Below are 231,276 nucleotides of genomic sequence, written 5' to 3' on the forward strand. Positions count from 1 at the left end.
TAGTATGCCTTACGATATGGGCTATAGCCCATGGTCCAAAATGATGAAAAACGAGGATTTTTATTTTTTTCAAATTTTCAAAAAACATGGGCTATAACCCGTCGTTTTTTTCATTTTTTCATTTTTTTCAAATCCTCAAAAATGATGAAAAACGGCGTGCTATAGTATGCCGTACCATATGGGCTATAGCCCATGGTCCAAAATGATGAAAAACGAGGATATTTCTTTTTTCAAAAATTCAAAAAACAATGGCTATAACCCATCGTTTTTTTCATTTTTTAATTTTTTTCAAATCCTCAAAAATGATGAAAAACGGCGTGCTATAGTATGCCTTACGATATGGGCTATAGCCCATGGTCCAAAATGATGAAAAACCAGGATTTTAATTTTTTTCAAAATTTCAAAAAACATGGGCTATAACCCATCGTTTTTTTCATTTTTTCATTTTTTTCAAATCCTCAAAAATTATGAAAAACGGCGTGCTATAGTATGCCTTACGATATGGGCTATAGCCCATGGTCCAAAATGATGAAAAACGAGGATTTTTATTTTTTTCAAATTTTCAAAAAACATGGGCTATAACCCGTCGTTTTTTTCATTTTTTCATTTTTTTCAAATCCTCAAAAATGATGAAAAACGGCGTGCTATAGTATGCCGTACCATATGGGCTATAGCCCATGGTCCAAAATGATGAAAAACCAGGATTTAAATTTTTTTCAAAATTTCAAAAAACATGGGCTATAACCCATCGTTTTTTTCATTTTTTCATTTTTTTCAAATCCTCAAAAATGATGAAAAATGGCGTGCTATTGTATGCCATACGATATGGGCTATAGCCCATGGTCCAAAATGATGAAAAACGAGGATTTTTATTTTTTTCAAAAATTCAAAAACATGGGCTATAACCCATCGATTTTTTCATTTTTTCATTTTTTTTCAAATCCTCAAAAATGTTGAAAAATGGCGTGCTATAGTATGCCGTACGATATGGGCTATAGCCCATGGTCCAAAATAATGAAAAACGAGGATTTTTATTTTTTTCAAAATTTCAAAAAACATGGGCTATAACCCATCGTTTTTTTCATTTTTTTCAAATCCTCAAAAATGATGAAAAACGGCGTGCTATAGTATGCCTTACGATATGGGCTATAGCCCATTGTCCAAAATGATGAAAAACGAGGATTTCTATTTTTTTCAAAATTTCAAAAAACATGGGCTATAACCCATCGTTTTTTAAATTTTTTTCAAATCTTTAAAAATGATGAAAAACGGCGTGCTATAGTATGCCGTACGATATGGGCTATAGCCCATGGTCCAAAATAATGAAAAACGAGGATTTTTATTTTTTTCAAAATTTCAAAAAACATGGCTATAACCCATCGTTTTTTTTATTTTTTGTCAAATCCTCAAAAATGATGAAAAACGGCGTGCTACAGTATGCCGTACCATATGGGCTATAGCCCATGGTCCAAAATGATGAAAAACAAGGATTTTTTTTTTCATCAAAAATTCAAAAAACATGGGCTATAACCCATCGTTTTTTTCATTTTTTCATTTTTTTTCAAATCCTCAGAAATGATGAAAAACGGCGTGCTATAGTATGCCTTACGATATGGGCTATAGCCCATGGTCCAAAATGATGAAAAACGAGGATTTTTATTTTTTTCAAATTTTCAAAAAACATGGGCTATAACCCGTCGTTTTTTTCATTTTTTCATTTTTTTCAAATCCTCAAAAATGATGAAAAACGGCGTGCTATAGTATGCCGTACCATATGGGCTATAGCCCATGGTCCAAAATGATGAAAAACGAGGATATTTCTTTTTTCAAAAATTCAAAAAACAATGGCTATAACCCATCGTTTTTTTCATTTTTTAATTTTTTTCAAATCCTCAAAAATGATGAAAAACGGCGTGCTATAGTATGCCTTACGATATGGGCTATAGCCCATGGTCCAAAATGATGAAAAACCAGGATTTTAATTTTTTTCAAAATTTCAAAAAACATGGGCTATAACCCATCGTTTTTTTCATTTTTTCATTTTTTTCAAATCCTCAAAAATGATGAAAAATGGCGTGCTATTGTATGCCATACGATATGGGCTATAGCCCATGGTCCAAAATGATGAAAAACGACGATTTTTATTTTTTTCAAAAATTCAAAAACATGGGCTATAACCCATCGTTTTTTTCATTTTTTCATTTTTTTTCAAATCCTCAAAAATTATGAAAAACGGCGTGCTATAGTATGCCTTACGATATGGGCTATAGCCCATGGTCCAAAATGATGAAAAACGAGGATTTTTATTTTTTTCAAAATTTCAAAAAACATGGGCTATAACCCATCGTTTTTTTAATTTTTTCATTTTTTTAAAATCCTCAAAAATGATGAAAAACGGCGTGCTATAGTATGCCGTACCATATGGGCTATAGCCCATGGTCCAAAATGATGAAAAACGAGGATATTTTTTTTTCCAAAAATTCAAAAAACATGGGCTATAACCCATCGTTTTTTACATTTTTTCATTTTTTTCAAATCCTCAAAAATGATGAAAAACGGCGTGCTATAGTATGCCGTACCATATGGGCTATAGCCCATGGTCCAAAATGATGAAAAACGAGGATTTTTTTTTTTCAAAAATTCAAAGAACATGGGCTATAACCCATCGTTTTTTTCATTTTTTTCAAATCTTTAAAAATGATGAAAAACGGCGTGCTATAGTATGCCGTACGATATGGGCTATAGCCCATGGTCCAAAATAATGAAAAACGAGGATTTTTATTTTTTTCAAATCCTCAAAAATGATGAAAAACGGCGTGCTATAGTATGCCGTACCATATGGGCTATAGCCCATGGTCCAAAATGATGAAAAACGAGGATATTTCTTTTTTCAAAAATTCAAAAAACATGGGCTATAACCCATCGTTTTTTTCATTTTTTCATTTTTTTCAAATCCTCAAAAATGATGAAAAACGGCGTGCTATAGTATGCCGTACCATATGGGCTATAGCCCATGGTCCAAAATGATGAAAAACGAGGATTTTTTTTTTTCAAAAATTCAAAGAACATGGGCTATAACCCATCGTTTTTTTCATTTTTTTCAAATCCTCAAAAATGATGAAAAACGGCGTGCTATAGTATGCCTTACGATATGGGCTATAGCCCATGGTCCAAAATGATGAAAAACGAGGATTTTTATTTTTTTCAAAATTTAAAAAAACATGGGCTATAACCCATCGTTTTTTTATTTTTTTTCAAATCTTTAAAAATGATGAAAAACGGCGTGCTATAGTATGCCGTACGATATGGGCTATAGCCCATGGTCCAAAATAATGAAAAACGAGGATTTTTATTTTTTTCAAAATTTCAAAAAACATGGGCTATAACCCATCGTTTTTTTCATTTTTTCATTTTTTTTCAAATCCTCAAAAATGATGAAAAATGGCGTGCTATAGTATGCCGTACGATATGGGCTATAGCCCATGGTCCAAAATAATGAAAAACGAGGATTTTTATTTTTTTCAAAATTTCAAAAAACATGGGCTATAACCCATCGTTTTTTTTCATTTTTTCATTATTTTTAAAATCCTCAAAAATGATGAAAAACGGCGTGCTATAGTATGCCGTACCATATGGGCTATAGCCCATGGTCCAAAATGATGAAAACGAGGATATTTTTTTTTCCAAAAATTCAAAGAACATGGGCTATAACCCATCGTTTTAAAAAAAAAATTCAAATCCTCAAAAATGATGAAAAACGGCGTGCTATAGTATGCCTTACGATATGGGCTATAGCCCATGGTCCAAAATGATGAAAAACGAGGATTTTTATTTTTTTCAAATTTTCAAAAAACATGGGCTATAACCCATCGTTTTTTTTATTTTTTTCAAATCTTTAAAAATGATGAAAAACGGCGTGCTATAGTATGCCGTACGATATGGGCTATAGCCCATGGTCCAAAATAATGAAAAACGAGGATTTTTATTTTTTTCAAAATTTCAAAAAACATGGCTATAACCCATCGTTTTTTTCATTTTTTGTCAAATCCTCAAAAATGATGAAAAACGGCGTGCTACAGTATGCCGTACCATATGGGCTATAGCCCATGGTCCAAAATGATGAAAAACAAGGATTTTTTTTTTCATCAAAAATTCAAAAAACATGGGCTATAACCCATCGTTTTTTTCATTTTTTCATTTTTTTTCAAATCCTCAAAAATGATGAAAAACGGCGTGCTATAGTATGCCTTACGATATGGGCTATAGCCCATGGTCCAAAATGATGAAAAACGAGGATTTTTATTTTTTTCAAAATTTCAAAAAACATGGGCTATAACCCATCGTTTATTTATTTATTTTCAAATCTTTAAAAATGATGAAAAACGGCGTGCTATAGTATGCCGTACGATATGGGCTATAGCCCATGGTCCAAAATAATGAAAAACGAGGATTTTTATTTTTTTCAAAATTTCAAAAAACATGGGCTATAACCCATCGTTTTTTTCATTTTTTCATTTTTTTTTTCAAATCCTCAAAAATGATGAAAAATGGCGTGCTATAGTATGCCGTACGATATGGGCTATAGCCCATGGTCCAAAATAATGAAAAACGAGGATTTTTATTTTTTTCAAAATTTCAAAAAACATGGGCTATAACCCATCGTTTTTTTCATTTTTTCATTATTTTTCAAATCCTCAAAAATGATGAAAAACGGCGTGCTATAGTATGCCTTACGATATGGGCTATAGCCCATGGTCCAAAATGATGAAAAACCAGGATTTTAATTTTTTTCAAATTTTCAAAAAACATGGGCTATAACCCATCGTTTTTTTTCATTTTTTCATTTTTTTCAAATCCTCAAAAATGATGAAAAATGGCGTGCTATTGTATGCCATACGATATGGGCTATAGCCCATGGTCCAAAATGATGAAAAACGAGGATTTTTATTTTTTTCAAAAATTCAAAAACATGGGCTATAACCCATCGTTTTTTTCATTTTTTCATTTTTTTTCAAATCCTCAAAAATTATGAAAAACGGCGTGCTATAGTATGCCTTACGATATGGGCTATAGCCCATGGTCCAAAATGATGAAAAACGAGGATTTTTATTTTTTATTCAAATTTTCAAAAAACATGGGCTATAACCCATCGTTTTTTTAATTTTTTCATTTTTTTCAAATCCTCAAAAATGATGAAAAACGGCGTGCTATAGTATGCCGTACCATATGGGCTATAGCCCATGGTCCAAAATGATGAAAAACGAGGATATTTTTTTTTTCAAAAATTCAAAAAACATGGGCTATAACCCATCGTTTTTTTCATTTTTTCATTTTTTTCAAATCCTCAAAAATGATGAAAAACGGCGTGCTATAGTATGCCGTACCATATGGGCTATAGCCCATGGTCCAAAATGATGAAAAACGAGGATTTTTTTTTTTCAAAAATTCAAAGAACATGGGCTATAACCCATCGTTTTTTTCATTTTTTTCAAATCCTCAAAAATGATGAAAAACGGCGTGCTATAGTATGCCTTACGATATGGGCTATAGCCCATGGTCCAAAATGATGAAAAACCAGGATTTTAAATTTTTTCAAATTTTCAAAAAACATGGGCTATAACCCATCGTTTTTTTCATTTTTTCATTTTTTTCAAATCCTCAAAAATGATGAAAAATGGCGTGCTATTGTATGCCATACGATATGGGCTATAGCCCATGGTCCAAAATGATGAAAAACGAGGATTTTTATTTTTTTCAAAAATTCAAAAACATGGGCTATATAACCCATCGTTTTTTTAATTTTTTAATTTTTTTCAAATCCTCAAAAATGATGAAAAACGGCGTGCTATAGTATGCCGTACCATATGGGCTATAGCCCATGGTCCAAAATGATGAAAAACGAGGATATTTTTTTTTTCAAAAATTCAAAAAACATGGGCTATAACCCATCGTTTTTTTCATTTTTTCATTTTTTTCAAATCCTCAAAAATGATGAAAAACGGCGTGCTATAGTATGCCGTACCATATGGGTTATAGCCCATGGTCCAAAATGATGAAAAACGAGGATTTTTTTTTTTCAAAAATTCAAAGAACATGGGCTATAACCCATCGTTTTTTTCATTTTTTTCAAATCCTCAAAAATGATGAAAAACGGCGTGCTATAGTATGCCTTACGATATGGGCTATAGCCCATGGTCCAAAATGATGAAAAACGAGGATTTTTATTTTTTTCAAAATTTCAAAAAACATGGGCTATAACCCATCGTTTTTTTAATTTTTTTCAAATCTTTAAAAATCTTTAAAAATGATGAAAAACGGCGTGCTATAGTATGCCGTACGATATGGGCTATAGCCCATGGTCCAAAATAATGAAAAACGAGGATTTTTATTTTTTTCAAAATTTCAAAAAACATGGGCTATAACCCATCGTTTTTTTCATTTTTTCATTTTTTGTCAAATCCTCAAAAATGATGAAAAATGGCGTGCTATAGTATGCCGTACGATATGGGCTATAGCCCATGGTCCAAAATAATGAAAAACGAGGATTCTTTATTTTTTTCAAAATTTCAAAAAACATGGGCTATAACCCATCGTTTTTTTTATTTTTTCATTTTTTGTCAAATCCTCAAAAATGATGAAAAATGGCGTGCCCATATAGTATGCCGTACGATATGGGCTAGAGCCCATGGTCCAAAATGATGAAAAACGAGGATTTTTATTTTTTTCAAAATTTCAAAAAACATGGGATATAACCCATAGTTTTTTTCATTTTTTGTCAAATCCTCAAAAATGATGAAAAACGGCGTGCTACAGTATGCCGTACCATATGGGCTATAGCCCATGGTCCAAAATGATGAAAAACGAGGATTTTTTTTTTTCAAAATTTAAAAAAACATGGGCTATAACCCATCGTTTTTTTCATTTTTTCATTTTTTTTCAAATCCTCAAAAATGATGAAAAATGGCGTGCTATAGTATGCCGTACGATATGGGCTATAGCCCATGGTCCAAAATAATGAAAAACGAGGATTTTTATTTTTTTCAAAATTTCAAAAAACATGGGCTATAACCCATCGTTTTTTTCATTTTTTCATTTTTTTTCAAATCCTCAAAAATGATGAAAAACGGCGTGCTATAGTATGCCGTACCATATGGGCTATAGCCCATGGTCCAAAATGATGAAAACGAGGATTTTTTTTTTTTCAAAAATTCAAAGAACATGGGCTATAACCCATCGTTTTTTTCATTTTTTTCAAATCCTCAAAAATGATGAAAAACGGCGTGCTATAGTATGCCTTACGATATGGGCTATAGCCCATTGTCCAAAATGATGAAAAACGAGGATTTCTATTTTTTTCAAAATTTCAAAAAACATGGGCTATAACCCATCGTTTTTTTATTTTTTTTCAAATCTTTAAAAATGATGAAAAACGGCGTGCTATAGTATGCCGTACGATATGGGCTATAGCCCATGGTCCAAAATAATGAAAAACGAGGATTTTTTTTTTTTTTTAATTTAAAAAAACATGGCTATAACCCATCGTTTTTTTCATTTTTTGTCAAATCCTCAAAAATGATGAAAAACGGCGTGCTACAGTATGCCGTACCATATGGGCTATAGCCCATGGTCCAAAATGATGAAAAACGAGGATTTCTTTTTTCATCAAAAATTAAAAAAACATGGGCTATAACCCATCGTTTTTTTCATTTTTTCATTTTTTTTCAAATCCTCAAAAATGATGAAAAACGGTGTGCTATAGTATGCCTTACGATATGGGCTATAGCCCATGGTCCAAAATAATGAAAAACGAGGATTTTTTATTTTTTTCAAAATTTCAAAAAACATGGGCTATAACCCATCGTTTTTTTTATTTTTTCATTTTTTGTCAAATCCTCAAAAATGATGAAAAATGGCGTGCCCATATAGTATGCCGTACGATATGGGCTAGAGCCCATGGTCCAAAATGATGAAAAACGAGGATTTTTATTTTTTTCAAAATTTCAAAAAACATGGGATATAACCCATAGTTTTTTTCATTTTTTGTCAAATCCTCAAAAATGATGAAAAACGGCGTGCTACAGTATGCCGTACCATATGGGCTATAGCCCATGGTCCAAAATGATGAAAAACGAGGATTTTTTTTTTTCAAAATTTAAAAAAACATGGGCTATAACCCATCGTTTTTTTCATTTTTTCATTTTTTTTCAAATCCTCAAAAATGATGAAAAATGGCGTGCTATAGTATGCCGTACGATATGGGCTATAGCCCATGGTCCAAAATAATGAAAAACGAGGATTTTTATTTTTTTCAAAATTTCAAAAAACATGGGCTATAACCCATCGTTTTTTTCATTTTTTCATTTTTTTTCAAATCCTCAAAAATGATGAAAAACGGCGTGCTATAGTATGCCGTACCATATGGGCTATAGCCCATGGTCCAAAATGATGAAAACGAGGATTTTCTTTTTTTCAAAAATTCAAAGAACATGGGCTATAACCCATCGTTTTTTTATTTTTTTTCAAATCTTTAAAAATGATGAAAAACGGCGTGCTATAGTATGCCGTACGATATGGGCTATAGCCCATGGTCCAAAATAATGAAAAACAAGGATTTTTTTTTTTTTTTTATTTAAAAAAACATGGCTATAACCCATCGTTTTTTTCATTTTTTGTCAAATCCTCAAAAATGATGAAAAACGGCGTGCTACAGTATGCCGTACCATATGGGCTATAGCCCATGGTCCAAAATGATGAAAAACGAGGATTTCTTTTTTCATCAAAAATTCAAAAAACATGGGCTATAACCCATCGTTTTTTTCATTTTTTCATTTTTTTTCAAATCCTCAAAAATGATGAAAAACGGTGTGCTATAGTATGCCTTACGATATGGGCTATAGCCCATGGTCCAAAATGATGAAAAACGAGGATTTTTATTTTTTTCAAATTTTCAAAAAACATGGGCTATAAACCCATCGTTTTTTTCTTTTTTTCATTTTTTTCAAATCCTCAAAAATGATGAAAAACGGCGTGCTATAGTATGCCGTACCATATGGGCTATAGCCCATGGTCCAAAATGATGAAAAACGAGGATTTTTTTTTTCATCAAAAATTCAAAAAACATGGGCTATAACCCATCGTTTTTTTCATTTTTTCATTTTTTTTCAAATCCTCAAAAATGATGAAAAACGGCGTGCTATAGTATGCCTTACGATATGGGCTATAGCCCATGGTCCAAAATGATGAAAAACGAGGATTTTTATTTTTTTCAAAATTTCAAAAAACATGGGCTATAACCCATCGATTTTTTCATTTTTTCTTTTTTTTTCAAATCCTCAAAAATGATGAAAAATGGCGTGCTATAGTATGCCGTACGATATGGGCTATAGCCCATGGTCCAAAATAATGAAAAACAAGGATTTTTATTTTTTTCAAAATTTCAAAAAACATGGGCTATAACCCATCGTTTTTTTCATTTTTTCATTTTTTTTCAAATCCTCAAAAATGATGAAAAACGGCGTGCTATAGTATGCCGTACCATATGGGCTATAGCCCATGGTCCAAAATGATGAAAACGAGGATATTTTTTTTTTCAAAATTTCAAAAAACAAGGGCTATAACCCATCGTTTTTTTCATTTTTTTCAGATCTTTAAAAATGATGAAAAACGGCGTGCTATAGTATGCCGTACGATATGGGCTATAGCCCATGGTCCAAAATAATGAAAAACGAGGATTTTTATTTTTTTCAAAATTTCAAAAAACATGGCTATAACCCATCGTTTTTTTTATTTTTTGTCAAATCCTCAAAAATGATGAAAAACGGCGTGCTACAGTATGCCGTACCATATGGGCTATAGCCCATGGTCCAAAATGATGAAAAACAAGGATTTTTTTTTTCATCAAAAATTCAAAAAACATGGGCTATAACCCATCGTTTTTTTCATTTTTTCATTTTTTTTCAAATCCTCAGAAATGATGAAAAACGGCGTGCTATAGTATGCCTTACGATATGGGCTATAGCCCATGGTCCAAAATGATGAAAAACGAGGATTTTTATTTTTTTCAAATTTTCAAAAAACATGGGCTATAACCCGTCGTTTTTTTCATTTTTTCATTTTTTTCAAATCCTCAAAAATGATGAAAAACGGCGTGCTATAGTATGCCGTACCATATGGGCTATAGCCCATGGTCCAAAATGATGAAAAACGAGGATATTTCTTTTTTCAAAAATTCAAAAAACAATGGCTATAACCCATCGTTTTTTTCATTTTTTAATTTTTTTCAAATCCTCAAAAATGATGAAAAACGGCGTGCTATAGTATGCCTTACGATATGGGCTATAGCCCATGGTCCAAAATGATGAAAAACCAGGATTTAAATTTTTTTCAAAATTTCAAAAAACATGGGCTATACCCCATCATTTTTTTCATTTTTTCATTTTTTTCAAATCCTCAAAAATGATGAAAAATGGCGTGCTATTGTATGCCATACGATATGGGCTATAGCCCATGGTCCAAAATGATGAAAAACGAGGATTTTTATTTTTTTCAAAAATTCAAAAACATGGGCTATAACCCATCGTTTTTTTCATTTTTTCTCAAATCCTCAAAAATTATGAAAAACGGCGTGCTATAGTATGCCTTACGATATGGGCTATAGCCCATGGTCCAAAATGATGAAAAACGAGGATTTTAATTTTTTTCAAAATTTCAAAAAACATGGGCTATAACCCATCGTTTTTTTAATTTTTTCATTTTTTTAAAATCCTCAAAAATGATGAAAAACGGCGTGCTATAGTATGCCGTACCATATGGGCTATAGCCCATGGTCCAAAATGATGAAAAACGAGGATATTTTTTTTTTCAAAAATTCAAAAAACATGGGCTATAACCCATCGTTTTTTTAATTTTTTCATTTTTTTCAAATCCTCAAAAATGATGAAAAACGGCGTGCTATAGTATGCCGTACCATATGGGCTATAGCCCATGGTCCAAAATGATGAAAAACGAGGATTTTTTTTTTCATCAAAAATTCAAAAAACATGGGCTATAACCCATCGTTTTTTTCATTTTTTCATTTTTTTTCAAATCCTCAGAAATGATGAAAAACGGCGTGCTATAGTATGCCTTACGATATGGGCTATAGCCCATGGTCCAAAATGATGAAAAACGAGGATTTTTATTTTTTTCAAATTTTCAAAAAACATGGGCTATAACCCGTCGTTTTTTTCATTTTTTCATTTTTTTCAAATCCTCAAAAATGATGAAAAACGGCGTGCTATAGTATGCCGTACCATATGGGCTATAGCCCATGGTCCAAAATGATGAAAAACGAGGATATTTCTTTTTTCAAAAATTCAAAAAACAATGGCTATAACCCATCGTTTTTTTCATTTTTTAATTTTTTTCAAATCCTCAAAAATGATGAAAAACGGCGTGCTATAGTATGCCTTACGATATGGGCTATAGCCCATGGTCCAAAATGATGAAAAACCAGGATTTTAATTTTTTTCAAAATTTCAAAAAACATGGGCTATACCCCATCATTTTTTTCATTTTTTCATTTTTTTCAAATCCTCAAAAATGATGAAAAATGGCGTGCTATTGTATGCCATACGATATGGGCTATAGCCCATGGTCCAAAATGATGAAAAACGAGGATTTTTATTTTTTTCAAAAATTCAAAAACATGGGCTATAACCCATCGTTTTTTTCATTTTTTCATTTTTTTTCAAATCCTCAAAAATTATGAAAAACGGCGTGCTATAGTATGCCTTACGATATGGGCTATAGCCCATGGTCCAAAATGATGAAAAACGAGGATTTTAATTTTTTTCAAAATTTCAAAAAACATGGGCTATAACCCATCGTTTTTTTAATTTTTTCATTTTTTTTAAATCCTCAAAAATGATGAAAAACGGCGTGCTATAGTATGCCGTACCATATGGGCTATAGCCCATGGTCCAAAATGATGAAAAACGAGGATATTTTTTTTTTCAAAAATTCAAAAAACATGGGCTATAACCCATCGTTTTTTTCATTTTTTCATTTTTTTCAAATCCTCAAAAATGATGAAAAACGGCGTGCTATAGTATGCCGTACCATATGGGCTATAGCCCATGGTCCAAAATGATGAAAAACGAGGATTTTTATTTTTTTCAAAAATTCAAAAACATGGGCTATAACCCATCGTTTTTTTCATTTTTTCATTTTTTTTCAAATCCTCAAAAATTATGAAAAACGGCGTGCTATAGTATGCCTTACGATATGGGCTATAGCCCATGGTCCAAAATGATGAAAAACGAGGATTTTTATTTTTTTCAAAATTTCAAAAAACATGGGCTATAACCCATCGTTTTTTTAATGTTTTCATTTTTTTAAAATCCTCAAAAATGATGAAAAACGGCGTGCTATAGTATGCCGTACCATATGGGCTATAGCCCATGGTCCAAAATGATGAAAAACGAGGATATTTTTTTTTTCAAAAATTCAAAAAACATGGGCTATAACCCATCGTTTTTTTCATTTTTTCATTTTTTTCAAATCCTCAAAAATGATGAAAAACGGCGTGCTATAGTATGCCGTACCATATGGGCTATAGCCCATGGTCCAAAATGATGAAAAACGAGGATTTTTTTTTTTCAAAAATTCAAAGAACATGGGCTATAACCCATCGTTTTTTTCATTTTTTTCAAATCCTCAAAAATGATGAAAAACGGCGTGCTATAGTATGCCTTACGATATGGGCTATAGCCCATGGTCCAAAATGATGAAAAACGAGGATTTTTATTTTTTTCAAAATTTCAAAAAACATGGGCTATAACCCATCGTTTTTTTAATTTTTTTCAAATCTTTAAAAATGATGAAAAACGGCGTGCTATAGTATGCCGTACGATATGGGCTATAGCCCATGGTCCAAAATAATGAAAAACGAGGATTTTTATTTTTTTCAAATCCTCAAAAATGATGAAAAACGGCGTGCTATAGTATGCCGTACCATATGGGCTATAGCCCATGGTCCAAAATGATGAAAAACGAGGATATATTTTTTTTCAAAAATTAAAAAAACATGGGCTATAACCCATCGTTTTTTTCATTTTTTCATTTTTTTCAAATCCTCAAAAATGATGAAAAACGGCGTGCTATAGTATGCCGTACCATATGGGCTATAGCCCATGGTCCAAAATGATGAAAAACGAGGATTTTTTTTTTTCAAAAATTCAAAGAACATGGGCTATAACCCATCGTTTTTTTCATTTTTTTCAAATCCTCAAAAATGATGAAAAACGGCGTGCTATAGTATGCCTTACGATATGGGCTATAGCCCATGGTCCAAAATGATGAAAAACGAGGATTTTTATTTTTTTCAAAATTTCAAAAAACATGGGCTATAACCCATCGTTTTTTTAATTTTTTTCAAATCTTTAAAAATGATGAAAAACGGCGTGCTATAGTATGCCGTACGATATGGGCTATAGCCCATGGTCCAAAATAATGAAAAACGAGGATTTTTATTTTTTTCAAATCCTCAAAAATGATGAAAAACGGCGTGCTATAGTATGCCGTACCATATGGGCTATAGCCCATGGTCCAAAATGATGAAAAACGAGGATATTTTTTTTTTCAAAAATTCAAAAAACATGGGATATAACCCATCGTTTTTTTCATTTTTTCATTTTTTTCAAATCCTCAAAAATGATGAAAAACGGCGTGCTATAGTATGCCGTACCATATGGGCTATAGCCCATGGTCCAAAATGATGAAAAACGAGGATTTTTTTTTTTCAAAAATTCAAAGAACATGGGCTATAACCCATCGTTTTTTTCATTTTTTTCAAATCCTCAAAAATGATGAAAAACGGCGTGCTATAGTATGCCTTACGATATGGGCTATAGCCCATGGTCCAAAATGATGAAAAACGAGGATTTTTATTTTTTTCAAAATTTCAAAAAACATGGGCTATAACCCATCGTTTTTTTAATTTTTTTCAAATCTTTAAAAATGATGAAAAACGGCGTGCTATAGTATGCCGTACGATATGGGCTATAGCCCATGGTCCAAAATAATGAAAAACGAGGATTTTTATTTTTTTCAAAATTTCAAAAAACATGGGCTATAACCCATCGTTTTTTTCATTTTTTCATTTTTTGTCAAATCCTCAAAATGATGAAAAATGGCGTGCTATAGTATGCCGTACGATATGGGCTATAGCCCATGGTCCAAAATAATGAAAAACGAGGATTTTTTATTTTTTTCAAAATTTCAAAAAACATGGGCTATAACCCATCGTTTTTTTAATTTTTTCATTTTTTGTCAAATCCTCAAAAATGATGAAAAATGGCGTGCTATAGTATGCCATACGATATGGGCTATAGCCCATGGTCCAAAATGATGAAAAACAAGGATTTTTATTTTTTTCAAAAATTCAAAAAACATGGGCTATAACCCATCGTTTTTTTCATTTTTTCATTTTTTGTCAAATCCTCAAAAATGATGAAAAACGGCGTGCTACAGTATGCCGTACCATATGGGCTATAGCCCATGGTCCAAAATGATGAAAAACGAGGATTTTTTTTTTCATCAAAAATTCAAAAAACATGGGCTATAACCCATCGTTTTTTTCATTTTTTCATTTTTTTTCAAATCCTCAAAAATGATGAAAAACGGCGTGCTATAGTATGCCTTACGATATGGGCTATAGCCCATGGTCCAAAATGATGAAAAACGAGGATTTTTATTTTTTTCAAAATTTCAAAAAACATGGGCTATAACCCATCGTTTTTTTCATTTTTTCTTTTTTTTTCAAATCCTCAAAAATGATGAAAAATGGCGTGCTATAGTATGCCGTACGATATGGGCTATAGCCCATGGTCCAAAATAATGAAAAACGAGGATTTTTATTTTTTTCAAAATTTCAAAAAACATGGGCTATAACCCATCGTTTTTTTCATTTTTTCATTTTTTTTCAAATCCTCAAAAATGATGAAAAACGGCGTGCTATAGTATGCCTTACGATATGGGCTATAGCCCATTGTCCAAAATGATGAAAAACGAGGATTTCAATTTTTTTCAAAATTTCAAAAAACATGGGCTATAACCCATCGTTTTTTTAATTTTTTTCAAATCTTTAAAAATGATGAAAAACGGCGTGCTATAGTATGCCGTACGATATGGGCTATAGCCCATGGTCCAAAATAATGAAAAACGAGGATTTTTATTTTTTTCAAAATTTCAAAAAACATGGCTATAACCCATCGTTTTTTTTATTTTTTGTCAAATCCTCAAAAATGATGAAAAACGGCGTGCTACAGTATGCCGTACCATATGGGCTATAGCCCATGGTCCAAAATGATGAAAAACAAGGATTTTTTTTTTCATCAAAAATTCAAAAAACATGGGCTATAACCCATCGTTTTTTTTCATTTTTTCATTTTTTTTCAAATCCTCAGAAATGATGAAAAACGGCGTGCTATAGTATGCCTTACGATATGGGCTATAGCCCATGGTCCAAAATGATGAAAAACGAGGATTTTTATTTTTTTCAAAATTTCAAAAAACATGGGCTATAACCCATCGTTTTTTTTATTTTTTCATTTTTTTCAAATCCTCAAAAATGATGAAAAACGGCGTGCTATAGTATGCCGTACCATATGGGCTATAGCCCATGGTCCAAAATGATGAAAAACGAGGATATTTTCTTTTTCAAAAATTCAAAAAACATGGGCTATAACCCATCGTTTTTTTTATTTTTTCATTTTTTTCAAATCCTCAAAAATGATGAAAAACGGCGTGCTATAGTATGCCGTACCATATGGGCTATAGCCCATGGTCCAAAATGATGAAAAACGAGGATTTTTATTTTTTTCAAAATTTCAAAAAACATGGGCTATAACCCATCGTTTTTTTAATTTTTTTCAAATCTTTAAAAATGATGAAAAACGGCGTGCTATAGTATGCCGTACGATATGGGCTATAGCCCATGGTCCAAAATAATGAAAAACGAGGATTTTTATTTTTTTCAAAATTTCAAAAAACATGGGCTATTACCCATCGTTTTTTTCATTTTTTAATTTTTTGTCAAATCCTCAAAAATGATGAAAAATGGCGTGCTATAGTATGCCGTACGATATGGGCTATAGCCCATGGTCCAAAATAATGAAAAACGAGGATTTTTTATTTTTTTCAAAATTTCAAAAAACATGGGCTATAACCCATCGTTTTTTTTATTTTTTAATTTTTTGTCAAATCCTCAAAAATGATGAAAAATGGCGTGCCCATATAGTATGCCGTACGATATGGGCTAGAGCCCATGGTCCAAAATGATGAAAAACGAGGATTTTTATTTTTTTCAAAATTTCAAAAAACATGGGATATAACCCATAGTTTTTTTCATTTTTTGTCAAATCCTCAAAAATGATGAAAAACGGCGTGCTACAGTATGCCGTACCATATGGGCTATAGCCCATGGTCCAAAATGATGAAAAACGAGGATTTTTTTTTTTTCAAAATTTAAAAAAACATGGGCTATAACCCATCGTTTTTTTCATTTTTTCATTTTTTTTCAAATCCTCAAAAATTATGAAAAACGGCGTGCTATAGTATGCCGTACCATATGGGCTATAGCCCATGGTCCAAAATGATGAAAACGAGGATATTTTTTTTTTCAAAAATTCAAAGAACATGGGCTATAACCCATCGTTTTTTTCATTTTTTTCAAATCCTCAAAAATGATGAAAAACGGCGTGCTATAGTATGCCTTACGATATGGGCTAAAGCCCATTGTCCAAAATGATGAAAAACGAGGATTTCTATTTTTTTCAAAATTTCAAAAAACATGGGCTATAACCCATCGTTTTTTTAATTTTTTTCAAATCTTTAAAAATGATGAAAAATGGCGTGCCCATATAGTATGCCGTACGATATGGGCTAGAGCCCATGGTCCAAAATGATGAAAAACGAGGATTTTTATTTTTTTCAAAATTTAAAAAAACATGGGCTATAACCCATCGTTTTTTTCATTTTTTCATTTTTTTTCAAATCCTCAAAAATGATGAAAAATGGCGTGCTATAGTATGCCGTACGATATGGGCTATAGCCCATGGTCCAAAATAATGAAAAACGAGGATTTATATTTTTTTCAAAATTTCAAAAAACATGGGCTATAACCCATCGTTTTTTTTCATTTTTTCATTTTTTTTCAAATCCTCAAAAATGATGAAAAACGGCGTGCTATAGTATGCCGTACCATATGGGCTATAGCCCATGGTCCAAAATGATGAAAACGAGGATATCTTTTTTTTCAAAAATTCAAAGAACATGGGCTATAACCCATCGTTTTTTTCATTTTTTTCAAATCCTCAAAAATGATGAAAAACGGCGTGCTATAGTATGCCGTACCATATGGGCTATAGCCCATTGTCCAAAATGATGAAAAACGAGGATATTTCTTTTTTCAAAAATTAAAAAAACAATGGCTATAACCCATCGTTTTTTTTATTTTTTTCAAATCCTCAAAAATGATGAAAAACGGCGTGCTATAGTATGCCGTACCATATGGGCTATAGCCCATGGTCCAAAATGATGAAAAACGAGGATTTTTTTTTTCATCAAAAATTCAAAAAACATGGGCTATAACCCATCGTTTTTTTCATTTTTTCATTTTTTTCAAATCCTCAAAAATGATGAAAAATGGCGTGCTATAGTATGCCATACGATATGGGCTATAGCCCATGGTCCAAAATGATGAAAAACGAGGATTTTTATATTTTTCAAAATTTCAAAAAACATGGGCTATAACCCATCGTTTTTTTCATTTTTTCTTTTTTTTTCAAATCCTCAAAAATGATGAAAAATGGCGTGCTATAGTATGCCGTACGATATGGGCTATAGCCCATTGTCCAAAATGATGAAAAACGAGGATATTTCTTTTTTCAAAAATTAAAAAAACAATGGCTATAACCCATCGTTTTTTTCATTTTTTTCAAATCCTCAAAAATGATGAAAAACGGCGTGCTATAGTATGCCTTACGATATGGGCTATAGCCCATGGTCCAAAATGATGAAAAACGAGGATTTTTATTTTTTTCAAATTTTCAAAAAACATGGGCTATAACCCATCGTTTTTTTCTTTTTTTCATTTTTTTCAAATCCTCAAAAATGATGAAAAACGGCGTGCTATAGTATGCCGTACCATATGGGCTATAGCCCATTGTCCAAAATGATGAAAAACGAGGATATTTCTTTTTTCAAAAATTCAAAAAACAATGGCTATAACCCATCGTTTTTTTCATTTTTTCATTTTTTTCAAATCCTCAAAAATGATGAAAAACGGCGTGCTATAGTATGCCTTATGATATGGGCTATAGCCCATGGTCCAAAATGATGAAAAACGAGGATTTTTATTTTTTTCAAAATTTCAAAAAACATGGGCTATAACCCATCGTTTTTTTTTCATTTTTTCATTTTTTTCAAATCCTCAAAAAGGATGAAAAACGGCGTGCTATAGTATGCCGTACGATATGGGCTATAGCCCATGGTCCAAAATAATGAAAGACGAGGATTTTTATTTTTTTCAAAATTTCAAAAAACATGGCTATAACCCATCGTTTTTTTCATTTTTTCATTTTTTTCAAATCCTCAAAAATTATGAAAAACGGCGTGCTATAGTATGCCTTATGATATGGGCTATAGCCCATGGTCCAAAATGATGAAAAACGAGGATTTTTATTTTTTTCAAAATTTCAAAAAACATGGGCTATAACCCATCGTTTTTTTTCATTTTTTCATTTTTTTCAAATCCTCAAAAATGATGAAAAACGGCGTGCTATAGTATGCCGTACGATATGGGCTATAGCCCATGGTCTAAAATGGTCCATGGTCTAAAACAGAAAAGAAATACAATACAATAAAGCAAGTTTAAAATACACACAAAGGCCTGCAGCAGACTTTTACTCAAGGTGGGAGTAAGCTTGTCTGAAAAGGTGAGTTTTGAGGTGGGATTTGAAGGTGGGGAGTGAGTCCATGTTTCGAATGTCTGGGGGAAGGCTGTTCCAGAGGCGAGGGGCAGAGCGGCTGAAAGCTCTACCCCCCATGGTGGACAAACGAGCTGGGGGAACTGTGAGGTTGGTGGAGGAGGCAGACCTGAGTGACCGGGTGGGAGTGTTGATATGGATGAGATCAGACAGGTATGGGGGGGAGAGGTTATGGATGGCATTGAATGTGTTGAGGAGGATCTTGTAATCTATGCGGTATTTGATGGGTAGCCAGTGGAGTTGGTGAAGAACGGGGGTGATGTGGGAGATGGCAGGGGTTTTGGTGATTATTTTTTTATTTTTTTCAAATCCTCAAAAATGATGAAAAAAGGTGTGCTATAGAATGCCGTATGATATGGGCTATAGCCCATGGTCTAAAATGATGAAAAACAAGGATAAAAAATAATAATCAAAAATTAAAAGAACGATGGGCTATAACCCATCTTTTTTTTTTCTTTTTTTCTTTTTTTTCTCAAATCCTCAAAAATGATGAAAAACGGCGTGCTATTCCTTACGATATGGGCTATAGCCCATGGTCCAAAATGATGAAAAACCAGGATTTAATTTTTTTTCAAAATTTCAAAAAACATGGGCTATAACCCATCGTTTTTTTCATTTTTTTCATTTTTTTCAAATCCTCAAAAATGATGAAAAATGGCGTGCTATAGTATGCCATACGATATGGGCTATAGCCCATGGTCCAAAATGATGAAAAACGAGGATTTTTATTTTTTTCAAAAATTCAAAAAACATGGGCTATAACCCATCGTTTTTTTCATTTTTTTTCAAATCCTCAAAAATGATGAAAAATGGCGTGCTATAGTATGCCGTACGATATGGGCTATAGCCCATGGTCCAAAATAATGAAAAACGAGGATATTTATTTTTTTCAAAATTTCACAAAACATGGGCTATAACCCATCGTTTTTTTCATTTTTTCATTTTTTTTCAAATCCTCAAAAATGATGAAAAACGGCGTGCTATAGTATGCCGTACCATATGGGCTATAGCCCATGGTCCAAAATGATGAAAACGAGGATATTTTTTTTTTCAAAAATTCAAAGAACATGGGCTATAAACCCATCGTTTTTTTCATTATTTTCAAATCCTCAAAAATGATGAAAAACGGCGTGCTATAGTATGCCTTACGATATGGGCTATAGCCCATTGTCCAAAATGATGAAAAACAAGGATATTTCTTTTTTCAAAAATTCAAAAAACAATGGCTATAACCCATCGTTTTTTTCATTTTTTTCAAATCCTCAAAAATGATGAAAAACGGCGTGCTATAGTATGCCTTACGATATGGGCTATAGCCCATGGTCCAAAATGATGAAAAACGAGGATTTTTATTTTTTTCAAATTTTCAAAAAACATGGGCTATAACCCATCGTTTTTTTCTTTTTTTCAAATCCTCAAAAATTATGAAAAACGGCGTGCTATAGTATGCCGTACCATATGGGCTATAGCCCATTGTCCAAAATGATGAAAAACGAGGATATTTCTTTTTTCAAAAATTCAAAAAACAATGGCTATAACCCATCGTTTTTTTCATTTTTTTCAAATCCTCAAAAATGATGAAAAACGGCGTGCTATAGTATGCCTTACGATATGGGCTATAGCCCATGGTCCAAAATGATGAAAAACCAGGATTTAATTTTTTTTCAAAATTTCAAAAAACATGGGCTATAACCCATCGTTTTTTTCATTTTTTCATTTTTTTTCAAATCCTCAAAAATGATGAAAAACGGCGTGCTATAGTATGCCTTACGATATGGGCTATAGCCCATGGTCCAAAATGATGAAAAACGAGGATTTTTATTTTTTTCAAATTTTCAAAAAACATGGGCTATAACCCATCGTTTTTTTCATTTTTTTATTTTTTTTCAAATCCTCAAAAATGATGAAAAATGGCGTGCTATAGTATGCCGTACGATATGGGCTATAGCCCATGGTCCAAAATAATGAAAAACGAGGATATTTATTTTTTTCAAAATTTCAAAAAACATCGGCTATAACCCATCGTTTTTTTTCATTTTTTCATTTTTTTTCAAATCCTCAAAAATGATGAAAAACGGCGTGCTATAGTATGCCTTACGATATGGGCTATAGCCCATGGTCCAAAATGATGAAAAACGAGGTTTTTATTTTTTTCAAATTTTCAAAAAACATGGGCTATAACCCATCGTTTTTTTCTTTTTTTCATTTTTTTCAAATCCTCAAAAATGATGAAAAACGGCGTGCTATAGTATGCCGTACCATATGGGCTATAGCCCATGGTCCAAAATGATGAAAAACGAGGATATTTCTTTTTTCAAAAATTCAAAAAACAATGGCTATAACCCATCGTTTTTTTCATTTTTTCATTTTTTTCAAATCCTCAAAAATGATGAAAAACGGCGTGCTATAGTATGCCTTATGATATGGGCTATAGCCCATGGTCCAAAATGATGAAAAACGAGGATTTTTATTTTTTTCAAATTTTCAAAAAACATGGGCTATAACCCATCGTTTTTTTCTTTTTTTCAAATCCTCAAAAATTATGAAAAACGGCGTGCTATAGTATGCCGTACCATATGGGCTATAGCCCATTGTCCAAAATGATGAAAAACGAGGATATTTCTTTTTTCAAAAATTCAAAAAACAATGGCTATAACCCATCGTTTTTTTCATTTTTTTCAAATCCTCAAAAATGATGAAAAACGGCGTGCTATAGTATGCCTTACGATATGGGCTATAGCCCATGGTCCAAAATGATGAAAAACCAGGATTTAATTTTTTTTCAAAATTTCAAAAAACATGGGCTATAACCCATCGTTTTTTTCATTTTTTCATTTTTTTTCAAATCCTCAAAAATGATGAAAAACGGCGTGCTATAGTATGCCTTACGATATGGGCTATAGCCCATGGTCCAAAATGATGAAAAACGAGGATTTTTATTTTTTTCAAATTTTCAAAAAACATGGGCTATAACCCATCGTTTTTTTCATTTTTTTATTTTTTTTCAAATCCTCAAAAATGATGAAAAATGGCGTGCTATAGTATGCCGTACGATATGGGCTATAGCCCATGGTCCAAAATAATGAAAAACGAGGATATTTATTTTTTTCAAAATTTCAAAAAACATCGGCTATAACCCATCGTTTTTTTTCATTTTTTCATTTTTTTTCAAATCCTCAAAAATGATGAAAAACGGCGTGCTATAGTATGCCTTACGATATGGGCTATAGCCCATGGTCCAAAATGATGAAAAACGAGGTTTTTATTTTTTTCAAATTTTCAAAAAACATGGGCTATAACCCATCGTTTTTTTCTTTTTTTCATTTTTTTCAAATCCTCAAAAATGATGAAAAACGGCGTGCTATAGTATGCCGTACCATATGGGCTATAGCCCATGGTCCAAAATGATGAAAAACGAGGATATTTCTTTTTTCAAAAATTCAAAAAACAATGGCTATAACCCATCGTTTTTTTCATTTTTTCATTTTTTTCAAATCCTCAAAAATGATGAAAAACGGCGTGCTATAGTATGCCTTATGATATGGGCTATAGCCCATGGTCCAAAATGATGAAAAACGAGGATTTTTATTTTTTTCAAAATTTCAAAAAACATGGGCTATAACCCATCGTTTTTTTTCATTTTTTCATTTTTTTCAAATCCTCAAAAATGATGAAAAACGGCGTGCTATAGTATGCCGTACGATATGGGATATAGCCCATGGTCCAAAATAATGAAAGACGAGGATTTTTATTTTTTTCAAAATTTAAAAAAACATGGCTATAACCCATCGTTTTTTTCATTTTTTCATTTTTTTCAAATCCTCAAAAATTATGAAAAACGGCGTGCTATAGTATGCCTTATGATATGGGCTATAGCCCATGGTCCAAAATGATGAAAAACGAGGATTTTTATTTTTTTCAAAATTTCAAAAAACATGGGCTATAACCCATCGTTTTTTTTCATTTTTTAATTTTTTCCAAATCCTCAAAAATGATGAAAAACGGCGTGCTATAGTATGCCGTACGATATGGGCTATAGCCCATGGTCTAAAATGATGAAAAACGAGGATAAAAAAATAATAATCAAAAATAAAAAAAACGATGGGCTATAACCCATCTTTTTTTCATTTTTTCATTTTTTTCAAATCCTCAAAAATGATGAAAAACGGCGTGCTATAGTATGCCGTACGATATGGGCTATAGCCCATGGTCCAAAATGATGAAAAACGAGGATATTATCTTTTTCAAAAAATAAAAAAAACGATGCGCTATAACCCATCGTTTTTTTTATTTTTTTATTTTTTCCAAATCCTCAAAAATGATGAAAAACGGCGTGCTACAGTATAGTATGCCGTACGATATGGGCTATAGCCCATATCCTCGTGGTGTATAGCGGTGTATGAGAATGGGTGTTGCGGAGGATGAGAGCATTCCTCTCATCCTCCGCAACACAATGCATTCTCTATGGCAATAGCACAAACTTTGGCATGCTACTAGTCCTACATACTTACACCTAGCAACCCCATTCTAGCCTACTTAGGTTCATCTTACGGTGGACATGTTTGCCTGAAAAGGAATCTTTGAAATGTTTCATAGTTTTAGAAATATAGTGCTTTCAAATTTGAGACATTTAACATGGGGCTCAATGGCAGCTCTATAGGCACGTCAAAAGTCACTTTCACCTAGAAACTCCATTCACACTTTTTATTATTCAGCTTACTGTGGAGACACATGCTGGAACTTTTTTTTATTTTTATGTTTTGTAGTTTATGAGTTATTTAACTTAAACGCCCAATGCATTCTCTATGGCAATAGCACAAAATTTGGCATGCTACTAGTCCTACATATTTACACCTAGCAACCCCATTCTAGCCTACTTAGGTTCATCTTACGGTGGACATGTTTGCCTGAAAAGGAATCTTTGAAATGTTTCATAGTTTTAGAAATATAGTGCTTTAAAATTTGAGACATTTAACATGGGGCTCAATGGCAGCTCTATAGGCACGTCAAAAGTCACTTTCACCTAGAAACTCTATTCACACTTTTTATTATTCAGCTTACTGTGGAGACACATGCTGGAACTTTTTTTTATTTTTATGTTTTGCAGTTTATGAGTTATTTAACTTAAACGCCCAATGCATTCTCTATGGCAATAGCACAAAATTTGGCATGCTACTAGTCCTACATACTTACACCTAGCAACCCCATTCTAGCCTACTTAGGTTCATCTTACGGTGGACCTGTTTGCCTGAAAAGGAATCTTTGAAATGTTTCATAGTTTTAGAAATATAGTGCTTTCAAATTTTAGACATTTAACATGGGGCTCAATGGCAGCTCTATAGGCACGTCAAAAGTCACTTTCACCTAGAAACTCCATTCACACTTTTTATTATTCAGCTTACTGTGGAGACACATGCTGGAACTTTTTTTTATTTTTATGTTTTGTAGTTTATGAGTTATTTAACTTAAACGCCCAATGCATTCTCTATGGCAATAGCACAAAATTTGGCATGCCTACTAGTCCTACATACTTACACCTAGCAACCCCATTCTAGCCTACTTAGGTTCATCTTACGGTGGACATGTTTGCCTGAAAAGGAATCTTTGAAATGTTTCATAGTTTTAGAAATATAGTGCTTTCAAATTTGAGACATTTAACATGGGGCTCAATGGCAGCTCTATAGGCACGTCAAAAGTCACTTTCACCTAGAAACTCCATTCACACTTTTTATTATTCAGCTTACTGTGGAGACACATGCTGGAACTTTTTTTTATTTTTATGTTTTGTAGTTTATGAGTTATTTAACTTAAACGCCCAATGCATTCTCTATGGCAATAGCACAAACTTTGGCATGCTACTAGTCCTACATACTTACACCTAGCAACCCCATTCTAGCCTACTTAGGTTCATCTTACGGTGGACATGTTTGCCTGAAAAGGAATCTTTGAAATGTTTCATATAGTTTTAGAAATATAGTGCTTTCAAATTTGAGACATTTAACATGGGGCTCAATGGCAGCTCTATAGGCACGTCAAAAGTCACTTTCACCTAGAAACTCCATTCACACTTTTTATTATTCAGCTTACTGTGGAGACACATGCTGGAACTTTTTTTTATTTTTATGTTTTGTAGTTTATGAGTTATTTACCTTAAACGCCCAATGCATTCTCTATGGCAATAGCACAAAATTGGGCATGCTACTAGTCCTACATACTTACACCTAGCAACCCCATTCTATAGCCTACTTAGGTTCATCTTACGGTGGACATGTTTGCCTGAAAAGGAATCTTTGAAATGTTTCATAGTTTTAGAAATATAGTGCTTTAGAATTTGAGACATTTAACATGGGGCTCAATGGCAGCTCTATAGGCACGTCAAAAGTCACTTTCACCTAGAAACTCCATTCACACTTTTTATTATTCAGCTTACTGTGGAGACACATGCTGGAACTTTTTTTTATTTTTATGTTTTGTAGTTTATGAGTTATTTAACTTAAACGCCCAATGCATTCTCTATGGCAATAGCACAAAATTTGGCATGCTACTAGTCCTACATACTTACACCTAGCAACCCCATTCTAGCCTACTTAGGTTCATCTTACGGTGGACATGTTTGCCTGAAAAGGAATCTTTGAAATGTTTCATAGTTTTAGAAATATAGTGCTTTCAAATTTGAAACATTTAACATGGGGCTCAATGGCAGCTCTATAGGCAAGTCAAAAGTCACTTTCACCTAGAAACTCCATTCACACTTTTTATTATTCAGCTTACTGTGGAGACACATGCTGGAACTTTTTTTTATTTTTATGTTTTGTAGTTTATGAGTTATTTAACTTAAACGCCCAATGCATTCTCTATGGCAATAGCACAAACTTTGGCATGCTACTAGTCCTACATACTTAAACCTACCAACCCCATTCTAGCCTACTTAGGTTCATCTTACGGTGGACATGTTTGCCTGAAAAGGAATCTTTGAAAGGTGTCATAGTTTTAGAAATATAGTGCTTTCAAATTTGAGACTTTTAACATGGGGCTCAATGGCAGATTTTGGCACGTCAAAAAATCACTTTCACCTAGAAACTCCATTCACACTTTTTATTTTTTAGCTTACTGTGGAGACATATGCTGGAACTTTTTACTTTGAAATGTTTTGTAGTTTCTGAGTTATTTAACTTAGACGCCCAATGCATTCTCTATGGCAATAGCACAAACTTTGGCATGCACTAGTCCTACATACTTAAACCTACCAACCCAATTCTAGCCTACGTTCATCTTACGGTGGACATGTTTGCCTGAAAAGGAATCTTTGAAATGTTTCATAGTTTTAGAAATATAGTGCTTTTACATTATTTTGAGAAATTCAGAATGGGGGTCAATGGCAGATTTTGGCAAGTAAATACTTGAGTGGGGTTTGAACCCACAACCTCCAGATCATGCAGCAAAGTGTGCTAAGTCACTGATCTACTTACCTGCCACAATGCAGTCTGCTGCTCCCTTTGAGAAAAACATTGATACAAAAATAAAATGCAAAAAATAAACTAACATTATTATGCTAATCTACTTCTGAGTTGATATGCCTCGTGGAGTTGTGGGTACTGGTTACTAATGCATTACACTCTGACACTGATGATCAATAGCCATGGGTTTGACTTACGAAGATAATAGTTCCTGAAATGTATTGATACATCATGAGTGTCATGTTGATGTTGTCGTGTCTGAGCCATGGAGACTGACTCGACCTCTATTTGTTCTCAAAACTCAAAATATAAGTTGAGTCTTGCAAACACAAACTCAACATCTAGTGCTTAACATCTTGAACCAAAGACAGATTCAGTTTTGTCCCTCTGGCAGCTTTTCACGCTAAATCTTAACCTGAGCATTCTTTGAAATCATAACCTCCTGGGCCACATAGCCCTACAGTTCCTGAAACTACTGTATACAGTATAACATTTCTTGGTGTTCTCTACCGATATAACCAAAGAACTATTTTATTTTATTTATTCAACAGTTTTACTTTATTTATTCAGGAAGGTCAATTGAGAGCCAGCTCTCTCTTTTACAATGATGCCCCGGTGATTACAGTAAACATATAGCATACAATTTTAACAAAAACGAATTACGAGATAATAAACATTTCAGAATTTCAAAGAAATGGTAAATGCGAAAGAGTTGCAAGCAAGTACAGACAGATCTCAGAGTATTCCTCACAAGTTTGTTTTCAAACTGATACAGTTCCACATGTGAGGGGCATAGTAATGAACAGCAGTCGGCTGTCTTACCCAGCTCAGAATTAACAGTGGGAATGTTTAAAACCAAGTAATCTTGACTACAGTCTACACTCTACAGGTATCTTCAAAGAATCCTGCTTGAAATTTTCATTAGGAGTTTAAAAAGTATTTTAGAAACAGCAAAAGCTGTACATTGTTGCTACTGTTTAATTAGCTACTACCACGCAGCTAGTACCGTTACACAGCGTTGGGCAATATTACTTAGGAGAGTTATATGTTTACTTTACTTATTACTCCTTAGAAAAAGTTATATTACATGACTTATTACTTGGAATCAAGAGTAATATAGTTACATATTACTTTATATTACTTTTCACCCAGCCGGGCCCCTTCCACCCGCAAAATAACACAATCTGTTTAGCCAGCTCATTTTACAACTGAATCCAATTCATTGGAATAAGAAGTCTCCAATCAGCCAAACTGAATAATTGCAGGAAAAACAAAAATAGTCAACAGTCTCTTTCTGCTGCATATTCCACATTAGGAATTCAACAATCTGAACTGCACACACATGGCTGCAGCATCTCAAAACGGACAATATTGTATACATAAATATCAAACAATAAAATAAAGCGACAGTCTCTGACTCTATTTTGGAGAGTAATAACTTACTTTACTCGTTACTGGGAAAAGTAATAATATTACAGTAGGCCTATATATATAGTAACATGTTACTGCCCAACACTACCGTATAAGCCTGTCTGTCAGTCTTTCCAAAAGATTCATTTGATAAAGACAATGCGTGCACTCGTCAGTTGTAGTTCACTGTGAACTGTTCTGGCAGAAAAGATCACCAGCACTCACTTGGTCCTTTTAGGATTTATTGTATAGACCCAGCAGCAGATCACACACTAATGTTTCAGCCGACAACCTTCCTCATCCAAAATAATCAAGAATCAATGTTTATGAATATGAATAAAATGGCAGACCAAGGTTAATGTTCTTCTTTGCTGTTGTCAACCTGCTTTCACACAGAGAGTCATGTATCTTCTTCCAGGAGTCCAGCTCTGAACGCCACAGTGAAGCTCTGGCTCGGATGAACTGTGAGACTTCGCTCTGGCTGCCTTTAGCCAGACTCATGCTGTCTTTGCAGATAAACATGATGTCAAAACCAATGAAAAGGGCATTTACAGCGATGAAACCAGCCCGAGCCGATTTGGAAAGGGCTAATGTACCTTTGACTGCTGCCTGGCCTATTTCTGGAATGTCGGAGGCCACCCTGGGCACATTGCGAGCTGCTTTGCCTTCCTGGAGCAACACTTTCAGACCAGAGGCGCTATCAATTATAGAATCAATGGGCCTGATTCTTCAACGCGCTTCCGCTTATATATTGACGTGACGCTAGCGGAAAGGCATTTACGTGGATTTCCCACATTAATTTGGAATTCATGAAAATGGCCGTGAACTTGACGCTGCCTTTGGTTTGTCGGAAATTCCGCTAAATCCTCCGCCACCTCTTTAGGTGGCGGAGAAATTTTCGGAACCATACACTTGCGTATAGATTTATTCAGAAGGCTTTAGTCTTCATGCTGAATCAATAAATTGTTCCCAAATCTCAGATAAAATATGTAGGCATGTGTCCCCAACATATTGGTCATAAAAAAATGATAGCCTATATATATATATATATATAAAAGCCGAGTGCACTTGTATGCCTTTAATGCATGCATTAGGATATTTCTATCATGCGCGATTGGGGCTGCTCACTTGACAGCTTTCTACTCGCAGTGCAACGCGTTGTGAGCTTGTAGATCGGCTCTCGCGGACTCGCTGCATGTTAAAAAACAAACTCACAATTATAATAAGAACATAGGCCTGGTTAGTGTTGTATAGTTAGTGAGTCAGTTCTCTGACTGTCGGTGTGTGTGTGTGTGTGTGTGTGTGTGTGTGTGTGTGTGTGTGCGTGTGTGTGTGTGTGTGTGTGTGTGTGTGTGTGTGGGGGGGGGGGGGCAGACAGCAGCGTGCTGCCGATCCGATTCACATTGGAAAAAAATAGAAGACCACATTAGCCTAATGAATGGCATCAGCGTGTTTGAAAGTCGGCCAGTCATATCATAGTTTTAAGCCAGCTCACCTGCACTCGCACTTGTTCACAAACATGACGGGCAGACTTTATAATAATGTATATTATTGATATTGATCACATGCATGGATGCCACACACAGAATAGTTTAACTCACTGGATAAACTCACTGGATTATAATTTCTTCAGACAAGAGGATCCCAGGCCTACGAGGTAGGCCTATAATTATTCACTTATGAATGTATAGGCTACTGTTCTTTATCGCGCAAACCAGTGTCGAGGGCCCATGCCCCCCTCCCTCTCTCTCTCCTCTCTCTCTCTCTCTCTCTCTCTCTCTCTCTCTCTCTCTCTCTCTCTCTCTCTCTCTTTTGCATTGACATATATCCAATATTTTAAATATCGGATATGTTTTACCTCTGCAAAGGTGTGAGTGAGCACCCGCCTTGGTCCAGAACTTAATTAAATAAATTATAATTATATTGCTTCAGCGGAGCACGCACCGTTGTACATAGTTTGTACATATATAGTAGCCTACAGTGGTAATATACAATGGTGCAAAAACGACATAACATAAAAGCCCTAACTGTCCTGCTCCTACATGTGTAGAATTATTAAATTAATAGAGTGCGGGCTATATTCATAGCAGTGACCGCGGCTGTAATTTCTTTCCAGCAATCATTTTTATTGTAATTTGTGAAGCCGCTATATAGTCTGCGGCTGCAAAGCCTTTTTTCTTTTTTTGACAGACGGATCTCAGACAAACTGCTGTCTGCTGAGTCATGCTTGAAGCCTTTTATGGTACGATATGGGGCGTGGATCTATGCAGATGAGGTTGTCGGTTGCTTTTCCGATCACTTTGCACCCGCTGCATTCAGTATGACATACACCTGCGATACGCCTGCGAACCTGTGGTACACACCACTCTCTGAATAACACGTCATCTCAACTTAGCTTGATCGGACGGATAAATACGATATCTGTTTCCGCCACCGTTACACTCTGGCGCATTTCGTTTTTGAAGAATCAGGACCAATGCCTTTTCCAACAGATGCAGCGTTTCCAATGATATTCCCTACACCCAGGACCACGTTCACTTTGTCCTCTGCCAGTGTGGTGTTTGCCTTATTGGACACCTCTTCTAGATATTCCTGGATGCTCTTCACATCTTCCATGAAACTGTGGAATACCTCATTGACTCTCTTCTGTTGTGTATTATTTACGGCGATCTCCGTGCCCGTGGTGACTGCACTGTTGACTCCACTGGTAACACCTAGCCCTACCCCGGTCAGGGTTAGAGCTAGGGACACTCCGGCTGTTACGGGGATCAGGGCCAGACCAACAATGGCGAGCACGCCTCCAACTGCCCCCACTGAGCTGCCTGCTACACTGGAGATCTGAGCACCCTTCTTCATCCGATCTAGATTCACAGCACTTTCCTCCAGTTCAGTTAGAAACTGCAACATTCCTGTTTGACGCGCGCTGAACTCCTTGATGAAGCCAGAGGAGGAATCATCATCCTGGAACAAGAACCCAACTCTCAAGTGCTGGTCCATCCTGACAAAGAATGGAGAACAAAGAATACAAAAGAAAATAAAGAGATTGAACATGATGTGCATTTTTGATCCCATAAGATCAAAGAGTTGCTGGAAATGTCCAGCTTTTTCCGAGTCTATACCGTCTACATTGATTGCTATTTCATCTCTGCCATAGCCTCCCACTGTGTCTGGAAAAACTATGTTTGGAAAAACTGTGTCTGGAAAAAAGGGATAGTGATTTTAACCCTAGGAACACTAAACCCGGGTGATCTTCACCCGGACAATTATGTTTGTGAGATTTTCATAATGTTGCTGATGTCTGAGATGCTCATGTGACATCATAGACGGTAGGTGTATTTCCCTGCTCACAATTTCACATCCCTGCTTTTTTCTACAGGCAGGTGTTTGGGTGATTTTCACCTGTGTTTAGTGATAGAGAGTAAAAAAAATCCCATACTCCCACAATGGACAATTATCACTGGACCATTCTCACATGTCCCAGGAATGGGTGGACCAAAGGAGAAGTTTCCAGCTCCATTATTTTTAAGGATGCACGATATATAATCGTATATAATGTCTACATAAAATGCTAAGTTACATAAATTGAGCCTATGCATACGCCTGTGGTTCTCGATCTCGAGGCAAGGGCAAGTGCTACAGCAAGTACTATGGGCTAAAATGGAGTCTGGTTTTCAGACTACGGCAGACTACAGTCTGCAGTTCTAATTGCTATGGGAAGTGCATTCCATTTTTTTGGGGGGGGAGTTTGGGGGGTTGGGGAATTTTGTCGAGATGTTTTCCTGTAGTTTCCTGTACTTCTAGCCGCAATGCATACTGGTAGGAATTATAAAAACCACACCCGTGTGAACTGAGTGGTGCAATTCCCCCCCCCCCCCACACCTCTTTTTCTCTCTCTCTCTCTCTCTCTCTCTCTCTCTCATTAACAGGCAACAGAGCATGCACTATCCCTCTCTGTTTCAGGCGACCCCTACTGGTACTAATAAGTCATATACTCGTGCTCATGACCAATGCCAAATGCCAAATGCCAATGCCACATAGGCGGACACGGACATTGCTGGTTGTAGGAGTGGTTGCACCACTCAAAAATAAATATTTCTGCACGCACGAGAGACTTGTTTTTATATAAATGTCATGTCAAGTACAGTCAAGTAGTTGATGTTTCAGGGGATTACATACAGTAACACCACCAATCTGACTGCATGGGCACCTTTTTACCAGCACACGTTTCTAGATAAAACTAGATTAACCATTTGACAGTGATGGATTATTGATAATTTCTGAGTGAGTAATACTACCTGATATCAGTGAGTTGTGTGATACGATGGAGCATATCCAGTATGTCAGCTTCAGACAAATCTGCAGGTAGTTGGACCAAGACTGTTGTATTCCTCATCTTCTGAAATTCTCTGACAGAGCTATATGAACGAGAAGCTTTGCTCAGTTTTGGAATATGTTGAACTGCATTGTGAAAATTTTATATTTGTATTTTTCACCATACAATAAGAAAACTAATTGAAAACCTGAATGCAGTTTGATCGTGATGAGTGCTTAACATACCATCTCTCCATCATGTCACAGATATCCTGTGTAATACTCATGTATTTGTCCAGATACACCGAATGCACTTCCACATTATGAAGGCTGGGAGAGAAGAAGCTACCAGCTTCTCTCTTAAACTGCAGGAGGAGTGGGCAGACCTGGATTGCAGCAGTGATGACAGCCTGAACACTCTTAAAGCTTGTCCCCTCTGGCAACTGTAAAACCTGGTTCTTCTCCACAAACACATGCAGAGAGGTCACCGCCAGGGTTTCCACAGCATCCGCAAACCTGTTCAGCGTCTCCAAGCCTTCTACAGTGTCCTTAAGAACCAAATCAAGCTCCTTCTCCAGCTCCTCACGTCTTCTATCTGAGGTCATCATGGTCATCTTGCTCTTCAAGTATTCTCCCAACGCCTTGCCTCTCTCGTTGGACTTGGTGACATGGTCAATGCACAGATTAATTCTATCTGCCCTCTCTTTGATGTCTTTCATCATGTTCTTTTCTGCTGTCCTCTCACACTTCCATCTTGAAAGTGACAGACAGAATTCTCTAACTGTTGCAATGTGACTGAGGGTGTCGGAGGTGTACTGGCTCAAAGTGTCCAGCAGTTCCTCTCTGTAACATCCAATGACAATATGACATTTCTTTAGGAAATCATTTTCAAAGGAGATACTGTAGGAAGTGGGAAAATGACATTTATCAGAGATTTCCCAAATAATGAGCTGCATGGGCAAGAACTGTTACTGAAATTGATAATTGAATGCCTCAATTCCTACAGTTCTAAGTGCTTATCAGGCCAGGGTGGCGGGTCCAGAGTTCAAATATAAAATGATTATTTTGGACCTAGATGCTGTGAAGATGTCTTCACGTTCCCACTGCATAAACCGTATCATGAAAAAAAAAAAAAAGGACAGCTTCTAGTGCTGTCAAGGACAGAAAGTAGTTTTCTCAGTAGACGTTCCCGCATAACTGATGATGAATCATGCGCACAGGTCTATACTCTCTATTTCAGCGATTCCATGACCTATGCTCTAGCTTAGCACCATAATGTCATGTTTATGAACTGAATATATGGGACCCGAATGGAAACAAGGCCGCAAGGACTTTTATTTTTTTCACATTTAAACCAATGTGTGTCCGTCTATTCAATAAATGAATCAAACCACCCTTCCCAAAATATCATCTTTTAACACAAAATTACTCATAATCAAATGCGCAGCATATATATATATTTTTTTTTTAACATTTTGATGCTATTGGGAAAGCAATGCATTTAGATATAATTACATTGCACGTTATGCGATACAGAAGGTTTATTTGTCATTATCGTTATTACTTAAATTAATTTATCTGTAGTCTGCTTGGTGAGGATTCACATTTCACTAGTGATCCTCGTGATCGAAAATGCGTCTGTGATCCATGTGCATATTTACAAAATGTATACAAATACTTCCCTCTGCTGTTGTCAAACTCTCACGTCAACTAAGAGAAGCAACCTTTATTTAGTAACATATGAGCTGTTAGTGCTTATATGCCAGTTGCCAGTTATTTACCTACATGTAGGTCTAGCATCTTGTACCCTATACTGGCACTGCAACGTGCACATTGTGGGTTTAGGGCTATAAGTTCATGTAAAAGAGAATAAAGATACAGTGCACTATAAACTATAATACTTTTAAAGTCCTGTATATATGAATATATTTACAGTCTATAGAACAGTATAAGGCCAGGGCATAGCAGCCACTTTGTGGTGCCACTCAAAAATAGGCCATTATATTTTCCCCATAGAGATTTCTAAAAAAAGATATCAATTATTTTCAATTAATCAATCAAGCCAGATTCTGTGAAAATAAAATTGTAATCCGCTACACAAACGATATTTATTAAATATAGTATATCATATAATGAAATATAAAAATTTATTTTTTCACAGAATCAAAGGTTTTATGGCCATGATTCACCATGCAGGAACCTGGATGGCTTGATGCTAGGCTTAATATAATCGATATAAATATTTTTTGAAATCCTCATTAGAAAAAATGAATGGTGTTAGAGGGCTAGCACCCCTCAAAAAAAGTAACATGCATTGCTTTATCAGGCCAACATCTATTCAAAACACACATGGAACACTTGTATAGTCTGGCCAATTGGTCTGGATATGTCATGTTCAGTTGTTGTCTCCACCAGGCCGAAGGCATGTGGGGAGAGTATGTTTTGCACTCCGTCCGTCCGTTTGTGTGTCTGTCCGTCCGTCCGTCCGTGTGTCCGTTAGTAGCTAATCTCGGCCACCGTTAACCCGGTCGATGGCAAATTTTGCACACACACTCCCTGGATGCCAACGATGAATCTCTGCCCCAAACTTTCCAGAACGGCCTGTTATAGCGCCACCAGGAGGCCGCTTTGTGCAAAACAAGTTTTTGCACAGTACACCTACAGATTTTGTCCAAACATCACGCAAATTGGTACACAGTCTCTCTAGAGCCATTCAACGAAACCGGTCTTTCAGATTTCTCAGACTCCATCCTGATTGGTTAAGATTGGCTTCCAAAGTTCACAGGAGTGCTCAGTTTCAAACAAAATGCTGCAAATCATGAACACATTGCGTGATTTCCGTGAAATTGTGCACCCACATTCCCACTAGGCCGAGGACGAAATGCCACATGAACAATTTCAACTCAGCCTCAAGGTGGCGCTATAACTGGCCGAAAAGTGTTTTTACCTCTAACTGCACGGATCTGTGGATAACTTTGTATGCCAACTCCCCTACATTCCTATCCTGGTGGAGACCTGTGCCCAGAAGGGCACTTTTTCTAGTTTCAGTCTGAAAACTTACCGTTGCAGAGCATGCTTGCACTTTTTGTCTTCAAATTGTGGCCCAATATCCATTTTATCAACTGTGAAGATAAAATAGAATTAAATAATGATCAATCTTTTGAAGACATCAGATGACATTTTTTCTCTACCTTCAGAATCAAATGGTAGGCGTAGGCTATTTTGTTTGCCATCGGCAATGGAAACAACACAGCAAAAGGACTTGTTTTGTTGCTATCCTTTTTTAGACCAATGAGTTTGACAGTAGCATACTCTGTTGCTGTTTTCACATTTATGTCTATCCAATCAATCAATCAAACAAACAAACAAACAAACACACAACATCTGTCCCTCCTTTCCTAAGACACTGACCATCACTCGAAACAACGACCCCCTACCCTCAGTCAGGCCTGTAGACTCACCTCTTTTAAAATAGCTCTATGGCGATCCCTTGCCCCAGCACATCTTAACTTCCTGGTATCACTCCACTACTATATTTCCTTGGATACTAGTGGTGTTATGCAGATGTGAAATGCTTACTTGTTTCACAGTAGTGTGGTGTGTGGTTACTGGTTGGTGTGTCAGCTGCAGTGGGGGAAGGCTTAAAGGTGGCACCTAGTGCAACAGGTTTGTGTGGAATGCATTGTGTTCCTTAGCTGTTTCTAATGTGCCTGATTGGCTGTGAGGCTGAGCAGTGGTGGAAAAGGTAGGCTACTTAGGTAGGGCACACCCGGTGTGCATTTCCGAACGCACCCTAGTAAAAGTATCAATACTGCAATATAGAAATATAAGTACAACTTAAGTGCAGAATTCAAAATATGCTTTAGTAAAAGTACAAAAGCATTATGCAGAATGTCCCATTTCAAGTTTCAAATATATAAAAAATATTTTGAAAATAGCAGATCTCACAATGCATCGAATTGCGACGCATTGTGAGTTTGTAGATCGGCTATTTTCAAATGGCCAAAATATATATAGGGCTGAAGTGGTTACTGCATATTTTGTAATAATAATCAAGTAACTAAAGTAACTCAAGTTTTCAAATAAATATAGTGTAGTAAAAGTACAATATTTGCCTCTGAGATGTAGTGGAGTAGATTGGAAAATACTCAAGTAAAGTACAAATAGCTCAACATTGTACTTAACTACAGAGCCTAGGCCTCACTCACACCTTTACAACAGACTGATGTATGCTTGTTGTATGAGATGTATAGCTGATGCAAGCTCGCAATGCATTTCCAATCACATGGTTTGACACAACATTTGTGTTGTATGAGGGGGAGGGGGGGCAGTCGAAACACAGTCGAAAGCCATACAACAGTAGTCCAAAATGTTGTATCAAACCATGTGACTTCCATTGGAAATGCATTGGGGCGGCCATGACACTTACATCTTGCTTACATCTAGCATGCATCAATGTTGTATGCTAGATCGAAAGGTGTTTCGACTGTCCCCCTCATACAACACAAATGTTGTGTCAAACCATGTGACTCCCAGTGGAAATGCAATGGGGCAAGATGTATCACACCCTTTGTATACAAGCATAGATCAGTCTGTTGTAAAGGTGTGAGTGAGGCCTTACAAATCCAGTAAATCAGGTTCATCCATTATCCCTCCCTGCAGTGAGGCAGTATGTGTGGCAGTGAGAGATGCCTGAAAAGGACCATAGGCTATATGAATATGATTTGTGTCTGTTTGATAATTGCATGGAAAGCTGTTTTAGTTGTATAATAAAAAGCTTTAATAATGAAAGCTTTCTAGTCATATTCCTTTGTTTCTGTTGGTGGCAAATTATACCGTACATGCTGGCTGCTCTGCCATATGTCTATGAGAGCTGTGTATACTGTAGCCATATGTATAGCAATTAAACAACTAGAGGAAGAATAATATTTAATAAGTTGAGTACAAAATACAGAATAGGCAAAATGTATAAAAACATTGGCATAAAACAGCAAAGGCAACCAAAAGTAAAATCTGTCCAGTCCATCCCAGGCCCATTCCCATCCTGTGCTGTCCTGTCCTGCCCTGATCCCAGCCAGTTTGTGCCCGCTCCAACAGTTCTCCTCATGCTCTTCTCATTTGAAGCTTCATTGTATTCTTTGTTTCACAACACTGGTATTTCCCTGCATGTTTTACACCACACTGCTCTGGTGGTGGTGGTGGTGGTGGTGGCACATTGCTAAAATAAGTGGATTAGATCGATTGGTCAAGATTGATCAAGTCTCCCAATACCACTGAAGCAAGCATAATCTGATTCAGCTTGCCTTCTTTGACCTGTAGGCTGGTTGTTCCAGGCACAACGATCACAGCTGGTCGTATTGGCATTGCAGTGAGAGAGAGAGGTCTACATTATCCTTTATATCTGTTCTGTCCTGTTCTTTAAAGGATCTCAGCCAGACAAGCGTGTGTGTGCCAAACCGACAGAGGACTCTAGTCATAATGAAGTCCAACTTGCAGTGGTTTTCCGCTGATGGCTCCGTGGCATGGGCCATGTCTCATCGAAGCAGATGGAACAGTTCGTAGGACACAATGCCAATAATGCTTCTGGGGTGACTTCTTCCAATGACACCATTTAATATTTGCCTGAGGGTGTAATTTCTGGTGGTGGTGCAGTGCACACCATATAGGTTGTAGAAATCAGTGTAAAGTCCAGTGTTACCTTTATCAACACACATGGCTTAAATGTTAGAGAATGGATGGATGGACAGAAGGATTTTAATAACAGTTATGTCCGTTAAGTAAGTGTGCATGAAGGCTTCCATAACAGACACCTTTATCATACAGTTATTAGACTGTAGGCTAAATGTATTATAGAATGCACTATATGTATGTACTATCCTAGTCGGCATATGAAGTACCTCTTTCCTAGATTTCACTGTAAGTGAAGGATAGCTGTAATATGTTCACCTTAATGACTGCAAACCTGGACATGTGAAAACACGACCTACACACACATAGGCATGCAAAGAGAGGCATGTACATCTGTGCTGTTCCCATGGAAACAGAGCATTAAGCGCATCTGTATTTCTTTCCCACTGATCTTCAAACAAGCTACACAGTCTTGGCACACTGATTCAGTTCTTTCTATGAACATGCAGGTCCCAGAGGGACAGGCCTGTCCAGCTGTCCGCCTGTCTGTCCGTCCGTCATTGGGAGTTGAGGCCAGACGTTCTAAATTAGAGTGTGAGGGAGCGAATCGCTGCTGTAAATTGAAAGCATTGATTCCTTGCATTCTTCACTTCACTGCTCTTGACTGGGAGAGGTGGAACGGGAGAAAGAAAGACACAAGCACAAGAAGACGGTATACTTTGAGTGACACACAGGCATGACAGTTATTGTATCAGCTCGGCTCAGTAAATTGCGTGTATGCATGCATTTTCCCAGATATGTACCGACGAGGACTGAGTAATACATACACAAAGGACAATCTTGACATTATGACAAACAAAATAAAATGACATTGTTCTACCGTATCTACCTTATAGGGAGAGGCAGAAAGAGAGTGCAAAGTAGACGCATATGAGGATAGAGTTGTTAGCGTGGATCATTCTCAGCTTGAGCTTGTTTGTCTGTTAGAAGAGGGAACATAAGCAGGAATAAAATCAAGAATGACAGCTTGCAAGTGAGAAGTGAGTAGCTGTCAGTTTGAGTCGCACACATACCTGTGTTTCTGCCCTGGGGCAACACAACAGCATACCCAATCACCTCAGCACTGTCTCCTTACAGTACAGGACAGTACAGCACCAATAACAGCACTTTATAGGCACTAAACTCACAGCTCACTCATCGGCAAATTATTGATTACGCAGACAACGTGTGTGTGTGTGTGTGTGTGTGTGTGTGTGTGTGTGTGTGTGTGTGTGTGTGTGTGTGTGTGTGTGTGTGTGTGTGTGTGTGTGTGTGTGTGTGGATAAGACTCTTGGCTGCGTGGTTAAAGGAGCATGGTGGAGTAGGTGATGGGTGGTATACATTGTGCGTGGTGGGGGGGGACATTGCAGAGACAGCCATGTCAGAACGCTCACTCAGCTCCACTCAGCTCAGAGCAGAGCAGCCACTTGGGGATCAGAGTGGGAACTCTGCTGACATGGCAGTGTCCTCACACACACACACACAGGCAGGCAGGCAGGCAGGCAGGCAGGCAGGCAGGCAGGCAGGCAGGCAGGCAGGCAGGCAGGCAGGCAGGCAGGCAGGCAGGCAGGCAGGCAGGCAGGCAGGCAGGCAGGCAGGCAGGCAGGCAGGCAGGCAGGCAGGCAGGCAGGCAGGCAGGCAGGCAGGCAGGCAGGCAGGCAGGCAGGCAGGCAGGCAGGCAGGCAGGCAGGCAGGCAGGCAGGCAGGCAGGCAGGCAGGCAGGCAGGCAGGCAGGCAGGCAGGCAGGCAGGCAGGCAGGCAGGCAGGCAGGCAGGCAGGCAGGCAGGCAGGCAGGCAGGCAGGCAGGCAGGCAGGCAGGCAGGCAGGCAGGCAGGCAGGCAGGCAGGCAGGCAGGCAGGCAGGCAGGCAGGCAGGCAGGCAGGCAGGCAGGCAGGCAGGCAGGCAGGCAGGCAGGCAGGCAGGCAGGCAGGCAGGCAGGCAGGCAGGCAGGCAGGCAGGCAGGCAGGCAGGCAGGCAGGCAGGCAGGCAGGCAGGCAGGCAGGCAGGCAGGCAGGCAGGCAGGCAGGCAGGCAGGCAGGCAGGCAGGCAGGCAGGCAGGCAGGCAGGCAGGCAGGCAGGCAGGCAGGCAGGCAGGCAGGCAGGCAGGCAGGCAGGCAGGCAGGCAGGCAGGCAGGCAGGCAGGCAGGCAGGCAGGCAGGCAGGCAGGCAGGCAGGCAGGCAGGCAGGCAGGCAGGCAGGCAGGCAGGCAGGCAGGCAGGCAGGCAGGCAGGCAGGCAGGCAGGCAGGCAGGCAGGCAGGCAGGCAGGCAGGCAGGCAGGCAGGCAGGCAGGCAGGCAGGCAGGCAGGCAGGCAGGCAGGCAGGCAGGCAGGCAGGCAGGCAGGCAGGCAGGCAGGCAGGCAGGCAGGCAGGCAGGCAGGCAGGCAGGCAGGCAGGCAGGCAGGCAGGCAGGCAGGCAGGCAGGCAGGCAGGCAGGCAGGCAGGCAGGCAGGCAGGCAGGCAGGCAGGCAGGCAGGCAGGCAGGCAGGCAGGCAGGCAGGCAGGCAGGCAGGCAGGCAGGCAGGCAGGCAGGCAGGCAGGCAGGCAGGCAGGCAGGCAGGCAGGCAGGCAGGCAGGCAGGCAGGCAGGCAGGCAGGCAGGCAGGCAGGCAGGCAGGCAGGCAGGCAGGCAGGCAGGCAGGCAGGCAGGCAGGCAGGCAGGCAGGCAGGCAGGCAGGCAGGCAGGCAGGCAGGCAGGCAGGCAGGCAGGCAGGCAGGCAGGCAGGCAGGCAGGCAGGCAGGCAGGCAGGCAGGCAGGCAGGCAGGCAGGCAGGCAGGCAGGCAGGCAGGCAGGCAGGCAGGCAGGCAGGCAGGCAGGCAGGCAGGCAGGCAGGCAGGCAGGCAGGCAGGCAGGCAGGCAGGCAGGCAGGCAGGCAGGCAGGCAGGCAGGCAGGCAGGCAGGCAGGCAGGCAGGCAGGCAGGCAGGCAGGCAGGCAGGCAGGCAGGCAGGCAGGCAGGCAGGCAGGCAGGCAGGCAGGCAGGCAGGCAGGCAGGCAGGCAGGCAGGCAGGCAGGCAGGCAGGCAGGCAGGCAGGCAGGCAGGCAGGCAGACAGACAGACAGACAGACAGACAGACAGACAGACAGACAGACAGACAGACAGACAGACAGACAGACAAAAGTAAAAGTACTTATTACTTTATGCAGAATGTCCCATATTTCAAAGTCAGCTGTTTACATCAGAAGCTAAATACAAAGGTTTTATGGATATTTTGTCAGCTATTGTAGCTTAGTTGTTAGTCCTATATGATAGTTTATCCCATTTAGAGGACGATTCTACAAATGTCTTCAGTTTTCTGATAAACCCATGTATCTAGTGGTTCTCAAACTATTTATTGTCAAGGACCACCAGAATTGACATGTAATTGGCCGCCGGCATAATCACGGACCGGCCGACGTAATCACGGACCGGCCGACGTAATCACGGACCGGCCGACCTAATCACGGACCGGCCGACGCACCTACGGACCTACTTACGAGCCGGTGCGTAGGTCGGAAGAAATGGATTCTGCCCTTGCTGATAATATGTATAGTACCAGGGAGGGACCTCCCAGAAGCAAAGATTTTAGTTAAAAACGTTCACCGTGAAACAATGTAGATCTGCTATTTTTCAATAGCTAAAGTATAACATAATGCTTAAAACACCCGTCCTGAATGGGACATGTTGTGTCCAAGGGCAACATATAAAAAAACAGGATGTTCACAAGAGCTGCAACGTTCAGGAGCAGTGTACGTTCTTATTTACAGATCGAAACGAATTAACCATGTAGTATGTTTTGAAAGCGCAGACCACAACTATTGAGACTCACTCTGTCCTGCTTCTCTGGCATGCCATCAGCCAGACATTAATTAATTAATTCATCTGTATTTGCTCATTGGGGTTTGTTGAAAGATCACTAAATCCCTGGCAAAAGAAAACACAGTTAATGTTTGCCAATTGGACAGAATACATACTCTGCGACATGGCTGATTGTGACATGACTGATTGTTCTAATCTAAACTGTGCATGTAAACTGTGTTTACATGTAAACTGTGTTTACATGCACTGACTGAATAAGGGAGGGTTGGCTGATGGCTGTAGCCTACTACAGTAGTGGTCCAGTTGGGGGTGGTGGCATATTAGAGTTTATTGTGTTGAAGCTGATCTTGGCAACATCATGGGAGGAAAACACACAGATGAGATCAGTTTAATTTAAAAACAACAAGAAGTAAGTGGCTCTGGATTAAGAGCGTCTGCTAAATGCCTAAATTGTAAATTGTAGAGATCAGATCAACATGGAATGAATTCTGTACTGGCCATATAAGGATCATGTCTTGAGTGTACAGGGTTTGATGAGGTCAGATCAACATAATAGGAATGTCAGCATTAATAACTTTGGGGCTGGCCCGTCTAGAGTTTGAATGGACAGGTTACAGGTATCAGTCAAAAGGGAGACATCGAAGAGGAATGATGGATGGAGAAGGATCAACATACAGAATGTCAGAACAGGTTCTGACATATATCCGCATATATGGAGATCTAAGGGTTTGAGGTTTGAGGTCAGATGTAGAGTTGCTGGACAATATTGATGACACCAGGGATCTCCATATATGGGCTTAACTGCGGCAGCAGGTCGCATTTACTATGACATCAGGGTCAGGGATGGATATCCCTGATGTCATAGTAAATGCAACCTGCTATCACGTGATGTCACAATGACCTGGACACCATATATGTGGGCTGATGTCACGATGACCTGGGCACGAGAGTAATATAGTAAGAGAGTGGCGACACAACAATGGAATGCGGAAAGTGCTCATTCTATCTCAATGGGATAGTTCCAGCCATAGGAGCAATGTTTGGAACTGGTTGCATTCGCAACCAGCTACACAATTGAATTAGACAATTGGGATTGGGAACTGTCCTATAGGTCAGAAGCTGATTCATTCCACTTGGACCCAATTTACCCCTCAAATGCATTTATTTGTGGTCTCATATTCATAGACATATAGTGAGATATCTGGATTCGATCGTGTTCCATTATGAATTGCAATACAACTCTTTCAACACCAGGGGGAGACATTATACTTACACAGCACGCAGAACGTGAAGGGAGCTGTTCTTTCAGCACCACAATAGCAAAGCGCACTCTACAGTGCCAGCATATTTTGAGCGTCTGCTTTAGGCCTATTATGACTAGAATATGGACTCCAGACTATTTGTGTTTGTATCATTTAATATCGGCCTATAATGCAATGCAAGTCCATAAACCATAACTAATCGCCTATATATCAAACATCAAAAATAGACTAAATGAGTAAGGGGTGTTTGATAAGTCTGCCATACTTTCCAGATTATTCCAGTTGTTGATCTGTTGATGGAAAGTGAATATAATGAATTAATTAACTGCACCACATACGTGCATATAGTCACCATGAACATTGTGGAATACCGTAAATAGTTATAGGATGGAATAACATATAATTAATACTGTCTTTCACCAGATGATATTAATACTGTCTTCCACCAGATGATATTAATACTGTCTTCCACCAGATGATATTAATACTGTCTTCCACCAGATGATATTAATACTGTCTTCCACCAGATGATATTAATACTGTCTTCCACCAGATGATATTAATACGGTCTTCCACCAGATGATATTAATACGGTCTTCCACCAGATTATATTAATACGGTCTTCCACCAGATGATATTAATACGGTCTTCCACCAGATGATATTAATACGGTCTTCCACCAGATGCCAAGAGCAAAGGAGCCCAAAGAGGAGTGAGGTGGCCTTTAGAGAGTAAACCCAAATGTATTGATAAGAATACCTCCTCCGGAAGTGTGCCAGAAAACGAGAGAATGTTCCACATAAATGCCAAATGCCTGCATCTCTAAACCCTTGAGAGAGAGAGAGAGAGAGAGAGAGAGAGAGAGAGAGAGAGAGAGAGTCCCTCCTTTTCCGCCCCTCCACTCCAGAAATGGAATTAAAATCTTTAATATCTCTCCAGCTACAGTGCGAGCGTCCATTATGCTGCGCACAGCGTTGGTTTGGCAGAGCGCAGCGTGCAGCGGGCCTGTTGTCAGTGAAGGAAAACTAACTGCAGAATTATTACATTTAGCTTCCCTGCACAGACTGCACACTGACACCGCGAAGAGACGCTAAACTGAATGTAGCCTACTATAGCGCAGCTGACACTGACATCCTGAGACACACACACACACACACACACACACACACACACACACACACACACACACACACACACACACACACACACACACACACACACACACACACACGCACACACGCACGCACGCACGCAAGCACACACGCACGCAGCACAACACAAGCTGAACCCGCTCCGTGGAGATCTGTGCTGTGTTGGTTTGGCGTGGCGTGCATCAGTCGGTCTCTCTGCTTGTGATTGTGTAATCTTCTTCTAAGCAGCACACTCCTACACCCAAACCTATAGCTCCGCCGCTCGTCAGACTATAGTAGCCTACATCTAGCGTATAAGGAGAAAAGGATATTTGCAACATTCGGGTCAGTTGACGTTTTTGTTTGGTTTCTTTTTTTTGCCTCGATTGCCTGATTTGTGCTCCATCAAATCATTTCCCCTGTTTCATGGCGCAAGGGCTATCATGCAAGCGGGACGATTGTGACTTCCCTGGGTGTGATATTACCGCCGTGAATTTGGATATTCAAGGAGCAGCAGCAGCGGCGGCGGCGGCAGCACGGAAAAGAAGGATCAGTTCTGGTGGCTGCATCCACGTCTCCTCCTCGTCCATCTCTTCCCATTACTTCTATGTCGAGTAATGGTCGGTCTGCCTTACTGGATGCCCCCCTCTCTCCTCTCCGGAACGTCGACGGAACCCATTCCATCCGCAGATCCCCATTTTCGGCGGAAACCTTCACAGAGCTAAGGGCTACATATGGAAACTGGGGACCAAAATTTTAGGAAAAAGGAAATCTATAGCTGTTAATTTTTATTTATTTAATTTTGACTTGATTTTGTCGGTTTGTTTAGCCTCCTAATGTATTTATTTATTCGTTGAGATTGTTTTTTTCCCCCCCATGTCATGTCAGGTTGATTTGTGAAATTGATATCCCACAATATTTTACTTCATAATAGGTCTAAAGAACTCAGCTTTCGTTCCTGACGGAGGGACTTGAATTATTCTATTTATTTACTTGTTATTCTTGCACTAATATGATAGATTTCACTGCCCTTCATTTCCTTTCCCGGTTATTCTCCTTGTTTTTCCATCTTGACTAATAGGATAGCTTTATATATCTATATTTCTAAATCGTATTAGCACATATAAATGCAGTGACACGGTAGGCTATAAGAAAAGTAATTGTAACTAATTTTAACAGACATATTGACTTACTGGGGGAAACTGTTGTACCATAAGCCTTGCCATTAATCTAACATCACCCCCACCCCCCTTTCTCCATCCATTTGAGCTCATGTTAATTCAGCGCCATCCATAGAATGGTGCTTATCTGTAACCTTAAAAGTCAAGAAACAGGTTGCCTCTTTTCGCAGGCCTAGAGAACAAAGCTTGACTCGGTTATCTCAGTTCCATTATAGGACACATTCTGCCACTCTATAGGCTAATATAGACTATTATTAATCCTTTATAGCTGAGAAGCCTGTTATACACATTTGTGGCTTTTGCTGCAGCTGTCAAGAGTAGGCTTACCAAGTAGCCAGGTAGGTTTGGTCTGCAGCTGAAGGCATACTACTATAGGCCTAGTGCTTTTAAAGACTGTTAGCCTAATATATATATAGCCTACCTGAAGTTCTGTCTTTTGGCGAACCACAGCAATCCAACAGGGAGGAGAGACATACTGCGTCTTCCTCCCCAAACCACCCTGTAATATAAAACCCATTTCTCTTTAATTGGTCATCACCCAAACGCAATCATAAGGTTCCTACCGCATCCTCCTACTTCCCCCTCCTTTCGATCAAATATATCCCATTTTTTAAATTTGGTTTGGTCCCGTAAATTTTCAAATATTTATTTCCTGTATATCAAGAGGAAAGGGGGTCCCCCTTTCATGGAATGCGGAAACATGGGCCTGTTTGACCGCGGAGTTCAAATGCTGTTGACCACAGTGGGCGCCTTTGCAGCCTTCAGTCTCATGACCATTGCGGTCGGCACGGACTACTGGCTGTACTCGCGCGGTACTTGCAAGTCCAAGTCCACCAACGAGAACGAGACCAGTAAGAAGAACGAGGAGGTGATGACCCATTCAGGCTTGTGGAGAACATGTTGCTTGGAAGGTAAGCATGTGTCATGCTCTGTTGTACACACACTAGTAGAGGTGCACCGATCGATTTTCACTCCAAATGACTCGATCAGTGATCGGCAATCAGATATATAGTATAATATCGTTTTGCGTCTTTGGGACAGGCCTAAACATTCCACCCTTCCTCCCCCCACACACTGCAGGGACAGTTTTGACGTGGGTTTTGACATAATTTTGGAAATATTCAAATTTCCCCCAAGAGCGGTATATTGGCCGATCGTGAGAAAAACAATCGGTGATCGGGATCGGTCCCAAAACACCTCTACACACTAGTCACCTATATCTTCCCTTTACTACGATGCCCACAACTTAAATTCCCCAGATGGTAACATTGTTTCTGCATTTAAACACAAAACCACTTTGCTTCAGCGCCTTTTTCCCAATTAAGAAGCACTGCAGCATGAAAGGCCCTTATTTCGCACTGTCAATGTTCTGGCCCAATTAATAGGCCTGAGCGGGTGTACAAGAGCGCAACTCCTTGGATATGTGCCACGTAAACATTCTCGATCGATGTTGTCTCCCCTTTCGGTGATGCCTTCTTTTGGTTTTGATTTCAAACAGTGAATTGTGTGAGATCATCACCAGGCTCATGCACAACTGCTGCGTGCATGCATACCCACGCTATGGTGCCAGAGGGGGGGAAAACCGTTCTGCACATTTACAAACATATTATACAAGGTCAAGGTTTCGGTCAGCACCTTCGTCAGGGTTGCCAGCGAAAAAACATGGAATTAGATTTGGCCATTCCCAGCCTGATCCCTCTCTGTGATGATGGGCGAGGGAGCGAGTGAGGGCTGTCGGGGCTCTTTACAGTGCTTGTCATGGCACCTTTGACCTATAGCTGTGCTCAGAGTTTTCTATAAGGTGTCAAAGTACACGAACACTTCCTGTGTGCAGGTTCAAGATGACCTCACATGTCTGTCTTGTCAAACAGAGGCGGCTTGTCTCGTGACATGCATCCAGTGCAGGCGTTGGGTGCTGACTCGGAGTGCGGCGCTGTAACCTTCTGATGTCATGGAGCGTTACAAATGTGCTCATCTTCTTCTAGCTATGAGGTTCTATGAGTGGTCATGGTGTCGGACTCTGAGCTGGCTTGAGGCCTCCAGTCAAGATAATAATGTACTGCAAGACATAAAAAATTACTGCATTAAAATGCACTGACAGCACCAGTAACAGTAAAGGCCTATTCATACTCCAGTCGTAGGTGATAAGGTGACTGGTTAGTAATAACAGAGAGATGTGCTACATAGGGTGAGTGGTGAGTGGCTTACCACCGCGGCGTGACGTCATGTCCTAGTTTTCGGTTGGTCACCTTATCACCTAAAACTGGAGTTTGAATAGGCCTTAAGAATGCCCTCTATGATTTCTCATGACAGGTGTGGTGATGTGTGGTCTTTGAAACTTCTCATAGTTGTCGGTCCTGGCCATGTGGTCCATTAGACCATTACTGTAACATCAGGTCATTTGTCAGTCTTGACCAGCATTGAACTGGCTTTGAATCTTGAGCATAGGGATAGAGAGCAGCTGCTAAAGGTTTGCTCAAGGTTCCCCTGTCAGCCCTCCAGGTCTAAACTCTTCAAGGTTAAAGGAACAGAGAGGAGAGGCATCGTCCATCTGCCACACTGAAATTAATGGCACTGGGAGCAGCTTACCTGGCAAGTGTGAGACAAATGATAGAGACTTGACTTTTATATGACGATAGATTGTCCATCGACGTTGCAATGACTTTTAAATGACGCATGACACATGCAATGGATTTCCTATTGAATGGCATTGTGTCATTACTGACATAACATAACATAGAATGTGCCCCATTCATTTCACTAGTGTACAATATATACAGTACTGTACAGTATGTGAATTGGTTGCTACTGTCTGCAGTTACTATTTATACATAGAGGATGGATAATATGTTCATTTTAACTATGACTTGTATGTGTGGCTTGTATCTTCGCAAAAACATTATTTAGTAACTGGGAAACAAAAGTGCCCAGACAGAGTCCAGACCACCTGAAAACATCATCTGGTGAATTGTTAATCCGCGCCACAGTGTTTCATCTGAGTAGACACAACAGGCCTCTTCTTCCTTTGGATCCATGAAACTACAGCACAGAGTACGTAATATTGTGTGCCACAGCATACATACTGTACAGTGTAGCTCAATTAATACAAAGTGCCAGAATGACTCACATTTTGTCTCCCCTTAACTGAGGGGTTATTGGTAATCAGGCAGCTAGCAAGCAAGGCTGCAAACGGTTGAAGCACTCCCTCTGTCCTTAATGCAAACGAAAACACAAAGTGTGATTTGCTGTAACCCTGGCAGTGACGGCCCACACACACACAGCTTAAAGTGGACACGGGTGGGCGAGGGTTTCTGTTCATGCCGTCAGCAGCACCCAGAGCAGAACCTGTGTTAAAGTGAAAGGGGGTTTCCCACACTATGTTCCTCACCACCCCAACTCTGCTTTGCTCACTGCTAGTCGGAGACACCCAGAAGCCTCACTCCAGGAAATAGGGCCGCCATGGAAACAAGTCCCCACGGCTGTATTGTGTTATCCTTTTAGCCCACGTGTTTTACCGTACGTCTGTGCTGTTTAAATGTTAGTATTATTCAATCAATCAATCAAAAAATAGTGCGTGTGCGACTGTGCGCGTGTGTGTGTATGTGTGCACACCAGGGGGGCCGTGAAGCCAATAGTGTCTGAAGCCAGTAGGAAATCCTGACTTCCTGAAAGTTCATAATAGCCTGTTGTGGCGCTGTCATTGGGCCCAAAAAAACCCCATAGCTCCATAGAGGACTGTATTACCTTAATAAACATGGTCAATGGTCATGAATACTTTCTGCTTCCAGTCACTAGTTTAGTCTCATTTCTCATGTCATAATATTATTTTTGGAAAATTATGGTCCCATTTATTAAAAAAAAATGACCATAAAGTCGAGTATGTTCTGAGAGGCGTGGCTACCGTTGCAGTCTATGATCGGGACCACTGACGCGACGGACAGATTCCTGGAAACGCTCTCCTCCGCGTCAGTCAGCCGCGGGGGTGGAGCTTCTTTTCCATCCACCAGCTGTCTAAAAAGCCGGAATGACATTGCGCGTCAGCTTCTTCTGTCCACGGCTGTGCGCTAAGGTGTAGCTGCGCTGACTGTGTGTGTGAGAGAGAGAGAGTCAGACTAGCTTATTCTTTAAGCCTCATATTGTCACTATAGATCACAAAATACTGATGTCAACACTTTTGTTAGTAAGGAAAGGTAATAATGCCTCAATTTCAATGCGGGGACTGGGGAGTTTAATGGCTTACCAAGTTCTTAAATAGTACTAATAAGTACTATGTATATATAGGATGTATATCTTGTATTTAAACAACCTCATACAGTATTAAAGATAGAGTGCCACAATTTTTGTATTTTTCCAGTTTTTCATGTGTCTATGAGGTGACAGTACTTCATTAGACACCCTGGAGTTGTTTTTATGTGCAATGGTGTAATAACTTTGTATTTAGGGTTTCTTCCTGGAGGCTGAACCCTTGACAGTCAAACGGGCCAATGAAGTAAACAGTAATATAGTGACACCACACTATCAGCCCCTCCCCTAACCCCTCCCCCTTTATCATACAACTACAGCTGTGGGTGCTGTGGGCTTCAGTTCAGGTGGATCACCACCCACCAGGCAATCCAGGCATACTTAATGAACTGGTGGGCGTGTCTACATAAAAGCATGATTTTAACAAATACTGTACACTTTTTGGAAAAAGTTCTTCCCCCTTATATTGTAATAATACCTGATGATCATGTTTTAGGGTGGAAAAAAATGGTGGCACTCCATCTTTAAAGTAAAGTACAAGTGGCAGAAAAATCACTTACACAAAACTAGTAGATTATAATAATAGATTTGCACATGTCTTTGCACTACCTCTAGCATGTCTTATAATAAATGCTATAAAGTTCACAGCTACATAAGCGTGGGATTAATTTGTCATATCTCACACAGCTGCCTTCAGAACATAAATATTCATAGTGATGCGCTTTTCTTTAATACGGTCAAACTGCATGCTTTCTTTTTTGTATTTCCTCTAACTTGAAGACACAGACATTGTCAGTCAATACTGTTCTCCAAAGTCAGTTTTTTGACATACCCCAGAAAGTGCTATATAATTACTTATAAAAGGTCCATTGGCCCAGTTTAGGATACATTAGCTTCAGTAAAAAGTTCTCCAGGGACAGATTGTACAGTATGTCCCGAGGCTTGAAGTGTTCTAATAAAACACTAGATCATGTACGCATATTGGAAGCCAGTGTATACCTGCACACATTACTGTACCAGTTCATTGGTAACCTTGCGTCACCAGGCTTGCCACCTCGGAGGAAAGCCTAGTCAATCGGGAGCGGATGATATCGCTACGTCGTCAATCGTCATGTTGTAGTATTGTTTTGTAGTCATCAGGCAGGAACAATCATCTGGAACTTCATTTCCCTCAAACCGGAAGAACAACAATAAAAGCTCTCGTAGCCTGCGGCTTTTATTGAGAAAAATCGGTTTGATGGAAAAGGAAGTTCCGGGTGATTGTTCCTGCCTGATGACTATACAAAACAATAGCGATATCATCTGCTCCCAACCGGATCATAAATCCGAAAAGGAATGCTGCAACCCATATGATGGTGAACTTTGTAGCACAGAGAGTGGAATGACTATGAGGAAGTCTACTGTATAGTCCTATGTAAAAGCTTTCATAAAACCAACAAAGAACACTGGACATAAAATCAACAAAGCCTCTCAGATGAACGGTGAAACGTTTACAACATTTCAATTGTATGTCCAGCAAGCATACTTTCTTTTTCTTGCTCTCCTTTTTTTCATTATTATTTTCTTTTTTACAAATCTTTTTATTGATTTGCAGACAATAAAACAACAGTTGTGACGGACGGCGGTTCTGTTCAAGTGAGTTGTTCCACTGCGTACTTTGTTTTTAATAAAGCTGTTAGAATGGGCCAGGTGTTTCACCATGCAGGTGCTTTGGGCTGGCGAGGCATGAGCGACGGTGCACTTCGTTCGGTAAACATGTGCGTTGCTGATGTATGGGGCCCTGGAGGCCGCCTCTCCTCTCCGCCGTACGTCCTGTCTGGGACGTTAGCGAGAGCAGCCGCCGCCGCCGCCTCCCCGAGCTCGCAGCCAGGTGTAACATGCTGCACTCGCTGCTAATCTGTGGCATTCATCTTCATTACAGTGCCGCCCTCTGGCTCCAAAATGGCTATAGTATGATAGAAAGAGAGAGGGGGCGGCCAAGGTATAATAGAGCGGTGATTCTTCTCAGCCATGTTCATGTCAAGGACCCCCAAATTGATATGATATGATTCAAGATTATTCTAAACTAGACCGGTGCCCGGCTGGAGAGCGCCGAGTCGGTAACGATGGAAGTTGGAGATCCATGCCCCACCCGGATATGCAATACCCGTTGTCAGAGTACCCGTTCCACTCACCTGTCTGTGTCCCTTTTATGCCCATATATGGAGATTTCTGTATCTGTCTCTCTGTGTCCCTTTATTCCTATATATTATGGAGTTCTGTGTCAGGCATGCCCAAATATGAAGTGTTGTGATGTCAGAACAAGCCAGCTCCATATAGAGATATACCGGGCACTGCACTCCCTGTGGGGGGGGGTTCACTGGTTGCCAGTGGGTTAACCCCGTCAAGCAACCCTGGGGGTCCCTGGACCCAACTTTGAGAACCACTCAACAGTTCTGCGTAACCCACGTTCCCCGCTATTTAATCCAATATTCTACGCTGCCGAGATTGTTTTATCACCTTTAGAGCATACGCTGAAGTATTTGCAGCTTTCAACCACGAAAGTCCGGCAAAAAATGGTCCGTTGGTTTGTTATGATCAGATGCACCAGCAGCCATGACAACGCGAAACTAAACCACAGTGCACAGCATGTTGTAGTCTAAACAAATGGCCCGTCCACTTGCATTGGGCTCAATTTCCCAGAAGCCCTAGCAGCCCAGAGGATGACTTGATTTCCGGTTTCGTCATCATTATGCGACGGCCTCGTCACCAGGTCCGGGACAAATCCGTTGTTTCTTTTTAATTATTTTAAAAACGGCGAATTAAACGCATTAAACAAATAGCGGGTTTAGCGTGTTACGTGCGGTGGAACCCTGGATTAAACAATGTAAAGCCCTGAAAGTGTTAGAGAATTGGACGCTGACACTGACAAAACAGTCCTTTTGTTTAATATTTCTTATCAGGCCTGAGACAAAATATCTACTAAGATACATAATTCACCTCAGTGTTTGATCTGAGAAGGCATGAACGGTGGTTAATAATAGATGGAGAACATGTGTTTTCCTCTCTCCTTCAAGGCCGTACTGTAGGTACAGTAAGACCCTGTAAGATTATGTTGAAACTTTGTCATAGAAAAGTATAGTGTGGAGATTGAGCTTGTTGTTGTTGCCTTGTTTTAGGTCTTGAGTTATACGTAGTTGTGCGTCGGTTATCAACTTATCACGCTTGTAGATACCTGATCTACAATTTCACAGCACTTCGCACTGCGGTGTGTGGTGGTGAGCTTGTTGATCGGCCATTTTTGGTGCATGTCACCTGTACACAACTAAGTTTAAACCAGTAAGACGCCCTGAAAACTACAGGTCGCTGAAACTACAGGTCTGGGAATGCCCATATATGGACTCTTTTTAATCAAAGTTTTTGGGCCAGGTAGGGCGTAACATTTGTGCTACCTAGTAAGACCAGGCGGGGCATCGGGCCAGCCCAGTTAGGGCCCAGATAGGGCCCAAGTAGGGCCAGGCCTTCATTTTCAGGACTGTTGAGAACTCTAGTTTTCGCCGGCTGCCGGACGCGGCTGCGCTAATAACTTTTGGGCGGGCCCTCTAGAGTTTTAATGGACAGGTATCAGTCAAAAGGGAGACATCGAAGAGGAAGGACATGTGGGGAGGGATCAACATATGGAATGTCAGAACAGGTCAGCTCCAAATATGGAGATCTAAGGGTTTGAGGTTTGAGGTCAGATGTAGAGTTGCTGGCCGCAGATCTAGGTGACGATCCAGTCTTCTCCATGGATGGCTATCCAGGGTTTGATGAGGTCGGTGTCGTGATCTTCATATACAGAGACGGCCATATATGGAGCGTGTCACGGGGCGTGACGGACTGACGGCCATATATGCTGGTGTGACGGACGGACTGACTTACAGGTTTTGCAGATTTTCATAGTAATCTGCGATCGTAATGACAGTTCCTCTCTACTCCCACTGTGATCTAATCTAACGCATTGGTTCCCAAACACTGGGTCGGGGTCCCCTCTACTCCCACTGTGATCTAATCTAACGCATTGGTTCCCAAACACTGGGTCGGGGTCCCTTTGTGGGTCACAGACAAACTAGATGTATTTATTTAATTATTTTGCCATTTTATCATGAATTAGTGAGGACCAATTATATGAAGATAAGTTGATCAGTGGTGAAGTGGTCCTTTAAGAAGCATAGTGTAAATAGCTGCGTTGTGTGCTTGTAGATCTGCTATTTTCACTGTTGGGTCCCGGCCGGGCAAACGTCTAATTTCTCTGTTGGGTCTCGACCTGAAAAGTCTGGGAACCACTGCTCTAACACGCTTCACTACTGGCAGGAGATGATGTGATTTCACAGTCGTAGGACAATCTACATTTTTGAGGCACTTGTCCTTTGGACAAGTATACATTTCCCATTCACTTGTCCGGGCACAAAAGTCACTTGTCCGGAGCACGAGCACACAAATATATTTTAATTCAAATAACTGTAAGTTGGTTTTACTTGGTGGATACATATAAATATTGAATATTAGATGAATATTCTAATAGCCCTAAATTAGAATGTCTATAAGATCGTTTCATGTATTCCAAATACACAGCCATAGATCGGTCCTATAGATCGGTTAGCAGAGTGACCTCGTCGGCATTTAAACTTGTAGCACTGCATGTGCAGTTTGTGCACCCATGCACACAATAATTAATTCCTAAGACTTTGAGTCGTTTTGGGGACTATTTTCACTACTATTTGGACTATTTGGTAACAGAGTAATCTAACAAGTTAGTTTGCAATTAAGAGTAATCCGTTACCTAGTTACCTTTTCCAAAAACAATTGCGTTTTACTATTTACATTTAAAACCTATATTTCCCTGTTTTTTCTGTTGCCACAAAGGAAAACGGATCCATCTGACACATTTTGCGCTGTTTCCTGAATGAATGAGCTCTTTGTCTGTGTCAACAGAACTTACAGAAGTTGTGTCACAGTGTTACACGGACATCAGTGACCCATTATGCTTTGCAGTCTGTGGTGATTGCGTAATGATTCTAATCAGAATCATTACAGGATTCAATAGGTCACCACTTGTGGTGTGACACAGCAGACACACACGGCTTTCTTTGTTTACATTCCGTTGTCAACACGTGTGCAGTGCTGACAACGACAAAGATTGACAAACACATGGGAGAAGACTAATAGTTTATTCTTATGAAGGCTGGGGAAGTATTCACACTATTTTTGGATTAATTGGGGAAAGGAGGAGATCAACTTCAATGTATTCTCGCGTTACCAGACTGTTGCCTCCACATCATACAGTCTGGGCCAACGGAAGAGATCTCATGAGTAAGTGATAAAGCGGAAGTGGAGCCTCCTCGCCACTTCTGTTTCGTCTTTACAGTTGCACACATTTATCCAAATATAAATAGAAAACATCTAAGCATATATAGCTTGCTGCTTAGCAGAAAAGGAGAAAAAAAAAAGCTCTAAAGATATTTAAAAATATATTTTCGTGAACGGAAATGGCAGCTTCCGTTACTCAGCTCATGGGGGCTATAGTTCCACTCGCTAGAGTTTCAGGAAAACAGATAAAGATTACATTTAACACAAATAACCAATAAAATGCAATATACAAATGTACATGCACAAACTGAACTCACTTTCAATGACGCATAACCAAGGCCTGGGCCTCCAGGACAGAGGGCTCTCAGGTGGTGGAGTTGTTGTTGTTGCTGCTGCTGACAAACAATGACTACATGGAAAGGCACTCAGGCTGTATATATATAGCTGGCCACTGATTGAGGTGTGAGTGAGAGCAGGTGAGATTACTGATTGGAGATTACAGCAGGAAGTGGGTGGGTCCAATCCATTAGTAGGCCAGGGGGAGGGATGACTCTTTTCTACACCAGGCGTATTGTTTACCTGACCACCAGTGGTTATCAGACTGGTGTCAGGGGACTCCCAAGGGTCTGTGGAGGGGTTCGATCCAGGGGGTCCCCAGCAAAATGTGTTACCATGGCTATATAAATAAATAGCAGAAGTACAAGCTGACGTAGAAGGCGATAGCTCTCTGTTATTATTTAAAAAAATGTTTCCTAATCGGTCCGAATGTGTCTGTCAACATTGCACATCGCAACACGTTTCGATGTACTGTACATCTGCTATTAAACATGCCCAAAATTTATGGTTTATGGTAGCCTCGGAAACCCAGACGTTTTATTTAGGTTTATGGTGATTAACTCTGAGATCAATGTACAGTGTTCGTAACATTTGTACGATGACTGTTTTATTTATTTGTTTGTTTGTTTGTGGGATGTTTACTGTGTGTGTGTGTGTGTGTGTCTCTATCACATGCTTTGCAAACAGCATGCATTTAGAAAAGGAAATGAAATGATGAATATTGTGAATGTATGCGAAAGCAAACACATCCCACGTGTGTGTGTGTGTGTGTGTGTGTGTGTGTGTGTGTGTGTGTGTGTGTGTGTGTGTGTGTGTGTGTGTGTGTGTGTGTGTGTGTGTGTGTGTGTGTGTGTGTGTGTGTGTGTACGTATGCAAGAATACACACACACACACACACACACACACACACACAGGGTGTATAAATATACTGTATGTAGTGCATAGTATGTGATTACTCCTACATGTGTTTGCGAATGCATGGGTGCCATGATGCACACCACAATGATACGCCCACGTGCTTATACATAAAGTCATGAGGCACATCATGGTTTATAATATTCCCTGCATGGTGACTGACTGTCAGAGACCGAGGGAGGCCATACCATGGTGTGGTAGCCATTTTAGATGTCAAACCACCATGCGTCTGTTATATGATGAGTTGCTGTAACATTGCCAAATGCCCATCCTGCAATAGTTATGCCTATATACTCGACGTGAAAGATACGCAAGACATGAAAGACTGTCGATTTGTTCTCGCCCTCGGGGAAAATCATTGTTATAATTTGAAAACCTTTGTAAAAAGAGCTTATAAGTCGTTGCAACACATGATTTCACTGGCCTACATGTGGAGAAGATCAGTGTCCAGAGCTACTGTGCCCCTGCAGCAGAATTGAACAGGATTAGTCTCATAGTACAATCAGATAACGATTACGCAGGCTGGAGTGCGCCCACCCGGGATAATGTCCTGACCCTACAGGGGCATTACACTGTATTATGACACCAATCCACTGTACACACACCCAGCTGCATGGATTTACAGGCAGACGGTCTATTGAACAGAACTCCAGTCCGGCATGCATGATGGGACGCACTGTGTTCATGGCTGCTCACTTCAACTGAACCGTCTGGCACCGCAGTATCTCTCTGATCTCATGAATCTCGAGGTCACAAAGAAGGCACGTTTAAAGACCAGAGGTGACCGCCAGCCTTTTCTGTCATATAGCCCGCAAACTGTGGAATGACCTCCCCTTCCATGTAACAAACTGCCCCCCCCCCCCCCCCCCCCCACCATCGAGACTTTTAAATCTCGCCTTGAGACCCACCTTCACGACATGGCTTTTAATTCCGTTTGAGAGTTTCTGTGGGTTTTTATTTGGCTTTGTTGTTATTGTTAAGTGTTCTTTTTGTTCGCCTCGCTGTAGTTTCTGTGTTTTAGCTTTACAGTGCATTTCGCTTTTTAACTTTCTGTAAAGCACTTTGTGTAAACCTCGAGTTGTGAAACACGCTATATAAATAAAGTGGATTGGAACTTGTCTGAAATAGACCCTGGACGGTTTTGTTGTTGAAAACCCTGGACGGTATCACGTCACCACCGTCTCTGGACCACTTCTTCCACCTGTCTGTAAAGTGATTGGTAGGCTATAGTGCGTCGCATGGCGCTGTCACCTTCCCCAGCGATGGATGGGATTCATTTTGGCCCAACCTGCCTTTCATTGGCGCTCCGCTGAGACTGCACTGCAGACGGTCACAGCTGTCCACGAGTGTTTTATTGGTCTCCACCACCTTGCCCTCTCTATTGCCCACTAAAGCCAAATTACAGGCCAGTCTTTACTGGATTATAGGCTGTATAGGAGTCGAGTCTGAGAATGCCATTGTGCTACTGTTCAGATTGTAATTGTGCAGTTACAAAGATGAACATCACCTGACTGGTTTATTTATTTTTTATTATATCAGCATAGAGGGGGTTGTTGTTAATGGTACAATGCAGCCTCCAGGTATATAAAATGCACTTCCTGTTGGGCAGCTCAAGGGGAAACCTCAATCCATAATGTTATACCAACATAATCTATGCTCTAACTGCTTTATTGACTCATTATAATTTTTTTCTTCTTAGTTTTTCTCTCTAAATATATAGAGTTGCCAATTTGTTATGCCAATTCCCGAATTCCCCACACATTTCTGTGTAGTCTAGTCAATTCAATTCAATTCAAAGGGCTTTATTGGCATGAGAAAACATACGTTTACATTGCCAAAGCAGAACAATACAACAATACAGCAATACAATCAAAACGAAAATGATGTACATTTGAAGGTCAGAATCTTCAAATTCTATGTACCAAGGTCACTCGGTGCAGGTATAGTGCAGGAATATACACAATAATTAGTCTTTAGGGTGGTTGTGTTCCATTTGATATCCTTCTCCTATCACAGCAACTCACAAATCTCGCTGCTGTGTTTGCACATTGTTGTACTTCGCCCAGCAGATATGGGAGTTTTTTGTCATTGGTCATGTTTTCAAAATCTCTGTGTGTGGTTATAATCTGTGGGAAGTATGTGTCTCTGATGTCTTGGTACAATGGACAGATGGTTAGGAAGTGTAGCTCGGTTTCCACTTCATTTTGTGTGCAGTGGGTGCATAGTCTGTCTTCTCTCGGGATACAGGTCTGCCTATGCCGGCCTTTCTCGATCGCGAGACTGTGCTCACTGAGTCTGTACCTAGTTAAGATTTTTCTTTGTTTTGGGTCGGTCACGGTGCTCAGGTATTCTGCCACTGTGTATTCTCTGTTTAGGGCCAGATAGCATTCTAGTTTACTCTGCTTTTGTGTTGCTTCTTTCCAATGTGTCATATAGTTTTCCTTTTGCCGTTTTATAATTTGGTTTAGTCCAATGGGTTTTCTATCTCGTGGCTCTGTTTGTGTTTGTGCCCGGAGTTCCAGGGCCAGATGGCTGAGGGGGCATCTCTTTAGAGTTTCACTGTGTGTGAGTGCCTTGTTATGGAGTGCATCTATAGTCACTGCTGCCTGTACTTCCTCACCTGCCATGCAGCGAGGAGCCCCCACCAGGAGGATGTAGCTCCTATGCCACTAAAATATGGAACGCCCAACCAACAGCCGGAAATGTGAATCCCTAGACTCCTTCAAAACCACTCTCAAAGAGCACTTACGGGCGGCTGCAAAAAAGTTAAAGTCCAAACAAGGTTCAATCCATCCATTTCTTTTCATAGAAGTGTATATTTGTATGTCTTTGTGTGGGCGTGACTGGAACTATATGCGCCGCTCAAGCACCCTGCATGTCTCATGATTTGCTTTAGATAACCAGGTTTTATTTAGGTCAGTGTTACTAACCTTTTGTCCTTGGAGCAACCCCCACCTTACAGTACATCTGACAAAAGCTGAGACTTCCCACACGGGCACGCACGCTGCATGCACACTGAGGCCTAGAGTGTTTAGAGTGTCCGCCCTGGGAGGTCGGGGTTCGATCCCCGGCCTGTTCATATCAAAGACTCTAAAAATGGGACCCAGTGCCTCCCTGCTTGGCACTCAGCATCTAGGTGGTAAGTCCCTGCGACATACTATAGCGTTATGTCCAGGGGGTGTACTGTACTTGTACATCATATCCAGAGGGTGTACTTGTAGGCCTACATCATGCTATACCTCACGCTATACAGAAACAGGACATAATATAGGCTCCTGCCCCATGGGCCTCGTGGCTTGGCAAGGCTTACTTACTTCACAGTGATGTTACTACATGTGGGGTTATGTTCAAGTTACAAGTTAGGATAATAAATTCTGCATGACAAGTTGGACTGACATCACATCGAGAACACACAGGCAGAGAAGTGGATCAAAGCAAGTTATGAGTCTGTCTAGATCTGTTATTTTCAGCATGGGACTGCCAGGGACGGGCAGCGTCGCACAGTGGACTATAAATGAAGCATAAACGTGCCTTTTGGTTTAGCCGTACTATATGAAGGGGCATACGGTGCTGCGTGCTGTGGCTCTGCTCAGCGTGACTGTGACGTGTGCTGGACGGGGGAGGAGGGGGCGATGGCACGGTAATTGGTTTACCGTATGATTAATGGCTCCGATGGCTTTGATTGATGGGCAGACACGTTGTAAACTTTGGTGGCGCTCTAACCATAAACGCTGCCACCCCTTATGCCTGCGCGCAGACGTATACTGAAGACGCCCTGCATCCAGAGAGAGAGAGAGAGAGAGAGAGAGGGCCCAGGCCGTAAATTAAGAAGTAGGAAAAAAATGTGTCAACGATAAGACAAGTGTCAGAGAGAGGACAGCATCTAAGTCACCATGTAATAATTATCCCCGACGACCTCTGACACTTAATCATCACCGCAGCTCGCACATGCGTATTGTGCGTGTGCGTGTGTGTGTGTGTGTGTGTATTGGTGTGTGATTGTAGCACTAGCCTTGATTTACACACGTTATTTTTAACCGCAGGCAGTACTGTTGGTGGTGGTGGTGGTGGGGGGGGGGGGGGTGTCTATCTTTATCCTACATGACCAGAGAACAAATCAATACAGCACATACGCATTCTGTGTGATACGATTGAATGGAGCGAGCCCCACACACACAGAGAGAGAGAGAGAGAGAGAGAGAGATTGGACCACATGGAGTGAAATGCAGGCCACTTGACCTCAGCAGTACACGTATACGTCTGGCTTCCACGAGCACCCGTCAAAACACAGTGAATATCTCTCCTGTTGGCAGTGGTGTGATGAAGTCACCGAGTACTGTACTTATGTTATGTACAATTTTGAGGTATTAGTACTTTACTTGAGTATTTCCAAATTTCCAATACTTTTACTTCTGTACACTATAAATCTCGGGATCCAAATATTGTACTTTTACTTCAGCACATTTATTTGAAAACTTGAGTTACTTTGTAGATTTTGATTATTATTACAGAATATACATTAACCACTACAGCCCTACATTTCATTCATTTGAAAATAGCTCATCTACAAGCTCGCGATGCGACGCATTGTGTGCTTGTAGAGCTGCTATTTTCAAAAATATTTTTAAACTCTTTTTCGTACTTTAAGTACATTTTGATGCCAATACTTTGGTACTTTTACCCAAGTAAATGTTTAATTCCGGACTTAACAGAGTATTTCTACACGGCAGTATTGATACTTTCACTTAAGTAAAACAATTGAGTATACTTTTTCCACCACTGCCTGTTGGTGACAATATTGCCCACAGACAATCCTAGATGTGAATAGTGTCCCCAAAGGCAGCAATGACTTTAAATGTACAGTACTGTGTACCGTATGTTGGTGGTAACCTGACTCCACCAGATGGTGGCAGTAGTGAGTTCACTACTCCTACCTCCATCTTGTCTCTCTCGGACAGAGACGAGGTACCCGAACCAATCAGCGGCAGCTAGAGGCGGGATCAGCATGAGACTGATGACGTATTGAAGCATACGTCATACGCATGTATGTAAACACAACCTAACAGGACTACAACTCAAATTGTAGTCCTTTGTATTGTAGTATATGGCGGTATTATGGCAGTAGCAGATTTCCCCCCCGCTGAATCGGGTTCATCGTCTCTGCTTGAGAGAGACCAGATGGAGGTAGGAGGAGGAGGGAACTTGTGAACTCAATACTGCCGCAATCTGGCGGAGTCAGGTTATGTTGGCGGACCAATCAATGCAAGCAGTCTCGGCTTTCTTTTGGTATTTGCTCTTACCTATACAGCATGCCATTTATCAAGCAGAAATGTTGCCATGCAGGCAAACAGTTCAAACTGGTTTAGCTCATTATCCTCTTTTATTTGTTTGCTCTCGGTAATGATTAATTCCTAGTCCTACTTCATCATACAACAGTGTCACTCACCAACAATTAAACAGTTGATTTGCGTTCACGGACCAAGTGTGGTCCCCTTACAAATGTAAAGTTTCCATGTTAAAGTGGCCCGAATAACCACTCGATTTTCAGTGAGATTGCACTCTGATTACATAGAATTGATCCCTCTACAATGAAAGTGTAATTACCACCAAGCCAATCTCTGATTCCATCACGGCAGTGCTTTTCTCTGTTCCACTTCACCGGCCATATCCTTAAGCTGTGGAAACATCCCAAAGAGACCCCGTATAGTAAATGATAATTAACTGCAGATACAATCCATTCATTTTAAGGAGGTGCGATTCACTCCTTTTTTCCCCCCTGCAATAGCAAGGAAGAAAGTACGGCAATCTGCCTTTTGATTAATTGGTGGTGTCCGTGGCGCAGTTCATTTGCAATCTATTACACCGTATTTGCTTTGTGTCAGAATGCAGCCCAAACATACTGCATCATCTCAGAGAGTGTGTGTGCGTGTGTGTGTGTGTGTGTGTGTGTGTGTGTGTGTGTGTGTGTGTGTGTGTGTGTGTGTGTGTGTGTGTGTGTGTGTGTGTGTGTGTGCGTGCGTGTCTGCGTGTCTGCGTGTGCGTCTGTGTGTCTGTGCGCGTGCAGCGTGTGTGTGTGTGTGTGTGTGTGTGTGTTGGGGGGGGGGGGGGAGTTAGGAGTCTGTCTGCTTCCTTACCCAGCTGTGCCATAGAAAGGGCCTGCATGTGCGCCCACCCACCCTATAGCTCCACCTGCATCCCACAACAAAGCCCTGATCCTTGTGCAGGTTGTATAATTATAGGCCTGTAAGTTAACGAGAGTGTAAAATGAAACCAAATGTTGGTTTCATTGTTACGCTCTCAAGAGTTACATTATTGTTTAACGTCGGCATTCATTAATTTACAAGACATCTACACAATTAGAGAATGTAGAAGAATTGTTATTTTGATCAACGTTTGCCAAAAGCATGGAATTGTGGACAAACTCCAACGACAACAAAATATTTAGGGATGCACGATTAATCAGTAACATAATCGGAATGTGCCAAATCGGCCATAAAAATGCCATATCGGTATCGGAATGGTCTCAAAATAATACAGATTATTATTTTCGGTTTTCACCAGCAATTTTTTTATTAAAAAAGTAATAATGTACATTTAATTTGTGTACCATTAACAGGCTTTGGGCTAAGCTCATATGGCATAGGCTTGTTTCCATTGTGGTCCTCTGTATAATATCGGAATCAGATATGACCCAGCAAATAATCGGAGATCGGATATCGGTCATAATTTCATAATCGTGCACCCCTAAAAATATTCTTTCGATTTGGGTCTGCAGAGGCTAAATGTCATCAAATGGCGGTCCGTGGCTCAAATGCTGAATGAAAAAAGGTCCTTTGATGTGAAAAAGGTTGAAAACCACCGAGTTAACGGACAGAGATGTTGTGAATTCAGTCTGTTTGTTGCCCAGCAGCAGGCCTGTAAGTTAGCGGACAGAGATGTTCCCACCTCTGCAAAGCCCTCTTAGCACCTGGCGGGGGAGGTGTCGACCGCTCCGCCCCTCTGTCCAGAAGGCAGGGCGATGCCAAACCAAACAGCCCTCAGGCAGTGTCTGGCCTGTACTTCCAGTGGTGGAGACTAGTAACATTTACTTAAGTACACTTTTGTGGGTTTTGTGCTTTACCTGAGCATTTCCAATTTCCAATACTTTTACTTCTACTCCACTGCATTTCAGAGGCAAATATTTAACTTTTTTTTTTACAGTAACCACTTCAGCCCTATACTGTACATTTGAAATTAGCCGAAGATTCTTATACATTTGAAAACTATAATTGGGACATTCTGTATACAATTACAATTAGTACTTTTACTTTTGGTACTTTGAGTACATTTTGATACCAATACTTTTGTACTTTTACTCAAGTACATTTTGAGTTCCGGACTTTCACTTGTAACGGAGTATTGCTACATTGCAAGTATTGATACTTTTTCTTAAGTAAAACATGCAAGTATACCTTTATATACGTCTAAGGGCCGATTCATACTCCTATTTTAGAGCCGAATAAAAGACGGTTCGGCGCTGTAGAGCCTACAATGTGACGTAATTTGAGGTTCGGGGGGGGTACCGTCCTAAAGTCTGCTTTACGGTGCTACTGAAAATCTCTGACAATAGGAGTATGAATCGTCCCTTAGCGCGTGGCCTGCATGCAGCCACAGTGGAGGACAGTGTGGCTCTGGGGCCAGAGCCCCATGCAGCCACAGTGGAGGACAGTGTGAGGCTCTGGGGCCAGAGCCCCATGCAGCCACAGTGGAGGACAGTGTGAGGCTCTGGGGCCAGAGCCCCATGCAGCCACAGTGGAGGACAGTGTGAGGCTCTGGGGCCAGAGCCCCATGCAGCCACAGTGGAGGACAGTGTGAGGCTCTGGGGCCAGAGCCCCATGCAGCCACAGTGGAGGACAGTGTGTGGCTTTGGGGCCAGAGCCCCATGCAGCCACAGTGGAGGACAGTGTGTTCATGGCTCTGGGGCCAGAGCCCCATGCAGCCACAGTGGAGGACAGTGTGTGGCTCTGGGGCCAGAGCCCCATGCAGCCACAGTGGAGGACAGTGTGAGGCTCTGGGGGCAGAGCCTCATGTAGCCACAGTGGAGGACAGTGTGTGTTTCTGGGGCCAGAGCCCCATGCAGCCACAGTGGAGGACAGTGCAACGCACGGGTCTATAAGCAACAGCAGCCGGGCAGACATTGAGTATGACAGATGGAGGAGCAAAGCACAGGGCAGGTACAGAGGGCAAGGGGGAGGGACAGAGGCTGCATAATGTACATACAGGCAATCTGGGACGATCAAGGTGATCCAGGCCAGATGGCAGGAAAGAAAACACGATACTGTAGGCGCATGGTACGTACCTGTGTTTAAAGTGCATCCATGACCAGTCTGTTATGTTTAGATATCAGGATTCATTCCCGTCTCGAATGCAGTATGATCGATTTGTTGTCCCTTGCAACGACGCGAGCAGACCAGACACAGCTCTGTAATTTGAGACACAGGTTTTTAAAGGGATTGATTTTTTTTCCCCTTCTATCACGTATACACGATGAGCTTCCAGTGTAGTGCAGACAGAATAAGTGACAGGGTTTGAGCTGAACTTCCTACTCACCTATGCCTTTTATCTCCGTTTACCTACAGCAGTGGTTCCCAAAATAGGGTCCCAAATTATTGACCCAATGTTGGCTAAACTTCACAGGCCCGTTACTAATATCCCTCTTCATGATAAAATGGGACTTTGACATGGAATGGAACAATGGAACAAACCCACTCATGCGCTCGTTTGGCTTATATCACAGCAATACAGTCATTTACTCAGTGAGTGAGGACGAAATATAAACATACTGTCCCGTAAAAGCAATAAGCTGTACAATTAAATCCAAACTCAAAGCAAATTGAGGCAATACTGCAAGTTCCAAACTGAAACGGTTACTTAATACTACACACATTAGCCTAATAAAGCCAGATTTTAAACCACACATTAAGCATAAAGTAAGTAGAAAAAAACATAACCGACCATTGGCGTCTTTGGGGGTAGAGCTCTTGGGTAGACCTTCAGCTTGCTTGTTTGATAGTTGTTTGACAGCCACCACCGACCGGCCTTTAACAGGTGCTCAATCAGGCAAATGATCACCAGCAGCCATCTTGCAGCTGATGCACTCTGGGAGATGTAGTTGTCTGAGGTCTGAGGGGTCTTGTAGAAGATTCATGCTCCATTTATGAGTTTTAACCATAGACTGTAAAAAGGTTTTAACTCAACAGTACCGTAGGTTAAGTTTAGGGATGCAATATTTAATTAAACTAATTCATTTAATCAAAAATAAAACAATATTCAATTGTTGATAATTTAACAAGACAACTGTTTAGTATAATTGGATATTATTTTGTAACCTGACGCTGCCAGATGAGGGCGGTATTGGGTAACCATGTTCCCCAACACAGCACTCATCTGGGATCTCTCAGGCAGTTGAGCTGACAAAAATCCGTTCCGTACCGGACCAATCAGCGTGAGCTAAGGGCGGGATATGTGCGAAACCGGATGTGAAACTATATAGACACGTCAATATGATTGGTTGTGTTTGCACGCCCACACGGTGATAGACAGACGGTCCCATCAAATCATCTACCAAGTATCTTGAAAAAAAGGAACAGCCCCGTCATCGAATTTGCTTCCGCGATCCCAGATCCCAATAAGCTGTGAAACAAATTTGTGTAGCAAGCTTCTTGGATCTGGCAGCGTCAGGTTAATTATTTTGGGCATGTCATGTCAAGTATAACAAATTCAAAAACTCTCAAAAATAATTCAAATAGCAGATCCTCAAGCAGACCTCTGACATCATCATGCCAAAGACTATACCACGCGCTGTGATTGGCCAGTAGCCACTTTGAGTGGCAGACCCTGTGGTTGGCCAGTAGCCACTTTGAGTGGCAGATCCTGTGGTTGGCCAGTAGCCACTTTGAGTGGCAAATCCCAAAACATGATTTACCATTCTGTGCCTATCGACGTAACTCCAACGGCACTGAGTCGCTGACTCTCTGCGCTGCCTCTCGTGGTTCAAGTTCGCTTGAGCATCTTACACGGTTGTTGTTTCACGTTGTTGTAATATATATATATACTTTTCTTTTACGTTATCTTACTTTTCTGCCAGTTATTTGGAATTCGGGGCCCACTTGCAATATCCTCATGGCCTTACTAGTGGGGTGAGAAGGGTGAGAACAGGTCCTTGGGTGGCCATGTGGATACAGGTCAGGGACCTGTCCTACAGTAATGTCTGCCTGCTGGCATGTCTATCTCTGGAGACATCAGGGCTGCCTGCATGTCACTGTGATGCTGTTCAGATGGTTCCATGTTTACCGCACCCCAGAATGAGTATTTACTGCTGTCGGCAATGCTGGCACAGTATTGGCACAATAATGTCACGGCAAATGGTGTTGTTGGGAAAACACACATTTGTACTGAGACTGTATCCGTCAAAGGAGACCACTGAAATGTGCTTTGGTCCAGAAAGATAATGGCAATGAAAAATACAAAATAAAAGATTAGATTATTTCAGTAATTGACATTATTGGAGGTAATGACAACGAGGTCAATCTAAAAACTGTGGAGGTCTGATATAATTTAGGTTCTATTGATATTTGCGATTAGTGATATTGTTACAAATGAATAAACTGTAGCTTACGAGGTCAAAATGGGTATTTTTATATTAAATGCTGAATGTAACTAACTGAAGGGGAGTTAGACATTTATTTTATTCTGCATTGTTTGTTGTATCAGTCTTATGCCAAGCTGAAGCATTTTGATAGAGTGAATCCTGGGGTTAATCTGAAGGATGATGATTTAATAGGTTTCCTACAGGAAATGATGTAAACCCAGTGTCTAAGAATGGCTGACACTCGATTATTCATGTCTGTGGAGGTATGTGCTATGACTCTAATGCTCAGACAAAGCATCAGGCAATATGCTGACGAAGCAGCTGATTTTCCCCAAGATAAAAAGACAATGCAACTTGCACTCCAATCTCCAGATCAGAGTGAATCAGGGAATTCGTCAAAATGAACTTGCCACTGTTATCGTCACCGCATATTGATGTAGCGGTAGATAAGGTGTTGCCAAGTCCATTGAGGAAGATGATGCAATTTCCAATCCAGCATAAAGCTTTTGGCCTCCTACTCTACTTGAGAGTGCGTGCGTGCGTGCGTGCGTGCGTGCAGTATTGTTTTTTTTTCAGACAGTGTACCATCATTATTACCTGCGCGACATGCGCACGCCGCACGTATATGGTCACACGTGGTCAATGGATGAAATGATTAGCAGATGGTATATGCTTTTTTTTTAACCCCAAAACCTCGGCATGCCATACTACGTACATATATAATGTATAAAGGTAGACTACACAACTGGCAGTAAAAGGAACAACATATTGTTTTCATATAGGGAGCGTAGCTTCCCTTTCCAGATCGCTTTCCAGGACAGGGAGTCTCTCATGATCGTAGCAACTTGCATAGAGCCTGCTCTGCTGAGACACGCACACACAAACGCACATGTACACGCACGCACGCACGCACATACACACACGCACACATGCGCACACACACACACACACACACACACACACACACACACACACACACACACACACACACACACACACACACACACACATACACACACACACACACACACACACACACACGCACAGACTTTGGCAATTGAGTGCAGACTTGGTGTTGATGACCTTACCCACACGTGCGCACATATCCGTCCAGTGACACATGGACTGGAGCCATGATGCAGCCCGGCAGTGGTTTGACCTCACCGTGAGCCTTACAGCTGTGAATCTAGATTAGCCTTTGTATGTATGTGTCATGTGTGTCACGCCATTACATCACCACCACTGTGATGCAAGCTCTGCTGGGCCTGTCTTTGTGACGACTCCATAAACAACTTGTGAAGATGAATCTTTTATTCACCCACTGTGTTCCGCTGCGTGCCACCTGCTCCACGGGCACAGCAGCAGCCAGCACACAGCTGTACAGTACAATGTGTGTCTCGCACAACAAACACGTTTGGACTCATTGGCCTGGCCCGGGGCCCAGTGTGGATAGTAACTATAAGTACATGCACTGCATGTGCTTAAGTACAATTAGGCTATTTGAAAATATCTAATCTACAAGCTCACAACAGCATCTGTATGCTATTTTCAAAAGATTTGTACATACAGTACAGCATTGAACTTGTGAAATCGGCAATTCTACATAATGTACCATGCATGTAATTAAAATATACTTATTGTTTTGCTACTGCAATGTCTTCACACTGTAACAAATGTGCTAATCAAGAATGCACCAATTGTACCAATATTCACCCTTCTTGCCCTTTACTTTAAAGTCATCTGTTTTGTCATTATGTACGCTTAGCACCTGCGCCACCATGTCACCAAGACAAACTCCTGCCCATTTACAAATAGTCAAAAAAGTGTCTGAATATCTATTGCACTTCGCGACCACCAAAGTGGAAAGTATTGCGTCAAAACAGACATTTGCATTTTGGCTTAAATCACTGTGCATATTTAATGTCTTAAATTAAATGTGAATTTTAGCTCACAACGTGATTTTCTCTTTTCAACTTAATGTAGGTCATAATCTCCTCCGTCAGCTGTCAAAGATGTGCATGTAAAATGGAGAGACACGCACAGGCTCCTCACCGTGAAAGCTAACCACCACAACCAGACCTAATTAAAATGATTACTCAACAGAATTAACTGCTTGAACCCTGGCATTGTTATTCTGTCGGTAACATTTGCAGAAAATAGGCAATTTACAAGCTCACGACGTGTCGCATTGCGACGCATTGTGAGCGTGTAATGTAAATCTGCTATTTTCAGCAAAGAGATGTAATGTAGCGGGTGTGGGGGGGGGGGGGGGGGGACCCTGGTCAACTAAGTACTAGTTTACTAGTGTAAGTATGAGGTTTAAGTGGTTAAGTGGTGATCACACTGCCCCCATGCTGCATTCCCTTACTGCCTGCTTCCTGCCCCCATGCTGCATTCCCTTACTGCCTGGATGGATTTGCTGGGTAAGAATGACAGGAATCAGGGGAGCCAGAGGAAAGAGGCAGAGCTGTGTCTGAGTCACATGCGTGATGACGAGTCTCATATTCTATAGGGCTGGGCGACATTATGCACGGAATCAAATATCACACTATTTCTGACCATATACGTCCTTAGATATCGATATTGTGACGATAATGTCAAATTATTAAAAAATAAATCCAAACCAATTTCCAAAGTATATCAAAAGTTGCACAATTCTGAACATTTCAGATTTTTTTGGAAAGCCTACCAGGTAGAGACAACAGTGTATGGCATATTATAGATAGATAGTGTGTGTGTGTGTGTGTGTGTGTGTGTGTGTGTGTGTGTGTGTGTGTGTGTGTGTGTGTGTGTGTGTGTGTGTGTGTGTGTGTGTGTGTGTGTGTGTGTGTGTGTGTGCGTGCCTGCGGGTGAGTGCAGGTGAGTGCGTGCTCGTACGTGCGTGAGTCTGTGCTCGTGCGTGTGTGTGTTTGTGGGTGTGTGCGTGGACGGGGACGGGGACGGGGGGGCTGTCAGGCTTGTCAGCATTTGCATACTGTAGATTTAATGAGTCAAGGACAAAGACAAATACGTGCTTCCACAAATTTGGCCAAAGGAACCTGTCATGACTCCCCTTTATTTGTGCTCCTCGGTTCCCCCTCTGCCGAGCTCCTTACCACTGTATAGCAGCGGGCCAAACGGTGACATGTGGACACTCAGTGAATTGCCAATCACCACAGAGAGGGAGAAGGAGGGACATGGAGAGAGGAGAGGAGGATAAGAGAGGGAGAGAGAGAGGGGGGGTGAGAGGTGGGGGGGGGGGGGGGGTGAGAGGGTGCTTTGACGCATCCAGACTGCAACCAATGGCTTTTTTTCCCCTACACTAAAGATTAGGGAAAAAAGAACCGCAGAGAAGCACTACACTGAATACTGGATGTAACCCCCCCACCACCCCCACCCCTCTCGCTTTCCTCCAAATACATAGAGAGACACTGGCCCTCTCTTCTTTCATCTCGGAGTCGCACTTTCTCTCTCACACCCGTGTGCGTCTCTCTCGGACTCTCTCTCTCTCTCTCCTTCTTTCTCTCACACTATCTCATACACACACACGCGCTCTCTCTCTCACATGCTTTCAGCTCAGGAAGAGAAATCAATAGCCACAAATTAATCATTCTGCCTCAGGCAGTCCAAGAGAGTGGGGGAAGGGGGGGCACCCAAGAGTGGGGCGTTTAGAGGGCTAGAGGGAGGCATTAGGAGCGATTTCTCCAGGCGTTTAGAATTCTGGGATTCTTGGACCACACACACCACTTGCTGGTCCACTTGCTGGTCCACCCTAGTCTTGTAATAGAGTACCTTTAACTGTTCAGAAACCAACCAGCTAACGTAGCATATGTTTGGCTCTTAATATAAATTGTCCTTGCAAGTTTGATTCACTGATTAAATTATTCCATCAGGAAACGTATCAAAAGCTACACTAGCAGGTGCGGAAAGTTCTTATAACGGCAGTGGGTGCCCCCCGCACCCCGCCCCCCAGTGCACTCGCCATTAGTTTGCGTTGCACAGTGCGCTATTTCCAAACGCGCCCATTGTCTCAGTGGGTGCTTCAGCCCTCAAGCACCCCCGGACTCGACGCTGCTGTACACTAGTGTCAATGACGTGACGCTAATTGTTTTTGTGTCCATATACAGTAGTTCAATTTGAAAGGGACAACGTTTCTAAATAAACTAAAACTAACTTACTTACTTTATTTGTTAGTATCCTGGTGTTAGTATCCTGGTGTCAGTATCCTGGTGTCAGTATCCTGGGGTCAGTATCCTATTGTCAGTATCCTGGTGTCAGTATCCTATTGTCAGTATCCTGGTGTCAGTATCCTGGTGTCAGTATCCTGGTGTCAGTATCCTATTGTCAGTATCCTGGTGTCAGTATCCTATTGTCAGTATCCTGGTGTCAGTATCCTATTGTCAGTATCCTGGTGTCAGTATCCTGGTGTCAGTATCCTGGTGTCAGTATCCTATTGTCAGTATCCTGGTGTCAGTATCCTATTGTCAGTATCCTGGTGTCAGTATCCTATTGTCAGTATCCTGGTGTCAGTATCCTGGGGTCAGTATCCTGGTGTCAGTATCCTATTGTCAGTATCCTGGTGTCAGTATCCTGGTGTCAGTATCCTATTGTCAGTATCCTGGTGTCAGTATCCTATTGTCAGTATCCTGGTGTCAGTATCCTATTGTCAGTATCCTGGTGTCAGTATCCTGGTGTCAGTATCCTAGTGTCAGTATCCTGGTGTCAGTATCCTGGTGTCAGTATCCTCATGTCAGTATCCTGGTGTCAGTATCCTATTGTCAGTATCATGGTGTCAGTATCCTGGTGTCAGTATCCTGGGGTCAGTATCCTAGTGTCAGTATCCTGGTGTCAGTATCCTATTGTCAGTATCATGGTGTCAGTATCCTCGTGTCAGTATCCTGGTGTCAGTATCATATTGTCAGTATCCTGGTGTCAGTATCCTGGTGTCAGTATTCCTATTGTCAGTATCCTGGTGTCAGTATCCTGGTGTCAGTATTCCTATTGTCAGTATACTGGTGTCAGTATCCTATTGTCAGTATCCTGGTGTCAGTATCCTGGGGTCAGTATCCTGGGGTCAGTATCCTGGGGTCAGTATACTGGTGTCAGTATCTTGGTGTCAGTATCCTGGTGTCAGTATCCTGGTGTCAGTATCCTATTGTCAGTATCCTGGTGTCAGTATCTTGGTGTCAGTATCCTGGTGTCAGTATTCCTATTGTCAGTATCCTGGTGTCAGTATCCTGGTGTCAGTATCCTGGTGTCAGTATCATATTGTCAGTATCCTGGTGTCAGTATCCTGGTGTCAGTATCATATTGTCAGTATACTGGTGTCAGTATCCTGGTGTCAGTATCCTGGTGTCAGTATCCTGGGGTCAGTATCCTATTGTCAGTATCCTGGTGTCAGTATCCTGGTGTCAGTATCCTGGTGTCAGTATCCTGGGGTCAGTATCCTGGGGTCAGTATCCTATTGTCAGTATCCTGGTGTCAGTATCCTGGTGTCAGTATCCTGGTGTCAGTATCCTAGTGTCAGTATCCTGGTGTCAGTATTCCTATTGTCAGTATCCTGGTGTCAGTATCCTGGTGTCAGTATCCTGGTGTTTACAGTGAAATGCAGGCATAGAGGCAGCTCTGTGTAGGATTGTGCATCAGTATCATGCCATATAGGCCTAGTTAGTTGGTACGTTAGGCTTGTTGTCTATAATATAATGACTGGGAATGTGCTGTAAGCAATTTGCTCTTTACTTATCGTTCAAGCAATTTCTTTCCACAGTGTTCATAAATTCACACTGCATTTTAAGATTCTCATGTGTTATTCCTTTGTCTGTTAAGTTCAGTCTGTGGCGCTAGACAAAATGCAACTGTGTTGGAGTGCTGACAAGAATCTACTACCTCACCTGCTGATCTAATTTCAAGTCGATATATAACACCTTTGGAGAACAACAAATTGGCAGAAATAGAGAAAGTCACTGTTCTAGTACCCAGAATGATCTTCTTGAGGTTGAGTTGAGGGTTATGTTACTGACCCATAAGCCTATTTCCACCACTGAATAAAATGTAAAAGGCTTTTTTCCCACTTTTCTTTTGGAATCTCCAATGACTGGCCGCGTGTGTCCCTATGTGGCTATGTATTCCACTCACACTGAGCACCACAACTATAACAATAAAAGTATATAACTAAACTGTACCGTACAGTACAGAGTCGGCCTACAGTACAGTATACAGTAAATATCACAATAAAAGTATAGTTGCACCGCTCAGTTCACACGGGTGTGATTTCTGAAAGACAGATACGGAATTACGAGAAAACACTCACAACTAGAAAAAGTGCCCTTCCGGGCACAGGTCTCCACCAGGTTATCCACAGATCCGTGCAGTTAGAGGTAAAAACACTTTTCGGCCAGTTATAGCGCCACCTTGAGGCTGAGTTGAAATTGTTCATGTGGCATTTCGTCCTCGGCCTAGTGGGAATGTGGGTGCACAATTTGACAGAAATCACGCGATGTGTTCATGATTTGCAGCATTTTGTTTGAAACTGAGCACTCCTGTGAACTTTGGAAGCCAATCTTAACCAATCAGGATGGAGTCTGATAAATCTGAAAGACCCGTTTCGTTGAATGGCTCTAGAGAGACTGTGTACCAATTTGCGTGATGTTTGGACAAAATCTGTAGGTGTACTGTGCAAAAACTTGTTTTGCACAAAGCGGCCTCCTGGTGGCGCTATAACAGGCCGTTCTGGAAAGTTTGGGGCAGAGGTTCATGGTTGGCATCCAGGGAGTGTGTGTGCAAAATATGGCATCGACCGGGTTAACGGTGGCCGAGATTAGCTGATCACGGACACACGGACACACGGACACACAAACGGACGGACGGACACGCGGACGGACGGAGTGCAAAACATACTCTCCCCACATGCCTTCGGCCTGGTGGAGACAATTAGGGAGATCACAATGTGGTTTCAGTTTAATATGACAACTGATTTGGATGGAACCTAAACGTGTGTGTGTGTGTGTGTGTGTGTGTGTGTGTGTGTGTGTGTGTGTGTGTGTGTGTGTGTGTGTGTGTGTGTGTGTGTGTGTGTGTGTGTGTGTGTGTGTGTGTGTGTGTGTGTGTGTGTGTGTGTAGGCGTGCATTGATTTGACTCTTGTTATAAAAAAAAAGGAATTGGTAAGAGAATAATTCCTACTTTATGAGCTATTAAATCACATGGGTGGCAGAAGATCTGTAATGTGGATGTGAGATATTCTGTTAACAGTAACACAGCGTTAGTCTTAGTCACACACATAAGTATCTTAACATAAGTCAGTTTACCACACTTCAACTTATCAGAAATGACAGCTTTACTTTTTGGTTTGTTGGTTTTGTCTTTTTGCAAAGACTTTCTTATCTTTCCTGAATGGCCTTATCTTCAAAAGCTCTTCAGGTGTACTGTAGCTGAGCTGTGCAATTTGTGTGAACAAGGATTGTGATGGAATTATTTGAATTAGATGACACTCCAGCTCACAACATTTCTTGATGCGAGAGTATTAAGTACTTAGTTGAAAAAGGAGAATGTGTCATGTATAGAAAGAAGTACACACATGCACACACGCGCGCGCACACACACTGTGTATGTATGTATGTATGTATAGTATGTAGGTATATGCTGTATTTCATAGTTCACATTGCACCGCGCGTCTGCGCATCTGCATGTCTGTGGCTGGTGCACAGATGCCAGATATATTCCCGGCCGTATATTGGAAAGGACATGCCCGTCCGACGTCAGCATGAATCCACAATTATGCAGACATGGACCGGACGCGCAATCATCGCAATCACACAATAACATGGCCAATGCCGAGTACTGAAATCCTGAACATGCTGATCAAAAACGCGTCACTGGCAACACTCACAGCGCGAGCTGATAACACGGCACAAAGCGCCACATAGCCTATTCTGCTCGTATATAAATAAACAGCTCTCCCTTTCTGTTTCCCTGTCTTTCTGCTTCTTCTCTCTCTCTCACAACAATCCATATCATTTCAAATGATCTAATGTTGACAAATTCCCAGACTACTGTACAGTACCGTATCATTATGTATTAACTTTGCAGTTTTGGTCTTGTCTTCAGTGAGCCGGTTTACTACATTGCATGGCAGGCAGGAAAAAGAAAATGCATCTCAATATTTAAGTACAAAAATATGCTGAAAGTGTCCACAACTAGACTTTAAGCCTGCATTAAGAGTGTACCCCATCTGCCATTTCCCTCTCCACTCAAAACGACAAGAACTTAATTTGCCTGCGGATACGCCCGCCATCTCTCTCTCTCTCTCTCTCTCTCTCTCTCTCTCTCTCTCTCTCTCTCTCTCTCTCTCTCTTCTCTCTCTCTCTCTCCTCTCTCTCCTCTCTCTCTCTCTCTCTCTCTCTCTCTCTCTCTCTCTCTCTCTCTCTCTCTCTCTCTCTCTCTCTCTCTCTCTCTCTCCTCTCTCTCTCTCTCTCTCACTCTCTCTCTCTCTCTCTCTCTCTCTCTCTCTCTCTCTCTCTCTCTCGCAGTGGTGAGAGATTGAACTTTTGAGAAGGTAAAAAAGAATAGTGGAGGAGATGAGGTCATCATCTGAGAGATAATATCATGTGCTGGTAGAAAACAATATCAGGAGCAGACTGAATCAATGCTAACAGAGGCAAATGCCTGATGAGCTCACAACTTGTTGCAGCACATGCTATGAGCTGGTAGAGCTATCTTTGGTGCGTGACACTTTGTGTAACTATACGTATGAATGAAAACTTAGGGGGTCTGACTGATAGCTGCTGAAACATGGATAAATGTAATATAGTTTTACGGTATCTGTGTGTGTGATTAAGCATAATGCATATTGATGTGTATATGCCTTCATACGATAGAGCTAGTATTGCATATGTGTGCAGTGTTTTGTGTTTGTACAAAAAAAAGATGGGTGGGTGTCTCTGAGAGTGCACAGGGCTGAAGTGTATGTAACAGACAAGACGGCCGATCTGGACCAAAAAGCCCCACAAGCACAAATGTGACTCAGTCTGCCACTGTTTATCACGTCAATGGAAGCGATAACGTCTCAGCACCAAACAGGCATTGGGTGCACAACACAGCACGTCAGCACCACACAATACTATACATTGTGTGACGTGTCGCTTGCCAAAAGAACTGATCGACAAGCTTATGTCGCAACACTGTGGACCAAGTGACTGGTTAGTGGAGTCCTGTTTGGAAGTCTGGAGTTTGGAAAATTGATAAGCCTTAATTGATCACCAAACGATCATCAATACTGTAATTATAAGTTGTAATAATTGTAGGACGCCGACCGTGATACTGACATGAGGATACTGACCGTGATACTGACATGAGGATACTGACCATGATACTGACATGACATTATACTGACCATGATACTGACCATGATACTGACCACGATACTGACACAATACTGACCACGATACTCACTGACATGATACTGACATGACATTATACTGACCATGATACTGACACGATACTGCAATGATACTGACATGATACTGACACGATACTGCAATGATACTGAAATGATACTCGTAATTAAGGCACCTGGATATTAGAACACTGATTCAAATGGTAACAATCTTTGGTTAATGCTTTATGCTTTTATTTTACCATCAGTATTGTTATGTTGGAAAATACCTCTAAAATGATCCCTTGGCTAAAAATCTCTAAAACAATATCCCAATCTCTTGCCCTCTCTTACTCTACCAAACCATATCCATCCATGCTGTCGCTCTCCTTGTCCATTTCTATATGCTTCCAGGACAGCCCATCTTTCCTGCTTTGCCTCGGCCTTGCTGTGTGTGGGTCACTGCTCATACAGTCATCTTTATAATCTAGTGAAACAGCAGCATCGACCGCCTTTGATTTGCGATCTTTTATCGCAGGCTAGTAAAAGTACCCCCCCTCCCCCCTTAGATCTATCCTGAAGTGTTCCCAATGTTATTAATGGTGGCTGGAAATCCAATTGATTTAAATAAGAGTACGGCACACTCATAAGATCAATGAGCAGCTGTTTTAAGGGTGAATTTATGATGCTCAGCCACTGTTCCACTGTGCTCACTGTGCACATTTTGCGCTGATGACACCATGAGCTCATTTCCAGGACCATAATGTAAATCATATGAACGGGTGGCAGGGGGGGTCAAATCGTTTAGGTTTTCATCACCGTGTGTGTGAGCACCATGCAGCCACAACAGTAGTGAACAATCAAACCCATGCAGGCAGATATAGCAAAGAGATATAGTGCCAGTTTGGTAAATAGAACCAATAGAATTCCATGGTCTTGGCTCACATGTCCAAGGAGCCATGCATGATTTAGTTCTAAGCTAAGGTTACATATACCCTTCATGCTCATTCCTGGAAAAAGACTATGGTTCATGTGTTTCAAAATATATTTTTCTCGTTTACATGATGTTTTCCACAGAAGGTGCCAGCTGTCTAACAGGTCATACTGTATGTCCTCTCTATATGTATAATAGGTGTGTCCCTAGCAAAGCTGACATATAGGTACATATGGTACACATTTTATTGGTTTATATCTGTTATCGGCCTTAACCGCAATTAATCAGAATCGGATCGGATGAAGAAAGGAATTATTCAGCTATAGTAGTATTTTTTATATATTTTGTCTTGTCTTTTTGCTTTGTTTAATACTGCTGTATATTCTTATTTAATCAAATAAAATAAATCCAAGTTCTAGGAAACTTTCAAATTAGAATGCAAACTCACTCATGTCCTGTCTGTATACAGGCCTACTGCTCAGGAACTGGCAAAATGGAAAGACACAGTTGTATCTATCATTACTGCACTGAAATTCATTCTGCAGTATTTAGATAGAATGTCAAGGCTGATAAGAGGCTAATAGGTTGAAAAGACAGCAAAGCGTTTGCATATGCCGGTACAAAGTCTCAACCAATTCAAATGTTGTTTGCGAGGCTGTTACTAGCATATTGTTCTGAAGACTGCTGGGTGAAGCCTCCCTCTAGGTCCCTGCCAGTCCATTAATTCAGGGCTATAAAGGGATTAGGCTGGGTTTGTTTGAGCATGGCTCTGTGCTCCAGGCAGGAGGCGGCCCAGCCCTGCAGAGAGAACTGTTTAGGTCCTGTGGCGGCATGGCAAGACAAGGAGGCCTGACGCTTTGCTTAGCCCAGACCTGGAGCTCTGTCTCCTGCCCACTGACACATATACAGGAACAGGACCACGGCCAAATTGGAGCAAAGGACACCGCAAACTATTACTTCTGGTTCTCCTCTCCCAGTCTCTCCTCCCTCTCCCTCTCCCTCTCCCTCTCTCTCTCTCTCTCGTTCTCCCTCCCTCCTTGGTTTATCCCCCTCCTCTTGCCTTCCCTCTGTCTGTCCTTCTGTCCGTCTGTCCGTCTCTCTCTATCTCCCTCTCTCTCTCCCTTCTCCTTGGTTTCGTCATGCTTTCCTTCCGGCTTGTGTTGAAGGTACAGTTACTGTAGGAATAATTCAGGGGTGACCCAAAAAAGTTTTGTCTTAACTGGGATATAAGAAGTTGTTTGATGTAATGTAAATTCAGTCTCTGCAGTAAACCGGAAATTAATGCTACATTCGCTTTACACAACCAGCCTGATAAAAAGTACATTTAGAATTCAGAATGTTATCCTAATCCGATTATAAGTGATTCTGAAGATTGGCAGAGCCACAGGATCAGGAACAAATGCAAACAAGTGTCCCCTGCGGGGCTGATTACATGATTGCGATTGGCGTAGGTGAGCGGTGAGTTAATTGTTCAGTTGTTGTTGTTATTGTTGCTTGCCGTTGTTAGTGATTGCATATAGTGTTTAGTTGGCCAGTGTTCTGGGAATGCCCGCCTCCCTCCCTCCATCTGTGCCAGCGCTGAGGGACTCTTCTGAGAACTGGAGGGCCTTCGCCCCGTCTGTCCTGAAGGCAGGTGACGCATTTCACTTAGACACACCGGTGACTCACGATGGCTCCCTGTTCCTGGATCTGTGAAATCTCATCCGTCCTCTCCCTTCGTCACTCTCCCTCGCGCTCGTATAGTTTACTTTCCACCTCCCCCTGCCCTGTGCCTTCACCTCACTCGATGATGACGCCTGCCACCTCGAGAGCGCCAAGTCACAGAGTCAGTCCACACAGGCAGGAGAAATTCCTCCCACTCTGTCTGACTTCTCTGAAGCCCTCTCTGAGCATGCAGGAGTTGCCTCCTCGTCTCGCCTTTGCCCATATTACCTGCAACAGCACAAATACATATAGCACTTGGTACTGTGTATGGAGGAGCAGCAGGCGGCGGAAAGGAACCTGTGGTCAAATGTAGCGAGAGTATTAATAAGCTACAGGGCGAGGACGCTAACATGCACTGTAAACTCCTCTGTGCCGATTTAACTCGGAGAGGGTGCAAACATAACCAAATGGACCCTCTCTGAGTTACGAATGGATGGATGGATGGAACACTGACGATTTTACTGTGTACAAAACAAAAGAGGAGACTATAAATAAAAAGTGGGTTGAATGACAGCAAGCTGAGAAGAGAAAGGACAGTCGAGGGAGCAGTGTGGGGACAGGACAGGAATTATGGAGGAGTTCTGGCGGCCCGGCAGGAATCCAGTCTCTTCTGGCACTGGATCACAGCAGAACCTTGCCCACCCACCCATCATCCCTGCTGTACCTGCGTCAACAGATCATCACAGGGGTAAATGGACTAACATGGTGCTGCCACAGGGCTGTAACAGAGGCTCTCAATCTAACATGGTGCTGCCACAGGCCTGCAACGTGGAGGCTCTCCGTCTCCAGCTTACAGACAACAGCACTATAGAGAGCACTGGTTCCCAAACACTGGGTTGTGACCCATTTGTGGGTCACGGACAAATTTTCCCTTTATGTTTTGTCTCCCACGTTTTGTTATTATTTCAAAACATTTTCATAAAGCATTCCCAAAAAAGCTAACATCCTACTATAAATGCGCCACGTCTCTGCGTGTCTGCATGCGTGCGTGCACGGTTGTAATGCACATAACTCAAGAACCGTTTGCCCCACCGACTTCACATTCGACACACGCGTTCCACACCCCCACAGGGAGTGCATAGTGCCCGGTATCGAGTCGGTCGGACCCACGGTTCTCCAGAACCAACACAAAAGGCTCTGCTCAGGCTCTGCCAGTGGGCCTAATCAGCCTAAGGCCCCTCACCTGTGCAATTCCCAGCCTCTGCCTCAGCCAATTGATTGCCATGGCAACCCCACACCTGCAAATTGATTACTTAACCACTACACTTTTCACAGTCAGTTTGCACTCTTCGGGCACAGGCAGACAGACAGATACAGAGATCTCCATATACAGTATCGGCACCAAAGGGACACAGATAGTTAAAACGGGCGCTATGACAAGTTGACAACGGGTATTATTAGGTTCCCAAGTTGCATCGTTCTCAAGTAGGCCGGTGGCCGATGGGCACGTACAGGTCTAGTTTTCATGAATGCAAAACAAATTAAAAAGGTTTTTGCGAGCTTGATCTGCTATTTTCATTAGTTTGGGCCCCGGGCAAACGTCTAATCTCTCTTTTGGGTCTCGAGCTAAAAGGTTTGGGAACCACTGCACTAGAGAGTAGGGCTGCAAGTGTGTATTATTATTTAAAAAATGCCATTATTCTACTGATTAATTTTATGATGAATGATGATGAAACGCTTTTTGTTGTTGTTACAGTATATGTATATTCAGTATAATACTGTATCAACGTGAAAAGATTCTCATTTTTATTGACTAATCCCATTAGTCTGATGAACCACCAGCTACAAACATATTTGACACATTTCTATAATGGATTAAAGCTTCGTCCCAAATAACTGCAGGTGACTTGTTCTGTTAGCAGTCAAATAAGACATCGTAATTATTCCACTGATTTAGCTGTAATAAATTACGCATGGCAAATCCAGTTTTCCATATGTCACAACAAACCTGAATGGAAGTCAGCTGTAGTCGCAGCTGTTACCTATCAACATATAAAACATTCCACTGAATGCGGCTTACACTCCTTGGACTATATAAACGGCCATAGCCACTTGCCCAAATGTGCATTAATTCCCCAAAATGTGTGTTTTTTTGTGCAAAACTAATGGTTGAAATGGATTCAGAATCATGAAAACCCTCTAGTTTGACATGTCACATGCTACTTAAAGCATAATGACATTTTGTCATTTTTTCCTTATAGGATTCCAATGGTATGGTCACATATAAACCCTTATAATAATGAAAAATCACACCCGTGTGAACTGAGTGTTGCAACCCTCTCTCCGTTTCTGGCACAACAGCGCCCCTACTGTTACTCATAGTCATATACTGGTGCTCATTAATGTCACATAGGTTAACGTCACATAGGTGTACATAGGTACACGGACATTGCTGTTCCTTGGAGTGGTTGCACCACTCAAATAATCACACCCGTGTGAACTGAGTGGTGCAACCTTAGAGTATATATGAATAGAGATGGCATCCGAGTTCTCCTTCCATCCACTTGCATTAAGTTGCTCAAAAGCGCATGAGGGCGATTTCACTCCTTTTCCGGGTAGGAACAGAGTGCATTCTGGGATGGATTTGCCCCAAACACATGAACGCGCTGCCGTTGAACGTGCACGAACGCGCACGAACGCACACGAGCGTGCTGCCGTCGTGAACGTGCACAATGATAGTCAAAGGACCAGCGCGTTCATGTGTTTGGGGTCAGGCTGCAATATCAAATTCGGCCACTATGTCCATTTCACCTCAGGGTTTCCTCTGGGTGCCGTCTCTATTCATATATACTCTAAGGGTGCAACTACCCTCTCCCCCCCCCCCCTCCCCTCTCTCTCTCTCTCTCTCTCTCTCTCATATTAGCAGGCAACAGTGTCTCTGTCTCTCTCTCTCTCTCTGCTTCTGGCACAACAGCGCCCCTACTGGTACTGGTACTCATAGTCATACGGGTGCTCATTAACGTCACATAGGTGAACCAACACGTGAACACGGACATTGCTGTTCCTTGGAGTGGTTGCACGACTCAAAAAGCTCAATACTGACAGCCGGTCAGCAAGTGGATTCATGAATGTATGTATATAGACAATATTTTAGGGCAATAAAAAAAAACTATATACCAAATTTCCCACCCCACAACCCCGGCTGCCGGACTAATAGAGCCATGGATCTTCAAATAAGTCTCCCTTCCCAATTTTCTTCACATTTGCATGCATTCACGTTTAGTCATGTGCCTTGCCAGTTCTGCACGACAGCGTCCCTCAAATACATGGACGACAAAAGATGTCAGGGTTCATAAGCCGGGTTCGAGTTGTTTAAGCATGCAGGCACTCAAATGTTCATATACTGTACTGTACTGTACTGTACTGTACTGTACTGTACTGTACTGTACTGTACTGTACTGTGATACAAATAGACAAGGTGATTTCCAGTGTAGACGCGCATCCCTTCACTATGAGGCCGCAGATGACATCATCTCTACGTGCAGGGAAGTCTAATCCAGGCGTTAAGGTTATGGTTATGGTTAAGTTAAGGACTAAGTTGCAAGTGTACATTTGTGTTGTGTGTCGGCGTGCATGCGTGTGTTTGCACTTGTGAGGAATACATAGAGCCATGCAAAGCCCCCCCCCCCCCCCACACACACACACACACACACATGTACACACACCACAGCAGGGTCATTATTAAGATGAATATAGTGATTATAAGTATGAATACGCTGTGATTATGAAGATGAATAAGGTGATTAGAGATATTGTCCCATGCTGGTAAGGGTGCTGTTCATTACGAAGAAGATGTCAGCAATGTACAGTAACATGCGTGAATCCCCCACGAAGGAATCGCACACGCGCACACGCACACTCACACGCACACGCACACACGTAATTTATCTCATTGCTGGGGTGGTCCAGGTCCATGCCATAACCCCCATGATAATGCAGCTACATCACAGGAACAATGTTATATAATTGAGCTGCTACAGTGCTGTATAGGACTCCTATTCATGTGTAGCTTATGTGGACCACAGTCTTTGCTATACTGTAAAGCCTTGTAAATTTAGATTTATCTCACAACGCGTTGCATCGCAATGTGAGCTCGGAGATCTGATATTTTTCTGCGTTTAACTTAGCATAACGGCGGACAAATATGAATGCATGCTGTGTCATTGATGCTGCAGCATGTCCGAGGGAGTCGAGAGAGACACGTATACCATCGGCTCCCTCCTTGTGTTCCAGTATATACACCCCGGATAGCCATATATGGCAAGCTGGCAACCCTTCAAACGCAAATGATTAGGAAGTCCACATGGCAACGGCTGTTACTGCATAGGTATACGGCAGCGGGCGGCGGGATTGGGGGTGTAGGAGGGGGGGGGGGGGGGTCAGCCCGGGTCAGCACGGAGGTGGTTTTCTGACTGTGCTGACGCACTCACTCGGTGAAGTTTTTTGAGAATTCCGCCCACCAGAAATATAGGCACAGCTCAGTTGGAGTTGGGCAGCGTAAACAGCGCATGCTCTCTGTCGCTCTCTCTGCGCTCCCGTCTCTTTCTCTCTCCCCGTCTCTCTTATCTCTCACCGCTCGCTCAAATCTCTCGCCTCTGCCGTGTCGCTCTCTCTCTCTCTCTGTACCTCTCCAACAGCAGCACACCTCCCACTCAATGCAGAGTCCTTTTGACCCCCCCCCCCCCCATCCCACTACTCCTCCATGTTTGTGTCTCATCAAACCTTTGTCTGTGTCTGTAACACAGTGATTGTGTTTGATTGCCGTTGGAGGGCTTTTGTGTGTGTACGTGTGCGTGGGTGTGTGTGTGTGTGTGTGCGTGCGCTTGCGTGTGCGTGTGATGCATGTGGGCAGGCCATCACAGATGTGTCCCTGGACATACGGACGGTTAGGCCGCTTTTTCATTCGGCTGCAGTGCTTATTTATTTCGTGTTGACGGGAAGCGCTCGCACCCACAAGCCTGAATGCATGCACCGGAAATGCACACGTTCAGAAGAATAATTTGTACGTGCACTGCACACACACACACACACACACACACACACAAGCACGCATGCTACGAAAACATAACAAGGGAATTAATGGCAGATTTCAAATGAGTTGGAGAAAAATCATAATTGAATGCTCCCAATTATCTCCCTCAATAATTTCTGCCTGTGAAGGGCAATTGTGTGGAAACAATGTGGTGAGAAGCAAACAATACAATTTTAACTAGAAAAAGTGCTCCTCTGAGAACAGGTTCCCGCCTGGTCAGGTATAGTTATTGTGGGCCAGCAATGTTCAGAATTCAGTCACTATAGAGTGGAATCTGTAGAAGTTGAGTTAATGTTGATGAACTTATTGCACAGGCACATTATGTTGATTTGTAGGAGTGTAGGATATAGTTTTGGGTTTATGTGTGGACTTTCGCAGCAATCATTTGCAAAGCCATGCACACTTTAGAAGGAGACAGATCCGTCTTAATCACATGACATGATAATGTGTAGAGATAAGAGATAATGTGTAAAGTTTTTGGACAAAATCTGTAGGTGTAATATAAAAACAATGTTTTGCATAGCCGAAAAATGCAGGGCAGACTGGTTTTTCCTTGATCTCTATGGAGTGTGCGTGCAAAGTTTTACGCAGATCTGTAATAACACGAATCGTACTGTTATGCCACCACAAGGCCGATTTGAACATAATAGGGTGGCATTTCTTCCTTGGACTAGTGGGAATGTGCGTGCAAAGCTTTGCTGCAATCGCACACTGAGCTCATGATATGAGGCTCCTGGTGGCGCTCTATCAGGCCGACAGTGCCGGAGATTAGCCGTTCACAGGAACTCAGATTAGCGATTCACAGACGGACAGGGGTCAAAACATATGGTCTCTCAATTAAGTCAAAAGTTCTTGTGCTTTAGTCTGCCAGGTTATGGTATACATGTTTTCACTACATGAATAGCTGGAGCAAAAGCGGTAAGAGTCACAAAAGAGGAGAAGTCAAAGACAGGGTGAGAGAGAGATAATATAGATTATAGATGTCTTAAAAGCCTGTGGAAAACGCTTTTGCTGCTCACAAAAACGAGGAGCGGGAGAAAGGGAGAGTGGGAATATAAAGGCATTTTCCTTCCCATTGCTTGAAAGAGAAAACCTGGACGGAACAGTTGTGTTTTGGTATCAACTGTATTGATGAAGAAAAAGATCTCTGTACTGTACGTCTCTGCATCTCAGTAGGGATGTACACCTCCTCTTTTAACGGGCTAACCTCCAGTCCTTGGAATGGTGCCCACATTGAACAAGCGCCGTCTTGTTTTTGGAACTGATCCAAGAAATTGGGCCCTATGAAATTTAACCTGGGAAGCCTTTCAGGGAAAAGCTCTCTTTACAAAGGACTGTACTGTACATAATAATAATAATAATACAAAGGTCTCTGAAACCCATAGTGATAGAATCTCTTTAATGGCAACGGGATCATGCTAATTAGGTACTGTAAAATGGGGTATCTGGAGACCAGATGACTCGTTTAGGTGGGCAACTGTACATCTAACACTCTCCCACTCTGCACCCCACGACAAGCCCTCCTCTCTAGCCTGGGCACCATTTCATTTAGGGTATATGATCCTGTCGGGAGCGGATGATATTGTTACGCCATGTTGTAGTATTGTTTTGTAGTCGACAGGCAGGAACAACAGGCGGCAACGAGAGCTTTTATTGAGAAAAATCAGTTTGAGGGAAAAGGAAGTGCCGCCTTTTGTTTCTGCCCGTCGACTACAAAACAATACTACAACATGACGTAACGATATCATCCACTCCCGACAGGATACAGACTTTTGAAACGGAGACCAGGCTTTCCTCCGAGGTGGTGGAAAGCCTGGTGAGGCGAGGTTACCTCCTCTCCGTTTCACCCCACCAGTCTTGAGTGGATCTCTCTCTCACTGGGCTCATGGGTAATGAAGTTCTTTATAGCTCAGAAGGACGTGGGGGACATAGGGGGCATGGGTTAGTTCATATCTCATTCCCACTATGGGGGGGGGGGGCATCCAACTCAGCCTCCAACTGAGTTGCTAAAGTCTGACAAATACAGTACAAGCTCACAACAAGTCGCAGCTTTTAGTTTTTTTTTGGCTTGCCACACCACCTGTGCACAACTAAGTATAACATAAGGTTTCAGCCAGCCTCTGTACTGAGTCTTTACAGCTGTTACTTAAATGCAGGTGTTTCTCCGTAGACTCTGATTCTCCGTAGACTCTGAATGATGGGTGTTGTGACTCACTGCACACCTGAGCCCGCGAGGCAACACTTTTTTCCGTTCAACTGTGGCTCCCCTGCCAGGGATCAAATAGATCTCCTCGTCCCCCCCATGTCCTGCTCTCTCACACTCATATGGCGAGGTCTCTGAAATGAAAATGCCATTATAAAACATTTACCAGCCTGCTGAGTTTACATGTCTTACAAGAAAAGGACCGTTTGGAGCGGTTAAGTGTCACATAAATCTTTCAGCATGCTAATTGAAGTGGTTCCCCCAATAGGCCAATTTGCAAATATTACAAATTGCGCTATAGTGTGTGGCAGGGATGGCCAGCTGTAAAAACCAAATCTATACATCCACATGTTTAACATTGTCAAGATACAGTACATACACATGGCATAATGGCAGCTACTGCTGCTAGTCACATATCCCCATTGGGGCTGTGTGACATAATCAGAATGTAAACACAAGTCACCTTTCAGTTAGACTTATGTTTGTTTAGCTGATGTTAACTTCAAAATTAGTCTGACATCATTCTTGTGATTGATATAATTTCGACCATATTAACAGAATCAATTAAGTTATTCAAGTCCCTAATCTTACCCTTAATCCCCCAAAAGCCCCATCTGTTCTGACCTCTTAAATTATCCACAATTTATAAATAATGGATAATCTAGTGTGGACTCTTAAATTGTTGACTCTTAAACTATATCCTTTCAAAAGCACAATCATTTTTTTGTGTTTTATTGAGCTGAACCCCTTTTGGTGTTTTAACTAAGCATTATGTTATACTTTAGCTATTGAAAAATAGCACATTTACAAGCTCATAGCGCGCCACCGAGTGGCGCGCTACGAGCTTGTAGGTCTGCTATTTGCGGCACAAATCTTTGAATATATATTCTTTCAGAGCTAACGTTTTTTTAATTTCGACGTCAGGCCTAAATGGGTTAACAGATTTTCATGGGGACCCCCTGGCTAGGACCCCCTCAAGGACCCCTGGCTTGGGGATTCTCGGTCACTTTGAGAAGCACTGGCCTAGAGGGACGTTGGTGTGTTTGTACAGTACAGTATTATACACCCTGCAGCAACTTGTGGTTGATGACGATCAAAGGGCTTTCTCAAGTGCGTCATACTGGGTGCGGTTGAGGAAGGAACCCACCCTATACATTAAATGTCCCACTACCTATTGTTTCAGCTCATATGTTTATCAAAATAATGTGGAACTGGCCCAGGCCGTAGCGTAACGGTCTGGGCACCGTACTGGTGATCCAGTCGCGGTGTGCCGCGGGTTCGACTCCCGGACCCGACACGGCCTTTACCGCATGTCATCCCCCCATCTCTCTCCCGTTTCCTGTCAGCCTACTATCTGTCCCTTAAAAAATCAATAAAGGCGTAAGCCGCAAAAAAATATCTTTAAAAAATAAAATAAAAATAATGTGGAACTTATTGTAGTGTTTACAGGTTAAAATAGACGACCCGATACAGAACAGCAAGAAGACCAAACAAGCTATCAAGCAAAAACATTCACATTTCAAAAGATACCAAAAAGAGTTATTAATATTCCCAGGGCACAAATCTCTCTCTAAATATATATATATATATATATATATATATATAAAGAGAGAGCTCTCTCTCTCTCTCTCTCTCTCTCTCTCTAAAAAAACCCAAAAAAAACATGGGTTTTAATATTATTGTGAGTACCCAAAGCATGAAATTTCTAGAAATGTCCTGAAGAATATGTGAGTGTACACAAAAGATTAAATAAAGGCTTCGTTAAAGGTCTCTCTCTCTCTCTCTCTCTCTCTCTCTCTCTCTCTCTCTCTCTCTCTCTCTCCTTAATTGCCACAGAGCTTGTTGATGGAAATCAATGGTGAAAGAAAGGAGTGGACACTCACACACACACACACACACACACACACACACACACACAGCTCTCTTCAGATGACACTGCATGTCTCTAATCTGAGAGTGGTCATCATCACCGGGGGTCTCTCTCTCTCTCTCTCTCTCTCTCTGCGTTGCTGGCCCGTTCATACAGTAATGACCGCACCCGCTGCTCTCTTCCTGCCTCCCTGCCAAGACCCCTTCCTGGCAACACCTGGCGTCATGGCAACAAAACACCTGTTCACCTAATTAGGGGGACACTGAAGGGAGAAGAGAAATGAAACGGTGATCTGATCAAGCAATCACACGCCCAGGCATCTGCTTTGCAGGTTGTAATGGCTGCCTTATTTGGGGTGGGGTGGGGGGGTTTGTGTGGGGGGGGTCGTCATGCCATCGCCATGTGATCTTGCCTCGATGCCAAACCCCTTTGGAGGGGGTTGTGAGGGGGGGGGGGGGGGGGGGGGAGGGGACAGAAGGGTATAGAGGGGTATGCGCGTGACATCATCATCATCATACCTGGAAGTTATGCGGGAACGCCTACTGAGTGGCAAAAAAAAACTACTTTCTGGCCTTGACAGCCCATATGCATTCAAACAGAACAGTGTTACCGATGATCCTGATGAAAGCTCTGTTCCATTCTGGTCAAACAGAGTCAGGGTGCTGGAAACACTCTGCTACACCAGGGGATCTAAAATTGTACTTGAGTAGGCTCCAAATGGCCCCCGTATACAGGTGTGTAACTCTGAGAGTGTACACAGTATACATTTGTACACCCCCAGAGTTAAGGGGGTGCTTGGAATTAAAGTTTGAGAACCACTGTAGTGTACACTAAATGGAACAGAGCCTTAATTAGTATCGGTAACACCTGTGAAGGAAGTAGGGAAGGGGCCCGGAAGTATAGGAAGAGTTCTTCTTTCTTCCAAAATGGCTGCTGTGCATATACCCATAGATATTAAAGAAATAGATGCCTCATTGGCCGCTGCAGTTCGTTGGAGCGATGTGTGTTGAAGGAGGGGCGGAAGAATTTACACTGGGGGAGGAAGTATACGCCGGAAGTGTGGAAGGCACGTTATACGTCACGCTGCCACTCAATTACTCGATTACTGGCCAATCACAGCGCATCTTTTCCCGGGGACTTATCAGACCCGAACATGCGCTCTGTGACGCGCTCATGCTTCCGCGGGGCTTCGCAAGGAATCTCATGAAAGTTTTTCCCCCTCTTGAGCACATACAGTATATACGCTCCAGAGCCGGGAAAGGGCGTCTAGGTTTATATGTCTATGCATATACCCTATTAGGAGGGAGGGTATAGAGAAGTCACCAGGTGGCCTGCCTCCTGGATGGACTATAGGGTAGGTAGTTGGGCAGCACGGTGTTCAAATGAATGAACATTAAGAGACGTCGAGGTTCCCCGTGCACAGCAGCAGCACGTTGGAACGGCTCCAGCTCTTGCCAGCTGCGGCGTTCTTGTTTACAAGCCCACCACCTGCTGCTGGAGAAGTCTGCTGCTTACAGTATATAGGTCTCCTTCCTGGAAAGTATCATCATGCCAGGGCCTGGTCAGGCCTGGTCAGGCCTGGTCAGGCAGAGAGCATCAGTATACCAGCGCTGATACGGCTGTTGTTTTTCCTACAGTGTAAAACGTATATATATAGTCCAGTGGGGAAACTTGGGTTCCGTTCAGCTTGGAAACGCAAACGATAAAACTTTGACGTCACATTTTCCTGTGCAATAAAAGCAGCCATAAAGATCATATTGCATCGCTTCTAGTACAAATTCGGCAATCTTGATCGTGGACGGGAGTGGCCTCCGTCAATATTATGATGTGCTGTTTGTGTGATAGATACATCATACACATATAAAATCATTTTGTCGACGGGGACGGGGAGTGTTTTGTGAACTGAAGTGCACATGCACAGGCTCACTGATGTCTACCGTGTTCTCTTTGTAGTGACATGCTCTCTTATCTTGTTGTGCATTCTGCTTCTGTTTCTCCGACAGGAAACTACAAAGGGATGTGTAAACAGATAGACCACTTTCCTGAAGACACGGATTACGAAGCAGACCCCTCCGAGTACTTCTTACGTGAGTATCAATCTCGCTAGGATGCACACAGAGAAATCAAGGGTGCGCACAGTATACGCACAGCAAAATGGTCTATCAAAGACAGACATTGGTCTATCAAAGCAATCAAAGATGGAGACGTATCGACTCGGTGTAAAAGCTATTTTAGTAGACAATGACCACACGTAAAAATGTTATCACTCCACCCTCCATCTCATGTTCACTTGACATTTCTTCCCGATATTTCACATTTCCGTTATGGCCCACTTTTCTCCATCTCAGATGTGAGCACAGTGCCAGTAAATGCTCTAAGGCAAGCTCTACCCTGCTTTTAACGAGAGCCTGCCCAGGCCGAGCGCTGCCAAGCAGCTCGTCTGTTTTTACTGCCTGGCCGTGTGTAATGTAACGTGCAGTGTTACAGTCAGCTGTGTACCCTGTAAACACAGCTCATTGATTTCTGCTCTCCTTTCCTCTGTGCAAGCAAGACAGCGACGGGGTGTCAAACTAGCTTGCCTGCTAATCCTCAAAAGGACTGAAAGTCCCTTGATGTGGTGGGATATATCATACATACGGTATCGTGATATTCTGTCAAAACTCCGGGCTTGTCAGGAACAACATCGTGGTTTGGATTTCAGGTTTTGTCATACTGTAATACTACATCATTGATGAACTGAGAAAAATCCTATAGATGGTAAACAACTGTAATGAGGCAAGTTCTTGAATAATAAATGCTTCCTATATGCACAGATATTTTATTCAAGTATATATTTTCTCGCAGCATTTATTACAGTAGCCTACTACAAAAAATGTAAAAGCACTAGTGTAAACTTGGCAGTCTGTGATGAAAGATAAATAAATAGTGTTCCTTGGTACCACAAGATGCTCACTCACGCTGTGGCTTTCATGTGACCCGTGAAAACTCACTTTCTCTGGTATACATTGGATCATTTACACTTTACAGTTTACACAAACTGGACGTTCATGAACACACCAATGTCCATCATGTCCCATTTTGATTCGCGGTGTAGAGAGTAGAGACCATGACCCAAGGACCCTTCTCTCTCCCACAGTGTAGAGACCATGACCCAAGGACCCTTCTCTCTCCCACAGTGTAGAGACCATGACCCAAGGACCCTTCTCTCACCCACGGTGTAGAGACCATGGCCCAAGGACCCTTCTCTCACCCACGGTGTAGAGACCATGGCCCAAGGACCCTTCTCTCACCCACGGTGTAGAGACCATGACCCAAGGACACTTCTCTCACCCACGGTGTAGAGACCATGGCCCAAGGACCCTTCTCTCTCCCAGTGTAGAGACCATGGCCCAAGGACCCTTCTCTCACCCACGGTGTAGAGACCATGACCCAAGGACCCTTCTCTCACCCACGGTGTAGAGACCATGACCCAAGGACCCTTCTCTCTCCCACGGTGTAGAGACCATGACCCAAGGACCCTTCTCTCTCCCACAGTGTAGAGACCATGGCCCAAGGACCCTTCTCTCTCCCACGGTGTAGAGACCATGGCCCAAGGACCCTTCTCTCTCCCACAGTGTAGAGACCATGGCCCAAGGACCCTTCTCTCACCCACAGTGTAGAGACCATGACCCAAGGACCCTTCTCTCTCCCACAGTGTAGAGACCATGGCCCAAGGACCCTTCTCTCACCCACAGTGTAGAGACCATGGCCCAAGGACCCTTCCCTCTCTCCCACGGTGTAGAGACCATGACCCAAGGACCCTTCTCTCTCCCGTAGTTTAGAGACCATGACCCAAGGACCCTTCTCTCACCCACGGTGTAGAGACCATGACCCAAGGACCCTTCCCTCACCCACAGTGTAGAGACCATGACCCAAGGACCCTTCTCTCTCTCCCACGGTGTAGAGACCATGGCCCAAGGACCCTTCCCTCACCCACAGTGTAGAGACCATGGCCCAAGGACCCTTCTCTCACCCACAGTGTAGAGACCATGGCCCAAGGACCCTTCTCTCACCCACAGTGTAGAGACCATGGCCCAAGGACCCTTCTCTCTCCCGTAGTTTAGAGACCATGACCCAAGGACCCTTCTCTCACCCACGGTGTAGAGACCATGACCCAAGGACCCTTCCCTCACCCACAGTGTAGAGACCATGACCCAAGGACCCTTCTCTCACCCACAGTGTAGAGACCATGACCCAAGGACCCTTCTCTCTCCCACGGTGTAGAGACCATGGCCCAAGGACCCTTCTCTCTCCCAGTGTAGAGACCATGGCCCAAGGACCCTTCTCTCACCCACGGTGTAGAGACCATGACCCAAGGACCCTTCTCTCTCCCACAGTGTAGAGACCATGACCCAAGGACCCTTCCCTCACCCACAGTGTAGAGACCATGGCCCAAGGACCCTTCTCTCACCCACGGTGTAGAGACCATGACCCAAGGACCCTTCCCTCACCCACAGTGTAGAGACCATGGCCCAAGGACCCTTCTCTCACCCACAGTGTAGAGACCATGGCCCAAGGACCCTTCCCTCTCTCTCCCACGGTGTAGAGACCATGGCCCAAGGACCCTTCTCTCTCCCACAGTGTAGAGACCATGACCCAAGGACCCTTCTCTCTCCCACGGTGTAGAGACCATGGCCCAAGGACCCTTCTCTCTCCCACGGTGTAGAGACCATGACCCAAGGACCCTTCTCTCACCCACGGTGTAGAGACCATGACCCAAGGACCCTTCCCTCTCTCCCACGGTGTATAGAGACCATGGCCCAAGGACCCTTCCCTCTCCCCCACGGTGTAGAGACCATGAACCAAGGACCCTTCTCTCACCCACGGTGTAGAGACCATGACCCAAGGACCCTTCTCTCACCCACGGTGTAGAGACCATGACCCAAGGACCCTTCTCTCTCCCACGGTGTAGAGACCATGACCCAAGGACCCTTCCCTCTCTCCCACGGTGTATAGAGACCATGGCCCAAGGACCCTTCCCTCTCCCCCACGGTGTAGAGACCATGAACCAAGGACCCTTCCCTCTCTCCCGTGGTGTAGAGACCATGGCCCAAGGACCCTTCTCTCTCCCGTGGTGTAGAGACCATGGCCCAAGGACCCTTCTCTCTCTCCCACGGTGTAGAGACCATGACCCAAGGACCCTTCTCTCTCCCACAGTGTAGAGACCATGACTCAAGGACCCTTCTCTCTCCCGTGGTGTAGAGACCATGGCCCAAGGACCCTTCCCTCTCCCGCGGCCAGCCTATATAGTGGCTCTAAAGCAGAAGTCAGAATGTGTCCATCTCCATCAGGACGGACAGTAAAGAACCGAGGCAGTGTGCGCCATGAGTGCCGCGGATTAAGCCCTGCCAATTAGACTCCGTTTGACTGGCTGCTCTGAGCGGCTGCACGTGTCCGTATGTATATGTGCCAGAGAGAGAGTGGTTATGATAACAGCTCTGTTAATGATTCTATAACAACGAGAGACCATGACCCAAGGACCCTTCTCTCACCCACGGTGTAGAGACCATGACCCAAGGACCCTTCTCTCACCCACGGTGTAGAGACCATGACCCAAGGACCCTTCTCTCACCCACGGTGTAGAGACCATGGCCCAAGGACCCTTCTCTCTCCCAGTGTAGAGACCATGGCCCAAGGACCCTTCTCTCACCCACGGTGTAGAGACCATGACCCAAGGACCCTTCTCTCTCCCACAGTGTAGAGACCATGACCCAAGGACCCTTCCCTCACCCACAGTGTAGAGACCATGGCCCAAGGACCCTTCTCTCACCCACGGTGTAGAGACCATGTCCCAAGGACCCTTCCCTCACCCACAGTGTAGAGACCATGGCCCAAGGACCCTTCTCTCACCCACAGTGTAGAGACCATGGCCCAAGGACCCTTCCCTCTCTCCCACGGTGTAGAGACCATGGCCCAAGGACCCTTCTCTCTCCCACGGTGTAGAGACCATGGCCCAAGGACCCTTCCCTCTCCCCCACGGTGTAGAGACCATGAACCAAGGACCCTTCTCTCTCCCGTGGTGTAGAGACCATGGCCCAAGGACCCTTCTCTCTCCCACAGTGTAGAGACCATGGCCCAAGGACCCTTCCCTCTCTCCCACAGTGTAGAGACCATGGCCCAAGGACCCTTCTCTCTCCCACAGTGTAGAGACCATGGCCCAAGGACCCTTCCCTCTCTCCCACAGTGTAGAGACCATGGCCCAAGGACCCTTCTCTCTCCCACAGTGTAGAGACCATGGCCCAAGGACCCTTCCCTCTCTCCCACAGTGTAGAGACCATGGCCCAAGGACCCTTCTCTCTCCCACAGTGTAGAGACCATGGCCCAAGGACCCTTCTCTCTCCCACAGTGTAGAGACCATGGCCCAAGGACCCTTCTCTCTCCCGTGGTGTAGAGACCATGGCCCAAGGACCCTTCTCTCTCCCGTGGTGTAGAGACCATGACCCAAGGACCCTTCTCTCTCCCGTGGTGTAGAGACCATGGCCCAAGGACCCTTCTCTCTCCCGTGGTGTAGAGACCATGGCCCAAGGACCCTTCTCTCTCCCGTGGTGTAGAGACCATGGCCCAAGGACCCTTCTCTCTCCCGTGGTGTAGAGACCATGGCCCAAGGACCCTTCTCTCTCCCGTGGTGTAGAGACCATGGCCCAAGGACCCTTCTCTCTCCCGTGGTGTAGAGACCATGGCCCAAGGACCCTTCTCTCTCCCGTGGTGTAGAGACCATGGCCCAAGGACCCTTCTCTCTCCCGTGGTGTAGAGACCATGGCCCAAGGACCCTTCTCTCTCCCACAGTGTAGAGACCATGACTCAAGGACCCTTCTCTCTCCCGTGGTGTAGAGACCATGGCCCAAGGACCCTTCTCTCTCCCACAGTGTAGAGACCATGACTCAAGGACCCTTCTCTCTCCCGTGGTGTAGAGACCATGGCCCAAGGACCCTTCTCTCTCCCACAGTGTAGAGACCATGACTCAAGGACCCTTCTCTCTCCCGTGGTGTAGAGACCATGGCCCAAGGACCCTTCCCTCTCCCGCGGCCAGCCTATATAGTGGCTCTAAAGCAGAAGTCAGAATGTGTCCATCTCCATCAGGACGGACAGTAAAGAACCGAGGCAGTGTGCGCCATGAGGGCCGCAGATTAAGCCCTGCCAATTAGACTCCGTTTGACTGGCTGCTCTGAGCGGCTGCACGTGTCCGTATGTATATGTGCCAGAGAGAGAGTGGTTATGATAACAGCTCTGTTAATGATTCTATAACAACGCTGGAGCCTTAACGAAGGCGGATCAGCCTTATAGCGAGGCATCCTCCCCTCCGTTTCGCTGGAGACGACGTGATGCAGAGACACACATACAGGGAAGGGGCCGCACTGCGCCGGCCTTCGGACCATGCGAGGACCATGTATCCGACGCGCGGGCGAGCGAGAGCCTGTGTGTTAACCTCTTCTCCGGCTGTGATTGGAGGAGAAGGCCGCAGTGCTCCCAGTGGCTTGCCAATTAGGACACTCACATCCATAAATATTTCAGCCTCCTTCCTATATAGGTCAGGCCTCTCTCTATCATTCTCTCTCTCTCTCTCTTTCTGTCTGTCTGTCTGTCTTTCTGTCTGTCTCTCTCCTGCTCTGGCTCTCTTCCCCATCGCCCCTCTTTTTACGACATGACTGAAGGCAGAGAGTCTAGAAGAGTGGTTCTCAACCTGTGGGTCTGGACCCCTTGGGGGGGTCTGGATCCCTTGGGGGGGTCTGGACCCCTTGGGGGGGTGGTCCCCAGATGACAGTGAACTGACCATTTATGAAGGACTTTCAAGAGCGTTTTAGTACCTCAAAAAAAAAGAAAGCAAGAAAAGACAAAAACCCATTACTGCATCAAAAGGAATCAACAAACTTACTATAAAAACTGGTGAAACATTGGTCAAATTGTCAAATAATATAAGAAAGAAAAAGTGAAAATAGCTGATCTACAAGCTCACAGCGCATTGCGAGGCGTTGTAGATCTGCTGTTTTCACACTATTAAAAAATAATCTCAACGGAACTCCTACAATTGCAAAGTGCTTCTTATAGGGTGGGGGTCCCCGGTTCAAAATGTCATTATTTTGGGGGTCCCAGCCTGAAAATGTTGAGAACCACTGGCGTAGAACAGGGTGTGTCTGTACTGTACTGTACTGTACTGTACTGTATGTTCCTAGGGCAGTCATAGTGACACACATTCAGACAGACAGACATTGGCTTAATTATAGTATGATGATGTTATGATGATATGATGATGATGATACATGTTTGGGTTTTGCACCAGTGCATCACGAGGTCACAGAGGACACATTGCAACATTACTACAGGCAGGTGTCTGTCGGAGCGCAGTGTGTGTGTGTGTGTGTGTGTGTGTGTGTGTGTGTGTGTGTGTGTGTGTGTGTGTGTGCGTGCGCGCGTCGGAGCGCAGGGCGTGTCACAGCTGTCAAGCATCTGTCCTCTGCAGTGGTGGGGAAAAAAAAGTATACGCAAATGTTTTACTTTAGTAAAAGTATCAATACTGCAATGTAGAAATACTCTGTTACAAGTAAAAGTCCGTAATTCACTTGAGTAAAAGTACAAAAATATTGGCATCAAAATGCACTTACAAGTACCAAAAGTAAAGGTTATGCAGAATGTCTCATTTCAAGTTTTCAAATGCAAAACGCATTGTGAGCTTGTAGATCGGCAATTTTTTTAATGGGCGAAATGTGAGTGAGTGAGTCGCCGTGCGGAACGCTGCGAAGGCCGCTTCAGCCGACTCAGCGCTGTTGGAGTTAGAATCGTATATCATCTGAGCATTCAGTCTCATGCCATAGTTCTATAGTTCTAGCTTTCAATGCTATAACAAGGTCAAGGCCTGCACTCTCACACACAGTGGTAAACATTTTGAGTGCCTGCTTCAAACACCATGAAAAAAACACGCTTGTATGATGAATGTATTCTTAGAAATTCAGAAATAGGCAATTCATTTAAAATTTGGCAATTCATCTGTGAATTGACTTGACTGATCATTGCAACAGTTTTTTTAATAAAAATGTATTTTCATGTATTCTCAAAATACAAAAAATCTCAAATACATTTCTCAGTCATTTGTATTTAGTTTTTTGACCCAGCATTTGTAATTTGTGTCAAAACACTTTGATGTATTTCATTTTTCACCCATCTGTGTCAATTTCCATAACGAGGGGTTTCTCAGCACCTCCAGGGGAGCAGATAGAGGCTGCATAAAATCTGCCTGCATGGTGATGAGGAGGAAGAAGATATAGTATTAGTTATGCAACAGAAATGATGTCACCTCGGGTTAATACCGGCTAGAAATGACATCACACTGTAGTCTCAATGGGAAGTATAGCCAATTATCGCCCATAGGTTGAACCTGCAATGTTGTCGTTGTTGTTGTTGTCTGGCACCTTGTTTTGTCCAATGACCAATGCAATGTAGCTCATATTGTCACAAGCGCTTGTTGATTGCATTGGTAAAATATTTATAAAACACACAGACAGACTTAACCACTACTTAACTATTATGGCGACACTCTTGTATGCCCAAACTAGAGCGTCAATTCACAGTTCCAGACCCACAGGAACGCACCCAGGGTGCCGGCCCGATTCCAGCGAGCCTCTCCGCATCCTAAACGGTTGAGAAATGACAGTTACTGTGGGGGTCCCTCTACTGTACCCTCTTCTGGACTGTACTGTCACTGTACTGACCCACAGGAACGCAGGGTGCCGACCTAATTCCGACGAGCTGCCCCGTGTCCGAAACGGTTGAGAAATGACAGAGTTCCGTGTGGGGGTCCCTTTACTGTACCCTCTACTGTACTGTACTGTCACTGTACTGTAGTAAAGTAGCCGTGCCGAGCCATGAGGCCCATAGGGCAGAAGCCTATCTCCTGTTTCTGTAGCGTGAGGCAGCTTGATGTACAAGTACACCCCCTGGACATGACGCAGGGACTTACCCCCAATCCAACCCTTGATGCTGAGTGTCAAGCAGGGAGGCACTGGGTCCCATTTTTTAGAGTCTTTGGTATGACCCGGCCGGGGATTGAACCCGACCTCCCAGTCTCAGGGTGGACACTCTAACCACAAGGCCACTGCACTGTACTGTAGTAGCACACCGAAAATCACCATATATACAGTTGTGTGTTTGTGTGTGTGTTACGTTGCGCACAGGTGGTGAAAAACAACCATGCTCAGACGCACCCACCCACCCACCCACACACACACATAGCTCCGTAAGGGAGTGGTTGCACCACTCGAAATATAAAGGTTTTGAAAAACACTGTAAACGGTGGTCGATGTGGGTGTCCCAACTAAGTCATTCTCATTCTGTTATAGTGCCATGCAGTAGCAGGTTCTCTGACACATACTGTTCTCAACATTGAGGGGACATTCCAGTGATGTCATCATCATACTGAACAACAGAGATGGGAACATCAATGTTTTGCTCCAGTTTGGTGAATGCTGAGCAAATAAAGGAAAACCTCACCGAAAAGGGCTCTACTGTGAACTGAATTAAACTGGTTAAACATATCTTCGCTGTCGGCTGGAAACCTTGTATGTCCGAAACCTGTACTTTTGAGGAAATGGATAAATGAACAATGTGTTTGAGTCATTCATTATTTAGTTACACGCTCTTTATAATTTAGTGGATGTACAAGTACATTTTATCAGCTATTTTCGCAACTTTTCTGTGACACTGTCAGTACAATGACATTGACAATGACATTCATTTACAGTATGACTATGAGGTGAGAAAAAGACAGGAAAAGCACAGCAACGATATGCAGTCCAACATAAACACACACGTGTGTGGCTCTGCGCACACACACACACGCACACACACACACACACGCACAAACACACTCGCACACACGCACGCACGCACACAATCATGCTACTTTGCTTTGGTGCCTGTTCTGTGCAGTTCTCAACTCTTACAAAATCAATCATTCAAATAATTGACATTGAACATTGGAACATAAATAATGCATTTGTGTTTGCCCTTTAAGCGTTGTAAACAAATTGCACGTATACAAAGAAATAATTGACATATTTGCGTGAGCTTGTAGATCGGCTATTTCCCGATTATTATTATTATTATTATATATTTTTTGAAAATGGATTCACATTTCAACATGGAAATGATTCCGGCGATTATGCAAAAATAACTGCGATTGTTATCTCAAATAATTACGATTAGGCAATTATGTAATAATTGTGACAGGCCTACAACACACAGGGTTATATAAGCCAGCTGAGGCACACACACGCTAAAGCGCCAGTGGGTTTTTAGATCATGCTGTGGCGGAGCTCCCATCATCCACTGCTCTACTGGGCGCTAAGCAGCTGAGAGAGAAGAGAACAGAGGAGAAGAGGAGAGAGGAGAGAGGAGAGGAGAGAGGAGAGAGGAGAGAGGAGAGAGGAGAGAGGAGAGAGGAGAGAGGAGAGAGGAGAGAGGAGAGGAGAGGAGAGGAGAGGAGAGGAGAGGAGAGGAGAGGAGAGGAGAGGAGAGGAGAGAACGCCCCGTTATGCAAGCTACTACTAATACACCAGTAGCACACAAACAGCAATTCACCAGGAGCCACTAGTACAAAGGAGAGAAAGTGTGTGGGAGAGAGAGACGAGAAAGATAGAAATGTTGTGTGTGTGTGTGTGTGTGTGTGTGTGTGTGTGTGTGTGTGTGTGTGTGTGTGTGTGTGTGTGTGTGTGTGTGTGTGTGTGTGTGTTCACTGACATTGATGACGGAAGTGCCATACTGACATGGCTGATGCATCATGCAAGACATGCATACGTCATACGTGATCACCGAAAGGATTTGCTTTACTGTAGGCAGTGGTGGGAAAAGTACTCTGTTTTACTTCATTTAAAGTATCAATACTACAAGGTAGAAATACTCTGTTACAAGTAAAAGTCCGTAATTCAAAATGTACTTGAGTACAACTAAAAGTATTGGTATCAAAATGTACTTAAAGTGTAAAAAGTAGAAAGTAGGACTTATTGTGCAGAATGTCCCATGTCACAAGTTTTCAAATAATAGAAATAGAAAAATAGCAGATCTACAAGCTGACACCAGTTGTCTGGGGGCAGGAGTCAGGACACACAGGGCCTGTTGGACACCAGTGGTCTGGGGGCAGGAGTCAGGACACACAGGGCCTGTTGGACACCAGTAGTCTGGGGGCAGGACACACAGGGCCTGTTGGACACCAGTGGTCTGGGGGCAGGAGTCAGGACACACAGGGCCTGTTGGACACCAGTAGTCTGGGGGCAGGACACACAGGGCCTGTTGGACACCAGTGGTCTGGGGGCAGGAGTCAGGACACACAGGGCCTGTTGGACACCAGTGGTCTGGGGGCAGGACACACAGGGCCTGTTGGACACCAGTGGTCTGGGGGCAGGAGTCAGGACACACAGAGCATGTTGGACACCAGTGGTCTGTGGGCAGGACACTCAGGGCCTGTTGGACACCAGTGGTCTGGGGGCAGGAGTCAGGACACACAGGGCCTGTTGGACACCAGTGGTCTGGGGGCAGGAGTCAGGACACACAGGGCCTGTTGGACACCAGTGGTCTGGGGGCAGGAGTCAGGACACACAGGGCCTGTTGGACACCAGTAGTCTGGGGCAGGACACACAGGGCCTGTTGGACACCAGTGGTCTGGGGGCAGGAGTCAGGACACACAGGGCCTGTTGGACACCAGTAGTCTGGGGGCAGGACACACAGGGCCTGTTGGACACCAGTGGTCTGGCGTCAGGACACACAGGGCCTGAATACCTGAACACAGTAAACGACCCAAAACTTTGACTATAGTTACAGACTCAGTGAACACAGCCTTGCAATAGAGAAAGGCCGCCACAGACAGACCCCGCTCCCAAAGGGAAGACAGACTATGCACCCACTGCACACAAAATGTGGTAGAAACAGAGCTACACTTTCTAACCGCCTGCCCACTATACCAAGACATCAGAGACATACTGTATACTTCCCACAGATTACATACACCCGACGTGAGTTTGAAACTAAGACCAACGACAAAAAACTCATACCTATTGGGATAAATACAACAATGCGCAAACACAGCAGCATTGTTGATGTTCACAAATTTTGTGAACTGTTGTGACAAAAGAAAGTTAGCCAATGGAATACAACCAGGACTACTATCTGTACCAAGTAGACTGCTGGACCTTGCACATGTAAACAGACCTTTAAACAGATCTTAAATCTGAGTTTTCTGTATACTATTTAAATAGTCCTGACAAAAATGCAAAAAAGTGCTCCTAGTGGTCTGGGGCAGGACAGGACAGCCCACTGATCTGTAGGACACCAGTGGGCTGAACGTTTGGAATGACCACAGAGCAGTGCTTCGATCGCAATATTTTTTTATATAGGGTTAGTAATTTCGGAACATTGAGTGTTGGCGCCATCAAGCGAGCGTCCGTCGTGACGTTTGTTGGAGGTGCGACGGCCGGCAGGCGAGATTCTTATACAGTATATAACTCTATGGGGCTATCCAGCATGTAGCTTTGAAGCTTTGCATCAGGAAGTTTGAACCCAGCTCAGCTTCAATTTGTATAGCTTTGTATCTTCTGCAGCAGCTACAAGCGTCAGAATTGCTTCGTAGCTTCACGTCGTTGGCCTTGTCTTTGCATCTGCCCGTGTGAACGCACCAACATTTTGGAATGCAATGCTTTGCGTGATCTTGTATATCTTTTTTAGGTATAGTCGTTTGGTTGAGATGTTACGGACATTGTTTGGATTCATTCTAGCGCTGGCCCAGGCATCAAATGAGGAATCATTGACCAATACATAAAAGCACATGTCACACAGGCATAGGCCAATAAATACAAAAGCAATATTTCTTTCTCCTGGTTTACCGGGGAGAGCGATGGCACTCTCACTTCCTACATCGTTGGCAGAAAAATACAGAGATGTTTCACCTCGTATAACAGAGTGGTCAGAGAATGCTTTCTCGTAAGAAAGAAAGAAAACAATATATCAGGCAGAAACCTTGTATAATTTTTTTATTAATTCCCTAGTTCATCATTCAGGACTGTCACACAAAAGTAATAAAAATTACAGATCTACACACACTCACAACATGAGCTATTCACTGTAAATCGCCTTGGATTAAGAGCGTCTGCTAAATGCCTAAATTGTATTTTATTTCTTTAAATTATAATTTTTGTTTTGTTTTTTGGAAAAACATTTTGGAAAACATACATTCAGTGGAGCACGTCAAGAGGCAAATATTATACTTGCATACACTTACACTTACAAACATACACTAACCATATCATCCCTATACATTTCAGCCATTTGAAAATATCAGATCTTTACTTTTGGTACTTTAAGTACATTTTGATGCCAATACTTTTGTACTTTTACTCAAGTACATTTTGAATTTTACTTGTAACAGAGTAACTACAACTAAAAAATACATTGCATGTATCCTCAGTTATGTATCCTGTGGTCAACAGGGTTTTCGGGTCTACCAACATCATACCCCTCACTCAGGCGACCCAACCGGGGTGATCAAGTCCCGACTTACGTCCCAGTAGCTACCCTCAATCAGTCCCACTAGGGCAAAACCAGGGCCACACAATCCGTTGGAACTACTCCAGAACTACACTGCCAGGGCTGGGAGGTACACTTCTGGCGCATGGAAGGACTAGGCTCTGTGGGTTGACTCCTGTCCGGGCCCCTCCTACGTCTCACCAGGTCCACTCCTGCTCTCACCAGGCCCAGGACCTGTGCGTTGCACCAGAGTCCCAGCACCAGGCACTTCATTCAGGAGTGGTGGGCAATGGTTCCGCAGACTCCACCCGAGCGAGGTGGTGGTGCTGCAGGCTCCGCTTGCTGCTTGAATGGCCCTCCTAAAGGCCTCACCGAGGGTTTGTTGGGCTTCCTCCTCACGGAGGACACAGGCTGGGGCGCCAACCCATACTGCTCAACCGGGTGCCGTCTACATTCCGGCTGTCAATGGTCTATACCAGACTATACCTGGTTGTCTATTCCTATGAGTCACTATAAAGACTATAAAGAGTCACTATGAGTCACTATAAAGAGTCACTATGAGTCACTATATTCACACACACAGGCATACACCTTGTGACCGACAAGGTGTATGCCTTGTCGGTCACAAGGCATACACCTTGTCGGACACAAGGCATACACCTTGTCGGACACAAGGCATACACCTTGTGTCCGACAAGGTGTATGCCTTGTCGGTCACAAGGCATACACCTTGTGACCGACTGCCACAGCATGTTGGACGTCATTAACCTGCCGCGCTGGACCAGGTGTACGGTCCAGCGCGGCATTTTAAATAGCAGCAGCACTGTGAATGAATGCAAGTAATTAACAGCAAATGGTACAAGGACTTTCAATGTCAAGCTGCTAAATTATATTTTGTTTAACTTTATAGCTAAATGCATTTTAAAGTTACTAATGACGTTGTCGTGACGTCATTGCGCTCTGGGCTGGTAGATTGGTTATTTTCAAATAATGAAATGACATTACACGAAGCTCGACCGATCAGAGTAAGCAGATGGCTCGGGTTAGCCAATCAGGGATTTCTACAAGCTTAGTGGCGCAAATGTCACGTAACGCTCCATGGATCCGTGGAGCCAGCGGTTTGTGTTTGGCTAATCAGGGAAACCAATGCACATGGCATGCTGAAAAAATGCACACAATCTCCTGAACACAGCGCTGATAAAATGGTGCGTCTTTCTTTCTCAGACCATCATGTGGTTTTTCGGAAGATGTTTGTCCGTCCAGGTTGCCGTTCAGCAATATATAGCCTGCGATCTTAGGGACACGGACAGCATGTGATACGATACGACTCCCATTCACACATTCATATACAGATAGTGGTGATAACCATGCAAGGCACCAACCTTCACATTGGGAGCAATTTGGAGTTCGACACCAACTCTGGGGGAGCCCACAGGGATCGAACTGGGAACTAGAGGGCTGCAACAGGAACGGTGTGTGTGTGTCCCTCTACTTGTTGCAATCTTTATTATAATCTTCACCAATAAGGACCATTCTTCTTCACCAATAAATATGCATTATCTATCAACTACAATGCGGTATAGGAGCGAAATGGCAAGTAATGTTGATCCCATATGCTGGACGGACAGCTTGCAGGCTAGTTCCACCCCGGGCCTCGGATGAATAACCCATCTGCTGGAGGGACGGTGGCCTTGAGATAAACAATAGTATTATTTGGGAATTGAGTTTCTTGGCCAGCTGGCAGTGTGGACAACAAATGTCATATATATGTATTATTCTGCATTTGACAAAATGCAACAAAATATAATGTTCATTAAGTCTTTATGAAGATTATATTTTGTTCCATAGTCATGTCTTAATGATTAAGACATGACTATGGAACAAAAATAATCTCCAGACACACCAAGTAATGGAGACAGTGAGACACTGCTGGACTGAATATTGTAGGTCAATACCTAAACTCTCTGTATGATACAGCTTTGTGCCGTTGTATTTTTTTTCTCTTTTTACATTTTCTTGGTCACAGACAACCAGGTTGAGTTAACTTCTCACATAGGATACAGCATGTTTTATATATAAATGCACATACAGTATTATGTGTCGCATCGCACTACACTTTTTAACCAATGTACTAAATTCGATTTATGTTAGAATGGATACAAAAACGAATTTCCCGGCTTTATCCATTGGTTCACATTGTAGAGGTCGAACAGGGCAGTGCTTGCACTGTGCAATAACCACATACAGCCATAACCATCCCACCCTGTGTAACTCAGCAGACAGTTTTATGGCACAGCTAATAGACTGCGTTGGCTCTACAGTAGGAAATGTGTGTCTGCGTCGAGGAGGCACACAGTGATGACAATTTACCTGTCCTAACTCCTAACCCAGGGAAAGCATCCGTGTCATTTTAGATTTTAGCAGTGGCCATTCAAAAATAGCAGACGTACAACCTCAGTATGTGCCGCGCTGAAAGCTTGTACACCTGCTATTTTTTAACATGTTTGACAATTCAGGTCTTAATGGACTAAGCTAACTCACTGTGCCGTTTTATTTGCATCACTGCCAGTGGTGGAAGAACTCAGATTTATTTTAACTCAAGAAAAAGTATCAACATACCACAAAGTAGAGTAGTAGACATACTGTTAAAAGTATAGTCGTTAGGTTGTAAAGTTTAACTGGAGCCACAAACCACCAGGAAACAAGGATTTGATATCAATTATCCACTTTATTTTTCTGGATAATAAATAGTGATGGACATTTGGTTTCACATGATGATTGCCATGGTTCTAATCTACAAAGACAAAGAAACACGTTATAATATCTTTCCATAAACAAATGATAAATATGACCTTTATATCATTCAAATACTAACTAGCCACATATTTAGTAATTTCCTAATATTAAATAAGTCAAAATACATCCATCTATTCTTAAACATAATTCACATGACTGGAAGTAAAACACTGGAACTTACATTCAACCAAGTTCAACAGACACATGGCAAACATCAGCAACACACAGCATGCAAACACACAGGCCTGCTGTGCATGTGCTTGGAGACAAAGGGAGAATAGCCTGTTTGTATTTGGAGGAAGTGAGAGGGAGGCACTACCACAGGTTCCCCCTGAACCATTGTGGAGGCTCCTTGTGGAGTGGAGGGGAAGCCTTGTAGTTTGTAACCATATCAACATCAAGGTAGACGCCTCTTCCGGCCCTGGTGCGCGTGTCAAAATTAAAGGCACAATTTTCCCATGATTCCTTGCAAAGTGTTGTGTATTGGAACCACATCATCATATATTCCATATTGTTTATAAATACTGTTGCAGTATGCAGTGTACTGTGCGGATATAGGTGATGACAAACAACTTGATATTGTTTGGTCTAGTGCCCCAGTCCAAGAAGGGCCTATAGTGAACAAATTGTAAAGGATCGCTATGAGATAGGCTATCGAATTGGGCCGTGGGTACCTTTGTTTATATGCCATTGTGTCACACAACCTATAGAGATGACCATCTACTCAGTATTCACTATTCAGCCATGTCTAGACGAAGAAGCTCATTTGGAACCCACATGCACGTGCGTACAGCCGTACACACATATCTATGGAGTGCACACCCCACATGCACTATTTGGAGAATTATAAAGGGTCTCTCAAATGTCCGGAGATACAGAGACAGAGAGATCAAGTTGAGATCAGGAACGGCTATGATGGGACTGCTCTGGGATGGCTAGCACTGGAGTGATGCATGAATTCGGTAACCAAGCTTTTGTCCTTAATAAAATGACAGAAAAATAAGGGCATGCCTGGTCTTCTCCATTCATCTTCTGCAACTGGTCAAAAGTGCTTGAATAGACCACTCAATATGCTAAAAATCCTTGTCAAGCTTCCATGTGTGAAATGGTAGTCCCGGAATAGACGCGCTGTGATTGGCTAGTAGTCAGTTGAGTGACAGCGAGAGATATGGAGTCGCCGCATATGAGTGACGTCACTTGGGCAGCGACGCAGCGTGCCTTCAGCGCTTCCCTATGGCACTTCCGCTTGACTTCCTGCCTTCAATGGAGACACGTCGCTCCAATGAACTGCAGCGGCTAATTTATTATATTCTATATTTTTTTATATCTATGTCTTATCTATGTTTTATGATTTGTGCAGCAAATATTTACGTTTCTTCTGTGACTTCCAGCTCATTGGCCTTGTGGTTAAAGTGTGGGCCCTGAGACTGGGAGGTCGGAGGTTCGATCACCGGCCGGGTCATACCAAAGACTAAGAAATACCAAAGACTGATGCCGAGTGCCGCCCTGCTTGGCACTCAACATCAAGGGTTGGATTGGGGGTAAGTCCCTGTGACATACTAGCGTCATGTCCAGGGGGTGTACTTGTACATCATGTCCAGGGGGTGTACTTGTACATCATGTGCAGGGGGTGTACTTGTACATCATGTCCAGGGTGTTACTCGTACATCAAGCTGTCTCACGCTACAGATACAGGAGATAGGCCTGCCTATATGGGCCTCATGGCTCGCCAAGGCTAGCTTACTTACTTCTGTGATTTCAGGGAGTGGGATTAATCTGGAAACGTATGTATTCTCGACCTGGAATAATGACTTTAGCACTACAAGCTCCTTTACAGGGTAGATTTCAGTTATCCTTCCAATGGGCCATGATTCTCGAGGTCAACTATCATCACAACTTGACCTGAATCCAAGTTGTCCTTGTCAGTCTACCAATTTTGCCTGGCAATTTGATAAAGGCTGACCAGAATTGATCAGCCAAGAACTGACTGTGATGGCATCTTCTTTTGCCAAGGAGTTCACTTGAAGTCAAGTCAAATGTAGGCTACTTAAAGATTACTGCCAAGATTTGTGCAAATATTTGTTCAAAAATAGCAGATCTACAAGCTTGCGACGTGTTGCGAGCTTGGTGGAGTAAAAAAGTACACCATTTGCCTCTGAGATTTAGTGGATTTAGTAAGTATATATAAAGTATTGCAAAATTCACATTACCCAAGTACAAGTAGCCTACCTAAAAAAATTTGAGTGGTGCGACCACTCCAAGGAACAGCATGTCCGTGTTCACCTATGTGTTCAGTTCACCTATCTATGTGTTCACCTATGTGACGTTAACCTACCTATGTGACTATGAGCACCAGTGGTATGACTATGAGTACCAGTAGGGGCGCTGTTGTGCCAGAAACACAGAGAGAGAGAGAGAGAGAGAGATAGTGCTGCACTGTTGCCTGCTAATGAGAGAGAGAGAGAGAGAGAGAGAGAGAGAGAAGAGGGGGGAGAGAGAGGGGGGAGTTGCAACACTCAGTTCACACAGGTGTGATTTTATTACTTAAGTGCAGTACTTGAGTAAACTCACTTAGTTGCTTTTTCAACCACTGGTTACTTGTATCTCTGGCTACCCATGCAAAGTTAGGAGAGCTAGCGGAGCGCGCGCGCGGTGCGGCGCACAGTGCTGTCATGCAGACGGGTAGGTTTGATCTATGGGGACATCAGCAGTGGAGTGGAGGGTAATTACAGTAATTGAAATGTGGTCTGTGGGGGAGCTTTAATTGTCTGAGCCAGGCCTGTCATGTGAAGTGACTTCAGTGTTCCACTGACCCGCCTATCTGCCGCACTACTCTGTCTGTAGTGTGTGTGTGTGTGTGTGTGTGTGTGTGTGTGTGTGTGTGTGTGTGTGTGTGTGTGTGTGTGTGTGTGTGTGTGTGCGTGTGCGCGCGTCCATGTGTGTGTGCGTGCGCAGTGCATTCGAGAGATATGTTGACATGCTGTGTGATATGTTAACGTGACAGCTCATTCAGTGGAACAGCTACAGCCCAATACTGTAGCAGCAGCATGGCGGCATTCAACATACAATTGTATCTAGCTTATAGCTGTCCTGCAGATGTATGTACTTTAGCCCGATATAAGTTCTTCGGACCAAACGATACAGTAGTGGCATCACTATCCTGGTCAGTATCCTGGGTTCAGTATCCTGGTATCAGTATTCTGGGGTCAGTATCCTGGTGTCAGTATCCTGGGGTCAGTATCCTGGGGTCAGTATACTGGGGTCAGTATCCTGGGGTCAGTATCCTGGGGTCAGTATCCTGGGGTCAGTATCCTGGGGTCAGTATCCTGGGGTCAGTATCCTGGGGTCAGTATCCTATTGTCAGTATCCTGGTGTCAGTATCCTATTGTCAGTATCCTGGTGTCAGTATCCTGGTGTCAGTATCCTGGTGTCAGTATCCTGGTGTCAGTATTTCTGGTGTCAGTATCCTGGTATCAGTATTCTGGGGTCAGTATCCTGGTGTCAGTATCCTGGGGTCAGTATCCTGGGGTCAGTATACTGGGGTCAGTATCCTGGGGTCAGTATCCTGGGGTCAGTATCCTGGGGTCAGTATCCTGGTGTCAGTATCCTGGTGTCAGTATTCTGGTGTCAGTATTCTGGTGTCAGTATTTCTGGTGTCAGTATTTCTGGTGTCAGTATTTTTGGTGTCAGTATTTTTGGTGTCAGTATTTCTGGTGTCAGTATCCTGGTGTCAGTATCCTGGTGTCAGTATTCCTGGTGTCAGTATCTGTGGTTGTGAAGTTCACTGAAGTACAGGCGTAGAGGCAGCTCTGTGTAGGATTGTGCATTCTCATACTATAGTTCTTGAAGAAAGTGATTCGCCTTCATTTTCAATCTTGGTACATCATGATAGGATATAATTTGTGTATAATAAGTCATGTAACTGTCACTATTTTCAATAGAACGGGTTGTTTGTATTTGTGCAACACCGAAAATTGACTCCACTTATGGTGCTTTCATGTGATATGCAGTCATCATTTTCACATACAGTCAGGAATAAGTCACAACTGAACTGGGCCACCTGACTCACATGCTTTATGGTTGTAAAATTGAAAGAAAGATGGAGGCGATTGATTATCTGCCATATGTGTGGCTGCTGGTCTTTATTCAGACCCTGGGATGTTACAAATTCCTATGAGGAAGAAGAGAAAAGAGTATACCGGTAATTATTCAACATCATCCAAAAAATAATTGCTGCTTGTAAACGGCTTGTTTCTTCTTGTTATTCTTGTGCTGCCCTGTTTCTCAAAGCAATGTGTTTGGTTGAATTGTGATCACATCAAAACTAGAAACTTGATCATCTGACATGAATGAGCACATCCTAATGGGATGTCCATGTAGACCGTTAATGCACATGACAACACCATTAGCCCTACTTGTGCCATACGCAGCCCACAACTGTGATTAGTCAATAGTAGTTGCATTTAAGGCTTCTCTCTCTACTACAAAATCTGCCTGATGTCTGCTAAGTGCCTTCAAAATAAATAAATAAATATAATTCACTCCAAAAACCGATTGTACCCAAATCAAAGTTGATTTAATCCAATTTGAATATGTCCAGTCAACAACAGTCAACACTCACATTGTGGAACAACAACACAACTAGAACAACAACTCGAATGTAGCAGAGCAGCCCTGCCTGAAGACAAGAGGCCTAATATATCTCCCTTGGCCAAAGAGTGAAGTGGAAGAGGGTCATTTGTGTGTCTCACGCTCTGTGTGTGAGAGTTGGTAGGGTTGTAGGCATATTGTATAGGGACTGTATAGGGGGTAACAGGACAACTCACCCCTTTTCCCTTTTCCTCCCGGAATTTTCCCCAGTGAGGAGTGTGGGAGAGGCTGGACAGCAGACAGCTGGACTTTAGTTAAACTATAAACGTTCACGACAGCAGACAGCCCAAGTACAAATATAATTTATGAAAAGGCTACTACAGTGAAGTCGGTTCACGGAAGTTGTTGTAGGCCATGTGGGAATGAGGTACCATTTGAGTGGGCAAAACCTTACATATGCTAAATTATACTAAATTCCTTATAGGGTTAATATCAGTAAAATGATATAGCCTTTCCATAGGAATATCTTTTATATTTCTTTCCAAAAAGAATACAAACAGCCAATAGCATATTACAAGTTATCCCCCTCACTGGGGAGAATTCCGGGAGGAAAAACAGGCAAGGCTCCTTTTTAGTTAAAGGACCACTTCACCACTTTTCAACCTATCTTCATAATAGGTCCTCACTAATAATCATGAAAAAATGGTGCAATTCTTTTCTACTTCTGCCCATCTGGGATCATAGGTAAACCAAGAGCCTACAGTATCATCAGTCTAAGCAGTGTATAAACAAAAACTAAACAATCTGCACATTGAAACTATACACACTATAGGATGCCAGGTCTACAAATGAATCTGGCATCTAAATTATATTTTAGAATTTGCATAAGCCTGCAAGGCCGTCAAGGCTAGGGCAAGTGCTACAGGCTAAGGTGTAGGCTGAAAATGGTGACAGCTACATGACATAATATATACAGTATGCACTGACACTACTTCCTAGGGGAGAAGGAATTAAAAAAAAGCAGGAATCAAAGAAAGACAACAAGGAATCTACATATTTACACATATAGCATTTCCATCTGAACATTATTATGAGGTAGAGGTATTAGTAATTAGGTGCATGAGCATAGCATGCTGGTATACAGTATACTGTTATATAAACATTATGGTGTAAGAAGAGTATCAGTGCGTTGTATGTGAGATTATGGTGCAAGTGAGTGTCAAGGTCAAGTTCAACCACTGATGTTACGGGTCTAGGTCCACGAGGGAAGCAAAACTCCAAGGACGGCCTGATGACAGGCGGTGGTCATGCCTTTTAAAGCTGTTGGTCTGGCCCTTGATACAACGGCCACGCCACAGTCGTTGTAGGGTTTTTAAACAGTTTGTGGCTGGTGTGGTGCCCGTCCTTGATGCTTCAACTACGCACATCTTCTTGTACAGTTCCTGGAGCGAGGGGAGCTCGCCTCCCATTGTGCACTCTGTGACCGCACCACCCTCTGTGACCGCACCACCCCTCTGTGGGGTTTTTCTCTTCTCAGGCAGTGCAGTTTCCACACCAGGCCGTAACGCAGCCTGACAGGACAGCCTTTCAATGGAGCTGTTGTAGTACAATCTGAGCATGCGAGGGATTACTCCTTACTCCTCCGTGCGTGGTGTGGGTATCCCACTTGAGATCCTCCTCAATTTGTACTCTGAGGAACTTGAACTCGCTGGCCCTTTCTACTGCAACTCCATTGATGAAGACATATACGCATATATGCCCTCTCCTTGGCCTCCTGAAGTCCTCGATCAGCTCCTTGGTCTTGTCGACGTTGAGGGTGAGGCTGTTCTCCTGCATGGCACCAGAGTGCCAGTAAACTGATCTCATCTCCGTATAGGCAGACCGCAGACTCATCTTCGCTGATGATCCGACCCATCACTGTCGTGGCATCAGCATGCTTCAGGATGGAGGAGTTGTGTGTCACTCGCTGTGCAGTCATGTGTGTACTGGGAGAAGACAATAGGGCTCAGCACGCATTCTTGGGGTGCTCCAGTGCTGAGGGTCAGGGTATCGGATGTGATACTACCGACCATTCTCACCACCTGGCAGCAGTTCGACAGGAAGTCTGGTATCGCACATGCTTTGGCGTTGCTTTAGGTCTCTGAGCTTTGTGTCAAGTCTTGCTGGGACTATGGTGTTGAAAACTGAGCTGTAGTCCACGAACAACATACGCACGTACTTGTCCTTCAGCTCCCCGCCATGCATGTGCGACAGGTCCAGTGAGGCAGGCACTGCCGACTAATTTGGGGAGAGAGCGACTGAGCGACAGGTCTCATTCATGTATAACCAGTGTACCAAAAAGTACTCATATTTCTTACTTAAGTAAAAGTATATCAATACTGCAATGTAGAAATACGCCCGGAATTCCAAATTTACTTGAGTAAAAGTATAAAAGTATTGGCATCAATTAATGTAAAAGGTATAAAGTACTCATTATGCAGAATGTCCCATTTCATGTTTTCAAATTTATAACAAATATTTTGATAGCAGATCTACAAGCTTGTATTTTCAAATGTCCGGAATTTTTACTGAGGCTGGAGTGGTTATTGTATGTTTTTTTAATAATAGTCAAAATATACAAAGTAACTAGTAACTAACATTTTCAAATAAATGTTTTGGAGTAAAAGTACAATATTAGCCTCTGAGATGTATAATTAGAAGTAAAAGTACTGGAAATTGTGGAAATACTTAAGTAAAGTACAAATACCTCAAAATTGTATTTAAGTATATGTGCTTAGTTACTTTCCACCACTGCATGTCACCTTGGATTTCTTGGGGGGAGGGGGCACAATGGTGGACATGTTGAAGCCTGCCGGGCCCCTTGGGGGGAGGGGGCACAATGGTGGACATGTTGAAGCCTGCCGGGCCCGCAGCCTGGGAGATACTGACCATGTCAGTATTGTGCATTGAGCGTGAGACTCGTGCAAATGACCCTCTTCACACGCTCTGCTCTCATGCCCCTAAAAAACAAATACTGTGGATCTCATGTAAGTAGTGGTTTGCAGCCATCAGAAACCGATGAAGCTGTGTGGAGGAAATAGCTCTCACTACAAGGTTTACTGAACAGTTGGCAACCGTGCATGATAATACTGTATATATGCAACCTGTTCCACTACACAGACTAGTTTGCTCAGTGATGATTCCCACTCTTATACAGAAATGAATTAATCTTGGTACGTTCACTGCACGAGCAGATGCAAATGATACAAAGCTGTGCATAGTCGCACAGCATATTTGTAGCTTTGTATCTTTGCATCCGTGTTGCTCACACGGTCGTCGACGTCACTAAGCGTACGTCCATATAGTGACATACTGTATGTCGGAGGAATTAAGCCTTAAGTCCCAATAATTACAGCAAAAGCACACCCTCGGGTGTAATATTGCGATTAATAACAGTTGCCCTTTAAAAAAAAAAACATGTCAACTCAATTTCATTGTAACTAAGATATTTGATACACTGACACCACAACACGTATTCAGGGCGGAGTCACCACCCCCAGGGGAAGTTGTGATTTTCTCTCGTTCACTGCAATGCAATTTGCGGCATTTCCAAAACAATATTGCGCAGAGTAGCGATTATCAAACGTATTTGCAATGCCATACGTTGAAAGATCTGTTGCCCGTGGACAAGGCACGTTACCTCCGCAAGTTAGATATTATCGGCATAGATGTTTGTCAGTATGTGATTAAGGATTGGAAAAAGTCGCATTGGCAGCCATAGAAAATTCTGCCCAGGGTAAAAAACCGGATGTGACGTTTTTGGGCGTTCCTGTCTTATGTGGTGTCAGTGTATAGAAATTAATAATTATTTTATGCCAGATTTATCCACAACGACGGCAAACGTCCCATGCAAACCGCTAGCCTTATAGCCACTCAGTCGTTCTGCTCTGCAAGGCTACAAATCAATTTGATTGGTTTGCACTTCGCCGCATCATTGCAGCTACAGTTGTATCTTTGCATCTGGAAGTTGGACCAAACTCAACTTTTTTAATTTGTATAGCTCTGTATCTTTTGCTGTTTTGCAGCAGCTACAAGTGTCGGATTTGCATTGTATAGCTTCATGTCGCTGGCTTCTATTGAAGCAGATGCCTGTCTGATTCTGAACGCAGCATAAGATGCTTGGGACATCAGGCCTGTTGGTCAAGATGAGGACAATTAAGGTGCAAGGGCTGGAGCCTGATGTATAGCTCTATGCAAGCTTGTAGATCAGCTATTTTCAGCATGCGACACTGTGTCGTATGACACATAGTGTAAAATGAGACATTAGTATTGAGGAATAGGAGGAAGAGGTGATGGTGTGGTGGGGATTAATAAGCGTTTGTAGTATTAAATCAATGTGCCTGGGAGCTGAGGCACCTGATTAGTATGACCCTGTCCTGCACATCAGCACATTCAGGGCTGGGGGAGGCTGATTAAGAGCCAATGCTAATTTCCTCTCAATGCTGTCAATGAAAGAGAGAGAGAGAGGGGAAAGAAAGAAAGACAGGGAGAGAGGGAGAAAGAGCTTCAAAGAGATGCCTTTGTGAAAATAACTGCATATTTATTTCATGTCTTGTTCTGCGTGCGTGCGTTGCGTGAGTGCCTGCGTTGCGTGCGTGTGTGCGTGTGTGTATGCGGTGTGTGTCATACATATTTAGCACTGCCCTGACCTAAATAGTGCTGTTCAATGTGACTTTATTGTGCCGTTAATGTCAGCGATCGCCTCTACATGATCTAACTAAACCGTGTTCTGTGTACTACTATTATTCACAGTCCAAAAGTAAAATTCTGATTCAAATGGTGCAATACAGTAACGGTACAATGGCCTGCAGCCAAGTATAGATTTACTGCGTGTGTTTAGTGTTCAACACTATTTGTGCTCGTTTTTGACATTTGACACGTTTCCAGATGTCTTTAGAAGACCCCCGTAGGGAGCCCATGACGTCTGGGGATGTCTTAAAAATGTTTTTTTCTTGATTTCTTGTTATTTTTGCTTGGCCATTCCTTCGTCAGTGCTTCTAGACATGTTTTGCGCATGCGCACTGCCATTCACTGCCCGGCTGAAGTGTCTCTTTACTCTAAATATATACGGCACTCTCCATGGTTTTGATAAAACGGCAATGTTCCGTCATCATTTCTGACTTCCAACCAATCATCTCGTTTGGAGACGAGATGATTCGAGCGTTTCTAGAGAGAGTTGAGATGTGACAGCACAAAGTAGTAACGGAAGATTATACCTCGCGGTTTTGGGGGAGGAAATGGAAGGCGGGGCTTTTCAGAGTAAAATGTGCAGTCTGTGCAGTCTGGCAAAAAAAACAACGCACTGGAAGTGTTAAGTTGCCTGTTTGTGTATAAGAGCCGTGTCAATGTTCAAGAGTGCCAGGGCCCGGACACCAGCCTATATAAGCTGCAGTTGTGCCAATCAATACAGTACACACAGCATCCGCTCTCACCCTGTGTCTCTGTGAGTAGGCTGGCACATATACTGTCAGGGCTGCAGGCATCTCCTCCACTGTAGTGCAGCCTGCATGAACAGGACGACGGGCAGATAAAGCCGCCCACGTGCCCACGTTCTTTGCGGCACACTAAATACGGCCACATTTTTCTGCCAGTTTCTCTCGGATAATAAAGAATGCTTTGTTGTTGTCACGCCCTTTGATGAACTTGAAGAACGAATGAGGCAGTTGTTCTGTGTGTACTGACGGCTTTATTGTAGCATGGCATCGCTTCCAAAGCCCACGTCAAAACTGACATAAAACACAAATAAATCATGATCAGAATGAGCAACATGAAATAAAGCACATAATATAATATAAAGAAATTACTCATGTACAAAACAAGTCTTTACCTCACTGACTGCACGTAATTCAAAGAGCATGAAGTAGTGAGAGGAACCCATGAACACATCATCATAACCAGGACTTTAACTTTGTACGCTCCATGTGACAAGCTCCCGTCTGCTCAGCATGGACGGAAGATGCAATAACTGTGCGATCCTGAGCCTATTCCAAACTATATGGTCATGTTACCGGAAATGACACAAACAAACTTCCGGAACACACATTTTACCCAAACCATCAAATAAGTAAAATATCAAACAAAATAATGACAAAAACATAATTATGGCAGTCATACTCCCACCTTGACTTGGGATTACCAATCAACTTTCAACTTATCTTTCACATTTGAAAAATCATCAATACCTCCAGATTCAAGCATTAACCCTCCTCATTGAAAATAAACGTAAAATCATGGATCCAATACCCTTGACCTTTGATACTTCAACCGGTTGTTTTACAAACAAATCTTATGAAAACAAATGAAACCTTTTGTAACATGAACAAAATAAAACCATGTTCAATTATGTACAATAAATAATGCATAGCAAAATATGCCAAATTGTGGCTCCCAACATTTGAATTTTCCCTTTAACCTTCTTTCAAACTGGTGTAACCATTTCCTTTCTTTGCAAGCTGCATAAATGTTTGAAGCATTCATAAGTGTGAAACGAGAGTCAATGTTGACCATCAATTTACAGTTAATAGCTCATGGATGAATTGGATTGGACTAGACTTTCCAAATTAATCAAAATGCAAAGTGTTCAAACGCAATCATGTAACAATCAATTTAACAAATGATCATGGCATATTTAACTACTAGTCTTAAAATATTTGTACATTTGCCCAGTTTTAACTTCCTACTTTGTTTCTTAATTCATATGCAACAATTGTAGAGCACCATATAACTTGAACGTAAATGTAAAGTACCATCACTATTTGAACAAAATGTGATCTGAATTTGCTTTAATTAAATCGACATTGCATCTCTCCTTCTGTTTCCTTTGGATCATTATTCTTCAATGTCCATCTAAATTATAGGCAAAGTTTGTCATCAGACAGGCTACGTCAGAGGAGGCCTTCTGGTCTCTATAGGCTACATGTTCGAAAGCAAAATCGACCAAAATTTTAAACACATGTTACTTCAAAACAAGAACCCTTTCAAATGTACAATAACCTTTCAAAAAGTAGTACAAGACCTTTTTCTGTCAAACAAAAGAGGATGTGTAATTTGACCTTGTTAAACTAAAAGGAGCAGTGGGTGATCAGTTCTTGGTCAGGTGGTCTACCACTTTTTCCTCCCACCGTAGCACATTGTAAAAGCACCCCTTTTCTCCTGTACTTTCTTTCCTTCCTTTTTGATTTCCTCTTTCCTCTGCAGTTCCTTGACTTATTTCTGTGCTCCTTCATTTTTGGAATCCTTGCATTTGTGGGCCCTTTGTCCTTCTTGTTACCCTCTCGTTTCATGGGGCTTGGTTTCTCGGTGGACTTCTTCTGGCCTTCTTTAGCTGCTACTTTCTTGGCAGCAGGCTTCTTGGCTTTTTTAGGTGATTTCTTGGTGGCTGCAGGCTTCTTTGCCATCACCTTCTTGGCTTTCTTAACCAATGCATGTTTCTTTGCTTTAATTGCTTTCTGTGCAAAATGCTTCTTCACCACTTCCATCTCCTTGCTCACCTCAAAGGAGTCAGCAGCACCAGTGCCCTTAAGCCGAACCAGTGTGCTTTTAGCGCTGGGTTCAGGCTGCTCAACAAGCTGCAGAGTTGGTTTAGGCAACAGAGTGTGTGTGGCATGTAGCTTTTTAAGCTCCTCCAAACACCCAAGTCCTCTCTTGATTTCCACCTTAGACTGTTGCCTTGCGGTATTTATAGGTGTATTTATTTGTGTGACTGCAAATTCAACTGCTGTTTCATTCTGACAGTTTAACTCTTCCTTCATTTTTGCAATCTGAGCATTTGCATCATTGACAACCCTTGTTGTGACCTGGACACACTTGGCAAACTTGTGACACAGGTAACTGGTAGGGGTATCAAGTGCATCATAAATGTCCTTTAAATTTCCTAGATCTATTTCAACAGCGATAACATTGTCTTGGAGGTTACCAATTGGAGCCTTGTTGATTACACCTTGTTTTGTTCTTTTTGCTCTGCTTTTCCAGTGGGCATAAATGCAATCAAAATCATACAATAACCTCTCTTTACACTCTTGGTTTTGCAAGCTCTCTTTGAACTCAATTGGTTCCATGTTGGACTGGTTCTACTTGTGCAGGTTCCTTAAGCTTGTGAAGGTCCTTTAAATGTCCTTATTTCTTTTTGACAATTTACTTCTTAACCAACACACCTTGGCTTTAACCATACACCTTAAACCCCATAAATCATTGTGAAGGTTTAGATGCCCTTATTTTCTTTTGACATCTATACTTTTAACCAACACTTAAACATGTACTTTAAACATATAGACCATTGTGAAGATTCTTTAGATGCCCTTATCTTCTTTTGACATCTTTACCTTTAACCAACACACATACAGTCTAAAGGCTTAAAGCTTATAAACCATTTCAAATAGTCCCATGAGTGTCAAATAGCATTTGCATTTAATTTATACCACAAAGAAAGCACCTTAAAGAGCAAACTGAACGACCACGACATGACACGGTCCTTGGTGCACTTTGCATAACAATGGTGCGATCTTTCCTTTCTTCTTTCCAAATGTTTCTTACTGATTTTAGGTTGTTAGCGCACTAGCACAGTCAGTTCCTTTGCTCTTGAGTCCTTTTGCCTTGAACGTGTGTAGTGCACTAACCTTGGTCTTTGGTTAACAAACAAACAGCATGGTTTACGAAGTAGCATGTTAGTTCAATGGGTCCATCCGTGGTTCACCAAGCACGCAGCAGCTGGAATGCAACGCCGAACGCGGCGCGAGTCGCAGCGGTCCGGCCGGCCCACTGGTACGCTGCTGGTTCGGTGGCTGTCGTCTGGTGGTTGACTGGACGACCCGGACTACCGTCGGTCGTCTGCGGCATGAGTTTTGACTGTCACGCCCTTTGATGAACTTGAAGAACGAATGAGGCAGTTGTTCTGTGTGTACTGACGGCTTTATTGTAGCATGGCATCGCTTCCAAAGCCCACGTCAAAACTGACATAAAACACAAATAAATCATGATCAGAATGAGCAACATGAAATAAAGCACATAATATAATATAAAGAAATTACTCATGTACAAAACAAGTCTTTACCTCACTGACTGCACGTAATTCAAAGAGCATGAAGTAGTGAGAGGAACCCATGAACACATCATCATAACCAGGACTTTAACTTTGTACGCTCCATGTGACAAGCTCCCGTCTGCTCAGCATGGACGGAAGATGCAATAACTGTGCGATCCTGAGCCTATTCCAAACTATATGGTCATGTTACCGGAAATGACACAAACAAACTTCCGGAACACACATTTTACCCAAACCATCAAATAAGTAAAATATCAAACAAAATAATGACAAAAACATAATTATGGCAGTCATAGTTGTCGTGTCTGTGTTAAGCATTATACATTCCCATTGGTGGACCTTTCTTATAATTTACATCCATGCTATGATCAGGTCTATTCACAGCTTTGGCCATAATTGTGCGTTAACATAAAAAACCAAAACATAAAACATTACTCAACTTACGTGAATTAATGTTGACTAAGCATCATTAGCCAGCTCAGTGGCCTTGTGGTTAGAGTGTCTGCCCTGAGATTGGGAGGTCGGGTTTCGATTCCCTGATCGGGTCATCAGAGCAGGCAGGCAGGCACGCACGCAACACGATACGACACACACTTGTTGATGTTAATCACTTATTAAGCCCTACTACGATGAACTCGAACAGCGAAACTATAGTCGATCTGCAAGCTCACAGCATGGCTCTCTCTCTCACACTCACATGCACACATGCGCAGTTGCGCACACACACGTCATGAGTTTGTACAGCAACTATTTTTGAAACTTTTAGAAAGATTTGGAAGAAAAAAAAAACGATTTGGACAGATATCACATTGAGTGCATGGATGAAAGCAAGTTATGATTTTGTGTTTAGCAGGAGGTATTCTAAAGTGCTGAACAGACGAAGAGACAGGAGACTGAAGGGAATAGTGTTCAGAGACAGGAGACTGAAGGGAATGGTGTTCAGAGACAGGAGACTGAAGGGAATGGTGTTCAGAGACAGGGGACTGAAGGGAATGGTGTTCAGAGACAGGGGACTGAAGGGAATGGTGTTCAGAGACAGGGGACTGAAGGGAATGGTGTTCAGAGACAGAGACAGGGGACTGAAGGGAATGGTGTTCAGAGACAGGGGACTGAAGGGAATGGTGTTCAGAGACAGGGGACTGAAGGGAATGGTGTTCAGAGACAGGGGACTGAAGGGAATGGTGTTCAGAGAGACAGGGGACTGAAGGGAATGGTGTTCAGAGACAGGGGACTGAAGGGAATGGTGTTCAGAGACAGAGACAGGGGACTGAAGGGAATGGTGTTCAGAGACAGAGACAGGGGACTGAAGGGAATGGTGTTCAGAGACAGGGGACTGAAGGGAATGGTGTTCAGAGCGGGAGAGGCTCCCCAGTGGGGTGCTGGGTGTCACATGGACTGGGTGTGAAGGGGGGGGGGGGGGGGATGCTCTGCTCTTTCTGATTATGACCTCGAGCCAAATGAAAACGGCGACCTCGGTGCTCGGTGCTAATCGCAGGGCTCCCGAGTGCATCGCTGATTAGCCCTGTGCCTTTCATGTGGGGCTGTGGCGAGGGCTTCAGAAACCACCGCTATACTGCTATCGTTAGCTATTAGGAGGGAGGTCAAAGTTTTCATTTGGACAGGGTCATTGCAGCGGCAGCAGTAGCCGGAGATTGACAGCTTTTTTACCACACAGGAGAATCCCTGCCGCTCTCTCTCCCAGGAAAAAGTGACCATTCTATAGCGCCGCACTCCGTCCGAAATAAAGTTGTTCTGGGCCGAGATGATAGACTGAAGTAATCAGCCCTCCTGAACGGGCATTCTATAGATTGTAACGGCCGCATTGCAATGGCTGTTACAGTGAGTTTGAGATGATGATGATCATGATGAGGATCAGTGGTGTCATGCTCGTAGAACGCAGTATCACGGCGTGGTACCAAATACATTGACGTGCACACGCAGGTACGGAACGGAGTGGTGCACGTGCGCGCATGCTAGAACTCGTCCCCTGCAGTCCCCATAACAGACGCGCAGTCAATGGGCTGCTGAAAGACGGAGGTGAGGAAACAAAATCTGCTCCTCCGACAAGTTGACAACAATAGATACATTGGCTGCCCCATTCACCAAGCTACAAAAGCTGCCGACGCAACTAGTGCAATGGCAGGGTTGCCATGTCCACTTAAATTTCCCGCCAATGTTGGCTTGTTTTTTTGTGTATGTGTATATACGTACATAATGTATAAAATATAAATACCCATTGGTTTGACCGTTTGGGGGAATGTGAATCACATTGAATGACAGAATCGGTCTGGTGTCTCTACTTATTAAGCCCTGGCTCAAGTATGAGTTTAATAGTATAACCACCAGCAAGACGCCCTGAGGGCAAGAAGCGACCTCGGTCGCGTGTGCACACATCCGCTGGGGTGACGACAGATGGCAGACTGCTGGGCAAGCGCTGGCGCTTTGGCATGGGGGGTCAGATCAACATATGGAATGAATTCTGTACTGGCCATATATGGAGCGTGTCTTGAGTGTACAGGGTTTGATGAGGTCAGATCAACATATGGAATGCCAGAACAGGATCGGGTGGGGTTGGATCAACATATGGAATGTCAGAACAGGTCAGCTCAATATATGGATGGAAAGGTTTGAGGTCAGAGTTGCTGGCCTGCTCCATATATGCAGATTTAGGTGATGATCCAGTCTTCTCCAGATGAGGTCAGTGTCATGATCTTCATATATATGGAGATGGCCATATACAGTATGGTGACGTGACGTGTCACATGGCGTGATGTCATGAGGCGTGACCATATATAGGCGTGATGTCATGATGATGTCAAGAGGCATGACCATATACGGAGTTGTGAGTCACAAGGTGTGACCATATATGGAGGTGTGATGTCACAAGGTGTGACCATATATGGAGGCGTGGGGTGACTAACTAACTAACTGACTGACGGACGGACGGGAGATAAAGGTTTTCATTGTAAATGTGACCTACGGTTGCAATGATAAATGCATCAAATCATTTTATTTATTTAGTATATGGCCATATTGGCCAGATTTGGCGTATTTCTCCCGCAAGAGTTGGCTTGTTTTTGGAGGTGGGTTGGCTTATTTCTCTCACGAGAGTTGGCAACACTGATCAATGGTCCATGTGTGACCTGTAGGCTAAAGTCACATAGACTACTGTGTGTTGTTGTCAGGTCGGAACCAGTATCAACACAGTATTATGGTGCTAGTAACAATTAACACATACTATGCCAGCCTTTAACAGTTTTATGGTCGTGTGAATGAATACATTTGTCACGAGTTGACTCTCATACACTCTGCTGCAAACTTTTCCTCAAACATGCACCCCCTGTTACCTGTTGACCCCCCCCCCCCCCCCGACATGGAAAAATGAATTGCATAAGTTATTTAGAGCATTCTTATTAGAGCATTATTCTGCATATATTGGCAAAATATGTTGGCGGCCATACATGGCCATATACAGTCCAGCACATTAATATACATGCACACATTATCACACAACGGGAGCATTGAACAAATGAACACAATGTTCTACCATAATAGTGCTCCCTCTTGCACCCTAAGCCTTTCGCCGGCTGCGTTGAGACGATCCCCGTCTATCTGTCATCTTGTCAGCCTGCCTGCCTGTCTGTCTACCTCCCCTCCGGGGTGCTGCCATGCTTAACATCCCTCCAGGCAGGATCCAACTTTCTGACAGGGGGGCTCAGCCTGGGTGCTCGAAAGATGGGGAGTGAAGATGTGAAGCCATCAGTATTTGGTGGAGGAGAGATCGGCTCTAAACGGGAGGTCTCTCAAGGCAGAGCCTTGGGGCACAGTTATCACCCTGTCCATCCTCAGAGAATTTCCGTCTTCGGGTCTTGCCCAATGCCCGTGCGCTCACCGGAAAACAACTGAGATGTTGATGGAAATGCCTTTCCGAATGCATGCCATGTGAACACTTGGCCGACGTATTTAATATTATGTGTAAAAGAGAGTGTATTCTGGCATGAAGACTGTGGGGAGCTTCCTTTTGAGGTAGAGCACGGATAGCCAAACCCAGGGGCACATGGCGCTGCAAAATCCAGCCCCAACCCACGGAAGGTCACTGTGAAGGTCACTGCACTTTTGAGTGTGCTACTGAGCATGCATGTACTAGGTCCCTCAGGGCTCTGTATTAGTGGCATCTGTTTTCGAGGGGCGCTAGCTAGCCCCTCCTATATTCAGCTATTAGTGTAGATGTTCGTCTTACACAAACATTGCAAACATTCAATTCACATTGACAATGAATGGAGAATTTACGTCATAGTGTCCGAGCAAATCGGCTTAGTGTCTATTTTATGTCATGATGATGTACAATGATAAGAGCGCCCCTCACTTCACACGGGTGTGATTTTTGCTCAAAGTGCGTTGTGTTGCGAGGCATTGTGAGCATGTGCATGTTCATTATTGCAGATAATGCATGTTTCCCCACAATACTGGTAATGCATCAGAGAAGCATTCCAGGCAAAACAAACGTCGCTGTCTTGCTTGCTCGCAAAAAAACGTTCTTGTCAGAAGTCTAACCACGTTCAAAATGTCTCTGTTACTCTGCCATACAGTGAAGCTGACAATTCTCAAAGCTTCCCTTTAGAGTCTCTGAAACAATATGTTTCATTATAGAATCAATCTGTGTTTTTGTAATATTTATCCCTTCCTTCATTTAACATTTGAATGAGTGAACATGATAGATGAATTATTTGGTTGTTTTATCTCACACTCTCACACAGTGAACCGCAGTTTGCCAAGAGTCAGATCATTTTTTTGGATTTCTCAACTTTGCCATCACCTTGAGATCCTGCGCTATTAAAACACCCTCGGTGTCAACAATCAATACGTTTGGCTGGCCCTTTTATCCCGCCCTTTCTCTGTGCAAAATGATGCTGATGGATGAGAAGGAGTTCCAATGTCCTCTCCCAGGTAATGTGCTGTGACTGCCCACGTCAATACCCCCAGGGTTAACTGGCTGTAGGGGAAGGGGGGGGGGGGGGGGGGAAGCAGCGGGTTGGCTGGAGAGATGAGGGAATGAAGGAGGGACTGACGTGTTTGGAAGGGGACAGAGGACCAGGGTCAACTCTCAGGACAGCTTAATATTTAATCACCTCCAACTGTAACCCTAAACGCCACAATTCTCTCTGGTCGACTACGCACAGGAGACAAGGAGGGACGGAGAACAGGAACAGATAAAGAAGGGGGGGGGGGGTGAGGGGGGGGGTGGGGGGGTAGTGGAAGTGCAAGGGCAGACGGCACTTTATCTCACAAATTGTCTTGTGCCCAGACCGAGTGTCAGTTAAGAGAGGGAGCGAGAGAGAGAAATGGAAAAGGAGAGGTAGTGGTAAAGCGAGGAGGAGGCTTGTGGGATGAGAAAGGGTGTTAAAGACAGCAGATGGACACAGACGGGTGAAAGAAGAATGGAAGCAAAAGAATAAGGAAATTAAGGTAATCACACAGCAGAGCGAGGCTCAATCTCTGTAGCTGTCTGGAGGATGACTGAACGCGCAGGACCCTTTTGACAAGTGTCGCCGTCGAAAATTACTTATTTTTAAACAGAAAGAAATTGCCCGGTCGACAGTAAAAGGCTAAAAATAAATTAGCCTTTAAAGAAATGATCATCGTGACAAAAGGATTGATGCATGTGGGAATGAGCTCAGCTACACATCTGTCAAGTTGACGACCCGACCACCATTTACACGTTTGTACCATGTACACAGAGTTTAGAACCTATAATGAATGCTTTGTCATATGACCACAAAGACGTTCAAACTAAGAATTAAACGCAGTGGCTCTGGAAGTATAGCAGCCATCTGGGAACCGGAAAGTCCCCAGTTCGAGCTTCAGCTCCAGCTTCTGGTTTCATGTCAAGGTGTCCTTGAGGCGAGGCAGGCAAGGCAAGACAGTAGCAAGGGAAACATAATTATAGAATGACATTATTATGCATAAAACAAAATAAGTAAAAATCGTTTTAGCCTACAGAAAAGAAAAATCACCCCCTCCTCTCTCTCTCTCTCTCATTAGCAGGCAACAGTGCAGCACTAATACTATCTCTCTCTCTCCGTTTCTGGCACAACAGCGCCCCTACTGGTAGTCATAGTCATACTCGTGAACACATACATACGTGAACAACACATAGGCGAACACGGACATTGCTGTTCCTTGGAGTGGTTGCACCACTCAAACAAGAAACATAACTCAATCAAAGGCAGCAGGTCTTTAGTTGTGTTTTAAAGGAAATAAGAGTGGCAGCAGACCCGGCAGTTTTCTGGGAGTTTCCTCCAGATATGTGGTGCATAAAAACAGAATGCCGCTTCCCCACATTTAGAGGGATAGAAAGAAGGTCTTTCCCAGATGACCCGAGAGGTCTGGATGGCTCAGCTCATGATATCATACAAGATCAGACAAGTATTTTGGCCCTAAGCCATTTAAAGCTTTAAAGACCAACAGTAGTATTTTGAAATCAATGATTTGACACACAGGGAGCCAGTGTAATGATTTAACAACTGAGTGATATGCTCCACTTTTCGATGTGAATAAGGAAGGAGTTCAGCAGCAGTGTTCTGAACCAACTGCAGTCCTGTAAAGACACCGTTACATTATAGTCAAGTCTGATGTTGACGCCGAGGACAATTATTTTTATTTAATAATAATAATAATAATAATGAAATAAATCACACCCCTGTGAAGTGAGGGGTGCTCTTATCATTGTCCATCATCATACATCATCTCATTCCCGCCAATCACAATTTGCGTCCTCACCTTCGTCATCAATGTTTGTGCTACGCAATTTCTGCGTTTAGACTATGACGTAAAATTTGACGTAATTTCACTATGACGCCGTAAAACGTACACTATGACGTAGAATTCTCCATTCATTGTCAATGGGAATTTAATGTTTGTGTAGGACAAGTGTGTAGACAAACACTAAGAGCTGGACACAGGAGGGGATAGCGCCCCTCAAAAAACTAAAACTAAAAACAAACAAAAACAGCTTGGACAAAAGCAACCCGATCTCATGTATCTCCTAGCCTAGCTATACCTCTTTTCTCCAGATGGCTATTTCAGCACGGCTTGTATAGCAGGCACTAATTAAACCATGCTCATGCTGATGTGAGAGCAGCAGCGATGAATACTGCACAAAGAAAGCAGCGCGATGGTAGGCCTCATCTGTCACCGTCCTTCCTGTAGTTACTGTTGAAAGCCTAGCGGAGGGTGAGTGATGAGCAGGCCAGCCAGCCGCGGCCATCACTTGGCTCTCTCCCTCTCCCTCCCTCTCTCTCTCTTTCTCTCTCTCTCTCCCACTCTCTCTCTCTCCCACTCTCTCGCTCTCTCTCTCTCCCTCCCTCCCTCTTTCTCCCACTGCAGCTGTTGGCTGCTGTCTCTCAGGCCCAGGGTGGTGTTTCCCACAGAGCTGTGGTGGTGCGTTGGGGCGAGGAGGAGGAGGAGGAGGGGGAAAGTGGCGGGTGTGGGGAGAGGCGTGTGTGTGTGTGTGTGTGTGTGTGGGGGGGGGGGGGGGGGGTAGGTAGTGAGGCAGATGGGTCGCCAGGAGCTCCTGGTCCCCGCGGAGGTGAAGGCGCACAAGGGTTCAGTGCACAAGATGCCCGGGCCGGCCCGACGTGTCAGCACTTTGAAGGAAAAGCTACGGGGAGGAAAGTGCTGAGGCGGCAGCTCTGCGTGGTGGAGGGATGGTGGTGAAAATTTAACCAGCCTGATGAAAGTTTAAGCGTGTCTATGTTAATCAGGAGAGGGGGGGCTGAAGGAGCGTGAGTGGGAGAGCTGACTGGCAGGACGGGCGGAGGTGACCTACAAAAAAAAACCCAAAGACACTTTGGAATACTTTACACTGGTTCCTAGTTTCTACTATATAGCCCTGCGTTAATTGAATAGCATCAGCTGCTTGTGACGGCAGTGGGTCCTGTAGCAAAAGAGTGCCTGTGTGTGTGTGTGTGTGTGTGTGTGTGTGTGTGTGTGTGTGTGTGTGTGTGTGTGTGTGTGTGTGTGTGTGTGTGTGTGTGTGTGTGTGTGTGTGTGTGTGTGTGTGTGTGATCATGCGCGTGTGTGTGTGTGTGTGTGTGTGCGTGCGTGCGTGCACTTCAGCTTTGTCAGATGTAAGAGGGGGCTCCAAGGAAAAAAAGGTTGAGCACTACTGGTATGTAGACCGCAAGTCTCCTCCGATATACAGTACATGAAGTCACCAGCAGCTCATGAGCCGTTTCAAACCAGGAAGGAGAACTCCCGCAGCTGGACAGCCAACCTGTAGGAGTCACTAGTGCAGCGACAGAGATCGACCTCGCTGGCTGCCTTCTCAACTGCAAACACAGCCAGTCGTGTTCTTTGGAGTGCCCGGCCAAGCAGGAGGCACCACAGTGGAATCCAACCCCAGTGTCTGTCCACCGTGGTGGGCAGGAACCTCTCCCCTGCACCGCCACCCCAAATGGCGCAACAATCTTTTGCAATAAAACATGTCTGTTTGTATAGAACAAAACATTTCTGATATTAACATTAACGAAATTGAAAGAAATTGAAAAGACCCCATGGTAAGAAAGCATCCGAAATCTGTAGTAAGCCATCAAGAACTCACTTCTGGGTTACTACAAACTGTAGCAGTAATATATATATGTGCATTTAAAAAGTAAACCTGGAACCACAGCAGAACTCCCTATAAGCATAAGCCTTGGTCCGTTCTACACAGGGGACCATGTCAGCATTATAGGATGGAAGAGAAACCCCATTAGCCTTCATCAATAACATCATTCCCCCCCCCCCCCCCCTCCACCTTCCACATCTTGCTTCATGATAATTAGCTGCAAGGACATCAGTTTGTTTCAAGGACACAAAGCTGCATCCCCCTGCACTGCAGCCCTGCTAATACACATGCCAAAGCCCCATAGCACCTGTGTTAACAGCCTTTTACATGACACCACACAATGCAGACAACTTGCCTATCCAGTCTAGGGACAAGTGGGCTGCTGAAGAGTGTGTGTGAGAAAAAGAGAGAGAGAGGGGGGAGACAGAGAGAGAGAGAGAGAGAGAGAGAGAGTCATTTCAGGAAAATCTAAGGTGACAAGAACGAAATGAGTGAAAATAGCTGCAAGCTAATCTATTTTTACAATTTATTTTCTTAATGAAACGTTTTTCAAAAACGTGCCATTTCGCCTATATGACCTACATGACCGTATATAGGCTTTAATGCAGCCAGACAGTGGGTTGTGGGTTCGATTCCCAAGACCGCTGACATTAGCTGTGTGTCACTCCCCATCTCTCTCCCCGTATTCCTGTCCCTATATACAGTATACTCAGTATACTGTATATAGGGACAGGAATACTATAGTACTACTGTACTACTACAGTATACTATACTGTACTAAATACCGAAATAAAAGGCAGAAAAGCTCAAAAGAATATCAACAAAAAGAAAAAGGATATTCAGAGGTTCAGAGAGAAAATATGCACAAAAGAACTGAATTTGCAGTTAAATGTGAATGCTATTGCCATCCCCTGGGACTAGTCCCGACAGAGGGGGTGATTGCGTAAGGTTGGATAACAGCTACTGTACACACTCATACAGTGTTGATGGAGTCTTTCACAGTCTTGATGGAGTGTTGATTATAGGAAGTACTCTCACAGAAGAATCCTTGCGTGTTTAACCACCTATACATGGTCGCATATTCTGAGTAAAGCTTTCACAGAAAATAGCAGATATAAATGCTGACAACGCGTCACAACGCAACACGGTCTGAGCTTGTAGATCGGCTATTTTAATGTGGAGCGTAAACAAAAAGAGTAAAGAGCCCTGAGGGACTCCGGTCAACCAAGTAGGCAGATAGGCTTAAATGTATTAAAGGGAAATGAACAAAAGCAGGGTGGGGGAGTAATGCAAAGAAACGTAAATCTTCTTCCCCAATGGGGCTTTTCACAACAGACAGTCCTTTCACTCCATATTCTGAGTCTCCAGAGGTTGCCTACAGTCTACAGAATGAGACAACACTAATTAGAATATATTCAGTAACAATGAATATCTTACTGAGAACAGTGCAGACGATGCGTTCCTCTCCCAGGAGAATGAGCCTCTGACCGAGCAGGTTGGCCTTAGTTTTGCTGCTCAGAACACAGGTGTCATGCATTGCTTGATTAGACAGACACAGCAGTCGTCATATCAGCCTGATTGAGTAGGCGCCCCTCAATCAACCTGCCAAGGGTCAGAGAGCTCCACCTACCTCTGGGAGGGTGCATGTCAGGGCGAGCCCACAGTGACACTCCACAAGGGTTCAAGTCCTTGGCAAGCCCTTCTGGGGGCTTGGTTTAAAGGTGTAGTGAAATGGGACATTTTTCATTCTTGTGTATTTTTATATCAAAAGTCCATAAAAATAAAATTGTAATTATTTCCTTAAAACGAAAACGTACTGCGTGATGACGTGTAGAGGTACACATCAATAAAAAACTGAAGCTCGCCCATTTCAATCCCATTGCTGCAAACGAAACGAATAATTAACGGAAACGAAAATGACAGGTCATCTGGCCATCCAGCTGGTCATCGGGTAATTTTTTGTTGTCTTCCGGTGGTTCTCAGGTGCGGTGCGAGCCTCCAGCATCTTCCCCATCCTCAGTGTCATCCTGCTCTTCATGGGAGGTCTGTGTATAGCTGCCAGCGAGTTCTACAAGTCGCGCCACAACATCATCCTCAGTGCAGGGATCTTCTTTGTGTCTTCAGGTGAGTCGATTGCCCACAGAGAGAGAGAGAGAGAGAGAGAGAGAGAGAGAGAGAGAGAGAGAGAGAGAGAGAGAGAGAGAGAGAGATGGGAGCTCAGCTCCGGACATCTGTATCACAACAATTATCAGCTCACAATTATAGAGAAGGACCAAGAGTAGTAGACTTTGTTTTTATTTTAGTTGCCATTACATGATTTCAAGACACACTGCCTGAATGCACCCTTTGCATAGACTTATCTGTGATGTTAGGTCAAGAGGTTTTGTTTCGTATGATTATTTATTAGAATCTAGTTATGGGACCTTGCTTGTCGATACTGTATGGAGGAATGACATACCAAATCTAGATCCAGATTGGAGCTGGGATACAGTGTGGTCTAATGTTGTCCTGTCTTCTAGGAATCCTGATCATCAACAAATTCATCTAAATTTTGTTCATAGGACATACTTAACCCCCCGTAGATTGTGTGCTATGCGGATTTTAAATAATCACAACTGCACTTTCTGCACTTCAAACACCATAGGTACATTCTTTCATATGGTGTGGGAGTGTCCGAGTGTCCTCACATTTTGGAATTTGGTTGCTACTAACCTTTCGACTATTCTACAAGTTAACATCACACCCTCCCCATCTCTATTCTTATTAAATGATGTATCCCAGTTGCCATTAAATAACACCTGTATTCGTGTCTTCTTTGCTGGCGTAACAGCCGCAAAGAAGATGGCTGCTTCGCACTGGAAACCGCCTCATACATTGTCATTTCGCCAATGGGCTTTGACCTTTCTGGATATCATTTATCTAGAAATGTCTACAGCAAGATTGCATGGTGCAAAAGAGGAAAACATTGAGATTTGGTCTGGTATTGCAGATTTGGTTAAGGGCATGGTTTAATCATTATTATTATTATTATCATTATTTATTTATTTTTTGTTTCCATTGCACAGTAGTAGGAGTAATGACACTTTGTGGCATATTTGGTCTCGGGGGGGAGGGGTGGGTGGGATTGTTTGTTTTTGTTTTTGTGTTCCTTGCTTTTGCTGTTATGTGTTGTTGTCTCCACCAGGCCGAAGGCATGTGGGGAGAGTATGTTTTGCACTCCGTCCGTCCGTGTGTCCGTGTGTGTGTCCGTGAACAGCTAATCTCGGCCACCGTTAACCCGGTCGATGCCATATTTTGCACACACACTCCCTGGATGCCAACCATGAACCTCTGCCCCAAACTTTCCAGAACGGCCTGTTATAGCGCCACCAGGAGGCCGCTTTGTGCAAAACAAGTTTTTCAATGCCATATTTTGCACACACACTCCCTGGATGCCAACCATGAACCTCTGCCCCAAACTTTCCAGAACGGCCTGTTATAGCGCCACCAGGAGGCCGCTTTGTGCAAAACAAGTTTTTGCACAGTACACCTACAGATTTTGTCCAAACATCACGCAAATTGGTACACAGTCTCTCTAGAGCCATTCAACGAAACGGGTCTTTCAGATTTATCAGACTCCATCCTGATTGGTTAAGATTGGCTTCCAAAGTTCACAGGAGTGCTCAGTTTCAAACAAAATGCTGCAAATCATGAACACATCGCGTGATTTCCGTGAAATTGTGCACCCACATTCCCACTAGGCCGAGGACGAAATGCCACATGAACAATTTCAACTCAGCCTCAAGGTGGCGCTATAACTGGCCGAAAAGTGTTTTTACCTCTAACTGCACGGATCTGTGGATAACCTGGTGGAGACCTGTGCCCGGAAGGGCACTTTTTCTAGTTTTATATGTGTTTTGCTTGCTTTAAGTCTTTCATGTTGTTAACGTGTCTTATTGTGATTTTTGTCTTAAAATAAAAAACATTTGATAACAAAAAAGAAAAAGACACACTGCCTGTGGCTCATACAGTCACTTGTTCCATTCTCCCTTCGTCCCTTTACATCTCTTCTCTTCATCCTGTTGCTGGGCTAAAAGTTACCCATTGGGAAATTCATCTCTAAAAATATGATGTCCCTGACATACTTACCCAGTGATCCGTCTTCCCGGATATACCATGTCACACTCTTTTCTCTGCGTATATGACTAAAACTGAACAGTCACTATACGTGTATGATAATATATGTGAATGCGTGATCGTCTCCACCGTGGAACGTGACCCCTGTGTGTGTCATTGAATTGAATCATTCCGTTTGCGGTCCCAGACGATCTACGCCAAGGCCTCAATCCGGCCTCTCTTCACGCTGTAAGAGCAGCGGTTGAGGCGATCAGTCAGACCAGTGGTTCTCAACCAGCGGTATGGGTACCACCAGTGGTCCTTGAGGGGGTTCCAGGTGGTCCCCAGATAAATGATGGAGAGTTGGTAACCAAATGCACCCTTATAGATGTTTAACTCTTAAGAGTGTAAAATGAAAACAAATGTTACACTCTCAAGAGTTACATTATTGTTAAACATCGGCATATACTTAAGTTAATTTACAAGAAGTCTACACAATTGGAGAATGTAGAAGAATTGTTATTTTGATTAACATTAGCCTGTTATCTCTCCTATGGTACCAACATCAATAATACAGCATGGAAATGTGGACATCCGTGGCTCAAATGCAGAATAAATAATGGGCCTTGATATGAAGGGTTGAAAACCACTGAGTCAGACAGTCAGACAGATAGTTGGACAGAGTGTTACGCAGTGTCCAATGCGTTATATTCTGGCATGAGTCAGTTATCTAAAAAATATTTGGCCTGACACTGCATAGATACAGTACATGTATATTCTGAGGTCAGTGTGTTCACGAATGCACTTTTAACCACTAAGCCCTTCTTCAAATGTTCAAATCTTCAATAATGCTTTATTTTCATTTTCATAACAGAACTACAAGCTCTCAACACATCGCATCACAATGCATTGGGAGCTTGTACATCTGCTGTTATTTGATGAAACAAAACAAAGAAAAAAACATCTATAGAGGGCATGCAAATGCATAAAGTATGGGGCAAATCGTGATTTGGATAGTGATTTGGGAAAGTGAGTTTAATGTTTTTAATGCAATCAGATAGGACTTTTCTGTTTGGATGTATGCCGGAAAGTCGTTTTTTGCCACTCAGTAAGCGTTCCTGCATAACTTCCGGGGTATGATGATGTTACGCGCATACCCTCTATAATGATAATGCCTAAAATAGGGACACCAGGTCGGAGGTTGTTAATCATTGCTAATCATCTCTTATATTCTCCCATCCTTTCCCTCCATCTCTCATCTCTGTGAATCCATTACTCATTATGACCCCACCTCTGTCATTGCCTCTTGCCCCAAAACCCCTCTGCCTCCACCATTCCCCAGGCTTGAGCAACATCATCGGGATCATAGTGTACATATCAGCCAACGCGGGGGACCCCTCCAAAAGTGACTCCAAGAAGAACAGCTACTCCTACGGCTGGTCCTTCTACTTTGGAGCACTCTCCTTCATCATGGCCGAGATGGTGGGTGTCTTGGCCGTGCACATGTTCATCGATCGCCACCGGCAGCTCCGAGTAGGTGCGCATGCGGCCGACTATCTCCAAAGCTCGGCCATAACACGAATTCCCAGTTATCGTTACCGATACCGGCGCCGCTCACGCTCCTCTTCCCGCTCCACGGACCCGTCGCACTCCCGCGACGCCTCGCCGGTGGGCCTCAAGGGTTTCGCGTTGCCGTCCACAGAGATCTCCATGTACACGCTGCCGCGGGACACCCTCAAGTCCTCCATCACGCCCACCACCACCTACAACTCGGAGAGGGACCACAACTTCCTGCAAGTCCACAACTGCATCCCGAAAGACCTGAAAGACTCTGCCCACACCAACACAGCCAACCGCCGCACCACGCCCGTATGAGGGACACCGCAGCCACCCACCACACAACGCCCGTATGAGGGACCCGCCCAGTCAGAGGGGAGAGCCCAGGGGGACCCCCTGTGCACCCAAAAGAGTGGACGGCGTTCCATGTTTATAGACATCAGGGTTTATTTTTGTTCAGCTGCATGACTTTTCCATTCCCATTGTTGAGAGAGAGATTCAACAATGTTCGCCGTGTTCCTTTGAGTGAATGGCAGAAAAGTGAGAATGGGTCAGATTGTACAGAGAGTGAAAGTGGTTTTATTTGTATTTATTTATTTATTTTTATTTGCACAGGGTCGTTTATGAGGTTTGGGGCACCGAAAAGGGAAGGGAGAGGCATTTGTGAAATAAAGACGTTTTCATTATTTCATAACATAAGTTATTGGTTTAACAGTTGGCCCTGCAGTTCTGTTGGAGCAACAGATCAAGCCAACCGCTCAACGTTTTTTTATTTGTAGACATTTATTCATTGGTTTATTTATTTTTTTGCATTAAAACTGTGAATCGTTGCAGCTTGGGATTCAGTAAGAATTAGCCCAATCTGTAAACTCTAACAAAAAGGTACTATATATATATATGTATTACTTTTATAAACAAATTATTACGTTAATAATCAAGAGATACAGACTTTACTGAAGCAAAAAAAAAGAAAAGAGACAAAAAAAACTAAACCAAGTGCTGTTGGTAACATGAGAAAAGACTCTTTTAGTATCTGTTCGCTTTAAGGTTGAGAACAAGACAACGTATGGTAGGTCCACCACACACCTACTGATGCCACCATGCAGAGACAGACGCAAAAGCAGTCGACGGTTAGAAAAATATATATTCTTTTAATAGAACCTTCTCGTCTTTTTCTCAGTCCCTTGTTCGCTTTCTTTTTTCGGGGTGGGGGGAGGGGGGGGGTATCGTTTACGGAAGAGTTGAACCCCTCAACAGAAAGAACCAAAGGGGTCATCATGGAGTTCACAAAGACAAGACTCCAAAACACGACTTCTACAAATAAAAGGAAGGAGGAGAGGGGAGGGAAAAGAAGAGGACGACGAACAAAACAACAACTTGCCAAAAAAAAGGGCAAGCAACAAAGTTAAATAAGAAATAGTACATGAAAGTGACTCACAATTTCAGAAATTAAATGCATGCTATTAAATTTCAGCAAATCTGCTCTTGAGAAACTTAAGTTTTAAAGGATAACGATTATATGGGGAAAAAAATGCTAAAGTATTAATGTTTTCATGTGAATTTTTATTTTCCTTTATTTTATAGTTCATTTTATCTTGTTTATTTTATGGGACAAACCAAACAATCTACATTGAACAAAACTGCTTTTTTAAACGGTTTGGTTAATTTATTTATAAATATATATATATATATATATATATATATATATATATATGTATGTATGTATGTATCTACTTTATTTTTAAAAGTTCACACAGCCTTAGTCATTTCTTTGTTTCTTTTGATTTTTTTTAATGTGTTGTTCAAATTGAAAATGAAATCTTTAAAGGTGCCAAAACCGAAGGATCCTATACTTGGATGCATCAACTCCTGATGAATAAAATACAAACCCTAGGGGGAACAAATTACCCTGTTTTGCGGCATTTCTCTGGCATACACTTAAACACCCTTGTGCTTGTCAAAGGTAAAGATGCTCATGTCTAGCACACTGGTTCTCAACCTGTGTGTGGGGACCAAAGCCTCGCAGTGACGCTTTGTGGGCTTTTAGGTCTATTTTCACAATATTTATCTGTGGAACCAAGTCAAACAAAATGTCTCCAATTTCTTGTCAGCTCAAATATGATTATTTTGGGGTTCAGCAGTTCAAATATGAGTATTTTGGGGGTTCAGAAGTTCAAATATAATTATTTTGGGGGGTCCCCTGTTCAAATATTAGTATTTTGGGGTGTCGCCGCCTGAAAAGGTTGAGAACCACCTGTCAGCCTTACAGAGATCGTCAGGAAATGATGGGAGTCTCTGACTGTAAGCAAATGTTGCTATGTGTCTATTCAGTGTACTGAAATGACTTCCTTTGAGCAGACAACCTGGTTTTGTTGAGTATCGATGGACACTTAAGTCAACACTATCCAGGAAGTATGTGATCCTTTCTGCAATCCATTGCAACTAGGTGTGAGCTATAGCTAAATAAATAGGGTGTGATTCTCCAGTGATGCATCTGCAGCATGTCTACAAATGAAATGTTTAGTGCAGAATAATTTTAGATATTAACTTCCTTGTCAGCACGGCAGTTTGGCATTTTACCCAAACAACCTGTGTAGAGTGTGTGTGGGGGGGGGGGGGGGGAGGGGGGATTGAAAGTTTTTTCTTTTACATCATTTTGTCTCATGCATGGCCCATGCAGTGCACTGAAGAGTTCAAATAAGTGTTAAATAACTCTGTATTCTGATAATCATTGCTATTGAGTGTTTTGTCCAGTAACTGTCTCTCCAGCTCTTCTTCAGTAAACTGAAAATGCATTTTCAGGTCGGAAAACCAATTTCATCCAATCAGTAGAGAGAGCTCATACAGGATACATGATGAACGAGCGAAATTGGACATGACGTATATAGGAAGTGATGCACCAAGAAGTGAGCAGACAACAGGGTTTGGAAAACTATCAAATTGAAGCAGATGAATAGATACTCCCTCCTGGTTGACTGGAATTGGCAAATTGTCAACACACCTGAAAATGTATTTTCTGTTCATTAAAGAGCTGGAGAGATGGTGAGACCATAGATATATATTTTTTTTTAAATAGATGCCGGCCCTCATTGGCAGCGGCAAGTGTGGAAGGCACGCTGCGTCGCTGCCACTCAAGTGACTAATAACCAATCACAGCGCATCTTTTCCGGGACTGACAAAGTAAAAAAACGTTTACATTGCCTTTGATTGGCCTACCGAACGTCCCCTTCTGTGACTGTGACGCACGCGGAAGCTTGGCAAGCTTCCGCTATGCTTACTATTGCGTGCATTTTTTTTTTTTTTTTTGTATTCTTTATTTACCCAGGGAAGTAGCTGAGCATGGGTAGCCTACTCATTTTCAGCAACGCCCTGCACATAGAAACACACAGACAGCCACACACACAGTCACACACACACATTAAAACCTGGGAGCTGACCAGTACAACCACAGTGTTATACTGTTGGCCACTAAGCAGCTCCAGGGGGAGCAGTTGGGGGTTCAGTGCCTTGCTCAAGAGCACTTCAGCGGTGTTGGGTGAGTGATGACAATCACTTCCCCACCCAGATTTTTCCTGCCCGTCCGGGGAATCGAACCGGCAACCTTTCGGCAACAAGGGCGCTCCTCTAACCCATAGGCAACCGCTGCCCCTCTCGAGATACACACGCCCCAGAGGTGAAGGAGGCGTCTACCTTTCTAGGTCTATGGGTGAGACACCTGAACAAAAGGTTTTGTTTTACCAAACATATCACTTATATGCCATGCCAAAGCTCTCTGAAAATATCTTGCATGCTGATGGAAGATTACTTGCAAGGCATTTCATCAAAATTATGTTTTTTGTTTTGTTTTTACTTTTAAAGAACCTCAGGCATATCTCATGGAATGCCATTGTTCTTTTATACTAACTAGGCACAGTTGTTTTTTTCTCCCTAAGGTAAACGCCATTGAAGACAGAGACAGACAGCATTTAAGAGAGAGACAATAATTGTTCTAGGACATGGTAGGTCTACTATATATATGACAAAGGAAATGGAATACAGGTTTGCAATAGTACCAGCCACCATGCAGGAGCATTTAGCTGGGGCTTTTCCTGTAAAGAGTAGATCCAACACCTTTCTACACGACCGCTCTAAAAGCATTGCATTTCACAACCTAGAATACTGAAGTGTGTGGGAGACACATGTGTTTGAGTGTGTGTGCATGTGCATGCATTTGGGTGCGTGTGCATGACCATATTCTTGTGTGCATGAATGTTCCATGTTCTGTTGAGACACACAAAGTGAACCTATTTGCGAGTCAAAGGCGACTCATTCTCTGTTGCAGTGGTCTGTGCATTATGTATATATACATAATGCACAGACCACCGCAACAGAGTGTGTGTACTACTGTGCTGTACATGTGGAGCTGAGTGGGAGTTGAAGTAGAGAGGCCCTAGCTCTATCCATTATTGTGGGGCATAAAAAGTGATTCAAAGCAAAGGGGAGCTTTGTAGCTTTGTGGCTCATGCATGTTCATGTTTGGGGAAGCAGTCTAGCAAATGAAACGTGCAAGGTGAAAAAGCTTCCTGATAGCCAAAGTGCTGATATCACAGTTCACCGTTATCGGAGTTCAGTGACACAAGCTGTTCTCCATAAATGACAACAAAGCACCCTAAATGATGTATTTTTTATGTATCGCCATCTTTATTCAGAATTTATAAGCAGTGGCCATTTTACAAGCCTAGATTTGTGGAGCGATTTCTAGTGATGCTGGTATTCCCATAAAGGAATATATGTCCCCGGTGTAGCCACCTGAATGTCAAATTCATGTGTATTAGCATGGAACATGCCTGGTTTGTCTCTCTTGGTTCCATCTTCCCTGCTGTATTCCTACAGTCTTATCTTGCCTGGTTGACAAGGAAAGATAAAAGTTGCCTTATTTGTCCTTAATTTGCCTCTCTTAAACAGTCTGTCGTTCTCCATCCCCAAGTGGCTCACAATTTAACAAACAAAACGGTCCCTTCCCCCACCGCACTTTTGTTTTTCCTCACCCTGTTCTCATGTTCTCTCCTGTTGGCACATGGTAGAGTCAGTATCTGTGCAATCACAAAGTCTGTCTTTTTTCAGTATTGAAATGGAAGAAAAATATAAAGAAATTCATAAATTAGAAATTAAGAAGTAGTGAATATAGCCAACCTACAAGCTCACAACGTGATCTTTGTAGATCTGCTATTTGGGTCCCGGGCGAATATCTAATTTCTGTTTTGCTTCACGGACTGAAGAGTTTAGGAACCACTTATCTCTGATCCATAGCTCTAATGCGTTGCATTTAGAGCTATCAGCTATGTTACTCTCAACTTCCGCCGCTCGCATGAATGCAGACCAGCCTCTCCTCTTTAGCATAAATAAAAAATGTTTTTGCTACTCACCAAAACAAAGGCGGGTTGTGTCATTAGAAAGCCTACTTTCCTTAGTGGACGCACTCTGAGAAAGGGATTTCTTTTCACCAGAGGAAAAATATTCTCTGAGGCAATTCTCTGGGCAATATCGGTAGAAATCAGAGCCAGGAGGGAAGCACGCACATCTTCTTGTATTCTACAGGTGCTGGACCAAGTATACGTACATTGGAAGGAAGGAGGGAGGTCCGCACACTGTTATGAGCTCCAATTCTTTATTTATTTAAAGAAAAAATAAAGAATTGGAGCTCATAACAGTGTGCGGACCTCCCTCCTTCCTTCCAATATCGGTAGAAGGCACAGTGGTGTAACTAAAAGTATTTTTTCCCGGTGGAAACAAAATCCCTTTTTGGCCAAAAAGTACAGTTTATACGTGTGGTGGGGGGCTCACCGGCTCAGAGTGCGTCCACTAAGGAAAGTGGGCTTTCTAATGACACAACCTGCCTTTGTTTTGGTGAGTAGCAAAAACGTTATTTTTATTTACGCTAAAGAGGAGAGGCTGGTCTGCATTCATGCGAGCGGCGGAAGTTGAGAGTAACATAGCTCTAAATGAAATGCATTAGAGCTATGGATCAGAGCTATAAATCTATAAATCTGCACAGATCTCATTAAATGACCCCTATGAAATCCTCAGGACTGAAATCAGTCCCCAGGACTGAAAACGTTAAGCCCTGCATATCCCTAAACTTATTTGCCATTATTTACGATTTTGAAAAACATTTTAAAATAGTTCAAATAGCCAATCTACAAGCTCACAACGTGTCGATGTAGATGAGATAATAAAATATGGCAAAGAAGTTTAGGGATAAAGGGTAAGGCGCAGGCCTGGGCTGTGGCAGCTTGCCTGCGGCTGGTAATCCAGTCTGGCAGTGTGCTGCGGGTTCCCGACGGCCTTTATATTGCATGTCACACCCCCCCAATCTCTCTCCCCATTTCCTGTCAGCCTACTGTCTATCCCACACAAAAAAACATGAAAAAAGGGTAAGGTACAAAAGATAGGGCCAATAGTCTGCATGACATAACAATTGCATTAAAAAAAAAAATTGCCAGTGTCCACTATCAGTGATATTCCAAGAACTATATGCATTGCAACAGTATGATGCAGTCTAGTTTACTTTGAAATAGGCAAATCTACCATTTGGATGTATAAAAACAGTGATTATGATCTAATGATGTGGTGCAACCGTGCAAGTCACATTTAGCTGTGTTGCAGTTATCTGCCTGACAGATGGATCGAGCAGACAGGCATGACAGTGGTTTTCAACCTTTTTCACATCAAAGACCATTTATTTATTTGGTATTTGAGCCACGGACCACCATTTGATGACATTTAGCCTCTTAGAACCAAAACTAAAGAATATTTTGTTGTCGTTGGATAACATTTTGTCCACAATTCTTTCCAAATTGATGTTGGTAGCATAGGAGAGACAACAGATAACAATTCTTCTACATTCTGTAATTGTGTAGACTTCTTGTAAATTAAGTACCGATAATGCAGATGTTTTAATAGCTTAACTCTTGATAGTGTCAAATGAAAACAAATGGACCCATAAGGGTCCATTTGGTTTCATTTTACGCTCTCAATAGTTAAAGATCTATAAGGGTCCATTTGGTTACCAACTCTCCATCATTTAGCTGGGGACCACCTGGAACCCCCTCAAGGGCCACTGGTGGTCCCCGGACCACTGGTTGAAAACCACTGGGCTATTAGATGGAGAGCCCTGGTCCTTGCAGGCCTCCTCCACACTCCCCTGCCTTCAAACCCTGAGGAGAGTGCTAGTGGAAGCCAGCTATAGAGCCCATATAGTTGTAGTGAGGCACGCGCCCTTGAAAAGTCCAAGACTTTTCTTGGCCGTCTAACAGAGTTGGATGCTCCTTGGTGACGTCACGGAGGGTTAGGGGGGGGGGGGGGGGGGGGGGTTGAGCTCAGTGCTATGCTAACGCTTGCTTGGCTGAAAGCTGCAGCACAGCGCCGTTTGCAGCCGGAGCAGAGCAGGGCCCCAGTTTGCATCAAGGCTGGATTTCCATTCGTTCTGTCGCTGCAGGGTACCCAGTGTCATTTGTGAAATGGAACAAAGAGGAGAGATATGGGGACAGGGGAAATCTCTTCTCACGTTCTAATTGTGTGTGCGTGCACGCGTGCGCGCGTCCAGACCACCCCTATTTTCTCTTGTCCCTTCTTCTTTCTCCTCAATACCTGGAATTAAATGTGCAGAAAGATGGGATGGATTAACCACACCATGTCCCTGTTCTCCAGCATCTCTCTCTTTCTCTCTCATTCCTGGTGTGTTGATCAAAGTGCCCGGCATGTCTCTCTGCAGTGCTGTGATCAAGGGGAGTGGAGGAGGAGAGGAGGTGGTGGTGGTATGTATAATGTGTATGTTTGTGTGTGCGTGTGCATGTGCATGTGATTGTGTGTGTGTGGCACTGTGTGCGTGCATGCATGGAGGGGTGGGATGGGGCGGGGGGCTTTGAGGAGAGGAGGCCCGAGGAACATACTGTCCCCTCCTGGCTGGGAATACTAAGAGCAACACTCACTGCTTAGCACGGCTTTGTGTCTGCAAGGTTACATAACCCCACATCAAACCCACAATGACCTTTCTTTGACTTTTACCAGCCAGCAGCATCCCAGGACAGAGCACTGCCCCCATGGGACTCGGGCGCATCCCCTTAAGTCTCTGCCGTTAAAGTCAACTTAATACGATAAAAAAGAGGCTAATTCATACTTGTAGTATGCCGAAAATGACTGATTTGAAAAGCGACAGTGCGACAATGATGAAGTATCTGCTCACAGGGCTAAATTCCACTACATGTCTCTCTCTACCCAATCTGGGGAAAAAGAGTTACTAATATCTAACTGACTAATAAGTCGAAAACAAAGATGCTTTAATGCTTTTAAATAGTATACACTTATAGTATAGATGTATGCATGCACACACACATGCGCACACACACACACACACACACACACACAAGCATGCACGTGTGCATGTCCCTGCACGCGACGCGAGCGCACTCAGTGCAGTGTGTGGTGTGCTCAGCTGACCAGAGTTGCTGACAGCACTGACCCCAGGTTATTTTTGGGTCATGCAGAGTTACAGAGCTACAAGCACTGAGAGAATATCATGACCAGGGAAAATGAGTCAACAAATCACATCACCATCAGAGGAGATACAATACATACGGATTATAAAAAGGGAGCGGAAGGGGGGGGGGACATGAATTCAAGAAAACTGCAAACTCTGTGGTAATTATTTCATGAAATAATTATAAGCTTTTAAATCTAACCCTGAATAGAAAGCACAGCAGTAAAAGGGGAGGGGGGGGGTGTGTGTGTGTGGGGGGGGGGGGGGGGGGATAAAATAAGTAAAGTAGGCTACAGTGTAGCCGCTACACAACACAAATTGCTCTGAGATGCGTGAAGAACAAGGCCCACTCTGCTCTGCCCTCTGGTGGTGCGATGGGATAGTGAATGCAGGCTCCCTCTGTCAGCCCAAGGAACGCTGTGTCCATGAACGGGCTTGGAATACTGATGCCACAGTGCAGGGGTGCAGGAGGCTGCAGTCTGGCATGCTCAGGCAAACACTAAAGGGCTCATTTACACTTGCTTGTAATGTACGACCGACCGTGTCGCTCCATAAAAGGTATTTTGCTGAGCGGCATCGTCATATAGGCCTACCAGAATGTATGGGCCTACTTTAGGTTTCAAGGCCTCAAGATACACTGTCCTTTTTACACATTATTGCCTGCAGAAATTGTTGCCGATTCAAGCCAAAATAGCAAAACCGTGTGCTCTTGACTCTAATCTGATTCTAGTCAGAGGAACTGGACTTCTTTGTTGTGTGATCTAATTGTGTGCATGTGTGTGTGTGTGTGTGTGTGTGTGTGTGTGTGTCACCATCAGACAAACAAGTTAGGTATATAAGCCATGACAGCAAACTATTCAGCCAGATCAAATAAAACTACACAAAGGGTAGTACATTTTATCAGTTTCTAAATAAGTAAATTCCTCTCTTGCTGGAACCAACCCTGGATAACCCTTTGTCACCATCGGCCCAGTAGCTAGTAGCTACAACTGAAGCCTCCATCAATGTGTGTGTTCCTCCCCGACAGTCTGTCCCCCTATCAGTCACCAGTGAGTGCCACACACCATCACAGTCAGTTCCCTCACTTAGCTGGGAAGCCCAGCACTGACTCTCTGCCAGACTGCCAGACCTGGACACTCCTCACACTCCACGCACAGACACTGCTGTGTGGTCACATTCATGCAGGCTAACACATGGGGATGCACACACATTGCTGCTCACATACAAAAGCAAACACACGTTCATTCAGTATAGTATACTATAGGCACATTTGCCTCCTCCCTCTCTTTCTCTCTCTAACGCTCACACACACAGAAATCAAATGCTTGGCCCACCGCTCTGCTTTCCCAGCATGCACCCTGCTTACCTGGCTCCAATCCCACTAGCAACAGCTGCTACCTCAGGACTGATGGACACTGGTCTGCAGGATACACCATTTGAAACAATGAACACACACACACACACACACACACACACACACACACACACAATCTTGTCCACATGCACACAAGAATGCTCATAGTCTATAGACATGCAATACTAGAAGTGAGAGATCACCTGAATGTATGCAGAATATAACTAATATAGTGGAATGGTGCAGAATGACACATTTTTAAAAAAGTGTGGCGTCCTTAACAGCAAATACAGACCCTAAATGGCATTGTGGGAGCAATTACTCTTGTAATTTTGGATTCCACATACTGTAGAAAACAAATGCTGCTGCAGGGCTAGGATTAGTCGTGCTTGGAGAAAGTGGAGATTATAAAATAATGGAGCCACCTCCATGGGTACAAATAAAAAACTGCTCTTCTCCACTCTTCTCAGATAACTGCAAGCAACACCATATATATAGGCCAGGGATTCCCAAACTTTTACATGTCAAGGACCCCCAAATTGATACTCAGTAGCCTGCAGACCCCCATTAGAAGATATATGCCAAGGAACCCCCATAAGAGAAGATTTCTATGGCTCTGACAGTGATTTTCACCGATTTTCATTTCAAGGACCCTGAATTAGTCTACGTACCCCCATTAATGGCATTTCTATCTCTGGGACCCCCAATTTATATCGTAAAATCAATGTTAATTTAACTCTGAGTGTACAAATGGAACCCATTTGTATGAACACACACACACACACACACACACACACAATTACAGTTCCATAAGATCCATTTGGTTCCTAACTATCCAATTAGCTGGGGACCCCCTGGAACTCCCTCAAGGACCCCTGGGGGGTCCCCAGACCCCACTTTGGGAACCACGGATATAGGCCACTATACTATGGATTAACTTTAATGCATGATTTATGCTACAATGTTGTCACACAACCAGACCAGGGCTGCAAATGTTTTCAGTAATAAACCCAGAAAAGTCCATGCTTGAAGCAACCCCAACCCAATGTATTAATTCCTGATAATTGATAAGACATGTTTAAACAATCAAAGTGAGTTAAGTCTAAACACATTTCATCCCTTTATTCACAGAAACCAAGCAACATGTTTGCACCAAAACATGGCCTTCTTCAGGCAGTTGTTTAGAGGGCACGCTGGTCTGCTCTTTAGGTAGCCTGGCGTTTCATCAGTGAACCCTCGCTATGAGTCTTTAAGGGCCACTTCACCCAAATCTTATTTTAATGTTTGAGAGAGAAGAAACATTTTCCTGGACACTGGTCTCACTTCCTTCCTGGACTACATGTTGTCTCAGTAAGACTCAGTTTCCATGACATCACAGAAAACCCCAGAAAAGTTTGTCTCCCCAAAATGATTCAAAATAAGATCTGGTTGCAAAAGGGGTTAAGTGGCCATTAAAAAACGTACTCAATTGCATAATCATTCTACATTGAAACCCAATAGATATCTCCCACAGTATTGTGCAGCAGTGCACCGTCTTACTAGACAGCACACTGCACCACTTATTCAGGGGATGGGATAAAGCATCATTCTATAGTCCCATTGAGGCCCTTTTCTTTCCTCACTTCTGGAACTGCTTTGGTTGGGGAATGGGGATAGACAGAAAATCTCAAAAATGCTGCTTGGAGAACTGTCCGAGATTCTGAGGCATTTGGGTTAATGGTAAGTGAGAGACCTTGAAAGTGTTCATGAAAATCCACTTTTCTGCAAAGATTGCAGAATATTATGCAGTTGTCTTGCAAAGGCATTTTGAGAGACATCGAATGGCTCTTGTGACCCCTCTCAGGGTTTCTCTCATTACCTGCTGAAGTGGATACTAATATTTTGGCAATGATGAGTCAGGGGGTTACTTATTACTGTACAGTGAGTGATTAAGTATTCTCACGTCAGCCAAATCCTCAAGGACACATGGCCAGCTTAAAGGAATGCATGTGGCCACTTTAAACACATGAATTTTGGATTTAGAAACATCATGTTAAATGCATTTAAGACTATAGCCATTCTGAGAATGGAAAAAACCTTTATGCCCAATATTGCTCTCAATGTCAAGCTACCCAAACACTTTTAAATGCCTTCTACAACAGCACCAATGAAGTACCCCTGCTGAATTAATTATTGACCAAGCTGTCATTTGCAGCACTCCCAATATTGCTGACTACAAGGTTACTTAATACTGAGTCTTACTGACCAAACTACCATTTCCATCTACAATCACATGGTTTGAGTCAGCCACAAGATGTCATCCTGAGTCATATTCCTGACCACCCATCTACCGGTAAATTGATTTGTACACAACTCGTCAAATTGATTTGAAAAAAATAAGCAAAACAGTCTTTGTAAGTTTCTTTTTTTAATCAAGAGGTGTACTGCATGATTACATCAAACCAGCACAAAAGGACAGGGGCTTCAAGCAGTCTCTTCCTTGACCAAGCGGTCCTTCTTGAGTGGTCCCTGTAGAGAGAAAAGTCAGTCAGTCCATGCACAGACATAATATTTGCAATTGACCGAGTCGGTCAAGAGGTGTGTTCCCAGAGAGTGAACAGGGAGCTAGCACAAAAGGGCACTGCTCCCCTGCCTCACTGAAGTTTAATCTAGCAACTGGAATGGAACCAAAGTTCATAATGGGGTGTGAACCAGGTTTCGAACAGTGCAGGGGTTGAATGTATCTGAAATATGATACTAGATAAATAAAATAGAACAGTACTGGCTATGCAATGATATTAAGAAACAATTTTACATGGATGGACTGCAGACACTTATGCAATTACATTTTGTGAAGAACCGTGCAGTACTAGTTGGCCGTCTATTTTATTTTTAAATATTTATTGGAAAAGACGAGAACAATATTCACATATCATGCAGTTAAGCAGTCAGTTGTTGAAGCCAGTGACGAAAAGTAGTGTGCAGACCTTTTAGCGTGACCTTAGCTCACCGATGGAACCTCTGAGCTGGAGGCAATAAGTACGAGGCACTCTCCACAACAGAAAAGCCCCCAAAAATATGAAGTTGAGCTAGTACTATGCAGTGGAAACGAGTCAGGTCTTGAAAGCTGCTGTAGTGCAATGAGACATGTCTTACCATAAACGCCTTCTTCTCCTCTGCAGTTTGGAAGCGACCATGTCCAAATTTGGAAGTGGTATCAATGAACTTTAGGTCGATCTTCTCCAGGGCACGACGGCTCGTCTGCACTAGCAGAGACTGAAAGGGGGAGGTGGGGGATAAAACATTTCTTTATAATGCATTTACCCAGCAGAAGTAGTTCAAGCCAAAGGGTAGTTAACTTAGATCCTCTGGGTTTCTGCACCAAGAGTTTGTTCCCAGAGAGTGAACAGGGAGCTAGCACAAAAGGGCACTGCTCCCCTGCCTCACTGGAGTTTAATCTAGCAACTGGAATGGAACCCAAGTTCATAATGGGGTGTGAACCAGGTTACGTACAGTGCAGGGGTTGAATGCATCTGAAATATGATACTAGATTTCTATAAATAAAATAGAACAGTACTGGCTATGCCATGATTTTATGAAACAATTTTACATGGATGGACTGCTGGCACATTTCAGTGCATGGCTAGACAGATGTCAAAGTTAAAATTGTCCACTCAAAATGTGCTTGCATCTGATCTCACCTTGCGCAGAGTAAGCACCCTCTTTTTGGTCCCGATCACACAGCCCTTCAGCATGATGAAGTCGTTGGTCACCTCTCCATAATGGACAAAGCCTCCCTGAGAAAAATAAAAAATAAATATCACACCCGTGTGGTGCAACTCCCCTCTCTCTCCCCCCGGTGTACATGGACGTTGTAGGAGTGGTTGAACCACTCAAAAATATAATATTACATACATTATACAGAGTTGTTCCCAGAGAGTGAACAGGGAGCTAGCACAAAAGGGCACTGCTCCCCTGCCTCACTGAAGTTCAATCTAGCAACTGGAATGGAACCCAAGTTCATAATGGGGTGTGAACCAGGTTACGTACAGTGCAGGGGTTGAATGTATCTGAAATATGATACTAGATGTCTATAAATAATAGAACAGTACTAACTATGCCAACATTTTATGAAACAATTTTACATGAATGCTATATACTTGCCGACACTAATGCACACTCACCATGGGGTTGATGCTCTTATTGGACAGATCATACTCTGTAGAGGCATTGTTCTTCACAACCTTTCCATCCTTGGTGTGGTAGCCCTGGCCGATCTTGTAGATCTACAAAGAAGAGGTGGTTAACGCCTTACGACTCTCATACGGCAAGTGCAATTTAGAATCTCAAACACTATGACGAATGGAGTTACCCACCTTCTTGTTGATTTCTGTGCGGTGGTGGTAGCCCTTCTGACCAGCACGGGCCACAGAGAAGGCCACACGAGCAGGATGCCATGCACCGATACAGGCAACCTTGCGCAGACCACGATGAGTCTTGCGAGGAAGCTTTTTTGTGTGCCAACGGCTGGTAACACCTACAAAGCAGAGGTAAAAGCAAACGTCAAGTCTTCACAAACATAGAACTTCGAGTCATACATGCATCCTCAAATGCCAAGATAGACTGCACTCAGTACTCGACATTCAGCAAGGGCTATAAACCCATTCAGTCCGCCCGTCGAGAAGCCTCATCACAGACAGACTACCATGTTATAGAAGGCATAACTTCAGCTACCTCTCAGGTATTCACTCCCATTTACTGCATCATGTTTAAGTAAATGGCCATCGACAATGCAATAAGAGCTCATGATTCCCATATTTAAGAATGGTGCAGGCCTAGGGAGGCACGAGTGCAAAGATTATGCTTGAGGATAATCATGTCATACCCTTGTATCCGTGACCCTTTGTGACTCCAATGACATCAATCATCTCGTCCTGTGTGAAGACTGTGTTGATTGGCACGGCCTGTTCCAGCTTCTCACGAGCCCAGTCAACCTTGTCAGCGATGGAGCCGCCGTTGAGCTGCACCTCCATGAGGTGAGACTTCTTCTGCCTATGGGGCAGTAGGCGCATCTGCATTGATCAAAACACAGTCAATAAATACATGTTGCATAAAAATGTCACCGCTCTCTGTAAATACAAATACTTGTGGTGTCAGAAGGAAGGCAGTAGAAAGTGTCCTCATGCGGTTCGGGCGCCATGCCTGACGCAGTTTCCATGGTCTCATCACATACACACAAGGGGGACATTACGCCTTAAGGTAAATCTTCAAAACACAAACCTGAGTGTGGGCTAGGACACGGATGACCTGGCAGTACTTCTTCATGGATGCAAAGTCCTTCTCCAGCTGCTTCTTGCCGTCATCATCCTGCCACTTTTTGCAGTACTTGGTGAAGGCCTTCTTCTTGGACTTGTACCTATGAGCATGCAGCGCGACCGCAGTATACAAGAGAGAAGCACAGGTCGGCACAGGTCCTTCATACGCCACAGTGGGCCAGAGGAAGAACACTATGCACAGCTGTTCACCCTTTCCTCCTTGGGAGGAGGAGAAGGGCAGCCACAGCTTTTAAACCGGGAGGTTTTGGCTCATGGCGCGGTTTCTAAGAAGCACTTTCCACCGGCCAGAGGAGCCCGGAGCTCATCAGGTCACGAGGCACCTGAGCGGAGCTGCAGCGAGGAGCCACCGAAATGTTAATATACTTAACATTTGCTTCAGGTATTACTTTAATGTATTTGAGGGGGAAATGTTAAATTTTACTCACCAGTTCTTATAGAAGCGACGCTTGCACTCGTCACTGATGTGCTCAGCGAAGATGGTCTTGAAGGAGCGCAGGCCACGGGGAGTCTGAACATAGCCCACAACACCAACCATCATCATGGGAGGAGTCTCCACTATGGTCACAGCCTCAACCACCTCCTTCTTGTTCACCTCTGTAAAACACAATAGTGTTGAGTCATATACACGTATCAGTTTGTTCTGAAATGCACCCTCAATTCAACCATTAAGATAGACTGAACTCAGTACTTAGTCGACATTCAGCAAGGGCTATAAACCCATTCAGTCCGCCCGTCGAGAAGCCTCATCACAGACAGACTACCATGTTATAGACATTTTTACTTCAGCTACCTCATCACATTTACTGCATCACGTTTAAAGTAAAAGCTGTGGACACAACAGTCCTGCACTCACTTGACCCAGGTCTGTCGACCTCACGGACAATGTGGGTCATGCCAGCCTTGTAGCCAAGGAAGGCGGTCAGGTGGACGGGCTTGCTGGCGTCATCCTTGGGGAAGCTCTTGACCTTGCCCCGGTGACGCTTGCACCTCTTCCGGGGCAAGAAGCCCAAGGATCCGTGTCGTGGAGCTGAGAACTTACGGTGGGACTGTGGAGAGTGGACAAGACCAGTGGTTAGCAACAAGGCTCGTGGGTCGGGCGGGGAGCACACGTGGCGGTGCCTTTAACAATCCAATGGCCCACACATCCATTATGACATTAGTCAACAGCTACCATTCAGTCAACAGTTAAACAGTTCTTGTTGTCACTACTGCACTGTCAAATATCCGCAGCAGCCTCGTGTAGAGACTAGAGACGCCATTCAGCCTGACGTTAGCATTAGCAGGCCTACTGGGCTACTGGGTCGTGACTTTCATTACGCCAAATGTTGATTTTCAAACAATACATCTCTTGTGACTAGCTGTAGATAACTCTAATTAAACCGACAACTAGCAGCCATTTTAAACCTCTGAATAGCCGGTATGGCTAGACCAGAGTAGGGCTAGACAAGATTAATAGGAAAATATATGCAACTTCAAATGTTCGTGGCATCAATATCTACACAGGCGTGTTAAACTCCTAAGCATGAATACTTAAAAATCATAAGAAGCATGAATACACAGAGGATGGTTTAGATAACAAGTAGATGGCTATCCTTATCCTTATCTACGACAAGCTCACCATTTTGTCTCCAATCCGAATGAAAGAGAGCGGAAGAGGGGAGGAGAGTGCATATATACCGACGCAAACATCGCGGGATCCGGCGTGAGTGGCGTCACTGTGACGGTCCTAGTTCAAGAACCGCCCATTGAGTACGTCACTTTATATCCGTTAGATGTCGCTGTCTGTCTGATTGTTCCAATTAAAGGCTATATTCACTTCAGAGCCAGAGGCTATATTATGTTTTACATCTCATTTCAAAGAAAGAATAATGTTACTGTAGTTAGAAAACAAGCTCGAAGAGCGCACTCCAATAGTGCAGAGGTGCTGACCACGGTGCAAAAGTATACAAATGAAAGAATAGGTCGCACAATGCAGCAGTAAGTAATGTATCAATAATTAAATAAATTATTAAAAACCCATGTTAGGTTTCTACCTAACAAAAGAGGTCTTCTTCAGGGATCGACAACATCCAGAAGAGTGAACCTCACTTATATAGGGGAGAACACAGGTTCCATTTGGAGAGGTGTGTCCTCAAATCAGAGTACCCTAAGGAGGTGCAACCAATTATTCAATGTATTTTACATTTTAAATATTGTTGTGGACAGTTTCTTTTTAAATGTATTATGGATATTACAATAGGCTACATTCTCAAAGCTTGATAACTGATTGCCCCTCCGTAGTTAGGGCACCCTGATTTGAGGACAAAAGGAGTCTATTATCATCACATCACGTAACACATTTGAAAGGTTATTTCAGAAATACCTGGTGTGACATTCACATTCTGTACAGTACAAAAATAAGAAAAACATCCATTCCATTCAGAAAACTAGGATAACAAAATACATACATAAATGGATGCACCTGGGTGGGACGTATCCTCAGTGATGTATCCCAAGGTCATCGGGGTTTCGGGTCTCCCAACATCATACCCCTCACTCAGGTGACCCAGCCGGGGTGATCAAGTCCCGACTTACGTCCCAGTAGCTACCCTCGATAAGTCCCATTAGGGAAAAACCAGGGCCACACAATCCGTTCCTCCTGAACTACTCTGCCGGGACTGGGAGGTACCATTCTGGCGCATGGAAGGACTAGGCTCTGTGGGTTGACTCCTGTCCGGGCCCCTCCTACGTCTCACCAGGTCCACTCCTGCTCTCACCAGGTCAGGCCCTGTGCGTTGCACCAGACTCCCAGCACCAGGCACTTTATTCAGGAATGGTGGATTCTCGAGCCGCAACGGTTCCGCAGGCTCCACCTTGCCCTTGGTGGTGCCGCAGGCTCCGCTTGAGGCTTGAATGGCCCTCCTAAAGGCCTCACCGTGGGTCTGTTGGGCTTCTTCCTCACGGAAGACACAGGCTGGGGCGCCAACCCATACTGCTCCCAGGTGAAAACCAATACCACATACATTCATAGAAAACACAGGGCACGTGTATTTGAACTTTGAATTTAATGATTCAGTGTTGTAGCTAGGTAAGGTGTTCTGATGACTTATGTTTCATAATATCTACACATATTATTGAACCAATAATAAAGCACCCAAGACATCCATTAAAGTTTTCAACCCCCTATTATTGATCTCCAACAGCCCCTGAGACCAGACATTACACCCAAACAGGATTTATTTTTTCTCAGAACACAATACTCATATCTGTAATAAGTCTTGTATGGGAGGAATTATTGGTTCAACAATTCCTGCACTTTGATGATTTGTCAAGTTTACACAAAGTGGTTAAATGAACATTTGTTTTCTTACAAACAGTGGAATCACATCACCTATGGCTTTCTTCCAATGAGAAAACATGACATACAAGATTCCAAACAAACTATTTTATGGTATAACAGGATTGTCTTGCTGTACAAGCAAAGTAATATGCTCATCTGCGACACGTTGTGAGCTAGCAGACCTGATATTTTAAGTGTGCGACAGGGTATAAATCAGGCTATACACTTCACCTCATGACATTTAGTTCTCATTCATCACATTGCCTATAACTGGAATTTCCCTTTCTTGTCTTGGCATTTCACTGTCATTACACTGACCTAAACAAAAACATTAAATGATAAACAATACACCCATTTACTCTATTGAAATGTCTCATACATGGTAATATTGTAGGGTAATTCAATGCCCAATTAAATTGAAATGCATATTGTACCACCATGCAGTGTCTGAGGCATTACTGAGGCTGGGGAATGAAGACCTGCTTGCTTGTCTGATTTTTTATGCAGTTGCAGTCATTTTTATTAATTTTTTGTCCATGATGCAATTACATATACTATACATACACACCAAGAATGAGCATGTCCCATTAAGAGTGTGTGTGTGTGTGTGTGTGTGTGTGTGTGTGTGTGTGCGTGTGTGTGTGTGTGTACTGTACGTAGTTGTACATGCGTGTGCGTGGCGTGCGCATGTGTGTGTGACTGTGTGTTCCATGCCGATGTTCTTTGGAGTGATTCCTTTTGTAAGGCATCAAAAGACAATTAATCTGTGCTGTGACTCATGCCTAGAGTGTCATTGGACTTCTTGGCTCATCATGTTGTGCAGAAACTCTCGTCAGGAAATCCTGTCTAAAATCACTGCACAGTTGATGTCAGCATGTGGCACATATGGGGGATGTACGGAGCAACCTCACTGAAACATGAGTTCATAAAAGAAGCAGACACTGGACTGCTGCACTGGAAAACAGCAATTCCAAGTGACTGTCCTGCACACAGGTCCAAAGTTATGTAAATATCCTCTTCCCATTAATGTGGGATCAACCAACATCAAGAAGAGATCCTTCAAAAAGTGTGCTGTGCTCGATCAAGGTTCCTCTTCTGGAAGAAGGCCTTTCCAAACTCATAACTGCTGATCATAACCGCACAGGCTGGGGCCACTTTGATCACCCTGGGCAAGAAACCTACAGCACAAATGAAGAAGATGTCAGTACACAATCAAACTTGAAGTGTTCATTTCACTCTTAAAGTGTAAAATGGTCCTTTATGGATCAGATTATATGTGTAGTTCAGTTGAATATCGTAACATAGCTAATAGCTAAAGTAATATGGTATGGTGAATTAAATCATTGAGTTAAAATAACAAGAGATAACTGTATACCAGCAAAAAGGCCCCTGTAGCCCAACTCGGAGCGTATTTCCTTCATTATTTGCCAAGTGGACGAGGTCTTCTTCAAGGTAACTACAAGGAAACAATGGACAATTTGAATTCAGGCTAGTGCATTCCATGGAGTGTACTTTAGCATCCCTTTTGAATACAATACTGGTTAAGTGTAACACATTAACTGACCTCCCAGCGTCTCCATCTCCCCCAGTTGGATCTGTCTCCTCGTCTTGACAACATCAAAAGGCAGAGTCAAGATTCCAGCAATCTAGTAAACATGACTGAAAGTTAGGTCATATCTAGGACAATGTAAACGCTCTCTGCCATACATTATAACACATTGTGTGTATTATCTCACGTCTTGATTGTTACTGGGTCAATGATTTCACCCAATATGGTAAATGGTGCATTTATAGTGTTTTTATCTTAAGCGCTTTACATAGATGGTAAATGGTGCGTTTATATAGCGCTTGTGCATTACATCCACCCATGTAACCACACATTCATACACCGATGGCGGAAGAAACCATGTAAGGCACCAACCTGTACATCGGGTGCAAATAGGGGTTCAGAGTCTTGCTCAAGGACACTTCCACACTAACTCTGGGGGAGCACGGGATCAAACTGGGAACCTCATGGTTCCCATCTGGCTGCTCTACCGGCCACTCTACCCCTGAGCCACTCCCGACACCTATTATTCTCTAAGCCGATTGGTGGCCTGACCCTACCCATGTACCGTATTTCATTTGTGATCAAAACATTGATCCTTGAATTCAACAGTGGGAGTGTGCAGACTTTATCGTTATCTTTATGCATATCTAGCATCATGATGCCCAGGTGTGGCAACATAACTGGTACTGCCAGCGGTTAGAAAAATGAATGTCAACAAGCAAGTTGAAGCAACAAAATAGATAGTCAAAGATATCAACACAAACAGGTTCATGTTATTGTACAAGGAAATAACATTTTGTATGATAAACGTTGCCTTACAGTCAATGCACCCTAGGCAAGACCTAAGCTGAAAAGACTATCAGCGGAAGTTGCGGGATTTTAGCGGAAGTGAAATCGTTGATGCTTTACAAATCAGTTTACATTCTCCGCGAATGAAACAAGTGTTGTGATTGGTCGGGAAAATATCGTATCCGGGGGAAATACATTTGACGGCTGTTCCGGAGGATACAACCGCCGATAGCTTCTCTGCCTTAGGTTGTGACCAGGCTTTTATTTCTGCTAAATTTTCAAATGCCGTTCATTTTTCCAGTATTATGTAACCGCGTGCAACAAACTGCTCCAACTGACTGCCGGAAGGTTGAGACATTCCTCCATCCCGCAGGTTTTCATGTGTTAGTAATACTATTTCTTATATGTAGGGCAATATTTCCCCCAAAAAAATATATAGCTGAGATTTCAGTGACAAATTTAATACACATGTGATGCTTTCCTTTGATGCAAGACATCTTTACCACACTGCACCCTACTTCTCTGTCCTGTTCAACCAAGATCATTTTAACTTCCAGGCTACAGTTAACAATTCAGCTATAGTAGATATGGTATCAGAATGACATTGATCAATTTTAACCGTGTTAAATCGGTCAAACATCATATTGTGGGCTAAAGTTGAATTATTAAACGCACCTAAAAAGGACTGTGGTTTGTTTTGGTACTCACTGATCCAGAGACAGCTCCTGCAGTAAAGGTGATGGAGAAGGTGGCCTGAGATGTATGGTACTGCTCACACAGCCGGGCCTTCACCAGTTCATAGTTAAACCAGTACAGCGCTTCACAAACATACAGAAAGAGGAACTTATTTCCATGACTTATCCAATGCGATAGTTCAGGTAGGCACGAACATTACTAGCTCACTCTCCCTGGACTGAAGTATATAAATACTGGTGTCTTCCTGCCGTTTTGTACTTTGCATTTTCCCATCTTGTTTATTGTGAGGCCTGGTTGTCCCTGTCCACTGTCCATGTGTGTTATTTATTAAGATTATTCCATCACAGTTTATGTTCCTGCGCCAAGGTCAGCACAAATTCCTAGAAAGCTACTGGCCTTGGTAAATAATTTGACTGGCATATTGGTATATCGAGTTCTACTCAGTTTAGACTGTGTGATAATAATGCAGTGGTGTTGTGATTTTTGGTGGGTCTCTGATCTCACCCGAGAAAGGCACATCTCTCAAAACGGTGGGCCCCCAGCCCCTCCAAAGGGACAGCCAGCCGTCCTGGGCCAGTGCTGAGCGCATACATGTGTGCAGCTCATTGTAGGACAGTTGGCGAGACTGCATCTTAGTCCGCATCAGCTCCAGTGGGCTGATCACACTCACAGCTCCCACTGCAATACACACAGGACAAAGACAGCAACAACACATCATCAAGACACCCGTCAATACATCATAAACGCATGCTTTTCAATGTGGTTTGTGCATGTGTGTGTGTGTGATGTTATGCAACCTAGTACCATGCCCGCTAGTCCACTTTGTTTTAATCTATTAAATACCTGTACATGTCAAATGTATACACAAGTGAAAATGTGAAAATAAATACCCAAATGAACTAGAACTGCACTCTGTCGAGTGCATACTTGCTTGTAGGCCATACACTAGTAGGCCATAAATGGCCAACTAGTGCGCAAGCAGAGCGTTATAGCGTTAGACCGTTATAAACTGTCACTTTTGATGCGTTTGCACCGTCCCTGCAAATTGTGCCCGATACGGCAGTGGTGCCAGATTACATACATGTATACACAGGAGCATTACCTTTAATCCTCCCAACACTAAAACATATCGTCATTACGCCACCATCGAAAACCAATTACACTCTGGCATTGGGTCCTTTAATCCACATATTTCTTACGTCATCATTGAGAGCTAGTTATACATATAATATGTATATGTAATTTGTAAGTTGATTAGCGGTATACTGTGGTTACTTTGCGCCAAAAACCGTCCCAGCCAACCCGCCACTTTTGATGCGTATGCAAATAAAACAGCAAATTGTGCCTGATTTGCTGGGACCAGATTACATACATGACCATATTTCTTACGTCATACATATACTATATATATGTAATTTTAAAGTTGATTAGCGGTATACTGTGGTTACTTTGCGCCAAAAACCGTCCCAGCCAACCCGCCACTTTTGATGCGTATGCAAATAAAACAGCAAATTTGTGCCTGATTTGCTGGGACCAGATTACACACATGACCATATTTCTTACGTCATCATTGAGAGCTAGTCATACATATACTATATATATAATTTGTAAGTTGATTAGCGGTATACTGTGGTTACTTTGCGCCAAAAACCGTCCCAGCCAACCCGCCACTTTTGATGCGTATGCAAATAAAACAGCAAATGTGTGCCTGATTTGCTGGGACCAGATTACATACATGACCATATTTCTTACGTCATCATTGAGAGCTAGTCATACATATACACACCATGTACTCTGGTCCCAGCAAATCAGGCACAATTTGCTATTTTATTTTACAGATTATATATATATAGTATATGTATGACTAGCTCTCAATGATGACGTAAGAAATATGGTCATGTATGTAATCTGGTCCCAGCAAATCAGGCACAAATTTGCTGTTTTATTTGCATACGCATCAAAAGTGGCGGGTTGGCTGGGACGGTGCATACGGACCGGGCGAAAATATTACTTGCGCGCTCTGCTTGCGCAAGTAATGACGGCATCAAATGCTCGTATACCAACATGAAATACCTGTTTGATGACATCATGACGATGCTTTCACAAAGTTGTTCGACCATTTCATGCATGAGTCTGGTGTGGTTTCATTTGTTTGGTAGCATTGGTAGTAATGTTAAGGTTAGGTGGGTTAAGGTTTTGGTGAGGCTTAACGTCAGTAAGTTTAATGCTTGTTTAGTAAACATGGTCCACAGGGAGGCTGAGAAGTAATGTGTACATTTCACGTTTTTTTACACACCCTGAGAAAACTTTCTTGTGACTACCCTTCATGATTTACGCACTATAAGTAAGAGCACAAACACAAACAAAACTCTTACTTATGGTGCGTAAATCCTAGAAAGTTACGTAAGAGCGCAAACACACAGAAATGCGCTCTTACTTATGGTGCGTAAATCCTAGAAAGGTACCGTAAGAGCGCAAACACACAGAAATGCGCTCTTACTTATGGTGCATAAATCATAGAAAGGTAAGTAAGAGAGCAAACACACATAACAGCGCTCTTACTTATGGTGCGTAAATCATAGAAAGGTCGCACACACCTGCTGAAATGTTACAACCTTTCTACCTTTTTGGATGTTGATTTATGCACTATAAGTAAAAGCACAAACACACAGAAATTACTTATGGTGCGTAAATCCTAGAAAGGTAAAGTGCATAAATCCTAGAAAGGTAAGTAAGAGCGCAAACACACAGAAATGCGCTCTTACTTATGGTGCATAAATCATAGAAAGGTCGCACACACCTGCTGACATTTGTTTCTTGGTGTGACACATTAAAGCCAGTTCTGTAACAATGGGTGCATTACATGCCAGGCAGAAAATGGATTTGGCCTCGCCTTATTGTAGATACGCCTTTGATTACATGATTGGTCGTGATACTGGGTTGATTTTATAATACTTACATCTTGCAAGAGCTCCAGCAACTAGGGGGATATGGTTGCCTTGAAGACCCATGTTGTATCTCAAGAAGTCCCGGAGTTGATCATAACAAGTGAAGTAGATGACCGTGGCGGGTACTGCCATCACTCTACACAAAGAATGATTAAATATCAACTATCAGTCACTGAAGCCAAACACAGCTGGTAACATATTGAAAGTTAGTTCACTTCATAGTCTGTTCTACCAGCCTCTTTGGCAAACAAACAACCAGTGAGAGGTCTTATTCATTTCCTAAATGTTCCATTCATTTTCTTATGTGGCTGCAACCGCTGCATAAATTCCTTTAACACATACATGTTCATATTTGGCATTGTACACATAGTATAGAGCGTCGCAGTCCCTCCCCCTTTCAGAACAACGAGTGGTCCAGGAAATGAATCGCAATGCATTTGTCCCATAGGCATTTCGTGCTTTATTTATTTAAAGACCTTTTAAGCGTCGTACGAAGCCAACTCTTGTCGTGACAAATCATGACAACACACACAATATTTCGGGCCAAACAAAGAATTAGAAAGTAGGAAAAAACGGCAGGTTACAACTTTTTTTTTCTTTTTTTTCTTCTTTGTAATTCTTTGTTTGGCCCGAAATATTGTGTGTGTTGTCATGATTTGTCACGACAAGAGTTGGCTTCGTACGACGCTTAAAAGGTCTTTAAATAAATAAAGCACGAAATGCCTATGGGACAAATGCACTGCGATTCATTTCCTGGGCCACTCGTTGTTCTGAAAGGGGGAGGGACTGCGACGCTCTATACAGACAGAAGAACAGTAGGATGATGTGAGAAACCCTCACAGTGGTGTGAACCTGTGATCTCTCATGAGTATAGTATACACTATACACTTATCTTAATTATATACTTTGTCCCCTCCATCTACACCAAATCTCTTCACCAAGCATAGCCGGTCTAAAAGCTCACAACACGCAGCGATTTGATGCATAGTAAACATGCAGTTCTTGGGCTTGTTTTCACCCCAGAACAGTGACGCAAGTTCGCTTTTGTGTAACACTCACAGTGTTGGTGGTAACCCGCTCCATAAAGACCTGACACCCTCATGGCGTGTAATCTTCACAAAAGCATCCTTTGGGTGAGAAAGACAAAAACATATGAATTTATTTAAAATATACATAAATAACAATGGAGATAAACATAGTACCATAGCATGGAATAAACACTCCTCTTGCAGCCAGAACTGCAGACTAATCCCCAATTTTCTGCCTCTACACCTCACCCCTAGCACTCTCTTGTATCACTTCTTGACACCTTTTTCTACACTATGCTAGTTACTATGCAGATATGTTTGTTACATGTTGTCATGCTATTCTTGACCACTTAGTGTTAAGAATCTCATTAAGCATGTTTGGAAAGATGTTTACTTGGTTGCTGGGTTGATTATTTACCTGGTATCCTACTTTCTGTGAGCCACTATAGTGTTCTCTCAGCACTCTACCCTGTTGTTTGTTAGAGTTTGCAGACTCCAATCTCGCACTTGTAAGAAGAGTGTCCGCTACATGCCTAAATAGTAATTGTAATAAGGATTACTTACTAGAGTCCCACTGAAGTGATTAGAAGTTTTATACCAGCTGGCGCAGCTGGTTCCATTTCCATTCTGGCAGACATAGATGTGATCCATCAATCCATTACAATACAAGAAACATTTCCCTGAGAGAAAGACATAACCAAATAATCAGCAGAATATATTAAAGGAGCACTCGATTGTATTTCAACTTGATCTCTCTGGCGTACATGCAGACGATGTCACCGTGTGAGACAACACACAACTGGGTATCACACGAAAGCATATACAGTATAGATCTTCTCACATAGGAAACGCATTAATAATACAGGGAAATGTCAATGACTATTTGGCCACTATGATGGTAACATCAAGGCTGCCCCAGGCTGTTTGTTTTTAGTTTTTCGGTATTGGAAAAACCTCAACAGGAGTCAGGAACTGCAGAACAAGGGACTTTGTACAACCATTTACAAAGGAAAACAACCCAAAAAATGTGTTATATTCAAAATAAATTAAAGATGTGATTATAAGGTACTGTAACTCACGTCAGAAGAAACCAGCCTCTTAATTAACATAGATATCACGTATGACCCATATCACAGTGAAGTAAGACATATATATTTAACACATTAACTACCAGGTATTAATCCATTCATTCTTCCGCCACCGGCAGTGTTTTCCAGTGTTTCTATCTTATTTTGAAGGCCCGCGGGACCAGAGACATGGTCCCAGATATAAACAAATGCTGTGTGTGGAGGGGCAGTCGATCACTCTTTCACCTGGAAAATAGATGTTCTAACCGCGACCATCGGTTCTTTAGTTATGGGCCGTTAGCCGTGAGCTTGTTTTTACCAATCTGTTAACATTGAGGCAGATGGAAACAGAGTTTTCACTTCCGGTTCATTTCTGGTTGTATGATATCTGTCGCTTATGTATCTATCGTAAACCCCTGAAATTGAACATAGTCTTTGACAGTGAAGCGTTGGATTTGAAAGGACATAAATTGGCAGTCAATGTGTAAACAGTTCTTAGAACAACTTATGGACGTCTAGTGGGCCCACTACACTTTGGAAACTACTAATAAATAAGTTTCTTGTTATAGTTAGTGGTTATTTAGTTTTACAGAAACACTGTTTATTAGTTGGGCTGCGCAATGCAGTGGCATTTGTTGAGCTACTGTTGAACTGAATAACCTGGCATTTTGAGCTACAATTATTGCCAGAATGTTGTTGAACTGGTGCCAGATTTGAGTAAGCAGATATGTCAGGTCTGATACTCACACTTAGAGGGGCGGATGACACCACTCCAGGGAGCGGAGGCTAAAGCAAAAGAACCAGAGATAAAGTACAAAGACGGTGCAAAAGAAACAAAGCAGAGAGGGTTTAGTAAACGCATCTACTAACAGCTCTCAGGGTCAGAGGCCTTAAGACCTAACCATGCAACTCCTTGCAACATGCAACTCTTATTCCCAATGGCCGTTGCAAGGCGTTGCATTGGTGTGTATTGGTGTGCTTGGGCCTTACGAAACCCGTTATGCAATCTAACTAGAGAAATAACTTAACACAACACAAGGAGACAAGCAGCAAAAAGAGACAAACGGGGACACTGACTAAATAAATGGCAAGTAGTCAGTGTGCTGTATCGTTGTACCTTGATAGAATGGCGTTTGCTGTGCCTGCAGTCTTGTCTTCACAACATCCAGCGGTGTGACTGTAGGAAAAGGGATGCGAGATAGATACAATTTAGTGATCAACTGTAATCACAATCAGCATTTAGGACGGTGGGTGAATTATAGTGCCTGGGTCAATAAGAAAACTAATGAGTAAACGAAAATAAACTCTTTGGCAGAAGTTTCTACTTTTCCAGATCAAGGACATTCAATCAGGATTGATTGATTGAAACTTGAATGGGTACATTTCAAACAAAAGCACATGTCAATACAAAAACTGCTACGAGGATGAAACCGATAAGCACTAAGAATTGTTTACATCGGATACAATACATCGGAACAATTAAAGACGTACAAATATACACACTCACCAAAAAGTGATGTAAGGAGAGCTCCAGTGCCAGACGCCAGCATCTGCTGAACCGGAGAGATTCCAGCCGGTTCAGGGGTATGAACTGTCCGTTCGTTCATTCTGGCCACCTGACAGAGCAATACAAATATATGAAAAAAACTGACAGAACACACGCAAGCAGGAGTGGTCTTAAGGAGTGCAGACAACTCGTGAGACTGAGCACGCCTACCTGATCAGGTTCTCGGATCCCCAGCATACACCTGCAGGCTGTTTCTAGATCCCCCTGAGTGTCTTAATTCATTCATATCTATACTCAATTATGCTCAATAAATATATATTCTAAATTCCTTCTAAGAGTTGTCTGGCTGAACTAACTGTGTTGGTTATTCTCATACCGTGTTACATGGATGCCATTGACAATAACTGCATGCTAGTAGAGGAGGCTGAACAAACAAGTCAAATAGGACACACACATCTATACCTTTAGGCTGGGTGCTGGATCAAAATCAAGTCATATAAGAAACGAAAAAATCCGCCGCACACCAATTCAGGCTCCCAAGTTTCTTTACTTATAATCAGGTTATTGCCAATAACTGCATGCATTATGTAAGACAACAAAGATAAGAGCTCTAGCGTCACAATGAGCAGTAACTGAATACTGACCTTGTGGTTGATGTTATGTCAGTGTCTTACATGTATCAGTTATGTATAGTGTGTGTAATGTATGCCCCTTGAGATGTTCCAAAATTGTCCATCCATCTCAATATGAATTAGGGGAGAAAACTATACAAAGTTACGAACCAAAAACAAGACAAGAAGTCTGATGTTCGATTTCTAAGTCATCTGCATAAATACATTTAAAATAAAGCTACAGTATATAGACGAGTAGTCGGGCACTCAAAAAGAAAATAAAAGAAAGAAGAAAGAACTGCGAGCCTTTGAGAAGGGATTTTTTTTCTTCTTCGAAAAAAAGAAATACTTAAGTTAGTAAGTACAGTTCTTGAGTAAAAGTGCTTTGGTACTACTTTACATTTTACACCAATTGAGGAGGGCTAGTAGGAGGAGGTGGTATAACGAAGGGTTCGACGACACACTGATAACTTATCTGTTGTGTGCACAACCTCTACAACGGTGGTTTTCAACCAGTGGTCCGGGGACCACCAGTGGTCCTTGAGAGGGTTCCAGGTGGTCCCCAGCTAAATGATGGGAAAGTTAGTAACCAAATGGACCCTTATAGGTCTTTAACTCTTGAGAGCGTAAAATGAAACCAAATGTTCCCTTCTAGGTCCATTTGGTTTCAAGGGACCATTTGGTTTCATTTTACACTCTCAAGAGTTAAATTATTGTTAAACATCTGCATTACTTAATTTACAAGAAGTCAATGAAAAATAATTGTTATTTTGATCAACGTTTGCCTGTTATCTCTCCTAATGTTACCAACATCAAAACAGCATGGGATTTAGCCCCGCTCGGGACCCAATGGTACATAAAGTTTCTGACATTTTTAAGACTTTACTAAAGTCTTACAAATGTCAGAAACTTTACGTACCATTGGGTCCCGAGCGGGGCTACATGGGATTGTGGACAGAATCTTTATCCAGCAATAACAAAATATTCTTTAGTTGTGTGTCTGAGAAGCTAAATGTCATCAAGTGGTGGTCCATGGCTCAAATGCTGAATAAATACTAAACGGACGGAGCGGACTGACCCATAAACCCCACAGAGAATATTGTGATTATTGTTTGTGTGTAAACAGTAACACATTGTAAACACCCTCCATTAGAAGTCATAAAAGCAAGGAGGAAGATTACACATTTTATCCTGATCTGCCAAGAGCATGCCTTTTAATTAAATCACATTAAATGTAATTTGATGACCTTTCATTGTGAAGTGTTAAGTGAAGTGTGGCATGGACAGTTTGAACCTTATCTGTAGCTTATATATCTGTAGCATTTATATACCCTAGTAGTGAATTACTACTTAAACTACAAATACATGATTCCTGAGTCAATTAACAGAAAATAATCTACCTGTAATCATTCTGTGTAGTTAAATTATGATTAATTCCACAATTTATGATTCGCAATTAGGTTGATAATTGAGTTCAATCATATGTGCATGACCACACAGACATGATACAATTAAACTGCCTGACAAATTAAGATTAATTACAAATGGCCGCATAACAGCTACCTTTCTCATAACTCAAAGTCTATCCATAGCTCTAATGCGTTGCATTTAGAAACGCATTAGAGCTATGGATCAGAGCTAACTGTAGCTTAGCCATGGTTCACATGACGCTCGTACTTTACGACTTCATCATGACAGTCATGTTTTAGGGCTAACTAGCTCTGCATCATAGCTCTAATGCCGAAACGGCAACGACATTAGCGCTATGGACCAGAGCTAGATCTAGCCCCTCTCGGAACCCTCCATAAAGCTTTTCTGAAATTTGGATGTGGGTCGTCAAAAATGTCAGAAACTTCAGTAGCCATGATTCATGACTCTCGTATTCATACGAGAGTCATGACGTAATTTCACCCTGGTTTTTGCGAACGCTACATTTACAAATAATTAAAATATATAAACATTCGCATTTCAAATATAAAGTACTCACAAAGTGTCCCACGGGTGTTAGTTAGTAGCAGCGCCAGCGATTAGAATTTCTGCATCCCGCGTTGTTTAATAAAAAGCATTTCTATCCGAGGTGTTATTTTGCCATTGGCTTTCAACTACGCGCCCCTATCGTTCGGGAGGAGGGTGGCACTCGGTGTGTTCGATATAGGTACGCTGACCGCCCTGCCAATACAGACTAATAGGCGAGTGCGCTCCCGGTGTGCAACTGTGGATTTCCCAAACGAACCCCGTTTGAAAAAAGTAGCCGGGGAGCTCGGACAAAAATGCTTTTTATTAAACAACGCGGGACGCAGCAATTCTAATCGCTTGCGCTGCTACTAACTAACACCCGTGGGACACTTTGTGAGTACTTTATATTTGAAATCTGAATGTTTATATATACGGAAATCTTGTAAATGCAGCGAGCGCAAAAAACAGGGCAAAGTTACTGCATGACTGTCATGATAATCATCATGGCAGTCATGTTCCAGGGCTAAAACTTCAGTAGCATTGGGTTCTGCTTGTAGGGCTAAGCTAGATCATACTAGCTCTGACCTCTGTCTACAGTACATTTATACACATTAAGAAAATAAATAAATAATAATAATACATGTCTAAACATTTGTTTTTGCTAAGTGGTGGTAATGTTAAAACATTTTCCAAATATTTAATTTAACATTTTGGAAACAATACCCAATTTATAACACCCACCTATCCTGTTAGTTTAATACCAATATTTGTATATAACGTATGAATCCCTACTACCAACTGATATGGCTCTGCAGCTGACTCAAATCAATATGGTAGGCTACATGGCTAACAGATTAGCACGGTAGAAAAGGAGTTAACGACATGGACAGCATGGTGGCTTGAATTAGGTTAACTACTCACCGCTTCTTTTCCTAAGATTGTCGTTGTAAATCCGACGTGTTTTCCTTCATTTTTGTTTACAATATAATAACGTTACCAGCCACGTTCAACTGCTAACGTAACGTTATTACGTTACATCATAAAAGCATGCTAGTAGTAGCAGCTGCTCTCTGTACACTGTGTACACTAGCGTCCACCATTATTCCATTACAATGACAGACAGAATCTACAGCGCCCCCTGGTGGATTAACCTTGACGTTCATAATAGTTTAGTAAACAAAAGATTTCCTTTCCTAAAAGGTATATGCGAGACATTGCGAGTTCACACCGGTTCACACACAGCACGGTACAATTTAACGGATCATCGCAGCATGAAGATGCTTTTAATCTGTGAATTAATTCAAACGTTTTGTTTGCAGGTTGAAGTTGAACACCAATGGGAAAACTCATACATGATGCATGATGGGATGTCGTTTCGTTTTTATCCGGGGCGTGTGTATGCTCTTCGTAATATAAAAGAAACTTCCCAAACACATGACTGACCACTGACCAGTGAGCAGCAGCCTGGACGTCCATGGGAGAGGTAAGAGCAATTTATTATTAATTGTTAATTTAGTATGCTATATTCTCCTTATGGAGATGCAAAGGTTTTTCATCCATTGTAGTCGAGGATCAGGGTGGAACTATTCAAGGTGTTTGTATCTTATTCTGCTTTAATCGAACAATATCCTCATGTCATGAGTAACTTGAGTGAGAGAGATTTTAGAAATGAATGCTTCCACTAGTAATAGTAGTTTATGCATATTCACTAGTAGTAAGTAACTAACTTATGTTCTGCATAGTGTTTTATTTGGCTTTAGCTAAATAACATTAAACAAGGGATTCAAAATGGGGAAATAGCAGGAAGTTTATTTTGATATTTGCTTTTAAAGTAATATTTTGAGGAAAATAATAATAACAAACCGAAATTAAATATATCCCATGGTCGTTGTTATAAGCTGTGTACAGTACATCTAGTCTGTGTACTTGAACTTGAGATACAGTGTACTTGATATATATTGTGTACTGCCTGTACTGTAGCATACTTTATAGATAGGCTACAAGACGTCGAGACACATCTCAGCGCTAGTAAGGTCAGCCTTGCTGCTACTTCAACGGATTATCACACACCACCCAGCCTGCACACACCTGTCTGTCAAACCAGACGAGGGTCCAGTTTAGAGATTACAACAGTCATCATTAAACAAATTTATATTTTAGGAAATATTTCATCTTCAACCACATTACCCCTATAGCATCCCATTTCTGGTCCAAATAGACATTTTGCTAAAAATATCAGATCTACCCCCCTCACTCATAACACATTGCTTTGCAGTTTGCAGGCGTTGTGAGCCTGTAGATATTTGTGGTGAAGAGATTTGGAGTAGTGAGTGAAAAGCACCCCTCCTTTTCACCCCTGGGAGACCCAGGTGAGGTTGAAAGAATGAACGGCACCTATTGTACCATGACTTCTCACTCTCTCTGGTTCTTTCTTCCCCTTTGTCTCCGTGCAGATGCAGAAGTGGGTTGTATTGGGTTGGGCCCTGCTGGCCCTGGTTTGTGCACATGACTGTCCAAACGGTGGTCATTGTGAGGACGACCACACATGCTGCAGTGCCCCGGAAAATGGCTATGACTGCTGCCCATTTCAGCAGGTAACACAGAAAAAGTTCTTTGAGGAACCACAAATGATGATTGATGATTCTTTGAGTCACCTTTAACCACCACCATGTCTTAAGCGAACATTCGCCAAAAGTGGCAGATCTATAAGCTCACGAGTTGTTGTGAGCTTATCGATCGGCTGGAGTGGGCCAAGTACAGAGCCACAATCGGTGTGTGTGTGTGTGTGTGTGTGTGTGTGTGTGTGTGTGTGTGTGTGTGTGTGTGTGTGTGTGTGTGTGTGTGTGTGTGTGTGTGTGTGTGTGTGTGTGTGTGTGTGTGTGTGTGTGTGTGTGTGTGTGTGTGTGTGTGTGTGTGTGTGAGAATGTATGTAATGTACAATCTATGTAAAGCGCCTTGGATAAAGGCGCTATATAAATGCACCATTTACCATTTTACCATTTACCACTCAACCACTGACACAAAATGACATACAGTAGCTGAAAGATATGGTTGCTGAAATGTACACAGAAGGTGCTGTCTCTCAGATAACTCCTACTCTAAAGTAGATAGACCAAAGTTTGCACACGTATGCTAATCATCTTCGATTGTATTTAACTGTTTTATGAGACTGCCAGTACTATAACCTTCAACGATAGTATGATAGGAGCTTTAAAATCACTTTGGTAGTCAAATATTCCTTCCCATTGTTCCCTCTATAGGCTGAGTGCTGTGAGGATAATATACATTGCTGTCCGGAAGGCACACTCTGCAATGTGACGGAGTCCGGCTGTATGAATGCAACCATGTCATTCCCGTGGTCTGAGAGAGTTTCTGCAGGACCACCCAGACTTTCGAAAGTAAGAGATATTACCCCAAATAAACATCATATCCCCAGTAGTAGCCCGTCACGTCATTGGCGGGGTAGCAATCAGCTCTTTGCTGAGAAGCTTCAGAAGATCGTTTACCTCTTGTTCCAGTGAAGTTTTCCATAGCTTTGTTTGATTATCTCGGCAGCCGGTTTGCACCGGAAACACACAGCGCCTTCACGTGTTTCCGGTGCAAATCTGCTGCCGACCCAATTAAATGAAGCTATTAGGAAATTAATTGGAAGATAAAATCGGTATGCCATCTTCTGAAAACTGGGACTACAGTTATGCACAGAGAAGTTTGTGTGCTCATGTTGTACTTGAGCAACACACTTACCAAAGATGTTGTGATCCCTCCAATGTCTGGCTTTCACTCGTGACGTCATGTGGCAGCCATGTCTATGGACTTTTATGTGTCTTAAGCAGGGCCTCACTATAGCCAAGTCTATGGACTTGTAATGTTATTCTTAAGCAGCTTTTCAGCATGCCCTTCATGGCGTCATGTGGCAGCCACAGTGGGCACCCCTCACTTCACACAAGTGTGAAACACTTTAATTGTGTGAACCTTTGCTTACTATAAAAAGCAAGTCTCAATTTCACACCTGCAAAGGTGACGGGTGTGTAGTAGAAAACCAAACGAGGGCCCAACTTTCATCAGGTTATCTTTCAAAGATAACCTAATGAAGGTCTAAGTAAGAGACCGGAACGTTGTTTCCCATTTAAAGAAAAATATTTGCATTTGACAGTGTGCGAGAGTTTCTTCTCTTTCAGTATTGTTGCTTACTGACTTGACCTAAATTGTGTCGCCAGTGTTAAAATGTGTAATATATGTATATCTGTACATCTACTCTCTACTTGTCTAATAAAACGATGCCATCCCTGCAGTCTTTTAGAATGATCAGGCCGTACTTGGGGGAGGATGATGACAACATCTGTCCTGATTTGTCTCGCTGTCCGCCTGAGTTCTCCTGTCTGAGGACTTTGACACGATTTGGCTGTTGTCCCCTGGCCCAGGTAATCCAGCCTGGGCCGAACACAGTCACACACACATGCACACACACTTAGTGTTAGACCTAGATTTAGTGAATGAACCATTCCATTAACTTCAGTGCATTTCCTGAACACTCGCAGGGAGTCTCATGCTCTGACGGGAAACACTGCTGTCCCGAGGGCCACCAGTGTAGCGCAGACAGCCGCTCCTGCATCAAAAAAGGTTGATGTTTTCTCCGTCTTATTGTCATCGTGTATATTTGCCATTACAGTTTTCAAACACCCCGTTCCTCTTCCATCTTTGCAGAGCTAGTCAGCACAGTGATGTGCAGTGACAGGCAATCCGAGTGTCCTGAAGAAACCACCTGCTGTGAGGCCCCAGATGGTAGCTGGGGTTGTTGTCCCATTCCAAAGGTATAGATCTAACTAAGGGTATTTTCTTCACCCACAGCAAAAGAAGATCTACCCAGTAATATCCTGAGTGTTCAGTTAACTCTCAAAGTTTACGCTTTCAGAGTTAAAAAATAGTTTACAGTACTGTGTAGCGTGTAGATCACATTCTATGGTCTTTGTGGGCAGCCATGTCTTTAAGATCCCAAAGGGTTAAGCAGATCTTGTGTTGTGCTTGTAAAAGTTGCCCACCAATGGTCTATAACAGGGCTGCCCTCACTTTTTTGACTTGAGAGCTACTTTCAAAATGACCAGGTCAACAAGATCGACTCACCAAAAATATTATAGAGGGGAGAAATGGAATTGGTAGGGTTTTGTATAATTACTTTGTAATACTAGGCCTATACCCTCTTGAGAAGAAAGTAGGCCTATTGCATTGTGGGTTTGAGACACTGACAGGCTCCTTTTGAAGTCAATCAAGTTTAAATTTATTTAAATAACATATTTTTTAGGCCATGTCATGTGGTCTACCTGCACAACCATAGTGATCTACTGTTTGGTTTCATGAAACACAGGAAATGATGTTGTAATCCAAAGTGCAGTGGACTCTGCATGGCAGGGGCGTCCTCCTCCCTGAGCCAAGCGTGCGCCTGACCGCATACCTGTACTACTTAATGTTTCTTTATTAGAAACATCGCGCACATTAGAGCCTATCATTAGATGATGCAAAAGCGTTGATCCAAGCTTTTGTTTTCTCTCGACTCGATTACGGCAATGCACTTTATTCTGGCCTGCTAAAGAAAACAACTGACATGCTACAACTTGTTCAGAATGCGACAGCGAGAGTTTTAACTAAAACTAAGATGAGAGAACATATCGCTCCAGTTTTAGCCTCTTTACACTGGCTCCCAGTTGTTTTTAGGATTGATTTTAAAATAATTTTACTTATATAAAAACATAATAAAGCTCTAAATGGTCTAGCACATGTCATGAAAGGTACTCTATAAATAAAGTAAATTGTTATTAACAGGCTGTGTGCTGTGAGGATAAGACACACTGCTGTCCTGAAGGTAGCACCTGTGATGTTCAGCAGTTGAAATGCATGTCCTTATCCACCAATAAAACTATGCCCATGTGGGCCAAACTTCCTGCCAGAAGGAGAGCAGACTGGGAGAACCAGAAAGGTCAGAGTTCATTTTTTTTATATATAAATCCAAACCTATTTCCATTGAAGGAAGAAGTACTCACATGTTTCACTTAAGTAAAAGTATCAATACTGCAATGTAGAGAATACAGAAATGCTCTGTTAGAAGTACAATTCCAGTATTAAAAATGTACTTGAGTACAAAATTATTGGCATCAAAATATACTTAAAGTACCAGTACAGTGTGCAGTATTGCACTTTAAGTATATGTTGTACCATTTCACAAGTTCAAATTGTATAAAGATAGCAGATCCACAAGCTCACGATGCATCGCAATGCAATGCATTCTGAGCTTGTAGTTCAGCTATTTTCTTTCTAAATAATTCTTTGGGGCTTTTTGCCTTTTTTTGATAGATTTTAAAGTAGTTAGACAGGAAAGTGGGGGAGAGATGGGAGGGGGGGGGGGCAAAGGGCGTCGTGATCGGGACTCGAACCCACAACACGCTGTCAGGCTTGGTGCCTGGACCGCTCGGCCGGCCCAGGCCATATAGATCCGCTATCTGCAATAAGTAGTTAACTAGTAACTAAAGCTGACAAATAATTGTAGTGGAGTAAAAAGTATAATATCTGCCTCTGAGATGTATTGGAAATGCTGAAGAAAATACAGCAGTCCCTTTACACCACTTCCTACTTCCTGCTCACCCTGTTCACTGTCTAGATGGGTACTGTGTGTTCATGCTGCTCTCTCTGGGTCTATGTTCACTTTCAGAAGGTGCACAAGTAACAGCACAAGTTATGAGAAGGAATGAAGTGACCACATCACCTGTCACTGAGCAAGCAGGTAAATGCTTCAGTCCTTGTGCAGGTGCACTGTGGAAGGTTCTCATTGATATCAAGCTATTCCTGTTTTCCTAAATAAATGGGAAACCGTTGGAATGGAATATTGCCCTCTATAAATATGTCAGTGCTGTATATGATTCAATTCTGTAAACCACTGTGGTTCTTTGGGGCCCCAGTAGCCAGGCAACATTTATTAATACAGCATCACAATCATTCTCATTCTAACCACTTTATACATATTTTAGCTATTCATTATACAACCTAACGGTGTGTCACTTCGTTCTGCTGCTGCTGTGAGCTTAGCACATCTGCTATTTTCTAAAAAGAGAAAAAAATATATATATACTCTTGAAAGCATTAAGAATAATAAAATGACCACAAACGAAAATCTAAGACTAATCCAGTATAAAGCAATGACAAGAATGTACTACACTAGAGATAAGATTAATAAGTTTGATCCCACATCCTCTGACAGATGTTTAAAGTGTTGCACACAAAGGGACTCCCTTAAACATGCCTCCTGGTACTGCAAGAAAGTTAGAAAGATCTGGGAGAAAATGAGTGTTTTAAACATACATTGTAAGTGTGCAGTCGTGTTTACACCATGGGCGGAGCTTGAGGGGGCACCCCCTGGCAAAAAAAAAAAAAAAAAACATTTTCTTTTTTTTTTCTTTTTTTTAAACTTAACTTCTGGCTTCTGACTGTAGTTTTTAATCATCTCTCTTATCATGATATGATGACTCGCTGTAGTGCATGTGTGTATGTGTGTGAGCTGCTGTACTACCTAAATAACTCATTTTTAGGGGTTAGGGCATTGTAAAAACGCTAAAATAATAAAATAAAGGTCGAGAAAATCGGGTGTCGGGTGTCGTTGGCCAAGCAGTCGCACCCCCAGGCATCAAGTTCAAGCTCCGCCTATGGTTTACACCTATGATCTGTATTTTCCAAAATATAGAGGAAACCAGATGCCCAATTAGCAGGCAAATTCTTTTTTCATGTTTAGTATATAACCAACTGGGTAACACTTGCTATGCATCCCATGTTTATAACACATTATGAACACACGTATAAGACATTATAATCTTCTCATAACATGTATAATTATATTTATAAGCGCTCATAAATAATCATAATAATTTATAACCTTAATCATAACACTTGTAATATCAAGTATTATAATACTTCATAACTTGCTATGTATTCCATGTTTATAACGCATTATAAAAAATATAAGACAATATTTTCTCAAACATTTATAATAAATTATTATAGATGTTAAATGTTAAATTATTATAAAAAGTTCATGAACTTTATCATAACACATTTTGACTGGGGAGTCATATTTTGATGGCAGTGCATCAACTGTCATAATTTCACCCCCCTCCCTATCTAAGTATTGGACAGTATTAAGAGGTTCATATTAATTTTTTATTCATCTTTACGGACCCAAATCATACCCTAGAAAGCACAAGTGTCTATTTCAAACAAAGCTTTTTAGGTATTATAATACTTGACATTAATAATAAGTCAGTATAATAAGCTTTATAATGTGTTATGATAAAGGTTATCACTATTTATAAGTACTTATTTACTTACTTGTAAATACTTACTTGAATTTTTATAATGCGTTATAAACATGGAATACATAGCAATTATGAATACATAAAGTATGTATAACCACTCAATCACCCCCCCAAAAAAGTATTAAGAATGGGGGTCCTTGTCATGAACATGTTTGCGATCCACTGCTGTAAACACCTCCTATATATTCCAGAAACTACTGTTACCTGCGAAGACTGTGGTCAGGAAAGCACCCAGGGCACAGAGCATGTACTAACAATACTCGGAGATGCTGAAACGGCGTGTAATGTATCCTGTGATTCCAACACCGCTTGTCCAGACAAGACCACCTGCTGTAAGAATACAGAAGGAGGATGGGCCTGTTGTAATCTACAGGAGGTGAAGAGAATACAAGTACATTATCTAGAAGTATTTAAGGAAGATACTTTTTTTAAGTCAATATTATTGAAAAAGGTCTAACGTGACTACACCAGACTGTTTTGGCCTGTTGTAAATAACAGCAAAATCTTTAAAGGTACATCAAATAAAGTGGCATAATAAAAAGGGGTCACCACATTCAGCATGGTTCATTCTTCAGGGTGGCAGGTGAAATGATCAACCCCTCAACAAAGAAAATACATGGAGTTTTATGAGGACTTGCACGAGGAACTAATTATATCCTTAAATGAAGTCTTTTCGATAACTTCAACAATTATCTTACTTTGAGCCCAAACCAGTATAGTGGCCATAATCTTTGTCCCTCTCATTTTGCTCATACAGGCCGTGTGCTGTGAGGACCACATGCACTGCTGCCCCCGTGGCTACACCTGTGATCTGACCACCCAGACATGTCTGGGTCTCTCAGGGTCTGTGCCCGCTGTGAAGAAGGTACCAGCTTATACAACGGTGGCCCCCAGTAGTCAGGGAACCTCCCAGGGCACAGAGAATGCACCAACAACCCACAGAGACGATGGAAAGGCGTTTAATATTTCATGTGACTCCACCACCTCTTGTCCAGACGGGACAACCTGCTTTAAGAATACATCAGGAGGATGGGACTGTTGTAATATGCCTGAGGTAAAGAGATGGCCTACATGTATAGGCCTGAATAATTTAAGTATGCGAAAATGCAAGGTTTTATAAAATAAAATAAACATTAAGCAAAACATAATGTAGCTGTATTGTGAAATAAATAAAAATGTTGAAAGAAGATTACCAAGATCTCACGCTACCAGACAATTGTGTTCTACTTCTGTCTGTTGTAACAGCAAAAGCTTAAAGTTGAATAAAATGCCATATTAAGAAAAAAGCCTTTTGGCCTAATAGTGCTGCTAGAGGAAAGAAGAAAGGCCACTTCTTAAGCCAACCTTAAGTGCAAAAAGGTCATTACCACCGCCCTTACACACACAAATAAAATACACAGAATCTTATGATTGCTATGAATGTCCCTGAATCCGTAAACTTGCTGTCCAATAACCTAAATAATTATTTTACTTTATGCCCAAACCCTCCAGTAGTGGCCATGATCTCTCTCTCCAATTTTCCTCATCATACAGGCTGTGTACTGTGAGGATCAAATAAACTGCTGCCCCCAAGGCTACACCTGTGACATGGCCGAACAGATGTGTGACGGTCTTTCAGGGTCTGTGCCCGCTGTGAAGAAGGTACCAGCGTATACAACGATGGCCCCCAGTACTGTGGCAGCCACAACCCAAGAGCTAGAAGAAGAAGAAGAAGAAGAAGGGGCAGAAGACGGTATTCCATGTGACCAACACACCAGCTGCCCAAAATACACCACCTGTTGTTTCATGGCTTCAACTCAGAAGTGGGGATGCTGCCCACTGCCAGAGGTGAGCTACTCTCCATAACTAATAACTATGTACATCTTATTTATTATTTATTATTATTATTTACCATATTCCCACACTGGTCCCTTTGCCGTTTTGCACACTGTTAAGAAACTTTTAAGTTCTGTATAAGAATGCCAATGCCTCTATATTGTATGTGTACAATGAGTGAGAAACCTCACTCTGGGAATATGATAAATAAATAAGCAACATACCACTCATTCATAAAAGCACTAATTAAGACATAAGACTGAAGTAAATTTTAATACGTCTTCTTTCACTCACCCTACAGGCGGTATGCTGTAAAGGTGGAACCCACTGCTGCCCCAAAGGCTACTCTTGTGATCCGAAGAAAGCCACGTGTTACAAAGGGGAAGTGGTGATTCCATGGTACAACAAGCTCCCAGCTACCAACAGCCTAAACGCTGCTCCCAACGCTGTTGAGTGTGATGTCCAGAACGCATGCCCTGAACACTCCACTTGTTGCCAGCTCTCCACAGGACAGTGGGGCTGCTGCCCTCTGCATGAGGTAGGTGGGTGTGCGTGTGGGTACGCGCAATAGAGAGAGAAAGACAGAGGTGAAAGTAAAAGAGAAATATTATATAAGAGTTTTTTTAATCAGCTTACTACATGACCTGCAATATCGATATGGATTAACCCTAGCAAAAGTAACAAAATGTAAAACACAGGACACATGCAGCAGTGCATAAATGGTCTATTATTTTCTTTACCAATAACATCCTTTGTACCTTGTCTTCCTTCAGGCTGTGTGCTGTCCAGATATGGAGCACTGCTGTCCACAAGGCTACAGCTGCAACCTGGGCTCAGCATCCTGTCTCAAAGTCACCATGCTACAGCTACAGAGAGTGCCGCTAACACGAGTTTATGGGCTGGCATTACTGTCACAGCCCATACCCCAACCCAAGTTGTATGACTTGGGGAGGGTTGTCCAATGTGAGGGTCAGTCCTCCTGCAAAGACGGAGAGACATGCTGCAGGACATCCACCACTACATGGGGCTGTTGTCCGTCTCTGAATGTATGACACTGTACAGTACAATAACATTAAAGCACATGATATAGACTGGAAAAACAAAACGCCTACAAAAGGATAGTGAGAAGTTTTATTCAGGGTTGCATGTCTAATTGCTACTTGAGGCTGTGGCCTACAGTTGGTCTCGCATAGCCAGACAATCAGACTTCTCCGCCTACTGATATGTGTGGAGAAATGGGTGTGGATGCTGAAGAAAACTAGCAGAAAACCAATCCTGATAACATCCCATATGAAGGCCACACGCTGTGATGCAGGGGGGGGATCAGCCATAGTTCTCTGATGGTATGGCTATGCAAGACTAGCCTACAGTAAACCCACAATTGTCTTGCATACTACCAAGATAGTTATCAAACTGGAGTAGTATCAACAGTAGGAGAAAGACACCATATCAGTATGTCATTTAAATATTGCGTTCGGCTGAAGAAGCCTTATTTGAATATTCAGTTCCATAACAACTGTCCTCTCCCTCTTGCTTTATTGCTGACTGTCCACCAGGCGGTGTGTTGCAACGACATGAAGCATTGCTGTCCTGCTAGCCATACCTGCAGTGAGGATGGGACCTGCTCACAGAACACAGAACTCAGCTGGGACAACTGGCAGCAATTCTTCTTCAACAAGAAACGAGCTCTACTTGTGTGAAAACACACAGTTTTTCTCTACTGTACTTCATTTCCATATACAATGTAGTTTAGGTAATTAGGGGACATTTTGAATGTATGTTGGGATACTTAAATTGCATTAAGCTTGCACTCTCAGGGCTTGAGACAAATTGCACTATGGATGCTACATTTTCTACTTGAAACCATCCTTTAGGTTAAAAAATTATTGTGTTTAATTTTAAACACTCCAAGGGCACGATACTTGTATGTGGTTTAATGTTTTTACATTGCCAATAATAGTGTAAATGAATTTAAACACACTACTTAGGCTATTTATCCATCACAAAATAATTATAATTAATTGCTTGTATTTTTGGTTAATTAAAGAATTCTGATGAAAAGAGTGTTTGTATTTAGCAGACAACAAAATAGTCACGTTTTCTTCTTGTGGGTTAATACTAATGTGACACAGCTACTATAATAGCCTAATTTATTATTGAATGTAAATCAAAAGAGTCAGAGAGAGAAAGCCCTGAACATTTGCACTTTTAAAGGAACTTGTGTGACTTGCTTCGCAGTAAAATCGTGTTCATTTATCCATCTGTACTCCGAGTGACGAGTGTACAAATGTATTAAATGGACCACTCTGTTAAATCACTGAGGACTTTACAGAGTAGAGCAGAGTAATTTCAGGACTTTACAGGAGTGTGAAGCAGAATAGACAAGATTCAGAGAAGGGCATTAAGACAGTAGTTGGTGTGCTTGACATTCGAAGAACAATATTCTATATGTGTTACAGGCCAATGACCAATGCCATACTGTATGAGGTGACATCTCTCAGATGGTTCTGTTGTCAAGAGTAAGGACATGTTGCTGCAGAGGATGTGGGAAAGAAAAGAAAAGTAAAGCAGTGTCTGCAGCTGTGGGGGGGATTACTGCAGGTTCCTATTCACTAAAGAATGAAGGAAGTGAAAGGGTTTTTTTTTTGTTTATTGTTCCCTTTGCAGACACATTCTCAAACATACAGTACATCACCCACCCTCTACCAGCCTCCCCTTGACAAGAACAAAACATACAGACATTAACACATTAAAGATTCTGGGATATTGGATATCATGTGGGGTCACCCACATCCTCTCCTGTTGCAGTAGGTTACTGTACTGTACGTACCAACACAGGCATTCTTTTTGCTAAGTGAATAGTTCTCCAAATATATTCAATTTCATGAGTTTTTTGTCTAACAATATAAAGTTACCTTCCCTGGACATAGATGAGGCCATTTCGGTACACCTGACCACATACAGTATCTATGAATTTAACCTCTTCTCTTCGCGAAACAGCTGTTTCTTGGAATTTCTTACTTAGCTGACACTACATGAAGTACTTCATCTTTGTAGAAGGAAGTGAAAGAGTAAATAATCCAAGCAGAAAAGACAATGGAGGGAAATGTGGGCAGTGCAAAGGGAATTTGAGGAAAAAAGGAATGGAGCTGAGCTGACCAGAATATCTGCATACCATGGACAAGAAAAGATCATATTTGACATGCATTGCCATGGATATAACTTGCACTGTTGAACACAGAAGACATCAGAAAGGATTCAGATGGGGCAGCCACAGCTGAATTGTAGACTCAGAAAGGCTGCCTGGGAAACAGTTCAATAAAGGAGAGAACACACCAATATGGAATAAGCAAATGTTTATTGGAAAGATTTTGGCAGCAGTTTAGCAAAATGGCAAAGGCAAAATTATGGCAGAGCATTATTTTGGGGATTAGACTCCAATTGCATTTATTGAATAATATTAGCTTTTAATAGGGAGAACCCCCCATTGGAGCATTGGAGTCTAGACGCTGGTGGTGGCAGCTGAGCAGATGACCCTCCTTCCTTCTCAACACTAGATGGAAAGGTGGAGTTGGGGATGGAGGTGGGTTGCTTGTTGCAGACTGAAAGGAGAATGGAGAGGTGTCAGAGGCAGAGATATTTAAAGGCGGAGTCGAATCACCCGATTGGCTGCTGCAAATTGCTAGGATTTGAGAACAGATAATGATGAGCCACGATAGTGCTGAAAGGCCGAATGGATGCGTTGGTTAAGATCTTCCTTATTGAACCTATGCTAAAAGCTACATAAAGTCACAGGTTCAATTCCCAGTCCCAGAAATGTGTTGAGGTCTCTGAGCAAGAGCAAGTCAAGACACTTGACCCCTAATTATTCCCCCAGACCCCTGTGCTATATAGTCTGACCACTTGGGCAGCAGCTGAACATTGAATTTCCCCTGTGTGATCAAACAGGTCCCCCACACACCGAGCGGTGTGTGGGGGACAGTTTGCAGAATTACAGTACAGTATTTCAAGCAAAACTCAATACAAAGGCTGTTAACTGTGAGTGTACGACCCAATAAAGCATTACACTTGTTTACAAAAGGGTCCACCTTGTTCAATTCATCAGGTAAAAAGGGAAAAGAAACATATTCAGTGAGGGGGAAAAGGGGTGGGGTGGGGGATTCTGGTTTTACGGGGGCCAGTTTCGAATTGCAGCCGTCCGTAGGTGCCCTTTGAGAGCGGTTTTGAAGGAGTTAAGGGATTTGCATGTCTTAATGACTGTTGGTAGGGCGTTCCACATTTTGGTGGCATAGGAGTGAAAATAATTTAGTCCCTTGTTTGTGCCGAATCTGGGTTGTACATGGTTTGCACTCCCTCTGGTGTTGTGGGTGTGGACTTCGTTAACATTGAGGAAGTATTTAGACAGGTACATGGGTATCTTGGTGGTGTATCGAATCTTGTGGACCAGACCCATTGCAAGATGCTGTACTGTCGTCGACCCTAAGCCATTCCAGCCTGTCTCCACATCTCTAGAATAGATAATACAGATGAAAGATTTGCACAACTCAAGACAATTTAGGCAGAGTAGACCATTTTGTGAATGGGATCACTGGTGGACACTGCTAACCTGATTAGGTTAGCATGGACACTAAAATAATGTGCTGTGAAACTGTTTACAACCCAGTAGATGGCGGTAATGCAACATTATGGATGCCAAAAATCAACAGTAGATAAATAAATATTGCTACTTATTTATTTATTGTTAAAATCTTACTCATGTCATGTATTTATATCCTTTCATATATTTATTTTTGTCGTCGTTTTCATGACCATGTTGTCATGAGTTTTAGTTTAGGGGAGCCATGGGTTCAATTTAAATTTGATTCACTCATTGATCTTGTGCCACGAGTCCTTTCGCGATCAGGTCCGGGACTTCGACCGCTAGCCAGGGACCTAGTCTAAGGGCCACTGGCGGGTGGGCCAATCCGAATTTGGGCACGTTCCGGGCCCAGGGCGGTTTGAAGTGGTCCGTCAGACAGATCTTGCCCCTCGGTACATTTTGGACGTTTTCCCGTCTAGTTCTGGCCTGGGATGGCGACTTCGGGGGCAGTCGAGGGGTAGGTGACCGACCGGTATCTCAAACTCCACGGCGAACTCATACCGGAGATAAAGGTCGTGGGACTTGTGGATGTACCAGCACTTTCCGAACCAGCGCGTGCGGCGTTCCCTACTTGTTGGACTCGAGTCAGAGTCAGAACCAGTCGTTGTCGGCCGCCTTGTTGTTCTCAACGTACTTGATGAGAGGGGCGCGTTCGGAAATACAGCACCGGAGCGCACTCGCCTATTAGTTTGCATTGCATACTGATACTGACTGACCAGTGACCAGTGACCACCAAGCACTAATGTCCAGCTGTTGTGGTTGTCGTTGTGGACAACGCTTTTTAAAGAAGGAAAGGTCAGATACGTCCCGTTTTTCCTTTTTTTTTAATTCAGTGTGAAACTGAAATAGCAACAGAAAAATATTTGTGCCCTTGGTAATGTATTTTTATTGAAGTTTTTACTTTCTTTATCTGTATATATGATGATTTCCTTTTTTCCATAGTGTATATTTGTTGTACCGTAAGGCCTACTAATGTATTTTATAGAATGAATCGTCTAAGTAGTAAGTTCTCCCCTTTTTACTTTCTTTAACTGTATATAGTAACTGTATATAGCCTATGATGATTTCCTTTTTTCCATAGAGGTCTTGTACGTCTTTAAATGTTCGGTAACACTTGCAGATAAGGTTCATGAAAAATGCTTAACTAATGCTTAACTAATAGTAGTTAAGCATTAGTTAATCATTATTTCATCACAATTCATCATGATTCATGATGATGATTCATCATGAATCGTCATTAGTTAACCACGATTAGTAGATGATTTAGATCAAAAAAATTCCGCCCAGATCTATACCCAGGATGAGTGCTCATAGACGGGTAGGGTTAGTGAGCAGACTCGGTCTCTCTGGAGTTTATACCCATAAACTACAAGGGAGACCTCTGGAGAGACCCCTACCCGCCTATGAGCACTCATCCAGATTGGCAAAATGGGTGAGTCCAAAAATGATCCATAAAACACCAGGGAGAGCTCCGGTCAGACCCATAACCACCTTTGAGCACTCATCGTGGGCATAGAATTGAGAAAAATTATCTCCAGAGAGACCGAGTCTGCTCACTAACCCTATGAGCATTCATCCTGGGTATAGAAAATTTGGGCAAAATGGGGGAGTCCAAAAATGATCCATAAAGCACCAGGGAGAGAATTGAGAAAAATTACCTCCAGAGAGACCGAGTCTGCTGACTAAACCTACCCGCCTTTGAGCACTCATCGTGGGCATAGATTTGGGCGAATAAATCTGATCTATAAATGAAATCATGAATGCCATGAATCATGATTAACTAACTAATGTTACGTCATGATTAAGTCATCATGAATTAATGATGAATTGTGATGAAATAATGCTTAACTAATGCCTAACTATGGTATTAGTTAAGCATTAGTTAATCATTGTTTCATGAACCTTATCTGCAAGTGTTACCAAATGTTCTGATGAATTGAAAATGGAGGACCCTGATCTGATGTAAACAAGTCTTATTAGAGAGCAGAGGCGTATCTACAAGGCGAGGGCAGGCGTCCGCCTATCCAAATCCATTACTGCCTGACCAAAATCCATACAATGAGAAAAGAAGAGGACAAATACAAGACCTGAGAACTATTAAAATGGACAGCTGATTGGCCGTTGCGGTAGAGCCCATTGGAATGTAAATTATTGCCTTTCAGCCTTTGTATCCTACTCGTCTGGCTTTTTCTTCTTTCATCCTCATAGAACTTTCTGTATTGACCTGTACTTTCGTTTGAACTGTACCCATTCTACAAATAACATTACATTATCATCAATCAATGATCAATCAAACTCCCAGTCAGACTGCTGTCAGTCAGCAGCACTCACCCCAGTGCGTAGAACAGTGTTTTGTGACCTCTCCTTCTTTAACAATACTCCTTAAGGAAAGAAGGAGAGTTGACGTTGCACTGTTTTCAACTATTCGCTCCTCCCCCTGTTTGACGTATGGAATCAAATCACCCCTGTCTCAAGATGGCGATGCACCTGCTTCATCGGCGGTAATCCCTAGTATGTGCGCTGTACAACCGTAGAAAACGAGTGGAAACCGTGCCATAACAAGCCGCACCGGGGTACTTTGATTACGGACTGAAAACTGAAACATGTCTACAGAAGAGCTGTCCACCTCGGACAGCGAAGGCGTTACAGCTGCTGGCGCCGGGAAGCGATGGGCGCCCGTCGGTGCCGTCGCCAGTCCCGAGGATGATGAGACCCGGAGTGCAGCGGACACTGCTTTGCCGAGGCTCAAAGCCTCGTCTTCGGCCGCGGAGGAAGAGGCGTCCGCCGCCAGGATGAGGAGACTGGAGGAGGAACAGGAGCTGGCGAACTCGTCCCTCCTCGCCCTCACGTCCCACTTCGCACAGGTGCAGTTCCGACTGAAACAAATAGTCCACGCTCAGAGCGACGACAAGGAGAGGATGTTGGTGGAGCTGGAAGAGTTCGCGTTTAAAGGGTGTCCTCATGTCGTGGGCTGCAGAGCGCAGGATGCCAAACAGCTGGAGAACGCGGTGAGAGTCTGGTTGTTGTGGTTGCTGCCTGGTACATTTTTCAAATGTTATTGTAGTATAGCTTACTGCCTTACTCGCTCAGTTAACATATTATGTGAGTGAATTAAGTGGATAAAACCAATCAATAGCAGATTATACAACTGAATTAGGCATAGTGTTCTATAAAAAAGAGAAATGAGAACAGTTTCCTGTACACCATATGAGCATAAATGTCCAAAACTGTAATTACATGTTTTTGTTGTGTCCACAGTTGATTCACTTTCTTTGTCGGGTTCCATTGTCTTGTCAAACAAAACAAGCCCCCTGAGGCACATTAGTGAATATAAATTAGCTAGCTGCATCTGCCATATCACCCAGTGGACATCAGTGGTCAAATGAGATGTCAACAGACTCAACACACACTGACACACATACACGTGCACACACACACACACACACACACACACACACACACACACATGTATGAATGCAAATTACATACAGTAGGCAACAACACTGACACACAGAACAGAGCAGCAGCCACTGTTCACAGGAAATTAAATTATCCTGCTGGGTGGCCGTGGCTGTCTGTAAGGCTGCTGATTAAAGCTTTGTGTCGGGCCTGTTGCGTCACACAACAGGACTGTTTGTGTTCCCTGAGATCTCTTATCTGAGGAGGAAATCGTCACAAAATGGTGGTGTTTGACAAAAGCGGGTGACTCAGAGTGCACAGGCTCAACAAACATGCCTCCAGCAGATCTGTAGTACCTATAGTATAATGGGCTTAATAGCTTCTATGTGTACAGCAGCATGGAACCCAAGCACTTAGGCCCTGCCGTTGTTTACTCTGCCCCTGGTCCATACCTCTTTCCATTTAGAGAGACCAAGCCTAGTTTAGGAGTTTATCTCCTTTTGTAATCATATTCCAATTATCTCTCTTCATGTTTTTCTCTTGTCACATGCTTTACATGTAGAAGGACCTGGTGAGTATGATTCCTATAGGTAGATTGTGTCAATAGATGTCATCGTTGTATTGTGCACATGTTTTCTGCATTAGGACTTCATTACAGGATTGATCAAACAGGCTGAACTTTGCTCATTGTTCAACATGCTGTGCCCACCATTTGTGGGAGGTAAATATATATTTAGCCATTCTCAAGAGTTTGTCCAATAATCTGTAAATTATTTGATTTGATTAGATTTTTATTTGGATCTCTTTTAGCCATTCGGCTAAGTCCAGTCAGAATTAAATTAAAACATTACAGAATACATTATATTACATTACAAAATACATTGCATTTCAAAAATACATTACAAATTACACTGATGCTAAAAGACAACAGTGAGTCATGTATTACAGCGTAACAAAAGTACCTATACCTCTAATCCTCTACATCATCCGCACACACTCACGCACACACTCACGCACACACAGGCACAGCATATGCCTGCCTACAGACAGATACAGTACATTCACCTATCTAATCTATACAGTGGACTATGCATGGCAGGGTCGTCCTCTTCCCTGAGCCAGCTGAAAACCTGACCGCATACCAACACAGAAACTAAAACAAAAAAAAACAAAGCTAAACTAAAATCACAACATACTGTAGTAATGAATCAATGAAAGCAATTCCAGCTAGAAGTTCCATAATTTAACTGCCCTAAAAATACAAGATCGGCTTCCCATACTAGTTTTTATTTTTGGTAGAACATAATTATCTTTGTGTCTTGATCTTGTGTTGACCTGATGTTTCTCGCGAACTAATGTTAATTTATTCTTTATGTTTACTGGTTTATTAGATGTTTTTATTTTTATAAATATTGCAAATTATACATAGTGCAAACATAATAGGCTAATGGGTAAAATTGTGTAAGCCTATATTGATTAATAGAATATTGTAGATATTTGATATTAGGTATAGCCCCTTATTTTCAGAAAGAAGTCCCCCGTACGTCAGTGCATTTGTTCCAGTGTAGCAGAACGTGCAGCTCTACTTGAAATTCTCTGTGATAAACGAGACACCGTGACCAGACCTCTCCTCTCTTGGCAGGCACCCACTGCCTGTGCCTCCATTCCTCTATGGAAAAGCCTACTGTAACTCCGTTCTGTAGATTTGTCTCTGTCTGACTGTGCTGTTCTGTTTGTCTTGTCAGAGTGAGAGGGAGAAGAGGGAGCGCCTGGAGGCTCAGAGGGAGAAACAGAAGGACCTCATTGTCCAGCTGAAGACTCAGCTGGATGACCTTGAACACTTTGCCTACCAGGAGGGAAGCTACGACGCCCTACCGCAGTCGGTCGTGATGGAAAAACAGAAGGTAGATACAGACTCAAAGCACATTCTATTGGGGGAACGAAACCTAGTTTATGTTAAATACGTTGCCTTCTGGTGTTTGTTTTTGCAAAATTCAAATTGTGTGTATAAGGTCACGTGTGCCACAGTGCACCGGCTGCATTGGCTACTCTAACATTAACCACCTGTCTTGCATGTTTCAGGTCATCATTGATGAGCTGATTAAAAAGCTGGATGTGAACCTGAATGAGGACATTGGGAACCTGTCGCCTGAGGAGCTGAGGCAGAGAGTAGATGCTGCGATTGCTCAGATCGTCAACCCAGCCAGGGTCAAAGAACAGCTGGTGGATCAGCTTAAAACCCAGATCAGGGACCTGGAGATGTTCATTAACTTCATCCAGGGTGTGTACTGTAGATCCACTTGGATCGGATGTTGGTCATTTAGTGGTTTATATTCATTTGGTGTCCACATATTTCCTTGTGTGTTTTGCTAGTCTGATTACACCATAGCTCTAATGCCATTGCTCCCGAAAAAAGTATTTTTTTCCCCGATGGAAAACAAATCCCTTTCTTTTCCTTTATAATGACACAACCCGTCTTTATATTTTCGCTGCAGAGGAGACGCTGGTCTGCATTTCATGCAAGGGCAGGACGCCAAGAGTGGCATAGCCTTAATCCAAGGCAGCAATGGCATTAGCGATATGGACCAGAGCTAATTATTATGTACCTTGCTCCTTTCCCAACAGATGAGGTGGGAAACCCTCTACTGTCCGATTGCGAACAGAGCCAGCAGCCACAGGCAGCAGGGACTAACCCCAGAGCTCCTGGGGTGAGGAAAAGAGGTCAGTCAGTCATTGTATACCTCACACTAACCGTAGTCGGCATTCACATGATTATATTCTAGTCCCCTGGGCAGTTGTGGACATATTGTACATATTCTGACGGATCTCCTCTTCCTGCCGTAGTGGACCCAGAGCAAGCCCAGAAGATACGGGAAACAGGCCTGCAGCTTATCCAGAAGGCACTGGCTGTGCTGCAGATCTTTGCTCTTAGCCAGTTTGGCTGTGCGTCCGGGCACGTTCCCCAGAACGTGTGGTCTCAGGGGGAGACAGGACAGGACTATGGCCCCTTGCTGCAGCGTCTGGAGGCAGCTGTGGACAAGGTGCGCGTGCAAGCTTCGTGCAGACAATCTTCTGTCGAGCATGTGGTGAACTACACCAGTAATCCCTCCCTGGGGCCCCGAGATGATCTGACAACGTCTGTGAGGAAGGAACTGGCTGTCACCCTCAGAGATCTGCTGGCCCACGGCCTCTACACGCCCTCCCAGGGCATGAGCCTGGTGCTCGCACCCATCTCCTGCCTGCTTCCTTACAGACCGGGTCCACAAACCATGCACCCCTGGGAACTCTTTGTCAGCTATTACCATTCCAAGAATGGAAAAGCCTTTGTGGAGACACCAGCCCGCCAGCTGTCACAGTCCTTTAGTCTGCCTCTGGGGGGTGGCCCAGTCACCATCACTCCTAAACAGTCGTTGCTGTGGGCCATTCACACTGTGCTTAAGGAGCATGGACGCTACAAACGAAGTGCGGACTCTGAGTTTAAGGCACTAGTGTGTATGGCCCTAAATGAGCAACGGCTAGTGTCGTGGCTTAACCTGTTGTGTAAGTCAGGAACACTCATATACCCACACTACCAGCCTTGGAGCTATATGGCCCAGACTGGTTTTGAAGGGGCCCTGCGATCCCTCGGTCGCATCAGCCACCTCAAATTCAACCTCCCGGTGGACCTGGCTGTTCGGCAACTCAAGAACATTAAAGACGCTTTCTGAAACGGACCAAAGTGGCCAACATATCATGGATTCATCAGGAAGGGCAGAAGAGATACATTTGTTTCCTTTAGGCCTATATGTTATGTTTCCTTTAGGCCTATATGTTATGTAACATCTATATGTTCTGTAACATGATTCTCTATATTTATGGTTACCCTGTACTGTCCTTACCTGGAAATTAAGACTACTAATGCCTTTATTCCTGAAGTATTGCACCTTTTACTCTACCACACCCCTTAAAGAAGTTACTTAAACAGCCAGTCGACTAAGATACAGTAACGTTTGTTATGTGTACATGCATGGATGATTCAACTGTGTGTTGTGTAAATCAACTTGACATGGTCACTAGCCCACAATTCTGAGATGTCACAGGGACTGGAATAGCATGGATACTTGTACTGTTACATGCCTTAGAATGAAGAATGAGATTACTTCTTCATTAGTAAAACCATTGTGAGCTGTGCTTATTATACCATGTCCCTCTGTAGATGATATTATCTTGACCTATGCAACGGAACAGATGTTGTGGGATGAGGTCTGTCGCTGATGGGATGCATGGTTACCAGTGAGACATTTCATTTGCTGCATATGCTGTGGCTGCTACACAGAAAACAAAAGCTTGCCACATATTCTGGTGCTTGTGTTGTTTTCTGATTTCTACAGTGAAAAGATTCGTTTTTGTGGCAAATCAGCTCTTGAATTTGTAGCAATGTATTAGGCTAAACGGTGCACTCAGGACAATAGGAGATAGAGACGGTGGTATATGGTACATTACAGGAAACGTGTGGTAAGGTATTAATTACCCTTGGTGAGTAATGTTCCTCTCTTGAGACTATTTAGATTTTGTCAGTTCTTGCACATCGTGTTGACATGACCTTAAACCCTGTATTAACTGCTGCTTTTTTCTATTCTAAATGGTGACATTTGAAAGAAAATTATGTATGTAAACAAAACAATTTAAATCATTATGTATTGCTACATATTTCATTCAAAATCTAAGGTGATTGTTGGATGTGAAAGGTTTTAAATGTTAGTTTTCTTTTAAATGAGGAAATTAAATCTTTTATCTTCTTGTGACATGTGAATCACATGTAGTCTATCCTGAAATACTGAATGTAAAAAAAAAAAACCCAGATGCTGTCAAACTGACTCATGTTGTGCCTGTGCCACATTAAAGTTTGTTCATAACTATTGTTTGTTTTCTCAATTTCCCATGTCTGCGGTACTGTATGTAGACAACACTGTAGAACTGTGTTGATGGAGAATGATCATTGAATGGTTATTACTGAAACTAGGAACCGATCTATCTACAACATTTGAGAATTGTGAAAACAAAGGAACCTAGCTTCTGTAAATGTGATTGAAATTGTGTTTCACTTTTTGGTTGTGTAAAATTAAATGCACCATACTGACCCATTTCTAAAATATTAGCGCAACTTCAACTTTGACCCCTTTATCACATGGAACTATTTTTTGGCCATAGTGATATGGACACAAATTATAGTTCCATGTGATAGAGGGGTCAAAAATGAACAAAAGTTGCACTAATATTTTAAAAATAGGTCAATACAAATGCCCAGTGCCCCCCACAAAATGCCAGAAACTACTTTATTTCATCAAAACTGGAGCAGAACTCCCACCACAGGACTGTCAATAAATACAGTTGCAACCCCTATATTAATGGCAAGTATTTCATACAGCTCAAGTTTAAAAAAATCACACCCGTGTGAAGTGAAAGGCACTCTTATCATTATACATCAGCTTATGAACAACTGAATTTGGTTTGCTTGTCTACTGATGTAGATTTTCCCGGCTTTAAGCCGGGAAAATAGACAGTAACAGTATCCTCTACACATTCTCCTGGTACCTGTTGTGTATGGCAACTCTGTACACATTCACTTAGCCTCCTGGTATCTGGCAACCAGATTGTTGGAATACTGGTACTTAAATTTTCAAATAGTGGTATTATACAATGATACTGAATTTCCATTGTGGTCCTGTGTATAAAATTCAGACAAAGACAAACATACCAGACATCAACACTAGTAACAACAAAACATAATACTGTATGTAGGCTACAGAAAACAGTTGGGTGTGCCGATTTTAAAGCAGACGGGGACAGAGCCGAGGAAAGACTAGTTGAAAATGACAGCTCCCAAACTTTTCAGGCCTAGACCCCCATATTTGAAGTGCGGTGCAGACAAGCGCTTGGAATTGTAGACATTACATTTATAATGGTTGTAATATTTGACATAAAGTAAATAAATTTACATTTATCTATTTTTAAGTGCAGTTGTATTGGTCCTCATAGCAACTTGCGGAAACTTATTAGATTACACATTTGTAACATTTAAAAAACTTGCCAGTTTTTAAAATCCATTATGAGATCCATTAACGCAATCAGTTATTCCCAGAATCATACACCAAGTAGTGGATAAAAAGGCCATTTCATTATACACTGATGTTGGCCGGTTCAGTTTTAGGAGCCAACCATACACCCGTTTATCTGGGACTTGGGAACACAACTGTAAAAACCAACAGTACCATAAGATGTCAATACAACAAACAGATTTTATTCAAGCCACACCCAAAACATGACGAATATAAAAAGAAAAAAGACAAGTCATGTGATCAATTTTTGTACATTTATTTGTAGAACCAAGGTAGCCTAGAATCTAAGTTTTTGGAAGAACCACTTGTTCTTGCCGGTCTTGTACCTGTGGGGGAAAAACAAACAAGACTTTAGAAAGTATTTACATCATAAGGAGCCGTCTATTTTCATGCCAAGACAAGGTTGTTAGACCTGATATTTGTTGGTAACACTTTGACAGAAGACAAGTGGATTTTATGTCCATGTACATTTCCACAAAGACCCAATAGAAAAACAATTTGCTCACAAAAAACAAATAACAGTCTTACCTCTCCTCAAACTTGACCTTGGCTTCCCGCCTGGCCTTTCTCTTGAGGGCAGGGTCCCTGAAGATGTCTTTATTGACGACGGTTTTGTCGAGGGGGATGTCGACTGAGTATCTGAAAAAGAATTACTCCATTAGTCAAGAGCCCATGAAAGCCTTTTTTGAACATTGTTCAATGTATTTCCTAATCATGCACACAAACCATAATCTGCTTTTCATTTAAAGTCAAATCTACGTAGTCGAGGGGCAACATTGAGCAGAGTAATTACAGGGACTGAGAGTTGTGACTGAGCATATCTAATAAAAGATTTTTATTTGTATTAATAAATAGATTACCAGTCCATAATTTGTATTGTTGACCCATTCCTACCATATAGAGCAACTTCCATTCAACTTTGACTCCTGTCACATGGAACAATGGTTTTGTGCTGCTGCTGGCGTAGAGATACTGGACACAAAAAAATAGTTCCATGTGACTGAGTTTTAAGTTGAACTATATGGTTGAAATAGGTCAACAATACCAATGACGCTAGTTTTGTCTATTCATTCATTTTTAATGGGTGGCCCCCAGACCCACACAAAATGACCGCAACTACTTAATATTCACCAAAACAAGAACTCCTACCACAGGACTCAGGGAATCAATATTGCAATGCAACCACTATATTATGGCAAAAAATATGAACCAACACTGTAAAGCCTAAACCACACTAAAGGGTCAGGTTGGGACAAATCGTTTCAGGTAGACTATACCAATGAAACCCATGTGGTTTGGGCTTTAGATCTGGGGAATCAGTAGTTCTCACTCATAGCTACAAAACTGTAGATGTACAAGCTTGTCGTTTTTGAATAGCCAATGGAACAATCTAAAATGACAGATGTTTTCCTGGTTTTAATGGGTTATTATTAGATGTTTGCTTTTTTCTCTCAAACCGGAGTTTACCGTTATGTGCACTACATAATCCCCCGATTGCAATTACGAGTCATTTATCATGATTTGTAGTGCAATTAATGGACAACAAAAATGTACAGTTGCGACTACTCCATAAACCAAAGTGGTACACTCATGCGTGTAAAAGAACAGAACTGCCAAAGGGATTTTAGAAGTGTTGGATGGTCTATGACCAAACTGTTAAATCTCTAATTTCAACATAATCTGTTATAAATAAGACAATTCTTTTGTTATAGAAAACACCTTATTAGATGGAACCATTATCCACATCCAACCTGGTACTGACCTGGTGGGCATAAGGTGATTGTAGTTGAACACCTTCACAAAGGCCTTGATCTTTGACCTCTTGGCAACCTTCTTCTTGCTCATGGTTGCAGTCACCTTGCGAGGGTAGCGGTCGATCCCCGAGACCAGAGCGTGGCTGTAGGGCCGGTCAGATGTGCCATCATCGATGTTCTGCAAAGAGAAGCAAAACGTGTTGACAGTGTGCAACAAGACAATCTAGGCCAGTCCATAGAGCAGTAGTTCTTTGGGCTACTTCCACTGAATGACCAATTAGCAGTGTATAATTTTAAACTCACGACGTTTCAATCTGAATTAAATTCAGTAGGTGGATACAACTTGAAATGCATGCATGGTGTATGTAATGCTTTATTTGTCATTGCAGAAATTCATTTTACATTAAGCAGCCATCAGGACACAAAATCACAACAAATACATTACACAATACAGATCACACAATACTACACAGCTCCTTACAGAGATGAAATAGAATAGGCTACCAGTGCATGATTCACATATATTTTAAGCACTATAACATTAGTGTAGACAAGTAGACTTTACCTTTACTATGACGGCTTTACGCCCGGCGTAGCGTCCAGCCAGAACCATCACCACCTTGCCAGGTTTCATGAACTTGCCCATATCTGTCAAACAAAACACCGTAAGCTCTCTCATAAACACAACACATTAAAGTCTAGTTACCGGAGGCTTTGTATGCCGTTGTGTGCACCGCACAAGCAAACAATGTTATGTTAAATCGCTTGCGGCTTGAGTTATTATGAATATTGGTTTTGAAGCAGCCAGCTGAGCCAGCTTGATTAGCAAGCTGAGCTAACATTAGCCACAATACTTAGCCAGTGGCTGCTTAACGCCGGTTGCGACCACTTAATGTTATTATATATTATAAATGTTTCTAGTAGACAACAGATCATTGTGGTCAGATTACGTGTTGAAAGCAGGTCGGTGTTCAGACCATGGAAGCTAAAAAAAACCCAGCTACAGCTCAAGACTGTAATCAACAGAGCATCTACGTGTAGGAAGCTGCCATGTTGGAAATGACGGCTACATAGACCAACTTAAAACATCGTTTATTTTCCTCCACTGAAAAATGGAAATGAACAGAAATAGAAACATATCTGAGCTTCATGTATGTTCACTACACATACGGCGTAAATAAAACAATTAAAATGACTAGGTTTAGGAGGATGATTGAAGATTATAAAAATGAGGAATATAACTCACTGGTGCTGTTCTGACCACCGCTAACAGGAAAGGAAGTTGGAAAGGATTCTTTTTACCTTTCAAGACAAACTGGTAGACGTCACTTCCTGCTGAACCTTCAGAATAAACGTCGTCAGAAATGTGTTTATTTTTTTCCTCTTGATGTTTGATGATTGTGGTGATATAACACAAATCAACAGGAAATAAAATCACACCCTTGTGAAGTGAGGGGCGCTAATATATTAAAGTCTAACTCATGTTGATTAGGTGATGTAATGGTGATGTAAAACAAACGGTGCCAACACAAACATTAAATGCCATTAACAATAAAGAGACATGATGTAATGAGGGACAATATGACATATGTTTTCCCTTCATTGTCAATGGCGTTGAACTGAATGTGTCAAACTGACATTGAGCCTATGACATGTGTGGCTTCCCCCCAGTAGGCTACCTTCACATTCAGTAGATCCTGTTATTTATTTGTGGCCAGATGTAATTTCCTGGGGTTAATTAGGACTATAATAAATAAAATAAAAATAAATCGCCATAATATTTTGTAAAAAAATACATATTTAGCCCCATGCTCGAATGCCCCTACCCCCCTGTACAAAACAGCTAAAATCCCTAAAACGAAAGAAAGCAGCAAATGGAAAAAAAAAGAACACTCATCTTTTACTTTCTCTAATGACATCCTAAAACATGAACCTTGGTTGAAAAAAACTAAAGTTGTCCTTTAAGGAACTTTGAAGGAATTCACACATACAATAAGCTCCAGTATGATGCCAGTAAAACAGTTTTTTCACCCTTTTACAGTGAATTCCAATATTCGTATTGGATAAACACTTGTCCACCGACCAAACACTATCAATCACTGTCAATCAAGATAAAATTACTTTAGAGCGTTAAGATAACCACAGAAAAATCTTTTCTGGAGTTGTGCTAATGTGGATTTACGTTGTTGCTGCCATGCCATGCATGTGAAGGACCCTCATACATAGACTCTGAGATCATCGAACTGGTGTCAATTTGGCCATCGATCCCAACTAAAAAAGCCTTGTGGAGCACGTAACGAAGGCTTACACCTAGAGCTCCATAATATATGGGGACAAAATAGCCAGCCCCATGTATGGAGACAACGGCAATATCCAGCGCTGACATCAGACTGATGGAGAAACCCTAACCCCATGTGGGTTAGTGGGTATACAGGTGTGGCATCGTCATGGTGATACGAAGGCCTACTCAGTTGGCTGGCCAGCCAACTGACGATGCCAGCCTGGCATCGTCATCATGACACGCATCTAACGAACCATATAAAAGGATCAGAAGGGCTTTATTTCCTTTTCTGCTCACGGACTGCAATCATGGTGTTCAAGCGCTATGTCGAGATCGGCCGTGTCGCCTACATCTCTTTTGGGCCACATGTCGGCAAGCTTGTGGCCATCGTCGATGTCATCGACCAAAACAGGGCTCTGGTTGATGGCCCCTGCACGGACGTGAGACGGCAAGCCATGGCCTTTAAGTGCATGCACCTCACTGACTACGTGATCAAAGTACCACACAGTGCCCGTCAGAAATTTGTGAGGAAAGCATGGGAGGAGGCACAGGTCAATGAGAAGTGGGCCGAAAGCAGCTGGGCAAAGAAAATTGAGGCCAGACAGAAGAGGGCCGCAATGAGCGACTTCGACCGCTTCAAAGTAATGAAGGCCAAGAGGATGAGGAACAAGATCATCAGGACTGAAGTAAAGAAGCTAAAGAAGGAGGCCGCTGAGGAACAAGATCATCAGGATTAAGTTGTCTCGACTTGTTAAAAAAAATGACCAATGGGGTCCCCGGGGGATGGATCCTGGTGCAGCAAGCAGCTCTGCGTGACTCTTGGATGGGACACAATGGCTTAATTCATTCATACTGTATATTAAAGTATTAAGTGTCCTTGGGTGATCAGTGTCAGTGGGGTGACCTGAAACTGGCACTGAATGTATAAATAATGTTTTATGTTGTTCTTATAATCTACAGTACATGTGCATCCTCACATGTACTGTAGATTATAAGAATCACACCTGTGTGAAGTGAGGGGCACTCTTATCATCTTACAACATTGAGAAGCCAATAAGAGACCACTTTTATCCTGACATACATACCCAACCGACTCGTTAGCATTGCACCAATCACAGTACCTTTTACTCACCCAAGATATCATCAATAGCCAATAAGGGCACATTATGGTATCATTTTTGGAGTGCTGCAACCACTCCAAGGAACAGCAATGTCCGTGTTCACCTATGTATGTGTTCATGTGTGTTAATGAGCACCATAATGAGTACCAGTAGGGGCGCTGTTTGCCAGAAACAGAGAGACAGTGCTGCACTGTTGCCTGCTAATGAGAGAAAGAGAGAGGGAGAGAGGGGAGGGGGGGGGGGGGGGAGAGAGGGAATTGCACCACTCGGTTCACACGGGTGTGATTTTTCCCCTGACAAAGACTAATTTATTAAAGTCTAACTCATGTTGCTATGATTAGATGATGTAATGAATAATTTCATTTTCTTCATTGTCAATGGTGTTTTTAAAACAAACAATAAAAGAAAAACTTGCCCGTTTATCAATCTATCAATCTATCTTTAATATATATTATTAAAAAAAATGTAAAACAAAAATCTCTTTATTGTTAATGGGATTTAATGTTTGTCTTAGTGACTAAACAAACATTAAATTCTCTTCATTGTCAATGGTGTTTTTAAAACAAACAATAAAATAAAAACTTGTCTGACGATTCTTGCCCGTTTATCAATCTATTTTTATGTGCAAGTTGTATTTTACAGTAATCTTCACTGTGATAAAATGAATAAAGTATGAATCATAAAAAAGTAATCACTGTGATATCACCATATAGCCACTTTACACATTTGTCACCTTCAAAAATGTGCAATTTCCATTATCAGTTATTCCCAGAATCTTAGACCAAGTAGTGGAAGAGAGAGGTAGAGACAGAGAGAGGGTGGAGAGCGATAGAGACAGAACACACACAGAGAGAGAGAGAGAGAGAGAGGGGGTAGAGAGAGGTAGAGACAGAACAGAGAGAGAGAGGGGGTAGAGGGGTAGAGAGAAGTAGAGACAGAACAGAGAGAGAGAGTAGAGAGAGATAGACAGAACACAGGGAGAGAGAGAGGGGTAGAGAGATAGAGACAGAACAGAGAGAGAAGGGGTAGAGAGAGGTAGAGACAGAACAGAGAGAGAGAGAGAGAGAGAGAGAGAGAGAGAGAGAGGGGGGGGGGGGGGTACGGCTTGCCAGAGAGAGATCTATATACCCACGGATATAAGCCTGTACTTTGAGATTTTTCCTGTACTTTTAAACAGAGAGAGAGAGAGAGAGGGGGGCGGGGGGGGGGGGGGGGGGGGTAAAGTGTCTAGTTATAGTGAGAGTTGATCGGGGGCCCAATACATTTCCACAAGACCTATTTGCTCAAAAAAATTACTGAGTCTCACCTCTCCTCAAACTTCACTTCTCGCCTTTGCATTTCAGGGCAGGGGTCCCTAAAGACATCCTTGTTGACTGTTGACAACAGTTTTGTACAGAGGAATGTCCACAGAGTATCTGTAAAATAATTAGTCCATAGTCCATTAGTCAAAAGCCCATAAAAGCTTATTTTGAATATTGTTCAAGGAATTTCCTGATGATGCACTTTAATCTGCTTTTCATTTAAAGGCAAATCTACCTAGTCAAGTGGCAACATTGAGCGGTGTAACTAGGCGACTGGGGTAGTGACTGTGTGCATATCTCAAGGCAGCACTGCAGCAGCATAGTTCTTGTCATTATAGGGTACATTTTTATGTATTCTGTACTTACTAGGTAAATACATGTTCAGGTTATGACTGAGTCATTCTTGTTTAGTATAAATTTCTATAAAGTATTTGTCATATCTTCCCTGTACACCTTTTGTTTACAAAGCCTGAAGCTAAACAAATGTAATTTTCATGGATAAAGTTCCAATGTTCAACAACGAACACAATTAAATTGTTAATGAACAGTTTGGATCTGGTCAGTCACCCTACCCCCCATCTGCCCAGCACCTTCCCTCAGCCATGAGGACAAGGGTCGACTGCAACAGCTTAATGACATTGTTCCAAACTAGTTGCAGGCTCAACCAGTGACAAGCCAGACCGCCCTCCAGTGGAGACACCTTTGTATTACAAGCCATCCTGTTTAGTTGGTGGCGAAATAGAAACCGAAACGTATTTCAATTTAGTACACATCGACACAACTGGTGAGTTCAGACCGTATACCTAGCTAGCATGTGACGTTATTTATTACCCTAGTCAAATCCTTTTTGACAATTTGATTAAACTTGTTATTAAAACCAATGAACGTTCAGTTTTAACTACACGTTGAGGACTATTATAGATTGAGTTAAATCGAGTCTAGGCTACTCAAGATTTAAAGATCGTGGGCCCTTTTGCGTACCATGTCTTCCGATGAGGTGAGGAAAAAATCAAGTGTGTGTGTGTGTGTGTGTGTGTGTGTGTGTGTGTGTCTGTCTGTCTGTCTGTCTGTCTGTCTGTCTGTCTGTCTGTCTGTCTGTCTGTGTGTGTGTGTGTGTGTGTGTGTGTGTGTGTGTGTGTGTGTGTGTGTGTGTGTGTGTGTGTATCTTACATAAGACATTTACTAATTTAGACGATTGAGGTGAGGTCAACCCTATCTGGGTGTTTATTGTGAAAGTGATAAATGTGTGAATATGTTTTCCCCCTCTACTGGCCTCCAGGACTTTACAATTGTGTCAGAAAACAGGCAGCCCATGGAGACCTTGGAGGGAATCAAAAAGTCAATCAGCAATTACAAGGTGGATTACAAAACGTTATAAAAAACAATTATTAGAATAATTATATTGCATGACTGCATTTCTATTGAGTGTCACTTTTGAAGATGCTAAACTAAACTCTCTCCCCCTATCAGTTCTTTACCCTGAGCAGTTGATTGGTTATGAACACTGCTAATGAAATACAAGGATTCATTACATCCTCTGTCCACAGCTGCAATATGAGCAACTCCTCCATGAACAGAAGGAGCTCTCTGATTCCAGGGATGACCAAAAGGACACAGCAGAGAAGTTCAGGCAGCGCTCTCAAAAACTCATCGTGTCTTTGGAAGATGACCAGCATGCCCATACCAAGGACCTTGATTTCCAGAAGGTAAGGCAAGGAAGTACATTGTTGTCCTTGAAAGGCATGCCAATCAGTGTCTTAAAAACAGGTTCACATCATTGTAGCAGCAGATCGACAAGCTCACAATGCATCGCGCTGCAACGCGTTGTGAGCTTGTAGATCAGCTATTTTCAGCTAAAGCTTTCCCCACAATAACATAAAACAGAAGAGACAGTAGTATATAGCCCAGAGGGACTCTGGTCCTCCATATAGGATTTAAGTGGTTAAAACCATAGAGGTTGCTGACTGTTCAACCCAGATTCGGCACAAACATGGGACTAAATTATTTTCGCTCCTATGCCACCAAAATGTGGAACGCCCTACCAACAGCCATTAAGACATGCAGATCCCTTGACTCCAGACTCCTTCAAAACCGCTCTCAAAGGGCATCTACGGATGGCTGCAATTCGAAACTGGCCCCCCGTTAAATCTGAATCCCCCTGTCCCCTTTCCCCCTTACTGTATATGTTTCCTTTCCCTTTGTACCTCCTTTTTTATATAGAAGTATATATTTGTACGTCTCTAAATGATTGAAAAGGGTGGACCCTGTTGTAAACAAGTGTAATGCTTTATCAGTGTGTCGTCCACAGTCCACAGTCTTTGTATTGAGTTGTGGTTTCATGTGAAATGTACCCATTCTGCAAACTGTTAATAAATACTTCATTCAATCAATCAGACTATTGACCGATGTTTTTCCTCCCACTAGGAGAAGCTACACAACCTACAGCGACAGGAAAGCCAGCTAAAGAGTGAGCTCGAGGTGTCGGAGGCTGCCCTGGAGGAGACAGAGGCAAATAACAGTAGACTAAAACAACAGACTGATGTAAGACACTGGTTCTGAAACTTTTCATGTTATGGTGGACCCCCAACTTAATATGTATTTGTACCAGGGACCCCGATGCAAGATGTGTGTTGTTAAAATGTTTTACAAAAAAAATACACAAACAATCAGTCAATGTAACCTGTAGTTACAAATGGAAACAAATTATTACACTAACGATTTCTACTGTGAGATATCACCCCTGGCTATACATTGTGACTTTCTTTATTGTATTTATTTCTTTATTTATTGTGCTATTGTATTGTATTGTGCCTAATCCATTAACACAGTATATTCTGATCATAGTTGTCTAAAGCTGATGTGCCTGAAAAGAAGGTGGTCTTTTCTGGAGCGACTGGGGATGCAACAACCAGTACACAGACATTTGACATGAAGGCCCATATAGTCTATCCAATGGAGGGAGGGACTGCACTGATTACTTTTGAGGATGAAATAGGTGAGGTTGTGATTTGATCGTGATATTTTCTATATGTTAACAAATTAGCAGGGTTTATCTATGCAAGGTAACATAGGTATATGCCTAAATAGCAATGGACATGGTTTTCTGCCAACCAGGATCCTGGTGAATCATGACCATAAAACCTTTGATATTGTGAAAAAATAAATATATATACACAGAATCAAAGGTATTATGGTCATGATGTAAATCTCTATGGGAAAAATGAATGGCAGATCTTTCAGTGGTGCCAGAAAACCATGCCCACTGCTATGTCATATACCGGTAGGCTTTCATGACTTAATCAGTAGTCCTGCATTTTCTGAAGAAAACACCGCAGTCAGTCAACTATTTGAAAACATGTTAAATGGTTTTACAGTCTAGTCAAATACACATGGCTACAGTTTGAACACGTACAAGCCCCAATAGTAATTCCTGTTGGAATCTGTTGGGAGTTCATGCACCTTTCTTAAGAGTGACTGCTTTATTGTGGTTATTGTGGACTGAATGACTGTTTTGAATGAATGAATGTTTTGTGATCAGTGGCCCAGAAAATCCTAGACATGAAGAATCACAAGGTTGACCTTGGAGACGAGTGTGCTATCACTTTGGAAGCAAAACCAATTCAGCTGATGATGCCCCGCATTGTTGAGGTACTGAATTAGAAGGTGAAGGAATAGGTTCATTGAGAAATAAATCAGGGTTTCAGCTTGAAGTCAATTTAGCTAACCTAGACCTTGGTATTCCTATTATGTATGTATTTTATATGTCTCTCTCTCGCTCAGATGGACACCCAGGTTTGTCCTCGGCGTATCCTGGTCTCCAATCTGCCCAAGAAGGACTGTGATATTCTGCTGGACAAGCTGGAGATCTACTTTGGGAAGCGCCGCAACGGGGGAGGGGAGGTGGAGGACTGTGACATGCTGCATGACTCTGGCAATGTGGTCATCACTTTTGTTGAGAAAAATAGTGAGACACTTCTAATTTTGGACGATACATATCAGCAATATCCCCCGTTAAGGGCAATTTACTTGTATTAAATGTGCCTGATCTTTTCAGTTGCCAACTATTTGGCTGATAAGCACTACCATGAAGTGGAATTTGAGAAGGGGAAGAAGCAAAGAGTGAAGGTGACTCCTTTCTTGAATGGAGAGATCACAAAGTTAAAGGTAATCAGTTTCTTTAAATTCAGAAGGGCGCAAAAGAGTTTAACTTACTCATTTGTTTTGAGTTACTGAGTAACTGAGTAGAAGTTATATTGAATCTTTTTTAATGATTTCTTTCTGCCTTATATTGCTTAGGCTCTATGAATCTATTAGTTATTAGATATGTGTGTTTTGGCTTTGTTTCTAGGAGGGCCTTTCTGCTTTTCTGACATGCTCTTGTAAAATGTGTTTATTGTAATGTACAGTGTCCTTGGGGTTACTTAGAAATGCTAATAAATAAAGTATAAATGTGTGGTTTTGTGTCTATTCCCTATCAGAATGAGCAGGCAGTGTGTGCTCGTACTGTGCTGCTGACGGGCATCCCTTCCATCATGGAGCAAGATAACCTGCAAGACCTGCTTGAGATCCACTTCCAGCAGGCCAGTAACGGTGGAGGGGAGGTGGACGAGTTCCTCTACAATCCCCTGGGTCAGCGCACCTTGGCCCTGTTCGATGAGGATTGCCTTAATGTGTAGAGCAACAGCGATGGTGCACTGTGGCATCACTTTATATTTGATGTGTTAATTATTGTTTACACTCACGTCGTCTATTAAAGATGGATGGAGGTTTGAGTGATTTGGGCCTTCCAAAGATGGTGTTATTATTTCACCATGTCATTTTGGGTGAAGAGTTTGTTGTTTTTTTGGAAAAGTATTTCAAAATATCTTGAAATGTTATATATTTTTGAATGGACATACCGGTACTCTTGTTGTATACCTCGTTAAAAAACACGATAATCGTACTGGATTTCCCAATGGTGTTGTGATTGTACCTAATATGCCTTGTACCTAAGAAATGGTGAAGCTGACCAATCATCGCAAGCTCACGAATCTCTCTCTTCTTTTCGGTCAAGAGGTGCACACACATCACAAGTCAGCTATTTCGACGGGTGCTGGATCAGAATAGAAGAAAACACTAGAGAAGGAGAAGGTTCACACCGTCCTAATGCTCCAGAAAATGTATTGAGCGGTAAAAACATTTCGTTTTCCTACGTCAGGTGTCTTAAGTCCTTTTATCACTCCCCTCAACTAAGACTAATAACAGTAATAAGGGCTAGGTGGTGGGGTGGGTATGTAGTAAAGTATAAAACCATGAAATTGGCACTGCTCAGTCGATCACAGAACACCATGTCAATATCTCACTCAAAATGGTGGACCGTTGTAAACAAGTTAATGCTTAATCATGGTGTCGTCCACAGGAAGTTTTTGTATTGAAATGTACCAATTCTGCATACTGTTAATAAATTCATCAATCAAACTCATGTATTATTGCAACAGGGTTGTTTTTATTTTATATATTTTATATCTTACATTTCAAACTTTCTTCCAGGCGTAGGGAGATGTTTTCCCCTTCCCAGCTGTAGATAAAGGTATATTCTCAAACTTACTAGTACACTACTGACCATTTTAAAAGAAAAGGATGCAACAAACATTGTCCACAGATCTGGTTTATTGTAAAAACACAACCAAATAAAAGTAACAGCACATTAAAAGTAATAAAAGTCCCACAAATAAAAACTAAACTCACATCACTAACAGAACAAAGAAATAATCCAGCAATAGCCCCTAGTGCAGTCACAAAACAAACCAACAATGCAGGATATACATATATATCAATGGAACACAGAAACAGACGTACGTACTACGTAGGTTAGGCACTTTAGACAGAGGAGAGACATATATGGAGTGACAGGTACAGGTATAACCTCCCATGACAACGTAAAGGCAAATTTATACTTTGTATGCTACTGGCCATAGATACGACCACGTTGTGTGGCAAAAAACAACATACTTTCAACTGAAAAAAAGTGACGATTGTTGTTGAAAGTACGTTATCTTTGCCATTTGACACAGCTGTTTGGTGAATTATAAATTAGCCTTAGGAATACATTCAAGGGCAAGAAAAGCAGCAAGAAAAGGACATAAAGCTGGATAATACACAGCAAACATTGGTTAAACAGCAATGCAAACACTTGGGAAGACAGTAGTTAAGATTCCATACCCAAAAAGGACAAAAATAATTTAAAATCCCCCTAATTTATTTTCTTTTTTTATAGAAAAAAATATTTTTTGTTACAATACAGTTTACATAATGATAACACGCAAACTAGTGCAGTGTTTGCCAGCACATCTATAGTGGTCTCTTTCTCATTGCTTAAGAGTAACTATATCTAGAGCATTTAGGCCACAGCCTATTGTTACCCCACTATTTGTGTGCACTTACTGTACGTTTACCTAGACCTCACCTTTAAAATCACGGTCATTTGACAAAATGATTTTTTTGTCGGCAGTAACATCTTTACAGTCAAAATAGAAGGACATAAAAGCCACTCTATGTTCCTTTTAAAGTAAAACAAACAAATTCACATGACTGACTGACATCATCCAGGTCATAGCAAACCTAGTTCTACTGTACGACAATGTTTTAAAAAGCACCTTTAGTGTCACATTGACATGGACCCATGACATCTAAAGCAATACACTAACATCCCCCGTGATTCGTTATATATATATATATATATATATAAGATATGTGACAGTATCAGTACTACATCCAAGGTTGAATTTCACGTTTCTAATTCTTTTTTAAGGCCGTCTTTGCTATGAGATTGTTTAGAGATTAAATTAGTAACATAAGAAAATAGAATATGATGTCGCTGTTGCACACTTAAAATAAACATGTTAAAACTTTTAAATTATGAAGAACAGTACCTGTAGAATGCACTTCACTAACCAACAAAACAAACATGTAACATGCTTCTGTATTGCTACTTGCTAGTACTTCAAGTCCTAGGATTGGATTATGACATTTTGTTGGCTAAAATGACCATATTTGCTAGCTTAATTTGTGTTTGTGCAATGAGCTACGAGGAATCTGCACGAGGAACACTTTGTGCAGCTCAAAATGTGCAGAGATATGAATGCATACAATGATATGAGACATTTAAAGATAATGCACTTTTGAACGGAGTGTAGCCATTTCCCAAGCAGCCTAATTGAGCTGTTCAGCTATGTTTTTAGTTTGAGTTATATTACCCATTAGACTTGAATCAAGTAGAAAGGACATGACTACCGCAGGCCAATCCATCAAATGTAATTAAACCAGTGCAGTATCCATAGAGGACTTTCTTCTTGATTCGTTAGTTGTTTTTGCTTATCATTTTTATTTTTTTCCTAAACACAGCTTGTTAACACTGGGTATTGTGGCCTGTACCCCTTGGGGTTAGGGTCAATGCCAATACAGTCGACATTGCATATCGTTGTTAATATATTGCTTTCAAATGCAAGTTGTCACATTCGAAAGATGAACCTTATTCCTTGGAGATTCTGTTTTGAAATGTCAGAAACTGTGATTCAAATCTAACAGGGGAGCTGTCTGTCTTCTCTGGGCAGCCAATCATTAGGAGTGCATTAGTGGGCTGAGGGAGGGGCAAGGACTGCTGGTGTTCCAAGCTGGAATTATGGGACTTTTCTTGATACAAATGGCATGTGCAAGTGGTGAATTTAAACCACCAATGGAGCCCAGTCACTTTGTTTGCGTCCATACTGGGTAAAGCAAGGGAGCAAGTGCAAAGAAAGGACAGGAAAGGAAATTAAAACTTGTTGAAGGCTTGATTTGTTGTTTTGTTACAACAAATGTTAATTACAGTATGAGTGTAAAAGTAGAAGGTGAGCATTAGCGCAATTAAGGCTTTTAGGCTTACCTGAATATCAGTAAGTTCTTTGTGGAATCTCTTGGCCAAGTCTGGACCATTCTGCATAGTGGGAATCTGGTACGTCTGAGAGAAAGAGACAGATTGAGATATAAGGTATATGTGGTATAAGGTGCAGAGAATAGAATAAACAATGTAATCAGTACTTTCTGATGTTAAGGAAGAACACAATGGTTTACCCTCAATATGAGACATGATGAGTCCAACTCCTAGTCCTAACATTTACAGAAAGCTAAAAGATATGAGGGAACTAGTTGGTTGCACTAAAACGTACTGTTCCTTTGTACAGCAGGCTGCCAACAGGACAAACGACACAGGCAGTCCCCGCTCCGAACACTTCCAGAATCCTTCCTGAGTCCAGGGCTCCAAGCAGCTCCTTCAGGCAGATTTTGCGTTCCGTCACTTTAAACTCACCCTGAAGGAAACCAGGGAAACGAGGAACAAGACTCAGTCAGAACAGGATTGGTGGCTTTGGCTTGGTGACTTTGTGTGTCTCCTCCTCATTCACTAGCCTCAAGAGTAGAACTAATGCAGATGGTTGTGAAGCATAGCATGTGACTATGGTGACCAATGGCCATCCTTTGGGCACCAGGCAATGTGAGGAAGAAATAAAACACTTAGTCAACTAGTCAAAGGCTCAGAACTAGTGGAGCAGTGTTCCACTGCACTAGCAAGATAAATATAGGGGATTCAATTATTAGCTTCAATGATCATGATGATCACTCTCCTCCCGGTTTTGCTGTACAACTGTGTGTATAATTGTGCTTATCCAATAAACAGAATTAAAAAATAAAATTCACAGTGTTCAGCATTTGCCACACTATCAATTACTGTACAGGCGGTCTCTTTGCTTACTTGGCATTTTGTTTCCAAGCCAAAATGGAGCTGGCGTTGGCTCTGGAAATTCTGTGGTCAGCCAAGTTCATAAAGTAAATGCATTGTCAGAGACATTGAATCATGGTGTGGAATTAGATTACGGTAGACATTTATCTCTCAAAGATTGATCAGTAAATAAGCAGGTCTGCATGGTAACAACCAGGCCATGGGAAGGAAAGCCCACTGTAAGGTAGCACTGTAGATGCTTCTCCTAAACCACAGGTTCTCAATATGGACCCCAGAAAATGGCTGACCAAATGGACACCAAAAGGTATGTAACCTCGTCTGCGAGAGTGTACAAATGGAACCAAATGGACCCGTATTTGTACACTCTCAAAGTTAAATGAACACTGAGGATTTTACAGAGTAGCTGTAGCTCCATGAGATAAAAAATCTTATCAAATGGGGGTATGTGGGCTAATGGACATCAAATGGGCAGCTCACTGTCTTCCACTCTCTTAAGCCCAATTTCTACTTTGCCACCCACAAACATTCAATAACTTTTTTGGAAAGCGACACTGTCATGCAAGGAAGTATAAAGTAGGCGTTACCCATTCCCTGGCCAGGTCTAGCAAAGACTGCCTTGTGACTCCAGGTAGAATAATGCCATCCAGAGGAGGGGTGAGCAGCTCCTTCTCTGTAGAGACACAAACGAACCTATATATTAATAAAAAAATATATTTTCAACAGTTACCGTTTGAAATGAAAACACAGCCACACAACAACACGGCCTGACCTCCAGTCTCATTGGTCCAGTAGATAAAGAGGTTCATCGTGCCGACCTCAGTGATCTCCTCCTCTTCTCCATACAGCCACAGCACCTGCTGACAACCCTGCTTTATTGCCTCATTCTGCACAGCTATTGTGGGGCCGTAGTTACTGAAGGATGAGAACAAACATTTGAATAATTATTATCCCATATTATTATCCCATGGTAATCCCATTGTGTAACAGGCAAAAAACACACTCAAAGTGAAGCCCAGGTCCTGCATCACATTAAAGGAGCATTCAGTGATTTGGAAAAAACCCCGGTCCGCCCCGGTAACAACATGTGCACATGCACACGCTCTACAGTGTGGGGTAGTGCAACAGGCCAACAGCACGTGGACCAAGGCCCGCCCCCACTCGATCATGATTGGAGGAAGGCCCCTCTCATCCTGATTGGATGAAGGCTTTCTCACCCGCCACCAAAACCGAAACTAGGGTTTTTTGACCCCATGAGGCCTTTTTTCTTTTTCTCCCAATGTAGTCATAGAGTGCCGACACTTTGCTTTCCCCATGTGTTATTAGTCCCTTGTCACTGCAGCTAAGTCCTACAGTTAGCCCTTGGTATACAATGCAGAAATCAGTACACCTTCTTTAACAGCCACCACATGACACAGAAGAAAAACAAAAAAACAAGCTAGTTAATGCTATACCGGTGAAGTACAATTCAACAAAAAGCTCCAGTCATTAAGTGTTCATACAGTATGACATTTTATCTTTCAGTGATAATCAGCTACTCCCATCTGTAGTCTACTGAACAGGTTGGTGGCTCTGAAATAATAACAATACTGCAACAATAGCAAGGTATACTGATACTGTATCTGTATGTGTAATACTGTAATTTGTCCTGCATGTGCATTTAACCCAGGCTAACTATTTGGAGCAGTGGGGAAGTGTCAATCATATGGCACCTTAGTGGAAGCACTCTGAGCCCCCCACCACACGTATAATAGGTACCTTTTGGCCAAAAAGGGATTATATTTCCAACGGGAAAAAAATACTTTTAGTTACCGTACTCCACTGTGCCCTCTACCGATATTGCCAAGAGAAAACCCTCATACAGAATAATTTTCCTCTGGTGAAAAGAAATCCCTTTCTGGCCAAAAAGTACCTTTTATATGTGTGGTGGGGGGCTCAGAGTGCTTCCACTAAGGAAAGTAGGCTTTCTAATGACACAACCCCCCTTTGTAAGCAAAAACGTGACCTTTTTATTTACGCTAAAGACGAGAGGCTGGTCTGCATTTACGCGAGCCCCGGAAGTCATCGGTAACATAGCTCTAAATGGCCAACGGCAATGCAACGGCAAATTAGAGCTATGGACCAGAGCTAAGTCTACTGATGCTTTTAAAAATGAATAATTTTAAAATGGACTAAAAACCTATCTTTTTACCAAAGCATTCCCCTAACTCCCCCCCCCCCCCCTCTTTTTACTTTGCTGGGTCTGACAAAATTGATTCTTGATGCATTTGCTGTTTTTAACTCTGTAAGCACTCTTCGAGATTCGAGAGAATGTAAAGTGCTATATAAATAAAATGCATTATTATTATTACATTTACTCTAAAGGCTTGATCAGTGAGTAAGCAGACTGGTACCAACCAGACCTATGGTCCTTTGTGCTTTTCTTCTTGCTTACAGGTTCTTAAACATGGACCCCAGCAACCCCTTTACAAACCCCTTTACCAACCCAGCTGTGGCAAATGTTACCAGTCCAGTGTCACTCTGACTGCTAAAGAGTTGCTAGCTAATATAGCCTTTATACCTCATGGGTGTGGACACAAGATGGCGCTAGTCCTCACATAACCTCTATTTGCTAAAACTTTGCTGGCTTGACATCAGATGAAATTATTTCAACTGAATTAAGTTTGACCTGAAGTGCCAGCCCCGATATTATATAAAGCAAAGATTTATGTCTATGCCTTTAGGACTCTGAGGCTGATGCGGAATATTCTGGCATAGAATGAAGTCTCTGTACAGTTCCTTCATGCTAATAAGTATCCCTGAATGGTGTACAATGTTCCTGAATTAAACGAGTGAGTGACAGGTGTATCAGCAATGGGAAACCAAACGGGGAGTGTCTCGGGGGAAGCTCACAACTCTAAACCGCATATGGGCAACAAGCAGCCCAAGGGCCGGAACCATCCCATAGATAGACCATCTGGCCCATCCTCAAAGGAAAACAAAACAACCCCCACCCCCCAAACAATCTAAACGAAAAAATGACCAATAAACTTGAAACTACTAAAACTAAATTCCAATTGATGGTCATTCATATTTACCATTTGAGTACATAACTGCATATATGTAATCAAATGTTTATAATTGTGAAAGAGTCTGCCTTGAGTCCATATTCATAACATAATGCAAAAAAATCTAAATATGACTAGAGTGTCATGTCTTTAACACAATTCAGCACTATGTGTTTCAAGTTTCATTTCAACTGTCCAATGTGTGCCCCTTTGCTCACTTTATCAAAGTCACTATGGCCCTCTCAAAAGAAATGCTGCCCATGCAGTGCCCACCCCTGCACTAAGCCGTTAGGATTGAGATCAACGTGCAATTGTGCATAGTGTGCGTCAAGTGGCATTATATAATCTAAGCTGAGCAAACGCAGGTCCAGCATGACAGGAGTCATGTGGAACGAGGCCTGCATGTTATTAGGAAGTACATGGAATCATGTGTGTATGTACGGGGGTGTGGCCATATCACGGTAGGGTCCAAAACTCACCCTCCCATCTTATATTCCCCGACTCCTCCTCTCCATGCCCTGACAAAGGCAGGGTCCGCCAACAGAGAAACGGGGTTGAAGGAGCCTGTGGCAAAGTATGGCCCCACGGGTCCGACGATTACAAAGATCAGAGCGCTGCCTGCCCTGGACACTCCTAAGGAGGGCTGAGTACAGTGAAGGAGAGAGATTCAATATTTCTTCTCAAAACGGAACTCGCAATGTGTTATACAAAATCTTCATATGCTCAGTTACATAGACATGTCATTGCACGTTCCCAAACGAGCTGAGAGCATTTTATTATCCCATAGCAACAGCTACCATTACCAGCAGCATTCATCAGCCATCTGTTAAGTGCTACTAGCAAAACAATGTGGTCGCAGGGGCTAAAAATAAAAGGTTTGTTTTTCTTTTACTTTTTTCCCCCTGTACATGGAATTAGCTTAATGTCACAAAAGGCTCACCTCAATTCCTATGAAGGTTGGTCTGATGTAGAGACTAGCATCCAGGGAGAAGGGAACCCAGTCCTGGTCTACCTCTACTAGCTTCTTTATACACTCCAGGAGTTCTCCTTTGTCAAACAACTAGATGCACCAAAAGAGGGACACTAGTAGTTTAATTATTTCACTTCAAAATGTTGCATACAAAGATGAATTACTTGGTATTTCATAGAGTTAACAGGCCTTATTAAAAGGTGGGACATATTGTCCATGGTGTGTTATTCCACACCCCAATGGACACTGATACACTCCAGCAATTCAGGAGGCAAACATGTTTTTGACTTTTTGTAGTGCTTCACTGGGAGAAATATGTTTCCTAATTATACGTGCAAACACTGTGATGCAAATAAGTGTAATTTTCTCCTCCCAGTCCCACCTGTCAGCTTTCAGCTCACATGAGGTGGTGAGACGCTTGTTTTAACAGAAAATGTGCATAATTAGGGACTCCTCCTGCATTCTTTCCTGTAACTATAACAATTAACTACATTGTTCACCACTGTCGTCGTTATAGTTTTGGTGTGGACTCACACTCCCACTACCATTCTCTTGAGTTAGAACATATAAAACGATATAGTTATAGTGCTTGGTGTAGACAGCCTGAGCTCTCTATTTCAATTCTGAGAGTGTATAAAACCAAATGGAGCCATAACCATTTGGTTACATTTGCACAGTCTGTACGCAAACCTCTCTTCCAGATAATACCAAGGCCATTCTCTGCGCCATCAACCATGTCAAATATCACCATTGTTGTACCTAGAATGGAAGTCCCAGACTTGGCACAATGCCAGCTCTTATGTTTGGGTACACAATGAACAAGAACTACATGTACGAGGTACTCCATCCCAGCTAGTACTGTATGTATGGAGTGCCTATCTCCAAGTCTCCGGGGAGTTGCAGTTTCATAATTGCTGTGTCAAAATCAATTAGAATTCACTGAATATAAAAAGGCACTATGATTGGCTGTTGAAACAAGGTCGCCCCAGGAACAGCTGGAGAAGGAGCATCGAGGGAGAAATGGCAGAGAGTGGGCTCAACTGGGGAGATCTAGAAAGAACGTCTAAAAGCCGAGTGAAATGGAGGACATTTGTCAACGGCCTATGCACCCTAGAGGAGCAAAGGGCTTAAGTCAAAGTAAGTCATGATTGGCAAAAACAGAGCAAACAGAGTAGAAAAAGAGTACTATCATGTATATGTGCATGTTGTCCTTGTAGTAGCAAAGTTAGATTAACTCCTTTGTGAACAACTTCACAAGTTCACAGTAGGCTATGTTCCATAAAATATACAACAAAAATAGTTTAGAAAGGTGCAATTCGAGCTTAATAGTGCGAGAAGAGAACGCTCTGGTTCTTATCAGTTCATTCATGTATCCGATTGTTTGAGGAAAGAAGCTTTTTTGCAGTCTATTTCCAGTGGCTTTGAAACTTGCGAAACCATTTCCCATGTGGCAGCATCTCAAACAGTCTGCGGTTGGGATGGCTTGAATCCTTCATTTGTCTCTCTTAATTGACTTTGTATGTAATCATGCTGCACGACAAAATATATAATCACCTGTGTGAACACACCTTTAGAGGCTTATTTTGGCCTAATATATTCACTGGTAAACACTTGCTAAGACATTATGGATCATTTGGGATCGACTGAAATTCTTTGGCTGTCAATTACTATTGTCAGATATTTTTTGTTTTACAACACATTGAGTTCAGTGCAAGCCGTCATGCACAGGGGAACAAGAGGTTGAATGCTTACAGGGAGGCAGCTCCGGTCTGCACTGCGATGCATCCTCTCCATGTTCAACATGGGCCTGTACAGACGGATGTGGCTGTCATTGCCACGGAATGCCTTCATGCCTTCAAACAGCTGATGGTCAGGAATGAATGACAAATTACACACAGATTTCACACAGTGAGCATGTATGGATAATGGATTATCACTGGAGAGCTGACAACTACCAGCCAGCACACACAGCAAATGCTGTATGGTGCATTTATATAGCACCCTTATCCAAAGTGCTTTGCAACGTGCAATACATTCTCTCATTCAAACACACATTCACACATCGACGGCAGAGGAGACCATGCAAGACACCTGCCTGCTCGTCGAAAGCATTCAAGGGTCCAGTGTCTTGCTCATGGACACAAGGGGAGCTGGAGATTGAACCGGGAACCTTCCGATTCCCAATTAGTGGTCACTCAACGCCCCAGTAAAATCCTATGTGTTCATTTAACTCTGAGAGGGCAAATATTAGCCTGGGTTCCAGGCTGATTTGCTGTGTTCCGTGGGTCTGAAATGTCACTTCACTTGCGAAGTGACATTTCAGACCTGCGGAACGCAGCAAATCAGGCTGGAACCCAGGCTAGGCAAATACACCCAAAAGGGTCCACCAGAGTTACAAATAGATAAATGAACACTGAGGATTTTCCCTGTGTAAGAGCTGCAATGAGCTGCAAACATTTCAACCCAGTGCATCACATATGCTCGAGTGTGTGCGTGTGTGTGTGTGTGTGTAGGGGGGGGGGGTCTCACCTCTATGGAGTAGTGAAGGCAAGAGGTGGCAGGGTGTAAGGACAGGTTCTGAAAGGGCTTTATCTGAGGCGCCTCCCAGCCCTTCTTCTCTGACCAGTAGATGGTCAGCATGTGGTCAGAGAAGTGTTTGCCGAACACCAGGCTGGAGGGGTCGGGTTTAGGCGAACAGTTTGTGTTCCGCTCAATAGTGAGGTCTGCCGCCTGAGGTATGTCGAGGACGAGGGGAGAAAGAAAGGGTCCCAGAGAAAGACAGCACGGGAAGAGAGCAAGCGACGAATATAGTGATTTTCTTCATTATTGATGGCGCATGCTTTGAAATGGGACTCTGGCTGACAGCATGCTTATGACGAGAATTAATTTTACATCACGAAAAGCCACAGAGTAATCAGTTCAATTATTATTATTTATTTTTAAATTAAAGTAAATTAAATAATGACAACGTACACACAGGGAAAGAGGGAAGGGGGAAGAAAAGAGTCATCGTTGTATATACTGTAGGCCTGAAACATGACTTTACAAATGTTACTTTTCAAACTCCAGTCAAGGTTAAGCAGGAAAAAAAGAGTGTTTGTCATGTTTGTTACTGCCTTCCTTCCTGTCATAAAGACAACACCATAGGCTGTGCTAAACCCGCTCAGGCTGGTAATAAATTCCATTGGGTGTCCACTAGCCAGGGCCAGTCAAGAGATATTTGCTTTGGGTTTTTTAATTACCTTAAAGGAACTGGCAAACCGCAGTGACCCCAAGGAGAAAGGGAGGGCCTGAACAATCCGTCCATGAAGTGCCTATATATACAAGAACAAGAACAGAAAACAAAGTTATAATATGGGAAATGGCAAATGAAGTGTGTAACTACTGCAGTGTGACAAACTAAATACTATAGTGTTGAGGTGAAAAATGTCCCTAGTGCAAAGACATTATGCAAAGGGCTTTGCACAACAGTGGAGAAGTAGGCTATGCCTTTAAGCCAAGGTGACACTATGTGACACTATTTTCATTTGCAGGTCCTTGCAGCTTTAAATAGCATCACACAAGCACACATGACAGCAGGTCTGATCAGTGACAGCAGTGACAAAAAGCATCATGATAAAGTAGCCCAGGTGGCTCATGTATTAATGATCTGTATTTCATCCATGATGCAGTTGTAACTCTGAGACAGTCACACTGTCTAAATTAACATCAAAGATTTAACAGTGTACAGACTGTACACAATCAACAGGGCTACAAATGGATCATATCAGTGAATGAATGTAACAACACTTGGTGTTTCCACAACTTCACTTTCTTAAAACCGTGCACAAAACTCCCCTGGCTACGAATATTGGAACAAGAACGCCACAATATCCATTATTAAGGTGTAATAATAACGTTGGTGAATAATCAGTAGGAGACATGATATAAATAAGGACCCAGCTGTTTCTTGGCAACGCATTTCCACTGACAAGGATCGGACTACTAAAAATCAAGCATGACATTTAGGTTTAATATTTAATACCCATAGCCTATAACAGACAATTAAGTGACACATCTACGTTACAATCCACTTAATTACTGCAATAAGTCACACGTAATAAACATTTACGCCTGGCTTTGAGATCATATGTGGAGGAGTGTAAATAATCAATGTAAAAGGTAATAACTATTTCATAAGACATTACACCCGCATCTAAAGCAGGGGGCGAAAAAACGTCTTAACGGGCTGCCCAGTCAAGCAAAAGCAACTGACCAAATATCAATCATCTATCTATTATCTCTTAACTAATGGGTTATTCCTTTAGTTACTCATTGATGGAGACCGTCCTGTGAAAGAAACGGACAATATTATTGAGAGATAAACGGCGATCTTTGGACTCACCGTTCGGATGGCTGCCATTGCTGCTATGTGATGAAATGAATGCCAACTCTGCCCGTGTGGGAACACATTGACACATAAGTTCCGGTTTGAAAACAACTGACAATAAATTCTCCACGTGAAAACTGCCTGAATTACACCCTCGAGCGCAAAACAATGACGCATTTATTACCACGATGAACTTTTTAGGGATCAGTCTATTTTAGTTTAGGTTTTCTTTTACATAATATGTTATACCAGATTTTGTATTATCTTTTATTTTTAGACATGTTTTAATAGATCTGAGAAAAGGTTATATTTGCTCACGTTAGATTAACCCTTCTGTTTTATATATTTGAATTATTCAAATTAAAAAATGACTGACAATAACCATTTAATACTCTATGACAATAACGGGGGAAATGTTGTATACGGAAGTAATTGGGTAGGCGTGACAAATGTCTGCCATGTGGTTGGACAAAAATAAATGTTCCGTTCACTCAGGCCATTGGCCTATCAGTGGGGAGTGGTGCACTGCATGGTGGCAAACTGGCAGATGCAAAAAATATATCACTTAGCTGGTGTGAGTGAAAGCCAAAAGCAGGACACAACCTTACTCTCCGTCTACAGTACACAGCAAAACGAACAACTGAAATGTATTGAAATATGTAATTAAATTATCCTTTATTTCATAATAGAGTACACTAGGTCCCACTCTTTAGCACGTTTAGGCTTTCCTTTGTGGTCAATCCAGAGTATAGATCTATTAAACAAATTAAAAACAACAATATTGACTTGAATAGCTATTCCTTATTAAACTAAGGAGTCCGTTAAATGAATTACATGTTAAAACAAAATCATTTCCATTCTGTCATTGGTCATTGAAGTGGTCCAGGCAGGTGGTGTGGTGTGGTGGCGCATGCCTCCGATCAGGCTCGTGGTGGCACGTGCACGGAATGCGCACAAATCACTTGTGTGATTAATGTTAGGGGGGGGGGGGGGGGGCTTCATTTGGCATTGCCCCACGGCCCTGGGAGATCTTGATCTGTGTGTGATGGGATCTGACTTTTGAAGCCGTAGTTCAGCTCAGCTCCTCCACTCATCAGCATGTCGATGCCAGTGCAGAAGGTCGCATCAGCAGCGAGAAACAAGGCAGCCAGCCCCATTTCAGCTTCCGTCCCCATGCGACCCATCAGCTGTTGGGAGTCCAAACAAACATACATCTTAGTTAGTGCACTGGTTTGCAAAGTGGGGTCCGGGGACCCCCAGGGGTCCTTGAGGGTTCCAGGGGGTCCCCAGCTAAATTACGAAACACTTAACACTTAAGCCCCATTCATTTTTTTTTACTATTAGAAAATAAGTGAACAAAAGGTCATCATCTGAACTAAACATGATACTACGGACACAAATTATGCAATTATCAGTTTTTGGATAATTCTGCCGAACTGCAAATGAGCTAAATTATGTTGGTATACATATTCCCACACAAACCAGACATTTCTTGAAGCTATAGAAATACACTTCTACACTTGCAAATTAGCCAGACTTCAAATCCACAAAACATTCCTGTAAATAGATTAGAACAAAGGCCTTCATCAACCCTTCTGTTATGAATAATGAAGTGCAAGTTGAGACTCTATCCTCGAGCTAACGTTACACACCCGGCAAAGTTAAAAGACTAGACCCACCCATGACGACGCTTTGGAACAAACTCTGTCTTTAACATTCTATAGGAGGGAGATAGTATACAGTAGTTCAGTATAGTTAGTTCATTCCACAACCTGTGTGCAAATCTCTCTTGGAAGAGCCACCCATTGACTAATCTAATCTAATCTAATATACGGCAACCTCCGTGTTTCTTCACTAGTCCGATCCAGAAGAACACAGTTTGCCAGCCACTGCTACAGAGCTGACAATGAGGTTATATCTTCCCTTCTACTCTGTAATCCTGCCTCAAAGCAGACCAGAGGTCCCTGATGTCATCGCTAGGGACACATGCATCAGTAAGCTGGAACTGAGGATGGCCATGAAGGACCGGAACGTCTGGCGTAGCATTGTGAAATGTATGATCTCGCCCGGTCGAAAAATGAAAAAATGATGAATTGCAAGTAAATTGTATGGACAGTTATTTCAGCACCGAGTTCACAATTATGTATTTTATATTCGTTTCCTTCCTCTAGTCTAACTCATCACTTGTTCTAGGTTCGAGTACATGACGTGGTTCTTCTGTTTGGTCATTTTAAGTACACATTACAAAGAATCACCATATACTATTGTCCATGTCCTGTATTGTGTATAATAATATTATTATATTACATGTAATGTAATGTAATGAAAAAATGTATGAACGAGAAAGAAATGTAAAAATAAAGTTTACAAAGAAAAATATATATTATTATATACAAAAAGTAACTTGTTGCAATTTTCATGCCCTCATGGCGGAACTGCAGGCCAAGACATAGTACGTCATGGTCATTATTATGATTTATTGTTATTGCTCTCACAACTGTTATGTTCCCATATCCCACAGGGATGCCTTCACAATATCTGAGCACTGATGTCCCAAATGGCATCAAAACACATTGAATTCATACAGTGTTTAAGAAAACACCCCAAAATACATTGATCTCTTATCAGATAATACTGTCAATTCTTTCACACACAAAATATCCCAATCGTTTCGAAACGCGCGAAGGGACAGCCCATTGTCAATGTTATATCTTATTGCCTGGAGGACCCTTTACATATGTACACTCTTCATAGTTAAATCAATAGTGAGGACTTTTGCATAAGGCAGCTGGGGGAAGGGGGAGGGGGAGACTGCTAGTGGTGCACATGAAAGTCCAAATTTCAAGAAGAAAGGTTGCAATTACTAATTTAGAAAAGCGACAAATAAATATAACAAGTAGTGTAACTAATTACTGTTGGCAGAGAGTAATAAGTAGCCTAATAAATTACTTTTTTGAGTAACAAGCCCAACACTGCTCATGTTGTAATGGCTTTGTCTTTCTTTCACTGGTACAAAGATGGGAGATCTGCTTCTCACAGACCGGGTGGTTGTAGTGGTAAATAAAATTATGCATTTTTATCCAAAGCGCTTAGCGCCATAATCGACCCATTATGATGCACATACATTCACACACCAATGGCAGAGGAAACCATGCGAGGCACGAACCTGCTCATCAGGTTCCCTAATCTTGCTCAAGGTATATGAAATGGAGGTAGGGTCACCAACGTCATTTTCACTATCACTCAATTCCAGACAGCAGATTCGTCGCACCATGGGAGCCAATGAGAGTCAATGAGAGCTCTGTTACCAGCTCATGAACAAACACTATTTCTGAAAGACTGAGATATTTTGTAAAGTAATCGCTTCTGGCAAATAACAGAAGACATATAACACATTATGTCTGCTGTGTTGCTTTTCGATGTGTACACAGTGTAATTTTATAGAGGTATCTAAAGAGCAGAAAGTACGTTTCTGAACGTGCCAAATATCGCGAGACTGTCCACCGCTTCCTGTCTGGCAGCCAAATCTCACGATACCCCCAGAACAGAAACAATACCTGCTGCTGTTTAAATCCTCAAATAAAATGTACTGTGCACATCGAAAAGCAAGTGGTTAGAAATGTCTTATTTTATATGCCTTAACCGATTATATGACACAGGTCTCAATGGTTCATAAATAATGTTATGTTATGAGCTGGTCAAGCTTGCTCCATTCACTGCTTTGTATTCATTTAACTTCCGGTGCGAGATTTGGCTCCCATGAAAGTGTCATGGCGCAGCACAGTCACGTGACCATGACACTTCCTTCTCTAAACTTCCTTGATCTTGCCTTTATTTGTCCTAGGATCTTGCTCAAGAACACTTCGACACTAACCAATGGGGAGCCTGGGCATCGAACCGGGAACCTTATGTTTCCCAAACGGCCGCTCTATCTCCTTAGCCACAGCCATGTAGGCACATGCATACTAGGATGGCTCGACGAGAAGACTACTTCAAATACTGTACTGTCACACTGAATGGGGTATCATAGTTAGTACAGTAACTATAATCTGTTTAATTAAGTGCTTCATATTCTCCTCAGTTACGTCAGCAGTAGAAGCACCACAAGGGGTGCACGGCACGCACCAGTTTGGGAACCACTGTATTAAAGAAACAGTCAATTTATCTTCATCTGAGCCTATAATCACCATGAACTTTGTTTCGCCTTCATATTAACAAAACTGTACTTCAAGGTAGAGTTAGTCTAAGTAACATTTATCAGCCTATTGAGGCACAGTTCAATGGTAACTAGCCACAATGACAGAGCAATTATGAACAATTATATACTGTTCACTAGCTGAAATGTTGTCCATGACACATATTTGATATGATCAGACCATCGAAGAAGGCATCCTCATAAATTTGGCTGTGCTCAGTGAGTTTATTATTTCACCAGCAAGGGATTGAGCAGCCATTCCTTCCCGGAATTCAGTTTCCGAAGGCCTTGCTTAATGCAGGGTAGGATCAAATTCCCCTTTCCATTCAATGGCCTGCCATAACACTTTTGTATCATCACAGTCCATTATGCGCTGCCATCGAGGTGGCAAAGATTCTATAGGGGCAGGTCAGGCAGAGTGTGCTCAGCCTGGGGTGTCTAATTTACTTATATCTATATAATATATATCGAAAGGCCTTTTGTTTGAATCTCAGATTGTTTCATTTCTCTACACTTTATATAGTATACATGTACAGTACAAAAAAACATCATGAAGTCTGATGATAGTATGTAATTTTGCCAGCAGGTACACTTACTTTTTGTCTGTTTGGCACGCTAGTTCAGTTATTGGATTTGATCTTCATTTTTTTTGTGAAGCACTTTATAACTTTATTGGAGAAAAATAAAACTAAGCAGGTGCTCGACTGCGATATAAACAGGTTATGATGATAAAAAGGTGCTCACACGGATCAAACGGGATTAAGGCATAAAGAAAAAAGAAACAATCCGGGCACTCAAGGTTAAAATGAGGAGGAAAGCCTTTATTAAATTAAAAAGTCAACTGCCAACATGTTTCTACCTAACCGGTCTTCATCAGGGCAAGACTGAATCATTCTTGCCCTGATGAAGACCGGTTAGGTCGAAACATGTTGGCAGTTACCTTTTTAATTTAATAAAGGCTTTCCTGGCCTGGGCCGTGGCTCAGCGGTTCAGGCACCTTGGCTGGTAACCCAGTCTGGCAGTGTGCCGCAGCCCGCGGGTTCGACTCCCGATCCCGACGGCCTTTACTGCATGTCACCCCCCCCTCCAGTTCTTGTCAGCCTACTGTCTATCCCTCCATAAAAAATAAAATTTAATAATTATGGAATGACAGTGGCAGACACACCATTACATGAGATACCCGTCCCTGAAGAATGAGCAATACCTTTCCAGATTTTTGACAATTCCCCTAGACCTAACCCTACTTTTCCTAACTCTCTAGATCAGTGACCCTGTATTCAAATACATGGAAAGGTCAGTCTTTGCCAGTTACGGTACCTAAAAAACAATTTATGGAATGGGACAAGTGGATATCAAGATTTATATGGGGTGGTTAGAAACCGAGGATTAGATACGAGACTCTGCAGCTCCCCAAAAATAAGGGAGGTATGGCTTTACCAAACCTGAGGGAATATTTTAATGCAGCACAACTCAGACCATTAACATGCTGGTGTATTAGAATATGTCGCGAAATGGAAGGAAATTTTATTGGAATTTGAAGGATGCAAGATACAACATTTATTGGCAGATAAGGAGCTATATATGAAATTGGATAAAGATCTGGACCCAATCACTAAATTTACAATTGAAATTTGGAATACAATAGTTTAAAAATACAAGCTCGAAAAGGAAACAAAAATCCTTAGTTGGCTGGCATATGATTCTCGTTTCAAACCAGGAAACTATGACCAGGGATTTAAACGATGGGCAGCATGGAAGGATATTACAGCAGTATGTACGGTGATTGCGAACGCAGTGATTGCGAACGCAATGAGCACTAACTATGAGACCCTGCAGATCATGTCTGTGTGTCTGTCTGTCTGTCCCGCTGTGACACCACCCGCCCGCCACCAGAGGGCGCAGCTGTAACACACGCACGCACACGCGCAGCCACACACACACACACACACACACACACACACACACACACACACACACACACACACACAGTAGAAAACTTAAAAAAAACAATTTACGAGCTGCGTTCGCTTCCCACGTTTGCGCGTCTATTACTATGAAAAAGAGATAAAAACTGACTCAAGGAATGAGGTCATTAGGATTATGATTCAGGCATATGAAAAGAAAAAGGGTAGAGTAATCTCAGCTCTATATCAAGGTTTGATGGCAAGTAAAGAAATATCTACCCTATATATTAAGGAGAAATGGGAAGCTGGATTGGGGGTTACGGATGAGGACTGGTGCAATATATATAATACACAGTGCACGGCCACAAGCTCTAGACGTGGAGGGAATTCTGCTGGAAGAATATTACCAGATATTTCATAACTCCAAAGATTACAGCAAGAATCCAGTCTAAACAACAATCATGCTGGAGGTTATGTGGAAGTATAAATGTTGACCACGAACACATATTTTGGAATTGTCGTAAAATAACTAAGTATTGGGACAATGTATGGTCAGAGATAAAGAAGATACTTAGCTATGAGATACCCAAGACTAGTGTTGTGCTGTATCTGGGTGATTTGTCACAGGATAATACGCAGAGAGAAGATATTTACCTGGTCAAAGTGTTATTGGCAGCTAGTAAAAAAGCAATTACAAGAGTCAAGACTATGGTACAAACCAGAACCTCCAGCTTGTGAGCAGTGGCTGAGCATTGTGGAGGAGATATTTGTAATGGAGAAACTAACTCATGTATTGAGACTACAAGAGGAACTATTCAGTGAAAAATGGGAGAAATGGACTGAATATAAAGATCAACAAAACGACACCAATGTTGATAATGATGGACATTCATAGATGTACTGTAATATGTTGTATATTAATGTTATATTTGAACCCTTGCACTGCAATTGTCATTTTATGTTTATTTGTATGTCTACCTGCAAATAGAAATTAAGTTTAAAAAAAGAAAACTTGCCTGACAATTCTCTCCTGCTGTTATGGCTTCAGCAGCATCTGTCGTCTGTCCAGCTAATTCTTCCCACAGAGGTGTCAGAACATTACCTGGGGAGAGGCTTCAATGGAAGTCAAATAGAATACAATACAATAACATTTGTTGACTTTGTTTATTCTGTAAACCAGGAAACTTTATTTCGCAGTTATGTGAGTAAACCTGTTTGGCTCACCTATTAACTCTCACTTTGTAGCGGCTCTCATCCACAGCCATTGCTCTTGTCATGGCATTTATCGCCCCCTTGTGGAAAAACATTCATACAACAGGGCTGTTTATTTTTCTATTTGAGACTGAACTGAGAATAGATCTGGGCATTTCTTGTCTGGTCTTGTATCTCACCTTAGTGGCCACATAAGGTGCAGCATCTTTCTGACCAATAGAGCCCACTAGACTGGACACATTGATGATGCTTCCGTGACTCTGTCGCAGGTAAGGCAAAGCAAACTGGAGGAATATACGGAGGAAAAGTAATTTAAACATCCTGTGCGTGCGCAGCCGCGCATGCGCGCGTGTTCTCTTGAAAGCATTTTTTCTTTTTTTGTCTTAGTGAATTGATTTTGACATCATATTTTATTTATTTTGTATTTTGTCTTAATATATTAAAATTATATTAATATAAAAATATATATAAAAAAATAGATATACTTTAGAAGCTAAGAAGTAGCTGATGAGATTCAGATTCAACAAATCTCTAAATTCATCTGCAGTGGTCTCATCAGTAGGCTTATGAGGTGGGTCTGAGGGGGAGAAACAGATAAGGGTAAAAATACAAGCATAGTACCAAGACAGTTAGACACATGCTCCTACGCAACATCATCTATTTACTTCAGGGAAAGAAAGATAAGATACTCACGCGACCCAGCATTGTTAACCAGGCAGTCGATTTGTCCATAACGCTCAACAGTCACTGCAATGAGTTTCTGGGGAGAGATATTTACTCTTTTAATTCAAATAAACTGGAACAATGAAGTGGGCACAGGAACCGGTTAGGCACAATTCATCACAGTCAAAGGCACAATGCAAAGCATCAGCTATAATCCAGGTGAACAAACAGAAGCTCTCAAAACATGGAGGTGCATTGTCATATTATTCACAAAGGACACACTAGGGAGTGTATAGGTTAATCTGTAGCAGTACTATCATGTGCAAGATCTCTACCTAGAATTATGGTACAATTATACCTTATAATGTTATGTTGTTCTGTTCACCTTTGGCCTTTTGTTATGATCTGATTGTTTTGGGTACAGGTTGGTCGATAGAAGTAGTTCCTCCATTAACTTTGTATATGCTTTTTCCTTGCTCTAGAGAGCCATGGGATGTTGACTCTTTCATATTCAAAGCCTATTTTGCTATATCATTAAGGCCAAATATGAACATTATAAATTTATAATACACAAGGTGTAGTAATTCTGGGGCGCCCGCTAGCCAAGTGGTCCAGGCGCATGCCACATATCATGTGTTCGAGTCCTGTTCATGACGACCTTTGCTGCATGTCCCTCCCCTTCTCTCTCTCCCTCTTCACTTGATACTATCAATAAAAAAGGTAGAAAAAACAAAAACAAAGCTTAAAAAAAAAAGTGTAGTAATTCTACCATATAATTCTTATGATATTCATAATATGCCCCTTTCACCAGTAATGGATGCTTGGGAGATGGAAACCATAAACAAACAAAAAAGGTAACGCATATTTGATTATTCAGCATACTTCCACAGTGAATGCTGCAACCAAAAATTGTCCTACTAAGTAGGCCTACATGTTTATTGGCCTTGGTCAGATGAAGAATTGGATAGAATCCAAGCCTTTCTTGTGACCATGTACCATCATCACTAACGTAAATACCACAGTAGCTAGCAGTGGTGGAAAGTAACTCATTACATTTACTTAAGTACTTAATACAGACAGAGGCCTTTAGGAGGGCCACTCAAGCCGCAAGCGGAGCCTGCAGAACCACCGTGCTGCTCAGGTGGAGTCTGCGGAACCATTGCGGCTTAGGAATCCACCAGTCCTGAATGAAGTGTCTGGTGCTGAGAGTGAGGCCTGGTGAGAGAGCAGGAGTGGACCTGGTGAGACGTAGGAGGGGTCCAGACAGGAGTCAACCCACAGAGCCTAGTCATTCCATGTGCCAGAAGCATACCTCCCAGCCCTAGCAGAGAGTAGTTCTGGAGTAGTTCCAACGGATTGTGTGGCCTTGGTCTTTTCCTTATGGGACTGATCAAGGGTAGCTACTGGGACATAAGTCGGGACTTGATCACCCCGGCTGGGTCGCCTGAGTGAGGGGTATGATGTTCGAGAGACCCGAAACCCCGTTGACCTCAGGATACATCACTGAGGATACGTCCCAGGTGCATCCATGCGATGATTTTTCTTTATGTACTTAAAGGACCACTTCACCACTTTTCAACCTATCTTCATATACTAGGTCCTCACTAATAATCATGAACAAATGGCGCATTTTTTTCCTACTCGGTCTGTGTCTCATAGGAGGGCTGTGGGCAGGTCAGAAACCGTCTTCCAGTGACATTATCGATGGGGAATACAAGCTAATAAAAACTGCAGGCTTTCTAGTCCTGGAAAGTTGCAATGCGAAAATGGAAGCCATCGTTCTCACGATAATGAAAATCTAAACATTTCTGTAAAAGAATCTTGTTTAAAAAGAAATCTGCCTAATGATGATGTCACTGGAAGACGGTTTCTGAACTGCCCACAACCCTCCTATGAGACACGGACTGAATAGAAAAGAATCGTGCCATTTTATCATGATTATTAGTGAGGACCTATTATATGAAGATAGGTTGAAAAGTGGTGAAGTGGTCCTTTAAGTACAATGAGGAATTTGTTATTTACTTGAGTATTTCCAATTTCCAATACTTTTACTTCAATACATCTCAGGTCCAAATATTGTACTTTTAATCACTACATTTATTTATAAACTTTAGTTACTAGGTACTTTGTAGATTTAGATTATTGTTATTACAAAACATACATTAACCATTTCAGCCCATACATTTTGGCCATTTGAAAATAGACAATCAACAAGCTCACAATGCATAGCATTGCAATGCATTGTGAGCTTGTAGATCTGTCATTTTCAAAAGGGACATTCTGCAAAATGAGTATTTTCTACTTTTTGTACATTTTGATATACTTTTATTCAAGTAAAATTAGAATTCAATTTTTTTTACGTGTATCAAACTCAAAGTATTTCTATATTGCAGTATAGATACTTTTACTTAGTAAGTAAAAAGTAGGCTACGTTTTCTACCACTGGTCACTTTACCTTGATGTCATTCTCTTTGGTCATGTCACAAATCACAAATTTGCATGACCCTGGACCTGCCTTGTTGAGCTCCACCTCTAGAGCTTCACCTGATGCAGCTGAAAACATTAATATAATTGTAATTAATTATTATATAGACCAATTATAGCCATTCTCATTTGTGCTCACTGCTCTCAGTTACAACGAATTGGCTAATATACGCCTATACCTTTTGGGTATATTCTTTTCTGTAGTAGGCCTAGCATGATTTTCTGTAGTAGCATGATTTATTTTAAAGGCAAGAAGTAATAAGACATTTTACCAACCTCCTCTTGCACAAAATACTACTTTGGCTCCATTCTCCACTGAAATATATGCAAAATTGTTAGTACATCCTCCTTCCCTGATCGAGGATCTTCACAAACTGATTCAAGTGCAAGCAGAATTATATCCTACCAAATACTTGGACAATGCCCTTGCCAATTCCTTTTGATCCTCCAGTGACAATGGCAACTTTGTTAATGTACCGCAGAGAACTGACACTGACAGACATGATGCCAGAGAAAGAAACGCAATGATTTGAGTTATAATCCGCAGAAGCAAATGCCTAAAAATGTAGGAAGTCACGCTACCTGTTGCACTTGTTTGTCGAGCTCTGCGGGCAAGAAGCTATTTTACTCACTCCTGTTTCCACAAAAGACACGCGCGTGACGCTTCCTTTTTTCAGTTCATGTGATTTCCCGTGTCTGGACTGTCAACACAGTTGATTTACCTTTCATTTTATTCAAAGTTCCCAAAAAACATGCGCGAGTCAGCGTGACCTTGTGGGAGTTGTAGTTTTCTTGACCACAGACATACATGCGGATTCTATAGATAGGCTGTAGCCTATTGTGTATTGTTAAATAATTCATTGTAATCCAATATGCTACTTATTCTCCCTGCCCCTCCCACTATTACTTTTTTTTATGAGCCCGATAGGTTGATTGCCCTAATAAAGAAGAAGAAAGGAGCATCAGAATGGGCTAATTTGAAATAATCCAGAATAAATTAGATTTATAAATATGACAAAAGAGAGAGAGAACAAGAGAAGTGCTTTTCACTTTAAGCCTTTACTGAAAAGTGATTTATATGCATCCCATTGCAGTGTTGTTCGCCACTCCACTGCATTACACATCTTTCTGGTGTGTGTATCCATGGGTCACTATAGTCTACTTAAAGACAAGTACACAGTAGCTGCTCACTTAATTTGAACAATGTGTGGCTGCATGTAACGTATTTACTACGTGTCCAAATGGGATTATTGGGTCAGGGGGTGGGGGGGGTGTAGGAGGTTGACATTTTAGGGTGGGAAGGTTGTTAGGGGTGGGGTAGGGGGGTGCGAGGCTGCACTTGGATAACTGGAGGGTTGAAGATTGAATTTCGACCTGACAGCATTCCCCGGAGAGAGACTCCGTGAGCGTGAGAGAGTGAGACTGAGCGAGAGCAAGCGAGGGTTGTCTGCAGATACAAGTGACCTACAAGCAAGCTTATAGCTATATCTCAACTTCACCCAGGGTGGGGAACCGGGAGACAGATTAACGCTGACCCTCAGGGAGCCATGGTGCTTGCCCCGTCCCCTCCCAAACTTGGCACAAGGAGATGGCATGGGACGGGAAGGGTGCAATGAAGGAAGGGATTGGGGGGGTGGTGGGTTGTGTCTGAGAGAGAGAGAGAGAGAGATGAAAGAAGGCATAGACAAACAGTGTAGAAGGCACACACAAGCAGACAGGCACCTGGAGGTACAGTAGCAGAGTCATATACTCTGGGGTGAGAGGTCGGCTTCTATTGTAAACGATACCAGCAGTCTGGCATGCACTGTGGTATGAAGTGGATTTGCTTATACATGCTAGTAGTAACCTATGTGATGTTAACAAGCATGAAGCTGATACTGCAGTGACATTATTTGCATGTTGATGTCTGGATGAGTGGTCTGGGAACCAGAACTAGATTCACTTTTGAGTGGCACTGGATTTACATTGCGACATTAACTGACCAATCACACGGATTTCAGAGTAATGTAACGTCACTTACGTGCATCCACTTAATAACTGTCATTCTTATACATCTAATTATTGAATAGCTTTAGTCATGGATATTCATTTTGAGTGGCATCAAATTGAAGATCATTTCATTTTGTGATTTCCAGAACATTGATTGAATCTACGTTGAATCTACAAGGAACATTCAGGTGAGATTCTGAATTTCTGAACATAATAATGCACAATAATGTTCACGAACATGTGTAATTAAATGAGAGACTTTGTTAGACATGACAATCTTCACTTTTGATTCGTTTCATGCAAAGTTGTACACATACTACATCAGGGAGCTTTGCATTTGTTTCTTTCACATTGGCCTATTATAGCGCCACCAGGAGGCCACAACCTGACCTGCCATGGTGGAGACCTGTTCCCCAAGGGGCACTTTATCTAGTTTTATGGCTTTATTATTACATGTTAAAGTTGATGTGTTCAATTTCATTCTCCCCAGAGACAAGCAGCAGACAAGTACAACATCAAGCAAAACAGTATAGGAGTGAGGGATGGAGACTCATGACAAGGGAGGAGAAGGTGAAGGTGGAGGTGGAGAAGGGGAGACAAAAGACAAGCACAACAAGGAGAACCAGAACAAGGCAGAGAAGGGAGAGAAGGAGAGCAGCGAAAAGGAGCGAGGCCATAAGAGGGTGAGCCGTCGCGTCCCGTGGAAGAGTGGCTGGACCCTGACGGAGCGCCTGGCCATCAACGTGTCTGGGATGCGCTATGAGACTCAGCTCCGTACCCTTGCTCAGTTCCCCGACTCCCTGCTGGGCGACCCCCAGCGGAGGCTGCGCTACTTTGACCCCTTGCGGAACGAGCTCTTCCTGGACCGGAGCCGCGTCTGCTTTGACGCCATCCTGTACTTCTACCAGTCTGGCGGGCGGCTGCGGAGGCCAGCCAGCGTGCCCCTGGATATGTTCTTGGATGAGCTAAAGTTCTATGAGGTCGGGGAGGAGATCATGGAACGCTTCAAGGCAGACGAAGGCTTTGCTAAGGAGGAGGAGGCTCCGCTGCCCACTAACGACATACAGCGGCGCCTCTGGATGTTGTTTGAGCACCCAGAGTCCTCCCATGGAGCACGCATCATTGCCATCATCAGCGTCATGATCATTGTGGTGTCCATCCTTATATTCTGCCTGGAGACACTGCCCGAGTTCAGGGAGGATAAGGAAAGGAGAGAGGTGAGAGGGAGCAGTGTGTGGTTGCTGGGTGCCGGATGGGGGGTTGTAGAAATGGGATAGTCAATGACCAAACAATGCATCACTGAATAAGCGTAGGTGACAATGAGTGAAAGACATGAAGGCATGAGAAGGCAGGTGATATGATAGAGTGCTAAGAGAACAGGGGTTAACACAGCAAGGAACTGATGAGGCAAATGGAAGCATGACAGGTGCTGACAGGTGTCACCTTGTCAAACATAAACGGAAACACCATTTGACTAAACATGCTCTAAACATAAGAATTCGCCTTGAGTCCAATTTCACATAAGGCGAGACATACAATACAATGCATGTAGGGGGAAAGAGGGCACCTTATAGTACTTAAAGCCGGTAAGGGGGGTTACCGGGTAACGGTTTATGTCAACAAACTCAGTATGAAAGGAGAGGCTCCAGGAATCGATGCAGTGAAAAGGAGATGGAAGTTATGAGAGATTATTTTAGACTTGTCGTTAAATCTGATACAGTCGAGATTTACGGGGAAGAAATGGCAAGAATGAGGGGGGCAGTTAATCCACTGTGGAAAGACAGCAGCAAAACACAGAAGATGGTAGAAAAAGAAAGCGAGATGGTTATTGAAGAGGGTGGGGGGGGGGGGGGCGTGTGAGGAGAGAGAAGCAAGAGAGGGGTTCAGAAGAGCAGCTGGTTTGAGTTTTGTTCGAAGAACATTATACTGGTACATTACATTACAGTGGTGGTGTTATGTTCAGGTCTATTTGTCTATCACTGAGCTGTAAGGATCACCGTAAGACCCAGCAAATGAGTGTTGCTTTGTGTTGGACAGGAGAGGTAGAGATGGTTGAACCAAGAAACGTGACAGAGCGTAGAGAGTTGAGACGTAGGTGGACAGAAGTGTGAAGGCAAGGGAAGGAGAAGAGCTTGTCTCACGTTACCCCCTTGGAGATCTAAGGAGCTATATATAGAGGAAGGACAACCCTAAGAGCACATCAACACATAAACGAATGTCTGTATTAATAAGCACGGTGACTCATACTCCCAGAAAGTGGCATGCAAAGACACTTACAGATCACCTTTTTGATGACTGTCGCAAAATGAAATTAGCGCCGGACATTTAGTTGCATGGGGACACATGGGGGCGGCTTTGGTTTGGGACACCCGTGCAGCATTACGCTGAGATGCAGCACTTACTGGGTTTACGCCCTACACTGCCACCTTCAAACATCGAGAACTCCCATACATAGACTCACTCTCCTGAGCAGAGCATTTAACACCTTGGATGAAACACAAACAAACACAAACAAACACAAATTCTCTCACTCACTCACTCACTCACTCACTCACTCACTCACTCACTCACTCACAGATGATTGAGATAATGTGCAATGTCAGTGCTGATGACAGATCATGATGCATAGATTGCATAATTCTGTGGCAAGAGGTGAATGAGCCTCTTATGCTAGTGTCTTTCAAGTAGGAGATACATGTCACTTATGGGAGCTAGGGGAGAGAACATGAAGTGTTAGCATATCAGGTTCTAATGCACAGACAGTGAGAGTGATAGAAACTAAACAAATAAAACGCAGAGATATAAGATTGAATGAACACAATTTTGAAAGAAAGAGAGAATTAATCTGAAGAACATGGTATGGCCAGCATGTTGTAACATCCTTTACATCAATTAGGCAGCAATATTTATAAGAATGCAATGTTTATGGCTTATATTCAGTGGTGGAAAGTAAGTACAATTTTGCTCAAGTAGTAGTAGTACTTTTTTATGCCAATCCTAGAGTATTTCTAGTGGTATTTCTTGCTACTTTTACTTAAGTAAAAAGAAGACTTCCACCACTGCTATATCAAACAACAGTGTGTAGTGTGAAATCACATTCATCAGCCATATCAGTGTATGTCTGTAACCTAAGGCAGGGTCACATGCTCTTAATGTTTTTTTTGTACGTGTTTAAATATAGACTAACAGATTCATATTCATAAGATTCTGTGAAGAAACATAGAGAGGGTGAGTGTAGGAAAGACGAGCGTGTGGTGAGAGAGAGCGAGAGAGAGTGAGAGGGGGAATACGATATCAAAGATCTCACAATCTCAATAAGAATGTGATGACAGACACATACTCTGAATGTGCTGAGGACAAACTCAACCACTTTTATAATGATCATATGTTCTCACTTACCACCCACACTAACTTGTTTACTCTCTCCTTGTTTTCACTTGCCTTAGGGCTCCAACCTTATTCTCCATAGAGCTATTGATTATTTCACGATGCATTTATCTTTCTCACTCCTATGGGCTACATTAATGACAGAAGATGGTAGTAGAAAGTGAGTTGCATCTGTGTGAGTCTGAGAATGTCTGAGCGCAACTGTAACCACTCTTCTTTTTATTCTCCATTCCAGGCCCCCATCTCCATACCTCACCCCACCATAGCTAACGAAACCATGTTGGTCTTTCCTCCTTTTGCCCCCTTCCAAGACCCTTTCTTCGTGGTGGAGACCATCTGTATTATCTGGTTCTCCTTTGAGCTCACCATGCGATTAATCTGCTCGCCTAGCAAGGTAGTCTTCTTCAAAGACGTGATGAACACCATCGACTTATTCGCCATCATTCCCTACTTTGTGACGATTGCCACGGAGATGAACAAAGACCACGAAGCCCCACCCTCCATGTCCCTGGCCCTGATCAGGGTCATCAGGCTGGTGAGGGTGTTCAGGATCTTCAAGCTCTCGCGTCACTCCAAGGGCCTCCAGATCCTGGGCCAGACGCTCAAGGCTAGCCTGCGAGAGCTCGCCCTGCTCATCTTCTTCCTCTTCATCGGAGTCATCATCTTCTCCAGCGCCGCCTACTTCGCCGAGGTGGACAATCCCACCACGGCCTTCACCAGCATCCCCGAGTCCTTCTGGTGGGCGGTGGTCTCCATGACCACGGTGGGCTACGGCGACATGTGCCCCGAGACCTTTGGCGGGAAGCTGGTGGGCTCCATGTGCGCCATCGCCGGCGTGCTCACCATCTCGCTGCCGGTGCCCGTCATCGTCTCCAACTTCAGCTACTTCTACCACCGCGGGATGGAGTGTGCGGAGACCTCCGAATACACCCACGTCCCCACGTCTCTCTGGGAAGAGGACACGGACACGGACGACGAGTATGAGGACGCGGACGCTGTGGAGGGCGAGGGCGAGGACGACGGCGGGGGGGACGCCCCTCCCGTGAACGAGTACCCACCACTGTATATGAGCAAGGTGAGCGTCTGCAGCCCGCTGACACTGAACGAGAACCTTGTGTCCGCCGAGCTGCAAGCGGGGCATGGTCATGTGGATCAGAGAGGGGTGAACTACTCCCCCCAGTCTCTGGTCACTCAGGTTTGACAGAGGAACGGAGATTGGAGTATTGGAGCCAGACTAACTTTGGATCACTTCGGAAAGAAAATACAGATGGAAGAGAGGACTGGGATGGCAGAGTGAAGTAGCATGAGAACACGAGGCCGATGCTATATTTAAACAGGGACTGACTTGCACAGACATTACTTAAAGCTGCAATCTGGAACTTATTTGAATGAATAAAATGTTATTTTCAGTATGTTAATGCAATATCTGCAATGATTGGAGGTGGACTCCCCCTACATATCCACTGAGACATTTAGACGCTGGTGGTGTCGGTGTCGGATAGGACACCTACTGGTTGATAAGGAGTACTGCCTGAAGCTCATAAGTGCAATGCCTCTCCTGGTCAATCAGGGACTCCACAAAGAGGGATTCCACACCGGGAGATCCGGGTTCAAATCCTGGGGAGGAAAACAAAACATAATGGATTGATTGCAGACTGTAATTTGGGATTAGATAATTATTTATTTATTAGAGTGTTTTATTTATTGTATATTACTATCCTTAAAATAGACTGCAGTGCCATTAATTGTTGCAGTGCACATAGTGCACATACTGTAAATGACAGTATGATTGAATGCCACTATGCCAGGCAGGCAGGCAGGCAGAGAGACAGACAGACAGACAGACAGACAGACAGAGAGACAGACAGACAGACAGACAGACAGACAGACAGACAGACAGACAGACAGACAGACAGACAGACAGACAGACAGACAGACAGACAGACAGACAGACAGACAGACAGACAGACAGACAGACAGACAGACAGACAGACAGACAGACAGACAGACAGACAGACAGACAGACAGACAGACAGACAGACAGACATTGGATCACGCCTACGATCATGCCTACGACTTGTTGTCAGTTTATATGCTATAATGTAATGGATATGGGCAGTATACTATACTGATACCCAATGGTCTGGTGTAAAACAAGCCACTGTACCATCAATACTACTTGCACTATAAATACTATAATCATGCAAGTTCTACTACAGTATAGATGCACTTCTACTGCAAAGATTTGAGTTAGGTTGTGCCTTATTTATGCTTTATGCGCTGGGGAGAGGAGGGTTGTCCTTGTACTGTATGTATGCAGTATGTGCAGGAGGTGTAGTATCTTTATTTGTTCTGGTGACTGCAAGTGAGCCATGTCGAAATGTCTTATACCTTATTTAATAAAGACAACTGTATTTTATCAACTGCAATAGTGATTTCTGACTTTTAGTATAGACCCAAGTAACTAAAATGTGTCTGCCTGCCTGCCTGCCTGCCTGCCTGCCTGCCTGCCTGCCTGCCTGCCTGCCTGCCTGCCTGCCTGCCTGCCTGCCTGCCTGCCTGCCTGCCTGCCTGCCTGCCTGCCTGCCTGCCTGCCTGCCTGCCTGCCTGCCTGCCTGCCTGCCTGCCTGCCTGCCTGCCTGCCTGCCTGCCTGCCTGCCTGCCTGCCTGCCTGCCTGCCTGCCTGCCTGCCTGCCTGCCTGCCTGCCTGCCTGCCTGCCTGCCTGCCTGCCTGCCTGCCTGCCTGCCTGCCTGCCTGCCTGCCTGCCTGCCTGCCTGCCTGCCTGCCTGCCTGCCTGCCTGTCTGTCTGTCTTATCTATACTGTATAATAGTACCTTTGTGTAGCTATCACAACATATAGGCTACTTTTCAGACTGCGATGCGAGAGTGCAGACTATAGCCAACACCAAATTGTGAATCTTGAATCCAATAGGGTTTTGAGCTCTGCGGCGTTGTTAGATCTGCTGTCGGGGCTGCAGTATACGTCTACCTAGATGGTGCGTGTCTTTCCCTTCCTGGCTGTGCCTTGGGTTGTCTTCCACAGTGTCAGTTTGCTTGCCACCAGTTCTGGGTGCCTGACAGTGCCCAGCCAGTGACTCGTGGGACTAGGAGGCCCCCGTATAGAGGTCCACGTTTCTGGTGTGGTCCGACTGGACCGTCCATGTGTCTCCTCCATGTGCCATTCGTAACATTGTTGTGTATAGACGCCGTCCAGGGCCTTTTCTTGCTGTACTGTGAGGCTGAGAGTGTCTCGGTGCGATACAGTAGTACCGACACCACTGTACACTGTACACTGTACAGGGATGTGCAGAGGGATTTGAAGAGGCACGGGCTGGAATTTCAAAAGGCGCTTAGCGGAATTCTTCTTTTTTTAAGGGCCGCTAGCCCCTCCAAAGCATGGCTTTTGAAAATTGTCATATAGCAACCAAGTCTATGGGATTTTAGCACGTATGACGTAAATCGTTTGCCAGCCAAGTCTATGGACTTGAGGATATTACAATGTTTGTTTAGAGTAGGCATATACTTATGATGTAAATCGTTTGCCAACCAAATCCATGGGCTTTAATGTTTATTTAGGGCACTAAATGACGACGTACGACGTCATGTGGCCGATATAAATACAGTGGGCGCCCCCTCACTTCACACAAGTGTGATTTTTTCCTTTTTTTACGTTACTACCCAGATTTAGAGGAATATTCATATATATATATTCATATATATGAACAAAAGTTAGTGGTGCAATTCAGCATGTATTACTTGACTACAACAGGGACACAACCTTGTTGCATTGATCAAATGATCATGCATTACTGTAACTCCACAACAGTGGGA

At 42.4% G+C, this 231,276-nt stretch overlaps 11 protein-coding genes across 18 annotated transcripts; 6 read left to right on the top strand and 5 right to left on the bottom strand.

Moving 5' to 3' along the window:
* Positions 1-30,331: 30,331 nt before the first annotated feature.
* apol (apolipoprotein L) lies at positions 30,332-35,788 on the bottom strand (the record flags this gene model as incomplete). The annotated part of the gene is made up of 5 exons (XM_083779009.1): positions 35,668-35,788; positions 35,268-35,328; positions 32,453-33,049; positions 32,191-32,310; positions 30,332-30,893 (listed from the first exon to the last, which is right to left on the bottom strand). The coding sequence occupies exons 2-5, from the start codon at positions 35,318-35,320 to the stop codon at positions 30,332-30,334; spliced, it is 1,332 nt and encodes a 443-aa protein (XP_083635135.1). The 5' UTR covers positions 35,321-35,328; positions 35,668-35,788.
* Positions 35,789-45,925: 10,137 nt separating this feature from the next.
* On the top strand, positions 45,926-133,447 carry cacng2a (calcium channel, voltage-dependent, gamma subunit 2a; the record flags this gene model as incomplete). The annotated part of the gene is made up of 4 exons (XM_083780657.1): positions 45,926-46,151; positions 89,788-89,871; positions 129,385-129,525; positions 132,839-133,447. The coding sequence occupies 4 exons, from the start codon at positions 45,926-45,928 to the stop codon at positions 133,369-133,371; spliced, it is 984 nt and encodes a 327-aa protein (XP_083636783.1). The 3' UTR covers positions 133,372-133,447.
* Positions 133,448-145,315: 11,868 nt separating this feature from the next.
* Positions 145,316-149,903, bottom strand: rpl3 (ribosomal protein L3). The gene is made up of 10 exons (XM_083780646.1): positions 149,859-149,903; positions 149,094-149,286; positions 148,666-148,834; positions 148,185-148,320; positions 147,790-147,976; positions 147,281-147,441; positions 147,089-147,190; positions 146,606-146,701; positions 146,061-146,180; positions 145,316-145,433 (listed from the first exon to the last, which is right to left on the bottom strand). The coding sequence occupies exons 1-10, from the start codon at positions 149,859-149,861 to the stop codon at positions 145,389-145,391; spliced, it is 1,212 nt and encodes a 403-aa protein (XP_083636772.1). The 5' UTR covers positions 149,862-149,903; the 3' UTR covers positions 145,316-145,388.
* Positions 149,904-151,282: 1,379 nt separating this feature from the next.
* slc25a39 (solute carrier family 25 member 39) lies at positions 151,283-164,810 on the bottom strand. Of its 3 annotated transcripts, none has more exons than XM_083780653.1 (12): positions 164,632-164,810; positions 161,144-161,252; positions 160,754-160,813; positions 160,384-160,422; positions 159,134-159,249; positions 158,601-158,668; positions 157,553-157,677; positions 155,098-155,271; positions 154,606-154,715; positions 153,124-153,205; positions 152,935-153,015; positions 151,283-152,737 (listed from the first exon to the last, which is right to left on the bottom strand). In XM_083780653.1, exons 2-12 carry the CDS (start codon positions 161,241-161,243, stop codon positions 152,619-152,621), a joined length of 1,074 nt encoding a protein of 357 aa, XP_083636779.1. In that variant the 5' UTR covers positions 161,244-161,252; positions 164,632-164,810; the 3' UTR covers positions 151,283-152,618. The 3 variants fall into 3 exon arrangements, with proteins under 3 accessions (XP_083636779.1, XP_083636780.1, XP_083636781.1); XM_083780654.1 differs by lacking the exon at positions 164,632-164,810 and adding an exon at positions 161,788-162,128; XM_083780655.1 differs by lacking the exon at positions 160,384-160,422.
* A 261-nt stretch (positions 164,811-165,071) lies between these two features.
* On the top strand, positions 165,072-175,817 carry grna (granulin a). 2 transcript variants are annotated; one of them, XM_083780634.1, is made up of 15 exons: positions 165,072-165,193; positions 166,164-166,256; positions 166,287-166,304; positions 166,971-167,108; positions 168,003-168,131; positions 168,249-168,330; positions 168,415-168,521; positions 169,528-169,681; positions 170,411-170,482; positions 172,256-172,440; positions 172,822-173,118; positions 173,598-173,891; positions 174,181-174,417; positions 174,653-174,925; positions 175,436-175,817. In XM_083780634.1, exons 1-15 carry the CDS (start codon positions 165,185-165,187, stop codon positions 175,577-175,579), a joined length of 2,232 nt encoding a protein of 743 aa, XP_083636760.1. In that variant the 5' UTR covers positions 165,072-165,184; the 3' UTR covers positions 175,580-175,817. The 2 variants fall into 2 exon arrangements, with proteins under 2 accessions (XP_083636760.1, XP_083636759.1); XM_083780633.1 differs by having other exon boundaries at positions 165,073-165,193; positions 166,164-166,304.
* Positions 175,818-181,020: 5,203 nt separating this feature from the next.
* rundc1 (RUN domain containing 1) lies at positions 181,021-186,815 on the top strand. The gene is made up of 5 exons (XM_083780638.1): positions 181,021-181,526; positions 183,663-183,821; positions 184,000-184,198; positions 184,543-184,638; positions 184,762-186,815. Exons 1-5 carry the CDS (start codon positions 181,122-181,124, stop codon positions 185,622-185,624), a joined length of 1,722 nt encoding a protein of 573 aa, XP_083636764.1. The 5' UTR covers positions 181,021-181,121; the 3' UTR covers positions 185,625-186,815.
* A 1,360-nt stretch (positions 186,816-188,175) lies between these two features.
* Positions 188,176-191,061, bottom strand: rpl27 (ribosomal protein L27). The gene is made up of 5 exons (XM_083780664.1): positions 191,016-191,061; positions 190,335-190,417; positions 189,778-189,947; positions 188,544-188,654; positions 188,176-188,341 (listed from the first exon to the last, which is right to left on the bottom strand). The coding sequence occupies exons 2-5, from the start codon at positions 190,413-190,415 to the stop codon at positions 188,293-188,295; spliced, it is 411 nt and encodes a 136-aa protein (XP_083636790.1). The 5' UTR covers positions 190,416-190,417; positions 191,016-191,061; the 3' UTR covers positions 188,176-188,292.
* A 1,292-nt stretch (positions 191,062-192,353) lies between these two features.
* Positions 192,354-192,787, top strand: LOC310868550 (large ribosomal subunit protein eL14-like; the record flags this gene model as incomplete). The annotated part of the gene is made up of 1 exon (XM_083779010.1): positions 192,354-192,787. The coding sequence occupies exon 1, from the start codon at positions 192,359-192,361 to the stop codon at positions 192,785-192,787; it is 429 nt and encodes a 142-aa protein (XP_083635136.1). The 5' UTR covers positions 192,354-192,358.
* Positions 192,788-195,233: 2,446 nt separating this feature from the next.
* ifi35 (interferon-induced protein 35) lies at positions 195,234-199,385 on the top strand. 2 transcript variants are annotated; one of them, XM_083780651.1, is made up of 9 exons: positions 195,234-195,256; positions 195,752-195,829; positions 196,020-196,178; positions 196,897-197,013; positions 197,317-197,467; positions 198,011-198,120; positions 198,253-198,436; positions 198,527-198,636; positions 198,951-199,385. In XM_083780651.1, exons 2-9 carry the CDS (start codon positions 195,785-195,787, stop codon positions 199,146-199,148), a joined length of 1,074 nt encoding a protein of 357 aa, XP_083636777.1. In that variant the 5' UTR covers positions 195,234-195,256; positions 195,752-195,784; the 3' UTR covers positions 199,149-199,385. The 2 variants fall into 2 exon arrangements, with proteins under 2 accessions (XP_083636777.1, XP_083636776.1); XM_083780650.1 differs by lacking the exon at positions 195,234-195,256 and adding an exon at positions 195,281-195,469.
* A 718-nt stretch (positions 199,386-200,103) lies between these two features.
* Positions 200,104-222,745, bottom strand: LOC310869756 (branched-chain-amino-acid aminotransferase, cytosolic-like). Of its 2 annotated transcripts, XM_083780648.1 has the most exons (18): positions 222,475-222,745; positions 222,345-222,383; positions 222,040-222,137; positions 219,615-219,681; positions 219,407-219,498; positions 219,101-219,205; positions 218,934-219,001; positions 218,726-218,822; positions 210,484-210,555; positions 209,771-209,971; positions 208,994-209,104; positions 207,212-207,331; positions 206,751-206,914; positions 203,997-204,139; positions 203,812-203,897; positions 202,659-202,799; positions 202,376-202,450; positions 200,104-202,217 (listed from the first exon to the last, which is right to left on the bottom strand). In XM_083780648.1, the coding sequence occupies exons 1-18, from the start codon at positions 222,569-222,571 to the stop codon at positions 202,176-202,178; spliced, it is 1,818 nt and encodes a 605-aa protein (XP_083636774.1). In that variant the 5' UTR covers positions 222,572-222,745; the 3' UTR covers positions 200,104-202,175. The 2 variants fall into 2 exon arrangements, with proteins under 2 accessions (XP_083636774.1, XP_083636773.1); XM_083780647.1 differs by lacking the exons at positions 218,726-218,822; positions 218,934-219,001; positions 219,101-219,205; ... (3 more) ...; positions 222,345-222,383; positions 222,475-222,745 and adding an exon at positions 211,626-211,701.
* Positions 222,746-223,693: 948 nt separating this feature from the next.
* Positions 223,694-229,867, top strand: kcna7 (potassium voltage-gated channel, shaker-related subfamily, member 7). Of its 3 annotated transcripts, none has more exons than XM_083780641.1 (4): positions 223,694-223,796; positions 224,204-224,245; positions 224,548-225,274; positions 227,680-229,867. In XM_083780641.1, exons 3-4 carry the CDS (start codon positions 224,600-224,602, stop codon positions 228,643-228,645), a joined length of 1,641 nt encoding a protein of 546 aa, XP_083636767.1. In that variant the 5' UTR covers positions 223,694-223,796; positions 224,204-224,245; positions 224,548-224,599; the 3' UTR covers positions 228,646-229,867. The 3 variants fall into 3 exon arrangements, with proteins under 3 accessions (XP_083636767.1, XP_083636766.1, XP_083636768.1); XM_083780640.1 differs by having other exon boundaries at positions 223,721-223,824; XM_083780642.1 differs by lacking the exon at positions 223,694-223,796 and adding an exon at positions 223,816-223,831.
* Positions 229,868-231,276: the final 1,409 nt, after the last annotated feature.

This window comes from Protomyctophum parallelum, assembly GCF_964188405.1.
Source record: "Protomyctophum parallelum genome assembly, chromosome: 13".
Taxonomy (NCBI): Eukaryota; Metazoa; Chordata; class Actinopteri; order Myctophiformes; family Myctophidae; genus Protomyctophum; species Protomyctophum parallelum.

Bases quoted from the DNA above. Each gene is read 5' to 3' on its own strand.
- rpl3 (XM_083780646.1), bottom strand. The intron at 147,191-147,280 runs GTGGGTAACTCC...TCTTCTTTGTAG, and splicing joins GCACAGAAATCAACAAGAAG to ATCTACAAGATCGGCCAGGG. The intron at 146,181-146,605 runs GTGAGATCAGAT...TCCCCCTTTCAG, and splicing joins GGGTGCTTACTCTGCGCAAG to TCTCTGCTAGTGCAGACGAG.
- slc25a39 (XM_083780653.1), bottom strand. From the start codon at position 161,243: ATGAACGAACGGACAGTTCATACCCCTGAACCGGCTGGAATCTCTCCG. The intron at 157,678-158,600 runs GTGAGTGTTACA...TTCTTTGTGTAG, and splicing joins AGCGGGTTACCACCAACACT to AGTGATGGCAGTACCCGCCA. The intron at 153,206-154,605 runs GTGAGTACCAAA...CATGTTTACTAG, and splicing joins CAGGAGCTGTCTCTGGATCA to ATTGCTGGAATCTTGACTCT.
- grna (XM_083780633.1), top strand. The intron at 168,132-168,248 runs GTAATCCAGCCT...GAACACTCGCAG, and splicing joins GCTGTTGTCCCCTGGCCCAG to GGAGTCTCATGCTCTGACGG. The intron at 170,483-172,255 runs GTAAATGCTTCA...TATATATTCCAG, and splicing joins ACCTGTCACTGAGCAAGCAG to AAACTACTGTTACCTGCGAA.
- rundc1 (XM_083780638.1), top strand. From the start codon at position 181,122: ATGTCTACAGAAGAGCTGTCCACCTCGGACAGCGAAGGCGTTACAGCT. The intron at 181,527-183,662 runs GTGAGAGTCTGG...TTGTCTTGTCAG, and splicing joins CCAAACAGCTGGAGAACGCG to AGTGAGAGGGAGAAGAGGGA. The intron at 184,199-184,542 runs GTGTGTACTGTA...CTTTCCCAACAG, and splicing joins GTTCATTAACTTCATCCAGG to ATGAGGTGGGAAACCCTCTA.
- rpl27 (XM_083780664.1), bottom strand. From the start codon at position 190,415: ATGGGCAAGTTCATGAAACCTGGCAAGGTGGTGATGGTTCTGGCTGGA. The intron at 189,948-190,334 runs GTAAAGTCTACT...TTCTCTTTGCAG, and splicing joins GTAAAGCCGTCATAGTAAAG to AACATCGATGATGGCACATC. The intron at 188,342-188,543 runs GTAAGACTGTTA...TTTCCCCCACAG, and splicing joins AAGGTCAAGTTTGAGGAGAG to GTACAAGACCGGCAAGAACA.
- ifi35 (XM_083780650.1), top strand. The intron at 195,830-196,019 runs GTGGATTACAAA...CTCTGTCCACAG, and splicing joins AGTCAATCAGCAATTACAAG to CTGCAATATGAGCAACTCCT. The intron at 197,468-198,010 runs GTGAGGTTGTGA...TTTTGTGATCAG, and splicing joins TACTTTTGAGGATGAAATAG to TGGCCCAGAAAATCCTAGAC.
- LOC310869756 (XM_083780648.1), bottom strand. From the start codon at position 222,571: ATGTCTGTCAGTGTCAGTTCTCTGCGGTACATTAACAAAGTTGCCATT. The intron at 207,332-208,993 runs GTAAGCATTCAA...TGGTGCATCTAG, and splicing joins CAGACCGGAGCTGCCTCCCT to TTGTTTGACAAAGGAGAACT. The intron at 202,218-202,375 runs GTAAGCCTAAAA...TGCTTTACCCAG, and splicing joins AAGAACTTACTGATATTCAG to TATGGACGCAAACAAAGTGA.
- kcna7 (XM_083780641.1), top strand. From the start codon at position 224,600: ATGGAGACTCATGACAAGGGAGGAGAAGGTGAAGGTGGAGGTGGAGAA. The intron at 225,275-227,679 runs GTGAGAGGGAGC...TCTCCATTCCAG, and splicing joins AGGATAAGGAAAGGAGAGAG to GCCCCCATCTCCATACCTCA.